At 40.7% G+C, this 288358-nt stretch overlaps 1 protein-coding gene across 1 annotated transcript; it reads right to left on the bottom strand.

Moving 5' to 3' along the window:
• Positions 1 to 30607: 30607 nt before the first annotated feature.
• On the bottom strand, positions 30608 to 172786 carry nectin1b (nectin cell adhesion molecule 1b). Its single transcript, XM_017701951.2, has 6 exons — positions 171874 to 172786; positions 84173 to 84547; positions 77616 to 77915; positions 73948 to 74065; positions 63677 to 63828; positions 30608 to 35694 (listed from the first exon to the last, which is right to left on the bottom strand). The coding sequence occupies exons 1-6, from the start codon at positions 171926 to 171928 to the stop codon at positions 35186 to 35188; spliced, it is 1509 nt and encodes a 502-aa protein (XP_017557440.1). The 5' UTR covers positions 171929 to 172786; the 3' UTR covers positions 30608 to 35185.
• Positions 172787 to 288358: the final 115572 nt, after the last annotated feature.

Consider the following 288358-nt stretch of genomic DNA (forward strand, 5'->3'; position numbering starts at 1 on the left):
AATCCATGAATTCTGCTTTCTATCATCCTGAAGTAGAATATCCACCTGTCAGTTCATGATCTAAAGCTCTAAAGGAGTGGTCAAAGTCCTTACTTGAATTCCACTGAGTAATGTGACAAGACCTTTAACCGGCAGTTCGTCCACAAACCCTCTCATGTGTAGCTGAATTCAAACAATTCTGACAAGAAAAGTGGGCTTAAATTCCTCCACAGCGACATAAAAGACTCTTTATATTTTATTACTTCATTTAAATACTTCATATTTTATTGTATTGCACTGTGTTTTGTAGTTTATTGTATTGTATTGTGTTGTATTGTATTGTATTGTATTGTATTGCATGGCACTGCATGGCACAGAGTTCTGTGTTCAACTCTGTTGCTTTTTTCTGGGTATCTACAGTGACTCTTGTTTCTAGCAGTATCTGAGCTCAGGTCTGTCTTTCTCTCTAACCTATTGGTAACTAGCAACAATACTTTCTCTAGATAGACAAAGCACTTCTTGTAAGTCGCTCTGGATAAGAGCATCTGCTAAATGCTGTAAATGTAAAATGTAAATGTATTGCAGCCAAGAGTGGCAAACAAAGTTATTTAGGTTTTACATTTTCACGATATGTGATACAGGTTTTGAATAAACCTTGTCTTCAATAAATGGAACAATCATTTGAAAGCTGCATTTTGTGTTTTTATCTTATTTTAAAGTTGGCTTATCTGAAACATACAGCAGTGTATGTCTAACAGAGAATATCAACTGTGAGATGCATTTAAAACATAATTTACTGTATATAGATTGTCTGTGTGTGTTCCTGACAGCTGACTGTCTGACTTCTTTTATGATAACCAGCAGCACAGGAAGTGCAGTAAGTGTTAATGTGGAGCTCATGGAGAACGATCTCCACACTGAAGAAGCTAAACAGACCTGACTCGTTTTCCCTTCAGTAACAGCTGTGTAAGCTTTACGCTTTAAACATAAACACTCCATGTGACGGAAGCTGTTCCTGGACCGTTTCTATTCTAATTTTTAGGCTTTCGAACGGAATCAGTTTATAATGCTAATCAAGCACATCTGTGTTGTTCAAAGACAAGGATGGAGTAAAGCTTTTTAAGCCTTATGAGGCTTTCGCTTGTATGTTGGACAGGATTAATTTGCCTTGGGAGGGGTGGCAATGTCAGTGTAGGACTCTGTAATGTTTATCGATTTACACAGGATAAGAAATCTCAGTCTAAATGACAGACATGGAAGTGGATACTCGTTTAACGTGCCACCTTCACTCCAGAAAAGATGTTAACTAGAAAAGATGTTAAAGCACCGTTATTTTGTGTACCCTAACCATTTACCTTGCTGTCTTAAGTGAGCGCAGTGTGACATTACACATTGGCTTGATTTTAGCCCTAGAGAACAGCAAGGCTTCCTATTCGCAAACTTCTTGTCCAGATTTTCCCATTCCACCTTAAATGGTGCAGCAGTTACATTCTGGCACCTCAGGCATTATAATAACTGCTACATCATTTCAGGTGGAACAGGAACATTTGAACAAGAAGCTGCAGCACCCCCCACAACCCAGAGGGAGAAGCGGCTTCGAAGACGTGTGTGTGTGTGTGTGTGTGTGTGTGTGTGTGTGTGTGTGTGTGTGTGTGTGTATTTACTTGCCCATTTATTTTCAGCTGACAACACACGCTGAAACCCATATGAACTAAATCTGTTGACTGTTAAATAGATTTTTATTTAATCTACCTCTCTCTGTCTCTTTCATGGCACTTCATGGTCCTTACAGATCACTGAAAAAGCATAGATTAAAAATACTTCATAAAAGTCTGTCTCTACCAAACTCCAGTTAACGGGAACTTCTTTGGAACGTGTTGCAGGCATCAAATTCAAAATGAGTGAATATTTGCAAAAAACAATAAAGTTTATCCGTTTGAACATTAAATATCTTGTCTTTGTAGCGTATTCAATTGAATATAGGTTGAAAAGGATTTGCAAATCATCGTATTCTGTTTTTATTTATGTTTTACACAACGTCCCAACTTCATTGGTATTGGGGTTGTATGTTAGAAGCAGTTAACATAAAACAACTCTGAACTACCATTAATGCCTCATCTAATCGTTAATACAGCCACTATAGAGCTTACAGGCTAGTCTGAGCAGCTACTGGAATTGCTGATTAAGCTAGCTAGCCACGTTACGAGTGGTCCAAATAAAAATGGATGGTTGCATTTTACAATCACAATCTGTTATTTACCCTAATGTTGTATCCATTACATCTCAAGAAGACAACGTTCCTCTAGTTAGTGTTAGCATAGTGTCTTATACAGAGATAAACGGAGTGAGTGGTTAAGTCTACAGCCAGACCACAGCTGTTCTGAAGTCAGCTGAGAACCAGTTACTGCTGACTAAGCGGTTCCATCGCTGTTTCCACAATAAATTACGTAACTAGGTACCTGCTGCATCATTTAAGGTGAAGTGGAAAATTTGCATTAAAACATGCAAATAAGACACTTTCAGCCATGTGAAAAGAGTAACTATTCAACAATCAGCTGCACTTGACTGAAACTCTACATTTGGTGTTAATAATGGTTTATTTTCAGAGAACTGTGTCTATGGTGATGGTTTGCTCAGCACATCACTCTGAGCTTCGCATCCCCTTCAGCAGCCTCATTATGTAAAATGTGTGAAATTATGTGATTTCTGAAGGAAGAAATATATTGAAACATTAATCAGCTGTAATCATTCGTCAAGGTATCTGGTATTACTTGGTATAATCTACGAATTTTCATCACTAGAACCATCACAATAATCTGTAGCCACACAAAAAAATGAGTAAACGACTTTGAGGATGGTTTAATATATCCCTTTATCGCTGGCTCTGCTGCTGTCTTGGTTAAAATTAAATAGAAATAGTCAACAGTCCAGCAGCAGGAATCGTGCATCACTAATAGAGAACCAGCATGCTTTCTATGTTGGTTCAAATCCGTTTATGCTAGTCTAGTGCTGGTCTGGTACTGGTCTAATGCTGGTCTGGTACTGGTCTAATGCTGGTCTGGTGCTGGTCTGATGCTGGTTTATCAGGTATAACATACAAAACACAACACAGGCCTAAGCTACTTACTGATGACCATCCATGCTGGTTTATGCTGGGTTTTTTTCCAACAACGAGATAAAATAATGAGCAGTTTTTTTCCCCCAGAAAGTAATAAGAAATCCCATTACTGTTTGACAGAAGTAATTAGCAATTTGTAATGGTTGTCTTTTTTGAGTAACTACGTCTGTAACTCCGCCGATTTCATTCTTTACATTATTACATACAATTTAGCTTTAGCTTGTGGAGGCTGGACTTGGTGCTAAAGTCTCTGGGCACTCAAATATTGTTAAAATGTGTTCCTATAAACAAAGAAGCCTTAAGTACAAGTCGGGCAGGATTATTTGTACACATGGAGGATAGATAAAGTCATTATTACCAGCATTTCTCATTTATATTAGTCCTGCCTGAATCCGCTGCCAGTCATGTTTATGGACTGCATGCTCCTGTGTCAGTAAAGATTCTGGCGCCCACTATAAAACAACGTGGGAAAAGGGCCCAGTTATATTAATCCTGCATGAACTGCCATGTCGGTAAATATTACATCATATCCTGTGGCAAAGAAGTGTTCCTGGCTTGAATTTTTGCCTGCATTCTCTGTGACCCAAACCAGGTCAAAATCTATTGTCCTACATCAAGTGTTCAACTCCAAACATTAAAGTATTTAAAATAATAGAAACATGTATTGTAAATTCCCAAATGAATCACAATGCTAATGACAAGTGTCACACTGAAGACAGCTTGGTAGAGTGTTACAGTAAATACATCAAATAAAACATTTTGGATGTTAATTTAGATGTTATTTTGTTATTAATGTAAACAGTTGCTTCACTGGGGTGACATTATTCATACACTTTATCTGTTTTTCAGCATGGAAGCTTAGATCTCATGATAATCAACTCTTAAGGTTGAGAGACCCTTATTAGTCCCACAGTGGGGAAATTTCACCTCTGCATTTAACCCATGCAGTGAAACACCACATACACACTATTGAGCACACACACTAGGGGGCAGTGAGCAGACTTGCCCTGAGCTGTGGGCAGCCCTATCCTCAGCGCCCGGGGAGCAGTTGGGGGTAAGGTGCCTTGCTCGAGGGCACCTCAGTCACTTCAGGGTCATTCTGGCCTAAACCTAGCATTTAATTTGTTATTTGATGTTATGCAGTGCTTTGTAGTCCAGCACTGGATCCTTCAGCCTTGTTAGCTTGACAGATTTCAAGAATTCTGACAGAATACAGTTTTTGTGTGTGTTTCAGTTCATGCGCAATGCCCAGCATGTACAACATCATTACTTCATACAACCATTGGGAAACCCTAATGGCTAAGCCATTACATCAAGCTGCAGGACTAGTAAGCATTAGTATAATTGGAATACTTGCAGAATACAACATAGGAAAGTGCGGAAAATTCTGTCATCAAATTATGACTGCAGTGATGATTTGAATAGTGAGATCCCAATAAGATATTCCGCTTATTAGCAGTAATGTTCTGGCTTTCTGGTTTCCTTTTGCATTAGCTAGCTACCAGTACAACGAAAAAGAAAGATTTCCAAATGGCATTTGAGTGGTAGCTTTTCAAATGTACCCCCACGTCAAAGCTACATCATCACATCAATGTTTTCCTACTCTTTAGGCCAGAAAATTTGTCCTCTAGAGAAAACTGTCTACAGTGGGCATGTTTACGACAAATGTAGTAATGGTTAATGCCCTAGTTCTATCCCTTATTTTAATAGCTATCACGTCTCATTTAGGCATAGATTGGTTAGTAATTCATCGCGGAAGCATTTTAGTTCCTTCAAATAAATCACACACATACCTATAAATGCAAACATTTGCACAACAGGCCTGCATAACCTGTAAGACTTTTACAGATATCATGTCTACAATTGCCTTCTTCAGCTGTGATTGAAAGTAATGCTCACAAAATAGCATGTTCAGCCAGCGATGACACTAATATCTGTTTCATATCTGTGTAATTGTTCCAACACCTCAATTTTCAGGCGATGGCATCACCTGGATTCATAGCACCAGCAAAATGGAAACCCATTTCAGAGTGAAGCGGGTTTTCATTCAAATAGAAGTCGGTTAGTTTCACTCAGGCGGCGGAATGCAAATGACATGCCATAGAAACGACAGCCTTGACGTATCTCCGATACCTGTGTTGCCAACTTTGCTTTGCTGAGTCAGACGATTTTGCTAATGGCTCTGCTAGGGAAATATTTGAGGAATAGAAATAACAAAGTGAGGCGAAACATGGGGGAATTGTAGCTGACTGTCTGTCAGTCAGGTGTTTTTGCAGGTTGTTGCTCAGCAGTGTTGGTCAGAATCAATTTCCTTTGTGTTGCTTCCACATAGATATTGTACGAGATCCATCCATACGCAGCTGGATCGACACTGGCTCTGCATGTCAGCATACAAATCTCTAACCGTCCTAGTGGTATGCACAGCTATTTCTTCCCTGGAGGTTAGAACAGGGATGCAGCAAAGATGTTAACACGTTGGGACGTGCAGAGTGTACTTTTGTAGAGCGAATTCAGACAGAGTCTCTCTTGTATCAGGAGTTGTATTTCCAGTGCTAGCATGTCAGCACATGTGTCAGCAGTAATCTACCGCAAACTGCATGCTGGCCCAACCACCCAGAGCAAGTGTTTGTTGTGTAAACTACAGTACAGGCTTTGCCCAAAAAATCTCTCAGCAACAGGGACTTGATCTTACAAAAGCATTTCATCATCCTCAATCCCCAAATCTTGACAAATGTTGTAGGTATTTCCATTTAATCTTTTACGATAATATGAAGGGCTGAGACAGGACTGTGATGAGAAGGAGATAAAGAGACAGTCAAAACAGACAAGCAGGAAACACCAAAGTAACCAGATCCAAGGATGGCAGTGTGACCTTCCACCTTTAGTCCTACTGTTTACTCTACCTTTGTGTTAAAAGGACGGCTGAACATTCTTTCCTCAAGAGCCGCATTGTTCTACGTTACTTATGGGTCAAGCCTACGCCGCCCAGGCTCCGGATCTTCCTCCACTTGTCTTGCAAAAAGACACAACCATGTAAATAGAAACCTTTTCTTTTACAAGTTCTGCTCAGGGCTTTGAAGGTAATAGAGCTGTAGGGTCAATATCAGCCTATCATTTTCCCTTTGTTGTCATGGATGACGGGCGAAAACAGGGGCCAAAAGTCCTCATAAATTCTCCAAAACAAAAGCTTCCCCTTTAAAACTTTTACTCTCCCTGAGCTGGAGAGCTGCCTTCATGCTTGTTATTCGGTGCACGCCAACCTCTTTGGCATACTCCATTTAGAGGTTGACTCTCTGGCTTGTGTTTGAGTGACACGTTCTGGAAAATTGCAATCCTGGGTGAGGCCGTGATTGAACCGTGTCAAACTCAATGCCATCTTCATCCACAAAGTAAAAATATGCACTAACTGGCCAAAGGACCATGACTCAGGAATACGCCCTCATTCATTACCGCTGGAAATGCCGTACACCGTTTTTAATAAAGATGTCGCATGGCATGTCACGAGATGTCATACAGACGGCAAAGGAACACACGGAGTAATTACGTTCTATTAAATGGCACCCGTGTTCGAACACAGCCGAAATTAAAAAAGGTTCGGATGGAATAATTAAAAGAGAGAAAAAGAACTCGCATTACATGTTTTCTCTTCTGACTATGAAATATGCGCAAACAGAATGAGATGTATAGGGCCAAATTCATAAAACGCCATGGTAACAGCGCTACGCTACACACCGCACGCACACTGCACACACACTGCACACACACTGCACACACACCGGTCAAAAGATCCACTCATATTAGCACACTAGTGTCTTTTTAACACTACAGTATTTTCACTGCCCTACACAAGACCCAATCAAAGTCAACATGTAAATGAGGTCATGTTAAAGACCTATGGCCAGTGAAGCTCTCACTGGCTGTTAAAATGGATTTGGTAAAAGTAAACAAAACAAACAAACAAAAAAATCTCAAAAACAGCTACAAATTTTATCAAAAGACAAATGCTGCAGATAACAGGAAACGGTTGGAGGAATATGCTTTTAACAAATTTCTTTATCAGAAAGTGTTACTAGTTCTCCTTGATGCTAGAAATAAATAAGAAAAAGTAAATGATCAAATCTGAAAATTGTACTTTTAATTGTAGAATTTATTTTTAATTTTAATTATATTACAGCATGTAGGATTTCATTTGTCATTGGTATGAATGCAAGCTTTTTTCAAATTTTTTGTAGTTGCAGTAACAATTTTTACTAGCAAGAATTAACATTGTATTAATATTTTGAAATTGTAATTATTGAAGCTTACCATTTTAGCTTTTATTTTATATAAATAAATAAATAAATACATTTTATATAAATATATAAACTCCCAGAAATTCAATTTACACATGTAAAAAATTATTTCATTTCACTAATTTTTGATCTCAGGAATTCTATTTTTACATGTCAATTTTAACATTCCAATGGAAACTATTACATTTCAACTAGTAAAAGTTCTTTTTTTATTGTAAGAAGGTTTTTGTACTAGTATAAATGTCATTTTCACACATGTAAATTAAATTCCTTTGTAAAATCCTTTGTAAAGTGAGAAATTGGATTAAAAGCTAAAACTGCTTGCAGTAAGATACAAACATGTAATTCAAATCTCAATTTTCTCTTTTACATATTGGGTAGCTAAACCTACTTTCCATACACTGGAGGGGATTCGATTTTGAATCGAACAGTGATGCATATGACGCAGGAAGAAGACACTGTTTTTAAGTTCAGTGCCAGTTAAATCTGTCAATCTGAAATTCTGTCAGTCTTATTCCTCCTCCAGCACTTACAAGGTTAATCATACCCCTACCAGAGTGCTTCAGGTGTTATTTTTTTATTTACTTTATTTATTTTGGAAGATTGTGTCATGGTATGAATTTTTTTATGCAATGTTTAGACATTTACTCTAAGGTTATTTTACAAATGACTAATTATTGGCAAAAATATAACATATCATGTTATATCATCTCTGTCCAAAGAAAAAAAACAAGTATCTGTAAATTGGTAACTTTGCACAGGGCAAAAACATCCTTTACTTACAATGTAAGTTAACATAAAGACATTTTATTACAGTCCATTTTGGAATATTTCTTTTGATCCAATCATCACAAAATTTTCACACAATATAAAGGACAACTACTGAGCAATCAAGCAGAATTAAAAATGCTTAAAAACAGGGTCTTCCAAAAAGAAACCACCTATAACTGAAACAGCCAGTGTGTTTTTTTTTCAGCAAAAAAAAAAAGTATAAACCAAAACAAAGAAAAAACAGAGCCTTACTGTGCCATGAAAAAGCAAACAAACAAGCAGAATATCATCGCACATAGATTTCCTTTGCTCCTCACAGGCAAACTGACATTGAGTGGGCTTATTTCCATGTTGTAAAAGTAAAAGGAGCACAGAGAGTTTCAGCGCCTTATGCAGGAGCTGGAGCTTTATGGGAGCTTTTGGATACTGCTCAGATGTTTCCCACTCAGTTTGAGCCCCATTGTAGATGCTAACAGCATCCGTGAGAAAGCAGAGGACAGAGAATACAGTTACTGGCAAAATGTAGCTATTTATTAATGTTTATTGTGTTGTATTTTATTATAAAGTCAAACAAATAGATTGACACACACACACACACATACACATATATATATATATATATATATATATATATATATATATATATATATGTGTGTGTGTGTGTGTGTGTGTGTGTGTGTGTGTGTGTGTGTGTATTTTGCTGCTGTCAGAACAAAAATACCTGTCTACAAATTAATTACAAATTACAGGAGAAGCAAAAAACCTTTCTTTCAATGTAAGTCAATAGAACCACGATTCTTTCCAAGTCAGTTTTTGTCGTTTCTTTTGATCCATTCATCATGAAATTTACACTCAAAATAAAGGATTTTCAAACTAAAATGAAGACAAAAATACAGATACAAGGTTTTGTTCCAACAGCAGTGATATGCAGAATATAGAGAGCAGAGCCAGATAAAAAGCTGGAGTCTAGCATGCTCTGCTGGCTTGGCCACCTGAGAAAGCAACTATGCAGGATTGGTTTGTTTACGTTTTGCAGCGATCAGCCTGTGAGGGCCGTCGGGTAGATGGAGGCTTGTAACTTAATCAATAGGGCTGGAGTTGTTGACTTTGCAGGTGACGAGGGGAGGTTAGGGACTGTCAGCATTAATGCAACTCCCTCCTAACAGACGCAACAGCAAGGCTGCTGGAAAGTAAGTACCTGGGCGGACAACCAACACCTGCAGTTCACAATCAAGGGACTTTATCGTATATGAAATGGTGTCATTCTCCCTGTTTGTTTGCATCATGGGTGCAATGCAGAGGAAGAAAATGCCGACTGAAAAGACACTGCAGGGATTCAGAGCCTTTCCACCCTTGAAAAGAATCACACAAGTGCTTCTGCAGTGCTTTTTAGAGCAGGAGACAGGTCCAAATCATGTTCCAGGGGTAATTTTCTGGTTAATATACATTACAGTTTCAAGGCCATGTCCAACATGCCATTACATAGTTTCCTTCCTTTCTTTTACAGAGTCTGGAAAGGCAATAGGACTGTACCTGTAGGACAAGGATGTCAACACAGAATGGAAGGTTCGGGAAGTCTGCAGTAAAGTGTTTGGGACATGCAACAGTTTGGCCGAACTCTAAGCACGTGAAGAGAAAAATGTATATGCAGGCATTATTCAAACGGACTCTGTTTTATGTGGGGGAGGTTTGGCAACGTACAGAGGATTTTGGGCAGCTTTGTTCAAATTAAACTGATTTTAAACTAAATAAGTAACAACATCAACATCTGCATATATTCATGCACAGCTGCTGTTTGTTTGGTGAATTGAAGCGAAGTTCTTGGCACATTTAATATTTTTTATATTTCTTCTCAATATGTAAAAACTACACTATCCTAATAATAGTACTCATAGTGTCTTTATTACTGTGAAGGGATATCACCTGTCTATAAAGCACTTTGAGCTGCCACCAGCATGAAAAGTGCTATATGTATATATATATAGAAGTGAATCATCTGTCATCGTCATCATATCTTCATCAGTATAAAACTGATTTTGCATTTGAGACCTAAACTTCGAGCCGTACCTTATTTTTGAGCCTCTGTGTGTGACATTAAGACATACAAATGTGTCATGCTGTCTGAAAAACTTGCGTAATCAGACTCAGTGTCTTTGACTTTAAAATGACTATTACAGACTTTACAGGGGGACTTGCAACAGAGCACATTCACCAAATTCTAGCATGTTTTTTTCTCTCCTGACTCAGTAATACTATTTCTTTAAATTTTACAAAAAATGATACAGAGTTCTTCTTTACATTTAGTAAGCAAATGGTAATAATGTTTTAAAAATGGCTGAAAAAGACCATATTTAAGTTTGTTTACTTTAAAGGATTATTTATTAACACTCAAACAAAACTCATGGGCAGTTGTGGGTTGGAGGTTAGGGAACCAGCCTTGTGACCAGAAGGTTGCTGGTTTGATCTTCTCAGCTGACAGTATGTGACTGAGGTGCCCTTAACAAAACACCTAACACCCAACTGCTCCCATGTCCCATGGATAGGGTTGCCCACCGTTCTGGGCAAGTGTGCCCACTGTCTTAAATCTTAAATAAACATAATACTGGTCGAAATAATACTGGCCAATTCAAGTGGGATATAACATCTGTGTAATTTCCCAAAATTACCACAGACAGCCCAGATGTTCACATCAGCACCACCCTAAATACCAATAACAGCACTTTACGCTTTCCTGTAAAGTCAAAACTGACAGGACTACTGTTCAATCATAAATCATAAAAATCATGATAATTTGCTCCAGTATTACTCATTTTCCAGCTTGTAAAAAGCTACAAACACTGCAAATTCATACAAGATAAAATTACCACTTTAATCCAGTACCTCCTCAGGTAGAACTGATCCAGTTTGAATTCTTTGAAAGAAGCCCAGAAGCTACAGCTTTCATTTTCCCATGATGACTGAAAGGCAGTTGACTCTTGAAAGCTCCACCAGTGCTAGCAATTACTTTGCATGGAGCTTGCTGTTTTGAATTTAATATAGAATTTCATTTTACTGAAGGATAGCAGTAATCCATCCTCCCAGAGGCACTGAAGAATTCTTATTACTCATGGCCAAGACTCAGTGGAGCGCCGCCAACAAGTGGCCGTACTGTATACAATCCCCTTCTGCAGCCACAAACTGAATCCGATATGGACTCAAAATCCATCACAGAGTGCCCGAGTGCACTCTGGCTGCTCCCGCACTTGTTGGTTTCTCACCAAATGCTAGTGGGAGTTCTTTTCAGAGCTCTAACTTTTATACCTATACAAGAGATTATGGCTTGAGGCCAAATGGGGAAGTAGTCACAAACTACAGTGCTTCGACTTTATTGTTATAGTTCCTCTAAGGGAAATGGTGCCAATTTGGCCAGTCCCATGGGAGCAGCCTAAGGAGGGATGAGCAACATGTGCTGTAACTATAGATAATGACAATGATTGGAAACCTGTAAACTCTTAGAAATAAAGCCTCTTGGCTTGGACAAACTTTAAAGGTGCTTTACACTTGCACATCTTTTATGAAAATGCCCATTATATGGCCCATTATCATGGAAGACTTAGTTCTTTTTAGGTAAAAGCTTTTTTGTAGTATTCAAACAGTTGCTAATAGGTCCACCAATTTTTCAAATACTCAGGACAAGACTTCTTTACAGTGCTGGTGATAGGAACCAGAATCTGCAACACAAACATTTTTTTATTTTTGTTTTATTTACTGTTTTATTTTTTAGCTGTTTTATTTACTATTTAAAATGACCAGTGTACCTTCATGTACTCAAAGTTTTGGCTTACACTGGCCTTTATGTATCGCTCTACCATGAATGTGTTTGAAAAATCAGTTTTAGGCCAAATTACTGTGAAACAATTTGGAAGTATCAGAAAACATTTTTACAGTTTTACAGTTTCTCCAGAGTAGAGCATTGCACATCTAATCACCCTCAATGACTTTGTTTACATCTTAACAGTTGAATTATGCCGAAATGTTGAAAAGTCGATGGAACTTAAAAGTTTGAAAATGTATGATTCACCTTTCCAGCTCATGCATAAAGGAAACTGAGCTGCACAAATAATCCATTCAGAATTCAATATTTCTGTGATGTTAACACATTTGCAGACATCCACCTACAGCAATGTGATCCTGCCTATTCATGTTCATGCTATAAGTACCCACCACTTCTGTAGCCCAAAATCTCCAGCTCAGCCGGCAACATATCACATTAGAGAAATCATGGTGAACTCTACCTAAGAATGGTAAAATTGAAATGCTCTTAATGTTGCTCACATTAACCACTGCCCATCTGCCTCAATCTGGTGCCCCTGCTCACCTGCCTTCTGGACCAGTTCGACCACCATGGAAATCCATCCTGTATGTCCAATCACTCTCCAGCTGTGCAGAAAGCCTTACCCTTATGCCCCGCTCACCCCCCTGATGATGCGGATGCCTGCACAGACTCGAGGTATTTAATCACAGATATTGTTCACCTGCCTTGCAGTGTACTGAGCTCTTCACATGGTCAATGCTAACATGTCATGACTGATGCATCCAGTCGTTATTGATGTTCATGGATTACTACTCAGTAACATTCACAGGTTTTCATAGATCTATTTCCCATTTGTTCCTCTGAAAGGCGTAACAGGAGTCAGTAACAGTAAGGTGCGGTTGTTATAGTGTAGCGGGTAAAAACCTCTGCCTTCTACACTGTAGACTGGGGTTCAATCCCCCACCAGGGCAAGCACCCTACACTACACCAATAAGAGTCCTTGGGCAAGACTCCTAACACCACCTTGGCCTGCCTGTGTAAAATAATCAAATTGTAAGTCACTCTGTATATGAGCGTCTGCAAAATGCCATAAGCCTCTAACAGAAGTCATCGGTAATCACTGGTTTATCTGCATACTTCTGACCAATGACAGGCTTGTTTTTTTATATTTAATGTATTTATTTTTGTAAAATCTTATTTTTTATTCATATCGCTCGTTATGTTATTGTTTTACTATCCAACAGTGGTGGACAGTAACTATATCTCTACTTAAGTATTTCCATTTTGGGTGACTTTTTACTTTCACTCCACTACATTTCAAAGGCAAATATCTTACTTTTTACTCCACTATATTATGAGAAATCTGTCGTTCCTTTTGGTTTATGTGTGTATAAAAACATAATGTCAAAATGAAAGAAGCACGAAGCAAGAGGACCAATCAGGGCACAGCGGTCAGATTGTTTTGAGCTTGTTTTGACCTGTTGGACATACCGACCCAGTGGAGGCATACAGTTCAACATCCCCGCAGCAGCGTCAAATGTTGGGAGTGTGTATGCCAACATAAATGATGAACTAACCTAACTTTGTGTAAATAGACCACACAATATAGAAATATGTACACATATGCAGTCGTGACTGACGTCTTATTTCTGAATGTATACAAACACTTTCACTAAATTCGTTTTTGCTGGTTTATGTTTCTGAACAGAGACCTACAGATGAAATATAGTAAAGGAAACTCATTTGTGATCCTGAGTTTAAAGCAAGTTTTAATTAAACTTAAACTTGTAGCTAAGTTGCAAATAAATCTTAAACTGAAACTTTGCTTGTTTGTAAAAAGTGATTTCAGAGCCACTCGGTTCGACCATATGGAAACTATTTGCCTTCAGTGTTTTGTGCTTATTAATAATTAATGACATTCTATTAAAAGACTGGTTTACCAAGAGTGACACTGGGGTATTTTCACCTAAAATTGGTTAATGAAGCAAGAGTCTTGTTACAAAAATGCCAATAGGACATTACAGCCATAATTAATTGTTTAGTACTTTTACTTTTGAAACTTAAGTACATTTGAAGGCAAATAAGTTTGTACTTGTACTCAAGTGGAGGTCTAAAGGGAGGAACTTCTACTTTTACTGGAGTAATATTTTACCTTGGGTATCTCTACTTTAGCTCAAGTACATGATATGTGTACTTCGTCCACCACTGCTATCCAACATCAACCAAAGGATGACGGGTTCCCCTTTGGACTCACAGTTCTTCTCAAGGTTTCTTCATCTTGCTCTTAGGTTGTTTTTCCTTGCTGCTCTGTCTGTCCTTGACTTAGCATTTTTCTGCAAAACACGACTGGATCTCAGTTGTAATTGTAGTTTAATTGCTGCAGGGTTAAAAGCAGTGAGTTAAAGGTAAAGGGAGCATACCCATTGGTCCATATTGCTTTTTGAATGAAGCACAATACAGGACAGCCACTCAGAACACAGCTCATTTACATACACAGTCACATACAGTCAAGTTTTGGTGCCCTTGGTCACATTTCATGGTTTTTGTTGATGAAAGAATGAAACACACAATGAAAATGCACAGTTACGGCTTATTTACTGAATATAACTTATATAAAATCCCTAATGTGGCCTGAGCAAACATTATGATTTACATATAATTATATTGAAATACATCAAAATTTGGTGTTTTTATCTATTCAAACCCAAGGCATTAATTGAGACTGATAAGCTAAAACTATGCAAAATCATGATTTATGGGTACATTCTATCGGGAGGTGACTGACCCAAACTTCAGCCCCTATAAGTAACACTTAAATGTTTTATTATTCCATTCAATGTTGTTTTTAAGTTAAGTTATTTTTGATTTCCTGTCATTACTGAAACACAGTTTTAGTCTGTAGGCGGAGTCTTATTTCAGCGACACCCCTGCAGGAAGTGAGGCTGCATCCCTGTCCCTCATGGCCACATGGCGAGCAGTTAGTTTTAGTCACAAAGTCTGAACATCAGTGTGTTAAGAAATATTAGGAATTGTCATTACTGAAACACATTCACTGCAATTAAGTAACCATCAGTGAACTGATCTTAGCCTGGAGGAATGCTTGATGTACACTTGAGTTTAAAATTGTGCGTTTAAATGTGCCGCTATTAGCATTACTGTAGCAGTGTGAGGAGTCTTGCATGTATGTGTGGGCATTTGATCTTTTGGTCTTAAGGTTACAATATAATTAACCAGGCAGTATCAGGCAGACCTGCTCTTTGACATGATTACATGATTAATCAATCTGCGAACTGAAGCCACACGAGTGCATTTCGCCCTTTTCTTATTCAGATTATTTGCTTTATACACTTTAACGATACAATCTGAAGGAATAGCATCTGCGCACACACACATTCACACACAAACAGCATTGTGTTGCTCTGGCAGACGAGAGGAGTCAGCGGTTCCTCTGAGGAATAGGGTCTTTAGTTCCCCTCCCCTGGTTGGCTGAGTCTAATTGGAGAATCTGAATGCCCAGCTGTGCATGAGCGGCTGTGCCATGCCTCGATCCTTAATGGGAGGCCACACACCCTCTGATTGTGTTGTGCACAGTAGCTCATTTTCATTTCCAAGATGTCAACCAATTAATTCGAGGGACTTGATCCATTTGTTTGCTCATTTACGGAATCAAAGGCAGCCAGTAAATAAAGATACAACCGAGGGGTGGCTGTCTGAAGATAGCGCTAATAATGTCAATGGATATGACAAATACAGCCCTTGTTAGCTTCCTGCTTTGAAGAAGATGGTATGAAAGAGTGAGACGGATAAGCGAAATGAAAGCGGTTTATAAAATGGGATCCGGCCCTTTTATGTATACACACCATATTACAGCTGTCAAAATTACTCCATAAATGTTTCACTTTCTTACAAAATCACACATCAAAATGGATTTTCTCAGTAAACTGGTTAGCAGTTTTTTTATATATATTTAAGACTTTTATCTTCTTTAATAAAGTACTTTAAAGGGAATAATTAAAGGGAAAGTTCGACCAAATGAAAAAGGTAACCACTGTCAAAACTATTGTAAACATGCCTACTAGCAGTTTTGCCATGTTAGTTTCTATATCAACTAGTCTAAAGATTAGAAACACCTTCCCCCAAATCCCCCTTCTGATGACATATATTGAAGGTGCATTGAACCTTTAGTGCTTTGGGGTAGATATCTGGAAGGTTAGGCTGTTCAATGCACCAGTGCACTGAATTGTAGTACTGTGACTCTCAAGATGCAGATTTTCTCATTTAAAGACTACAAAAACACATAATGACCTGTTGAGAAGGAACTTCAGCTGCTTTGGGGTGAACATTCAGAGGAGCCAATAGCTCAGTAGCTAGGCTGACAGTCAAGATCGGTCGGACAGGTATTCCTAATGGTTGTATGATGTATTTGCATCATGCATGCTGTGTATTGTGGTAAAAAAAACAAGAAAACAATATAAAATCATGAATTCTGTTAAAGCATGGGGGTTACAGTGCTGTGCTTTAGAATACTGCACAACATCACACATAACATTAAATGCTTATGAGCACAAATTCCCCTATGAAAGATTTAGTATGTTCTATGAATTATTATCCAAAGACATGCAGTCAGGCCAATTGGAAGTGCTAAATTGCCCCTAGGTGTGAGTGTGTGAGTGACTGTCTGTGTTTGTCTGTCTGCCCTGCGATGGACTGGTGACCTGTCCAGGGTGCATCCTGCCTTCCACCCGAAGACTGCTGGGATGGGCTCCAGCTTCCCCCCGCGACCCTGAACGGAGAAGCGGCTTAGAAAATGGATGGATATGAATTATTAGGCATCTACAGTTCATATCTACTATGAATAACTTATTAATTGTTATGAATGTTTTAGTACCATGAATATTCAGTATCCATTTTGACTTATTTGATAACTAATATTAATTCATTAGTAGATCATTACTAAATAAGTTATTAAGTAAGAACTATGAATATTCAGTGCCTACTATTATTTATTCAGTAACTACTATGAAAGTAGTAAGTTAGAAAAGAAAGAAGTGGGGGTGTAGACCAAATTATCATATATATATATATATATATATATATATATATATATATATATATATATATATATAATCAGTTAAACTGAAATAAGCTTGAATGACATGTTGTTTCATTAAGAATCTCCAGAGAATAAAGAGAATCATATAAAAAAGACTCACCACCGCTGTTCATATGGTACATGCAGTTTGTTTATATAACTTTACAGTAGAAGGAAAAATCTCTTTTACTTTTAATGTCAGTCAATGGCACTTTCAAATTATGGCATTTTGCTATCCTAAAATATTTCTGAGCAAATCTGGCAGCCACGCACATGTCCAGCCTGAATACGATGACCAAAGCAAGCCATTCAAACCCACAGCAGTTAATCATGTAAACCATTAGCATTAGGAGAACCATTAACAGGAGGAGACGGTAGTTATATATGTGACAAATGGCTGCTGTCATATTCTGTTATACTGCCTTACGTATTTCAAAAGGCTGCGTTATCTCGACATATAGGCTTTATTTAGACTTGGCGTAAACGCCTGACCAAAGAAATCGAACAGTCTAACGAATGGAAAACGACAAGTAACAGTGAGATGTATAACATTAACAAGACATGACCTGAGCGCCACACAAACCTGCCAAGAACAAGAGAAACAGCAAGCTGGAGATGATTGTATGCAGTGGGCAGTTAAACTGAACTAAGCTTGAATGACATGTTGTTTCATTAAGAATCTCCAGAGAATAAAGAGAATCACATAAAAAAGACTCGCCACCATGCGCTGTTCTCATGGTACATGCAGTTCGTTTCATTCTGCCCGTCCTGGTTCATGCTGTTTTCTTGCTTTCGGCTGCTTTTTTTTCTGTCTTTCAGTTCATAAATGATCAAGGCACTCTCGTGGCTTCTTCATATCTTTGCCTTTCGCTTGTTATCGGCATTTCTTTCTCAGCTTGTTTGCACTAAATATCAGAGAAGAGGGGGTTTTTTGGTGGGATATTTTGCGAACAGCTCACATCCCAATGCTGAGAGGAAAGTATAAAAATTGTGCGTCTGACTGGGGCGGACGTGGGCCTTTTTAACATTTAATTGTATCAGAACAAAGCACCATATGTAACGTACAGCATATGCCTGTGGGTGGAAACACAGAGATGTAGCACAACAACATCAAGTTTTCTGTCAAACTTACAAAGTTACATACACTACATAAGAAATCCCTGTACTTCAAATCAGTGGTTGCCACCCACCCTATATAGGCGTCCAGCTGACCTCTTCATGCTGTTCCCGCAAATGCAGTCTTTAATAACTGTTTTCTTTACAGAACTTTAACAGAAATCCTATTGAACTGAATGAGAAATTGCAACACAAGTTTCTCAAAATAGGAAATAAAACGAATTCCAAAAAATTGTGGACAGAAAGGGAAAAAATGCAAATAAAACAGAAAGCAGGGATTTAATAAAGCAGCCTTTGCCGTGATAAAATCACTGTAACACATAGCCTTGAGTAGCTTATTGCTTTTATAAAACAGCGGCCAAAATAAAATCTGATATCGTGCACAGAAAATGATTTATTATTAATAATAATCGATGTAAAAATATTCTACCATGATATGTAGTTCCTTTCGAGTACGGTATCGTTGCCAATTATACATGGACTGAATGAGGAGAATCACTATATTGCAGTCATTTCATGATCTTTTTGAATTCATTTAAATTTTGACCATGAACATATGATAACACAGCACTGTTTAACATAAAACCTTTTGGGTCATCAAATTACCACAGAGTCTTACACAGCACCAATCCTGCTGCACTCTCTTCTCACGCAGGAGCTGAATCTCAAGAGGCTCCCTGCTCCCTACAGAGTGCACTACATATGATGACATACTACATACAATTTAAATACTGGCTCCTGCAGCCCAAAAGAACAAAATACAGCTAAAATAGTCATTTGAATTCAGCCACATCCACACTCTACTTGTCCAAAACTGTGATCATAAAAATATAAAAACCCACCAAAATGATGTTTATTCCAATCCATTGACTTCAGTTGTGTTTTCTAAAAGTTACAGACGTTAATGAAGGCTTATCTCGGCCACAGTTGGCATGAACATTGTCTGTTGCTCACTGAAAAGCTCATTTTCAAGTACAATGTCAAGATTCACCCATATAGTGCAAGTGCATGTTATCTGAGACCTCAGTATTCTGAGGCTTATTCTTCAAATCGTTCTCTACATTCAGAACCAACATTTCAGTTTCTAGAATTCCTGCACTTATGAAATTTTAAGGGTTCATTTCCAGAAATATTTTGAAGGATGTTACAGAAGGATTTTCTTATTTATTGCTCTTAACTGGATGTAGGCTTGGTTTTGCACCACATGTTTTGGATGAAAAAATGAAACAATGAGATTTCAAGAATCTGTAAAATTTCCAATCTCCAAAGTGAGAATTTTACTTTTTCAAAATGTACAGATGCATATATAAGTATTCATTTGCATATCTAACTGTACTTTTTTCATTTGTAATATCTATTGCTTAAATAAAATACTCTATTCACATATAATGCCTCACGTAAAGCTGTATGTTATACAGTGCAGGCAGCTAGTGTTGAAGTATCAGGTACAACTGTATGAGTCACAGTGGCATTCTGCCGTTTTTATCCATATTAGTGTCACTACTAGGTCGCCACGTTCTAGAGAGCCGAGTCTCCTCTTCATTTGACATCATTGGTACAGTGTTTTTTCACTGTTTTCTCTGAAAGTCTGGATTTTTTCAAAGCTCTGGTTTGATGCAGCATCTTCTGACATTAAAACTAGTGTGACCATTCCTCTTTAAAATGTGAATGGAGTCATTGAGATGAAAAGCAGTTGCCTACCACCCAGAAAAAAAAAAATCAGCCAAGAGGAATTGACCACTGAGTATGGCTAAGGCAAACTGTGAATAGCAACATACAGGCCTTTAACTGTACAGCAAAAACCTACAAAGTACTGTTGGAGTCCAGTGAACATATAATGCTGACTCTTTTTAACATGGACTTTTATTTTTTTACTATTAAATACACAACAGCTCTGAATTACCACCTACAGTGTTTATTTAAGTCTAGCTGGGAAAGAATGAGAACTGAAGGTGTTAATTCAACATTGGGGTTTTGCTGTATACATTAATGTGGTGCAGTCATCTTCCTTTTCTGCAATTTTTCTTTCACACCTTCAAATGTGTTGAAGGAGCTGAAGAAGTGTGCGTAATGTAAAACTATGTGTAACAACACTACACATGTGACTTGCGCAATTCTCTACTTTTTTCCAGGAGAGGATAAAGTCACTAAGCACTACTGCATCGCCAATAATTGCACTGAAATGTCCATTTGAGTTTATGTTGATGTGTCAGTCGCTATTTTTAGAACGATTAGGTGCACAAATTCCTGCTAATGTGAAATACTGGTGATTATTCCAGTTGTCTCTCATGTAGGTGGAAAATGAACTAGAACTAGTTCTGTCAGTGCCATTTCTGGTCAAGGCTGGAGTGGGCAATTGGAAAAGTCAGGTTTCGGAAGAGAATTCTCGATGGACCAGTAGCGTTTTTGGTCAGTTACTGTGGGATAATGTATAAATGCACACATACAAGCATAAGAACGCTTACAGAAACTACAAATCTTAACATGGCCAAGTGTGTATCTGTGGTGATTTAGGGGTTAAACCAGTGGTTAATACATCCCTGTTTACATCTCAGTTAATACATCCCTGGTTTTCTTATTGTAAGTGAGTCTTGAACAGTGGATAGAAATTAGAGCAATTAGCCTCTTCCTCTCATTTCCTGTTCCACCTAACATGATATAGCAGTTACATTCAGTTGTCTGTACAAACAACTAGCCTGTAATTGCTGCACTATTTAAGATGGAATGTGAATTGTGCTAAGTAGTTAACATCAACTTCAAGGGATTTGATTAGCGTATCAAATTCAGGGTGATGACATGGTACTTAATCACAAAACAGACAGAGTTCTTTTTTTTTCAGTTTTCAGCTGTAAATCTTGTGAAGATGATCAGCAGCAGCAAGAACAAGACAATAATGAAAGATCTGCTTGAGGAGGATGAGGACATATCCGAGCAGGTGGAATTTGTTTGTACTATTTAGCTAGAATTTGTTTGTACTATTTTGGTTGTAATGATAATGTCACATTGAACACCTTAAAATCCAAGGCTTATTACTTACTAAGGCTTATAATTTAGTAACTACAGGGACTTCAGTGCAAACCAGCTCATCCACTCTTAGGTCATAGAAAAACTTAGGGACCACTATAAAACGTAGGGCCTGGTGGCCTTTTAAGGGGTTAAATCAAAAGCTTTTACCAGTTTTCATTTTTATTATGAGCTAGCCACCTTGATTATCTCGGGCTAACAGATGAGCAACAAATACAATAGTAGGAGAAATGCAGTCAGGATTTAAGGTGGATTTAACTCCCAGTTTGAAAACAAGGCCCTGGTTCTAGTTTTTGAACGTACAGTGGAACAATGGCCTAATGTTTTGTAAAAACTTTACATGGCTCATTATTTTAGGAGTGTATCTATATGGAGCAATGAACAATGCGAATTACATTGGTATTCAGGTGTTTTAATACTATTTATTTTCATAAAGTGACATGATTACATGCTCAAGTTTCACATCTCATGGGAGCCCAAAGCAACTGTGAGTGGTGTGAAAGCACTAACTTCAGTACATGCCTCTCTTATTAGAGTCTGGAGGGAAATATCAATAGAAATGAAAAATGTATATTTTCTTTGGACCACAGTTGGGGCTTCAATGAGAGGAATAATGATGGACTCAATAAAGAAGTGACTGGAAATATCTTTTATTTTATTGTGTACTTGATAAGCTATATGGCTTCTTTATTACGTCTGCAACTGCCTCAATCATTTTAGTATAATTTTCAGACGGCTTGTTTTCTGTTTGGAACGGTGTTTATGAGTCAACAATCTGGAGCTTCATCACTCCTCTCGTGGCAGACGTGACCTCCTGATATCAGCTCCTATTTAAGACTCTGAGGAACTGAGCACATCCACAGGCAGATGACATTGTGCTGCCTGTTTGAACACTGTGAACTGGGAGAAATGAAATTCATAAGCAAGGTAACAAATCACATTCATTTAGATTCTCATAGGAGATCCAACTCGGCTATATTGCCTACAAATTAATAGAGGGGAGAAATGCAGTTTTACTCTTTGCTGAAGGCTACATCAGATGACACGATCGGGTCATAAAACACACCATTCATAAACAAACTATACACTGACCCAAATGAATGCAGTATATAACTATAAAAACCTTATTTTACTGATCTTCTTTGTAGCTACAACTTATGGGTCTACAGTTAATGACTGTAACCCATCTGTTGTTGCATTTTGTGCATCCACTAGCCTGTCATCAATGGTCAGTTTCTCACTACAGAGCTGCTCTTAGCTGGATATTTTTGGGTGGTGGACCGCTCTCTACCTAGGAGTGACACCACCCAAATAATATCCGGTCAACTTCAGGACCTGGGGTGAAAAACTGATGGGAATGAGGTAGAGGATGCCTCATAAATGGTGCTGGACAACAGATAAACTACAATCTGTACTTGTAGGCCTCCGACTATATAGAAGACCTAAGAGGTAGGTGGCCAGTGAGTGGAAGCACAAGATGGATCAGTTCAATTAAAAAATGTTGGAAGTCTGTCGTGATAAGTGGACATCAGAGCTCTGAACCGTTTCAAAGAGAAGAAAGAAGAAACAGAAACAGGCTATTGTTAGGAACAAAAATGCAGCTAGAAATGGAAACAGCCTGAACTGCTTTGAACCAGAAATGTTTATTTAATATCTCTGTTACTGGTTAATAATGTTTTTTATAATGTTACCACACTGCCTTAAAATTTTGATTGAATTGAACTTGGTAACTTATTCGTGGTATTTTTGTGCTTAAGCTATAGATTCACTCAGTAATCATGACCACTGTCATTTTTTTTTCTTGTATAGTTTGTTTTCAATTTTCTCAACATAGTTCAGACAAAAGTTCTTAGGATTTAAACGCATTATGTCTTGTCTCCTGATGGGGCAGTTAGACAGTCATGCTACCCTGAAGTTGTGAAAACACAAAAAACATTAGGTTTAGCAAATCACATTGCTCTTCTTTATTTAGTTGTAGTCCTGCAGCTATTCTGTATCTATAGACATGCTCTCTGTTTGAGGAAGAGGATCTGTTTAGCAATTAAGGCTGCCTTAAGTATGGTTGCTAATTGAAGTTATACTAATTCACCTTCTTTTTTCTGTCTTGAACACAGAAATTTAAGCAACTTTGTGGCTCCTGAGTGGCACAACTGTCTATCTACCCAGTCATTAAGAAACCATGAGTTTTGAGTCCATGCAACACAAGCTTCATTGGTCAGAAGCCCTCATAACCTCCAAACCCCCCTACCCTCAACACTCCGCTGGGAAATATTCAGAGTCATCGTCTGTGGGAGTGAATTAGCAATGACTAAACTGGTGGAGTAAAAAAAAATCCACCAAATATTTAAACAATATCAACTTTTAATGAGCTCAACTCAAACTGTGGTGACCAAGACTGGACTTCCTCATAATTAGGGTTCTTTCACAGGGCAGATAGCTCTGTTTGTCCTCTGTGCTGTTCCATACACTCTGACATGATTTTGTTTACATGATGCAAGAAGCCATTTATCCAGAATGTCAATACATTTTACACTGGGAATTTTCACTTTATTAATAATGAATAAATGTGGGAGCCATTTATTCGCATACAGTAAAATTCCATAGTTTGTGTGTGAACATGCTGTAATTAATACAAACATAACTGCAGGGACTTATAGCCTACAGACAGACTATATCTGTCTATATATATATATATTTTTTTTTTTTCTCTCTTTTTTTCTGTTTAGGAGTGTTGCATGTGTGTCAGAAATACTTAAATATCGGTTATTTTATGTTTGTTAATAATAACTTTAGAAGGGAATGGGGAGTAATATTTGTGATTATACATCAATTAGTTCCGGCCACGCAAGCTGATTGATTGAGAAGCGTTCTAACTGTGCTGATATTTCGCCATAACATCACGAGTTTTTCACAAACACTGCATCACTCCGCTGAGACGCCGTTGCTAAGCAACAACTCTGGCAAGTTTGTACTTCTTACTTTGTCACAAACAGAAAATGGATACTTTCAATACCTTTAGAGGGCAGCAGTGAGTAACATTTGTATATTTGATGTTCGTTAATACCTTTAGAGGGCAGCAGTGAGTAACGTTTGTATATGTGACGTTCGTTAATACCTTTAGAGGGCAGCAGTGAGTAACGTTTGTTTATGTGATGTTCGTTAATACCTTTAAAGGGCAGCAGTGAGTAACGTTTGTTTATGTGATGTTCGTTAATACCTTTAAAGGGCAGCAGTGAGTAACGTTTGTTTATGTGATGTTCGTTAATACCTTTAGAGGGCAGCAGTGAGTAACGTTTGTTTATGTGATGTTCGTTAATACCTTTAGAGGGCAGCAGTGAGTAACGTTTGTTTATTTGATGTTCGTTAATACCTTTAGAGGGCAGCAGTGAGCAACGTTTGTTTATTTGATGTTCGTTAATACCTTTAGAGGGCAGCAGTGAGTAACGTTTGTTTACTTGATGTTCGTTAATACCTTTAGAGGGCAGCAGTGAGTAACGTTTGTTTATTTGATGTTCGTTAATACCTTTAGAGGGCAGCAGTGAGCAACGTTTGTTTATTTGATGTTCGTTAATACCTTTAAGAGGGCAGCAGTGAGTTACGCTTGTTTATTTGATGTTCGTTAATACCTTTAGAGGGCAGCAGTGAGTAACGTTTGTTTATTTGATGTTCATCAATACCTTTAGAGGGCAGCAGTGAGTAACGTTTGTTTATTTGATGTTCATTAATACCTTTAGAGGGCAGCAGTGAGTAACGTTTGTTTATGTGACGTTCGTTAATACCTTTAGAGGGCAGCAGTGAGTAATGTTTGTTTATGTGATGTTCGTTAATACCTTTAGAGGGCAGAAGTGAGTAACGTTTGTTTATTTGATGTTCGTTAATACCTTTAGAGGGCAGCAGTGAGCAACGTTTGTTTATTTGATGTTCATTAATACCTTTAGAGGGCAGCAGTGAGCAACGTTTGTTTATTTGATGTTCATTAATACCTTTAGAGGGCAGCAATGAGTAACATCTGTTTATTTAAGGTTTGGGAATACCTTAAGAGGGCAGCAGTGAGTAACATTTGTTTATTTGATGTTCATTAATACCTTTAGAGGGCAGCAGTGAGTAACGTTTGTTTATTTGATGTTCATTAATACCTTTAGAGGGCAGCAGTGAGTAACATCTGTTTATTTAATGTTTGGGAATACCTTAAGAGGGCAGCAGTGAGTAACATTTGTTTATTTGATGTTCGTTAATACCTTTAGAGGGCAGCAGTGAGTAACATCTGTTTATTTAATGTTTTGGAATACCTTAAGAGGGCAGCAGTGAGTAACATTTGTTTATTTGATGTTCGTTAATACCTTAAGAGGGCAGCAGTGAGTAACATTTGTTTATTTGATGTTCGTTAATACCTTAAGAGGGCAGCAGTGAGTAACATTTGTTTATTTGATGTTCGTTAATACCTTTAGAGGGCAGCAGTGAGTAACGTTTGTTTATCTGATGTTCACTAATACCTTTAGAGGGCGGCAGTGAGCAATATTTGTTTATTTCATGTTCGTTAATACCTTTAGAGGGCAGCAGTGAGTAATGTTTGTTTATTTGATGTTCGTTAATACCTTTAGAGGGCAGCAGTGAGTAACGTTTGTTTATTTGATGTTCATTAATACCTTTAGAGGGCAGCAGTGAGTAACGTTTGTTTATTTGATGTTCGTTAATACCTTTAGAGGGCAGCAGTGAGCAACGTTTGTTTATTTGATGTTCGTTAATACCTTTAGAGGGCAGCAGTGAGTAACGTTTGTTTATGTGATGTTCGTTAATACCTTTAGAGGGCAGCAGTGAGTAACGTTTGTTTATTTGATGTTCGTTAATACCTTTAGAGGGCAGCAGTGAGCAACATTTGTTTATTTGATGTTCGTTAATACCTTTAGAGGGCAGCAGTGAGCAACGTTTGTTTATTTGATGTTCGTTAATACCTTTAGAGGGCAACAGCGAGTAACGTTTGTTTATTTGATGTTCGTTAATACCTTTAGAGGGCAGCAGTGAGTAACGTTTGTTTATTTGATGTTCTTTAATACCTTTAGAGGGCAGCAGTGAGCAACGTTTGTTTATTTGATGTTTGTTAATACCTTTAGAGGGCAGCAGTGAGTAATGCTTATTTTTTTTTAGTTCAAGCTGTTCATTTAGTCTGTTAGGAGCTATTAAATATGAGCAAGTAGAAAAAGGGAGACAGATCCCACTTAGGCCACTTTAGGCTTTTAAGTTTTAATAATTGCCTACAATTTGATTACATATTTGTCTGCATCATGAAACACAGCACAGAGCAGTTATTCAAGGTTCCTCAGTGAAACTCAGTGTAACAACAACAGTCGTCTTCAGCCTCAGCCACTGCAATGCAATATCCACAGCATGTTATGGTTCCATACCATAACATCACGCTGAGGAAGGTGCCAGCTGGCTTTCTCACAGCAGGCGCTGCTGTAATGTTCATGAACACATTCCCACACAGTGAAGTTCTCCTGCACTGGACTGCCCTGGTGAGTGCAATAACAGTGTGGCCTGATCCCGTATCGTTTAGGCTTATCACGCCTGAATGTGCCTTCAAAGGCCGGCGCTGGTACAAAGAGGCCTTTGAGTCGATGGATGGAGACAGCTGTTGTGGAGGAACCCTGACTAGAGTGTAATGAGGCCTGGGGTGGAGGCCTGCTAACCGTGAGGCAATCTCCATGATTCTGTTTCAGCCAGTGTTGAGCTGCTTCAGGGATTGGGGGAGTTGTGATGTAGAATTGATCTCCAAAGGTTTTGGATGATGGAAAATAATTTGCCTTGTTGAGAAAATGGCCTTGTAGCACTTAATTACATCATGTGGACAGAGAACTCTGCGTTATTCTACACCAGGTCATCTGCTGGGAGGCAAGAACTAAATGTTATTCTGTCCCCAGAAGTACCTGAACACTAAACTTTAATGATGTTCTTTAGGTTACTTCACCAAAATGATTTTAGTTTTAGAGAAGAACACTTTCAGCACAACATCTGGCTGAAAGTAAACTCTTTTCCTCATGTACAATTCCAGAACAATTCCAACACACCAGTACAGAGGCAGAAAGGGGAAAGCCTGTGGTTCCGCCCTAAATTTCCTATATTTTAAGACTGTTGTAACATTTTTATAAGATTGTTCTAAGAACCTGCTAGATATGTTGTACTTGTCATTTCACCTGGTGAAACCATTTTATTTTGCTTTTTTCACAACCTAAAATCATATAATTTTTAAAGAGATAATGCCTGGAATAAGAATAAATCTACCAATAGAACAGAGAATTACTCAAGATGAAATTAAAAATCTAGAAATCATTTGAAAAATCTTAAAATAGTCTAAAAATCTGCAAATGAGAAATCTTAGATATAAAGACTGGATATAAGATGGTTTGACTTTATTATTTGCAGTGCAGTAGTGTTGGTCAGCTTGTGTCCTCTGTTGGGACCATGAGGACATTTTAGATGCAAATCTGCAGAAGTCTGTGAAGAAATAGTTCAAACATTAACAACCTACCTATTGAAAAATAAATTTGCTTTAAAGAAAATGGCAGTCTATTCAAAACAAACAACATTTAGTGTGATATTTTGTTTCTAACACAGCAAACTTAGTAGGTTTTTAAGTTTGGCACAAATGTTCAATTTAGGGATGGAAATTTTGGCTAATTCTTTTGACCGACCATCATTAGTCACTGATAATCATTAACCAGCAAGTCTAAAACTGAAGATGCAACCCAACAAAATAATAGTTATAAAGTGGATTGTTACTTTCCTGAAATTTGAATGGCTCAGCCACATTAAAATCAATTGTAAAATGCTGGAGATTCACACAGTTATGAATGCATGACTGAAGTGTGTATTACTGCACTGAGATTTTAACACACCTTTGTATGTAATAAAGCCTGGGATTTTAAAGGGTTAAAAGTATTGCTTCTATTGAATATGGAATGTAGTACTGATAGGGCCATACATCAGCATGTGTATGACGTAAATGGCCCAAAAACAGGGGTCAGCTGGTCAAATGGTAAGAAGAACCAATCTGTCCTTTCAAAAAAAATGAAACCACCTTGGGAGCCACAACATTTTAGTCTCAGTGTGTGCTGATGTCCTGTAGACTAAAAATATAACATAAATGAAAACACAGACTTACTTTGCTCTGCTTTAGTTATAGCTTTAGTTCAGCTATAGCCGCTTTTCTCACATCTCTGGCAGGAAACTTTTTTTGCAAAAAGTAGAACAGTTTCTTGTAAAATATCTCTCAAGGTTTGACTTTTACTAGGCCAAAGTCGCTTCTCCAGCTTATGGTTTCATTTTCCCGTTCCACCTTAAATAGTACAGCAGTTCTGGCGCCCACCATTTACGGTGGAATTAAATGTTTGAAAAATCAAACAAGAAGCTGGCGAATGAGAAACTGACTTTATGGTGTGTCAGTTTCTCGTTGCAGATCAAACGCATCAGGAAATCAGCTGGAGTGATTATAAATGCAAAGAAGTCCAATCACAACCAAGTTATTGTTGTTCATCTTAAATCTCTCTCTTTGCCATTCCGTTAGCTACTAGCTAGGTGAGACTGTTATCTGTGTTGCTATGGTGACCAGTAGGCTGCACTGATCTTGAGGGTTAAAGGGTGAATTAGCATTTCTATATTAACATATTTGCCTGTCAATCAATTAATCACTTACATCTATAATCCAAATTTTGGGGGCCTCTGTATCCTCCTTTTTGAATTAAGTACATTCAATGCAATTTTTTTCAGTGTTAGGACTTCACAGTCTGACTACACTGTGATACTCTAATGAGGCATTACTCTAAGAGGCATTACATCCCTGTACAGCTTCAAGAGTAATCTTAAAACCTTCCTGTTTAGATCTGCTTTTAGTTAAGAAACTTTTGTCTGTTCTATCTCTTTCATTTTATCTTTTTCAGTTTATTTCATTATTTTATTTTGTTTCCTTCTATCTTTATTTCTTTTAATGTGTTTTGCTTATCTTTGTTTTCTTTTTATTTATTCTGTAAAGCACTTTGAGTTGCATGTATGTATGAAAGGTGCTATACAAATAAAGATTATTATTATTATTATTATTATTATTATTATTATAATGAATTAACCTTCTGAACATTTAATTTACATAAATGGTTGATTTAAAATGAAATATTATTGAAATAGTGTTGCATTTATACCCAGTTGGATTTTTAGCTGTTAACCTTAATATTTAGGAGGAAATTTAGAACCTGAGAGGAAAACTAAACAACTATTTGGTGCAGAGTTTTGAAATGTTCCTCAATAACAGTCGTATGCAATAGTTTTGTTGACATTTTTCTGACTTTCTAATTATGACTGTTTACATACACATCCTCTACTGAGGTCACACGTCTGCACATTTTAGTGCATAATTGCTGCTTATTTGCTGAATTGAACTTACCAGGGGAAAAGACGTGCTCTGTGCAAAAGTTAACATATTAAATGCAAATAAATAAAATTGTGCACAAAAAATTGCTGAAAAATTCTAGATGTGCGCATGATCCCTGTAGAGGACATAATAAATAGTAATTATTTTCAATTAGAAAATGAAAACATGCCATTTGGCTGGGGGTGTTTACACATTTTCATAACAATGCCTTTTAATAGAAATAGATAAATAAAATATTTTTTTCATGGAAATCCACAGCATTACCTGCCAGGCCCTCATGGAATAACCCTCCTGTACCTTCTACACATAAAAGTCTGTTTTTTTGTAAACAGATATAATAACTGAGTTGCAAAGCTTTATTTACCTATTAGTATGATTGACGCTGTGTTTCTACCCATTGACTGAAGTTCTGTTTGAGGCAAACACATGTTGAGGCGAACGCAGAGAAAACAGTCATTACTGCCTTGACATTGAAGACTTTAAGGTGGGGGTAGGTGGGGGTGGGTCGGGGGGGGGTCGGTAGGAAAGCCCCTTAAAACAGTACATGGGCATTATTTAAATCACATTATGTTGCCAAAACACAGTCTTTTCCCTCTCGTCAGTCTTTCTCATGCAGATTAAGTAATTGGCTTTCTGTTTCCAGAGACCACCACTGTGAACAAACACGAGCCAGACGTGCAGACGGACGTGTTCAAGCATTTCTTATGAGGTGAAGAACAGCAGTGCCGAAGGCAGAAAGGTGCTTCAGTAAAACAGTAACAAACATTTGATGATTGTGTTTTTCATTCCATTTATTATGACCACTTGACTTTAGACATAAAAACCCAGTCTCGCCCACTTTCAGTGTTGGCGTGTGCTTAGCTGAAGTAAAATAAGACCGCAAAGAGATCGGAAAAAGGAACGTGTAAATAAAACACACTTCTTCAGAAAAAGGAAACTTTGTAAAGAGGCTGAGGTTATGGAGCAACTTCCCAAGGCACTCAGTCAGAAAACTGGGACAAAATATCATTGACCATTGAAATCATTTAATGTTTTCTTTTTCTTTTAAAGCAAATACAGGTTACTTCACTGGGTCAACACATGTGAACAATATTTTTTTTTCTTTTTTCATAATCAACCTCAGCAAACATACATTCACACGGCTGCATGTAGACTAGATCATTCTTTTGTGTTTTTGTTGCAGTTATGTACAAAGTCGTGATATGCGTCGGTGCCTTTGCCCTATGCGGGACCCATCGGCATATCAGAACATATGTAAGGTGAGGATAAAGTAGAATTATGGCAATAAGCTATACAACATCCAGCCAGTTCGAAGTCTCTGATAGGTCGGTTTTTCGGATCGGTTCGCAGTCGAACGTACACGGGAAGGCGTCCCTACTTCAGCTCACCAAACGGAAACCCGGCTATAGACGTAATGTTACATACAGTATTTACAATGGAATGTCAAGCTTTGAAGTGGGCAGTTAGAAGATGTTGGAATGACAGGGTGAGTTTTGTTACAGGATGGGAAATAATAATGGTTTTCCCCTTTTAAAACTGCGCATATGTTAAAAAAAACTGTGTACACTGGTCACCGTAAAACCGCCTCGTCGCCATCGTGCTCATGAGAGTGATTACAGCAAAGAACACTAGACGTAGGACGTGAATACAGCTTGATTAAACTCATATTGTGTCCCCCGTCTGACATTTAAAGCCCATTATAAACCACTCTGCGCTGGAGGAACTTGTGCTTAACTGGGAAAAAGAAAGGAATGTAATTAATACGAACCCCTGTAGGTAGCCGGGTCAGCACCATGCGAATGACGGAAAGGGAGAAACAACTTAATTGTTAATTAACTGCTTCGGAACAAAAGCATGTGATTTAACGGAAAGAAAAGTGGGTCTCCCTAATCTCCTGCCAGGATTATCCCTCAGCCTTTCCAGTTCTAGTGTGAAAACAAAGTGCTGAAGGTCAGCTGGAGGGGTCGGGTATGAGACTCTGCTTCCTCTTCTGTCTCCATTTGAGAGGCATTTGAAATCATCAGGGCTGAGAAACGCACTACAAGTGAACTGCGAGACAAAAACAACACAACTCCCCTCCACACTGGCCTGAACGTGTAAACATAGAGATGAGGTACTGCGCTAAAGTCAGAGCCCATCCTTCTTTCATTTAATTCCCAGTCAAAGTGTCCATTTACCTCAACAACTAAACATAATCGCATTTTCAGCATTTAGCTTCCTTTCTTTCTCCGAGAGACCTGCTTTCAGTTTCTCACAGAAATCTGCAGGGAGATTTTTCCACACCTCTGAAGTTCAGTCTTAGAAGTTGGTTGGATTTTCTGCTTCTTCTGATCAAAGTTTACGATGTCAAATACATTCAAAACACATTCAAAGATGTTTAAGTCTGGGCTGTGGGGTGGGCAGTCCATTGTTCTGAGAACACCAGCAGCTTCTTTGTTAGGCAAAATATCCTGTTTCTGGTTCATTTTCTCAGTGAGGCTTGTAGCTACACATCCTTTCAGACCCATAGCGCTGAGTCGTCTTCTCAGTGGAAGGATGGACAGAAACACCTGTAGATGGTCTCATCTGAAGCTTGATGTTTTGTCACTCAAAGATGAAAGTAGTGTTTTTCTCTGGTGGTCTACCAAGTCCTGTGTGGTTGTTTGGAGTCCCATTTTTATTAAAACTCTTTTTTTCTCCTTTGACTTTCCTCTTCCTTGTACAAGTGGATTATTTTCCGTCTAATCTTCTCATAAGCATCTCCTGAAGAATGTCTTTTATGGCCAACTGGACTGAAAATGAAATAAACAAAGTGGGGTCTCTGACTTTTGCACAGTACTGTGTGTGTGTGTGTGTGTGTGTGTGTGTCTCCCAACTTCATCTAAAGGGACCAAATACTCTCTTAAAAATAAAGGTCCATTGGAGCGGAACCACCTGTGGTTCCCTATAGACTATTTCAAAATTCTGTGTCAATTTTTTTTAAGTCTGAAGAACTGACACATAATCGAAAGGCACCATACCAATTAAGGTGCACAACCAAGCCAAGAACTTTAGTCCAAGAACCTTTTTTTGAAGAGTTTAAGATTGTTCACCCAGGAACTTTAGCCTTTGTAAAAACAAACCTATTATACACAGCATGGAGAGGACAAACATTTCTGAGCAAAGATTCTGTACAATTTTTTAGACCTTTCTTTAAAAAAGAAAAAAAAAAGAAAAATACATCTCACGTACATCATAGGCACTGCCATGTTTGTAGAACTATTGAGCTAAAGTTGTTCATTAAAAAGAAACAACAAATGAACAATTCAACAGTTAGTCATCACATTTTTTTTTGTTTGTTTTGTTTTTCTCTTGTTTTGCCCAAACAGCAAAGGTGTTAATCTAATGCTAGCACAGATTTGCATTAAGTGGCAATCATTTGGCCCCATTATCTTACAAGAGCCCATGGATTGTCTATGAGATTTCATCTTGCAGAGGCAGGGGAGTTAAGCATTTCACTGACAGGCAGTGATAAATTCAGATGCATTTTTGAGGGGGTTTGGAGAGCAATGAATACGTTGTTAGAAACGTTATTGTCTGTGGAAATAAAATTGTGTTAGCGGAGTGGGCCTAGTGCCGACAATTCACTGACGGTACGTCCCAGTGCCCCATCATGCTGGCAAGCCTTTTACTGTTAAGAGCCAACATAACAGAATCACAGAAAAGACCACAGCTCTGGCTAAATGCAAAAAAGAGAAACAAAGACCAAAAGTAAAAAATAAAAAATAAAAATATACATAAACGCGCTCACTCAGCCACACATGCCAAAAACAACAATACATATATGAAAATAAGGCTTACATATTTGTAACTTATCAGGCTGCCAGGTGTGTCAATTAATGTCCATTGATGAGCTTGATGACTTTTTTTTCCCTTTCCACAAACAACAATTTCTCTGCCTGCAGGCAAAAATAATGCTGTGAACCCCAGTTACTGGCAGCAGAGACAGTGGTTCAGATAATCCGGCAGCACATGGCCTCGTGGTTTCATACCCATCTGTGGTGGTGGCAGTGTTTTTGAGCAGAAGTCGCCTCGTTGAATAAACACAAAAAAGGAACAAGCAGAACACGGTGGATGGAGAGTTTTCAACCCTTCGATATCAGTTTTGAGCATGTTTCGATGTGTTATTGATCTGTTTTCTTCGTTCCCAAGGCTTTCCTTTCAATATTCCTCTCCAATATGTCCATCCGAAGCATCTGAATACGTTGCCGTGTGTTTGAGGACTTATATGCATGTGACAAAATATTACTGAGCCATACTCTTAATATTTACAACGTCAAGCGTATTCCCTTCTCTAGAGCATCGATTACCTCACAAACAATTGGACAAATAGGGCTGGTCCCCGTTAAGAGGCATTTTCACACAGGTTTGGATCTGTTAACAGAAACTGGCTTTGTTAAAGCAAATACTGGACATGCTGACAGCAAGGAAGAGTGATGTTCGAAGGATAAACTGGCCCGTCCCCATCTGTATTAGTGCTAGGAGTTTAGTAGCCAGGAGGCTGGCTCTGTACATCTGTCTGTGCCTTTTCTGCCTGAGTACAGTGTGCATATGGCTAAAACCGGAGCCACGTCCCTCAGCTTTCAGTGTCAAGCCGAGCAAACCTCACCATGGGCTATTAGAATCAATACTATCATAGACATGCTTCAGAGATTAGTCTAGGACTTGTGTGCTTCCCCCCCTAACTGCTCTGTTTCAGCCCAGAAAGGTTCATTCCACAGCAGGCTAAGATGCTCCATCTTTTAAACTCCGCCCACTCACTGACCCTGGCCTCCGGCTCCATGCCCTATTGGCTGAGGGGAGAAAGACGTGGGCTGCGCTACAGAGACCAAACCTCTAAGACGAAACAGCTGTCTAATTTCACTCTGAAACAACTGACCACATATCTTGTAACTATCCATTTACATAAGAGGATTTCTAATATTTTTACCTCCACAGTTTGAGATAACCGACACCCCATTAAAAAAAAAAAAGATATTACTAAAAAGGAAAAAGAGCAACCGTAAATGTAAAAACAACGGTAATGAGATTAAAGCAATAAAAAAAAAATATATCATACATCCAGTGTAGGACTTTCACAAGATGAGAAACACCCGATCCTAAAACAGTTACAAAGTCTCTTTTTATACATTTAATACATTTAGAATAACTTCAAACAAAAGAAGACCAAAGGAAAGGAAATAATAATACACCATAAAATTTTCAAGCAACCAGCCTGAACGGCTTTTAAGAGTCAATGGCGACTGGCATCAGTCAAATGACCACGCCTCTTTTTCGCAGATGTAGCAGGTTAACCTAGTAGCGTGTGGGTATATCAGGATGATGACGTGTTTTTACAAAGCATTTTTCTCGAACGTTCGGTCAGATGGGCTTGGATGGGGGCGGGGGGTTGCCGGGTGGAAGGAGTGAGGGAGATGGAGTGGACGGACGGACGGATGGAGGGAGGTGTGTTGTGAAGGGGTGTGGTCAGATGCAGGAAGGAGCGTAAGATCTGTTGATTCTTTTCTCTCGTTTTTTTTTTTCTTTTCTTTTTGTCGTCGTCGCTGTCGTCGTGCATGCCACGCTACACGTACCACTCTTTCTTTGAAATGACGGAGCCGTCGGTCTGGGACACCATGTCGTCGGTGATTTCGGCCTCTGGCTCGTACTGGAAGGAGAGAGTCCGTTCATTGTAGTCGCGGCTCTCGCCCTCGTCCACTGTGAAGTAGGGCCGCTTCAGGTCCTCTGAGTTGCCGTCGAAGTCTCGCTCCCCGGCCTCGAAGCCACCGGGCCCGCCGCCGATCTGTGCCGGCTTCTTCTCGTCGTCCGAGTCGTCTGGGTACTGCAGGCTCTTGGGTGCAGGCGGGTGGGCAGGCAGACCACCGGCCTTGCTGTAGCCGTTGCCGAAAACATGCTTCTTGGTGCTGTAGTCGCCCTTGAAGGTGCGCTGGCGACGCCGCAGGAAGAAGAAGAGCAGAGCGGCGCCGCCTGCCAGCAGGACCACGCCCCCTACGGCACCCCCGATAGCGGCACCCGAGCTGCTCTGCTCCTGCGGGATCTCACGGCCATCAGGAAACGGGTGGATAGGGAATTCTGGGTAGGAAAAGACATATGGAAGGGGAGAGTGTGTCAGTGCTCTGGTGGGAAAGGAGGTGCATAAGTGCAGGTGCTCTTTTTTGATGAAGGAAAAGGGACATAGGGAAGGGAAAGCAACAGGAGGAAAACAGGAAAAGGATCCCCCGCCCACATCACCAAACCCCAGCCATATTATATAAAACACACCCATGCAACCAAGACCCAGGGAATGCCATTCACAGAGCAGAAACAGGATTCGCCCTGCCCCTTACCCAAAACCCCACCCACATTCTCCCAAACTCTACCCATGCAACCCAGACAAAGTCCTTCAAATAGCAAAAACAAAAGGTGCCCCTGTCCCCACCTCCCAAAGCCCACCCACACCTCCCAAAGCCCACCCACACCTCCCAAAGCCCACCCATGCAAACCAGACCCATGAGTCGCCATTCACACAGCAAAGCAACAGTCACATCAAAATATAAGCAGAGCAAACGACTTTTAATCACTGGCCACCCACAACAAATTTGCCCTACAATCAAACCTACCACCATCTGTTTTAAAGACATTTGCCAAAACAAAGCAGCACAAAACTATTAGCAAACATTTAATAATGTCCAAGTTAATAGTAACATGTCATTTTTAAGTTTGAAATGCCTTCATGTCATGTGTTAATAATGTCTTCTCCTAATTTGTTTGTCAGTTTGTTTACCGACCAATTAGTTAAACATTAATGAACTGTTATCTCTCAGTTGCAGGAACTTGAATTGTTAAAGTTTATTTGAGGAGTTTGAACTGGTTCTCTGTTCTGAATTCACAATGACCAAACATGTGGCAGTAAATGGTCAAATTTACAGCATCTTACAATACAGTTTACAACAAATGGGATCTAACCTCAATTTTCGGCCTGCGATTATTATTATTTCTATTATTACATTATAGAATCATTAACTGTTAGAAATAAAAGTTCTGTTCAGGTACATTTTTCGTCCATCAAGGTACAAACAATGTAAATGTTCCCTCAAAGGTACATCAGCGGTTTTAAGGTCTGATTGTGAACCTTAAATAAGTTTTTCCAGGTGAAAAGTTCTTATTTGTACCTTTTCATAAGCGAATGTTTTAAATCAGGACATTAAAATAAAAAGCCTGGAGACGAGACGGGGTGTGTGGAGTCAGTACAGCTTAGAAAATATCATTTCAGTAGATTATGGTAAAGTTATGGTCCCAGACTAAAGGTACTGGGGTGGACCACCCCAATGACAAGAGGGTCACTGACCTTTATTTCTGAGAGCGTATTATTATATATTGCGTATTAAGAATGAATAAGTTCTGCTTTAGCTAGAGTCTTTAAGTCTTCAGAGATCTTTTAAATGGAGCTGTTTCTTTGAAAGCTACTTCCAGCTCATCTTGAAGCAGTTACTATCCGTACGGTCTTAGTAATTATGTATGAGTATGTTCCACTTTGGTCATGATCTTGCCAATTCATGAATAAATCTTTCCAAAGTATTTTATCATTTGCACACTATTTTAAGTCATCTGTAAACATCTGTAAGCTCCTCTTCCACCATCATCCGGACGGCTTTATCCCTTTTATACTAAACGACTAATGTGACCTTGTGTTTCAGTGACATTGTTAAAAGCTGACGAATGAATTTTTCCAGGTCCTTTTCAGCTAAAAACTTCGACTTGCTCTTAAAGACTCTTCAAACACAGTGACCTACTAATCACAGTGAAATCCTCTGACAACCAGAGGACAAACATATTCAGAACACATGTCGTATATGAGCGTGCTTACAACTGAAACTGTCTACTTGCATTTACAGCTATGTTTAATTATTGTGAATTCAGATCATTACATCGGTTAACATGTCACATAAACTGTGCTTGCAACTGAGTCAAACTGAGACACGTAATTACTATTTAACTCAAATCAACAAACAAGCAGCTCATATAAGTACATTTATACCACATTTCTAAGCTTGCTGGTAAATGATACAGTCCTCTTAACTATGGCATCACAAACTGCTTGCTAATAGTTTAATAATCATCTTCAGACCTTCAACTAGTATTACCATACATTTTTTATACAGTACCAATACCACACTGCTCAGCACCACTACTCTGACTGTAAGTCAGTGCCATTACCAGAATTTATCATTCAGCTCCTGATCATTCATCTATGCGTTTAGTATGAAAGCTGAATTTAACCTTACAAAACGTGAGTCACATCTGAGGGACTGATCGCAAAGCACAGTGGTGCAGATTAATCACAGACGCTCCCAGATTCACACCTGCCTTTGAAAGTAGCAGCCGGCATTTCTGACAACCCGCAAAAACACGAGTCTTTTGTCATGAACCAATGATCAGCATTGTGCTGCTAATGTAGAAAAATGGATCATCAAACGAGGCCACAGTTGAATAAAAAAAAGGCAGCAAATGAAGCACCGTGCTAAAAATACCATCACTTTCATTCTATTCCAAATACATGAAAACCCTTTTTTTTGCATGCATTTATAAGTTAACCTATCAAAAGGCTTTGTTGACTCAGGCACGATGAAGGTATACGGAGAAAACACACAAAAGCAGGACATGCAATGCAAACAAGTCATTTTCGAGCATTAGCTCTCCTCTCAGAACAGGGCCTTAACGCAAAAGCATTTCACAGAGTCATGACCACTGTCATTATGCCTCTTTTTCCTCTGTTTTTCTGACAAAGTCAGCCTTGAAAATGCACAAAAACAAGCACAGACACAAACACACCCCCATAAACAAGCCTAGCATAGCAGCGCATTTGCCTTCACGGAATCTTCCCAGTGGAAACAATGAGAGAAGTCTACAAAACAGTGGGGACGCCGTCATTAAAGATTCAGCAGAGAGCCACCAGTTTCTGCCTCCAGGGCACAAAAGCACTACATGTTGTCCACCGCCGCCAAAATTCCAGTGCACTGCTCTATTAGCCGGTACACGGCGGAATGGCGTTCACCGGGGCCACTTTGTCACATTTCCTGATTGGAGCTGAAGTCATTTGCATATGTTAATGGAATATGGTGGCGAATAGGTCACCCCACATATCTGTGCGGAGCTGCAAGGGTGGCTCATGTGACGGAGGATTATTGAATACGGTGGGTAATGAGGCTGTCAGGGTGAACTGCTCTTGACATATTCTAGCCATAACAGGCGGCTTAATGAGGTCCCTGTTCTGGATCTCTCCATGAGAACTCGCCGGAACCCCACGTGCGCTGAGCTGCTCAGATATCTCTCATTGGAAATCTCAGACAGCTTGTGAAGCACCGCAAGATAAAAGATTCATCACGTTGCGTTTCCTGGAAGTTTCAGAGAACTTACTAACAATGTCATGGCTGAAAAACAAACACCCTTACACAGGTTTGACTTATATAGTGTCAGGCAATGGGGTCCTACTAGGGTCCCGGATTAAACGCTAAAATACTGTGCAAATGTCAGACACCGTTGTTTCTTTACTTCATTTCCAGTCAAAACAGCCACTAAGTACAAAGGGAAATAAGTGAAAGTGACTTTCCAAGACTGGAGCTTAAAAACCGAACTAAAAATATAGAGAAAATTGAACTCTTAACAGCCATGAAACCGTGGGGTCACCATCAGATGAACAGCACCGAAAGCCTTCATTTTTAAGAGAAAACCAAGCTTCAGATCTTAAAAAACCCACCTGTGTTTCTTCATCTGTGAGAAGAAAACTGAACTGTATGGGTCTGGAAGGATGTGAAGCTGTCAGGAAATTGTCACTGGGAAAAGGAAATGCAACCAACTTCTAAGACTGAACTTTGGAGGTGTGAAAAAAATATCCTGCTGATTTCTTTGAAAAACTGAAAGCAAATGTCACAAAACTAATACATAATATACAATATAATTGTATTATATGTATTATCATACAATGTTTTCCTTATAAACATTGCATAGCATTGTACTTTTTGGCTATACTGACTGGAAATTAGGCAAATGAAGGCTGATTAACAGCTTTTGCCCAATGCTGTAGGACATCTCTGTTACAAACGGACCAACAGAATAGGTACAAAACCCAATTCCCATTATGTTAACACATGTGAAAGTAAGGGTGCTGATTCCTGCTCCTATGAAGGTAATTCTGGAAATGGAAAGTTTCGTCAAGAATACATATCTATCTCTATAATAAGATTTTTACAAGGCTAATCCCTATTCTTATACTTAATCCTATTCTTAACTCTTCAACTACATTTTTATCTGCTTTTTCTATAAAGGCAGGACTGAAAATGTATGAAACTCACACAGGCACATACATGCTCATGCCCACAAACCGAAGATCTTTCCACTGGCAAATGAATAGTTTTTTTTTCTTTTTAATTAGCTGTTATGACAGGAAAGCAAGATAGAGCCAAAAAAGATAACCACTGAACGCTGGGCTAATAATGGGCTTTGAAATGATTGCATTTTACTCTTAACTCTATTAAGCCATTATACCCAATTACAGCAGCTTTCTCATTAGCTAAATGATAAACCCTGGGAAGAAAAGGGGGCCACTGCTACTGAAGACTGCTCTCGTATCTGAGGGGCCAGGAACCGTCTGCTTTTGGAAGTCCTGCTTGATTCCTTAAGCTTAATTACCGAAGGAGTCCGTCTCTCAAAGCTCAGGCCTGCTGAACCACAGGAACCTGATTTTGTTGTGTGCTCCTTGCCCACCTCCTGCCTCTGTTTCTGATGCATGTGCAGAGGCCTTTTCCAGCAGTGCTGCTGGCTAGTCTCTCAGATATCAGCTCCCAGGTTTTAATCTGGCCCCTAATGGGATTAGAAGAGACTGAGGGGCTTCATTACCTACATGACTGAGAGAGCAGGCAGGGGTCACCTTTGGCGAGAGAGAGAAAGAGAGAAAGAGAGCAAGACGACTGAGGAGTTTAAAGGAAAGTAGTCTTCCGCTTTAAATTCAGTCTTCCTCCCTTCAGTGCACCCCTCCATCAACATCTGCGCACTTTCCCAGCATTCATCATTCTAACTGCTTCTTTCCCTCACTCTCTCGCTGTCTGTCTCTCTTCCTCATGCCCTCTCTCTGTCTCTCTCTCTTCTTTTCGATCTCTATCGTGCTGAGGCATCCTCGTGAGTCCACTCTGTATTCATATTGCAGAGAAAACGAGACCCTGACAACATGGACCCCTCAAATGTGCAGAATGGGCGATATAAAAAAGGCCGCAGCTTCTTTCAAAAGGAACTTGTGGTTCAGTGAGAGAGATGCGGTGTCTCCATGAACAGGCACATTAAGGCAGCACTGGACTTTGGAAAAACTCTTGTTCCAAGCCATTAACCTCACAGGCCAGAGACGAGCACAATGTTGCGTCATATTCATAATAGCATGTGATCTAACATCGTTTTCTTGGACTGTTACCCATTTTCCCCCAACTAGTCAAAGCCAATTTCATCCTCTGATTAAATATCCCCCCGTAGCATGATGTTGCCATGCTGGGAGGGTGAAGGTTAGCAGGTGACTCCACACCTTTTCAAACTGTTGCCACTGGAACATCACTGGTCAGCTCAACGAGCTTGCAGGAGAACCCTAACATCCAATTCTGTTACGTCAGCTAATGGACAACTACATTGGTTAGCATCGTGTTGGGTAAATGGGGGGAGAGGGCCATTCCACCCACATAAAGAGAATGAGGCTAATGACTGATCTCATGATCTCCTGATGGTGATAAAACCAAGGATCAGTCTGGCTTCAGGTGTATTAAACCCTTTAATTTGGTGCTCTATTGATGCTGTTGTCATAGAGGCTGCTTAAATGGACAATATCCACAACATGAAGCAATGAGGCACTTTATCAGAAGAGAATGAAGCAGCGTAGAACCAAGTTTTTGAGCCCTTTTCCTCAAAACATGAAAAAAAAAAGCCGTAAGTGCACAACTATTATGGTTTGAGTCTATTTTCAACCGTTTACTGCAGCAAAAAGCAGGCAAAACCATATATACTCAAAAATACTCCTGAAACATCTTTCACTCTTCAGTCACAACTGGATAAAACAAAACTGTCGTGGAAATGTTCTGTGTTACTGCAGGCACTGCTGTGCCTTTTATGGTTCCAAGGCAAAGCTTCTGCAGTCGTGCTCTGAGAGCTGCTAAGAAAAAAAAAGTCTTTCTGATAAAAAAAAAAAAAAGACAGCAGAAAAGCAGTCAGGCTGAAAAATAATCGATTTTAAATTAAATAAAAATATCCAATTAAAAAAAGCAGGCCATAAAACAAAACTTTAGTCCAAATGTCACTTTATGCACATGCCAAATATTAAATGAGTTTACTTCAGTGTAAATTAGCATGTAAATAATAACTTTAAAACTAACTTTATTAATAACTTAATAACTTTAAAGAAAAACTTCCTTTAACTGTAATGTAAATTAATGCAAAGAGATTTTATTACAACCAATTTTGGAATTTCAGTCCATTCATCATGAATTGTTCACACAATGTAAAGGTTGGCTGCTCAAATAATGTAGAAAGATAAAAATAAATAAGAAATAGAAAAATAGAAAAGAAAAATAAAAAATGGACATGGTTTCTTTGGCAGCAATAATATCTTATTTAAATGGTTATCTGGCCTGGGAGCGCCTCGGAATCCCTCCCAGGGAGCTAGTGGAAGTGGCTGGGGAAAGGGAGGTCTGGGCTTCATTGCTCAGGATGCTGCCCCTGCGACCCGAACCCCGGAGAAGCGGAAGATGATGGATGGATGGATGGATGGATGAACATACAAACACTGGTACTCAAACTGGATCAGAGAGGGAATTTTTTTTACTGCAACGCCCCTAATAGAAGACATTTGTTTGATTGTGCTGTATTTTGTTGAGTTAAATCTTTAATTAGTACTTGTTTGACACAAATCATGCTGAAATGGTGTGCATATTAGTTATAATAAACCCCGTCTCTTTATCTCTGCACAAATATATTTACATGACACCGTTGCATTTTTTATAAACTAGCCTCAACCTCATTTTTCACACCCCCATAGTGTCCATTTCACCAGCAGAATGGAAATAGACTCAGATATTTTTAATTAACATAATCCATTTTTTTTTTCCACATGACTCTGTTCTCCGATGAGGTCCCCTTGCTGTAAAAACCATTCAACTCTTTCCGCAAAGATGGACATCCTGAGATAAAACAGCACAGTTGCAGTTTTCTTCATATAAAACGATTTTAAATAAAAATAAGCATTAAAACACTTATATTCCACCAATGCTACTGAAGAAAACAATGCATAGCTCAATTGACGGACCTGCAAAACAGGTGGAAACTGCACTTAATGCAACTGTAAAAAGAGGTTAATAACGGCTTGAGAAACCTGTGTCTCACACCGTTTTACAACCCCCAGGATATAGGAGCTCCCTGATATTCACAGTGTCAGAGATAATCAACGACAAGTGTCTCTGTTGAGCAAGACAGTTATTTTGATGTCCCTGGCTCAGGAACGAGGGCTACGTGACTTGTATGAACATGTTGTGTGATGGAACATTTGCTCACAGTTGAAATTAAAGTGAAGGATGAGGGACGGGTACAGAAACAAAACCTCACAGCGGGATTTCCAGCCTCCTCATCTCATCAGTAGATGGGAAGCCTGTTTTTTTTTTTCCCAGGAAGACACTTCTTTTCTTAGCAACTCTCGTATGTTGGTTTCCGCATATGAATCCCACCCTGCCTGATGTGCCTTGACTTGAACACATTCTATGGCAGCAATGTCATATTCTATACACTGGGTGAGAACCGTGTTCAGCCTCGGGTATATGTGGTGGGAACAGGAGCCGGGAAGCTTCCTTGGAAAATCAGTGCTCCTGCTTTCTTATGAAACGCGTGGGCTTGTTGTCAATTGCGGTGGTTATGTCACAAGTTAATCATTTTAGCTCGACACCACTAATAAAACGTTGGATCGGGTTTCTAATGAAGGCGGAGGTGGAGGGGGTGGTGGGGGGGGGGGGGGGGTCTTAGCGTTTACAGTAGCTGACAGAAGCATAGTGAGGGTAGGTGGGGGGGTGGAGGGGTGTAGGGGGGCTAGGAGGAAGTGTTCAACGCCTTGTCGCTAACGGCAACACCTGCCAGCAGGCAGATAAAGCACGACTCAAAGCTCCTTGCCAGCTGCCCCTGGTGCGGTTCCGCAAAACAAAAGATACCGCCTATTAACAAGCCTCTGGGAATATGCAGATAGTGAGGTTACCTTGAGTTGCGACAGCGGCGCAGGACCCATTGAGATTAATAGGTGGCAACATGCGTTATAATTCAATCCTGTGGCATGATAGATTTATAATATGTGGCAGGACGGATTGCAAGCCTGTATGAGTGCCTGCCAGGATGCTTTCTTTTTGCTAATCATTTTAGATTTTTTCTTTTTTTCCATATTTTTTTCCACATTTAAAGTCTACTTTATGTTGCATGCATGATTTATTGTTTAGAATAAGAGCAGTGCCTGCTCTTTCAAGAGCAGATCTAATATAGCGCATGTCTTTCGGCAGTGTATGATGTCAGGTTTAATATCTCCCTCACAAGTACTAACACTGAGATAAGGACGTGTGACTAATATCTTGCCTTACAGGAATAGCCTAAAACTGCACGTAGGACACAGCTCAATCTATCACAGCCTGGCTTTTCTGTTTTTTTCACGTTTCTCTAGCATTTTTATGACTTTGGCAAGACACGGATAAGGGGTAGAGCTACTGAAAAGCCGCTTGGGCAAGAATGACGAGAGCTACAGCGATAAATGTCAGCCAGTGCCTCTCATCGTAATGATTCCAAGCGATTTCCTATGACCACATAATGCTTCCTGACCGAAATAAAGCCTACATCCTGTACCTTGAACCCGGCGACTGATGGCAATTAACATAAACTGCCATTTATGTCAACCAACAAAATAAAGCCTCGCTGCATCAGTCAGCTGTCGAGGCAGTGTCATCGCCGTCATAAATCCAAATATCATATTTCTATTCTGGGCGTCGCTGGGTTTTATGACCTCACTGTGTATTTCTTTGTGCAATGTGAGATGGGAGATGTCATCTCTGGATTTATCTGTCATTAATATTACTGGAGTGCCATGAGACAAGGGAGAAAACCAGGCTGTGTGTGTGTTTGTCTGCCTGTCCACAGGCCTGTACAGAGTGGCGAGTCGTGATGCCTGATTCACAAAACACATTCAGCTCAGATTCAGAGCTCCTGACCAAGTTTCAGCTCCACAAAACCCAATGAAAGAAACTGCACTGAACTCATTTTATGACGGAGGTTAACTTTCTCTGTTGACCCAGGCTAAAATACTCAAGCTGTGAACAGCCATTCATGTGAAATCGAAGGAGTCCAGCTGCTGATTTTTCAAAGAAGGACAAATAATGTTGTAAAGTTATGATGTTTATGATGTTAAAAAGCAATGCTGCTGTGTTTGTGCTTACTGGAGTAATACATCGCTATAAATCTCGTATCTCTAAAAAGCAAACTCTACAGGAGAAGGACACAGCCTCCTCAACTTTTTACAGAAGTTGATCTAACAATAGTTTTTCCCCCAAAGTAATTTTGACCCATTGTTTTTGACCCATTTTACCCAGTGAAAAGTTTTCAAGAGTTTTCAAATTATACAAAAAAGAAAAAACTGACAACAATGGTTTTGTTTTGATACTGAAAGTTGAATTCTGCATATCTATGTACTTGTATATGATTTGTTTCCTCATATTATTCTTCTTCATGTGAGTGACGCTGCAAATGTGACCTAACCGAAGGGGCCAACTTGATCAGACCTGATTGGTCCAAGAGTGCCTCATGATCCTACATCCCAAACTTATCATGTCCTGGAGCAGGTAGGTATGCAGTTTAAGTTGCCATGGCGATAAACGCCAGTAAAAAATGACCCACCATTGTGAGAAATCCAGGCTTAGATTAAAATAATCTTAAAGTTAGATTAAGTGACCCTTTTTCGTCCCATAACGGGGAAATTTCACCTCTGCATTTAACCCATCCATGAAGTGAAACACCACATACACTCTAGTGAGCACACACACACACTAGGGGCAGTGAGTACACTTGCCCGGAGCGGTGGGCAGCACAATCCGCAGCGCCTTGGGAGCAGTTGAGGGTTAGGTGTCTTGCTCAAGGACACCTCAGTCGGCTCTGGGGATCTAACCGGCGACCTTCCGGTCACGAGGCTGCTTCCTTAACCTCCAGCCCATGACTGCCCCTAGCTGGCTAAACAAGAAATCTTGCCTTGTGAAACAGGCCCCTGGTGTAAGTGACTGTGTGTTTGTATGTATGTGCAACGTTTGTGTACATGCCTACAGGGCTGCGTCCATGTGCATGTGTGTATAGGTGGTTGTATGTATGTAGTTACTGTATATGTACAAATGTAGCTGTGAGTTCATGTGTACATGACTTTTAAGGCTGCAGATATATATCTATCAATATGGAGCTGTATGCAAAAGTTATTTGTTCATTTTTTACTTCTAGCACATGTTTTTCCCCAATATGTTAAACTGAGCAAATAAAATTAGCAAAAAATGCCATATTTAATCAGTTAGTTCTCTGTAGGTGTTTACTTAAAAGATGTCATTTGACCACAGTATGTCATTTGCATACTTTTATAGAGTATAATACAGTATTTGCATCCTTGTGCCTTATTTTCATCATAAACAAATGAAAATTTGGCGATAATGCTCTAGGTCATCTGCTATTAGCAGTCACTCTCACCATGGATAAGTTCAAATGGCTGCTTGCTGCCTTCAGTCACAGTGGAGAACATCAAAGAATGCCACATGGCCAGATGTATACATGGCATAAGCCTGCTTAACTGTTTCTGTAGAAAGTATCAACATGGCTGAATGGTGCTAATTCCTAGCATAGTCTGCTGCTTAGCTAATTAGCATGCTAGGTAAGTAGTAAGGTTGACCTTGGTAATGAAACAAGGCTCAATGTTAAAGGAAAAGGGTGAGAAAATTGCTGTCCTTGACCATTTATTTTAGATACCCACACCTAGTGCTGTAAAACAGCAGGAATCTGGCTAATTAATCGACACCCGCCATGCTGTTAGCTGTTATTGTAACTAGGCAGTTAAATGCAAGGTTAGGAATCGTGTGTTGTGTTCAAAAAGCTACAATGAGGTATGCTAGTTACCTAATTGGAGGTTGTCCACCTGTTTCTGAGACTTAATGCTTTCTAGCATTAAATTCTGGCTATGCCACTGGAATGCATATTTGGCAATGAGCTATACTGTGACTTGTATGCACGTGACACTCTGTATGCATGTACATAATAATCTGTCAGTGACTGGTTTCAGGGTGAGGCTGGGCTGTAGTAAAGGCCTCTGGGGGAAGGACTTGCCCGCACAAGCAGCGCAGACGCAAGCCAAACCTTACACATTCCTATCATCTAACAGCATCGCATGGAAAAAGCTCTGAAAAAGCGGAGCTCAGAGGGGCCTGTTGAGGAGAAGCAAAATACCTCGACAGAAACAAATGAAATAGAGACACAAAACCCTCTCTGAAAAGGCACCGAAACAAAGAGAGATATAACACCTCCTCTGTTTGTGAGATGGAGGAAAAAAAAAGACGAGAAGAGAAATGACAGGAAGTAGAAAATGACATCACAAGAGCGCTAGAACGGGAACAAAGAGAGAGAGGCTTTGTTTAGTGATTCGGGAGAGAGAGAGATACACACATTTCCTCCCGGCCTGGATTTGCCGGGGGTTCAGAAACTCACAGAAATGCGATGCTGCCACAAAGAATAAAACCTAATCGGCAACTACAATTTAGCAAGCGGCAAAGTGTCCCTCTCCACCAAGAAGCTCTGTCTGCACCTCTGCTTTCTTCTTCTATCTGGGCTTTACCGGCTCTTTAAGCGCTATCGCTCCATTCCCTCGCCTCTTCCTACGGTGTTTAGCTTTGGGTAAATAGGAATAAAATGTCAACGCCACCACTACAACCTTTAGACCTGAAATGCGAATGGAAATTAGTGTGAAAAACGGTGTGCAGCCTGCTCTGGAGGAGATAAGTGAGAACAGTGAGGAAATCATGACATCAAGCATGGATGACATATTCCAGGCTGCGACCTGAACTCGTGCCGGCACCCTGGGCCTCCGTCCATCTCTCTCTGGGGGTGTGGATGGGATGAATTTTGCACCAGTTGGCCTAATCGCATTTTTCTCACCATAGCAAAAGATTTTGCTCACTGATGGAAGATTGGAGGGTCTGTGGGTTGTAATGACACTTGCATGCCACTCGTGTTGAATACAAGGCAAGGAGTGCCTTCGCGCCTCTAAGCTGATACGCTTGAGAGCTTGAGTCAAATAATGAAAGAACGAATACTTGGGTTGGCACATGAGAAGGTCTCTGCGAGAAATGCAAAGAAAGCTTCTGACTGGATGACAACAGGAGATGAGACAAGAGCAGAAAAGATGAGAGGAGAGGAAATTAGAGGAGAGGAGATGAGTAGAAAGGAGACAAGAGGAGATGGGATGAGAAGAGATGGGAAGAGGCAGAAGGAGATGAGACGAGAAAAGAACAGGAGAAACAAAGAGAGGAGAGGAAAGGAGAGGACACCAAATATGACAATTTGAAAAAAAAGAGGTCAGGGAAAGAAATGAGGAGAGAAAAGTGGAGAGAAGAGTAGACGTGAAGAGATGAGGGAACAAAATGAGACAAGAGGATCGAGGAGGAGAGCAAAGAGAAGAGAAAACACAGAGAAGAAGAGGGGAAAGGAGATGAATCAAGGCTAGACAACAGCGAAGGGAGATGACAAGAGAATAACTGAGACAAGAGGAGAGGATAGAAAAGAAGAGAGGAAAGGAGACAAGATGAAGGAAGAGAAGTGGAGAGAAATGGTGAGAAGAGTAATCCCTCAAGACCAGATGACAGGAAACAAAAGGAGAGAGAGAGAGAAGTGGCAAAATAAGACAAGAGGAGAGAATGCAAGAGGACAGGGGACAAAATCAGACAAGAAGAATCAATAAGAAAGGACAGCGGACAAAATGAGACAGGTGGAGAAGAGAGAAAACAAAAGTCAAGACAAGAAAAGAGGAGAGAAGAGATGAGAGGAATAAAAGGAAGGAGATGAAAACGGAGGAGACAAAAAGAGAAGAGAGCAGAAGAGAAGAGCAGACAGCAGAGGAGACAAAGAGAAGAAAAGAGAAGAGAGCAGAGGAGAAGAGAAGACAGCAAAAGAGAAGAAAGGAGAAGAGAAGTGGAGATGACTAGGAGAACAGAGAGAGCATTACGGAGGTAACTTGTTTACCCGCAGTGCTCAGCTTGTGTTGGGCTGCTTTCGTCTCCTCTGATGATTATTTTTCGCCCTGCTGTGTGTAATGAGTGAATCATCACTGCAGCACTGACCCAGGGTTACTCTCTGACCCACTTACATGCCCTCCCCGGGGCGGCTGCTTGCAGCAGGGACGCATGGTGCCATGGGGCAGGTGGGGGGTTGGTCATGCTGAGATCACTGCCAGAGTAGACGCTTCACTGTGTGAACTGTGTTCACTTTGCGAACAGCTATAATTAAACTATCAACAATTATTCGTACTATTAACTAATTGCAACATCACTTTCCCACAGCCATCGTTCCTCTTTTTTTGATTCAGTAAAGCAACAGAGGCCATTTCGCCCCCTGCACTTCCTGTAGTGTACTGCAGTCTGTCAGAATGATGGCACAGGAAGAGCATTATCAAGCTTTTGTTTTAAAGAAAATAATTTTTTCCACAACCTACATCAAATTGACAAATCTTTGCAGCCCTAGCTGGGTGCCCATCCTATGTCCATTACAACTCCCTTGTGTTATAAATTCCATTCACCCCAGCAGAGACCTACTGCCTAGCTGACAGCACGGTGAGTGCATGGACTGCTGGGATAGATCAGTGTTGCCTAGCCCCCCCTACCCGCGGCTGCTCTCTCCCTGCAGCGACCTCGTCCCTCTCTCCGCAGGATAAACTCGAACAAGCTGTCAGTGCACCACGCCGCTCAGATCAGCTCCTCCCTGCTGCAGTCTCTCTCTGTTTCTCTCCAGAGGAGCTTCGCTCAGTCCACACAGGGGGAGGGAGGAAGCGGGAGAGACACACAGGATACGGACACCCATACTAATGTCTCATTTGGATAATGAGGCAGAAGCTTAGCAGGAAACCGATGAGCACTAGCCGCTTCCTGTAGAGAGGATCACAAGCCTGGCTTCACACTCCATCGGCCCTGCGCGGACCGCATCCTTACCCAGGTGCCTCACCCGCTGAGCCTCCTGGGACATCATATTCACCAGCGGGACAGCCGGCTTGGACCCCTGCTGTACACTTTTCAAGACTCTGGAGGTCTGGAGGCATCATGACACTGACAGTCTAATGATGTACACAACGCTCGCGTGGCCAACAGAGGCAGGAATAACACAGCAGACACATGATAGCAGGGAGGGGGTTTGAGGGGGCGCGAGGTAGATGGCTTCAGCTCAATGTGCCACAGCAGTCAGACTGAGACGGGCATCGGCATGACAGATGTGCTGTAGACACATGTGTACGGCTCATATGTTGTGAGTTACCTGTGCAGAAGCTGAAATGACCAGTGGGCCAGTTAGTTTCACTCATGAAGCAGCAGAAAGACACGACACCAGATACACGGCAATATATGTACTGCATTGAGAAAATATGATGTCTATTTCTTTAATATAGCAAAGATTCTTACTTTCTTTCAGGAATTAGATAAAATACAAGAAAAGAAAAGAAATCAATCAATGTACAGAAACTTTCCCAGATAAAATAAACAATGTACAACTGACTCAAAGTGTAAAATCACAGGTAAGAACAGTTTTTCTCTTTTCTTTGTTTTTTCTTTTTTATACCCACGTGTCATTGAACCATACTAATCACATTAGTTTAACCACTAACCACTTTCATTCTTGGTTCAGTTGACGTTTGGTTTGGCGGGTTGAGGTAAGTATCTTTTATTATTTTGTTATTTATTTTTAGAGTTGAGGATTTTGTTTCCTATTTAAAAATAGAAACTAATACTTGTTATTGGTTTAACTTTAGCTTTTCTTTGAGATGCCCTTTAGATTGTTTAACCCTAAACCATTTTAACTTGAAATTGTAGATTTAACCATCAACAAACACAACCAAACAACTGTCAATGACATTGACAGTAAAAAAAAAAAAAAAAAAAGCTATATAACAACTATCAAATGACAAAGAATAAGCAAACAATTACTTTAAAGTGAAACAAAATTCTCCCCGTTTGCTATAACGTAAATTAACCCCCCCCCCCCAAAAAAAATGTATTCAGTCGAGCATGAAAGTTCAGTCTTGTTCAAATATCAAAAATCAGGTTGTGTGGTCCTTAACAGGGCTCAGCTTGCCGTATCATCCCCTTCGGTGCACCAGTAGCACCTAATCAGACGACGTGAAGAACGTTCTCAGAAATCAATCTTGTCCTGGCAAAAAAACTCACCTGCATGAGAACAAAGTCTGTAAACTCACACTACAGCTCCACTTTCCCTTAAGAACACACACATGAGGCTACAGCTTAGCCACTAGCTTAAACTCAATAGCGTTAGCTTAGCCACTAGCATACACTGAATAGCTTGAGCTTAGCCACTAGTTTACACTCAATAGCCTTAGCTTAGCCACTAGCTTACACTCAATAGCCTTAGCTTAGCCACTAGCATACACTCAATAGCTTGAGCTTAGCCACTAGTTTACACTCAATAGCGTTAGCTTAGCCACTAGCATACACTGAATAGCTTGAGCTTAGCCACTAGTTTACACTCAATAGCCTTAGCTTAGCCACTAGCTTACACTCAATAGCCTTAGCTTAGCCACTAGCATACACTCAATAGCTTGAGCTTAGCCACTAGTTTACACTCAATAGCGTTAGCTTAGCCACTAGCATACACTGAATAGCTTGAGCTTAGCCACTAGTTTACAATCAATAGCCTTAGCTTAGCCACTAGTTTACACTCAATAGCTTGAGCTTAGCCACTAGCTTACACTCAATAGCGTTAGCTTAGCCACTAGTTTAGCACTACTCTTTTGTTATCAGTTATTTTGGCCATTTTAGTAAAAAAAAAAAAAAAAAAACATATTTCACTCTCACAGAATCAAATCCAGTATGTTTATATTTTATTGCAGGTGTAAATTGCAACAAAGTTCTAAGCAACTCTATAGGAATGACCGCTGGAAGAGCCCAACTATTTACAGTAAGTGCCAACTTTTCCTCTCCAGGTTTCGGAAAGTCATAATAATCTGCTTTCAGCTATAAACAGCTCTTTAATGGCAAGCTGAGAACCTTCTGCGCGTCTCTCTCTCTCTTCTGGTACAGAGAGAAAGCCTGGGGGCCACGTCTACTTGACCACTGATTGGTCAAAATTTTGCGCAATGGGCTTTCCCAAGAAATTTATTAGTTAGATTATTCCACTAGTACCTGTTTGTTATGTCGTAATAAATTTATTTCTTAAAAAAAAATATATCCATCCATCCATCCATCCATCCATCCATCCATTTTCTAAGCTGCTTCTCTGTCAGGGTCGCGTGAAAAAATATATCTATAATAAATAAATAAACAATTGAAATCAATTTCTCAGCTTTATTAGTGCCACTAACTATATCATTTATTCGAAACCTGGGTTGCACAGGCAAGACAAACTTCTTGTCCGGCCGAGGGGAGCTCATGGCCAGTCGACATTAAAACACCTCATCTGGACTGCATGTCCTGAGAGTGAGGGAGAGAATCAGGGCTGGACAGTCTATTCTATTTTATGGCCACTTTATTGGAAACAGCTTTCTTGTAGCACCTTGCTGGACACACAATTTGTTAGCCATTCTCTAGTTTCTGACCATTGAGTTGCTCTTGGCTGGACATGCTTTACAGAAGGCAAAAATCTCATTAGGTCTAAAGAATTTTAGGTTAGAGCTAGATACATAATATGGAGTTTACTAGTTTAAAGTGCTATGTTGACTAAGGACTAGCTGTTGTTGTAGTAGCCAGGCAGGTTACTAGTAATGGTAATAGATTTGCCACCATTTCTAGACCTTTTACATGCATAAAAAATAAATATAATTTTAAACAGTCAGTTAGGTTAGATACCTAGTCATTTAGGTATTTGACAAAGTTTGTTGTTCTCAATTTCTCTACAGGTCTAGTGGAGTTTTTGCATGTCCAACCTTACAGCAGTAGCTATCAAAGAACGAATGGGTGGGAGAAGGATGGATAAATATATTTTAATGCATATTTTAATGCCTGATTACTGTTTATTAGTCGAATTTAACATATTGGGGAAAAATTGAGATAAAAAAAGCTGCAGCCTGTGCAAAAGTTATGGCACATTTTATGTTTTCTTTTTGCCCAATTTGTTCAATTCGACAAATAGACTGAGATAGAAATTTGCAGAAAATAAATATGCATTAAAATATATTTTGAAATATATTTTCTCTGGAGCTTATGCCTCGTGGACTGCGATGCTAAGTTCTGTCAACATAAGTGGATGACTCCAGGACGCCAGATTAAAACTGTTTAAAGATCCTGAAAGTAGAGGTGAAGAAGTAAGGAAAATTCCGAGAATGTTTTCGAAGTGGGAGGTGAGAACCAGAACGAAAAATCTGAACCCAAGTTGAGCCAGAAACAAATTTGAGAAATGACGGCCAAACCTATCCAAACTAGACGTGATAAGTATTTCAAGCTCTAAACACTGAAAACAAACAACAGTAACTATAAACTACATGCATTTGCTCTTATGTGAAGAGTCACTGCCGGTGACTCTGGTTAGCCAGTGTTTTTTAAAATGGTCATCTTTTGAGTCGAGTGATGACGCGTGAAGATTCTTGCAGAATTGTTTTGGACCAATGAATGTTCTGTGCTATTCCTAGCTCGGAAGCAGGCCAGCATAATGATGAAATTTGTAACCCTACCGCACTGACCAGTGGGGAAAAAACAATAGTGGATCGGTACAGTGGATGGAAGTCAACGTTACAGGTGAGTGGAAGCGCAAGGTAGGCGTTTCTAATAAATGCGATGCTCAGTATGTTGCAGAGGTCAAACCCCTTTGCTGCCACGGCTTTTTGCGAGAGCACCATGAAACAATGACAGAAACTTAATGGAGCTGATAAAAATATAAAAAATACTGATGTTTTTTTATGCGAATTAAAATGACTTCATATTACTGAAACTCCTTCCCCGACTCCCCCTATTCCCCGACACCCCTCCTGCCTACCTTTACCTGAGTCATTCTCGCTCTCTCTTGATTCGCCGCTCTCTCTCTCTCATCAGGTCTGCCAGGAGAGGATATGTGACAGGAGAGTGAGCGCAGACACGGTTTGGGCTCAGATGCATGTATTAATGCCAGTAAATAGCACCTGTCTCTCTCTTACACACTAACTCTCTCTCTCTCTCTCTCTCTCTCTCCCTCTGTCTTTCCCCTTGCGGGCTATTTTTGGCTTCCATTTTATTCTATTGGCTCAAATGAATCCCAATATCAGATTCACTCAGGCATTTCTTCCAGTCACACAAATTCTTTTATTTATTTATATTTTCATCTGTGATGCTATGTTTTATTCATCTCATTTTCACCTTGTGGTTGACATTTTTTCCCCTCTCCCTCTCTCTGTCTCTCTCTCTCTGTCTCTCTCTCTCTATCTCTTCCTCTCTCTTTCTCAACTTCATTTTCTCACAGCAGAGCGAGCAATTGCTTGTTCAGGAGAGCGTGAACAGATGTCTGCCACGCTAGCCGGTCCTTACCAAGGCAGGCACCCTGGCCGCTCTCTCGCTCTCTCTTTCTTGCTAAATTGAGGGGAGTGAAGTTACTCCTGCCACGTTAAGCCACTGCGCGTGAGACCCTGCCGTAATGGGTGACATCACACACACACCCCTCCTTTTCCATCTAAGCAGGCCTGTCAAATAGACAGCTGTGCAAGCCAGGGCCGCTAGCTCCACTTACAGTGGCAGTGGCCTTGTCTGCACAGAGGCCTGTGACACTGCTCTGCTGTAGCTTCTCTTCCCTGACTCCACTGTTACTGCATGACTAAAGATTAACTAACACTGAAGCACAGGTGCATTAAGAAAACTATTCAGTGGTATCATTTGCATTTACTAAACTCTATTTTGTGCTTTCAGCCCAGATCTAGGCGCACGTGAGAATGTGAAGATAACAGGAGGTCTAGGTGTTTCCTGTGCACATGAGAAAGTAATGAAAAAAGGATATTCCCAGAAGAAAACTGCAAGAGACGATAGAGATGGGTTCGATTTGACTCAGTGAGGACAATGGGTGATGGAAATGCTCAAACAGATGTATCTCTAAGTAATGATGTAATCTGACGGCACCGGATAATGACCCATTATTATCAGCCTGTTATGAAAGCCAGTGAACCATGGTTGATGTTGGCCAGGTTTGAGAATGAAGGTATTGTGGTTTCACTCTGAATAATCTATCTGTCTCTGTTACTCTTATTTTAGGAGGTTGCCATGACACATTGCCATGTGCAGGAAGGTGAGGCATACCTGAGAATAGCGCTATGGTACTTTCACACAGACACGGTTACAAGGCAAGGTGTCTCAACAATAGTTCCATACAACCCATCTGGCCACCAAATCACCTAATTCAATAGTGGGGGTCTGAAAATGCATTGATGTACTGGGATCCAGCAGATGATAATGATGAATGATAAAGGTTAATGATTAAAAAAAAAAAAGAAGCAAACCATGACTATTAAGCTAGGTCTTCAGTTTAGGCCATAAATATCAAAACAGAAATAGTATGACACATGAGGCCTTAGTTCAGTTCTCAGTTGAGCACATTAGTCCAGCTCCCAAAATAGGAGAGGTTGCTTGGCTGGATCTACCAAGGTACCATCAAAAAATAATCTTGATTGTACAGTTTGAAGCAGTCTGATTCCTATCATCACCTCTGTAAATGTATTAAATGTCTAATTGTACAGTTTTGGAAAATCAGTGGAATTCCTTATTAAATTAGAAGGGTAAGCTTCATTTGATAAACAGAGATATGACTGAGGAAAAAAGGGATGGAGAGGTGGTGGGGTGCGAAACTGTATCACAGGAAAGAAGGTAGAAGGTAGAGCTGGAAATAGGCCTGTGCCGGTAACAGAACCCTCTTATTTGGATAACTGCATGGAAAATAAATGCGCTTGTTCTAAGAAGCGCATTCAACCAGTGCAGCTCAACAGCCACCAATTTCATCTGAATTAGCTACAACGTATGTGGTATTACAGCAGGATGTCGTATCACGTAGGATGTTTAAAAGTTCAGTTATGTGCATTTGTGGGAATCTTAGTGTCTTGCAATGACAAAGGTCACAAAATGAATTGAATTTTAAAGGCTTTTACTGTCCCTAAGGGCTGTTACTGCAGTAAATCAGTTATCCGTCACTGGGCACATGGATGGAAATTTGAGAGGTGCTCCAAACTTATTTTATGTGTTTACAGCAACAATCTGAATTAGTATTCTCTCTGAATACACATCACACAAGAGTCAGTGGGTATTTCACCAAGGAGTTTAAGTTGTTAGCCTGACAACTTAATCCCAAATGCACGATGAAGAGATGAGAAACATTCCTCTTAGGCGATCTTCACACTGGGCTTAAATTATCCATCTGCTCTGAAATACCCCACAGTGCACTGTGGGTAAAAGAACATGAGTATAATACTGCATTAACTGTGCGATAAATGGTATGATAAACAATACATTACAGCTGGCAGTGTTGAACTATGCTGGTGGAAAGAGCACCACAGTGGCTCTTTCTCAGGGTAATGACATAATTGTGGGAGGATCTGACCAAATCTGACCAAATCCTTTTCGTTTTGCTACTCATAACCAGCGAATCCTACAGATCTGATGCCTTTCCCACACTAGAACCAAGTGTGCGGTTTGTAGAAATGAAAAGAACCCAGCCCATAAATCTCACTCTTCATCTCTTTAATTACAGCTTTTCTCGGTCCTGCTGATGAAGGAATCCACTTCAAGGCTTGACCACACTTCGACTTTTCCTAAACAACTGCGGAACCTATACGTCATCCTCATTCGGAAAATACGCTATGCTGTGCGATTCCCAACGCGTGGACCAAATGAATGAAAAAGTCAGAAGTGACTGCATGTATGTGGCTGTAATTGTGTCTATTCTTTAAGCCAACCTCCCTGATCCCATAGTAATTAGCTGATTAAACTGTTCGGCTGGACTCAGTCAAACATTTCCCCGGGGACCGTTTCACAGAAGAGGCAATTTATAAAGGGAGTGCAGAGAACACCAGCAGGAACACGCCTAGCAGATGCTGCCGTCGGATTTCTCTTCTTTTCTCTCCCTTCTTTTCTTCCATATTTCCTCTTTCTTCTCCTTATTTCTTCTCCTCTTCATCCTTCACTGCTTGCCTCATCTCTCTTTTCTACTCCACTCCTCTCCCTTCTCTGCTCTCATCCCTTTTCTTCTCGCTTCCTCTCGTTTCATTTTGACTCTTCAACACACTTCTCTTGTCTTCTCTCCTTTATTTTCCCCTTCCATTTTTTTTCTGGATTTGTTCTCCTGTCCTTCCTTTCTTCTCTCCTCTGCATTCTACACTTTTCTTGTCCTATTCCATCTTCTCCACTTTTCTCCCCCTTTCTTCTCATCTCTCCTCTTCCCCTCCTCTCTCCTTGTTCCTTCTCCACTCTTCACTTTTCACTTCCACTTCACTTTTCTATTCTTCTCTCCTGTCTGATTACTCCTCTCCTATCTTCGCTTCTTACCCTTCTCACCTCTTCTTCTTTCCTATCCTGTCAGCTTCTTTCCTTTTATCTGTTCTCGTCTCCTTTCTTTGCAACTTTTCCTTTATCCTATCTTCCCATATTTTCTTTTTTCTCCCCTCCTATCTTCCTTGCCCTCCTCACCTCATCTCCTCTCCTCTCTTCTCCACTCTGCTCCTCTTCACCTGTCTCCTCTCCATTCCTCTCCCTTCTTTTCTTCTTCCCTCCTGTCTTTTTTCTCCTTTCTAACCTTCACTCTAATCTTTTCCCCTCTTCTCTCCTCCTCTCCATGTTCTACTCTCTTCTTCTTCCTTCTCCACGTTTCTCATCTATGCTCCTTTCTGCTCCTCTTTATCTGCCCTTTCTTCTTCTCTCCTGTCCTCACCTCTTGCTTCATCTGCTCCTCCTTCTTCTAAACTCCTCTCCTCCTCTCCTTTTTTATCCCATCCTATCCGCTTTTCTTCTCCTCTCCTCTAATCTGTCTTTTACCTATTGGACTAATTAATCCAAAGATCATAACAACCCACAGTTGAAAAGTCGGGGCAGGTATGTGTGCGATGTGGGTTAATGAGAAAAACAAGAGAATAGCTGCCACATCATAAAACACACAATAGAAAAAAAGGTTTGACCTCAAGATGAACTCGTTATCAGGTTTGGTTTCACATCAAAACACACACAGGCATTTTTCCACACTCTCTTCACACTGTTAGCATCAGAGTGTCACTGTACTTATCAAAGAATGTGAAAAGCTGAGATATAAAGCATCAGTCAGGGTATCAAAGCTATAATGGAGAATAACGAGACAAGTGTGCAAATCCTTTCTGCGAAGAACGGCACTGCAGATTTTTAATTAAGAGGTTCTCAGGTGGGTCGAAGCGTTCATACGGGTGCGCCTCGCTGCGTGTAGTTTAGGAGGCTTGACCACCGTAATGGACATTTGACAGATCAGTGCATCTTCCTCTATATTGATCCCAATCCGTAGATTTGCATTCTGTCTTGTGAGCATTAACCACATTTGACAGAGTGCCTGGAAAAGAGGCAGATGTTAAGTAGCTTGTGTGTCTGGGCCATGACAGGTTGTTCTATACGTTCAGGGTCGGAGCACTGGAGAAAGCTAGCGGCCGTGGAGATCACTTAAGATTCCACCTACGTGCAGGAAATAAACTGACTACAGCTTTGGTCCATTGTTTGGTTGATTTTTTTCTTTGGTGAGGGCACCTCATTTGACATTCCGGGCCTCCTTTATTGAAAGTCTAATGTGGCTGGCAGCAGGGCCAAAAAATCTGACAGGTCTCAGCCAGGGCTGTCCAAGACTGTTCGGGGGAACAAAGATGCTGTTTGAAGTTAATGAAGCGTAAGCACACGCCTCTACCTGCGCCAGTTCGGGCCAATGTCAATGCGGTTTCACCATGAAGTGAAAGAGAGAGCTCTGAGAGGGAGGGAGGGAGGGAGTATGGAAAGAAGCAGAGCAGGAAAATGGAGCAAAAAGACAAAGAGGTTGATGAAGAATAGAAGAGGGGACCACTGGCTGCAGCTGTTTGGGGAGTAAAGTTTCGTCATTTCTCTAAGAACCTGCAGCTCCACAATGTTATCACCACTCCCACACAGAAGGGCAGCCGCTTCCCCTGCTGGAAACAGGACAGTCTGGGCCTTTCCTGTGCCTCCTGCACACAATACCTCCATTTTCCCCAGGTGTGAGGAGGGGCAGGTAGGCAGGCCAAGAGCAGAGAAGCTTTTATGTTGACAATTCAGAAGTAGCTTGGGGTGGGGTTGCGTATCCCTGCATCAGCCAGCTCTGACAAGACATGAGTGGCACTTTCCCAAACTTCATTCAATTGCCACTGTTACTATGGGAACGAGTCACGGCCTAGCTGCGGGAATCTTCAGGGAGTGGAGGTGCACAAGGTGTGTACGTGTGAACGTTTGATGAATTAGTGCATGGGAAGCCGCAGTCACACTAGAAAATCTGTGTTGCCAAATAGGCTGGTCTGGATTACCTCAGATTTGTTGGTCACTTTTATTCGTATTGGCAATAATATTGCAGATTAGAAAGCAATTTTGCTTGCTGACAAAAACCTAGTGTGCCTGGGCTGGACTCAAGTACACTCCTTCTAAAATCCTTGATAGCGTGGCTCTTGCTGGATCTATCAGTGTCGCTCTTGCCATGGAGAATTAGACATAATAGCCCATATGCGCGCAGCCACGGCAATGCCCACTCCAGCCTCGGACAGCGGCAGATGGAAGAGCTTCATTAACATCTCATTTGGCCAGTCCTGTCCTACTGTAGAACTATGGACACTAGACTCCTGTCACAGTTTCAAACCATGAGGTTCCACCTTTGAGGCACACAGATTCAGCCATATGACTAACAGCAATGAAAATTCAGAATAATTACACACTAACAGAATGTCTCAAACTCAATTAATGGAACATGTTACTGTGACTGCAGAGAAAGTGATTCCAGGCAGAAAGAAGCTGAAAAAAATGTCTGTGAGTTGAGAGGGATGAGGTTACGTTATTGGATCCTGGTTTTATTGGGCAATAAAAGGATAAACAAACTGCAAGGGGTTCCTTATTATAGCTTACAGTAGTTGCTAAAAAATGTACTATATGAAAAGCCTGCAGTTTAAAGGGTCAAGATATAAAATTATTTTTAATTTCGGTTTGGAATATAAAAATGAAAGAACACATGCACAAAGTGAGCCTAAGTCAAGCAAATCTAGTAGCCTGCCAACATCACGACAATGCTGTCCACAGCCTTTTCTTTCACTCTGGAGGTGTATAATATCGCAGAAACTGACCGATAGCAAGAGACAAAAATGCTCAGTGACCTCTCGTTGGAATGATCCATCACGAAGTGGACGCTGCCATAGCCAGAGTGATCTATCATCACCCTGGACACAAACTCAGTGGGACTGATCCACGAACACCGTAAAGCGGAAGCTGGGAAGAAGTAATGGGTTCACGCTGCATCAATGACCTTCAGCTAGCAAGACAAGTAACTTCATCGTCTTGACGTATACAGTGGTGCGATGCCTCATACTGACGATGTTCAGGGTTCCAGCAGCATTAGGGCCTGTTTATAACATCAATACATGCTCTCAGCAGACACGCTCTCTAACACCATCAATCATTTGCTACGGAAGTCATTAGCATGACATTGTGACAGCACGTAAGCACAGAACGAGAAAGCATTTTCACTGACAACCCCCAACAATCAACAACTGCTCGATACTCTTTCAGCACATACAGGCAATTTCCTCTCTTGCAATCTCATCAATGGCAGCCTTTCAAACCTCCATTAACACCCTGCTAACATTGGCAGCACATGTCTTCAGAACCTGACAACGTACCACATGACATCACTGTGTTCGCATGGCATGTTTCAGCATTGAGGCAGAAGACAAGATCAAGCCATTTTTAGTGAGAGGCGATCATGAGAAAGCATGCAAAGCGATGCATTTCAGAGAGCATCCCTAGACCAACCATGAAGCAGAGGAACGAGAGAACGAGCGAAGCATCATCAGAGCAAAACTCCAGCAGTCTCCACATACACTGAGCATCTCTGCATAGCTATATTAGGGCTGCACAACTAGTGTTGTTACATTGTTACACACTGTGGTGTGTTAAACTTTTGATATTTGAATATCTGTTAATGAATGAAAAGTTCATGAATGGATACTTTCTTAACAAAACTTTCTTAAAAAAGCCAAACAAACCAACAAATCATAGTGCTATAAGAACGTTAGGAGGCTAAAAAGTTCAGTAGCACAACATTTTAGCTGCATGCAGAGAAATACCATTAAAAATATGTTTTACTATTCAAAAACAGTACGTTTTCAGGTTGGATGAGCAACATAGGCTGCCCCTTCAGATGAGATAATCAGTGAACACTAGCTAGCAGTACAACTTTGAAAGACAAGGTCTTTTATAAATGAGGACGCTGTGCCAACATGTTAGAGAAATATTTTCACTGTTTCTCAACCTATCTAACCTGCACCAGAGCCGGCCGCCCCATCTCAGCCTTCTCAGTTACATCCTTAACAGTGCTTCCTCAGCAAAGTAGGCATGTTAACTACTTCGTAGTATCAAAGCATAATACGATATACATATTTATTCACAGATACTAGCAAAACTGGCACATTTTATAGTCCTGTAAAAACATGAAATTACAGCCTCACTGAATAGTTAGTCTATTTGTTTTCTCTGCCTTTTCTACAGTGGAATGTAACAAATACCCAAATAGTGACCTATTTGGGTAGTACCTGCGTACCCCATGCACATCCCTGCAAGACCTTCACATATTATCTCCGTGTTCACCAAAACATATCTATCCAAAGTGGACCTGTTATTGGTCAAGATGTCCAAATTGTAGCCTTGAGTAATATCAACACTGTAAAGGCCAATATCTCAATAGCAAATATTATATTGTGCAGCCCTATTGTTGTTGACCAGTGTGGAGAACACTTCAAACACCTGATTTGCTTTTGATTACCAATGTGTCCCTTAATGCAGTGGATAGACCCCAGTGATCCAGCAGCAGTCAAGGCCACAATTTGCAGAGAAGCTGGTCTAGTTTTGCTCTGTGTTTGTCTGAAGCTGTTTGTTTTCCCCAGAATAGCAGGATTAAGGGAGGATATATTCACCTGCATTGGGCCAAGGAAGCTGAGAGGAATGTAAGTGAAGAAACCCTGTCATCAATACTAAAACCCCCACAGACAGAGATGTTTTTTATAGGGCTAGATGACGAGGCTTTACTCTGTCAATCACTGTCTCTACGTGTGTGTGCGTACAGGCGTATGTGCGTATGGCACCTACATGCGTGAAGATGTTTGCAAGGTTGTGAAATGTTCAAGTGTCTGTTTGCGTATATAACTTTGGAATCACTGTTACCAATAATTTTATCCCAGCTATGTAGAAAGAAATGAGCCAAAAGTGGTGCTTTTCAAAATACCACAACAGAACTTCCTTGCGGTTCCTACCTTTTTGTAAATGTGTGAGTGTAAAGAAGCTTTTTCAAGGACCGCTGCATAATATAAAGGTTCTGGGAAGAGCCTTAATGTAGAGTTGATATGGATCCTTTACATTTTGTGCTCTTAAATGAAAACAATTCTTTTTCAAACATGATTCTTTAGGGAACCACAACGAGCTCTTCTACGGCATCATTCAAAGAAGCCTTTGTGGTATCTTTAGTTTTAAGAATGTAATGTGAAGCGTGAAACTGTTGTTTTAAATCATTTAAAGGAAGACAGAATTATGAACAGAGCTGAACACTCTATACAAAAAAGGCCTCCGCAGAGTTCTAACAAAAATATGACTTAACAATTAATCTCTATGACCTAGTAATAGAACAGAGGGACCCCTTTATGTGCTACTTTATATAATACTATCTGTATAATAGCTTCTTCTAAGACTGGTTCTCCATCATAGAGAAGAACCATTAACAATGCAAGGAACCATTTATCTATTCAGATGGTTCTTTAACTGTTCACGGTTCAATAGACAGTCGCATGAAAACATTTAGGCCAATAATGGATATTTATTGTTTACATGCTGAATTTAACATAAAACGTAAGTCGCAGCACATTTTAGATTTTATGTTTTAATTTTTTCAATATGTTAAACTCAAAAAATAAATAGAAAGTGTGCACTAAAATGTGAAATGACGCATTTAAGGTTGTTACCTGTACAGGTCATGTCAACTTATTTTCACTTAGAAAAACGACAAGACATTGTCATTTTAAGAGTGTAGATGATTCTGTAACAAACAAGAAAGCTTTATAACATCAACGACATTTCAATCTAAAACTGGGAAAAATTGCCAAGTGATTCCAAACTTTTGAGTAGTAGAGCCTCCCAACATATTGCTCAGTGTGGCGAAGCAGAAGCAGAGCCAGCAGGTGGGCTGGCCTCCTGGACATCCACATAATTCACCTGTACTCCTTTGACATGCTATCGTCAGCATGGAGGAGGCTCTATGTGAATCTGTGTGCATCAGCGTAAGTGTTTTGAGAGTGTGTGGCTGCCCACAGGTGCATTCATGCTTGATAGAGGCCATGTTCTAATATGTTAGGCTAAGCATAAGTGCATTCTGTATTTATCTACCTCTCCTTTAGCTGGGCAGTAACAAGCTGTATGAGGTCAATCAGAAAATAAAGATGTGTTATTTTAAATAACTCTAATAGCTCCCTATTATACCCAACTTTCTTTCCCACCACTTACGTTCCCTCAGCACTGATTGCCTGAGTGCAGGCGGAATTCCTCCCAGATTTACACATGCACATAACAGCAGCCTCTCCACCTACCTGTCACATTAACTTCCACAAGACCGGAGCGCGTGCCGATGCTGTTCGTGGCGTCGCACACGTACGTCCCGCCCAGCTCGTACGTCACCGGCCCCTTGAAGAAGAGCGTGTTGTTTTTGATCTCCACGTTTTTGGGCAGCGATCCGTTAAGCCTGTGAGAGACAGCAGATAAAATTTCAGGGGTTTATCTTCAGTCATCACAGGTTCATACTTAACATAGAGCGCTCTTAAGATAAAACACACTCTAAACAAGAAAGGCTCTACATGGTGCCCAAAAAAGTTCTATTTCGTAACAGTATCAAGAGCAAAGCCCTTGTAGGTGCTTTGAATAACGGTTCTGTAAAGGGCTCATTTTACAGAAACCAGAAATTTTGTTTCAAAATGCATCATTCACTACCCAGTTCATACTGGAATATATATGAAAAACAGCCTGTTTTGAACACAGTTTCTATGATGTCAACAGGACCAACTCATATATCCACCTATCCTGCCTGTCTAGTTTAGCTCCGCCCATTCATGTTCTAAGGTGAGCTCCCGCTTTTTGAATGATGCACAATACAGGGCAGCCAATCAGAACAGAGCTTAACACATGAGTCTTAACATAATCTTAGCATATGACAAAAAATGCTAGTAAAAACTGTATTTTTTCACAAATTTGTATTTGGAAACAAGTCATTTGTTTACTATGTATAACCACCGTCTTTACTAAAGAACCCCTGAAGGACCCCTTTTTCACAAAATGAGTAATTGCATTAAATAGCAAAACAACAGAAGCAGTACAAATAAACTACTGTGAAAAGAAAAAAAAGTTATTTTGTTTGTTTGTACATTTCGTGGTTTCAAGACTTTCTCAATACTTGTTCTTATTGCTTTCACAGTCAAAAAGGAACCACAGCAATGTAGCATCTTATAGTAGTAATTTTATGTTTATGCCCACAAACTTAGAATCTTTCATTCCTCACTCTCAGAGTACATGGCTTACATAGTTGCAGTGCTGTTCCTGAACAATTCACAGTATTTACTGAATAATCAACATCAAGCTTAATGACTGAATAATTCAGCTGAATTATAGAATTAAATGGACGGTAAAATCCAAAAACAGCAACATATCGATCACCGGCTATGCCTCTCACTGAAAATCAGAATCGTTATTGTCCCATACTGGTTGACTAAAGGTGCGTCCAGCTGAGCAGGAACCCCACCTGCGGCCAAATATAGCCCCCAGCAGCAAAGCAGGGTGATGAAGAGTGCACAGCAGGTACACCTCCCACACCTTCATGTGGGCTGCAGCAATATCTTTAGGCACGTGGCAAACAGAGGTATGAGCAGGGACACAATGCAGGTCCTTACAGGCCCACAGAGCCTCAGGACACCAGGAGGAGGAAAACAGCTGATAGAGGGAGAAACATAGGGAGGGGCAGGGAGAGGTTGAGAAAGCAAAAAAAAAAAAAAAAGGCCGCACCTGTGGTGAGAGCAATGTAGGCTTAGAATATTTATATAGTACAGGCCTGAATGCTCTGTTATGCCGTCCAGGACATTTTGCAGGCATGGTTTGGGTCCACCTGCCAATCGAGGGAAGGGTCACTTCAAATCAATATTGCTAAACACTTCTATCCTAATTAGAATCATCTTTTTCAGATCGCAACCAAGTTCTAGACTTCCCACATCTATGACCATGTCAGACAACGACCTCCACCACCAGCAACAGTGATCCATCCCCCCAGTACCATTCTGGTGTCTATGCAAAGGCGCAATGAAGCTGTTCTTGTGGCTCATGGTGATCCAACACCTTACTAAGACACTTCATGTTCCTATAGGCCCTATATATATATATATATATATATATATATATATATATATATATATATATATATATATATATATATATACACACAGTTATACAGTACTACTAAATTTGCCAAAAGCAGGTCGACAATATTAGCAATATTAGCTGGGTAGTTCACTCCGACCTAGCCAACTGTATGAACGACTGACTGAACGAACTAACGAAACGAAATTAAACTCCGACAAGGTAATGTTGAAGTTATGTTAAACTGAAACAGGGAAATAATATGAGTCTCTTTTATTTACACACTGAATAATGGAAATGCGCAAGTCCTTTCACCAAGCAAACACAAGAAATCGGCTGCAGTTTGTCTTTCGACGTAAATAGGTCAAAAAAGCTGTCAATCAAAACGGGATTCAGCCTTTCGACTGATCCTCCAATCCTCTTGCAGAAGCTCCGCGTCCAGACCCGCCCACCCACAGCTCCATTCACCCCCAAAGACCCTCAGCGTCCGGGGCGGGACAAAATCGTGGCATTTATCCAATGAGCGGCGAGTTTCGAAGCAATGAGAAAACCCGCTCTATGCGGTCCCGCTGAGGTGAATAGACGCTCAGCTTCTCCGCGCGAATGCACTGAAGTAGCTGATCCTGAACGCGTTCTGACGCATTTGTAGTCAATGAAGTGTTAACACAACTGAACATATTTGACCATTTAATGTTTGACATTTTAGGGGAAGCTGAGCTTCCCTTGCAGTCCTAGAGAAATCGCCACTGCTCTGTCCGTCGCTACTACGCGCCCTACACGATTCTACAGATTCTCCGTCGTGCTGTAGGATCGGTAACAGACACACTCGGGTTGTAACTTCAAGTTGTGTCACGTTAGGTGCTTTGGGAGCTGTTGGAGCTTCCAACGCATTCCTTATCATTACCAAGACAATAGGCGTTAATCGCGTCCCAGCAGGGGAGTGGGCTACATGGGGGCTGCTTTCCCTTACCAACATTTTCGTAGCTTTAGTCATTCTAGTGTTACTTGTAGCGATCATGTAAACGAAGATTTTCATCAGTGTTGAACAGAGTGAGAAGAAACACCTCAGTCTGAGTCTGTAATCCGATCGCTTTCAATCGGATTGGCAAAAATCTCCATGTAAACGCAGACACTCAGTCCTCTTAATGAGAGACGTCGCGCGGTCAAGTCCCAACAAGAAGTACGGGTGACCCGCAGGGCCAAACAGAATTTCTGTTAACAGCACTATTTTTTTTAATCGCGTTAACTTGAGATCGCGCTAATGCGTTATTATCGCGTTAACTTCGACAGCCCTAAAATAGCAACTTTATAGGAGAAGGAATAAACATACATTGCTTTTAATGTAAGTCAATGGAACCAGATTGTTTTTAAGAAATTTTGGGCCATTTTTGGTGTAATGACAGAGATACAAGGTTTTGTTCAAACCTCTCTCTCTCTCTCTCTCTCTCTCTCTCTCTCTCTCTCTCTCTATCTATCTATGTTTATGTGTGTGTGTGTGTGTAAAGATTGGGCTAACATAGCTAAACATTTATAATAAAGTTTATTGTGTATATATATATAGCCAAATAATTTATTGGTATGAAGACGAATGTCAGTTTGCTCCTTGACGGAAGGGATAGTGGAAGGGTACAGCATTTATACACAACTGTAACTAACTAAATAACTAACTAAATAAATAAATATAAAGGGTTGTGCTGTGTTGCACTGGTTTCACCTGTCTGCAGGGGGCCTCAGAACAGCCTTGGCAGTAGTTGATCAGGTGAGAAACATGGGACCTCACACTCGGCTCTCACTGAGAGCCTGACCACACAGCCACGTTGAAGTACGTGTGTGTTGTGTTTTCCACCGCTTGGTTTGGTCACGGTCCAGCAGTCCACCATGTCCAGACCTGCCCTGTATTTTCTCCATCCAAGCCTGGAGAGAGGGGCATTCCAGTGCCAGATTCTACCTCCTCCCACAGCTGTCCTTATCTTGCCCAACGATAATGACGTTTCCTGATGGCCTGGAATTCTTCACTCCATCTTGATGCATCTAACCCAGCCCTGACCTTCCTCACCCCTCGTTTCTTTGTGCAGATCTGCAAACCTTCCCTGACTGTCAGAGGAAGCATTCAGTTTAAGCTTGGAAGGTGAGGTGAGAACTTCAGGCCTGCATTCCGATTCCAGAAAAGAAAGGTACTCTCTGGCTCCTGCACTTCCTCCTTTGGGAATCCCTGCATTCTGATTCTCAAAAGCATTGAGCAAAGTTTCCACCGGCAGTTCCTCACACCTTTGATTTGAGGCTACAAAACTGTGCAGTTCAGGCAGCGTCAAGTCTCTTCTTCACAACTCAGAGTGAAGCGCTACCGCTTCACCCACACAAAGTCTACGAATTCAGCTAAGCTTAGCTAGCTGATGAATTTTACCACTGTGCATGCAAAATGCAATTTAGTAAACTGTAATCTTTTAAAACTAAGGTTAATGCAGCCCACATTAATTAATCTTACCTTGATACCAGTCCAATACCCTGCTGAGTGTAGCTTGTCTGTTATCAAGGTTAGTTCATTTAGATACCCAAAACACAGGATGACAAACTGCCCTGCCTCTGTGTTTCAGATGTTAATACTTTTTAACTTGCCATTCCCCCCTTCATCCAGCATGATGACAATGTATTATATATGCCTGATGTGAATATAAAGTTCAGGTGGGTGTAGGGGAGTCAATGAGAAACGAAATATAGAATTGCAGGCGTGATGTGCTCCCTGGACCAACCTATCCACCACTGCAGTCTCTTGTAATCATTAGTCATTTCCTACTGAATAAACAAAAACCTGGCCTTTGGAAGCACCCCCCCCTCACCCCCCTCCTGTTCTCAACACAGAATCAGGCTGAGTGCTGTGTCGGCCCACCAGCACACTTCACCGTTAAAAGCTACGAAATGCATCATTTATCAGAGCTGGCGAGAGGGGGAAGTGGTATTAATGAGTGCCGAGCCAAAATTAGGCCGGGCTGCATATGCCCCGGCGCAGAGGTCTCCACGGGTTCAGACGCAGGGATTTGACACAACAACCTTCAGCGACTCAGTCCCGAACAGAGCCTCTGCATCATTTATAAGGAGTGAAAGATCTATTATGAATCTGTCTCATCCTCTGTAATCACTCACCTCGCATAGGTGCACAGGCAGAGAGAGGAAGGTTTGACTGTTATGGGAAAGGATGAATGTGCTAATGTCTGTTTTGACTTTTGGCTCCTACAAGCTTCTCAAATGAACACGAATCCCAACTTCCCTGCATATTCAGCAAGTCGTTCAATGAGAAATGAGTCGTCTCTGGTTCAAATCTCCTGTTCTCTGTCCGTTTTCCAACATAGCTTCAACCATCAATGATATAAGCTGCTCAATCATCTCTCTATCATCCAGCTGTAGTGCAGCTTTTGCTAGTTGTGGAAATGTGTTGCTAATGCTTAGTAACAATTCTCCAGTTGCAACTTAATTTGGTGGTAAAACCATTCAATTCTGTGGAGAAGGAGCATGTGTAGCAGACTCTGGGCTCACTGATGTAGTATGCTGTTGTGTATTTGGTAATGTGGCCAGCAAATCAACTACAAGCAAAGACATGGTTAAGAGATAAGACCCGTAGCGGCCTACGATGGGTTCGTTAGACTTACAGTGAAGCATCGGGCCTCCGCAGATGCAGAGCGATAAGCTCAAGATCAAACATGAGGGGGAAAAAAAGCAATAAGCAGTGCAGGCTTAGACAGAGAAGGAGATAGAGAGAGAGAGAGAGAGAGAGAGAGAGAGCGCAGTATAATTTACATATATTCAGTAATTACACGTATTTATTCCCCAATGCTCATCAATGCATGTATAACATGAAGATGCCTCACGTGACGCTGCGTGAGACTTAAGAACGCTGTGTTTATTCTCTATGCTCATGGTTTCATATGAGCCTGTGGAAGTATACATACACAATGACTCTCACGTGTTTGCGTGTTAGTGCGCTCACGTGTGCCCACATATGTTACACTGAACATGCATGTTTGCTCACGTGTGCCCGTGTGTGCTCTCATATTCACGCGCATTTGTGCCCATGTGTGGATGTTGAGCATACATGGCAGTATTCTGTAGCAGCCGCTGATGACCTCCAGAAAGCAGCTCGGGGGAACCTTCACAACACATTTGGCGATAGCTGCACACTGCAGCAGCGGCCGTCCCCTCTGATCTGTCAGCATCGCCGCACCGTCTCTCCCTATAACTGTCTCGCTCTCACTTGCTTCCCCTCTCTCTCTCCCATGTCTATCCTTCCCTATCTCTCTGTATCTATGCTCACATTAGGGATGGGTGTGGTTAACTGGGTATCTGAATGTTGTTCTGGGATTTAAATAAACTGAAATAAATAGTGTATTATCTTCTTATAAATGTGTGTCCAGGTGTCCAATGTAGAACCATAAATGTCCCCTGACTCCAGTGTAGTGCGATAAAGGGGCTGAAGGTATTGCTTAAAAGCCATTTGAACACTATATTTGAACAAGAGGGCTCAAACTAGAAAAATACATTAACAGTGGGAAATAAATTGGTAACACTAATAATTTATCGAGTTAAAGTATCATTAATGGGTAAGCTTTGACAGTTATAGTGAGAAGTCATATTTCTGTTGGGTATCTGGTAACATTTTAAATCCCATATGCGAAAAACAGAAAGATAAATAGGATTACACTTTACTGTAGGGCGCTGTTCATTAGACTATATAATACCTACATAAGGTGGTTATAAAGGCTACTTTCACTGACTCTGATCAAAATTGGCCAATTTATAGCAAACGACACGTTTTGGAATAAACATTTATAAAAACGTATGTAGGGCTATGTAAGTGATCATGACAAGCTTATGTAGGTGTCATGTAGCCATATGAACAGCACCCTACAGTGAAGTGTTTCCGATAAATCACTAAATCAGCTGACACACTCATCTTTTATACTAACTTCACACTATTAATGAAAATCAAATCCTGTTTTTATATTTTATTCATAACATCAGCAGTACGGACAAAATGACAAAACAAATGTGACAAAACAGAAAACAACAACAAAACAATCTTAAAATATCAATTTTGACACTAGTGACTTGGAACTGCCCAAGTCTTATGGCTTAGTTTTGGTTAGTCCACATCTGAATAAAATACAAGGATAAATAAGTAAATTTAGTGAATAATCAGCTCTAGTGTGCATGCACGGGCTGCACACAATAAATATTAAACCTTCAGGGTTTTTTTTTTGATTCATAAAAATACTCTCACTGGGATATTCACGATTTATGCAGACGTCTGAATAACAATATTAGTTCAAACGCCCATCACTCAATTACCTTCCAAGTCTTTTTGTGGAGTAGATTTTTTTCCCTCATTCTTTCTGCAATGCATTATAATCGGTTATATTAATATTCAGCATGCACTCTTTTGTTTTGACAAAATACAGTTCTCTATTATTTTTATTTAAACATCCCCAAAAAAGCTGTATATGTTAATCTTATCAAAACATTAGTTGTAGCACGTCAAAGTCCTACTCAGTTATTAGTTGAAATGTGGAGCCAAACATATGCTTGGAATATATTCTTGGAATATTTTTGACATCGAAACATACTTTATTATATAAAAGTAAATAAAAGTTTTTTTTTTTTTTGGTTTATACCTACAACTCAGCAGGACCTGTCCTCTTATAAAGATAAATAAGTGTAGTTGTGGTCAGTTGGTGACTGGAAAGACAAAAAGAGACAGATCTCTTGGTCTCTGAGATATTTTTATATATAACAAGTATTACTATAATAACTAGTAAAGAGTAATCATTTTGTTTTCTTCCTGTTTCAATAACGTGAGTAAAGCATCTTTCAAATTAATATTTAAGTATAATCACAAAGTATAATTACTCCAATATTTTCCATCCTAGCACACATTTCCTAAAGAATCATATACAGGCCTATAAAAAAGTTTGAATGTTATTTTCTCTTAGTAAATCAACAAAGCATTCACTCTGACCAAGAGCACCCAAACTGTCCAAATGAATACGTTCCTGATTCAGGACCACATATGAAACTGGCCCAAATACCTGATTAGAAAAGATTCAATCTCTCTGTTCACACAGCTCGGATTTGTGTCGTGTCCCCATTGCTATGTGTATGTAGCATCGCTCTCTCTCTCTCTCTCTCTCTCTCTCTCTCTCTCTCTCTCTTGCTCTTTCTGCCCCCCCGTCTACCACAGTCCTTCCCTCCCTCAACCATTTCTCTCTCCCTCTCTCACTACCTCTCTCTCTACCTCATCCATGCCCCATCCCTCCACACTCATTCACTCTCTCATTCTCTCCCTCCGCTCTATCTTTCTCCATCCACTTCCTGACTTCATTCTCCATCTTTCATCAACCTCTTCCCCCCTTGACCTCTATTCCTCCTTTCCCTGTCATTCTCCCTCTGCATATCTTCATCTGACACGCTCTGCCCCCTTTCTTTCTAGCCTCTCCTGCATTATGGCTGCTAGCATGCTAGCATGAAAACACACACACACACACAATGGCCTCTCTGCATTCCAGGGCTTTTCTCTCCTCTTCAGAGAGAGGACTATTGTTTTTGTGCCCTTTGCTACCTAATACAGCCAAGTGTGTGTGTACTCCTCTCTCTCTTATTAAAATCTAACACAGTCCACGAAGTCACAGCACCCAGGGCTCTGGCAGCCATTAATCCACCCCCACTCAAGCCCAGTGACACATTTTCCCTTCCCTGTTCTCTCCCAGCAATTACAGGACAAATTGCCACATTTATCTCTCAATTTCACTGCATAATTCGCCCATTTTTAACAGCACCTTGCCACAAGTCCCTCCATTGTGGCACAGCTTTTGCCCTGCCTGCTTTATTTGGTATTTATGTACGAGAAGAATTAGCTGTAGGATAAATGACGGCCTGCCGCTGTCCATGCTAATGCTAAACTCCATGCTAAATTAGCACAGCACATGGCGGGTGAGGCACTGTGGGCTGTCAGATGTTTTTTCTTCAGATCTGAAAAAATCCACAGGCGTTTCTGCTGATTTCTGACAACTGAAAAGATGCATAGCTGCCAAGGAGCCCTTACTGAGAAAACAATAGATTGTAAATTGAACAAAAAAACCTGGGTGTGTTCTCAGAACAATGAAGTGACCACCCCAGAGTCCAGACCTCAACTGTGGTGTTTGAGATTACTCGAAACATGAAAGGGAACATGGAGGTGTGGTAGACTATCTCTGCAGATATAAAGGGTGGATACACCAAATACTGCAAAATATCATCATCATCATCATCATCATCATCACAAGAGAGTATGGGGTCAAAAATACCTCTGAGATTGCGGACGTGGGGGGAAGCTGTTACCAGAATCCCATTCAGTATTGACGCCCAGGACAGCTGAGTAACATATCAGTGCCTTTGAGCCAACTAAAAGCAATTTTGCTAGCATTGAGTTTTAAAAAGTTCATACTCATCCATAACTTTGTCATAAATATACAGTCAGATAAAGCAGGTGGTGGTGTCGTCTGAACAGGGCTGAACCGGCGATGTCGTCTGCGTAACAATGATGTATGTAAATGGTAAACATCAATGGACCTAACACTAAGCCCTGTGGAACACCGCTAGTAACAGACACCAGAGGATGTATTATTCTGAATAGCTACATATTGCCATCTACCACTGTCAGAAAATGATACTATATTTAGCTGATGAGGCTTCTGTGTGTTGTTCCGTTAAATATTTCTGCTCTTTTTCTTAATGCTGAAAAATTAACTTGCAATTAATGTCTCAAACTTCTGGATGGTAGAGTGAAAGAACCATGCAGATTATCGGAGGCATTTCCCACAGTGAATTTCAAAGTATAAATACTTGCATTGTGCTCAACGCAGTCTGTACAAACAGCAACAAGGGGAACATCTACAGCATTCATTTGTTAGTCAAAGTAATGATACTATCTTAAAGGAACTAGGGCTACAAGCTAGCTACAAACTCCAGATCTGTAATGCTGATTCAACCACACCTCTCTCTCTCTCTTTCTCTATCTAAGCCTGCACTGCTTATTGCTTTTTTTCCCTCATGTTTGATCTTGAGCTTATCGCTCTGCATCTGTGGAGGCCCGATGCTTCACTGTAAGTCTAACAAACCCATTGTAGGCCGCTACGGGTCTTATCTTGGTTCCTTGTAAACAACCTGTGATTTGGACCAGAGATTCCGCAAGAGAGGAAATGATAGCGCACATCGGCCGTCTTATTAGGCTGCACCACATTTTTTCTCAGCTTTTCATTTCAGATGTGTGATATGTTTTTGGATCATTATGAGCGTATGTGCAAATTGCTAAATTGCTAGCATATGCCAACTTCATGTTTTTTTTAAACCATTAATAAACACGCAACACATGTTCCTGCAGTAGAAAAAGCCCCATCCACATCAGAAATGAAAGGAAAATAAAAGCTACACTCACAGTTTCCACTGGTAGACGGTGACGGCTGGGTTTGCGTCTGCGACACAGGTGAGCTGCACGTCCTGCCGGTTAAGGTACCAGTTACCATCAAAGCCTTCAATCTTCACCTCAGGCTCGTCTGTAGAACACACAGCACCTCATTACATTTCATACGGTTAAGACACATTAACCCAGCCAAAGAAAACATAATTAAAATGTAAGAAAATAATAGCGAGTTTACTGTAAAATGCATTGACGGCATTTTTGGCTGAATATGAATCAGTAACATGAATTTTATGAAATAACCTTTTATTATTCCTACATTATCACTGAGACGCCAAACTCATTGTTTTGATGTGAAATGTAGAGAAACAATTCAGATTCCTCACAGTGGTGGTGATAGGAACCAGGTGTCATGACGTCTACAACACAAATGTTGACATTTTTTAATGTCCAAAATGTCCAGTGAACCTACATTTTTATCTGAAAAGTTCATCCCCATTAAAAATGTAATAATAAAAGTTGATAATAAGAGGGAAATCACTCGTATGTAAAAGTTTAGGCCCTCCTAGTCACGCTTAGTGCTACCACTCCCCCATGTGTTTTTGTTTACCTTTTGACATTCCACGTGCATTTGTTTTGGTTCAGTCCTGCCCCCTTGTTTTCTTGAACCCACCCCAATTTGTTTCACCTGTTTCCCACCTGCGATTATTTAAACCCTGTGTTTGCCCCTAGTTTTCGTTGGTCTTTGTTTGTAAGCCTGTTTGATCATGCTGATTGTTTGATGCTTGATGTGTTTGTTTTGCTTGTTTGGTTCAGCATTTGGATTTCCGTGTTCTTTGTCATGTCTGTCCCTCCTGCTCTCCGCATTGGCCATTTGAACCTGGACTGTATTGACCACGACCCTGGATTTGCCCTTAATTCAGCACATGCGTCCGCCTCCTTGCTTCCCATTACACTAAGTAAAAAGTGAAAATAAGTACAGACCCCCTACAGAATGTCTATACGTTGTAATACTTGATTACTGTTTATATAATTATAAAAATAAAAAAGGTAAAAATGAAACATAAAATCTGGCATAAACATAAAAAAAAACTTTTATTTTTCCCACATCATTCGAGCCCAACAGCTGCCCTTTAAAATGCTCCAAAACTGCTCGGGTTAAAATCTCTTTACATTAACCTACAATAAAAGTTAAGAAGGTTCTTGCTTTCTCCTGTAACAATACCACTTTGGACATAATTCTTTTTTGGACATGGTTTTTAAGAACGGCTTTGCATTGGCTTAGAAAGCGCATTTTAAGAGCTTGTGTATTCTTTCTGAAAGGCCCAAGTGTCCAGGCCTTATCACACATTACAATCAACAGAGAGCGAAGGTGGTACACGCCTCATCAGACGTTGATGAAGCCTGTCCCTGCAGCATTACTGCTTTTTCCTTTTTTTGAATTACCAGATATGCAGTCTTATCAAGAGCATAAATGCACTCTGGGGGTGAAGGCAATTGCTAGCTGACCACACAGGCACACAGGAAACTGACGAACTGATGCATCACCAAGTGCTGGGTAAAAGGAAGGACCCCCACCACTCTTTCCCCCTAATGAACACAGCAAGGCGTCTGCATACGCATCTATATATATACTTGCATATGCATGTGACCTTCCGAGGGTAACAACGGCACAGCAGACTATCAATTCTCAGCGAGATGCTTCCGCCCACGGTTATGCAGAGTGCTCTCCACATAATAACGCATGCGTCACAATACAGGCACTGTATTGGTGAATGGCAGGATTTCCTATATGACACCACAGCACAGGAGGCTGACAGGACCCTACATAAACACCAGCAACAATGCTAACAGCTGAGACTGGACAATTCCTCTTCCTGCAGCTGCGGGTTTAGAGCAGATAGGACTGTAGAGTTGCTGAGATTGTACCTTTGGGGGCCCAGGCCATGTATATTCCCATTTTTATCAGGTAGGTCATTAAGGATGTCCAGTGCTCTGGCATTTATGGAGAACGTTCAGTTTGGCTTCACTTTTCTTTCTTCCAAACTCTTTGTTTGTGTGAGTTCGAAGAGGTTATGCTCAGGATTTCCAAATGTTGTAAATCTATGTAAAATATGTAAAATATCTAAATCCACTTTGTCTGTCCAGTTATTTACCAACTAGTCTTTGCTTAATTTCTGAATGCCAGCCTTTCCTCCTGCTTATAAACATCTATGAGCTGAAGTTTAATGCTGAGCATGGGAAGGTCCATGTGCCAGACAATCAAACATGCTAAAACAGATGTACATGTTAAGCTCCCATGGGCACTACTACAGCCCAATGCCACGACAGACCCTGGCTTTTGAGCTTTCTGTTGTAACCATCTGGATGGTTCTTTTCTTCTTTGGCATGGAGAACACAACATCCATCATTTCCATAAACCATGTTGTTGGCACCATTTCTGGACATTATTAACATATGACTTCCCCTGCACACAGAACAGCCTTGATTTGCATTGTGGATCGAAGGGACTGAAGGTCACAGGTGTTTATTTGTGGTTTTCAGCTTTGTCCTTTACACACAGAGACATTTCTCCAGATTATCTAATCCTGTTGGAGTTTTTGCTGATGCATTTTGGCAAAGTGGCAGTTTCATAAAGGACTAGACCTTTCCTGGATGCTTCTTTTATATCCAAGCATGACTGCACCACCAGTTTTTTGCACATTTCACATTGTTCCTAGTCCTAAATTGCAGTTAAAATGAATATCTTGTCTTTGTATGGCTTTCGGTTAAATACAGGTGGAAGTGATTCCACCAGTAACTGCTCTGTTTTTATTCACATTTCACATACTGTTCCAACTTTTCTGGAAGTGCGGTTGTTCTTGTCATCACTTTCCTTAGATTTTTTTTAATGTTCTGTTGTTTATTTCCAAGTTTAAATGAAAATCCCAGATTTTCAATGTGGGCTCAGAATTTGTGACCCCACTGTGTGTATTGGCTTTGGTTGTGGAAAAACGTGAGGGTGATAATGTGAGGGAGAAATCTCTGAAAAAAATGTAAAGGACCCCTGGTTAGAGTTGTCGTCAGCACTGTATCAGGCAAAAACGTTGTATCAGCTGAAAAATGCTGGACTAGTCATCAGAGGGGAAAAAGGAATGAATTGGATCCAATCCTGTAACAGCTCTAGGTTGAAACAGAACACACTCACACTGTGTGATGCTGTTAGTTGTGCATTTCTTCCTTTGAGGTAGCAAAGTGTTTGAGAGTAATTTCAGCATGATAGCTTAATTCATTTGAAGTGCTTAAATTAAAAATAGCTCATTTTAACCCCTTAAAATCTCGGGCTTATTGTACACTCAGGCTCATTACTCGGTAACTACAGGGAATTCAATGAAAACTGGTTGAGCTATTCTTAGGTTGTAGAGGTGGGTAGTAAAACTTTGGGCCCTGGCCATGTAGGAGGTTAAAGCTTAGTAGATTTCAAAAAATAAATCACTGGCTGATACTAAATGTTTAAATAATAAAGTAGTTAAATAAAAAAAAAAAAAAAACTTAAAGTGGCTATATTTGTGTTGTAGACATTCCAATTTAAACCACTGAATGACTTTGTTAACATTTCAACGACTGATGGGATTCAGATAAAAAATAAAGCGCAAGTTTAAAATAAAAGTGTAACTAGTTTAGTCCAGTTTGGCGGCTCTGCTTACACTGGACATTGAGAATGGCGCTGTCTGTGAAGCGTTCAGCACGGTACGTGACGACACAGGTAAGCTTCTGCCGGTGGGTCTCGCGGCTGGGGACCACCACGTAGTTGCTGCGGATGGTGACCGTCCCGTTAGGGTTGCGGGTCTCCTGGAAGGTGGCCTCGCCCTTCAGCTTAGTCTCCCACTTGATGACACTGGGAGGCTTGCCATTGGCCGACTGGCAGGTAGCCACCGTCATCTTACGCTTCTGCCCGCGGGCGATGATGGTAGGAGTGGTAAGGGTCATCATGGTCACAGGGCGAGCTTAGGAGAAAAAAAAATAGACATACATTATTGACACAGAAAAATACAGTTAATTGTACACTCTGTAAAACCATTAAACTGCGTAAAAGAGAGCTGTGTAACACAGTAGCATCAAGAATGCTAATTTATGCAGTGAAGAGGGGAAAAATGCTTGGCTAAACTTCAATAACATAATGAAAAAGCCAGAAATTGTGTTTTTATTACTCGTATAAAGCCAATATCTGCTCAACTCCACCTTGCCTATGACTTTGCCTCTAGCTATGATCCCTGACATTTAAAATGAACACATCCAATTGGGCTGCCTGAGAAAAGCAGGAGGGGGTGGAAACAGTTTTGTGGCGATATATAGTCAGGCTAATCCTCCCCCCCATCTTGTTCAAAGTAAACACATTAGTCAAAAAGCTCAAACAGATGCAAAAGCCACTCGTCTTTCCAAACGCCCAAAGTCATCCAATCTAAATTCTTTGTGGACTGCCAATTAGCAATACACTAGCTCCGGCATCAAAGCAAAAATGCGCATCGGCGTGAAACGCTGTCAGTAGGAACTGATAGCGGGACAGGGAGGGTTTGTGCCATCGGATGATAGGACATGAAGAGGCCTCTCTGAACGTTGGGAGCTGGTTATCTCCATTCAGGTTCGCTGGCACTTCCAGAGCCCCTGTTTTCTCAAAGGAGAGAGCACAAAAACGCCGCACAAAATGGCCCGGGAACTGACGAGCTGCGCTGGCAAGCCGAGACTACTTCAGCCGAGTGCTTCCTTTTGCCTGGCTTAATGAAAAACACACCAACACTTCATTTCTAATTACGTCTGCAATCACAGTGAGTGCGCAACCTTTTTACAAGCTACTATTCTCTTCAGGGATGCAGGAAGTGAGGGAGCTCAGGGGGCTGCAGGACTGTAACTGCAAAAGTTAAAAATAATAATAAAAAAAAGTCTGAAATAAAAAAAAAAAAAAAGATATGTCTAAAATTTGTATCTCATTTGATGTTTAATATTAACATCATACTTTAAACTCTGAAGGAATTGTAGGAACATTCTTACTGCATTGAAAATGTTTATTTGAAGGCAAAATTGTTAAATTCTTGAAAAGCCCAGCAGAAGACGATCCATTGTTCTGTGGTATCTAAGTACATTAGTACTAAGTGTACTCCCCCATTGGTCAGGCCTGAAGTCTTAATGTGTCAGAAAATACTAACATACTGAGGAATTGACAGCGGAATCAAACAATCACAATTTTATTCATGGTGGAGCAATTCTGTGAGAAAAAAGCATCACTTTAGGCCTGAAAGTCCTACATATGTCACTGACTGTGAGTACAAATGGTAGCCTGAACCAAAGAGCTCCAAGAAGAAGGAAAACAGCAGTAACTCTACGCTATGGCCATGAAAGTGTCGCTGTAAAACGGTTACAAGGTAAAATATATGTCAATATATCTGTTACAAGCTTCGTATAAAACATTAAATGTCTTTTACAAGCTTCAGTGTTCAGATTTAATCTCAAACAGCCCAACAGTGTGTATGCAAACTGCTGTTAGCTTAGCACTAACATACTACTAGCTAGCTAGCTAGTTAGCTGGTTAGATAGATAGATAGATAGATAGATAGATAGATAGATAGATAGATAGATAGATAGATAGATAGACATGGGAAGTCTTTCACAAGCATTGAATATCATCGTTTTATCTAGTGTTAAAGTGAATCATGGTTAGCTTAGTGCTAACCATTGTGCTAGCAGACGTTAGCATTATCGTGGAGGTATTTTTGTCCTCATTTTTGACATTTAAGGCCTGGACTGAAGGCCTAGTCACAGTTTGCCACTGTCTTTAGCAAGACAGAGCATGCACTTTCATTTTGTTGAGTTTATTCAAAATCTGCAGTTAGTCATTGCAATGTTTTAGTTAAAGATGCATTTTAGAGTGTTTTAAACAGCTTCTCTCACCAACTGTTGCTAAAACAAATGCAGGAGTTCTAGACTAGGTCTGTGTCCTAAAACAGCCTAATATTCTTTTAAAACTCTAACATTTTCCACCCAAAAAATTCTATCCCACATTTATTGTTTCAGCTATTGTAATAATCTCCCGCTAGATGTGAGCATGAGGCTTGACGGCGGGTGTGGCACTAGCGGCTTTGTGCCTTGTATCTACCAGCTAATTGGTCAATATGTAGCTCATTTGCATAAAGAGAGCAGAAACAGCTGCATGATGTCACCGTGTTGTCATGTAAACTCTGCTAAGAATTTCGGCACCTTCAACTTAAAACACCTTCCCTCACCCGCCTCCCCCTCTATCTCTCTCTCTCTCTCTGCCTGCTGGATGATGTATGACATACACCTCTGTTGCCCTCATACACAGAAACAGGCCTCAGTCTATTCACAGATGACCAGATCTAATGCTGAAAACAAGACACAGCGGTTTTATTGATTTCCACTGCAGCCATTTGTCTATTAATGGAATGGAGGCATGAAGGCTGCGTCTTAATGCATGTGTACGCATGTGAATGCATTACACACGCATTCCTGCCGACGAGGGCACAGCTAGGTGAAGAGCCTTCCTCTGTTCTAGCGCGAGGCGATCAATACACCTCAGGCACGGTAAACTTCTGAACCAAACACATTACAAATAAGCCCTGAGACCCGTCAAGGACGCACAGGACTTTTCCTCTGCAGCGCCTCTGAATCATGAATAAAATAGAGCCCAAAATAACGTCCTTTTATAGTGTAAGAGGAGCTAAACAGCCACGCAACTGCGACTGATGACACCCTGCTTCATCACCAGGGCAGTGCAGTGCAGCAATCAGTGCATCTGTGTGCATACAGTACAGTGCAAAAGTCTGAGCACATTACTTAAAACAATAGGTTTGTGTGTAGAAACACCATATATTATTAAATAAAAGGAAATTAATATAATGACATTAACACATTTCTTGGTCTCAAAGTTAGAAGACAGCAGAGGCAGCCAATCAGAACAGAAATCATGTACATATATCAGCCCTAAAGTGACGCTATCTGCTAAAACTAGTGAATTGTTATTTGATTTATATTGCAACCTTCACTATATGGAGAAACTGACATGATGCTTTAATATTGTTATGTTTGTGCTAATACTGGTGAATATTATCTGCTCATACTAGTGCATGGTATCTGCCGATACTAGTGAATTTTTATTTGATTACATTACAGATGAAATCAAACGTGAAACCAACAGGTTTCCAACGAAAACCACTACATCCGCTCTAGAGTTTAGATACGCGAAATTCAAGGCAGTCTGTGCAGAGATAAAGACATATCCACTTACAGAACATGTGCTAGTCAGAGCACGTTCAGCTGTAAATACCGATCCAATCCAAATATTACACTGAAGTGCTTCTGTGCTAACGCAACACAGTTTGATATTATACTTGACTCTATACACCATCCTTATGATGACATTGTATATACAGTACTGTGTGAAAGTCTTAGGCACCCAAGACACATTTTTAAAATATTTGAATAAACAAAAAAAATATAGAATGTTAATTAATAATGATTATATAGATAAAATCACATATAAATAAGAAATAGTGATTTTATGTATGTTAGTGTGTTTGTTTACCCATTTTCAAGCCTCTCCTCGAAGAAGCCCAGTATTATATGTAGTTAAAAAGCAGCTTTTTGACCAATCAGTGCCTCATTAAATTGTGCTCATGGTGTAATTGATGATATAAACAAGTCTCTGTGGCGGCTGTGAAGGTGTCAAGGAGAAATATGGACCCAAGACATTCTTGTTACTTTTTATTTTATTTAGTGATGTTTATTTCAGTTATGAATATGACTTTAGATGCCTAAAACTTTTCCATATATATATGTGTATATATTGCCTTCCATATGATTTTCATGGTCTAATTTTCAATTAAGAAGGAAAATATATCTACAAGGGTTCTTTTGACGAGAAACAGCACTCAGCTTTATGCTCATCAGTGTCTTTTTTGCTTCTTTTTCTTTTATAAACCACTGTTTACAGCACAGACTGCAGATCTTTGTTCATATATTATTGCAAACTGAGGATGAAAGCCAGCTCATTTGTATTAAGAAATCTGAAAAGTAGACGAACCCCAAACTTTTGAGGAGAGGTGCATCTAATTCCGGAAAATATCGCTGCTGTTGGAACAAAACATCGCATCTCCATTTTTGTCATCTTTCAGTTTTTGACATAGTTTGAAAACACCTGTTACCTTTTACATTGTGTGGAAATTTCAGGATAAATGAACCTAAAGAAACGACCCAAAATGACTTCGGAAAAAAAATCTGGTTCCACTGACTTACATTAAAGGTAAAAGTATGTTTTCTCTTCTCCTGTACAGCTGTTATTTTGGAGGTTTTGTTCTGACAGCAGCGACACTACGGAATATAGTTGTATGCAAATTCTGGCACATTGGTCATGTTCTGTTGAAATGAATTATGGTATGCATCCTCTACACAGACGCAGATTTTAAGGCACAGTTACTGTTTATTTGTTGTATTTGACATTTTAGGAAGAAAAATAAAACAAATTATGTGGCCTGCGCAAAATCATGGCATATTTAATATGTTAATATGTTAAACTCAGCAAACAAAAAGAAATTGTGCACTAAAATGTGCAGAAAACTGGATATTTCCTGTTGTTGTGTTTCCTGTTAATTTACTTTCCCTTAGAAAATCAACAAAGCATTCCATTTGACCGGAAGTGTTCAAACCTTTGGATACGACTGTATATGACATCATCAGTTAACAGTAGGGGTTGTTATTAACAGTTTATGGCTATTACAGATAAAATCAAATGGACCCAACAGCTTTTCCTATGAAAAATAGAACATCCGCTTGCCTCAAGTTTGGATAGTGAAATTAAAGGCACTTGGTCCAGAGATAGAGACAGATCTGCTTACAGAATATGCGCTAGTCAGAGCACATTCAGCTCTAACCACTGATCCAATCCAAATACTGATACTCACTCCTGGTGTAATCGGATTGTAGACTTCCTTATGAAAACACTGTGCAGCATCTCATTCGTTTTGAATGGCTTGTCTTTTTATATTTTATACACAGTAACTTATACAATGTATATTTATATTGTAAACTACACACCAAAAGTTGTTTTTAGATGTTTTTCAATGTTTAAAGTTTTAGGAACAACATGAAGTCATTAACTGTCCTGCGATGTACTGGTGACCTGTCCAGGGTGTATCCTGCCTTCTGCCCGAAGACTGCTGGGATAGGCTCCAGCATCCCCCCCCAGCACACTTTCTGTGCTGACCTTTACAGAACCGTCACATACATTTCACATGTGAATTGTGCAAAAAGCACATGTGAAATTCACGTGTTTTTTATGTCTTTTGTGGAATAGTGTGTTGTTTTTTTGTACCGTTTAGCCTGCTTCACAATGCTGGACATTATTTAAGTGAGGTTAAGATTTAAAAGGGGTGTAAGCAAGCCTGGGTCTAGTTTAATTGATCTCAATTATCAACTACATTTGGTTAAAGGCTTGATTGAATAACCAAGGAGTGATTCATTTCTTCTTCTTCTTTCGGCTGCTCCCTAGGGGTTGCCACAGCGGATCATCTGCCTCCATCTTGCCCTATCCACTGCCTCCTCTACTTTCACACCAACCTTCACTACATCCATAAACCTTCTCTGAGGTCTACCTCTTCTCCTTCTACCCGGCAGCTCCATCTCCAACATTCTTTGCCCAATATATCCACTATTCCTCCTCAACACATGCCCAAACCATCTCAACCTGGCCTCTCTGGCTTTATCTCCAAACTGCTCCACCTTCACTGTCCCTCTGATCTGCTCATTTCTAATCTTGTCCAGCCTTGTCACTCCCAACGAAAATCTCAGCATCTTCATCTCCACCACTTCATCTCCTCCTTTGATTATTTATCATTTAAAAACTCCAATTACAGCACTCTAATATACTGTAGTGAGCCATTATCAATCATTTTTGTCAGTTTATCTAGATTTGATAACGACTTTTGAAATGTGGTATTTTTGGATGTTAGTTTTGTTGTATTTATGTATTTGGTTAGTTATTGTGTATTTTGTTCATCATTCTAAATGCAGCTAAAACCGTTTTTTACAGCTCTACTAATTGGCTGAAACCTTTGTGTAAGTCAAGCTTACTTGATTCATTGTATTGATTCATCTGCAACCAGACATTTAATTGAGAACACGGATTTAAAACTTAGATCCGAACCAGAAAGTCAATCCTACACAAGAACAAGAACTGCTAGTGAAGTTCTCTTACCATAGACGGTGAGGTTAACCGTGTTCTCCCTGTTCCCTGCAGGGAAGGTGGTGTACTCGCAGATGTAGGCAGCCTCGTCAGAGAGGCGAAGGTTGTTGAAAATGATGGTGGTGTCCTCCAGCGAAGGCGTCGTCCTCTGGCGCACGGCCGGGTGCTTGAAGCTCACGCGGTCCTTAAACGGAGGCAGGACGGACACGCCCAGTGCCGGGTTGGCAATGGCCACGTTCTGCTTGGTGCCGTTGAAGAACTTCTGCCAGGTGACCTGCGAGATCTTCACCGGAGGCTTGCTGTTGATGAAGAGGCAGCGGAGCTCCACCGTGGAGCCCACGAAGCCGGACTTCACTGTGTCCATCTGTACAGACTGCCCATTTCCCACTGAAATGAGAAATTGAGAGTCAGTGAGAGGGGGTAATTGTGTAATTATGCAAAAGAAGTGAGCATAGAAACCTTAGAGTACTGAACACTTATATAGTGACCCATGCATTTGACACATCTTCTGCAGTCCCATAAGAGCCTAATGCAGATATTCTTTACACAGTGCACTTTAATGCAATAGTGGCCAAAAACCTTCACTCTTTGCCCAAATGTAGATCAGTCAAAACATGTTTGGGCCAAACTGACAAAAGCACAGACCAACTGGATTTGTGTAACTTTGATTTTTTTACTGAATTACTGCTTTTAACACTTCCTCCTTCACTGCAGGAGCTAACAGAGCTCGTTAACAGGCAAGGCGGTGGCGGCTACGGGCTCAATCTGTTTTTTAAGCAAAAGAGGCATTCATAATAAGACTGTTGCAACTAGATGCATGCCTGATGAGGAAGCCTCGGAGGCAGCCCACCCACTCACCACCCCCAAAACCCCCTCCCAGAGAGCCCCCACCAAATACAGACCTCGCCAACCTTAATTACTTTTCACTTGCAAACAGTTCTGTGGCAGCCTGAAGCACCTATTAAAAGAAACGGAGCTGCTTTCTGTGTAAGCGTGCCCACCATGAGAGCACTCACACGGCACTACACTAGAAAAGCAGGCGCTTAGTGGATGGCTGGGGCCCAGCCATGGTTAGCAGAGCTTGGGGGAGTTTGGAAGCATTAGGACTTGGAAATAAAGTTTTTATTGCTGTTTTTTTATACGTCTGATTTATATTTCATAATTATTTAAATCATTTTTACATTAACATTTGATTCAGCAGCTGTGAGTCTCTGACATTTTTCCATTCTACACCAACGACACACAAAGTTTTATCAGCATCTTAACATTGCAATAAAATTTCATTTCAGTGAGATAATTTAACAAAATATGAGAGTCAATTCAAGGCCTAATCGCTGCAGGGGTAAGAGATCAACAAGAGAATGTCTCCCCAACCTTGAGATAAACCAACAGGCGCCGTTTCTTTACAGATAACCCTGAATGTAAGGCCGCTCCACATTCAGACACCCATTGTCCCTCCTCCTGCCGAGCGCTTTTGGCCTTTTGTCTGATGAATGGCCTTCACCCTTTGCCACCCCACAATGTGTCAACACAAGCCACACTCCCTCACTCCGCTTTCTTCCTCCCTCCCGCTTTCTTACCTCCCCTTCTGTTCACTCCGATCCCTCCTCCTCCCTTCCTCCCTCTCTTCAATCTCCAGTCCCTTTCATTCCATTATTTTCAGCCACCCTTCCCTCCCTACCTCCCTGCAGAGATGGCGGTATCTCTTTAAATCTTATGGAGCTGCACGATATGGACGTAGTATGATACTGTGATTGGGGAATGCAGTGCATTGCATTAACTGTGTAAATTGTGGGTTTCTTAAATCTCATCATTTCATCCAGAAATCTCTTGGAATTATATCAGTAACTACTACTGAAGTCATGTAGTGACTAAAGGGTTAAATCATATCTGAGGCCTGTCTGAAGAAGCAGGATTTCTCGTTTAGCCAGCTAACTGCAAACATGTTGACCTAAGCCGGCCTGGACTTTCTGTCTCGCACCGTTGGATCACTTTTACACATCGCTACGGTAACTGATGCTGCCTGTCTAACCTGCCCTGGGGAAAGTTTCTGATTTGTCAAAATACTTAAAAAGTCTTTCAGAGTGGTTTAATCTGAAATGGAGCGTTACAGAGAAACTTTCTGACACTGATTTCTTAATAGTGGTGGTGACAGGAACCAGATATCACAATGATTACACACACACACACACACACACACGCACACGCACACACACACACACACACACACACACACACACACACCCAGCAAGTGTCTGTAGAATGTTGTATTTCATATCAAACCACTCTGAATGACTTCTTACATCTTAATCATTTCATTAATGCTCTTGGACCAATCAGGGCTGACCTTCTGTTGGATGCAAATCCTCCGGTCCTTTTCAGTTCACGTTTTTATTTTATTTTGATCTTTTGATCTAGTCTTTTCAACTGTACACACAATAAAACACAACCCCACAGTAACTGTTCAGGATATTTGAGCTTGACAGACAACAACCTCTATAACAGCCTACTTTCTTAATCATCTACGTTTTATTTAGTACGATTTCATGTCCGTCACTCGCTTGAATGTATAAATCTAACTTAGCAGGGAAACTATAGGCCACTAAGTTAACCACAGCTGTGTTTAATGGGTTTTGTTTAGTGAGGCACTCAGACTTAGTTGAATGTGCTTTGTGAGACCGGCACCTTGTATTCATTCACGTTTGCAGAATCAGTTCACATCATAAAAACACTCAGAAACTCAATGGTCAGCACAGCATTTCATAGAGAAATCATTTGAGTAATGCAGCTTTCTGTCCTAGTAATACTGAAAAGGCTGAAAAGGTCATGATAATGATTAATAAACACTATATTCTCCAGCCCTAATACACACCCTCACACACAAAAACACACCCACACACACACCAACACACACACACAGTAGAGGCCTCTGAAGTAAGGAAGTGAGTGAGTGAGTGAGTGAGGGAATGGGAGAGTGTTTGTGTGGCAGCGGACAGATGTGTCTCCAGTGGACTTCTGGCTCCTGTTGTCTTTAACAGATCTGGGTTATCTTAAGAGGCCCAGGACAGATTTATCTCCCCTTGACTGCACCGTGCCTTCAGGTGCTGTCTGACTGGACTGCCTCCCTGCACAGTCACATCCTAAGCCACACACACACACACACACACACCCACACCCACACACACACACACACACACACACACACACACACACAAACCTTTTCTCTCTCATGACTAAAGAGGTAATTATCTTATTCACAGAGGGCCTGTGTCAGAGGAAGTAACTTCTGCACTAATTCATATCACTCATAAAAGGCAGACATGCTGAAAAATACAATTTACATAAACACAAGGGCACATATCCCTGACTTCTTAATCTCTGAAATGGTTACAATAAAGCAACAGTCAAAGTATTTACACATTCAAACGAGTATGATGGAGAAGCCTGTCCAAAACTGCTGCCTGCCTGAAATTTCTGCCACAAATTGCCTGATTTAGCTCTCAAAAAGGTCTGGTAACTAAGTGATGTGTTATGGGATGAAAACTGTGCGTGGCAGGATTGTAAACGGAATCATTTTTGAATAATCTCAAGATAAAAACGTATGAACATTAAGGCCCATGTTTGCAATTTTTACAAAATTCACAAATTGTAATTCTCACCAAATTTGCAAGAAAAGAAAAATCACATAGAAAGAGTGTCAATGTGAGGTAGTCATGTTCCTTGACATGTTGTCATACATAGTGTGTTTTTAGTTCAGTGGCTTTTACACAAAGTCATTGTTCCCTCCACATATTCCATGTCAACAATCTATAGTTTTAGCAAGTTGTCTACTGTGTACATGGCACATCATGGCCTTATGATGAAGGACAGTTATGTCCTTATATTATATTGAAGTAACATCTCAAGACAGCCAGGAAGTTAAATCTTGGGCGCAAATGTGTCTTCAAAATGGACAATGACCCCAAGCATACCTCCAAAGTTGTGGCAAAATGACTTAAGGACAACAAAGTGAAGGTGACAGAATGGCCATCACAAAGCCCTGACCTCAATCCCACAGAAAGCCTATGGGCAGAACTGAAAAAGCGTGTGCGAGCAAGGAGGCCTACAAGCCTGACTCAGTTCCATCAGCTCTGTCAGGAGGAACAGGTCAAAGTTCCAGCTACCTATTGTGAGAAACACGTGGAAGGCTATCCCAAACATTGACCTGTTGATCAATTAAAGGCAATTCTACCAAACAAGCTAACTACACATACATAAACTTCTATGCCACTGGGGATGTGATGAAAGAAATATATATATAAGAGAGAGGGAATAAGTACATGGATTAAATGTCAGAAACTGTGAAAAACTCAGTTTTTTAGTATATATATATATATATATATATATATATATTCTAAACACACACACACACATATAAGTGATGATACAAAACATTCAGCACACTGCGTCTATTCAGGCACAGACAGCCATTTTAGTATTCATGCCTAGGAAAAGTGGATTGGATCAACCTCCCCACTGTGTTTGCTTACTTTTAGCCATTTTAAGAAAAAAGCAAGGAAACTGTTTAAGAAACAGGCCTTCGGGGGAGCTTCAATCATATCGGTCTCAAGCAGGGTTTAAATGATGAGCTTTGAGTCATAGTCATGTCAGAAGGGATCAGAAAGAGCTGGATCCATGGAAGGGCTGAGAGAGTAAATTAAACTGAATTTATGGAGCTTGAAAAAAAAAAAAAAAATTAAAAATGAACCTGACATCCTGGTTGGCAGGGCTGAAACTCATCGTTCTTTCAGCAGGCAGAAACTGGCAGGAGTAGAAGCTTCATACATATGTGGGTAAAGATTTTTTGGAAAAGAAAAAAGCCTTCAGAAAAACTGACTGAAGGACATTTGTACGCACCCCGCAAGGCGAAGAGCTACTGCACTGATCCCGGCAAACGCTCAGTCCAGGCCTTGAGCGGAGAAGAATAAACAAGATATTCTCCTTTCATTCTCGCTCTCTTTCTCTTGCACCGAGTTTCTGTCCCGGCGTTTGGCAGGAAGCGGGGATTGATATTCCTGTCCCTTATTCCAGCTCCGCGAGCCGCCTGCTAACACCTGGAGAGGTAGACGCGGGAGGTGTCGACCTTTTTGGACTAGATGAAGCCAGCACATCATCTCTCATTTCCGTGGGCCAGCATGGGCGAGATATTTTTGCCCCAAATGCAGACCGCCATCAGCAGCTGTGAGCGCCAGGCGACGGGTTGATTGGCTAATTGAGTTTGACAGTGTGGTAGCTGGAGCGTCTACCTTGGGGAACACCTGTGTCCTTGTCTAACTCGGGCCGGCCTCGTATTTCAGCCCGATACGGCTCACGTTAACCACCATGACAGAACTGGATGTGTGAGAGACATCTGGTGAAGTAAGCTTGTGACAAAGCTCTCAATATTCTAGGAAACCATTCATATCAGATGAGGGAGAGGATGGTGCAAATTGCATGCTGCCATTCTAAAGTTTGGAATACCTTGCCTTATCAATGTTTTATTCAATAATAATTTATGCTATAGCGCAGACAGAAAATGTATGGTATTTTTAAATCCATTAGGTGACATTTTGGGAACAACAAGCAGCTTTTTAAAGATAAGTATTGAATAACATTACATAAGATCATTTGTCATGTTATCTGATATTCTGTAATGCAGCATTGCATCCCTAGATGTCCTTTGGGATCTATCTATCTATCTATCTATCTATCTATCTATCTATCTATCTATCTACCTATCTATCTATCTATCTATCTATCTATCTATCTATCTATCTATCTATCTATCTATCCATCCATCCATCCATCCATCCATCCATCCTCCGCTTTATCAGGCATGAATACATATGTGGTATTTGACTTCCTAGCAGTTAGCTATACGGGCCTTGCCTCAAGTATCCACCCCAAGTTTTCAAGATACATCATCTTTATTAGTCTTAAAATTGGAAAATCTTACTGAGAGACTTCTATGAAGCCACTGTAAGAGGTGCCTATGCATGTTTACAGCAGATGACGTAATGATTCATGCTTTTAATGTTGGCTACATTGGCTCTAAGTCAACTGCCTCACCACTTTTTAAAAATGAGGCATAGGACACCCAATTCTTAGTGCTATACAGCTTCCTCAAGTATAAATTATAAAAACACCCAACTGTGTATTCATATTTATGGAACGACTGAATTGGATCAACCTCCCCACTGATTAACCTCCCCAATTTTAGGCATTAAAAAAAAAAAAAAAAAAAAAAAAAAAAAACAGCCTCCACCCCATCAGCACTACATCTCACTTTCAAGAAGCATCATCAAAAACGAGGTCTGCTAGTCTTAAAATAAGAGAATCTTGTTCTAGGGACCACTGTGGCACCACTGTATGAGGTGAGCAGATATGTTTACAACAGATGCAATAATGGTTCATTTTTTATTATGGCTGGAGTGTCTCTAAAGTTTTTATTGAGAACTTTATTCTCAATGCTACACAAGTTCCTCAGTTGTAAATTATAATGAAAGAGCTTCTTCAATTTTTAAGTATTTTTTTTACAGTGTTTATTGTTACTGTTACTTTTTACTTTTTACATTGTAAAGTATCTTCTATAAAATTGGTTTTATATCATTAAGACAATGATTTCAAACTTACAAACAATGATTGCAACTTTTGCAAGCATATCCATGATGTTTCATGATGTCATAAATATCATTGTTGTCAGAAGAAAACCTTGTACCTCCAAAATGGTAACTTTACAGGAGAAGGAAAAAATCTACTTTACTTTTAAAGCCAGTTAATGGAACCAGACTTTTTGGGCCATTTATTTTGGTCCATTCATCATGAAATTTACACACATCGTAAAGGGTGACAGGCATTTTCAAATTATGTCAAAAACTGAAAAACAAGGTTTTCTTCTGACAGCGAAATACTACAGAGACAGAGGAGCCATTCCTACTCCAGCCTCCCAATTTCAGTACCTATGCACACTGCAACAAATCAGCAGTGGCCCCTACATGCAGCAAACCAGTGGAGGTAATTACACATCTGTAGCCCAATCTAAGGACTAAAGAATCCAGGCCCTCCAAGGACCCCCTGCACTCCTGGGCTGGTGATGCCTCCTGCAACACAGGAGGTGAGAGACTGTAATTGGAGTGCTCACACTGGAGCTGCACTGTGGACGAGGTGGAGGGGCTGACGAAGGAGGTGGGTGTGGATACACTGTCTTACAAAAGAGAATGACTGAGAAACAGAGGAGACGAGAGGAGAGAAGATAAAAAGATGGAGAAAAGGCAGGAAGAAACTTCATAAGTTCAAGAATAAACAGTGAACGGAGCCAAGATCTCACACAGAAACCCATTGTTAAGCTTGATGATGATGGTCATTTAGACAAATGATTATTGTCTGCAGAATTATTGTGATGAATGATATCATTGTGGTCTCAGTTCAAATGCAAATAACCACATGTAAGTGTTACAGAGCCGGATGGTCATACATTTACCATATTATCACTAACAGGTCTCATAATATCACATAATTATATATATATATATATATATATATATATATATATATATATATATATATATATATATATATGTGTGTGTGTGTGTGTGTGTGTATGTATGTGTATGTATATATATATATATATATATATATATATATTACTATTACTATAGATACTATATCACTACATATTTATATATCTTGTACAGTGAACAACCTTCTGCACATTTAAATTGTTGTTTATTTAATGAATTTAACAAATTGGGGAAAAATAAAACATAAATCTTGGCCTGTTCACAAGTTATGGCACAGTTATGGGATGTTCAAACTTTTGCATACGACACAGGCAGCAGTAACACTGGTTACATCCGGTTCTCTGTGTTCATTTGGTTGGAAAACAATTTTTTTCTCTCCACTGGAAAGTAGATCTCGACTAGATCTAGAGCTCCTGTGTTTCATTTCCATAGATTCTACATTATGGTCTTTTCAAGTGGTGTTTGAAGTATGTACAGTATTGTACACAAGTCACCTGAGCAAATTCTTTAAACCATTCATCTGGGAAGTAACTGTGTTTTTGCCAGTAAACACAAGATGTAATATTACAATACTTTTTTGAAAAGTAGCAGCAATTTCATGTTTCCAAACAAGCAGTTGAGATAATGCAAGTTAGTCAGAAGGTCTGCATTTTAGTTAAGCAGCTTGTGATGCTCTTTTTCTAAAGCCTGTAATTAAGTCCTTTTTCTATTGTGGACTTTTGTAAACTAGCCACAGGTTATAATGATCATTTAAACAGAGTAGATAAATAAAGCTGAAGCAATGAATTAAACAATCTGAATGAATTAACAATAATCAACAATTTGTAAAGTACCAGCATTTACATAAACGTTCACAAGATTCATTAATGTCAATTATTGGCACAAGACCACCTACTACCTTCAAGATAATGAAGCATTATGAGTACTACTGGTTTACAAGTAAATGGAATCAGAAGAAAACAGGATCATAATCGTACATAAAATAAGTAAATGTTAAAAGTCTGCTGATGATCTGCTGGACTGCTACAGCACAGGCTGTTAGACGACAGAACACAGTGGGTGAGAAGTTCAATGTGAGCTTTAGGAGCTTAACAGTTTAAAGAAACAGGTTAGGAGTTCATGTAATGGTTGGCCATCATGTAATCAGTATAAAAGACCAAGAGGAATGTGATAGTAGTGACTATGCATTACTATCTCTAAGCATAAGGAAGCACAGCTGACTTCTGCTTTTTGCCTCTGGGCCTGCTTCTCCCAACGCTCTCTTCCTGACCTCTAGATGCCCCTAGATGTGCATGCCTAAGTAGGCTGTTCTTCTGTGGTGGCCATTTGCTGGCCTCCATGTAGGTGTATCTGGTGTCCCCTGGCCCTCCATGGGGTGTCATAAAGGAGTACCGCTGAGGGCTTTCAGAAGATGGAGTAACCTTGAGTGACATACGGGTAAGTGCAAGCTAAAGCTTAGCTTTACAAGCATCTTGTCGGCAGCATTAACTGCAAGCTCTCCTCTCCATGTAATTACCACATAGGCGGCTAATGACAGATTCATTTCATCTGTGTGGCCAGTATTTGTTTCCCCGATGCTGCCCCTGAGTGAAAGCAACACACCTTGAAAATGTCGAGCACCAGGCCTTTGATTGCCCGACAATCCACAACATCTGCCATGGAGAGGGCCATGAGGCACAGTGTGTGGCCCACTAGTCTCTTAACATAATGATAATATATAACAAATAGCTAAAAAAAAAGCTTCAAAAAATGACAGTCTTTGTACAGCTAGCGCCCGAGGACCTCGGGAAATCATTTCTGTCTTACCAAGGCCATTTCCATTCATGCAAAACAGTCAGTGCACTGCAAAAAGCCCTGCTTGAGTGGCTCATAGCAGCCTTTGTGAACCAATCGAGTAGCTCGTCATACTAAATCAAGATGCCGGAAGAAAACATTTTGAATTGAAACAATGGTTCGTTTGAGCAGACACACCAGTCGCTCTGACGAACACTATTAATTTTCTAACAAACCCAACAGCCAGCAGTAAATCTAATTAACGTGCGCCAGAAAGTACCCATTGTGGCTTATTAGCAACATTTCTAAAGCATATATGAAAAGCCTATTATTGTACAGTCATGGAATGCATTGCGATAATAGCTTGATGGGTAAGTGGAGGGATGGAGTGAGCGAGCAAGATAGAGATCGGGTTAGAGAGAGAGAGAGAGAGAGAGAGAGAGAGTCCTTTATACGATAAAGCCTGCTTTACTACAGCTTCAGTTCCCTATGAGGCCCATTCCAGCACATACGTGAAGCACGTGGAGTCGACTGTAGCCGGCACACCCGGCATGCCACTTTTCTTTCTCTCCAACACGCTCTGAACAGAGCAGGCATTCTCCGGGAGCCGCAGTCGAAGCGACATCTCAGGGGGGCAATGGGGTACGACAGAGGGCCCGTTTCAGGGCTGCAGCAAAACCAGTGGCGCTCTGCCCATCTCATTAGAGAACCACAGAATGGCCTGTTTGGGTACTCCAGAAAATACAAAGGGCCTGTGCACGGGTAATCTAATAGCACGAGCAGTCCTTCGGACAAAAAAGAAGAGCTATTTTCTTCAGCAGTACAGCTAAATATGTTTATGTTCCTAAGAGAGCTGACATGCTGCCAAGCAGTCCATCCACCGCATGTTGTGGACAGAGTCCGTTCAAGTGGAGTATCATGTCGCAGTGCTGTATCAAATTAGCAGCAGAAATGAAGGCACCGAGGTGCAGACGCGAATGCAATCGATAGAGAGACGGTAATGAGTCCTATAGTATCCCGCCCACGCAGACATTCTCTCCGGCTTCTGCATGAGTGTGTGTGTGTGTGGGAGCACGTCTGTTTATGACCAAACTTTGGTGCTTTGATATCCAGCAACTAAGCCTACTCTGCCTCACGCAAGCCTGTGGCCTTACTGGCTGCTTCGGGTTAAAGATCAACAGCAATTCTGGATTTTGTTGGATTTTTTTTTTTTGGGGGGGGGTTCCACCCACTAGTTAAGACACCCCCAATCACATGACACTGCCAGCGATAGGAGGGCGTTAACTTGTGAAGGTACCACATCTTTTCTAACTGCTGCTCACTAAATGTCATTGGACAGTTGAACGTGCTCGGAGGAGACGCTAACCACCAGATTTGTTACGTCAGCTAAGAGATGCCTCCACTGACTAGCATCACGCTGCGTGATGGGGTAGAGGCGGGGCCATCCTACCCACCCAGAGAGATCGAGGCCAATTGTGCTGTAGCACCACCAGGGATCAAACTCACAAATTAAATCTGTGATGCAATAATTGTGAATTTTCTTCAACTTGTGCATTCATATGATGTCATCTTTCACTCAGAAATCCATTGGAATCACACTTTATTTTCTAAAGTGTGGAACTTCACAGACTAACCACCAAGCACAATGACAACTAGGTTCCAATTAAGCAGGCTAATTGGTGCTAATAGCTCGGGTTTTTTGTTATTTGCACAAGACATGTCTCTATAAATGTGTTATATCTGTGGAGAATAATTGCAATAAGCACAAATAATTGAGATTGCGATGTAATAATTGCGACAGAACTAGCACTGATTGATTTGACAGTGCTTGGCCCCCTATGAGTAATACTACATGAAGCAGTAAATATGGCAAGTAAGTATGTTTGTCAAAGTATTCTTCACAGTTAACAAGTGAACTTTCATAAATTTTGATAGCACTGGTAGGGGAGCAGTCTGGATGGTCCCTTTGATGCCGTACACTTTGGAAAGTGATGTCTCAGACTGTCATGATTTCAGTGGGAAGAACATCTGAATTCACAAATCTGGAATAAAATAGTGCAGATATAAGCTGCACCAGGGATTTACAGCCTATACAGTATTAAATGGCTAACTGTTAGCACGGTTCACCACCGCAGGCGAAACGGTCTCCCTCCACAAATATTTACATTCAGTGGAAAGCCACTCAGCAGATGGCCAGCACCGCTGCTTCCCTCCACTGCCCTCTTGCTCCACATTTCCCAGCAGCTTCCCACCCCTCCACCTTGGATTTCTCAGTACTCGATTCCAGAAAGGCCATCGTCTGCCATCTGCTCAGGCTACAGGGTGTGAACTCCCGGCCGGGCTTTTCACCCACCGCTCACGCAGAGCAGCGGTTCTGATGAATAAACAGTATAGCACTCGCTTCAGGGAGCAGCGCTATCAGCCTCACTCGCAGGAGGAACACATGCTCCTGACCTGAAAGGAGGACGCAGGAACACACGGCTGTGCGATGACACAACTGGATGCGTATGGATGTGACCCTACACGCTCCGGAGCCTGAACACACGAGCCCACGCAGCTACCCCTGCACACCAACGCAGCTACCCCTGCACACCAACGCAGCTACCCCTGCACACCAACACAGCTACCCCTGCACACCACTAGCAGGTGCTTTGGAAATATCAGGGGGAACAAATCAGCAAACATCTCTCTCTCTCTCTCTCTCTCTCTCTCTCTCTCTCTCTCTCTCTCTCTCTCTCTCTCCCCCACCCTTCTTCTCTTTTTTCTTAACCTCTTCTTTTTCTCCCTCCCTCTGTTCTCTTTCTCTCTCCATCTTTTTTCTTTCAACCTGTTTTTTCTACCTCCTTATATCTCCCTCTTTCCTCTCTCACCCTTGTCTTTGTACCTTTCTTTGCCTCTTTCACACTTCTAATTCTCTCTCTCTCTCCTCTCTTTCTCACCCTTGTCAATCTCTTTTTCTCTCGCACTCTCGTTTGTCTCTGGTTTCCCTCTCTTTGTCTCTCGAGCCCTCTTCTCTCTATTTCTCTCTCTTCTTTCTTTTTCTCTCTCTCTCTCTCTCTCTCTCTCTCTCTCTCTCTCTCTCTCTCCCTTTATCTCTTGCCCACCTCTCTTTTTCCTTTCTTTTGCTCTCTATTTCTCTCTTGCTTTTTTATTCCTCTCGTTCTCCATCGCTTCCCTCCTTCCTCTTTCTCTTGTTCTCTGTCCTCTCTCTCTCTCACTTTCTCCCTCCTCTCTCTTCATCTTTTATGTTTCTCTTCTCTTTCTATAACTTTCCTTGATCTCGCTCTCTCTCTCTCTCTCTCTCTCTTTCTTTCTCTCTCACTCGCTCTCATCCCAGCTGTTTATTTTTTTTTTTGTTTTAAACAAGCCAGCAGTGATTCATTTTTCACAGCTTGTTCTGTCAGCAGTCGTACGTGTTTTGATTGGCGTACAGTAATAAGGCCGGAGATACAGCAGGCACAAACACTGCATCCCCACTTTGGTAATCATGTCATTTATCATGTCTCTTTAGCAGGAAGAAAAACAGGTGGAGAAAAGGTCGACAAATCTGTGGAAGGCTCGCTGCTGTGTGCTTTAACAGGGAGATTAGAGAGCTGTGGCTTCCCTCCATATGTGACCTTGCTTAAAGAAAAAAAAAAAAACCTGCCAGTTTCTGTCACACCAACGGCCCAAAAAGACGAAAAACCCCGGGAGGTCAACAGAGCATAACCACAATAAACAAAAGGCAGGTCAGGCACATGAAACGACCCTGAACACACTACAGCAGGCGCATAAACAAGGGCATCGTCATGGTTTCGGTTACACTGAGAAGAAGAACAAACACAGCTCTGTCACTACCTGCCCCATCAGCCAATGACATCATCACTGATACCAGATAACCTGCCAGCAACGACCAAAAATAAGAGGGGGGGGGGACTCTTGGTCAATGATTACACTCAGCTTTGTGTACAGAAAGTGGTTATTTGCAGAACCAATGACAGACAGAAACTAGGCACAGGTGACAGAACAGACAGTGAGCGACGGCCTGTCTGTCTGGCTTCACATAAACATGTGCGAACATGGATGCAGGAGGCTTTAGCCAGAACTGAACTGGACTAAATAATTGATGCTCACATTGGCTGGACAGCTGTGTGGCTCAGAAAGTGAGCATTGTGTGTGTGTGTGTGTGTGTGTGTGTGTGTGTGTGTGTGTGTGTGTGTGTGTGTGTTTGTATTTGTGCAAAAGTGGGCTAGGGGTGCGTGTGTTTGTGGAAGGAAGGGTTTATCTACAAGAACAGTAGCCTACAAAGTAAACATCTCAACGCAGCTTTAAGTGACTTCAATGATTTAACAGGCTTGGGTTGGGGATGGGTTATAACCCAGCATGTTTTTGGTGCAGTGATAAACTTCACAGTGCACTTTTCTAATTATATTAGATGTGTATCATTAGGACTAAAACACTTATAAAAAAAAAGACCTGGGGACAAGAACAACAAGCATACAGCAAGTGCATAAACCATATAGTAAAAAGCTGATTGGATGTCAGCCCAACCTTTTCACTAATCTTTTCCTCCAGTTTCTTCTAAAATTATTCACTTTTGCAAACACTGAATGGAAAAAACTCACTGCACTCACTTCTTCATACCTCTTTTAAATGTAGTGTGGTGGCGTTTTGTTTGCAGGGTTGCTGCAGAGTTATAAAAATCAAATTAAGTGATTATTAATAACCTTTCAAGACCTCAATAAAGGAAAGAACTCTGCATTTTCCACCTCTAAAGCTCAACTTGGGCTGGCATTATTGTGTTTATTTTACTCAGATAGGCTGGATGAAAATGAAACATGAATAAACACAATCCTCACTGCATTCTCAGCGTGCTTGGTTCTCGGTTCTCGTTATCGGTTCTCTAGGCCTTCACCAGTCGTCAATTTCTGACCCACTGACCACTGGACTTTTTGGGTTGACAGACTATTGTGGTCACTGAAAAAAGGCGAGCAATAAGCACCGCAACCCCAAACATTTGTGCGAAATAAAATGAGTTTTTAAGAAGCCGAAGGAAACGCAGAGTGGCATTAACTCTCCAATCACACAGCCTTCCGCTGAAACACACCCGCAAGCACGTGTCAATGAAAGCTGTTCATTTTTCAATAACACAGCCGTGTCCTCTAGCGCCAAATCTATAACAGCTGTTAGAAGTCTTAATGCACAAAATAACTAATCAATAAATAAACACGGGGCCGGGCCCTTACTGAGGGGCTTTAAGTAATGGATTACCGGCCCGGGACGACCACTGTCCCCAGGAAGAGCAGGAGGAGGGAGTGGAGCAGGCAGGATTCATAGGGAAGGGTTTGGGGGGGATGAGGGAGAGAGGCGGAGAGAGGAAAGATAGAACAAAAGAGAGAGTAAAGAATAAGAAAAAGAGTAAAGAAAGAGAGAAAGACAAAAAAGGAAAGAGAGAGAGAGAGAAAGACAGAGAGAGAGAGAGACAGAGGCGAGAAAAGGTAAAAGGCAGAGAGAGGAGAGAGATGGGAAAGAGAAAGGGAGAGACAAGAAAAAAGAAAAAGAAAGAATTAGGTAGAGAAGTGGAGAAAGGAGAGACAGAACAAAAGAGAGAAGACAGTAAAAGAAAGTAACAAAGAAAGAGAGAGACAAAGAGAGACTGAGAATGAGAGAATGAGAAAGCGGCAGAGAAAGAGAACTAAAAGAGAGCATGAAAGATATACACATGGAAAAAAAAACAGAGGAGAAAGAGAGAGAGGGAGAGGAAAGAAAGACAGAAATGGAACAACACACAGACAGGGTGGGTAGAAGGGGGGGGGGGGGGGGGCAAAGAGAAGAGAGCGAAATGGGAAAGTGAAAGGGAGACAAGGAAGAAGAGAAAATGAACCCCAGAGAATGAAGGAGAGAGGTGGACAGAGGAAAGAAAGCCAGAAACGAAACACACATCGACAGACAGAGAGAGAGAGAGAGAGAGAGAGAGTGAGATAGAGAGACAGAGGGATCTACACGGTCAAGGGGAGAGAAGGGGGGAGGGGTTCCTCCTTTGAGCAGATTACAGCATTGCAGCAAAACACATTAGAGAAATACACCCTCATAAATACTCCTCCATCACACTGAGTGAAAAACACGAGAACATTATAAACCGCAGAGCTGAGCCTGTTTACAAAAGCTCCGAAAATAGCACTTATGTACAACTACTGCGAAATGTAAGGAACTCATTAGGCTTGGCTCACTGTGCTCTGAGCTCCAGTGTCAGAGAACATCGCAGACTCGGCCCCTCAAACACCGTAATACAGTGCGAATGTTTTGGAACAATATGCGCTACGGCAAGAGCCCATAATTCAATACATGTGGTGGTTTGTGTGTTTGCGTGTGTGTGTGTGTGTGTGTGTGTGTATGGGGAAAGGAGAGGTTCGGATGGTGTTCTGCAGAGGCGGAGGCCTCGGTACACTGCAAAGCCAGCACTGAACAGCATGGAAAGCCTAGCCAAAAAAAAGTGGTGGTGGTGGGGGGGAGGGGGGGGGAGGGGGGGGGGGGGGGGGGTTGTAGGGTTAGACCAGGGATGGCCATGTAAATCCGGCCTTGGCGCCCATCTGCTCCCGCAGCCAAAATTCCAGATAAAGCCTGGAGAAATCGTAATCCAAAACGACGTTCACATGGGAAAATGTGGACCAGCTACTGATAAGGAAATTGGTTAAATAGGTGAATCCAAGTGGTTCAATGTTAGAACAGATTTTGGAGATGTGTTCAGTCCAAATATAAAACTCCTGTGTCAGATTTATATTTCTGTAGAAATAAATATAAAAAATCTCCTTAACCCTTAGACATGAGGTTGGTACTTTTATTTTGCTACTACATTTATTATGTATATAATATCATTATACAGTAAGCTATGCAATTAACTACATTTATGCTCAACAGCCTTGAGTCTTTAAAAAAAAAATCAGTTGTATTCAGTCATTCAGAGTGCTAACTTACCAATTCAGACCTCTTCACAGTGGTGGTGATAGGAACCAAACATCTCATAAGTTTAACACTGACACTTTTTTATGATAACTTAAACATAAAGTTTTAATATATTCCATTTATGACAGACAGACACATGCCGGTGGAGAACGATTTTACCGTTAACAGCATTACATATGACATTTTAGATAGCAAAAAAAAGGATATGGCTCACATTATGACCCCTGGTTCCTATTACCACCAAGGTAACAAAATCAGTCATTAAATTTCTTATAATGCACCATTTCATATCATTTCACAGTGCTTTTGTTTATATCTCAGTGAATCATGTAGAAACTGAAAACTTTGAAAGATTGGTGGAATTCCCCTTCAAAGTTAACCACTGTAGTCACTGAGAGTGAACCAGCAGGTCCTATGAGGACAGCAAAAGCAAAGGAGATGGTCGCCGGTTCGATCCCCAGAGCCGACAGCACATGACTGAGGTGTCCTTGAGCAAGACACCTAACCCCCAACTGCTCCCCGGGCGCTGCGGATTGGGCTGCCCACCGCTCCAGGCAAGTGTGCTCACTGCCCCCTAGTGTGTGTGTGCTCACTAGTGTGTTTGTGGTGTTTCAATTCACGGATGGGTTAAATGCGGAGGTGAAATTTCCCCGTTGTGGGACTAATAAGGGTCACTTAATCTTAAATCTTAATCGTAATCTTAAATGTTGCCATTTGGTATAAACTTTGGACAAAATCAATAGTCCTCAAATGACAAAAAAACAAAACAAAACATTCTTTTCTGACATTTCGATGGACTTTTCTCTTCAACCTCATTGCTGCTCTACAGACCACCTGATGCTTTCATTTCCATTCATCTCTGAAGTCCAGGAACAGCAGGATGCACTAAAGAGGCAGTTAACTTAAAAACAAAAATAAAAAACTGGGAAATGAATCAATATTTGATACAAGGTGTTTCCGAGATCTTCAGAATCCCCCGCAGTGTCTTCTTCTGAAGGAGGAGGACTGCACAGTCCTCTCAGAGGAGAGCTTGGTCAAGCAAGACATGCATTTTTAAAGACCAGTGCGGCAGGACGAGGAAAGAAATATGAATATTGGTAGCTCACATCAAAGAGCATGGCTAATTGTACCGAAAGAAGCACAGCGTCAGGGAGCTGTGCGTTGGTGCGGCGGGATAGGACGCATCCGCTGCGTGTCTGGGGTGGGTGTTGTTGCGCCTCACGGCTGATGGTGACGAAGCATGCGGCAGATTTATTAACGTTGTCCGAGTGGGAATTCACACAGCATCTGCAGCGGGACGAGAATCCTGTCTGTGCGCAATTAACACATACGCTCAGCATGTGACCTGTAAAAGCACACACCAGGGACTCTCACAGGAAGACAGGCTAGAACCACCAATTCTGCTACTACACTGTTTATTTTCAGCATGACTAAATAGATACAACAGTAGGTTTTAATAAAAACCTGCTAAAAACCTCTGAAACTCCCTGAAACACGGAGACTGCTCTGCATTTAGGGCTGCAACTAATCAGTGTTTTTACAGTTGATTATCTGCAGTCAAACCAATATGACCTCTGCTTTAATGCATTTTCAGTAAACTCCCTGAAATCTGTGAGACTGCTTTATCGCCAGGGCTGCAAATACTGATTATTTCTTTTATCTATTAATCTATTGGTTGTTATTTGAGTAATCGATTAATCGGAGAACTGTGCCTTCTGCTCCAATCGGTTTGTATACAATTTCCCTAAAATCTGCAAAACTGTTTCATCATTAGGGCTGCAAATAATGATAATTTCTATGTCCGATTATCAACTATTATTCGATTAATCGGCTAATCGGACGTCTGTGCCTCTGCTCTGATGGGTTTTCTGTTATGTCTCCTTGTAATCTGGGAGACTGTTCTGCTATTAGGGCTACAATTATTGTTCACTTCCATAATGGATTAATCTATTGATTGTTATTTGATTAATCGACTAATCAAATTATAATGCCTTCTGCCCTGTTTTTTCATGCACTTTCTCTGGAAACTGGGCGACAGTTCTGCTATTAGGGCTGCAATTAATTTGTATTGATAATTTTATCAATTATGATTCAATTAATCAAATACTATTTACGATTTTTGCTCTGATGACGCCCAGAAATCTGGGAGGCTGCAGCTAATAATCGCTTCTACAATCGATTAATCTAATCAACCAATCGGTCCACCGTGCTTTCTGCTCAGATGTGTTTTCTGTACTTTTCCTGACATCTAGGAGACTGTTCTGCCATTAAGACTGCAACTAATAATCATTTGTCTAACTGATTCATTTATCAATCTTTATTCAATTAACTCCCTGACACCTGCTACAGGGCTGCAGCCAACAATTATCCCTATAATCGCCTAATTGATTGACTATTTTTTAATTAACTATTTGACTGATTTTGCTTTTCCTCTCACTTTCCTATCATCACACACCATCACATGAACATCCAGAATCCTGTTTTAATGTAAACAAAATGTTGTCAACAAATCATTGCAGCCTTTGTTAACAGTTATTACAATGGAAATCTGTGCTTTTTAAAAAGGCTTGTTAGAGGTTTTCCATCCTGGTCATGGTCACCCTATTTCCCTGTTGAGCTGAATTTGGTCTGCTGGAGGGGGACAGTGGCTCTCCAAGACCATGACTGTGAAACACTGGGCTGTGTATTCACCCTGCATGACACACAGTGCAGCATTAGTGCAGTCGCAAGACATCAGCGGCATGAAACGGAGTGCGACAGTACGAGCACACATATGGAGCATTATTCAGCCACCGCACTTTCATTTCAATATGAAGTGGAAGGGAAATGGTACGCTTTGAAGAAGAAAAACGACGCCCGCCACCCGCAACTACTTACACATACGCGTAACTCTGCCATTTCTCAGACAGCTCGCTCTCTAGGATGTTCCGCTATCTTGAATTTTAGTTAAGATGGCAGAGGCTGCATAAAATCAAGGGGTGAATCCACTTAAGGTGCTTTCAGACACAAAGATGGAGGGTGTTAGCAAAGTTATTCACACCTTTTAGCACTTTGGAGGGCACTTCAATTACAGTCTGAGAAAACATGGCAGGCTTGCGATGCTCTTTGGGATGCACAGGCACATGTGGTCTCGTGTTGATTGCAACACATAAATACTAAGCACTTTAAGACAGAGAAAGAGAGAGAGAGAGAGAGAGAGAGAGAGAGAGAGAAGCAATGAGACAATTTTAAAATTTAATATCCAATTAGATCACAGTATTTGACTGTATTTAATTGTTCAATAATAAAGTTTAATAACCCTAAATAACGTTTATTTTCTTCTCTTTTTAAAATGTAAATAGTATGTAAATGTTAGCTTCCAAAACATAGTATTCACACCCAGTCTATACTGTCCTTATACGAAAACTGAGCCGCAAAAACTGCCCATATGAATTCATTATTTTTGCAATGTCACAAAACAAAGCACACTTACATTTCAGCCCTGCCCATACATGCAGAAGTTAAAAGGAATACTGCTTTCTGAAGGAGGCACAATACAGGACAACCAATCAAAAGAGAGATCATTAACATATACCAATCTGCAGCAGTTTAGCCCCACCCATTCACGCTACTTCTAAGAAGTGTTTTAAGCAGGGATGCTTTCTGAATAAGACACAATACAGGGAAACCAGTCAGAACAGAGATCATTTACATATACCAACTTATTTAACTCTCCAGCAGTTTAGCTCCGCCCATTCACGCTGATGTTATAAGGAGTGTTACAACCAGGATTGCTTTCTGAATGAGGCACGATACCAGAGGTTATTATGTGTATAGGTCTTAAAGGCACAGTAGCACAGTAACACAAACAGTCTGTACGATTCTATGGAATAAGAATGTTTTTGATATACAAATCCAGACAAGCCTTATAAGTGAACTTTTGGGAAAACATATACGGGGGAAAATGTCAGGAAACTAAATTATTGCAAATTATTGTACACAATTCCGGTTTATTTAACATATTGGAAAAAAAAAACATGAACTGTGCATTGAAATGTACAGAAATGTGTTCTCTAATGAGGACGTCTAACTTAGAAAAGCCTTATCTTTCTGTACAATTGTAGCACCCAGTACAGAAAGAGAGAAATGACTATGTTTCTAGGCAGAGCTGAGAGTGAGACTGCCGGGCTGTACCATTTCCTTCACCATGACCGCAATGGATCTTTCCAGTGGGATTTGGGGAGCGTTCCATGTTCCACACACAACCATCGGAATGCTCACCGCAGGCTCGGATGCACGTTCACTCACTAATGCATATGCTACCCAGCTGGGTACAAAGGCTTCAGTCCCCCTCCTCTTTACTTAACCACACACAACACACACTCACAGAGACTCTCGCACACACACAGATACACACACTCCACCACAGTGAGCCCCTCACTCCAACTCCACTCTTTCCCATACACACGCACACGCACACAGGCGCCCACTTACCCTGTTGGAAGCCCCCTGACTCCAGCCCCCTCCCTCCACACCCACATTATCCCACATCCATCCACTCACTCGTACATAAACACACAGAGAACGTCAGAGGCAGGCACTGTGTTCCTTTCTCGCCTTGTCCATTCACTCCACAGTCAATGCAAACTACCTTTCAAAATGCATCAAAAGTCGGCACGTCCAGATCCAATTTCTTTCTCTTTCTCAAATAATTCCATAAAAGCTCCAATGTGACTTCAGGTTTAATCAAAGAGACGTCCGGGTTGGCTGGCGGCTCATCTTACCCAACCCTGCAGACTGTTATTGCAGGTCACACTTCAAAGGCTGGAGGAAACTCAATACAAACGGCACTCCATCAGTCTTAATGCATGTCCTACTGTCAATAACTCTCCATGTCAACCAGCGGCAGAGTCTGCAGTGCAGCCTGATATACAGCTGACATTTTTCATCATTTTGACCAAAAAAATAAATAAATCAAGCGTATTATTAAAAATAAGTTGGGGAAAAACTATCATAGCTAATGAGTCGGGCATCTGAGCAGAGACAGCAAAATGAAATATTATGTACAAATGCAAAGTGTTTAAGAACTTCATTAAGGTTAGAGGTAGTAGCGAAATACTGATCTGGGAACTGTGGGATGATACCAGTATTTAGTATTCTCATGTACATAAAATTAAACTTAAAAATACTCATAGACACATAAACGTTACACAGCATGAACTGTAGAAAGCTCCAGTAAATCTAGCAAAAATGTTTTTGGAGGGTTACAAATGCAGTAAAATTTATGAAATGCAGATATTTTGTATGTAGTAGATGCTAAATGGTAGACATAGCAGTTTAAATGTTCTGTTCTTACAGAATGCAATAAATACAGCATCAAAAATCGGTGAAATATCTGTGTAATCCAAACATCTGTCTGGTGCTGTTTTGTAACAAATGATCTGTTGATTCCAATAGAATGGTGATATTATCATTCATCAAGACAGAGCTGTCTGCTTAACATTAGCAGTAATCTCAGACAATAGGGTTAGAATAAATTATGACTTCTTAGGAAATGATTTAGTGAATCATAAAATACCATACAATTTCACTATCATCTGCTTAACTGTCTGAAAATGGTCTGTAAAATATTTTAGGACAATTATGATCGGTTATTATGTTCCAAAAGCAATGCCGTTCAATCACCACCTACAGATTAAAGCATCATGATGCATTTTTATATTCCTAGGCTACTTAACAGCCACTCCGACTGAATCCATAAGCTTTAAAAAGAGAAGAGTTGGACTGTTTGCACGGGGCCTTTCAGTTCACTGAAAAATATGATCCATGAGTTGGATGCAGAACCACTTAGCCAAAAGCTGGAAGAAGGGTTCTGAAAAACAAGAGGGGTGGTTTCAGTTACTGTTACTCATAACAACTCCTGAGTCATTCAGCCAGCTGCTGACATAAAAAAGGTCAAGAAATTTTGGATTCATGTCCAGGGACCAGCTAAAGGAACGTCTGAGTTCAGGTTCTGACCAAGCCGTCTCTGGAAAAAGGAAGGTAAGCATCATCAGGAGTTCCTGAGCACTACATCTTACAGCTGGTCCAAGGGTAATTGCTCTGCATGTCTGGAAGTGACCCAGTGGGTGGGCTGAGGACTGGGGAACGCTGGTGGAAAGACAGGGGAAATGGACTTGTGGGATTACATGCCGGCGTTGAAAGTCTGAAATACAGCAGTCCTGTAAAGGTTCTTCCTGTCCGTAGACCACTTAGGAAGCAGAAGTGGCTTGTTATGACGAATGAACGACCTCGACTAAAGACAACACGTTTTATGATCCATTTGAAACTGAGGTACAGAAGGAGAGAAAAGAAGAAATGAAGGGGAGGGTGGCAAAAAAAGAAAAAGAAGAAGTGAAAAAACCTGAGAAGAGCCAGCTCAGATAAGGGCCGGGAGCCGAGTTGAAAGAGTGAACCATGTCTGAGGATAATTGCGGAGTTCAAGGCAATTTCTCTGCAGTCACGTTGTACTTTGACTGCGGGTCTAACGGGCTTCGCCATTAACGGCCATCAAGGCTGCACTGTAATTAGCCCCTGGTTTCAAACATATTCTGTAGTTAAACTTCACAGTGCGTCAATCTGGCCGGCTCGCAAGGATGAATGCTAACTATCTGCCGGATCTACCCTGGCTGCTCGGTGGTGCTGAAATGATCCTGCAAGAATAGAATGCTTTTTGACTGATACCCTTTGATGAGAAAGGGAGAACGTAAATATATAAATAAGTGCGGCTGACAAATCATGATAGTGTATTACTATTGATCAGAGCGCAGAGAGCGATGGGGGAAAAGAGGAGTCACAGGGAGATTCAACAGCTCTATTAGCTCGGATTGAAATTACTGTCGCTCAGTGAGCTTTCACCGGCTGAGGAGGACCGCTTACACACACCCTCTCTGCCCCCAAAAGACCATTTGGAATGCTGGGAACCTCCATTAGCACAGGGTTCGTCTTAAGGAATATGAAGGCAATGAATTGGAAAAAGAATGAAGAGAAGATAAATATATTCTAGATGACAATGAAAAACTTTGCTGTTTTCCCTCTAAACAAAAGCTGCATCCCAGAAAAGATTACTCATTGAGCCCTGGGATTTTCCTGCAAATTGATTACATGGCTGAAAAGTGAAGCGACAGATGTATCAAATGATTGGAATAGGTTTTTGATCCTACCTTTAATACTATATCACTGTTTCTCGTTGTTACCTTGATGACTTCTACTTTTACAAAGAGAGGTACACTTTCAAAAGTAAAGGTACATGTTTCTTGGCTTGGATTTGCAGGAAAAATCTTTGGATAGAACCTGTACATTAGATGGACCTTCTTCAAACTTTAATTTTATTTTATTTTTTTAATCTTTTTAAAGGCTTTTATGGAATCAATAGTGGTATTCCTATGGCATGGCTCCAAAACACTCTGTTAGGTGCCTTTTTTAAGACAAAAATTGTCTAACCTACACTGTTCACCCAGTGTACCCTGTTTTTCTCCCAGGATGATGGGCACCTAGTCATAATACTTTATACATTATACTGCCTTTCTCTCTCCTCCTCAGTCCCTCTCCCTGGAGTCTGTAGGCTGGCTCCGGACTGTTCATGGTTTGACAGGATTGACAAGCTCCCTGGAAGAGCTGATTAAAAGCTTTAAGGTCAGGGAAGTGGGACAGCTATCGAACAAACACCTGTCTGCCCTCTCAGCCAGCCAGCCAGCCAGCCAGCCACCCACTGGGTGTGGCCTCCATCTGGGCTGGATCAATAGCCACATTAAACCACTATACATGCTTCTTTTCTGTCAACAGCAAAAAAGCAGCCATTCTCAAAGGGTAACCTGGCTTGTTTGCTCTCAAAGCCCCCTCATCTTTTTGCCTGTTTGTGTACTGGCAAGCAGAATAATATAGTACAGTAGCCTCAGCATGGAAGCTATTTTTGGTCACTTTAATATCCAGAATGATCGGCAGGGATAATGGTGAGGGATGGATAATGAGGAAAGGGAGTCGTGGTCAGGCAGCCTCCAAGATCCAGACCATGATTTCCTGAGAAATGGCCCCTGACTCCAAGAAGTAAGCCATTTCCCAAAATTCAGCCAAACCCAAAATCGCCCTCAAGTGCTTTCTCAAATTTGAGATGGTGGTAAACGGATGTTAAAGGCCATACAATACTAAAGAATGCAAGTATTTCAGGAGAAATTACTTTAATGATCAGTATTCAAGCCTATTAGAGCAGGCTGGAGAGGCAGGTAGCAACTGTACTGTTCTTGTGGGTTGAAAATGTTACTTATTAAAAATATTTTAAAGGAAGCTGCTCAGCCCCCCAAGGACAATCTACGGCAACACTGAACAGAACACGTTACAACCTGTCTGTCATGTGTTGGTGTGCACTGACGGAGTAACAAATCCATGTGCCAGAGAGCTATTTCCAAATTACAGAGGTGCAGACAGCTCTTTTTGCTCAGACTTTCTTTTAAAAATTGATTTAAAGCATCAATGAACAGAAATCCGAGAATAGGTTCTGAAATATTGTCTGCCAAATGGATTATGGTTCATCAGAGGCAACTCTGCAACAACTTGCAGGCAATGCAGCATTGACTTGGCTCACACTTTAACAGCTCTAATGCTGTTTTGCAGTCTGGGGTTGGATTTCTCTGAGGGGATCAGGGACTGTCACTGGGACCGTTCTCTCATGCTCTGTGAAATCTATAAGGGCTAGGCTAAGCCCAAAACGGACATCTCAATCCTGTCTCTGGGCCTTTGATTGCTGTGGGGCTATACTCCCAAGCCTCAGAGATTAACAGAGCAAGCGCAAACTCTCTCTCTTCCGTCCATTAGGAAAGGCGAAGCCATTCCACCTGAGGATGCTCCAACATTATCCTCTCCTATCTTAATTCTACCCTTAAAGTATTGCGACATTATACAGTGCAGAACAACCTTGGGAACGGATCCCAAATTGCTCCACTGTGTCGTGTGGTGTTAAGATACTCTCACAGACTCCTGAGCATGTCCTGATCTGCCCGCCGGTCCTAACTCACTGAATACAGCCTGTTTTGCAAGTTCGTAGATCCACTCAAAGATCCTCCCACAAACGCAGTGGCCCAACCTGTCTGACCTGGTATGATTCACTTTGGATACACAGGGGCTTATTGTGCTACTTCTGCTTCTACGTATGTTGACCTTGGCATGTGTTACCATTACCGTTCTCCTGTTTTCCATATGCTGGTACGATCAGGTTCATTTGAAAAGTCTGAAATGGTGACGACATATATGATCTATGATGTTCTTAAAATGAGATTTTGCTTTTTGCCACATGGAGACATTGAAACTGACTGCATGGTGTAAAAGGAACAGAAAATAATATTCATCATAAGTCAAATGATGAAAGTTCACACTGAAATATTGAATACAGAGAAGATTAAAGGGAAGAATATGAACCAAGTTGAAAGCAATGGAGCGAAATAACCAACTTCAGTTAAAATCCCATTAACTGGTGTATGATATTGTTTGCAAAGTGCCCCTGATTTGATAGTGTCTTTCCAATGTGGCTAGTTCTTTTAAGTTGGGACAAATCCATCCCACAATTCTTGGCAACATTTAACAAAAAAGGCCCTTTTCAGAAGATGAAAGCATATTAAACTGGCCTCTTTTTTTCTGACACTAAATCAAAAATTATGACTCTAACTATGAAGTTGGCAGCAGGGTGCCTTGCAAGAACCTTCATTACACTGTGTACCATCTTATTAAAGGAAAAATAAATAAATAAATAAATAAATAAATAAATAAATAAATAAATAAATAACCTGACAAGCCCATGGCAAACGGCACTGAATCAAGCTACAGTGATGTGACAGATAGCAGAGCATCTGGCACCCTTCCGTAAAGTGTTGTCACATAGGTGACGGGTAAAAGGGACATTTGCACAACCTCAGTGACGTGTCAATCCCCAGCTAAGGGTGCTAATGATGTTACGTCCAAACACATCATTAAGTTAGTAAGAGAGACACTGAGGTCAAAGTGTGGCACTCATGATGGGGAACTTCACTGTCTTTTCTCCAGGACTCAGTGGAGCGATGGCTTGTACAAGCAGTCACAACAATCTTTAGGCAATCGTTAGCTAGCCATTATTGTTGCTTCCACAATCGAGTAAAAGTTGAAGTGGACTCCTTGGACACCACGTTGCTATGGAGTTGCGCGTGTTCGTTTAGAAGGCCAAGCTCACGTTTGCTCATTTGGAGGCATTTGCATAGCAGATGGATCTCTGAATTTAATGAGCCGTCGTTCTAGTGGCACTATGAGAACACTCAGGATGGTAATCCTGTGGTTGAGTGAGGAGTCACTCTGAATTCACCAGAGCTAAACATGACCAGAATTAGCATTAGCTCCAAAGATCTGAGCTCCAAACCACAAGAAAGGGGAAGGTACTGCTGCCCAAGCACAGTCTTAAGAGCTACTCAGAAGGGGTTAGTTTGACATGGAGAGGTGGGGTAATGCTATTTTATCAGAGGTCATCTGTAATGTTAAAGTACAATTGGTACTGGATTTCTACAGAGGTTCTACAGAATTGCACATTTGAGGTAGGACAATACATGTCGGCTTTATTTGGGCCTCCATTATTAAGAAATTTTTTCCACAGAATATTATGGAACAATATGAGGGGGGGTTATATCTACAGTTAGTCTTACAAAAAGGGTAAAACCGGTTTGCTTGATCTTAGCTCCCAACATAAGGAGTGGACTGTCTGGAGGCCCCGAGGATCAATTTAAGAATAACTGATTTACACTGTAATAGGAGTAATTCCGTTGTTTGCATGGTTAAGCGAACAGGTGGAAGGAAAGGCTGGCAAAGCTTCCACATTCTAAAGCCAAGCTTGTCCACTTGTGGTCACTAGAGAATCCACACATGCAGTGTAGCTCAGTATCAGAACTGACAATGTGTGTCCACAAAAGTTCTTACTCTTCAATTCATTAAATCTGGTATGTCACTCTTACTTCATTTGTAAGAGAATACAGAAAAGCAGTATATTACTTAATTTGGCCAATGTTTTGCTCTGTCTGTGGAGGATTCATCTAGAGGCCTTGAAAAAGATGTTAAAACACAGTTCCGCAACCGTATCACAGGTTTGCTGTTTCGGCCTGTTTGCTTGAGAGCAGTGTGCTGGGTTCATATTGCATGATGCTTTTCTTGCACAAGTCAACAGAAAATACTGCAGTTTTCCTGCGTTCCTGTGCAAAATGCTCCAGAACAAAAGGAGGTAAATGCAGAGCGCAGTTTACACTGACAATTAAGACTCGCTTCTCAAATAAATTTGTATTCATGATTCATGCATTTAGTTCCCGTGAAAACATTTCAACAGTGATCAAAGGTAATGCTTCATGCAGCTGTGGGTAAATTCACATTGTGCTGCAATTAATAACCTGCTTACGCTCCCAAAACAGACAGCTATTTCAGACATTTCTGAAGAAGTATTTACTTATTTTCATATTAAGGAGATGCAGGAAAGAAACATCATTAGAATAAACATGGTAGATTTGTTTTTGTGATCCTGTGTCTTAAATACAAAAGAAAAGAATAGAAAAGAAAAATTCAGGCACCAAAACAAAAGCAGACTGCTAAATATTTATGAGCGTTTCCAAGTCATGCACCGGATTCACTCAGCTGCAAGCAAGTGAACCTTGTAGTAACCTACTTAAAAGAATGCCAGATGACAAGGCCATCGAGTGTTTTTCCATCTCTGAACCTAGTGGGGCAGAAAAGGCACGACGCATCCCATTTCATCCAGCGCTACTTAGCAGCCTCTGCATGGGAGAGACGAACACTGAGAGATGACGATAGGGCTTGGCTGAGGCTAAATCCATATGATGTTTGCCTGATTAGCCTTGAGAAGAGCTGGGCCTCCTTCTTCCTCTTTCTCGGTCATTTGTAGAGCAATAAAGCCGGTTTCCGCATTTTCTTTACCCCTAAATGTAACTAATCATCCTTGACATGTTTGGGCACCTAAGATTACTTCTAAAGCTTTGCATGGCTAATGTAGCTAACAAGTAACGGAAGCTTATACTGTTAATTAACATTGAGCAAACGGCATCTCCAAATTATTGCACATTTTCCCCAAACCACATCAAGGCAATAGATAAGCCTGATGCAATTATTACATAATCGCCTAATTGCAATTATCTGAGGTGATAGCAATGATTTCCACAGTCAGATTTCACAGTCATATTCTGCTGCAACAAACAAAGTGAGAACTTGGGTTGCGTTGGGTGGAGGCAAATAAAGAAAAGATAAAAAAATGTAAATTCATTCATTGAAACGTCACGGGAAAATAAACAAAAAAAGCTTCTAAATTCTAATCTGGTGCTTTGGCATGTTTAGATGGCCATGCTGGAAAATAGTCATAGAAACCATTAACAGTTTCTTTTGGATCCTGATGTTGTCCAACAGCCAGTAATGGTGTTTTGCATTTTCCTGATGGGTTGGTATCACAGTGTAAAGGATTCTAAAGGTTTAACAGGTGTTCCAGCACTTATCCCAGACGCATTTGATGGTTTCCTACTGGGATCCGAATGTGCCCTACAGTAAACTAGTGGTCTCTAATGGTAACCATTTTGCCAATTCCCATTAGAAAGCAAAGCCATGAGGTTTGAATCCTAATGGTTCTAAAGGTGTTTTTGAGCAGTGTTTGTTTATATGTTAGCTATGTAGCCAATGCTTACATTTTTAGCATGTTTTCTAGTAGAATGAGTGTTTTTTTTGGCTTATATTTTCATTTTTGTGACAAAAAATTGCTTTGCTGTCCAACTCTACAGATAATTGTGCGTAATTGCAGATATTTGTGTGTGCGTACAGTATTGATTTGAAAGTACAACCAGTGCCTGCAGAAAAAATCCCAGACTCCATTAATAGTTCTCTTTTGGTTGCTGGTGGTGTCTTACTAGTCATCCCAGTTTTCCTGGTGGGCTAATATCACAGCATAATGGTTCATAATTCTAATGGTTTAAAAGATGTTCTGGGACTGACTTTAGATGCATTTGATGGTTTTCTACCTTGTTATAAAGCAACAGCATAGACTGGCATGAATTCCATGCTGGTTTAAACTGGTCTGGTGCAATTTTAGCTGGTTACCCAGCGTGGTCAACAAGCATACCAGCACCCAAAACACAAAATATTCTGGTTCTTTCTGATTAGCAGGAATGCTAGTCCATGCTGGTTTTTGGAGCAGGGTAACTGAATGTCCTGCAGGTAACTGGTTGCCTCTACATGTAACCATTAAGCCAATTCCTATTAGAAAGCAAAACCATCAGGTTTTAATCCTAATGGCCCGCTAGTCAAAGCTAGCAAGAAATGTGGCTAATCAGAACATTCGACTGGTTAGCGACACAGTAAACATAGCTTGCAAGAAATGTGGCTAATCTGCCAACTTGGTATATGCATTGTAGGTATGCATTTTATTAAATGCAAAAATGAGCGGAAAAGACGATTAAACTGTTAATCGCAATCGTTTCTTTGATTAGCTTCAAGATGGATGCTACTGCTACTGACACTTCTGTCCTAATAGCATGTCATTCAATGTAAGAAACCACAAAAACAAATCTATTTGAGATAGATTTTGAGATGACATGGCTTGAGGCAAGTCTGTGATGATTTAGGTACACAGTTTGCTTAATGCTTATTGGTAAGCTTCCAGTACTTGTTAGCTGCATTAGCATCGTAGCTCCTCTGCAAAACTAAAGAAGCAAACTTCGGACAGTGAATATGTCTTGGCAGGCTGATTCCATTTGTCCAAGGTCTGCGTGGCTGCCAGACTGTGACGAGGGCTGAGACTCGGAGGTCGTTTGTGCTGCATGCTAGCCCAGCTGACAAAGCCAAAGTGACATGGTTTATTCTGCAGGAGCCCCCCGAGGGCAGATGGCAGCTGTTCCTTAAACCAACGAGGGTGTCTATAGGTGACACTTTGGCAAGCACATCTGAGACACCGCCTGCCGCTCCAATCAGAAAGAGTTATGGGCTTTCAGAGGAAGCGTCTGTTTCAGTGTAAGCAACAGCACACAGGAGCGTCATCAACGTGCAGGTACATGACTTACCTTTGCGGCTTCTGAGGTGAAAAAAACAGCCACCAAAGTCATACACTTCACGGTAATTACCCTAGAAGTGACTGAGCCGCTGCACAAGCTACAGCCTGAAGAGAGTCACAAACTGAACAACTGGCCAGGAATTGCTAGCTCTTATGAGCCGGCCACAGTCCTTTCAGGCCACAATGGCCCTTAGAAAACCCCATTTCAGTTTGAAGAGGCATCATGGCGAGCATTCTTGTCTGTTAACCCCTTACACTTTAAAGCCTGTATTTGTTCCCATTCCTCCAATTCTATGCTTTCACACCCACATAACTAACTTTTTAAGTTTTAGCAATTGTTTCTCCACAATTAAACCATAACAATGTAAACAAAGTCATTCCGACCAGTTTGGTGTGAAACAAACGTGAGCTTGCCTAGTCAGAATTCTTCACAGTGGTGGTGAGGAGAAAACAAGCATCTGAAGAGTTTAACGCCTCTAAAGGTTATTACATGAAATGGCTGTGATTGCTGCCTTCTGCCTGAGACACTGTTTTATGATAGTTTTGAAACGATATTTTGGCTTACAAATAGCTACTTAAAAGGTAATTCATGGCAGAGAGACAAATGTCGAAATAGTAATTAGAACGTGTTTTTTTGTCTTTTTTCAGATTTGCCACATTTTTATCATTATCAATGTTTTTAAACATCTGTTGCCCTTTACATTGTGTGTAAATTTCAAGATGAAAGGACTTAATGAAATTACCTAAAATTACATTGTTCCATTGACTTACATGGAAAGTAAAGCATGTTTTTTTTTTTCCTTTTTCCTGTAAAGTTACCAGCTTATACTGCATTAAAACAGGTGTGTTTGAATTATAAATAAAATGGCTATATTTGTGTTGTTGACCTTGTGATCCCTGGTCCCTATCACCATCCCATAAGATTTTCTGCAACCATTTCACAGTAGACCACTCTGACTGGCATATCAAGGATTGAATTATATGAGAAATAAGCAGAAACCCCCTTTAATAGCTTAATAACCCTGATGACTCAATGTGATGTGTGTGGTACTGCATGACATACTGCTGCCTGGAGAAAATTACAATAGCACTGACAAAATTTACACTTCAGGATACTATTGTTTGTGTCTATGCAATGGAAGTGTTCATTTCTATTTATGTCAGGGGCGAGTACATATTATTTGATGAGTAATTCATTGGATTAAGTCTATAATATGCTCTGAGTCTTAACTAGCACTGCAGAAAGTGTGTAGGATCGCTGCTTCATTTTCGCAGTGTTTCTTTCTTTTTCAATCTGCTCTCAGTTAATGACTCCCAGACCTCGTGCACAAGACCCAGGCCATGGCTCTGTGGGCCGATGGGGTAATAGAGGCCCAGCACAGGCAACGCAAGCCCCGCTCCATTACAGGGTTACTCCAGGGCTGTAGCTACAGCGGATCAATGCGCCCATTGTACTGCTATTATGTTTTTTACAGGTCGCCCCACAGTTGTGAAAGACCGCCCAAACAGACTACGCGATTGGCTGCCAAAACCTCCAAGGAATTATCACACTCCATTCTGGCCTGGCCTCGGCAATGCCGTCTACACACACCAATCATGCACTCCAACATGAACTCAGTCCTACAGGGAATATGGGAAAGAAAGCAGAAGAAAAATAAACCTTAATCTGCTTGAAGCACTCTATTTCTCTGCAGATCGAATCAAAAAGGTCTCCTTCACTTCCCCCAAAAATAAGATGCTAGGAAATTAGAGAAATAATTGAGCAATCTCAGCTGTGGTCAGCCTCGGCTTCTCGCCAGTGACAGCCATAAATGCCGCTGGCCCGAGAAAAATGTCAGGTCTCCATGATTATTTCTCGTAATGTGCATCATTTGATCCAGCCCAGAGAAAATAAACAGTTTCTCAAATTACAACTCCTGTCTAGAGACACAGCAAGTATTTAGCAAATTGCACCTTTGATTTTTTACTACAAAAACGTGTACTGCATGTCAAAATGACCTGCAGGAATGGTCATCTGTGTCATCTTGAAATCAGCGGCCTTTCATTTAGTACAAACAGTTGACACACATGCACAGCAGATGAGTGTTTCTAGACGTTTTGATGCAAAGTACAGAAAATGTCCATTATTTTCCTATAAAGCGATTTAATAAAAACATGACATTTATCACGCTGTTCTATCTTCTTTATGTGAAAACATTTTCAGAGCATCAGTGCATTTTAGGCATTTATGCCTTGCAACTTCTGAAGATGGTCAGGTGGTGTGACCATCAAAGCATGTATATGCTGATTATGAAAATGTGTAATTATTCATATAAAATTCCAAATAATAGAGTCTGGCATCATTTTAAGCTTGAAACCTTTAAAATCAAGTCACAAAACATGGCAACTTTAAAAATATTCAACTAACTGTAAACGTCTAATTTCCTCAAATGCCACATATTCAACCCCAAACAAAGGACCTTTATTCTGACAGGCTTTGAAGAGAGAGTTGTATGAAGTGACCTTCCTTGTACAATATCAAGGTTAGATCCCCGTTCACAAATGTTTACAAAACTGTTATTTCTGAGTCGTTAGGCTGGTTCAGTTTACCAAGTCAGGTAGTGTGACTCCAGGAATCCATGCAAATATGCAAACTCAACAAGGGGTTATTAAGATATTCAAGTTCAGAGGCTAGTTTATACATATTTTCAGTAGTGGTAAAAATAAATAAATAAATAAACAAACAAACAAAAAAAAATAAATGCAGTTTTTATTAATGCGTGGTTGCACCATCTGACATTTACTAGGAGCAAACAAAAGTTTATTCAGGGGTGTCCAAGTACAAAGACCGGTTTATACAAGTTTTCAGTAGTGGTTTAAATAAATAAATAAATGTGTGGTTGCACCATCTGACATTTACCGGGATGAAACAAAGGTTTATTCAGGGGTGTCCAAGTACAAAGACTAGTTTATACAAGTTTTCATTAGTGGTGTAAATGAACAAATAAATACCTGACATCCTGACCACCTGACATCTAAAATTGGGCTGTTTATAAAAACTGTGAAAGAAACAAATACCCATGCAATGAATAGATTCATGCAGAAACAAAATGCACATCACATCCTTTTTTATAAGATTTGTATAGCACTTTTTTTATTGCTGACCAAAACATAAAGGAAAAGCAAATTATTTTGGTCAAAGTAATGGTGGCCAATCTTTAACCATTACTGATTCACCAAGATGCACCACAGCAGGTAGCAACAAAACCACAATGCTGCTATTTCCATGCTGTGCAGCTCTAATATGTAATGCTGAGGTTTTTTGTCAACATCAGATGTGCTTTCCATTAGAAGGCAATGCACAGTGAGTCAGCTTTGGTCAGATATCATCTGCACTGACAAGTGCATGTGGTATAGGAGTCAGAATGCTAAGACACTTACGGCATTCCTTTCACTCCCTAACAGCTACGCACAGTCTGACTGACCTTCGAGCCGAGGCCAGGCCAAGAGTGAGGATGAGAGAAGATGCAGGGTGCTCTGTAATGTTCCTATTGCAGATGTACTGCGATGCAAGATTCTCCAAGGGTGTTAGAAAGATGGAAGACGGCACAGCATGGGAGTGTGATGTGGAAGGACAGCATCAGGCCATGTATAGATATTTACCACATATCCATGATGATTATTTTGGATATGCAAAATTAGGCAACATCGTGAACAATGCAGTGATCTTAATTGGCTTTTTATGCAGGGAACTGCTTTTCCTGAAGTCTGTGGCAGTTTGTGAGCCTCTGTGCTTATGACCTCCTTGAAGCTTCATTCGGAAAGTGGTGACCTTAAAGGATCTTTCGGCCAAAATGAAAAATGTAACCATTACTACAGCGATTGTAAACATGCCTGATTGCCTCCTACACTGGTGCCACAGTTGTTTCTAGAGAGATTTTCGGGTTTAAAGACTTAAATAAAAAACCATGATGGCTCCTGAATGTGGAGAAACTATAACTGCTTTGGGGTGGATTTTGAACTGTTGGTACTGTTTAATTTTCTACTGCTAGCCAGGTAGCTGAAGTTGCTGCAATTGTACAGACTATCACATCTGTACTTACTAACCTCTGTATTAGTGGCTAAGCTAGCATGAGGTAGTCAGGAATCTTTATGGGCATGGAAGAACAGACGCTTTTCAGACTTCCGTATTCAATGTAACAGAAGTCCTCATAGTAGGGAAAATGTTACAGTAGTGGCAGCATTTATGAGTGAGAATGTACACAAACCTCTCCTTTATAATGTTTCTGAGGCCTTATTTTAAAGTCCTTATTAAGCAATTGATCTAATTTTGCCACCTCATACATGAACTTTTATTAAGAAGATTTTTATGCAGTTTTCACAAAGACTCTGATTCGCCGGTGTTCTCAGGTAAGAACAGAATCTACACGCACTCAAGAGCACAAAGGTGTGAACAGATCTTAAGAACACGTCATGAACCTGACGTAGACTTTTTCTTAGGATATTTCTCTAGAAGAATATTAAGAAAACAATTAGGGATATTGGTGAATGAGGCCCATTGTGGTGGAGCTTCATGGAGCTTCATTTTGAGAGAGAAGCAAGTTTTACAAGTTCTACAAGCTTTTGAGTATCACCTGCATGACAAATCAAGGTCAACTACATTAGATTAGATAGGGTCTAAAGACCCAAATATAGTCGATATTGTGCAGGCTAAGAGTGAATGTAGTCAGTTATACATCATTTTCTTTGGCCATATTATTTGATTCAATTTCATATGTTTTTACATTTTCCATTGTCTAACATTAATACTGTGTTGTACATTGTCCAATGTTGTATGGCCAGGTCAGCTAGCATAGCAGTGTTTAAGCATCCCTAATGCTGACGTTTACTGTGCAAGCGTCAAAACATCAATCACCAAAGTAATCACCTGTAGCAAGAACCATGTGGCTGGTCCACACAGTTCACTGATGTCAGCATCCAAGGTAACACCAACGGCTTTGACTTTATTTATAGGTTAATGTCACATATTGTCTCTCCTGATTACTGACAGCCTGTTTCCTTCATTAAATCCATACCACTCACCCATCCAGTGCAGCAGGTGTCAGTAGCTCACTTTTAATCTAGGCCTTGTTATCTAGACCTTGCTCCGCCAAACAAACAACGTCTTTCATGCTCAAAGAAGGTAAAAGCCTGTCCTCTACATTCTTATTTGTAAAGGCTGCTGCTACTGTAATGTTTTCCCTATTATGACAACTTGTAGTGCATCAAATACAGATGCGTGTAAACCATCCTTTAACCAAAGGTTGTGACCTATTTGTGTAATGCATGCTGGTTATTGCAGTGAGAGAACACCAATGGACAAAAAACACAAAAAGACTGCAAAAAATAATCGTAAATTCTCTCTAATTATTTATTGCAAAAGGCTGAAAAATATCAAGGATTTTCTACGACCACAATGCCCTGCCCTACTTGTGGTTCAAGCCACAGAAATAGCTAAACAACATAGCGGAAACCTGTCAAAAGCGTCGAGAAGGGGCCGTGCAGAATTCACAGCCAAAGAACCACATGTAAAGCTTTGAAGGCTTCACTTTGCATCCATAACTGCTTGGAAACAATTTTGGTTTGCCATGTGGTACAATAGCTGCATTCATCTAATATTTCACAATGTGTGGGAACGCAGCACAAATACAGCGTAAAGAAAAATGACCCCAAAAGTTCTTGAAAGAGTTCCCTTCAACAAATGCTCTCAACTGTATATACTGTACACCCAAACATATACAGCCTCGCCAGCAGTCGCCTCAACGACGATCGCATGAAGAAAAAATCCACACTGCTGAATCAGCAACAGAATTCAGAGGTGCAAAAATAAACTCGCTAAACATGATATTACTGTCTTAATGCCACCTCGGCTGCAAGGCCCACGGATCCGAAAAACCCCTAGACTATTGTCCGTATGAGCTCGGCAGACTGGGGTATCACATTTTGCTAATGTGGCACATTGAAAGCTGATACATGACAGCATTTCCAAAAAAAATCCCCGCATAATAGGCCAGCAGCAGCAGCAGCCGGGCTCCCATCTCACCTTTAAACATGTGAAAGTAAAGAGAGCTCTATAAGCGCACGTGCATGCGTGTGCATGTGGAGGTTCTCTGATGACAGATCCTTCTGTGTGCATCGCGTGACATCCAGGCCTCGCTCGCTTTACTCTAGCATGATGCTGAGAGAGCAAGAAAGAGACAGAGAGAACGAGAGTAACCAAGAGCAAAAGAGAGAGAGAGCAAGAGAGAGAGAGAGAGAGAGAAAGGAGTAGCAGGTGCAAAGCCATGTTGAAAAGAAGCAGGGCAACATGGAGCTTGTTATGCCAAAACGCCGTAATGTGGGGACAGTGAAGCGTACAGTGCATCAAATTTTCATGGGAGCGTCGGCACGCAGCTTCAGAGCTACATTAACGGAGGGAAAAATATCCTTGAGGGATGGCGGAGGGAAACGTGCGCTTTATTTATAGAACATGATGGCCATGGCCTACGATGATTTAATTAGCTTAATTAAAAACGGAGAATGTGCAGTCACACAAACGCACAAAGCCGATCTAATACACACACACACACACAGGGCAGGGCAGACGCAGCGTCTCCCCCCGTTCGGTGCTCAGTTATGCGCTAATGCCATCCATTCACAACCAGAGAGAGCTCAAGGTCTGAGTTCAGATCAGACTGTTCATGTGTGCAGCTCCTGTCCAGCACAGTCTGATGACTCTCAGCAGTTCGTTATCAGGTTTAGTGGACCATTTTACCAGATGCCTTGAACTCAGGATTGATCTTATTGTATATTTTTCCATAATTCTAGTTGTATATATGCCTGTAGATGCTTTTTTTGTATATATTTTTCTGTTTATATTGTATCACCCTTATTATTATGATTGTCCTGTTGTGTGACTGATACTGGCTGCTGAATTTCCTTTAAGATCAATAAAAAAAGTCCTTTGCTTTGACTAATCCTACGTCTTAATTACATTTATTTTAGTAAAACAAATTATTCCATTTTATCACTACCAATACCAGAATAATGCTTTTGAAACTTCACCAATGTTCTGGTTGTGACAGTTTTGGCTAATTTTGAGCAGAACTCGAAAACACTACCCAGTTATACACACACAATCATGATTCTTCCATTAATAAACAAAAAGCTTGCTTAACTGCAGATAATGTGTTTCTGTAGTGACAATGGTTACACACCAGTTTTCAGACTTTGGCACACATTTAGTTCAAAATAATGGGATGTAACTGCTCACCATGTGGTCTTGAGGGACAGGGATGCAGTGGGATAGCATTTTTGAATAGTTAAATAGTAAAAAAAGTACCTTTATTTAAACATTTAACTTTTAAAAAGGATATAAAAAAGATCAAATTGACATAAAGGGGTTGGTGGTTTGAGACATCAACTACACAATACAAAGTCCTCTCCCAGTTCCACCTTCATTCATCAAGAGGTGCCCAGCCTTCAGGCTCAAAGCAGAAGCCCTCTCCCCTCCCACCCAGAGTCCTCGCCCCTCCTATGGTCAGACAGTCTCTTCTATACTGCCATATTTTGAAGGAATGGTCCAAACTACCAAACCAACCAATCATAATTGGATCAAATCATCGTGAAATCACCTGGAACTGCGCTGGACTAGGAATCTCCAGGACCAGAACTGGACGCCCCTGCTCTACAGTGTGTGTTCTACAATGTGAACGAAACAGTGACCCTGACATGGGAGTAGTAGCAAAACAAGCAAGCAACTTCTTTTTCCCAAAACACAGCTAGGCTCCACCTCCCTGGCCTGACCCCCACTGCATCCAGTTCGATATGCAGCGCGACTGGACAGCATAAAAGCATTTGAAATGTCAACCTGCTTCCCTGCAGAGGCGGATCTGACCCATAATGCTAAGGCGCATGCAGGGGTTAGCCACATGGGGTGAAGGCCTGGAACACTAACAAGAGCGCTTTGAGCCTAACACTGCAGGCCAAGCCTGGGAGAACGAAAGCCGACAAATGCAGCGCCAACCAACAACAGCGCTAACCTCGCACCCCCTGTTTCAAGCTATTCATAAAAATAGGTGTTTGTGAACTGCACAGTGAGAAAATTGCAACTTAGGGCATCGTGCGCTTAGTAACTATTTACTCTCCTTTGCTTGCCCCACCACATTCTGTTGACTGTTCTCAAAAACAGCAGATGCAGGCGGTCAAGTAATTATAGTGTGTTAAAATGTCGACTAATCCCATGTTTGACTCTTTTGTGCTTTTACGGGGAAAACCCTTTGCTTCTCCACCTCCATGAGCTTGGGACAGAGCCCAGCTCCGAGGTACACCTGGACCTGGAGCTCGAGCCACTGGTCCCCAGGACCTAAGCTTGAGCCAGCAGGATGGAAAAATGGAGAGGAAGAAGATGAAGGAGGAACGGCCTGAGAGAGTCACATCTCCTCCATAAAAACATCTCCATAAAAACATCCCAGAAGGTCTTTAGCGGAAACGCTCGAATGTGGTCCCCTAGCGAAGGGAGCTAGTGTTGTTAAGGCACCATCAAAACATTCACTAGAACCTCCTAGAACACTAACTCCTTCACCCTTAGAAGTTTCAGTTAATGTCAGCAATAATGAAAGTGTAATGGAATCCAATGTTAGTTACTTCTCATTGAAATAAGTGATGATTCTAAACTCAACACCACATTTGTAAGGAGATTTTATGATTTGGAAAGTTGGAAATGGAAACTTGAACCCATTAAATGTGACACAATACGATACATTTAACACAGTTGTGATTATGTAACTATGTAATTAAACATATAGTTGTGTAATTACATTCATATTATTGTGTAATTACATAATATAAGCAAAAATATACATATTATTAACTTTCAACCTATAAGGGTTAAATTCTAAGGTCAACACTTCAGTTTCATAACTACATACTTTATATATTAGCCTTCATAGTTTATTAATAGTAGTTAGTGAATATGCCTCAAGACTAAAAGTTGAATTGAAATGGGTTAATAACTGTCATGGATTTACATAAGAGTGAGTAAAATTAAAAGCACAGTATAAACAAACCAAATGTGCTCATTAATTTACATGTGAGTGCTGTCACTGCTCTACACTTTCGCACTGCGAACATATATGACAAGAAAACAAAAGCAAGGAGATTGTTGACATAAATATCTGCCTCAATGACATCCTTGCTATGGATGCATGTTTATGTGCAAAGGTTGGACGAAAGCCGAGGGAAAGCTCCTTCACTCTCCATTGAGGTGAAGAAGAAAAGGAAGGAGATCTGAGTAAATGAAACAATGCACAGAGAAGCTGGTTGATGTGAGGAACAGTGGTGGCAGCCCGTCTGAGTGGAGGAGGGATGCGATAAGGGAGGTATGGTTTATATATCAGTGGCAGTACATTCTCTACTCATTAGTGATGTCCCTGTCCGACCTACATGATCGGTATCAAGGCGTACGTTAATAGATCGGTATCAGCTATTAAACCCTATACAGTCCTCAAGGCTATGTCACCCCACTGAGTCACAGAGTCCCTGTTCATTCCTGGTATTAACATCCATCTCGAGTGATGACAAGCGGACCAAAATGTGTAGATGTTTACAGCGGGCATTTCCATCGGTGACCACTTAAAAAGGAAACCACGCACATTCACAATGTCAGGCTCTTGTGTTTGTTACAAGACAGAAATGCACAACCAAGCTCTGTAAACACACAGACTCAGTGAAATTCTGGCCACGGAAACAGTTTTTCAAAGTGGCACTTTCACTTCTCAGCTGAAAAGTTTTACCAGAAAAGTTTCTCTGACTACAAACAAGTGTTAAAACTTAACAAATCAAGTACATAATAATAAAAGCATAACAAAATAGTGATTAAAAATACTGATCTTAGCTTTCCTGCACAGCATACAGCACAGATACATTCAAACAGCTTGAGCAGCAGCAGATCAAAAGCTGGAAAAGCGTCCAACTTGATATACAGAACATAACAACAGAAGTAGAAAGGAAAGTTCCTGCTAGCACCGCAACACCATCTGCAGCCTCCGCTTTTGAAGTACAAAAGGAGTCAAAGTGCCAAAATATAACTAAGAATAATGTAAGTCATCATCTTTCCATCCATGCATCCATCCATTTTCTAAGTCGCTTCTCCGTCAGGGTCGCGGGGGGGGGGGTGCTGGAGCCTATCCCAGCAGTCTTTGGGCGGAAGGCAGGATACACCCTGGACAGGTCGCCAGTCCATCGCAGGGTAAGTCATCATCTTTCATGACCAATTATTCCTGTTGCTGAAAATGCTGGATCTCAAGGCACAATCTGCCTAAATACTGCACTAAATGTATTATGTTTATATTTATGTTTTCATTTAGTCATCTCAGTTTTGCCTACTGAAAACAGAATTCGTCAATAATAAAAGTGCAGTTTGTGTTATCTTGCAGCTTTTTGTTTAACATGTTTATTTTTTTAGTTAAATCAGCTGCATGTAAAGGGGCTTTAAGACACTGAGCAGTGAGTTGGCTAATACTATTTGAAATGTGAAGTACAAAAGTAGCATTAGTTATTCAAGCATTTCAAAAAAAGTAGTAAAAAAAAAAACGTTTCATGCCATGCAAAGTCATTTTACTGTGATTTGCAGCATTGCATATCTTACCTAGAATATCTTTTGTGTATTTCCTTCATATTACTAACTTAGTGTGTGGCTGTATAAGCTATACAGCAATACAGATAAGTTTGAGACTTGGTACTGGCCGACATTTAGTATTAAAGGACTTTGACATATTGCTAGTGGAGTTCACCAGAGGCCAGAAGATGAAGCTAAAGCTGAAGAGGTTTTTTCTTTGGTATGGGGATGGGGGGTTGGGGATTTGGGGGTGTGATGTGCTTGGATCGAGACCAGTTTGTTGCTCTAGATGAGGATCAAGCAAAAGTTTCACTGCTGCAGTGTAAGAAAACGCCTCAGCTCAGGAAATCTCACTTTACTGTTCTCCGGAGTTTAGATTAGCTCCAGAAAGCACCGACAGCCCAATCAACAGGTTTCTAAACAAACAGTCTCCTCCACATTTGCTGACAGCTGTTAAGCGCACGTCTCCAAACGCAGACACAGACCCAGACACACACAGGCCTTGCAAAACCAGCCCACGCCAGCATTAAGTCACCTTAACACCAGCTAAACCGCTTCCCCCAGTTTAACGTTCCCACTTGGAGATCCAACGGATGTCGCCTGCGGCCTCTTGCCAAAGTTTTCCTCGTTGTTCTCTCTTTCCTTTTCTCTTTCTGTCTACACAGCTGGGTAGAACAGGAGTGGCCACTTCTCCGCAGAGTTTCTCCAATACTAGCTCCCCCTGTAATTTCTACGTGTCGAGGAGACCGCAACATCACCAATATGAGAGGCCTGTAACCTCAGAGGGACCAACTGCAGCTTAGAGTGCCTCATTCTGGCTTGCTCTCCCCGTCACGTGCCATCGCTGTTAATGCAGTTCAGTTCCATTCAACTGGCTTAACTTTCACTCATAGCACTGCTGTCATAAGAAAACGAAGAAAACTTTCGTTAGCAAAATGGTAAGAGAGAACAAAAACCTCTCTTAATATTTCTTTATGTGAAACTTGAAAAAAGTTGAAAAATCTGAAAATTTTAGTTTTCAAAATGTCCTCATGAAAAGGCAGCTGGCACGTTCAAACGTCAAATGGAGACGCAAGGTTTTCTTTTGACAGGTAGGATGTTGTTAAAGCTGAGGAATGTGCATTCATTTTGATATTTAAGTGTCCGTAAGAGTCATTGAATGAATATTCAGTTAACCACAAGGAAGGAAAAGGCAAAAAACACTTCAGCCAAGGCTCCAGGCTTAGCATGTTAAGTGAGTACACTGGTGTTAGATGGCTAACACTTTCAAAAGCATGAGAACTCTGTAGCATGCAGAGGAATAGATGTAAAACATGTTTTATTATTACATTAATAGCCAAGAGAAACCTGTACGATCTGTGTCCGATAGTGGCTGGCACTATAGATGTGCTAACGAGCTAACACTAGTGCTAACCGTTACAATGTTGGGTGCTAATGAGGGCTTATTGACTTCTACCCAGAGTATTTTCTCCTCATTGGACAATGTGCCAACATGTTAGTTCGTCAGAGAAATATACTGTCATAGTTTCAGCTTATGTAGTTAGCCTAATTAACGAAGAAGCCACCAGTAATGACCTTGGCAACGTCCACCACACTCACAATCAGACAATCATATATATACACAAACACCTATACAGTCTACACCACTCACTCATAAGGGGTGATTTAGCCCAGACTGCTTTCGAGATGATGCACAATACAGGGCAGCCAATTGGAGCAGTGGTCAGTTTTGATGACACAGTAAACAAAACCAGCCTGTTCAATCCATAGAGATAAAGAGAGGTTGGAAAATGGTTAAGTAAAAATGAATTATGAATCATAAAACCACACAAATGTCATAAGTGAACCTCAAGGGAAAAATGAAAAGAACTCTGGAGAATATGGGCTCTTCAAGTTGACATAAAGTTTCTATTCTGCATAATTTTGGGCTTTTTTTATTGGTCCGTTGATCAAAAAATCTTAATTCAATGTATGAGCCCAATGTTTTTAAATGATCTAGAAAAGAGAGCAAATTACTGACAAATACATTTCCTCAATTTTTGGAAATATTTGCTAAAGGTTCAAAACATGCAGGTCTCCAGTCCATATATGAAAACTAAATCTCAACTGAAGCCTGTTTTGATTTCTTCTGTCTCTAATGCCACAAAGACAAATGCATGTTTACATATATCTACATGTTCAGGGTGCAGCAGTTTAGCTCCGCCCATTCACACTGAAGTTCCAAAGGGTTTCAGCCCAGACAGCTTTTTGAATGATGGGGTAGCCAGAGTTTGTTAACATGTCACAGCTGTCAAGAACAAAACGTCATATCTCTAAACTGATAACTTTACAGGAAAAGGAAGAAAAACACACTCTACTTTTAATGTAAGTCAATGGAACCAGACTTTTTTCCGAGTAATGTTGGGCTGTTCCTTTTGGTCCATTCATCACAAAATTTACACACTTGTAAAAAAGGGTAGCAGGCATTTTCGAATGATGTCAAACTGAAAAACAGACAACAGCGACGTTTGGCAGTCATAAAGGCATATGAACAAAAACAGCCCTGTTCAATTCTAAAGAAAGGAGAAAAGTAGGAAAATTGTCCTGTAGAATGAATTAAGATGCTTTTTGGTACATAAACACACAAAAGTCATAAAGTGACTCCAAGGAAAAATAAATGAAACGAAACAAGTCCCTATAATAACCAATTCAAGCGGGAATAAAGGACTAGTGTGGGTGTCTATTTGTAATTCTTAATGCTGTCGTTGCTGTCAGCCTCTGTACGGCATGTCTATACAGTAGACAAGTGAAAAATGAGCACAAAGAGTTAGGTAACGTTAACGTCTGCGTCAAGGACGTCCATGCGGCGAGGACTCGGGCTGCTGAGGACGCAGTCAGTGTGCGTGAGTGGGTTAATGTGTGCGCTCAGAGGACGTGCAGACACATTTTGGAGCCGGTTCACAGATAACTGAACGCTACAACAAAGGGAACAAAAACAAAAACAAAGCATTTGTCCTCCTGCGCATTCAACTCTTTTATATACCTCCTTTTTTTAGGCCCCCTATTTTATCACATGCAGATGGCCGCGTTGTCGCCGCTGGCTTGAGGCCCGTTAAAGCTGAAGCTACCTGCTTCCCTCTACCCTGCAAGCTCATTAGAAAACAGAAGGAATAGTAGGGGAGCTTCTGTGCTCACACATGAATCATAACCCTCAGCCACACCAGGACGATTACAGGACGCCATGTGCACAATAGGTCTATTCAGCCTGCGCAACTCCTCGAAGGATGAGTGTGCCGGATTCCAGTTTAAACCATGGCCAAAGGAGGATATCGGTGGAGCTGAGCAGGCAAGACGTGACTTGTCCTTCCTGTCGTGGCATGATTTCCAGATGACAGATGAGAGGACAGGGCTGGAGAAACCGGAGAGAGTGATTGCTGGGAGGTCACATGATAAGGGCTTATTGACATAATATAAAACAGGACTAAACAAAGAGCTGTGGAAGAGAGATGGAGGTCGACAGCTTCTGTCTCAAAGCGAAATAACTCAAGAGCTACGAAGGCTACTTTAAAAACTGAGTTTTTAATTTGTAATATACTTTGAATTATGTGCACTGTGTCGCTATCTACACTGTTTAATGGTTTCTGGGTGTTTTCAATAGGGCCCAATGTACTTGTTGTCCAATAGTATAAGCCATTATTGAGGTTACAGATGCATATTCTAAGTAATTTTGACACTTGAACACGTATAAAAGTTAATAAATATATGTTGGGTTAACTAGAGAGAAGGAGAAAACAAAACAAACAAAAAGTACTTAGCCAAAAATAACGCAGGGCTATAAGTTTAGTTTTTATGTGACAACATTGATTTTGGCCATCTAAAGTATTCAGTAGCATAAAGGTTTATATCCAAAAAATTGGACATAAGTGGAGTATAAGAGGGGTAACAGAAGCTGACTCCATAAGTGAGCTACTGAGCTAACACTAGAGCTAACTGGTTCAGGTTTGAATGCTGATAAGCGCTCCATGTCTAAATGAAGCCTTTCTCCCCAGTCAACAATGTACCAACATGTTAGCTTGTGAGAGAAACATATATTCACCGTTTCCAGATGTAGCTACCATCAGCTAGAGCAGGTGTGCTCAATCCTGGTCCTGGAGATCTACCACCCTGTAAGGTTCAGATCCATACACCTGGCTCGAAACTCTGCAGAGTGGTAGATCTGCAGGCCCAAGACTGCGTGTCACTGAGATTCAGTAACTTTTAATGAACTAAATTTAGCAGTTAAGTGATTAAGCAATAAAGCATGCCAGAGTCAACGCAATGCTGCCTTTTCAGTCACTCACCATAAGGCATTTGTTACATAGTAGCAAGTGTAATGCAAACTATTCACAGATCACTGTTTTACATTGTGTGCCAATTTCACACTAAATGGACCAACCAAAGTTACTTGGAATAAAATCTTTTCGTATTAACTTTGCTTAAAATTTCTTAACGTTTTCCCTTTCTTTTGCAAAGTTACCGTTTTGGAAATATATGCTTTCATTAAATGCTGGAATCTTGAATGTTTCATTAGGTACTCAAGTAGCAGCGCAGATCTCAAATTGAGGTCTCGCACTTTTATTAATATCACCAAAATTACGCTAATAGAGCACTCATCACTAACGAGAGGAAAACACTGGCTTTAAAGTGTTAAGCTGGCTGCGAAACTGACACTTATTCCCCACAAACAGCCACCAAATATATCCCAAATAGAAGAAAAATGGGAGCTCATCAAATGAAAAGCATCACCCTTACACTTCTATTAGGCATAACCTTCTTACTTTGTACTCACCTAAAGTTTATTTATACTTAAGATACCTGACAACTGAGAACTAACAACTACATATGATAATTCAAAGTTTGTGGACAGTTATATGGGTCAGTAGAGAACTGCTTAAAACTACTGGAGTCTATTGAATTTTGTACCACATTGTTCCGTTATCTGTAAAATTGGTAGCACTGTGAAACTGCCACAAGGTAAAATATATCCCAATACATCTGTCACCAGCTTCAAATACAAGACAGCTTGTCTTTTAGGGGCTTCAAAAGTCTGTGTTTATTCTAGAAAGGCCAGAAAATGTTCATGCCAACTGATGTTAGCTAAGTGCTAACAAACTACCAGCATCCCATTCAGATGCTCGCAGAAATGTGTGTTTTTTTTTCTTGTGTTTTCAGCGAGTTTTGACATTTATATGCCAAACTGAAGGCCTGGCTCTAATAGCCACTGTTCACCACTGAATACCTGAATTGCTTTTAACCTTCTGTTCGAAATACAAAGCATTGGGAAAAAATAAAAAAAAATTCCCACAACCCATTCATATCTCTACTGCAGTGACATTAACTTCTCACTTCATCTCTCTTTTGTGCGCCTGTGTGTGTTTAATGCATCCGCTGGGTGGTCGGAGAGGATTTTGATGTATTTTTCCTCCCTCCATTTGACCCCAACTCTTGTGACAATCTGCAAATAAGCTGTAATGACATTAGAGGCATTACAAATGAAACAACAGTGCGACTTAATGGGGTCTAGAGTCAGCCATTATCACTCATTTGAATCGGTGTGTGCGGGAAAAAATAACGAAAGAAAGAAAATATCACCTATTTCTTCTCTCTCTCACGCAAAAAAAAAAAACCTGTGGGCCCTGAGCCCAGATCCATCATACTGAGTTAGGCCGATCCACCGTGAGACCACGTTAAAATGCAAATGGGCCATTTTCTTATTAACCGGCGATCACGAACCAGGGCGAAAACGACCAAATTTCACAGCTTCTCATGTTCCGATGCTCAGTAGGAGAGTGGCAGACTTCATAAATAAATAAATAAATGGAAATAGCTTTACATACGGCCAGTCTTCAGGCAAATAAAAGGAGCTGCATTTTCTTTTCTTTTTTTCAAAAGCCATTAGCTTCAATAGCTTACATTGTTAATTTCACCAGAGTTCACTCACCCCCATTACTTGAAACTACAGCCTCTTTTCATCCATCATACACTGTAATAATGCTAACAACATGGCATCCTCTGTGTGATAACTTGTGTGAGCTCTTTTCTGCCAAACTCGTACTTGGCAGCCTAATTCAGCGTGACGAAGTGGAGTCCAGTGTACCTTCTTACTGTATTTGCAACTGAGCAGTATATCCAATAGAAACACCAGTTACTCGCACCATACAGTGAGCTCAAAACATTTTATATTTCTCATTGGTTCCTCTCTCTGTCTGTAGTGTCTGAACAAAACCAGCTTAAAATAGTCCACATTATTAGATAATACAGACAAAGATGTCCAAACAGATGTTCGTTGATGTTGCCATCCTGAGTTTAATGGTCAGGACTTGGACAGAATGAATTCACATTTTCTTTAGGTTCCTGTTTTAATGTTGTTGACAGGGTTTAAAGGGGAATTTCACAGACTGTTTCATAACATCAGCTTCATTACAGTTTAGATGTAAACAAAGTCATTCAGAGTGGTTTAATGTGAAGTGCTGTTCTAGAGAAACTTGCAGGGTCAGAATTGTTCACAATGGCCGTGATAGGAACCAAATGTCTGAAGCATTCAATGCCTCTAAATGCCGTCACACAGAAAGTTATTACACAAAATAGTTATAAATGCATTACCTAATGTGTGACTCACTGTTTTACAGCAGTTCTGGGATAAAGTTTTAGCCTGAAGTGTGCTTTATTAAATCCATTAATGGCAGAGACGTGCATGAAGGGCATTCCAAGGCAAAATCGTACCGAAAGAAAAATTATTTTTGCGGATTTAATGAAAAAAAAAATATATATATATATATATATATATAATTTTTTTTACCATTATCAGTTATTACATGTAAAGGTTGAGAAGACATGTTTAAGTTTAATGGTCATTTTGGACAGTAAATGAAATGCCTATAATTTGAGTGGTGGACATTACGACATCTGGTTCCTACAGTTCTGAATGACTGATTTTGCAGATTTTGTCATGTCTAACTTTGCATTGGCTGGATATACACTTCACCCTTCTGCAACCCTAACCAGACACTGTTTTCATGCTTTTCTTTGATCCAGTCTTCATTTTTGGAGGCATGCTGGGCAACATGGGGCAATCTCATATTTGATTTATCCCTTTTTACTTCCCCTAGCCTAGCAAAGAAGAAGCAGTTGTTTAGCAAGTGATTAGACCACTGTGTCTAATCTAAATTGTATCGTGCAGTTTTCTAATGCGTGGCAGCCTCAGGAGCATGCGTGCAGCTTAGACGGAACATTGCTTGTGTCCCCTAATCATGAAATATTTACTCGATACATCCAGCGAATGAAATTCAAAGACATGCACATGAAAGCTACTAAAAGGCTTTCCCATGGATTTTCCATACATCCATAATTCTAAATAGGATGGGACAACTAGTGTAGGTCAGAGCCGGTACCTCTCGTCCCCTCAGCCCAATGAGAACCTTTTCAGCAGTGGAAAATCACTCTCTGAATGAAAGAAAAAAACAAAACAGGCATCAACAGGATCTCTGTGCCGTCAACACAAATTAGAGTTTAATGACCACAGAGCTGCCCATTCACTATTGTTTCCCCTGTAGATCTGGAGCACCTCTGTAATGTTTATCGTTTTGGCCTAAACAGCCCTGTTTCCCATGACCGCCCTAGCTCTCCCTGCCGATGCCCTGCAATCTTGTCCCCATTGTCTGCAGCACTCGATTCCCGTGGCACAGAATCCTTTGGCTCTGTGTTTAGGCTTCGTCTCGGCCTCTTTCGCACGCTGGGGCTTTTCTTGACGCTTCAGTGGACTGACACCCATTCCTCCCTTAATTACACTCAGCCAGGACTGCCCAGCATCCCCTGCACTCAATCAACAGGCATGGGGAGAGGGCAGTGTCCTGCCGATTTTACAACACTGGTTCCCGGTAGGCAGCGTATTTATTATTATTATTATATATTGTTATTATTAACTTACATTACAACCAGAAGGACAGAAACAGGGTAGTGGGGTTATTAACCCTACAGTTATTCAACCTAGTGCAGTCATTTCTGCGTACTATTTAAATTGCACTACAGGAAATCTGGGTCAGTGTAGGTCTCTGATATATATTCCATGTATATAACTGTTGATGCCAATACTGCTATTTAAGCATTAATGACTGGGACTCTATATCAGCATTACAGAGAAAAACAATGTTTACTTCTGCAGTAAACTAATCAAATCCAGACAAAATCAGCACCAATGCATTTCTTAACAACTGTCTGGTGATATCCATGATTCCAATACCACCGTACATCCCTAACCTAAATGTAATTGCATAGCTGTATAGCATAATGAACTAAATTTATATTCAATTTACATTCTGTCTCACCAGAAATCAGCTTAATACAAAACAATGACTTCAGACATCTTTTCAATAATACTCTTCTACTTCTACACCTACACAAAGGTGGTACTGATTAAACACTGCACATATGTACAGCAAAAGACTGTAATGTTTTTGTGTTTGTTTGTTTGTTTGTTTTTAACCAAACAGCAGATTATCAAATATTTTTGGGAATTTCTTTTACCCATCATTGCCCTTGTTTCAATACACTTCGAGAAATAGTTGAACTAAATGTATGGAAACATTTTAAAATGTGTAGACTGAGGGGAGCCTGGGGTGGTTAAACAATGCATCCACGCCTGAAACTCTGCCACCATCTGCTTGTGCTGGATGATACTGTGATATTGATTATTGCGGTCAATCGTGCAGCCTTTGAGAGAGGAAGTAAGTGTAGGAGTCAAAGCAGGACAGGCAGCAGGTGGGGGAGGAGGGATGGAGGGTGGGGGCAGATGAGATGGAGTTAGGCCGCAGAGACAATTATTTTTACCTATCCAGTCAAGCAGCAGCCACGTAATCCTGCACACCCCCACTGATCTCAGAGGGCTGCAGCCCCACAGTGACAGACAGAGAGAGAGAGAGGGGCACAGACACAAAACGAGAGAGATGGTCCTTGCAGATCTCTCTCACCTGCCCTCCGCTCTTCCACCACTACCACAACACCCCCCCCCCCCCCCCAACCCCCCTTCATTATGCTTCCCATCCATTATACAGCATTACACAATCCGGCTGGCGGCCAGCTTAACCCTGCCACGGCTAACACTTTTAAATATCCTACACACAACGCGGCGGGATAATGAAGTGCTTGTTTGGACAGTGGAGTGCAACGTTGCCATGGGATTAGGTGTAAAAGCAAGCAAAGGTTTCTGCCTCTTGCGCCCTCCGCTGCTTTTTCTTCCTTTTTGACAAAAAAATGAACCCAATTATAGTGTTTTTTCTTCAGCAAACAAAGAGGAACAAGAGCTGAATGACGGCGACAGGCCGGCACTGCATGTGCTGACCACGTGCCCTAGCCGTTGTAAGGGAACTGGGGTAAAGAAAGAGATCAGGGAGAGAGAGAGTGAGTCTGTGTGCAGGTCTAGGATTTCAGCTCTGCAGCAACACTGCAGCACGAGGCTCAGGGGAAGCTCCCTCACACAGCCAGCTGCACAAAAAAGCGATGTCCCTCCATCACTGCGGATATTACACAGCTCTGTGAAACGCCGGATGATGAGAAACTGATGATTTTTTGATATTTCATTGTTAACACATGAACAAAGTCATTCAGAGTAGGTTGGTTTGAAATGGTGCATTGTAGGGAAACTTACTGAGTCAGTGGTGGTGATAGGAACCAGATGTCAGCAGCGTTTAATGTCTCTTAAAGCTACAACACAGAGCGTTTCTACATGAAATTGTTATGAATACTTTGGCTGATGCTAGACATCATTTGCTGAATAAAAATAGGCGAAAATCTATTGAGACAAGGAAAGCAATTCATGGCATAGAGGTACATGCAGGGTGAAATAAGGCCAAACAGGGTAGCCACATTGGTTGTAGCCCTACTTTGGGGCACATTCTAGGGAGCAGGTAGAGTAGTAGACACATGTAGAAGACACATGTAGATGCACTGGTTGTTTTGAACAGTAAATCAAATATATTTGAGTTGTAGCATTGCGATCCCTAGTTCCTATCACCACTGTTGCAAAGAAATCTGTCTGTGAGCTTCACCAAACCACTACGATTGATGTCTGACAATCAGCTCCCCCTTAAAAGCAGATATTTGGTTAACTGAGAATTTCAGACTCATACTTTCATTTCTTTTAACTTGAAACAATGCAGTCTAACAAATACACCACCTGTCCTTAGGCATCTTGTGTCATGCCAACCTGGCTTGACTTAAACATAAATATAAAATATATAATATAAAAAGAGGGCACTGTGGTAAATTTGCTTGCCTTATTCTGACCCTAAATAGATGTCACTTATTGATTAAATTTTTGTCTTCTAATTGACAACAGTAGTTATTTTTACCTCAACAGGAGACTTTAATTGTGGCCAAAATCAGGGCGTCCAGACACTGTTACCTGGAAAGTTTAACTTTTTTGTTTACTTGTTCTAATCGTTCCTGAATGCATGGCATCTCCATTACGCACAGCCAAATATGCAGTGCTGGTGTGGTTTAGGACCTTTGATCAATTCAGTCCAACAGCCTGAAAAAGGCCGTTTTAGTCGCTCAGGTGAGGATAAAAGGAGCGTTCGGCTCGACGAGGTAAGAGGTATTTTGGCTTTCATAAAGCTGTGGGGGCGTCTCATTGATGTGCCCAGGTGTGTCATCTGTGCAATTTACATAGAAGAGTCCCATTCCATGCTCTGAGTGGATACGTTCCACATCTTTCCCCGCTGCGTGGGCAGACACTGGGGGAGAACATGGATTGAGGAATGCAAATGGGTGGAATGGGTTTCTTGATAGGCAGAGAGGCGGAGAGGGAGAAAGTGAGAGCGAGAGAAAGAGAGAGAGAGAGAGAGACAGAGACAGAGAGAGATGGCAAGAGTAAGTACAGAATGAGAAAGAGCGAGTGAGAGAAACTGAGGCAGAGTGCAAGCAAAAAGACAGATAAATTAAAGACAGAGAGAGTGAGAGAGAAGAGAAAGACAGAAACAAAGCAAGCAAAAAAGAGACAGAAAGAGATAGAAAGACCAAGAGCAAGATAGATTGAGAGGCAGAGAGAGATGGAGAAACAGAAAGGGATAAGCAGAAGGAGAAAGAGCGAGAGGGAAGGAGCAACAGAGAGTGAGAAATACAGGGAGTCAGAGGGAATGAGAATGTGAGAGAAAGAGGGGAACAAAGACTAACAGTGACACCAAAGGAGAGAGAGAGAGAGAGAGAGAGAGAGAGAGAGAGAGAGAGAGAGAGAGAGAGAGAGAGAGAGAGAGAGAGAGAGAGAGAGAGAGAGAGAGAGAGGGAGACCATGGGCAAGATAGGGCAAATAGAGAGAGGCAGGATAGAAGCAACAAGGACAGAAAGATAAAGATAAAAAACAAGCGTGAGAGAAAGAAAGAGAGAGGCAGAAGGAGAGAGAGGGGGAAAGAGCAAGACAGAAGCGGAGAGAAAAGGAGACAGAGTGAGAGAGACAGAGAGTCAGAGGGAATAAGAGTGTGAGAGAAAGAGGAAGAAAGACCAACGGCGAGACAGAAAGAATGAGAGAGAGAGACTATGGGTAGGAAAGAAAGTGAGAGAGCGAACAAGAGAAAAATAGAGAGGCAGAGTACAAGCAACAAGAGAGAGAGAGAGAGAGAGAGAGAGAGAGAGAGAGAGAAAGAGAGAGAGAGACCAACAGTGGAAGAGAGAGAGCGAGAGATGAAGAGAGATATCCCATGACATGACAGCTCCCTATAGTAACAAACCGGTTGTGTTTATCTTTTACGGCCTATTGTCCGCGTCTCCTCAGGCCCACAGTGGAGGCCTGTTGAATGACAGCCAGTCTCACTCCAGCACTTACTCTGCTTGGCTCTCTTGAGAACACATGGATCGGCGAACTAGAGTCCAGTCTCCCTGGAGTGAGGCTCACCCACGCACTACTATAGTGCAACTTTCCCATGGCGCTTTCCCATTGTCCTCCTGTTCGGCTCAATTCAAAAGCCCAGCGGCAGCCCTTTGCGACAATAAAGCAGCTCGAATGGATATATGGAGCAGTAAAACGCCATTTGGTCGAATGCAGAATGGAACCGGGAACACAGGAATTAAAAGGTTAAAAGGTACTTCTGATGGAAATGAGGAGACGATGCCCTGTGGAGAAAACCCGCCACAATTTGCCAAGCATATCAGCATGTGCCCCAAGCCTAACCAGCATGGCCTTAAAGGATAAACACAATGCAGCTGTTACTGCAGTCACTCCTGTACTCCAGTCTTTTCCAGATGACCAGCCAAAAGTTTCACTTCAAAGCTAAGTCATTACGCAGGACCAGAGGACAGAACGGCCAAGTCCTGCACTGAAAATATCTCACATTTAAACTTTAAGGATTTCAGCCGAGGCCTTAATTTTCATTCTCCTGATGGATCTCGAACTAGAAAATGAGCAGACATCAAAGATAAGCTGCGTTAGCTTCTATTCAAATTCCATTACTGCAAAGTTTCTCTTCTCTCCCTTCTAGGCTCGGCAAGAAAAGTTGGCTCACTAAGCTAAGGCTTTGTTTGCTGCTTTAAATATCAATGTTCTCTAATTTGATTTTACTGCAGCTTGGCTTAAAGTAAAGGGAATGTTTTAAGTAGTGTCTGCAAGACACTAGAGCCCTACTACTGCTCTATTACATAAACATAAAGACTAATGGTTGTGGAAAATGCACCCCAACCTTAGAGACAGAGGCAAGCAGTGAACTAAACAAAACGCATATATTAACATCAGCAACTATTTGTAGGGAATCTGAGAGGACCGATTTTCCAGCTAGAATAATAAACCAGATGAACAATATAAATAGCAGAATAACAATATTCTTCTGGCTCTTTAAACCGAAGTCGCACCCTATAATAAAACCTCTTTTTTCTCCTCTCTCTTTTTCCTTTTCTCTCTTTTTCTTTGTCCAAACTGGTATAAAGACATAAAAAACAGACCCAGTCTCGCTTCATGGCGTACACTCGAATATTACTATGAAACCCAGAGCTAGAAAGAACAAAGAAAGACAAATTTGCCAAATGACCTTTATCAGACATGAACTAATGAGCACGGTCTGCGACACAGCATCCTACATGCTCTTTTTAAAGAGCAAATATTTATAATACTGACGCCGCTTCTGTACTTAAGGATCGAGGACAGCAAATGTGACTGCAGGAACGCTGTTCTTCATCTCCCTTCCTGGAATTTCTCAAATTACAGCATTCGAACTAGCATTTCCCTCCCAAATCCACTCACACTCATGTCATATCACATATGACTCGTAACCCAACCCCCCCAGACCGTTATGCGTCAGCACTGACTGGGCTACAAAAATGTCTGCCTGTACTTCCTGCCTGTGCAGCATAGAGGGAGCTGGGTGGTTTCTGCCAGGCGCCTGTCAGGGCCTGCGAGGCTGCCCACCCTGCGTGTCACACTCACTTAGCGTCCGCACCTCCCTGTCGGAGGGAATACTTCTCTCCCGGCGCTGGTGCACCATGCCACCAAGGACAGCCAGCCGAACGCAGGCCTGGCGGATGATAGATGATGTTATACTAGTGAGATTGCATTAGTGAGCAAAGCAGGGCACTTCAAGACAAGCCGTGATGGATAGAACTCTGAAAGAGTGGCACCCTCCTGGCGCACGTGATAAAGACGTGTGCCGAAGAGAGAGGGGCAGAGATAATGTTCAGACGGGGCCACAAGAGATGAGCTTGCCGAAGCGCCGACACTCGGGGTAATTACTGCTTAACGTGTAATTAGTTATGTAGCATGTATGCAAATATGTGGAATAATTATGTGGTGATGCGAATTATGGTAATATCCATACGTATGCAACTTTAATATAATCATCTGGCTCAACATGAATCCGAATCATTTACATGCATTACGACTCCATAATCCCCCAAAATAACAGTTGCCTGCTGCCATGGCGCTGCCTCACTGGGTGAGTCACTCCCCAGGACGATGGGCGAAAGACATCTCAGCCCCGTGGGTGATGGAGAAAATGCCATCACGCTGCACCCCACACAGCGCCTTCTTTCAAGCAGTGGCGCCCACAGCTAATGCAGCACATCGGTAGCACTGTTCCCACCATCCTCAGCCCTCAGACATGTTGCAGGGACCCCCAAGCTGCCATCAGAATGGAGATTACAGAAATAGATGGAAATGAAGCGGCGTATGACTGCCGTGCTCAGTCGAGCTGTCGGATTAGAGGTATAATGAGAATCATTTGTAGGGCGCTGCCTTCATGGATGCGCAACGTGGAACACACTCGTGTTTTCATTACCGCTTAATACGAAACTGCCAGAATTCACTCAGCACGCCACCCAAGCACTTCATTCAACATGCCAAATGCCCGTCTTTAGAATCTAATTCAGTGCCATTGAAAACAGAACATAAAACGCTTCTGGTGCATTCCACCAGGAATGAGGTTCCACCTCAAGAATGCTTAAGACTTGCTACTGGTATATGGAAAATCAGTGGGTAAAAAAAAAAGGCTTATGAAATTGTAACCCAAGAACGACTTTGACCTTGGCAAAAATACACCGTGTCACATCTTATCGCGTCAGAGCAGACGAAACCAGAACGTTTTGCTCCTTGATGCAGAAAGCCGAGACCCGGAGAGGAACATGCTATCTCCAGAGATACGGCCACATTTTAATCTGTGCCCTCACCAACGCGGCACACAGAGTAATATTCCAGAACACAGTCAAGAGGCGAAACACTGTTAGTCCAGGGTCCGGTACCTGTTAGCTTGAGGCTGATGCTCAAAATGATAATTGATTTGTGTATTAAAATCACTTTCACACCTAGAGAACTGATATTTAGTATGATAATTTAGTGATGTAGAAGTCTAGAAGACAATCATTTCAGATCTAGGATTTGAGCTTGTTTAAAGGCCACTGCAGTGGACATACCACAGGGCCGGTCATCATCATAAAAGGAAGTGCAGCTAAACCACTTAAAATGCATTGCAGTGAGAAAGCAGAGAATTCAATTTGCTATTTACTATCTACGATCTATCTTGGGTCAGTGATGATACAGACCTTTTTGGCCAACTAAATCTTCTGCCTTTTAAAAAGAAAATTACAATTCTTCATGCATATCTAGTACATATACCCCCCCACACATCCCCCCCCCCCACCACCACATGTTCCCACTTTAACTCTTCAAAGTTTTATTATTTATTTTAAAATGTTAAAATAGCATGTGGTGCGACCACCCAATCATTGGTGCAACTTAAAAAAAACTTGTTTGAAATTTCTCTAAATCTTTTTGACCTATTCGGTATCATTTCAAAAGCATTTTGCATTACTAAGCAAAACTGCAAAGCATTTGCATTTACTGTTTTATCATAATGTACAAACAAAAATGTCTACAGTTGTTCATTTTATATCGTCTGCTGGGAACAGCAATCACAACAACAGGCAACCTTAGGAATATTTAGGTTTGTAAGTCTGTAAATTTGGAAAAAAATAAAAATAAAAAAACATTATGTAAGTGCTATAGGGGTGGTATAACCTCAAAAAAAGGACAGTTACATTATGAATAATAGTGTACATCTATTTTTGTATGTACACCAATGTTTGTAAAGTACAAATTCACTTCATTGCTTATTTTTATATAGTTGGTTGTGTACTAGACATTCAAATAGTTCCAACAATTTCCCAACACATTTGTTTTTATAACTTAAAATATATCTTTTCAAATTCTTATACATCAATGGATTTAACGAAATAAAGCTTTCAACACGATTTAAAGAATTTTCCCATTTCTTATCATCTGACTTTTCACAACTTACCTAGCTACAAGAAACAAGATGAAAAACACCAACCTGTAAACGTTAGATGAATAATAAAGACTATAAACCACCATATTTTGTATGTAAATATCAACCCATGTCAACTACTATTGAATTTCCATGTCCCGGTTCTCGATTTAATTTAGTTTAATAATAGCAAAACACGGAGTGGCGATTAGAGAGATTGAGCAGTGCTGAGCGTTGCCAAGTGGCGCCATGAGTTGATGGCAAATGTCGGTGGCGGCATCTGCACCTTGATCACAAACAATGATTTTGAATTTCTGGATGCTGTGCAACTTGACATGGCACGCCTAGCATGGCCTTTCTCTCAACCATGTCAGGCACCTTTCATCTTCATCTGCCTGTCTTGTCCTCAAGAGTTAGTCATTGTGCAACACCCACTGAATCAACAAGTGTTGCACAATGAAGCTGCTGCTAAAAAGCATCAAATAGCACCTCCAATCTAATGCCAAGTGGATGTAGCCACACCTAACGGTACCAAAAAAGACACTTTCAAAAAGGAGGGTTGGGTTGGTTCCTTTTGCACTGTGATTGGCCTTTATTGCATGTCGTCTTCCAGGGAAGTGGTAGAGATCAAATGACAGAGAACAAACTGTAACAGCAGAAAAGAGAGAGAGCACAAAGGAGGAAATGGGGCTTTGTGTGGTCCACAAATTGAGAAAGGGGAACCACCTCTGCTTGCAAAAAGGGCAAGAGGTTTGAGGGGGTTAGATGGAGTCATTTACACTAGCCTGTCTAAACACTGGGGAAGTAGCTCACAGATGGGCACAAAGCTCATTAACCTTTTTGTTTACTTAAGGGAGATGTGTTTTTGCCATCAGTAGCTTCTCTCCCTCTTTCCCTTTCTCCCTTTCTCTCCCTCCTGTTTCTCGTGCTGCCCCCTCCATTCTCTCTTTCTCCCTCTCCCTGTGAACATTACAGCACTGCAATCGTGCCAGCGAGTGAAAAAGAAAAGAAAAAAAAGGGATATGGGCACTGGAGTATAGTAATGAATTCTGACAGCTTCTTCCCAGGGATGAAAATATTAAATCTTTCCTTTTTTGGTGCAGTGGAGGGGGGGTCTCTCTCTCTCACTCTCACTCTCTACCCCCCCATCTTCATCTCCCTCTCCACTGATAGCTCATAAAGAAGAAGGAAGGTCTGTGTCTAGGATACTCCTTGCCAGAGAAATCAATCAGTTTGGCTGCAGCTGCAGAGCCAAATCCCGGTGTGTTTGCACGGGGAGGAGAGGAGAATGCATCTTCGGCAGGGAGGCGGTGAAAGAACGTGTAAGCAGGAGACAGAAAGAAAGAGGAGATGCTCAGTGAGCGTGCCTTCTGCACTTACTCGTGCACATAACGGGGTCAACACGTGACCCCCTCCAGCAGCGAGAGTGCATGCAGAACGTCCCTCGTGTGGTGCTCGGGGCCCAAGCACTCAGTAGCATCCGAGCAGACCCTTCCCACTGACTCGCTGCACTGAGAGTGCACAAGCTGAGCGAGGCATGTAGCCAATGCGGCTACATATCTATCCACACGTGGCTCTGGAGAATCGCAAAGAATGACCTCTGCTAGGGGAAATCAGGCACGGAAACAGTGGAGTTTAAAAACAAGCTAGTCAAGTTTGAGGGCTCCCACACAAGGGATGAACTCATGCCCTTTGCATTTTTAACCATATGCAAGAAGCGCAGTGTGCGAGATCCCAATCTCCATTAAAAATCCTTCTCCTGATGAACTGCCTAATTGCCAGGAGAACAGCTTGGCTTGTGCTTGATCTTCAGCCTGAACTTTCTTTCAAGAGCTTTTTCCCTCCCTCCTGAGGCTCAGGCAACCCTTCACCTGCTTCCGCTTTAATCATTGCCTCTGTATCGAAGGGCCTTGAATCAGATGCATGCAATCAACACCCGGCAGCCTCTGTCCGGCTGATCTACGGTCGGCCGTCTCTCACTGCACCATCTCCCTGTAAATATCGCTCATAAATCTGCTATCCACATCAGATGCAGGAGAGAAAATGGCCACAGCAGACACACACTAAATTCATCTGCTGAGTAAACAAGCAAGGAAAATCACCAGTTCAGAAGCCGTCCTAGAGTTGGGACAAGGGAGGACCAAAGAGTGGGTCCGACACTAACAAAGTCCTGCCTGCTTACATAGAATTTAGGCAAGAAGGCATCAAGCAAATACAGTGATGATACACACACACACACAAATTTTCTAAGCTGCTTATCCTTCTGGGTTGAGCGGGAAGCTGGAGCCTATCCCAGCGGTCTTTGGGTGGAAGGCAGGACACACCCTGAACAGGTTGCCACTCCATCTCAGGGCAGTGATGATAAAACCAATGAAATATTGATCTACAACCTACAGCAAAGGCTACATATCAGATGACTTTAGCCAAAGCTATTTACCAATCATAAAAAATAAAGATTTCTGTAGCCTACTTATTGTTGTGGAGTTGCTAGAAGATCAAGAGAATCCTTGAGGAACACAAAAATACCCTTAGTATCTGCAAACCCTGGCAGGAATGTTCCCATGAAGGCTGCATCGTGACAAGGCCATTGTTGCTTTTTGTTTAACATAATCAAAAGAACAACTCAAATGCAGACAGATTGTCTCGTCAAAATGAGACACGGTGAGTAGAATAAAGCCTCCAGGATTTCTCACAACACCTTCCCCAATCAAGACCAAGCAAATTAAGTGGATTGAGATGAAGCAGGAGAAAAAAAAGGCCATTTTCTCTGCCTACTTTAATCCTCACGTTCCTTATTTGCTAGGAAGAGAGAGTTTCAGATCCACTGTGTGCAGATCTCCACTGATGTCATTATCTCAATTTGAGAGCACAAAAAAATAAAATGAGCACGTCCACAATTGCATTTAACGCACAGCAGTGCCACAAACCAGGCTTGAAATGCCTTTAATTCGAGCACAAAGCAGCATTTAACACTGCTTTATCTCTGTTGCCGAACCATTTGTGTGGGACTTTTTTTCCCCATTCAAATGGATTCCTCACCTGTCAGATTAGCAAAGATGCGGATGGCGAACCTCACACCATACCTCACAAATAAACCGAGCGGTGGCAGAGGGGATAGGGCTATTTTTTCTCCTTCCCCAGAGAGTGGATGAGCATTGTCCTACCTCTTAGACAGACAGAGAGGCAGAGAAACTGAGAGCTAGACAGGAACAGAAAGCAAGCTAGCCAGAGTTGTGACTGAATGTAAAATTAGCCATTGGCCCAGTAACTGACAGTAAACTCTTCTTCTACCCCACCGAGGGGTCATAACTTAAACACAGAAAGTTCTTATTTTTAAAGCCGCAGGGATGATTCAACTTCCTCTGCTAATTCTTACAAATGTCTTTTTTTCAGCCATGGGAGTCGGTCCCTGACAGGTTACAAAACAAGCTCAAACACCGAAAATCCAGATGTGAGTCAATGTGAGTTGTACATTTATGGCAGCCGATGAATCAGATGGAATAATGCTCCTTGAGTGGAACACAGCAATGGAAGTGAATCCAATACAGCTTTTCTTTTATGCATTGTGGATTTCCTGAGAGCCATAATGGACTTCCTATGCATGTCCGCCTTGAGAGCTGCCTTTCCTCCTCATTCTCTACACCTATTGTGTCCCAACTACCAGGTCCAGTTTTAGCTCATAACTTTTGGCTGAATTACTCAGGTCAGGAAAGAGCACCTATCCAAAAGAACAAAGCTGTCCATCTATAACTGATCGCACCTGCACTGCAAACACATTCTCCATTATTCATCAACAAATACCACCAAAACAGTAGCTCATCAATACAGCGCTCTGTCATAAATTCCGGCCCAACTTGAGCGCTGAGATGCGATGAATCTGTGTGGTAAGTACAGGCAGTCAGGGACAGTGCAGGGGGTGTGCGAGTGATGGATATTCCGGCCTAGATGCGTGAAAAGCAGTTATGGATGTCAGGCCTCCCCTGACGCCTATTCACTGATGATCAATTTCACATCCGCCAGCCCCCGGTCTGCCCTCACCTATCAGCATCAATCCTGCCCAAGCAAATACAGCGAGTGGCCTAATGCATCTCCATCTAACTCCCACAGGAACTTAAAAAACCCAAAGCGAGGGAGAGAGAGAGAAAGAGAGAGAATGAGAGAGAGATCCTCTAGGTCTGTAGAAGTATATAAACAAACAAGAGACAGCAGATTTTGTAGTGGGAAAGAACATTTCTCTCAATATAAGGATTATCCTCGGGCAAGAACACTACTTCTACTCATTTTAAGACAATGACTGATGCCCTAAATCAACTTCAGCTGTAAAGAACATTTGTATGTGACTCAGCTCATCTTGTAGAAGCTTCCAACATGAGTAAGACACCACACACACATAGCCATCGTACATGTGCACACACGTTTAGCCGTGTGCAGACACACTCGCAAGCACTTATCAAATCAAAATCACAGAAACACAGAGTCAGTGAGTACACTCTTTGGGGGGGACTGGATAATTGCAACAACATTTCAACATGGCCTCCATTCAAACTGCAATCAGGAGCTAGCAGTTCGCTCCATCACTAGTTTATCTCCAAAGCCATTATGCATGGCAAGATAGTGCCAAACAGCATCCAGGAAAGTATTTTTACAACCATATATATGTCGCTCTGACAATGACAAAAGGACAGGTGGCCAGTCGTGGATACATCTACTATTAATAATGGCCCGCGGTAACACCTGTCTGGACGCAGTCCACTCACTTTCAGTAATCCAGTTCAGACTCCTGCCTGATTAATCCCAGAGAAGGAACCTTAATCTCCAACCCTTCCCGTAATACACTGGATGCCCCCCCTTCCCAGCTCACCACAGCCCCTGAGTAGAAACATCTGTAATGGGTCATTTAAAACAAGCAAGAATCAACAGCCAGCCCTGTTAGCTCTGTCAGCAGCACGCGTGCCAAAGGCTGGGCTCCGGTCCTGCCGAAAGATCAGGAGACGACCCAATTTACCAAAGCACCAGAGGACGTCCTCGTTTGCGCTGCCGCCTCACCTGCAGAGGGGGATCAAACGCCAGCATGCTCCCTGCAGAAAAAGAATTGACAGCGCTGCCTTGTTTCCTCTGACAGGCGTCTGCGCGTACCTGCTCTGTTAGCGCACAGAGAAGAGAGAGCAATGGGCTGTCTGGTGCCAAGCCATCTTTGCCTGATAGAACCGGTATGAAAGGCAGGGAGTTTTGACAGGCGCCGAAGGAGGCCAGGAGCCAACCTAGAAATCGCATACATATATGGCCCGGGCCATTCCCCATTAGATGGCAAACGCTTCTGTGTGGGGAGCAGCAGGGATTTGACGGGTTTTGTCAGCACTAGATTGAAAGCCACATATTGACACACAGTAGAAAGGAACAGCAGGGAAAGATCAGCAGGGCCTCCTGTTACCAGTGCTTTGTGTGATGCAAAGCAGGAGGATCAAAAAAACGTGGGTTTATTGAAAGGTGACAAAACATTCAAGGCATAGAAAGCGTGAAATATCTGCAAATTATGGCCCTCACATAGATCCCATATGCTCGTGTGCATGCACACTAATGCCGGATGCGTCTCACAATGCCTAGCTGGCACAAATCCGTCTGCCAAAGCGAAGCATTGCTATTAATTTTTCACTTCTGACACTCAGCCAGCAAGATGGCAATTATTAATTGTCCAAAAAACACCTACATATGCATAAACAGAATTAGCAGATCTAGTGAAGGTACAGATTGAAAATCTGTTATAAGGGAGAAGCTCTAAATGCATGAAAAGAGCATGAGTCAGAGCAGAGGGCCCAGAATAGCTGAACACCGATTCCAGCCTGTATGGCAGGTGCACTCCAAGCACTAGGCAGTCGTCACTGCTGTGCTTCACGAATCCATCTGCAACATGCTGTTAATTGGGAGTGTTGTGTAACACCTTCCTTCACCAGAGTCTGGTGATGGGAGGAGAAATAGGGAGGTCCAACCATAATGCAAAGGCAACTGTTTGGGCAGATCTAAGGCCCTGCTTCACCTTAAGCCCTAAAGTCCAACTTTGCAACCTCGCATTGGTGACTGCAGAAGGTATAGACCAGAAGTGCACAGGCATACAAGGTTGCATGGCTTTTAAAGGGAAGAATTGGGACACCCTGCATGACATCACTCTTCACGCAGTTACAGCTTCAAATAGTAGGAAGTTCCAGCTGCTTTTACCACGCTGATGTTTAAGCAGCTAAGTGCTTCATTCCCTGCTCGCAGGCTGATGAAATTGAATGAACTTTGTACTCCCCTGCACAGAAATAATGATCGCAGATTAACAACAACTGAGCTGAATGCACACAGTACAAAAGCCTGATGTGATCAGCTTAATGTCAGCTTGATATCTTTGCTTTCTTTTTACAGCTATCTATAGCTACTGTGGGCAAAAGTGGCCTTTGAAATATAGCTGATTTGATACAAAATGCTATCTAAATAAACACTACCTTATTAAAACCACACTGTCATTGGAAAACCAAGGGCATCCAGGGGCTATGTAATGCCTTAATAAGTCACCCCTGCTTTGCATCGCCATCTGAATAGCTCCAAATTAAATTTCTCAAAATAACGGATTATCCACAATGTGATGGCCAGCCAGGAGCTCAGAGTGGGCGTTAGCCTCCCTCTGTGATGCTGAATGAGCACAGCAGGGGAATGTGGGCAACACCGAGCGCTGAATAGCGGTCTTATCATTCCCTCCAATCAGTGATGGTACAAGGGACTGTGCCCGGACCCCCACTGTCTCATGGTGAAAGGTGCAAACCTAACGCCCGGTGATCAATATTCAATTACACACTGCCACCAAGCAAAGAAAGGATTCATACAGCAGAGACAGTGCGGTGAGCTGCCCAGGCAATTAGTCAAATTCTAAGGTTGGATTTTGCCTTCCAGCTCCTTTTTTTATAGGAAAAGTTTTTTTTTCCTTCTCCCTCCAGAGACGGACTTTCATTTCAATACATATTTAGCCTTTTGTACACGGAGCTTTTCCCCCCGAGGCAGCACTGGAGAAATAAACTCCACACAGCGCATACGGATCATGATCATTGTAATCAAAGTGAATCAGCGTGTATAGATGAGTTCTACCCTCTTATCACTCATGCTTTGGTTCTCACATAATTTAGTCCATTACACAAAAAGAGTATAGATGGGGGGAAAAGTACAGAAAAAAAATGTAACTCGTTCCGGTGCATGAGCGCCTGCTAATTAATGTAATTTCCATCAAGGACTGTAGTTTCTTTTCAAATTAACAAGTCAAGATGATGATTTGATCAAATTATACCATGACCATTAGCAAATTCAGCATTTTGGGTCAGGAGCATTTAGCTAGTCTTATTAGCAAAGCAAGATTATTTAACATTCTCTATGGTCTAGATAAGTATTGACATACAGTACTGTGCGAAAGTTTTAGGCATCTAAGCAAATTTTTAGCAGTGAGTTTATCACAGTATACATTAGAATAAAGTCATATTCATAATTCAAATAAACATAAAAACAATAAAAAGTAACAAGAATTTCTTGTGTCCATATTTCTCCTTGACACCTTCACAGCCGCCACAGAGACTTGTTAATATCATCAATTACATCATAAGCACAATTTAATGAAGCACTGATTGGTCAAACCAGGAGTTGCTATTTAACTACATATAACACTGGGCTTCCTCGAGGAGAGGCTTGGAAATGGTTAAACAAACACATTAATATCCATAAAATGTATGTATATATATATATATATATATATATATATATATATATATATATATATATATATATATATATATATATATATATATATATAAACTCTATAAATTTTGATTATTCAAATATTAACACTTTTCAAATAAGCACATGCTACACAAATAAACACATTTGTGTGTTTAAATGTGGCTTAGGTGCCTAAGACGTCCGTACAGTACTGTACATATTTTCCTAATAGATGCTTTATTAGCAGAGCATTCGCTACATTCTAGATAAGTATTTGAATTCATATTTAGCCAAAATATGCACTATAAGAAAGGAAAATTATTGAATATTCACGATGTTCAAGATTAGTATTTAGATGTGTATTTAGCTGACAGATGTTTTATTAGCCAAGCAAGAATCTTTAGCATCCACTAAACTCAAGATATGCATTTGTCTAACAAATTTCACGCCAAGGAAAGTTTATTTAGCTTACGCAATGCTCAAGAAAAGATTAGATATGCTTAGATATGCATTAGCTGTTTTATTAGCAAAGAAAGCTTATTTAACATCTACTATGCTTAAGGTAGGTATTTTGATATGCATTTAGCGAAACGATAGCATTTAGCAGCAACGTTAGCAGCAAAGCTACATTACATAGTTCAATATACAACATTAGATATTGATTAGCTAACAGACGTTTTATTAGCAAAACAGAAATACTTAGCCTCCACTATGATCCAGATAGATAGATACACATTTAGCTAACAGGTATATTATTAGCAAAGCAAGATTATTAAGCATCCAATAAACCCAAGATATGCATCTGCCTAACAAATGTTAAGGCAAAGAAAGCCTTATTTAACATCTACTATGCTTAAACGATGCTGTAGCAGCAAAGCTACATTACATAGTTCAATATACAAATTGATTTGAATTGATATTGATTAGCTAACAGATGTTTTATTAGCAAAAGAGAAATACTTAGCCTCCCTTATTATCTAGATAGATAGTTACACACTTAGCTAACAGGTATAGTATTAGCAAATAAACTAGCCAACTAAACTATCCAATAAACCCAAGATATGCATCTGCCTAATAAATGTTAAGGCAAAGAAAGCCTTATTTAGCTCCGCTCAGCTCATGGTGAACATATAGATGAATATTAGCTATTTTATTAGCAAATAAAGCTTATTTAGCATCTACTATGCTTAAGATTTGTATTTTGATAGGCATGTAGCATAAAGATGTTGTATTAGCAAAGTGACATTATATAGCCCAATATATGAATTTAGATATGTTTTAGCTAATAGATGTTTATTAGCAAATACAGCTTGTTTAGCATCCATTTGTTTAGCATGCTTGATTAGCATCCATAAATGCATCCAGATTTGCATTTAGCTAAAAGATGCTGTAGTAGCAAAGTAACACTACATAGCTTTATATATATATATATATATATATATATATATATATATATATATATATATATATATATATATATATATACATATGGATTAGCTAATAGATGTTTTATTAGCAAAGCAAGATTATCAAGCATCCACTGAACTGAAGACATGCAGCTGTCTAACAAATGTTCGGGCAAAGAAAGTTTACTTAGCTTCCGCTATGCTCATAGTGAATACTTAGATGAATATTAGCTATTTTATTAGCAAATATAGCTTACTTAGCATCCACTGTGCAAATATGCATTTAGCAAAAAGATGCTGTATTAGTAAAATGAGATTACTTGGCATACACTGTGCTCAGGAGACGAATTTAGCACAGACATAGTTTATTCGCCAAGTAAGCTGATTGAGGGCCCGCTACGTTCAAGTTATGGAGCATCTGACCATGTCTGCGCACAAACTGCTACCAGCAGGAGGTGTGCATGCATGCCTGGGATAAGCCGGTCATCCCCAGGAAGGCGTGGCCTTGGCGACGTCCGACGAGAGGCACGTCCCGTGGCACAGTTCTACTGGCCCTATGACTGCCGACTACTCCCCACGCGCCTGACCCCTCCACCCCTGCTGGTCAGCGCACCACAAATCCGAAAAGCCTCCCAGCATCTCCATGGCGACAGGCCCCAGCTGAACAGATGGCCTTGGTGTGCTGAGCAGCAATTAAAGAGGGAGAGAGTCGAGAGAGAGAGAGAGAGAGAGAGAGAGAGAGAGAGAGAGAGAGAGAGAGAGAGGGGAGGGGAGAAAGTGGGTCAGGATCAGGGGGAGTGGAGCAGAGAACGTGAGCCGCAGGGCCACAACACACTCAATCAGACACACACATATTCATGCTCACTCACACATCCGTTTCCACACACATAAACACGCCTCACTGCCCTTCCAGCTCTCTTTTTCGCCAATAAATAGCAGCTCTGCCCCCGAACACACCTCCCCCGGAGCTCAGGACTTAAGAGCTCATTGACCCCTTAGAAAAATAAATAAATAAATGCAAACAAGAACTACTACAAAGCTCACACATCACACATCTATCAATAAAAATCAAAGTCAGAGGAAACAACCCCCAGTGCCTTGCCACCTCCAGCCAATAGGCCCCGGTTGGTGGGATTGCTTCCACAGGAGGGGCTTTCTGGTGCAGATTGCATTTCCTCTTTTTTCCCAAAGCCCACCCCTTTAATTTCCAACACCCCCACCTTAATCATGGGCCAAATCCAATCGCTGGGCTCCCTGCTATTATACCCGCCCCGGCCTCCAGCAGATTACCTTGCCACATTCCTGCACAGCCTTTGCCACTTGTTCCACTGAAAGACCAGACATAAATCAAAAACAATGTAAGTGGGCATAAGATCAGTCAAAGGGCTTCATCAATCGTATACATAAACTAAAAACGAATGCACAGATACAAATGAACACCACATTAAAAAGTACTAATAAGTACACTGGGGTGGTCACAATTAATGGATTCACCTCAATTACTCAATTTAAAACATTTCTAAGGCTTCCTTGCTTGTTTTTGCCCAGGAAACTATCCTGGAAAATTTGATAGCTGCAAGATTTGTGATCTGATTACTCAATAAATCATCAAAAACAATTGGTATATTAATCGACTGGTAATATAATCAACAGAAACAGCCCTAATGTAAAGTACACAAGTTACTACTTCCCAGTTTTATTGACCAGACTTTCATTCCAAAACCATTAATTAATTCAGAACTGCATTTGGATTTATACTCTGGAACATCTGGCAGCAGCTGTTTGTTTCTGGACATGGGTTTAATGGAGACCATTCAGTGGGTTTTAGGGCCTGGGAGCCTACACAGCACATGGTCGAATGAAACAAGGAGAAAAAGGAGGGGGGGTGAGAGAGGAAGAGAGAGACAGAGAGAGAGAGAGAGAGAGAGAGAGAGAGAGAGAGAGAGAATACACCTAACGAGCCGGAAAAAATTGAATGAACTTTTTTATTTGCACAGCTCTTTTCATCCAGCCCGCGGTCCCTAGATGCTCGGAAATGGAGCTCCAGCCAACAACACAATCTCCGAGTGAACTGGAGTCAACCTTACAGCATGGCCCCATTCACAGCTACATCACTTTCAAAGCACTCAGGTCTCCGTCCCCCATCAAGTCAGCGTGTAAATCAGGTCCACTTCCACTTCTTAGGACAGTCGCCCAAGCACACACATGCCGAGCATATAATTTTTCCATGAACTAGCAAAAAAGAAAGCTTCATGCTTCGAGTCGCAGAACTGCATGCCTCTCGAATTGGCAGCGACGGTGGGGACGGGTCCAGTGGCTCTGTATTTCCCTTTAAAAAGCCCATCCCTGGGGAGAGTTACGGACATATGAATTGCGTTTCTGCTTCTTTGTTTTATTATTGCTTTGGTTAGACCCTTCCAGCGGTGAGCCTCTCAGCTCCTTTTTCCTGACGGAGAAACCAGACCGATTTACTGCAGCAAAAACGATTTGTGAGCCAGGGAAACCATGGCTGAGAGAGAGAACAAACTAGCGTCTCGGTTTGGAAAGCCTGCTAGCTGCACCAAAACGCAAGCCAAAACTCCTCCAGAGCACAGACTTATGGTTGGAAAAACTTTGCCTGTTATTTAACCAAACTTCTGTTAGCCTAGCAGGAGTGTAGGAGTATGAGGTCAAGGTTACGTTGGTGTAGCACTCTCTCTAGTTAAGCACACCGATGTGTGGGATTATTTGTCTGTATGAGTAAGTGCCCCTCCCTTCCTCCTTCTCTCTGCCCAGATATAACTCTTGGCAGCCTATGGCACACCGGAGACTTGGCTCTTCCCACTAATGATCCCCCATCAATTTTCCTCAACAGTGTTTAAGCTCCTTCTAGCTCCCTCACCGGTTAATGCCAAAGCTAAGCCAACCCTACCAACGCCATGCCAAATACTAACCTCCTATGTAACTCGGCTAGCACAGGGCCAGGAGTTCCGCTGTTGGGGGCCTAGTAGGGCTGTCTCATCTAAGTCGGCTAGCTGACTAATCAGTCGTAGAGTTCTTTATGGGTAAGGTTCTGTCAGTCAACGAACTGTTTTTAATTGTTTATTCTGTAGTGCTGGGTGATCTATCATCAATGACTGTTTACCAGCATTGATGTCACACAACAAAAGGCCTTTAGCTTCAGTGGTACTGACAGAAAACAGAGATTACATCCATGGCAACGTTTTAATCCCTAACACAAAGACGTTCCTCTTGCCAGTGCCGGTAGGTAGTAGTGGAAATATGTAAGGTTCCTTTTGGAGTCATTCTAAAAGAAGAAAAGTACGTTCAGTGTCCAGTTTGTATGAAATTCTTTTAGCATAGAGTTTCAGCCCTGAGGAAGCACTGAGTGTATTAACTTTGCTGATGTGAACTTAACATCACCTGATAATTTCAAACATAAAGATGCCCAACAGTTTTTTGTACGATTCCTTTTGATTCTCCAAAGATCCCAGAAGCGGGGGGTTCTTTATGTACGTTCTTTATGTTCTTTATGAGAGCCTTTATGTACATGTGAGTGTGAAGTACTTGCAAGAACCTTCTAATAAAGATGTTCTATGCCAAATAAAAAGTAAACCTAAATTTGGCATACTACACATATACATCCTAGCCAAGAACCATTTTAAGCGTGAACCTTTCAGTGGGTGGTTCTTTTGAGAAGCATTATTGTGAATGCAAAGTGTGAGCGTGAAGAGCCTTCCTAAAGCTTAAAGAACATGCTATCGACGAGGTTCTACGCCAAATAGAAGGTTGATCTTAGAACTGCGCATCCAAGCCAAGAACTGATTAGGAACCTCTATGTTTAAGACAGAATCTTTCAAAAGGTGGTTTCTTGGAGATGTTCAGATGAAGAACCTTTTTTTATTATTATTTTAAGTGTCACATGATGTAAAGGTTTTAGGATGAATCCTAAAATTAAGACTTTTTTTATATTAAGTGATCACATTGTACTAATATTCAAACCTTTAAAAGGTTCTTAGGTTCACACTCACAAATCCCTTTTCCAAATATGGTTCTTTAGGGAACCAAAAGTGGCTCTTTTTAAGGAATCTTTCAAAAATCCATTTTGGCATCATTTGTTAGAAAGTTTAAAAATCTAATAAAAATCTAAACTGATAGTTCTGCAGTTGTAGTTTGGCCCGTAGCTGGTGAGCCTCCATATTAACCCAAGCACTGTTGTATTTTACTAAATGTACTGTTCACATGAATCAGTCATATGTGTGTTGAAGAGCATTGTTTGTATAACAGGAGTAATAGCATTGCAATCAACTGAAAATTTAATTTAACTTCCACAGTCCAACATACCTTTAACTGTTCTTTATGTATTAGCTTTTTCAGGCCATCACAAATCAGGCCTTTCAGACAACTAAGCAAACCCCTAGCCAGGGACAGGCCCAGCCACCTTAAGTAGAGGAGAATAAAGTAATCTACGCTGTGTGGCGTGGGGGGGGGGCATAGGATCTGCAATAAGTATAGGGGAGAAAGACAGAGAGTGGGAGGGAACGGCCAATGTTAAGCAGCGGGGGAAGGGGAGAGGTACTTATGGCTTTGGCTTTCCCTTGGGGAAAGGAATCGTGCTCGAGAGCTGAACTCTGTGATAGTCAATCCTTTGGCTGTGCGGACATAATGGAACTAAAGAGCTGTAAGCCTGACATCAGCCCTGCGTCCCATGCGCATACACACACAGACACGTCTTTTCATGAGCGCATGGATTAAGAGCCTCTAAACAAGCAGAAGTAAAGTAAACAGTTGGCGAACTGAGGCCGCACTTTCTCGGTTACCTTCACGATACTGATCCTCAAAGCCCTGGAGCCATTTCCCCTTTTCCCTTCACAACCGCAGCAAAGATCACATTACCTGTCAGATCGTATTGCAAAGCTTCTGAATGGCAGCGTAAACGGTTGCCATAGATAAAGCAGCAGCCATGTGTGGCACAAGGCTCTATTGTCATAGAAAAGAGCCACACCCCTAAGAAGAGAGTGACTTCACCTCTCAACCACAGGTAGTCATGTGAATTCTGTGTAAGAGTGTACACAGAAGGGTGGCGGGTGGGGGTGGGGTTGACCAATTTTTTCGCCAATTTATTTATCCCAGTCTCCTGACGATAAGGCCAGTGTTGAGAAGGTGAATAGTATTTTTTATACAAATAGGAGAAGACCATCCTAACAGTAAAACACTGTTACAAATAGAAAACCTATATACTGTATACTGTGTGTGTATATATATATATATATATATATATATATATATATATATATATATATATATATATACATATATCATACATTATATTATACATGGGTATTACACAATGGGGTGGCTTGTAGCTTAGTAGTAGGAGAGATGAACCAGCAACTGAACCAGCAATCTGCATGCCTGCCTGCCTGTCTGTCTGTCTATGTACCTACCTGTCTGTCTGTCTGTCCATCTATCTATCTACTGTGCAAGGTTCCCCTTTATGTAAGATCCCTAGAAATATAACACATCATACCATCATATAATCTTTAATCAAAACCTAAAGGACTTGTGCCTGACTCTAAAATATCTTCTGAGTTTTGATTACATCACTGTGAACCAGCAGGCAGGCAGAATAATAATATCCAATCACATTTCACCTCCTCTCTTTCTTCCACTCCTACCAATCAACTGCAGAAAAGCCCTGCAAGCTCAGAGACAAATGTGCTCTGACTTCACTTCTACTTTAATAGAAAGAAAATGGTAGAGAACAGTCCAATTAAATCGAGCTATGGCAGGTTTATAAGATCTTAGCCAAGAGCTGCTTGATTGACTGTGCAAGCCTTAAGTGCATAACTGATTAATAACACAAACACTAAGACTATCATATAGTCAACTAACAATGCCTGCGCTTCTTACGCCGTCCTGAAGAATGGAAGCGCAGGGCATGTGCTGCGATATTGATCTGACATGCCTTCACTGTTCTTTCTCTCCTCTCAGCCATCTATGCAGAGATGCTTCTCCTTACCTTTCCACCCACTCCCTCCGTCCCCCTCGCCCCCTCTCTTTCCCATGAAGATCAAGCAATGAGGGAAATCTATACTTCTGATTTGCTACTGACTGTTTCCTCCTCTCACTGTAGCCATCAGGCACCTCTCATCACATACAAAACGCAAGAAAATGAGCAGTTTTGCACGGAAACGGACACACATACACAGAGACGGCACTAGGTGGGTGGTTCAGAAGGTGTGCGGATGCCCGTTAAGGCCAGCTCCATCTTTCTCTGTACAAGGCAGCAACACTGGGCCGCTCAGCCAAGCCTGAAAGTGAAGAATCGATAGCTGACTATATTAGTTACTTTGGCATTAGCCTCCACTGGGCCACAGAGGAATCAATGCCAAACTGTAGGCTGACTCTCCCTGTAGTTGCTCTAGCCTGGATCTGTTTGCTTACCTGATCTCTCGTCCAGGGGGCAATCTAATATCACAGTCCGCTCAAAGCCTGCAATGCTAACTTGGCCTCCATTTGTACGCGCATCACACTCCAAGTTCCAAATAGGACCACTCTTTCCTTCACTACCTGAGTTTACATTTCAATCAGCAGCTATTTTATACTTTCACAGTGCAGCTGTGTAGGTGGGAACAGTGCTGAGCTGCTCAGCAGTCAAACATTTCAGTTGACTGAATGTATGTTGCTCAGACATTCGGTCTGTTTAGAGTGGCACTATGGCTGAAATAAACACGTACCACTGTTACTCCTGTTGTAAACATGCCCCCTGACCTTTTGACCCAATAATCTTGACAGTGAGACAGTGACAGAATCACAGATACGGTTGCTTGCAGACGTTTGGTTCTGTTGATTTTCTACTAATGTAAGTTAACACATCCTCTATAAGGATCCCATTTCTGCCCATTTAAAACACCATTACCATTTATGTGCAGCATTTAGCATACTGGGAAAAAATAAAACAATGTGGCCTGTGCACTGTTTTTTTTCCCCCCCATATTTTAAAAAATTTCTGCACTAAAATGTGCAGCAAAATGCTATATTTAATGTTCCCTGTACAGGATGTTTTAACTTGTTTACATTTGGACAAGATAATTTGACCAGAGGTACTTAAACCTATGCATGCTACTGAAACGTGGCAAATATCTTTTAGTGCTAGCTATCGGCCAGAATGCCCCTTAAGTGTATGGGTTTTATTTTTAAGATAAATATAAATAGAGTTAAATATATGAAGCAATGAGGTTCAAACTGGAAATGTTTCAGTAAACAGTAGATGCATTCGTTGATGCTAATTGCAATTATAGTCCAAATATACTGACAATATTTTACTGAACTGATTGTACCTGTCAATAAGTACCTAAAACATACTTTACCTTTAATGTAAGTCAATGGAAGCAGAATTATCCCAAGAAATTTTGGGCCATTTCTTCTGTTCTATTCATCATGAAATGTAGCAAAAAACTGTATATATATATATATATATATATATATATATATATGTGTGTGTGTGTGTGTGTGTGTGTGTTTAGGGTTTTTTATGTTGTTAATTCCTAAGCATGTTCATTACAACTGTACTTTTCAGCAGCCAACAAGTTGTCCAGCATATTGCGCATCGTCCTGTTGGAAAAGCATCCCAAGTGGCTCTTCAAGGAGTTGCTTGAGAGGATGCCAAATGTCTGTTAAGCTGCATCCAGGAAAAGTGATGGGATCTACTCTGAGGAATTCTTTCTTTGATCATTGTATGAGCCCATATGAGTTATTTCACAGTCCTGATGTCTTCACTTTTATTCATGGGGGAAAAAAAGGAAAACAAAAATGAAGTAAAACCTGAGAGGGCATGTCCAGACTTCTGACCGGTACTGTACCTCAGTCCCGCTTCACTCATCATGTCCAGGTACTGAAACCCCTTACAGCAGGTCCATAGCAGGGGCTCAGAGAAACACATGCTGTCATGGAGGATAACGAAACCTGTGTTTGTGTTTTCTAAGCAGCACTGCTCACTCCATCCCTCCATCCCTCCCCCTCCTCCGCCTCTAGCAGCAAGCTGCTGCTTTGAAGCGAGGTCCGTGCGACCGGAGAAAGAGCAGCGCGGAATATTAACTGAGTAGCCACCATCACTCATTAAAAAGGGAAACATTTCACGCAACAGAACCTCTTTTGTCAACCCCCTCTCTCTCGCTTGCTCGCACGCTCTCGCTCACTCTCTCTCTCTCTCTCTTTCTTTCAACTGCCCATTCATTTCAATAGACTTATGAGAGGCAGATAAGAGACAGAGAGATAGAGGAGGCAGCATGCGATGATCATAGTATTAGGATGATGCGCATGCCTCCAGATGTTCATAGCAACAACAGCACACATCATCGCAGTCTGTTCACCCACTTCTTCCTCTCTCCCTCTCTGTCTCTCTCTCTCGCAAACACACAGGCACTGCAGTCCTTCAGGAGAACAGAAGCGAATGGAATGGCAGCTACATTCACCCATTTTCTCCTCCTTATTCCCCTGACAAGCTTTCGCCCCAGACTAGTAATCACTAGGCCAAGTCTCTTTAATGGAAGCACATCAGTCCAGCAGTCTTAAAAGTAAATTGACTTGTTTCAGGCTGAAGGATTTGGGTGGGGGCTTGGAGGGTTGGGGGGCATATATATGTGTGTGTGAGCTGTGATTAAATCTGTTTTTTTTTCCAAAGGCATACACAGGCTTTAAAAGAGAAGGCTAGGACAGATCCAGTCCTTCAGCGTAGGGCTGAACAATACTAGCACTACGTAGGGCCCGACCAATATATTGGCTGGGTGGTTATATTGGCTGATACTAGCATTCCAAGATTTTATCATATCGTCATATCAGCCAGGTGAATCAATAATGTAACATAACTTGGACCTGTATTATCAAGACCTAAACAATCTATTTATTATGACTGGTGAATGCACTAATTTGCATATTGCAGACATATATGTTATCAGTATCAATATCATGATAACTTCTTACACATTATATTCTTTCCCAGCTCTCGGACTAACTTCTGATACCCTGAGATCATTTCATTTCCTGGCTGGAGCTCTGCTGGCCAGCACCTCCACTGATTCATCTGCAGGAGACAGATTACATCATTTTATGAGGATTAAACTCTAATATATAACTCAAAAAGAGCCAGAACAGGCAAAATGATGAGTTTTAGGAGGTCTCTGATTAGTGATGAGATTCATATTATCAATGAAAATCATCATATTTTTTTTATATCATCTAAATTTGGTACAATATACTGATTTTTGAATATACTGGTATACTGAATACACGTTGAACCCATTTCAGGACAATTATTACATTAAGACATGACATAAGTCACTTAATCATAATATTTCTGGAGAACTGGCTTAGTGAATTCTTTATAGACAGGGTACCCACAGGTCATTATAAATCCGTCTTTAGCAGTCTAACGATTATCCACATGGGGGTGCTATAAGCACTCAGAAAGGTGTGCATTACAGAAAAAGTGGAAACCCACATCAGCAGGATCTCCCGAATGCATATATGTTTGCATTTACAGATTTCATGCATATGAAGTAAAGTTAAATGCTGTTAAAGCAACACAAGTATGATTACCCTACTGTAAACATGCACTGTCCTCATGCTTTCTTTACGCGGTACCATAACAGCAGGCTATTTACATGCACTAGGATTTTTCAAAGGACGGTAGTCATATATGGATATATGAATTATTACAATTCAAAATGGTTTAAATTTCATGGAGTCTCTTTATCTGACAGGTTTAAACCATACATTTACGTACTAATATCACATTTATGAGATGCTTATATTCGACATATATTCAAAACACTGAGGCTACGTTCTACACAAAAGTTTGCAATCCAGCTGCTTAGGCCTGGCATGTACTGGCCTAGATTAGTCACTCATTAGCCACGGGCGGTCAGGCGCCCAATAATGTCAGATCGCGTGAAGGCAACGTGTTTGAGCAAACCTACGACAAGCTCCAGAGAAGTGAGGGGTTGGAGGGAGAAGAGAGGAATGGGAGAGGAGGAAGCAAACGCGAAAGAGAGACAGAGAGACAGTGAGTGAGAATAATGGGAAGAGAGTGGGAGAGACAGAGTGGGAAAGCTTGTGAGAGAGAGAGAGAGTGAGAGAGTGAGCAAAAGCAAAAGAGAGAGAAAGAGCAGGCGACTGTTGTGTATGAAAGGATTATTTACGAAAGCCTGAGAGGATTCCATTTAAATGATGAATCCTAATGAGAGGGGGTCCGGCTGACGACAGCAGCAAGAGAGCTGCGAGTAAAGAAAAAGGCGAGGGACAAAAAAAAGGGAACACAGTACTATAGCTGGCCTCTTGTCAGAGAGTGGAGAGAAGGGTGAGGGGGCTTAAGCGTCTAATCTCTAAATCGAGACGAGAATCGGTAAATCAGATTAATACCAAATCAGAACAGCACAAGCAAGATTGGATCCCCTTCATTGATTTCCTTTGGCTTTAGTCGGCTGATTCGGCCAGTGTGACTCGAAACAGAGCAGGATTTCAAGGGTCTGAAGCAGAAAATTGCAGCTGCGGTTTGCAGATAAAAAAACGTGCACTCCATTCCTGAGCCTAGTGCCGACTTCTCCTGAGAGGGAGACGAAGGGATGCGTCAGTGTGTATTGCTATGGGGGGCTTGGTATGTGGATGGGTGTCGCTATGTTGCCTGTTGTACACACTTGTACAACACTAATATCGCATATAAGCTGCAACACACTGATGAGCCCTTTAATGAACCACAACATCTTTCACGGTGTCCTGTAAGCATCCAGTCCGTTTCTGTACTGATGAATGCATTTGAAAGTCTTTCATATATATCTAACTTCATCAAACGTTTGAACACCCATGGCTACATTTAGCAAATAAACAGCAAAAAAAAAAAAAAATCAACTAAACAAGGGGTGCCTTGTTTTTCTCACCCTACCTCAAACCTAACCCTCATTATAGCCTTGGCAATAAAAAAGAAGCAGTTCTACTTGTCAGATTAAAAAAATTAACATTTTGTAAAACACACACACGCACATACACACATGCACACCGACCACAAGGGCCTCCACAACAGGGCCATAATGAAACTCATGCTGGGCTCAGAAACACCTTCATCACCCTCAGGGTGACTGCATGCTTCCGAGATCTCTAATTTCAGCATCATTACGCACTCCGTGGCCCTGAGCAAAAGACCCTTACAACCAACAGCCAGAGTGAGGGTGTGGGTTCATTTGGGGCTCACTCCTCACTGCAGTTTGTGCACTCAGTGTGCAGAGGAGAACACTCCATGCTGTCACACTTTCTCTATTATTTACGTGCGGAGCTCATCAGTATGTTTTATTCATGGTAGAGCAGCTACACTGGCCCTCCGCAGCAATGGGAGGGCTAAGTGTGCTCTTTGAGCGCAACCCAAAACCCCACTGTAGGCATCAGTCTCAGAAAAGGAGAGCAGCCCTTTTGAGTTTATGTTGATAAACCATTTAAAACTTTAACTAGGACCATGGTGGGGACATTTTCTTTTGCTCCAAAAGAACGTCTGAGCAATTATGAAACCACATCAAAAGCAAACAAAAATTAATTGTGCTCGCACTGACATGTCGGCCCTGTTAAAGAGCTTTTATTAGAGTTTGCTGGAAAACTGCAGCCACCAAGGTCAGGAAAACAACGGCAGCGTTTTAGCAGTTCGCTCAAGCTGCTAGTCCTAGTCCTCGAGGAGAACACAGCGCGCTAAATTGGGCATTGGTTCCCCTCTTACTGCCTGGAAGCACTTGTCCATCCACGTCCCCAGTGAGACCTCAACCGGGTCGCACCAAGGGGAGCCAGATCAAGCAGGCATTTGCATTCCAGCTCCAACTATAGTCTCAATATCTACAGGGTCACTTTTTTCACACTAAAACGACCCCCCACCACGTGTCACTGTCTGACGAACAGAGCTCTATCCTTCTGGGACGAGAGCCCTTGTAGCCCCCAGGCAGGCTGTCACCTCTTGAGGTTAAGAAAACACACAGTGAGGTCTGGCTGATGAGCCGAACAGCTTTTTCACTCTCCCTGGATGGACGACCTGCAGCAAACACACCTGTTCCAGTTCACCACCACTTCATGCACCACCCACTTCATCTGACCATTTGGTTCCAAGAATATGTTTCTGTCCAGCCATTAGGACTATGCACAAGATCCAGCAAGTAACACAGATGCAGTCATGTTGAATCTCAAATGGCTCCTTTTATGCTATATAGTGAGGCACAAATACAAATAAAGGGTTCCTTGGAGTTTGGGTGCCGTTTTTTGATGGACGGTCAATGGATTGTCAATATCAAATTAACAGTTTTTATTTTTGGGAGATCAGGCTCCACTCCTCCAATCACAATGTAATTTTCTTTTTTTTTTGGTATTATCTTCTCTCATGAACAACTTGTGTCATCTGAAAGTATGTGTAGCTGTCAAGAAGCGGTCGCTGAGAACAGGAAATACATAAAACAAATGAAAATTTCCATCAGATCTAAAATGGACATCTGAGATATGCAGTAAGGTTTTCTGGACTGAGGAGTCATCATCTGTACTTGCTTAGACCCAGAAAATATAACCAGCTTCTAAGACTGAACGTTGGATGTGTTTACAAGAAAAAAATATCCCTGCAGATTTCTCTGAAATATATGTTTTCTGTTGTTTTCCAGCACCGAGAAACAAAGAACCATATAGAAGTCTTTCCTTTTAAGAGCATAGAAAGGCTTCCACACCATAATCTGCACTGTAGGTCTAACAGGGAGCCTTTTAGGATTCAGCTGCAATCCACGCTGCATGGATACTGCCAGAGGAGCTCTTCATGCAGCCAAGGCAGAATGGTTGGTTAGAATGGTGAAACCCTAATCAAAGGAAAGCACTTAGTATCTGGAGCCAACCACCCAGTCGATGTAAATATTGCACTGTGGACTGAGTGGGTGACTAATTGCAATTCATTCTCAGCCTGTAGTTTACAGGCACCTCTGCGGCTCGTCATTCACACTCAAAGCTAGTAAACAGGCGGCTAAACCACACGGAGGGTGTCTGAACGCAAGATTCATTTGTTAAGTTTGCACGCTGCCAAGTTATTACTTGGATTACATTTCTGAGCTAGGCAAATTCCCATTCGGAATAATTGCATTTTCGTGGCTGATGCTCATCCATCATCAATGTTTAATCCAACTAAGATGCGGATTTGGGGCCTGGAAATCTCCTTAACCTGCCGGTGAGGCTAATATCTGCACCGTGAGGGCCCCACGAAGAGCCACCGGTGGTGCGCAGACAATTAAAGAGGTACGTGGAGCGTGATGAGTAGGGAGACAGAACTAAGACCCAGTTCTGTTCCGTAGAGTAGACCAACCGAAATGTCGCATTTATGGCCACTTCGTTCTCCCCGCTTTTATGGAATGATGGAAAACAGCAAACCACAAATGTGTGATTCAGGCATCTATCAGCAGGCTTATATAATCCCACACTGGAAAAACACATGGTGGACATATTTCACAGATGGAACAGTGTAAGAGAGGAAGGCTTTCACTGTGTTCACACTGCAGATGATTCCGATTTGTTTTTAGGTACATCTCATAAGCTGTGCTTGTAACCCATTCATCCACTGTCAGCTGGCTAATGTGCATAGACTCCACTCTTCCACTAAGCACTAAGCAAAGGCAGAAACTAACGGACCTGATGTTCTGTAGCTCGTATAGACACTAACACACAGTGTAGCAGAGAATAACAGCAGACAGTGTCTGAGATAATACCTATACATAAACCTGAGAGATGCTCCATGGATTAAAGCATGCAGCATACATTGAACATGACATGGAATATAAAAGAAAGAAAATCCTACAATTCCAGAAACATAAAAGCTGAAGCTAAAGCTTAACCAACACACAGCTATCCTACAGAAAATGACTGCAAGTACATTTAGAAACTACGACAGTTTCCAGTGAGGTGGATGTTCATAATAACGTCCAGCACTATCCATACCAATGCTGCGCAGACTGGACTGGTTCAGAAGGGAAGGTTTCTTTCACTGGGTGGGTCCCATTTGGGTAATTTGATTAAAGTTAGCTTTTCTGACGTGTCAGTTTGCTTTTCTGGATTGTTGCTGGTTAGCTAAGAACATGATCCAGATGGCTGCTAAGCCCTCAGACTTCATCTGGTTGTAATAGCCGAACTTTGTAAGCTTGGCTGGCCGAACTCACTTATTCCTAAACTTTCATTTAAGTTTGCTGGGAAATAAACATGGGAATAAACATGGTTACACATGAGTTACTGCTGACCCAAAGCACAACTTCAAGCAGGCTAGCTAGCTAATTTTTGCTCTGTTGAAGTCCAAAAACCTCCCACAGACAACAATATGGCCTACATGTCACAGTGAAGCACTCAGTAACAGCACTCAGTAACAAAAATAGCTAACAAGGCTAATTGACGTTTAGGCCAGCTGGGTGTGGCAAAGCATGGTGGATATGAAAGCTTTGTTTCAGTTCTGGTCTTTGTCTATCCATAATACTACTTCTGTTACTTTGTACTCTTTGCATGACACATCTACATGGCATGGATGCCTATCTGATCATCTAGCATCACTAGCGATCAAAATTCAAACCTCATTTTAATAGGATTTGGATCGCATTCCTAAAAACAGAGTTCCATGCAGTTCAGATTTTAAAAGCTGTCAGGATCCAAAACGACATGCAGTTAAACCTGATTTGTGTGTGAACAGACCTCTAGAAACTTTTAAGTGCTTTTTAAACCACAAGCGAAAAGCATTTGAATTCGATTTGTAAAGACTAAGCCATAACAGTTTTTTAGAGCAATCACATTGATTTTTCGACAAAATTCATAACTCTGCCTTGGTGAACATGGCCTGATCCACTGGCGGGAGCTTGTGATCTGAGCTATTCCTGACCTTGCATTCAGCTCGCCGAGGTGGGAGGCATATTGAGCGCTCTGCCGCTGGTTTGGCACAGCTGGCTTGATCTGAAGCACCACCGCGGACGGCTCGTGTTAATAGCTTTCCACACTGTTAATTTCACAAATGGCTGGGCCAGACCTCACAGATCATTTGTGCTTGATGAAGAAAGCCACACTCCTCTGCCATCAATCCGGCTCTCTGCTAGTGTCCAACTCACTCGAGCCTGTAAATCTCATCTAAAGGGTCTGATACATGGGTTAAATGTTGATTTCTCCTGGAAAAGCGAACAGCTAGATGGACAAAGTACCAGACTGTCTTTTCAAACAGTGCAATATTGCTTTGTGGCATTGTGATGTGTTCATCAGCTCATGGTCTAAAGTCTGGCTATGCACTGACAAGGCACAGTAAAAGCTACTCACTTGATCTATTCACCTCTTCCACATCATATCTATTATATATCACCCACAGGTACAAAGGTAAAACATAATAACTGTAGAATGAATATCTGTCCTGAAAGTAAAGCCTGGCAGACACACTTCTATGCAAATGTTTGGGCACCTCTGGTTAAATGACATACTTTTTTGATATTCTAAGTTAAAATAAGCACAATTACTGTTTATGTTCGTCAATTTAACATATCAGGGGGAAAAAAAGAAAAAGAAAAAACATAAAATGTGGCCTGTGCGAAAGTTATGGCATGGTTTGTATTTTTTTTTTGTTTTATTTTTACATTATGCACATAATTCTGCAGAAAAATGCACTTTTATAAGAGCATACATTATTATACAATCTATAAAATTTGCTATTTGAATGTTCAAACTTTAGAACACAACAGGATTAGCCAGCCAATGAAATCGTCTAAACATGTAACATACCTACAAGCCCAACCCTTTGCATGGGAATAACATAACATGCTATGGCAAAACATAAATAAATAAATAAAACAAGCCCCACACAGGGCTACAATATTCAACCTACTAAACACTGTGAGTTTCTGTTCTTTTTACTTTAACAAGTGTGACAATCATATGGGTGCTACATTTTAACCCTATGCTATGGGTATAGGCCACGCAACATTCATATGGGTCAGACGCGAACTGGAAGACGACATGCTAACATTAAATTATAGCCAGTAATGCATTTTAGAATAATAATCTGCAACCCAAAGCAATGAATTTTACCAAAATGCTTTTAAATCTCTGTGCAGCAGAATTAGATATGAGGCTGCACGATATAAAAGCCCATTGTGAGTAGATGAGAAAGTGTGAAATCAGCTAACGGTAGGTCCACTGAGCCTTCCTGCATGAGACGAAACACAACACAGGCTTCTTTCAAAAATATGTCTAAAATCCGACAACCCAAAACAACAGCGCTAAAGACGGAACCGATAAACAGCGTTATCTGTTCGACGGCACAAACACTCAGTTAAAAGTAAAGCATTCATAATGTGATGGGTGAGCTGATCCATATATCGATCCAAAGTGCAAAAGGACAGTAGAACATAAGTATCAGGCCCCAACGAACAGCATCAACCTGACTTTTTAATGCACTCCAAGCTTGCGCTCAGCAGGGAGTATTAAAAGCATTCATTATAAAAACACAGCTCTGTGAATGATCTACAAAATAATACGGCTCTTTCACAGTCCTGAGGGACCTCTGCCCTTCACAGCCAATGGTTCCCCTTCTTCTATTGCACCTCATGAGCTGAAACTCAAGTCTTTGCCGGTTATATTTGGGAAAACAGAAGAAAACGAACAATGCAGATGTCAATCAACACTGGGCTTGACAACCACTGTGCTGTACAACTGAAGGATGGATGAAATGGGCCTTTTTTACTTTTCGAAACCCCATTTCCATCTAATCTTTCACATCACAATTAGAGTACTTCAGGAAATTATGTACCTGTTGAGTGTCTGGCAGAATGGCAACCTAAAAGGTAACCATTTTAGAAAAAGTGACCTGGTGGAAAGTGTTGTGCTCAGTACGAAAGGACAGTTTGAATCATTGTAATTGGCAGGATGTACAAAGACATATTGGTGGGCAGAGGTTTGCTTAATAAAGCCTGCACTGGGCAGATGTTTACATCTCAAACCACTATTTGATGACTAAAATATTGTGCTCTGGAAGAATGTTTAGGCAATGCAGGGATAAAAATGCTTCATTTTATTCATGCATAACTTACACAAACATTGAATAACAAAATCCAGGTGAGTCTGGTGCCAATTTGTGGACTATTTTGCCTCACAACTGCTGGAAAAAATGTTTTGGGCCAGAACTGTACCTTAAAACCATTGTAAAATAATGTATAGGGCACCAGGCAGTGTATTCATAACCATGTCAAGGAATGACTTGCTGTGAAGGAGCTTTTAGAGCCATTAAATGCTTTGACTGTCTTGTTCCTACCACCACTACTGGGAACAATTCTGACTTCATGTTTCTCTAGAACGAAGCATTTCACATCAACCCACACCTTAACAACTACATTATGCAGAGGTTTAGAGAAATTGATGAAAGTTAACGTCTCAAAAGCTACTATGGAACCTGCATCCACCCAAATGTACCCTTACATACGCACACATATACACACTTGCAGATGTGTACACTGCCAGCTTGGCTTCAATTGTAAGGGTCACAACAGGCTGTATATCACTTAGTGCTTCAAAGGAGCTTGACTTTAATAGGGCTGACCCTTTGATCCAGAGGTGAATAGCTGAATTCCTGTGTTTGCAAGTAAAGAAGACTAAACACAAAGCCACACAATAGCAACGTTTACTTAGGAATCCTCACCCGCACCCAGGAAATGGTACATATTTACAGCCACTTTTGCCCATTTGCTATCTTTCCTGTACACTGTGCGCTGTCAAGATGCTCTGGGCTATCTGATAGCACTCGGCACAGCAACTTAAGGAGTGTTGCCAAAACTCCCAAATTAAAAACGCCACTCAAACGTTCCTTTCGCAGTCAACGGGATAATCAAAGCACTGTGGAAATTTAAAGGGACGTTCCTTTCTCTGTCTCTCCGATTGAACAGCTTCAAAGGACATCACAACATGATTGCCTTGGCTAGCAAACTAATCCTGGTCTCCAGCATGAGCCAAAGGATCATCTCCACACAAATCAGACAAGACTTTCTGATCAAAGAAAGAGCCCTCAACGTTGGCTCACGTGCTCCGCAAAAGTACAGCCCTGGTCAATTACCAGCTCCATCCATTCCGCCGTGTAATATCCAGGTTAAAAATGGTAACAAAGCCTCAAAGGGGAATGTTGTTATTAGGGATAATGAGTGGCATCATTACTTTCGTACAGAAAGCAATGGTCCAAAGAGCTCTTTTCTTGTAATCAAGATGGTGTAAATGCAAACAGAAGCAAGAGATTTGAACTTCTGTGTTGGAAAAAACAGTCCCAAAGGATAAAAGGCTCCGAATGTTGGTGGATCCCACACTGCCGCTGAGTGCTTGTGAGCTACTTGTTAAGTCATTAATGGAAAAAACACTGCAAAACCATGCCAGCCATGCCACAGCAAAACCGCTATGTTAATACTCACAGTATTTATTTCATCAAGGCCCCCCAAGTTCTGCTGCATCCAGTACTAGATATGAAAGGATTCAAGGCTTCTGTGAATCCCAGAATCCTTTCATGTCTAGTCTTATAAACAGCCAAAGTGGTTTGCATCATAATGTGTGGCCTAAACCCATTTCTTTTATGGAAGCACCTTTTGGGCAAGCAGCCATAATGCCTTCACAGGATTAACCTGACCAGTTCCAACACACACAGAGATAAACCTTGCGAGGGTGTTTCACCTTGAAATGTCCCACTTCGGTGCACTGATACATGCTGTAAAATTTAATAGGGGAAAATCGGACGATGGTGCCCAAAAACCTCAGAAGAAGCAACAAAAAAAAAGCTTTATTTCTGTAAGAGAAACACGGAAACCTAGAAAAAGGGGTGATTGATGTCCTCTGTTGAGAGGTCAAACACAGGAGGTAACAGAAATTTTTCCTCATGCCATCTGCTTGGCCTCTCATAGGGATAACTGTAAATCATGCAATCACCACCAAATGGCACAATTCAGTTTATTGCTGCAAGCTTCATCTATTATGATATGTCTGTTGAATCATACTGAGCCAGGAATTTCTTCAGTGCGGGTCAGTTTATTTCTCCCTCCGTGCTTTAGACCAACAGGATGAATACCGAGCACAGTATCAAAGAGCGCATAAATATACGTCTATCGTTTTTTTTCCTTTTCACATTAAGACTGAAAGTGAACAGGAAGCGCCTAATGGAATGGGTTGTTTTATGTACCAGAAAAGGCTTTAAATGACCATTTTGCAACCTTTCTTTGTCCCTTAGACTCAAACAGACTGTCTTCCTTACTGTGCCTTTAAGACTGAGCCCTGTTCTGATTGGCTGCCTTGTATTATGGCTCAATTAAAGGGCGGTCCAGGCTGAAACACTCCTTACAACTTCAGTATGAATGGACCGAATAGGCGGATATATGTAAATGCAGTGATTAATAAGGCTGTTTCTGCAGCTTAGCTTGGATGTATGGCTTGAGAAGTGAATGGTACACTTTGAAACTTTTTCCATGTTTACATACAGCATCAAACTCTTTTCTTTAAACAAATGGGAGGTTATCCATGATACAGGCCCCTCAACACGGAAGAACGTCTGTCAAATAAACACTAACGACTTCATAACTTCATGACTATGTCGATTACACTGGCCTGGCCTTAATCGCTTTCAGATATTATTGACAGATATGCACGTCCAGGGGGATCCCTGCACCTAATTACAGCCAAGCACATGTAAATTGTCCCGTTAAACGGGTTCGACTTTGGCAAGACTGGGTCTTGAACATGCTCATGCAGAATGCTGACATCCATCTGTCTCCATGCACCAGTAACAGGAACCGAATCCAACGATGTTTCCCAATGAACTGTTCCTGGCAGTGAGTGACTGCTAGTAAAACAAGAAGCAGCATGTTCTCATAATTCATCAGGTTCCTTTAATCTTCGGCTTTGAAATGCTGCTTACTCTGCTTAACAGCCACACTGGGCAGCGCGAAGTCTTTTGAAAGTATCAAACAAGGGCTGTGTTATCAGTCCCGACATGCATATGTGCACTCAGGCTCTTCTTTTATTCCCTTTTTTGAGCAATTCTTGTGCTTGGTGAAGAGAAGAAAGGAGCAGATGTGGCCAAAGACTGCCTCTCCAGCTGCTAATTGCAAGAGACGTTTTTTTTTAACAAACATATGCCAGACAAAGAGGGATGAATTCAAAATGTGCTGCGTATATTGCTTGGATCGCAGACTGTCCTTGGTGGACTGGGTTCCACAACGGGGAGTGACAATGGGTTTGTGTACTCAGAGATCAGCCTGCAAGGATCTCAGGGATATGGCCTTTTGTGCTCGCTCACAGCCTCACCCAGCTCTGCCTTTGTGGGGATTTGCATTTCTATGGCTTGCAATCACAAGTCATAGCTTGCAAACAAATTGCCTATAATTTGACTGTCTTGCACTAATCTTGAGAAAAAAAACACTCAGTACAGAGTAGGAAAGGCTCATAATCACAGAATAAAACAAGAAAGGTGTCAAAAAGGGCTCAGTTTCCAGCCTTCCGATGGATGACTCTTTAAGAAGACACTGTCAAAGAGATATGCAAGCGTTAATAACTTTTCAAAGTTGGAAGCTGGAAATGGGAACTGGACATCAAGCCAAGAACCACTCAAGAGCCTTTCGCTTTTACAGCTGAGGACCACGTTCTATCAAATCTGTGGCCGTGCTTTAAGGAAAACAAAATTAGCTTCCATCCCTCATTTCATGTTTGTTTGCACAAATCCATGAAATCAAGAGCCCAAGGTCAAAAAGGAAGGTGGGAAGAAAAAAAAATCAATGGAGGTGAAAAATGAGTGGAGTCTAGCCTGTAAAAGGAGATGCGCTCGTCATCACGTAGACATTCTCCCGTTTGACCCCGTGCAGCTGTCTAGGCCGGCCAGGCTCATTAGACTGAGCCGCTGGGGGCAGGTCCACTCAAGCCCGGGGAGCAGGGCTTCACATCACTCTGTTTGTTTACAACATTAGAGGTCGGCAGGGTGGTATTGATTGGGAAATGTACTTTCAAACAGCAGTTTATTAAAAGACACCCAGCAGTGGGCCTGACGGGGGCTGCTGTTAAAGGTCTCAGAGGGAAGGAGCTGCGAGGCGGCGGGGGTCTAAAGGCAGGTGCACCTAGTCTATTGCAGTTAGAATTCTATGCCTGAGTCGGCGTGGTTACTTTCCCTGGTGATTTATCGGTTTCAGAGGGAACAGCAGAGGCAGATCTGACTGCTGCTTTACTCATATATTACAACAGCCCCTCTTTAAACTGCCCCTCTTTAAACAGTCACCTGAACACCTTCAATGCATCACATATGCAACTGCATTGGCAGGATAAATGAAAACCCACCAAAAAACCTCTTTACAAAGTATATTTGGTCTATGTACTTGTCCAATATGCAAATGCAAATAATATCTAATATTTTAATCAGAAAAAAAAACTCATGTGACGCTGCTTTCACCTCTAAACTAACCAAAGATCCAAACACTGAAATCTCAATATCTTCCCCATCTCCTGTTCTTTCTACTCATAGTCATCTTGTTTCTACCTGAGCTTCCAAACCACAAGGGTGACCATCAGTGGAAACGGCCAACAGCACATTTTAATCTAGCGCCACATCGCTGTCGCCACCTGCCGGCAGCGCGTGGTACTGCAGCATCCACAGACACTTTCGGCTATTCCTTTCAATGAATTTCAATTTGTCCGAACATTTCCTAACAAGTTCAGCTCAGCAGCAAATGAAGGATCGGGCTTGGTTCGAGACAGAAAATGTGTCATTCTGAAGGAGAAAAGATGGGCAGAGACACGTTTCTTGAACAGTTCATGCACAATTGTTCATATTCATGCGGTTTTGTTGTTTCACTTAGGACGTAATCTGTATAATCTACTTACTTGACGCGTTCATGATAAGCAGCAGGAGTATCCAAAAACTCGCCAGCATCGCCATATTTTATGCCTTTTTTTTGCACCCAAATATCCGAGATCCCGAGATCCTTGGACAATCTCCTGGACAATCAATTCAGACCGATTCGGTGAGGCATACAAACTTCAGCACGATCAGCCCCCCCAAGTCCAAAAATCCCCTCAGAATCTCAGCGATCGGAGAGAAATGCAGTGCATACGCGCTCAGCGGGGGGAGTAGCGGTGGCGCTTCGAGCACTTTCGCTTCTTTCCCAGCGACTCCGAATAGCCGTAGTTGAGTTTTTGTGGATGGCCAGGTAGAGCGCGTCACTTCGCCTCGACTGGACACATAAACCCCCAACACAGTGGCGCACACGCGCGTCGAACGGCTACTTGTGTCCAGAAGTGTCGAGGCAGACAGTGTCTAGAGAGGAGGCGAGAGAGGAGAACCTCGGGTGGGTTCAGGTGGAGAGATCCAGGTCTTTAGCAGCAGCCGATGAAGATGAAGCCCAGGCGCTGCATCCAGTAGGCAGACAGGCGGGCAGGCGGGCGGGCAGCGTTGTTCTGCCCCTCCTCCGAGTGGAAGTGGCGGGAGGAGCTCTGTGCTTAAACTTCCCCCCCACCGGAGAGACCCACTCACTGCGAGCTCGCCTTGATAACTGCGCTCGCCTCTGCGCTCCACCAACTCCTTCGCCTCTGGGTCCACCACTGAACTTTGTCTCGCCCACGCAGCAGCCCCCCAACTTGGAGACGTTCGGCTAGAGGGTTGAGTTTTGCACGGTGGCTGGAGGGGTCAGGGGTTTTGCCATGAAAAAGGGAGCTAGATGGTGGGCTTTCACCCACTGTGGTGGGGATCCAGGGTTTATTCAGTCTGCCAAAGCAACGCTAAGCAAATGTGGACTGTTACAATGAGAGAGAGAGAGAGAGAGAGAGAGAGAGAGAGAGAGAGATCCGAATCGGATGACGTGAGATAAAGGAGGGGCTTTGGCTGTCATGCAAAGCTGGTAGGAGTAGACTGATCAGACATGGCGCTCGAGTTGGCTGAGCTGAGTTTAAAGACACAGCGAGTGGACTTGTTTCCAAGCAAGTTCAGAACTTTGTTTCCTCGAAGTTTTCTGGTCCGTTTCTGGCCAAGGCTGACTTTGTTCTTGGTAAAGTTGTTGCAGTCTGACACATGACAATATTTACACTTCAAATACTCGTTTTAGCACATAGCTGAAAACCTTGTATCTCCAAAATTGTAACTTTACAGGAGATGGAAAAAACCTAATTTACTTTTAATGAAGGTCAATGGAACCAGACATTTCCCCCAAGTCATTTTGGGCTGTTTCTTTTGGTCCATTCATTGTGAAATTCACACACAGTGTAAAGAACAACAGGCATTTTTAAATTATGCCAAAAACTGAAAAACGACAAAAATGAAGATGTGAGGTTTTCTTCCACCGACAGCGATATGTGAACTTCCCTGATATCCAGCCTATATTGGTCACATTTGGAGTTAAATGTGACACATACACCAACTTATTTGAAACTGGGCATTTTCAGATATGGGGTATGTATTTCAGTAATTAATCCAAAACGTGTGTGTAACATATTTATAACAGTGTAATAAAGCATTATTAATATATGGATGACGTATTGCTTGTATATGTTTGCTCTTCATGTCATGTAATATAAGGTTTTATTGCAGGCATGACTTTGATTTGTTGCTTTAAAAACATCTTTGGGTTTTTATCAGACATACATAGACAGACAGTGTATATCTGACAGTGTTCACCCATTTATCAGACATATATGGATGATTCACGTATTATGCATATATGTCCAATTTTTGATACTTATATATGCACATATGTTTTCAAATATATGTCTCACACTTTATAATATATATATGCATGTAGGGCCATGTGTTTTTTGCTGTTAGACCAATATACGCTAAAACATACTGTAGCCTATAGTTGATACTTATGTTATATACTGTTGTAGCCTTGATTTAGTGTATTATACCAGGCTATATTAAAATGGAACTGTTTTTTTTGTTTGTTTGTTTTTCCAAATGTATGCATAATTAATTGGTCAAGGTGTAAAAATAGTCATTTAGAGTTTAGTTTGAAGTTGTTGTTTTTTTGTTTTTTTTTTTTGTTAGTGGTGGTGATGAACTAGACCTCTGAAGACCTTATGGTCTCTAAAACAGACTCACCGAAAGTTTTCAGTGAAATGGGTACAAATACTGTATCGGCCTATAACATGTTTTTAATCCACTATGATGGAGAGATACATTCAGGATGTTAGAAGTTCCCAGCAGACACTTATTTTTATTGCCTAACAACTATTTTACCATTATCAACATTACATATACACCCAAAAACATGGAAGACACATGTAGTTTCAGTGGTTGTTTTGGAATTCTTGCCTCCTATCACCCCCACTGTGGTAGGAGAGTCAATAAGCTTGTCACCAGTGGACCTTTTCACATCAAAACACTTGTTTACATCTCAACAAATGAAAAAAAAAAAAAAAAAGTTGAATTTCCTTTAATTAATCTCCTCATAAACAGCTTTGCATTCAACAACTGATGTAACCTCAGCCTCAAAATGTTGTCTACTTCCATGTTTCTGAGTGTTCATAAGTAAGACATTTCCTGCTCAAGCCTAGTATGATGTAGCTTAACGGTTGACAGTGAAACACTGGCTCCACCTCCACCTTGTGTTTGCACCACACCTTAGTCATGTCAGCTGATCAGTGCCTTCTTGATCCGATTCAAATGTGTTAAAGCGGAAAGCACAGGGCTGTGGTGTGCGGGGGAACCAGAGTGCTGGGGTTGGGAAACACGTTCTGTGATGATGGCATTTCAAAATTTCAGCCTCAAACACACATCGATTTATTTATTTATTTCTTGGAGATGACTTTGGGACAGTGTTGAAGATCCTGCGTCATGATCTCACTAGTGATGAGGAGAAAGCATAACACCTCCCTCTGCTGGTCACCTCTACAGTGGGAGAGGTTTCAGAGGGCTTCCTTGGGGGAGGTGTCTATGTGAGCTGTTGGATTACCGCTTGTTTAGCCTATTGTAGATTTAACATTTGTTGCTTTAGTGTTTATGCTAATTATTTTGATAAACATTTGTCAAAAGTTGTTCCTCCTTTCATTACAACTGAAGTTTCACGTTGGTATGTAAACTGGTAAGTAAATAAGACCCCAGGGTGATCCATTTTGGCAGATGTTAGCCAAAACTAACTGTTTTGAAACCTAACAAATGAAATAAATACAGCCACTTCAGTGTTCCCTCCAAAGTACCTCCCCCCGAACATGCTGCATAGGCTAGAACTGCTTAAATGTTGGTGCTCAATAACTTGGAAATGGATTTACACAAATAAATTGACACAAACAGACATTGACAGAAGATCTAACTAAGGTTAGCCTTGTTGGATTGAGTTCCTTGGAGGGCACAGCCCATTTCCATAGCTTTAGATTAGCTACTATTTCTAGAATTCTCTTAGCTTGTGCAATACAGTTTCCTCCTCAAAATCCCAGGATTAATTCGTACTAAGGTTTATTATTCAGTACCTACAGGGACTTCAGTGCAAACTGGCTGAGCTATTCTTAGGCTATAGCAGAGTGTAATAAAACTTTGGGCCTACTAGTCGGCCCTGGCTACTTAATTAGGTCAATTAACAGTGGGTTAATTAACTGTGGTAACAGTGCTTAGCCTAGCATTGGAAAGCCACATGAATGTTTTATCTTTACTCTAGATTGGTCTTAATTCTGATTAGCAGTATAAACTGTTATAGGTACTGACAGAATATACAATTTTGCTGTTTTATTTTCTTTGTTGTAATTTCTCTGAAGCACTAACCAGCTGTCTCAATGGATCTAAATGGAATTACATTGATACAGTATCAGTATCAGCACCAGTACTGGCACTAAAATGCAGTATTAATGTCAGCAATGGGGACATCAATACGTATAACAGACAGTATGAAACAATTTCTGATGCGTGCAGGCATGTAGATGGAACTTAACAAAATGGTGGGTTGACATGCAGCAATAACAATGCAGGTTGTAATTAAAGGAGCGAATGTAAGGGAGACAAATGGAAGGATCTGCTGATTTCTTGGGGTAATGATAGCCTTTAGTCTTGGCTTAGCCTTTAGCACAGCAGCTGACTAGCTGGGCATGTGTGTCCGCAGGTGCTGCCTGCGCTGTGTCACTGTCTGTCAGGTGTGTCATGTAGCAGTGGGGTCTTGTGACTCTACTGTTAGTGAGAATGACTAATACTTGCTAAGTGCCGGCAGAGTCTGACACTCAGAGATGTGTGAGTGAACAGGATGCACATATGAGACAAACAGCTTGAGAAACTGAGACAAAAAACAATATTCAGCAACACTTTTACCAAGACACAGAACCTGCAGCATTTACAGGTTTATCTGTATATTGTACTGTTTTGTACTATTTTGTACAATTAAATAGTTTACACATACAATTGTATTTTTTGTTATAATAGTAAATACTACATATATGTATATATATATATATATATATATATATAGATAGATAGATAGATAGATAGATAGATAGACACAAACCTTGAGCATCTGAAATGTTAAAAAACATTATTGCTTATTGTTTTGATCTTTCATTCAAAATGTTGGCATTAACCTTTTTTTGAAGTAGAAATATTGAAAAAAACAATATTGTTGTTATTAAGCCTCCTTTTGCAAGGATAGTAGCTCTTCTATAATGCTTAATGAGACTGGAGAACAAATAGCAAAGGATGTGATACCGTTTCTTCACACAGAGGCAGTGAGGCAGAGCAGTTTGGATTTTACTTCTGCTACTTGGAGTCTGTAATGCTGTATATGTAAATAAACCGTCCAGGGCCTTAAGAAGAAAAACAGCCACACATCACAGATCGACCAACACACTTCAAAGGGGATGAGGTACGTTTATGCATGGCTGTTGCCAAAAACCTCAATTTTCAAAAAGCTCTAGTGGGACCATGAAACATGGTCCCACTGAAAGCTCCAGCAATGCGTGACAAACTCTACATGCTTCAGCTTGTTGGTTCTTGACAACAGAGGCTTTTAAATGTGTGCTTAAATAGGTGATGAATAGGTGGTGTTTGATTGTAGTTTTGGGAGACACTCTGACCCAAGACCTGACTAATGTCTGCAATTCTGCATCTGTGATCTTTGGAGATTCTTTGTCCACTTAAACCATCCTCCTCACTGTGCGTGGGGTCAGTACACACATACGTCCACTTGCCAGCAGATTCTTAACATCTCCAGTTGTTTTAATTACTAACCTGATAGTGTAAATGGGCATTTTTTTAGCAGCACAACAGTTTAGCTGTTTTCTTATTAGTGCGGTTGAACAACCTTTTGTAGTACATCATTGCTGTTTTCTCATAGTGATGGATGACTGAGGGATTTTTGATCTGTGTTCCATCTCATATACATTCCCCAGTGAATCAGGAAGACATGACTGACCACTTATGTGTTCCTAATCACTTGGGTGGACTTTAAAGTATGAAATATGAATGGGAATATATTTGAATTAGATTTGACACCTAAGAATTTCTAGGCGTGGCAATAACTGTGGCTCACACAGATTTAAAATATATATTTCATAAGATTTAGTTATTTCTTTCAATAATTATATCTTAAATAAGGGTTAGAAATAAGCTAATAATTATATTAGATCAAAAGGATAAGTTATAAAGAATATTTTTTACAGCTTATTTTGCTCATGATTACCATGGGTACCAATTACAGTTAGTATTAATATCTGTACTCATTACCAACCCATAATCAAGGATGAAGTATCATATCAGAAGGGAAAAAGTGGTGCATAGTGCATCCCTAGATTTGAACAGAACTTGCTAGCTCAGTGCTAGGCTAGGCTACCATCCGCAGGAAAGAAGATACACCTTCTCTTGATTGGTTGAATGTCAGGTGATCCAGTTCATTTAATTTGTCCTGTATTTACAGATGTCTGCTCAACTGAATTGAAGGCGTGTGAGACCCAGTTGCTGAGCAGTAGCACATCTCCTTTGGCTGTGTCGATCTCTGAAGTTGCGGTTGTTCATATAGCAGCGCCAAAGATCCAAAATGAAGGCAGTGTTACTTTTAGCAGTGTGTAGACATGACATTTTAAATTATTCTTTCTTATCTGTATGTAAGTTAATACATATATGGCTAAAAGTGTTGTGTACACCTCTCTTAATTATTGAATTGAGATGTTTCAGCCACACTCATTGCTAAAATGCAATATCCATAGACAAACACTGACACTAGAATGAGTTGTACAAAAGAGCTCAGTGCCTTTAAACAAGCCACGTGGCCACACATCAGTTTGTGAAAGGTTTGCCCTGCTATATCTGCCTGGGTCAACTGTAAGTGCTACTGTTGTGACATGATAGTGCCTGGGAGCAACATCAGTTCAGCCACTAAGTGGTAGACCATGCAAACTCTCAGAGCCGAGCAGCCATGTACTAAAGCAAGTAACATTTAAAAATCTCTGTTGCATCACTCACTACAGAGTTCCAACAACATCAGCATCAGCACAACATCTGTAAAATTTGTTTCTATGGCCAAGTAGCTGCACACAAGCCTAAGATTACTATACACAGCCCCAAACATCAGCTGGAGTCATGTAAAGCATGTCACCCTTGGGGACAGGAGCAGAGGAAATGTTCTCTGAAGTGATGAATCACACTTCACTATCTGGCGTGGAATGATAATGGTCTAGTGTGGTTTTTCAGGGTTTGGGCTCAGGCCATTAGTTCCAATGAAGGTTAATGTTAATGCAGTAGCACACAAAGACATTTTAGACAGATATAATTCCAACTATGTGTCAGCAGTTTAGGGAAGGCCCTTTTCTGTTCCAACATGACTGAGCCCCAGTGCACAAAGCAAGATTGTCACGCATTCGGAACCTCCTATGGAGGAAGCGGACTTCATCTCCCAGAATTCTCTGGGAGATCCGATGACCGAACACTCGCAAGAGAACTTCCAACAACTCTCCTATCAGAGATCACAGTCTTCTGATTACTGACATTGTTCACCTGTGTTGTGTATCACATGACTCTTAGTGTAGAGTACTTAAGCCCGGGCTTTTAGTCAGTTCGTTGCAAAGTATTGTTTCTTTGAGACCTGCTGAGCGTTTTCTGATTGTTTGTTTGTCTGTTTGTTTGTCTGTTTGTTTGTTCCCTCCCATGTGTATCGACCCTGTGATTCATTTGCTGACTTCTGCCTTGCCCTTCTTGTGCCTTTGCCAGTGTGTGTTGCATCTGTGTTTGTGTGACCTCGGCCTGGACTTTGACTTCATTTATGTTTTGCCCCTTTTTGACTTGGTTTATTGTCATTATATCACTTTTGTCTTTTATCACTCATCTGCGATTCTGTGAACATTACAAAGAACCACCAAGATGTGGTTTGATGAATTTGGTGTGGAGAAACTCCATTGTCCTGCACAGAGCCCTGACCTCAACCTCACTGAACACCTTTGACATGGATTGGAATAGTGATTGCAAGCCAGGCTTGCTCATCCAATATCAGTGCTCGACCTCACAAAGGCTCTTTTGGCTAAATGGGCACAAATTCACACAAACACACTCAAATGTAGTGGAAAGACTTTCCAGAAGAGTGGAAGCTGTTATAGATGCAAAGTGGGAGGAATTCCATATTAATGGCTATGGTTTTGGAATGGGCTCTTCAACAAGCTCATACAGGTGTGCTGCTTAGGCGTCCACATACTTTTGGCATTGTAATGTATATGAATGGTACACTGTTAGTTGGTAGGCGGGTTAGATGGTCTACTCCATTTTATACTTTTTAAGGTTGGTTATAGGTTAAATGGTTGGAGTCAGCTTTGCACTTTCCTCACTTCCACCACATCATTACTAGCCACAGCTGAAATGTTGAGCCAGTTCTAAATTCCTAATGGCACCAAAATGGAGAAATTGTTTTTATTGCCAATTCTCCAGTCTTGCTTTGGTTTATTTTGCGAGACACAAAGTGTCTAGTGTGACTGCAGCTTTAGGGGAGTGAGAGAAAACATTCTCAATATATGTTGTTTTCCCTTATGTTATTTTCTTAAGGTCTAAACCATGTTCATTGTAGAGTTTAATCAAATGGAAGAAAGGTGAAACTGGTTGCACTCTCACCCTGCCCCCTCACTCCTTTGTTTGTATTGAAATGAACCTTTGTCTCATGACCTGAAGGTGATAACAATCACCCCCCCATCTCTACCCCTATATCTTTATTCATATTCTCCTCCTATAATCCCTCCTTATCCCTTCTCAACCTCCTTTTACCTCCTCCTTCCTCCCACTTAGTTTTCAATGTATATAAGGTCCTTTCAAAATATTCTTGTCAGACTGCACTGTTGACCAGTCTAGACTGGTGACACACTGATGACCAAGTTGTGCCCATGTGTGATCGTCTGCATGCATGTGAACTCGACTCCTGATCCTGCTGATTGACTGTTGATTGCCCACACTATACCCATACTCTGTATTTGAAAATTAACTCCAGTCAATGCTGAACCTCCAGTCTCCTGGCTCTTCTTTTCGAATTTCAAACAGGAGGTTGTCAGTTTTTCTCAGTAAAATAGACATTGTACTGCTTGACTTGTTGAAAAAAGAATCAAATAATACTGTTGACAGTGGCCTAGATGGCACCCCTGAAGCAGAACTTGGAGAGTTAATACAATAAGATGCTTTTTATTCGAACGAAGCTTGCAGTAAAGCAGTATAATTGGTGCTACTGGGACACCACTCTGGATCTTCTGAAGCAAAAATCATGCAGCCTTCCCCTGATCTGCCCCATACTCAAGAGCAGAGAGATGATACAAACAGAATCTAAGGAAATCAGAAGCTGTGAAGTTTTGTGTCCATTCGGTGTGGCTCCATTCTGCCCCTGCGCTGACCTCCACACAGCCCCGTCATCTGCAAAATACCCAGGAGTCACCTGTGGGACAGCTCGGAGCACTTTACTGTGTGGAGAGCCACTCAAAGACACAAGGCAGAGACACAGAGTTATATAAGATAAGACCCTGAAGAAAGGAGAAGAAGGAGACCGTCCTGAAGCTTGCCTAAGGCAGGATACCTCATCTCTTCAAGCAGTCTTTTCATGCTTACACTCACTTGCACACACTCCTATGCACACAGTACAGAGATATACACAGATATGCAAATGGATTCATCAAAATGCCTGTTCTTGAAATGCGTTTGTGGTGACATGTGAAATGATATGAACTTGTGACTGTGTGCTTTCCTTCATACATATATGATTAGGGGGTAGGGGTGCAAAAATCACTCATAGATTGGAACGGGTTGATTTTTGGAGTAAACAAATTACCATCATAAAAGTCTGAAAAGTTGAAATGACTCGAGATGGAAGCAAAGTAAACATTGTTTTTGTCCCTATACAAAACCATGTATCTCCATTTTTGTTGATTTTTATTTTTCTACTTTTCAACACACCAAAAAAAATCATTAAAACCACTTGGAATAAAATCTCTTTACATAAACTTACATGAAAGTTCAGAGTGTTTTTATCCTCTCCTGTAAAGTGTCACGATTGGCCCCTTCCAGTCCCGCCCATGTGCTCATGTTGTGTATACTTCCCAGTCCTGTCCATGTGCTTCTTTGTTTTGGTTTTAAGTCCAGCCCCTTGTTTTGTGACTCCACCCCTGGTTGTTCCCACCTGTGTTTCTGCCTGTCCCTCGTTAACCTTGTATTTAAGCCCTGTGTTTTCCTGAGTTTTTTGTTGGTCTTTGTTTGAATGTTTAATTGTGGTGATTGTTTGTTGTTTGGGATATTGTTTATTGTTTGATGTTTGTTTGTCATGTCTGCCCCCCGATCAATCCACGTTGGCTCAGTGACCCTGGACTGTTTTGACCATGACCCTGGATTTGCCCTTAATAAAAGTCGCTTATCTCAGCACAAATGTCCGCCTCCTCACTCCCCACCATTAAAGAAAGACCAACTGCCAGAGGACACAGCGAGTAAGCGACACACTGGTCTGTGGCTGTTCCGTTGGGATGAGACTCCGGCTGTTTCTACGCAGCCCGAGTTACCCGCGTCCCAACGCCGCCAAGCCAGTGAGAGCAAATCCCCTGGCACTGAGGGAACACGAGCATCTTGTCGGTCCTGTAAGAAGGCGAAGGACCATCCTGTCTTCGATTTGGATGGCAAGAGCTCAGGGAAGTGCCTTGGGTCTGCCTGTCTTGAGCAACGCTGCAAGGAGGAGCAACCTGCAGTGCAAGACGTGGTCAGACGAAAGGAACCTGCAGATAACCCTTACTGTGGTACTCGGTGCGTTCTCAAGCACCACTGTGAGCTTCCCATAGCTCAAGTAAACCGTGTGTAAAGTTTCTGTGTTCCTCTAGGTTGGTGCAACAGTCCCCAGCCAGAGTTCCTGATCCCGTGGCCGCACCCCATGGCAAACCTGATCCCGTGGCCACACTTGCGCACCTCCAGACCCGCCGCCAGTCGCCATGCCTCCGTGGACATCGTAGTTCCTTTTTTTTGCTGTTCCCCGTGGGTCTCCGGCTTCTCCTGTGTCTGCTGTTCCAAGTGGGTCTCCTGTTTCTCCTGTGTCTGCTGTTCCCCGTGGGTGTCCTGTTTCTCCCTATGTCTGCTGTTCCCCGTGGGTCTCCTCTGAAAATGACTCAACACACAGCCATTAATGTCTAAATAGCTGGCAACACAAGTGAGTAAACACAATTTGGACATGTTCATTGTGAGGTGTAAAGTGTCAATATTTTGTGTGACCACAATTATTATCTAGCACTGCCTCAACCCTCTTGGGCATGGAATTCACCAGATCTGCATAGGTTGCTACTGTAATCCTCTTCCACTTCTCCATGATGACATCACAGAGCTGGTGGATGTTAGACACCTTGCACTCCTCCTCCTTCTGCTTGAGGATGCCCAACAGGTGCTCAATTGGGTTCAGGTCTGGAGACATACTTGGCCAGTCCATCACCTTTACCTTCAGCAAGACAGCTGTCATCTTGGAGGTGTGTTTGGGGTCGTTAAGGAGTTGGAAAACTGCCATGTGGTGCAGTTTCCGAAGGGAGGGGATCATGCTCTGCTTCAGAATGTCACAGTACATATCGGAATTCATGTTTCCTTCAATGAACTGCAGCACTCATGCAGCCCCAGACCATGATGCTACCTCCATCATGCTTGACTGTAGGCAAGAGACAGTTGTATTGGTACTCCTCACCAGGGCGAGACCAAGAAAAACAAGTTTATCTTGGTCTCGTCAGACCACAGGACATGATTCCAGTAATCCATGGTCTTGGACTACTTGTCTTCAGCAAACTGTTTGCAGGCTTTCTTGTGTGTCAGCTTCAGAAGAGGCTTTCTTCTGGGACAACGGCCATGCAGACAGAGTTGATGCATTGTGCTGCATATAATCTGAGTGCTGTCAGGCTGACCTCCCTCTTCTTCAACCTCTGCAGCAATGCTGGCAGAACTCATGCATCTATTTTTCAAAGCCAACCTCTGGATATGACACTGAACATGGGACTGAACTTTTTTGGTCAACCCTGGTGAAGCCAGTTCCGAGTGGAAAATGTCCTGGAAAACCGCTGTATGACCTTAGCTACTGTGCTATAGCTCAGTTTCAGGGTGTTAGCAATCTTCTTATAGCCTAGGCCATCTTAGTGGAGAGCAACAATTCTATTTCTCGCATCCTCAGAGTTCTTTGCCATGAGATGCCATGTTGAATATCCAGTGGCCAGTATGAGCAACTGGATTGTACCCAAAACACCAAATGTAACAGCCCTGCTCCCCATTCATACCTGGAACTCTAATGAGCCACATGACACCAGGGAGGGACAATAACACAATTGGGCACAATTTGGATATGTTCACTGTGAGGTGCACTCACTTGTGTTGCCAGCTATTTAGACATTAATGGTTTTGTGTCATTTTCAGAGGACAGTACATCTATACTGCTGTACAAGCTTAACACTGACTACTTTAAGTTATATCCATTTCCCTATAAAATATTTGCAGAAATGTGAGGGGTGCGCTCACTTTTGTGAGATACTATATATATATATATATATATATATATATATATATATATGCTGTATATATAAAACAGGGTGAGTCAAAAGTCACAGGACCCCAGAGGTAAAAGTCGATAAAATTTTTTAAAATTAATTAAAATAAAACGGTGTCCTATAACTTTTGACTCTTCCTGTATATACAGCTCCAGTGGCTGATTATAGCCTTGCTGGGCTACTAATCAGCTGGATTTCTGGATTAAGGCTGCATTTATTCAGGTCGGCTAGACATCTGCATCTTCTGTGGCATGATGCTCCTATTTCGCACCACATGGTCAAGGTTTGTTTTCCAGTGCTTCCAAGTTTTCAGAATGTATCATTTAAGTTGGAATGGAACACTTGAAAAATAAGCTACTGAATAAGAATCCAATTCCATCTTAATTGTGCTTATAATTTGAGAGAGTTGGTGCCCATTGTTATAAATTTTTGTAAAATCTCATGCATTGGAATGTTTTGAATTTGAGAGGTGTGCAGGTTATATCCACCGGTCCACTGGTCAAGCTGATCTTCTGATGGTGTTCATATCTTTTCAATATTTCTGTTGACATTCTTGCTATTTTGCTTGGTTGTAATCAGCAACGGTTGTAGCAAGAGTGGTGGTGAGACAGGCTCTATCAGAGCAGTCACAGTTACAGCTTGCCTACCAAAAAAAGCAGTGTGTAATTCTTAATTCTCATTCAATACTATTAGTTTCAGTGATCCAGCAGCCACACACGAAGACCGCAGGCTAAAATCATCCACATGTGACTATATAAATACACACTTCTTATGTGATGCTTCTAAATGGACTCTCTTTAATGACAGAAAAAACAAAGTAAACAAAATAGTATTTTCCCAGTGCATCCCTCTTATTTCTGACCAAAACCACTCATCACTAATGGCATTACACTTATGACCTCTGAAATCGTAAGTAGGAACCTCTGAGGAGAACTTGAAGGCAGTGTTGTAATCGGGAGTCAATTCTAAAAGAATCAGCTCTTCAAATGGACCATGTCTGGGAGTTGGGGTCAACTCTTGGACACTGAGGAAGAGTTGAAATGCTCGGAATCAACTGTTCAATTCTGTCGACTCCATGTTTTTTCACTGTAAGTGGCTTGAAAGACATTTTGATGACCGAGGCATTTGAAAAGTTTGAGTAGCATGAGTTTGTTTAAGTTTCAGGCTTTAAACAATGCCAACATGGTTCGCTGTAACCACAAACTCTGCTCACAAACACAAACCGCACCCCGCTCTTCATTTTCTTCATGATCAGGGCTGCGGTAATGATTATGAACAGAACAAGGAACAAAAAAGAAAGAACAAAACAAACAAGGTTTTCGCAGAATGCTGTGGAAAAGAGGAGGAAGCTGAAGTTTGATTCTTATTTGCCTACAGAAGTCCAAAGAGGCCATGAGGTAGTGAGATGTTTCTGGGTTGTTACCTCAAAATAATGAGTTAATTATATAAGTTGATTATGTAGTTATCTTAAGATAAGAAATGTGGTTATCCTGAAATAACGAGATAGTTATCTTGTATATCATATAAGATGGAGTGAAAAAGTCAATAAGCCAAGAAGTCTTTATGCCAAATAAGAATGTGAAGCCAACTTCAGCCTCACTGAAAAAGCAATTTCTCTTTCAAAGAATTATGGCGATTCTCTCAGTACATCACTCTTGCCTTCACTTTCCCTTCACCCTCATTATGTGAAACGGGCTGAGGGTAATATGAGTCTTGGATCAATCAGGGCCAACTGTCTAATAGAGATGGACTAATACAATTATTTTCATTGTTTTTTCTCAACAGTTGCACAAACAGCACAAGAAAATCTACATCACATTATAACGGCATTCACTTTTATACAAGTATACCTCCCACCTCTACATAAGATGCACAAACATAGCATCATTTTTTTTTATCCCATATAATCTCTATACATCAGTCCTCTTGCCTCTAGTGCCTCTAGCCAACACACCCACACAAATAAGCTCCCCCCACCTTTTGAGGATTAACACTAATGACCCTGTGATTGGGACTGCCTCAAGTTCTGATTGATTTAAAGATTTAATGGCTCGCTAGACTAAATGAATATACTCCCTCTGAGGGTGGACCAAGGACATGACCAAAAAATAAATATATAAACAAATATATATATAAAACAGAAAAGAAAAACAAGCACGAATCAGTTCAGACAGATGTTTCAAGGTCTCCCAGTGGCACGCCCCTTCTTTTGTTGTCCGCTAGATCCTCGTAGACATGTATTGATTGTAGAGCCATGAAAGGAGGAACCATGCTCACTTCTGAAGTGTGTGATAAGCATTTGGGAGTGCACTTGATGTGGATATCAGCATTGATGGGAGTTTACCATCTGATCAATATGTATTTAGAGCTGGCCTTGATTCAGCCTCACGATGCCACACTTAGAATATGGGCAGATGGCAGTTTGCTACAGGTCATGATAAAAAAAACCGAGCATATTGTGCTGCATGCGTACTTTTGGGCAGCGTCCACACTTACGCATGGTCCTATACTAAAGGCATATGTTCGTTCAGCTTCACAAGGGCCAAAGAAACATGTGGCACTGTTTATAACTGTATTACAGCAGACGCTATGGATTAATATAATAGTTTGTGTACTAATTTAATCTCTTAGCTCCTTCCTGGCAAATATTTTATTGCTTTCCACCTGGGAGTTATACTCTGCATACTCTTTGCATTATAATGAAGTGCTCAGGATCTCCTGTATGCGCTCGCTTCATTGTGCATGCACTTATGAGTGTGTGAATATTTGCAAAACGTGTGAAAATATCTAAACTGCAAGAGGCCTGGAGACAAATAGAGTCCCGCCGTGCCTCTCATGGGACAACATGTCAGACACAAAGCGCAAAGCCACGCAGCTCAGCAGCACATGCACCTAGGTCCTGATAACAGCTAGTATCCATGGATGCTATTTATTTCTCACGCGGGTCTTGCTTTATTGCTTTGCTGACAGAATAATCAAATCCTCCATTACAAGAGGCTTGCAGCCATCTCAGTAAGTACCCCAGTGAGCCTGCCGGTTTCACGTTCTCCCTCCGCCTGTTTATGCTTTAAGACGTAAATGCTCGTGCGTGGAAATTGCTTGTTCGGTCTCCGGCACGTGCGCGATTAGTGTGATTCTCTTCGTTTCTCTCTTTTTTTTGGTCAATTAGGACTTCAGTGTGATTTGTAAATAGTGCTGCTTCTTCCAGTCCCATTTGGTTTTTTGGTTTTTATCTTCTTGACTAGTAAAACTGCCATCTTTCCATCCGTCAGACCTCGCATATTAATTTAATGTGAAAGGATCAGCTTTTCTCCACAGAGGAAAACAAGGACTCTTCCATAGCCGCCCTGGTGCTTTGCTTAACCCATCTAGCCTTGACTGCACACTGCTAACCGATTCCCTAACCCTGCATGCTCCTTACACATCCTCACTGAACACCTAACCGCACTCTAAACAATAATTCAGGTGGCCTTTAGCCAGTGCTTAAATATATGCACTGTTGTATGGTCAAAAACATCAAGTTACATGGTATTACTAGATTTTTTACTTTCAGTTATTATCTTATTGAGTTCTGATGATGCACAAATTATACATGTTGTCTCAACACACTATCATGACTAACCTGAACTTAAAATATTTCATTAAATAATAAAGAGCATAATTCACCTTCTACCAACTTAAATACAAACATTACACGACTCAATTTTCTCAATCGACTGAATTCGCCCACACGGACAAAGTGGAATTCCCCTGCTGGTCCAAGTTCTCAGGGCATAGACCTTCTTGTTTATGGATGATTCACAAAAAACGGAGGACATTTTTTATAAGCAGGGTGAGGGTTCTAACACGTTTTTATCACCTACACAGTTTGGTCTTTTGCTTTTGTGATGTGATTAACTTTGCCCGCTTTGCTGCTGTGTTAAAGCAAGGTCAGTAGGCAGAGGAAGGAGAGGGCGAGAAACTGCTGTGCAAATTAGTTAACGGTAGCTTAGCTGGGTTAACGAGCCAGCCACTCACTTTTTAAGTCCACCATAGGCCGCGTTATAACCATATCACGTTTTTACATTTACATTTATGGCATTTTGCTGACGGTCTTATCCAGAGCGACTTACAACTTGATCATTTTACACAGGGGGGGCCAAGGTGGTGTTAGGAGTCTTGCCCAAGGACCCTTATTGGTATAGTGTAGGGTGTTTACCCAGGTGGGGATTGAACCCCAGGCTACAGTGTAGAAGGCAAAGGTGTTTTCCACTACACTAACCAACCACATTTTTGACCCATATAGCTAACTGGAGATTTTACTTTTGTGATATGAACAGTTCTGCCCACTTTGTGGCTGAAGGTCGGTAAACACAAACTACGAGAGAGTGACTGCTGGGCGAATTAGGTAGCTAGCCATCCAGCTATTCTTAAGTCTGCCATAGAGCACATAACACTAACTTACTCTGCACTGTTTGTGTAGCAAAAGGAGACAACAACTACGTTAAGGTTGGCTAGATAACTAGTACGTGTTTGTGTTCTAGGAAGCATATTAATGTTCTGCAGTACCTTTTCATTGTCTGCTGTTTCCTAAAAATAAACATTGCTCTTTTGTTTTAATGCACATTATTTTCCAAATGTACTGTTTGGGGCATCAGTTAATTGCTATGGCAAGGTTTGGTGTATCATAGCTTTGGACCACTTTGCGTCCTGTGTTTGCTTAAGTAACTCTTGAGTATAATCATGGGCGGACATATTTATGGTTTACTCCACACCAAACTTATGTATGACATATGTAATTCCTTTTCATTCTGGATCTTAAAGAGGAATTTTTTTGTTAATATTTTGTCAAGTTGGTAACTATGACAAAACTGTTGAGGTATTTTTTGTTAATATTTAACACAATGCATCGGGCTTGCAAATTCCGAGAACTACCGAAACAGAGTTGTTAAAACATTATAGCTTGTTATTTTTAATATTCATTCAACTTAAAAATATCTGTTCAGCTAATCCATAAATAATAAACTTAAAATATTGTGTTGGATCAATGTAATTCTACCAGCAGTTGGCATAACTCAAAAAGACTAATGCAAATCATTGCCTTCATTTTTTTTGTTGACCCAATGTTTAATTTTTTATTCACTCAACTTGATATTTATTCATGTTGAAAAAGTTCATATTACTTAAAAATGCTTTTTACTATGACTGAAAAGTTAATCGACCAAACTTAAAATATTGTGTTGGATCAATGTAATTCTACCAGCAGTTGGCATAACTCAAATAGACTAATGCAAAACATTGCCTTCATTTTTTTGTGGACCCAATGTTTTATTTTCTTAGAGTGCATGACACTGTAAAATAAATTCAGTACACTCTTAAAAAAAGACAAAGGGTTCTCTAATAAGCATGAACCACAAACACTTAACAAACCATTTGCATACCTAAATGGTCCTTAGCATGGTGAAATCATTCTTCAGACTGATACAGAATGTGTATATAGGGTTCTGTATAGAACCTTTATGAAATGGTACTACAGAGCACCAAAAAGTGTTCTGCTTTTGTTACAGTGTCAATCTTATAACAATAAAAGAGTCATTTCAAGAAACCATGTACAACACATTCATCAGTCTGAAGAACGATTTCACCATGATAAGAACCAATTAAGCATGCAAATGACTCTTTTAGTGTTCATGGTTCTTTGAAGAAACACCATCTTTTCTAGAGAACCCTTAAAGAACCATTGTTTTAAAGAGTGTTGATGAGATTAATGTTTGTAGTAGGCTTATGTGCTGATTCAGCTGAGCAAAAGTTAGGAAGCTAGTACTGAAATTTGTTCTTTTTGTCAGTAATAACTCAATGTAAAGCTTCTGGAGCTCTGCCTTACTTATTTCAGCCACCGAGCAAAGTTGCACAAGAGTTTAACAAGAATAAACGACTTTGGGCTGCAAAGAAACATGCAGAATCCAGCTATCGCAAGCAGACAAAGTGTGACTGCACAGCAACAATCTGTTTTAGCAGCCCTTAAAAACATACTTTAACCAATGTAGTGGAGCAACAATGTCTTATTAGTATGTGTACTGCACATCTTCCTGATGTGGCAAGAAATTGATGCAGCAAAATACATTATTACATACACTGATCAGGCATAACATTATGAGCACGTCCTTGTTTCTATGTTCATTGTCCATTTTATCTGCTCCACTAACTATATAGGTGCACTTTGTAGTTCTACAGTTACAGACTGTTCTTCAGTGGTCAGGACCCCCATGGACCCTCACAGAGCAGGTACTATTTGGGTGGTGGATCATTCTCAGCACTGCAGTAACACTGATGTGGTTGTGGTTTGCTGGTCTGAGTGGATCAGATACCGCAGTGCAGTAAGTTAGGTTTGGTGTCAAACCTAACCATAAAATACTGTATGGGTGTCAAACTCAACCACTAAAAGCTGGGCCAGCTGTGGTTTTGCTGTGACCTGAACAGCCGCTGTTTATTCAAAATAAAACTGATTCAAAATTCAAAAACGCCAAAACTGCAACAAAAAGAGGCATTGATACTTATTCAAAAACAATTCTCAATATAAATAAACTGTTTCAGGCAGTTTAAGAAGATGATCTACCAAAGTTGAAAACTTATATTTATACTTATATTTTTGTTTAGTTGGTCACAAACTAGTTTTAATCAAGAAAACATATAAATAGGAACACAACTTATAGATCAGTGATGTTTTATCATTGCTCTGATTAAGTAAATCAGTAATAAGCATTTACAGATCCGAACTGCACTCTGAATGAGATCACATGCTCATTCGATATGGACGTGGCAGATTTAAACAAGCTTAAGGGGACAAGCACATTCTCAGGATGGACTGTGGCGAGATGCTGAGTTTGATAGGGTTAAAAAGTAGGTCAAAAACAACTACTAGTCCAGAATGTTCTGTGCTTCCACTATCTGTGGAAGTGAAAAAAGGAACAGCATTGGCCATTACTCAGCGTTAACGCATTGGAATGGAGATCAAAATTCAGGCCCAGGATGTTCCTATCCTGAATTTTTTCTGGCGTTAATACAAGACAAAAAAGTGTATTTCTGTTTATTTTAAGTTTTAGTTTAATCAACATTTGCTTCATTTATTTTATTGTATGTAAAGAACATGATCTAATAAAGCTGAGAATTCATAAAATTTGTGTCACAAATGATCTTTTTGAACAAGAAAATACATGAATATGTCACACATCAGTCACGTTATATCGTTACTATAACTGAACAAAACAATAAGCCCTTAATGATCCAAACAGTGCACTGAATGAGGTGCATCCACCCGAAAAGACTTCAAATATTATTTTAAAAGGGCCTATATCAGACATTTTTCTTGTAATTTATGTTTTGATGCCTGAGGGCCATCAGTCATAACCAGTGATAATTAGTACTGATTATGAACTCTTGTCATCTCTTGAAATTAAACAGGCCGTTTTTGTTACTGCGCCTTTAAGACTGATATATGTAAATGACCTCTATTCATGTTGGCTGGGCTTTACTGTGCCTTGTTCAGAAAGCAATCTAAACTGAAACACTCCTAATAACTTCAGCTTAAATAAGTAGAGCTAATCTGCTGCAGGCTGAACTGAATAGGCTGTATGGTCTGTGTGTGGGATGTATGATTTTGTGACATCACAAAACCAATGAATTCAGAACAGACTGTTTTTGAAATTTAGTTCCCTCACATGAACTGTATGGACTGGGGTGTAAAAAGAGTGTTTTGTTGTGGAGTATTTGAAGCCTGTAAAATGCTGTTCAGGCCAGTCATACTGAATATGTGTGAGGACATGCTCTGAAAGCCACATCCCCAAATCTGGCCTATTCACGATTTAGCATCAACATTAAGACAAACTCTGCACCATCTGCCAGCATGAGGCCTCACCATCTGCAGTGCATTTGCCTCTTGTCCCTCACACCACCTCACGGGGAGTGTGCGAGCGCTGCAGCCCGGTGCCGCTCTCCCTGGCTTGGGCTCGGCAGGGGGAACATCACTGTCAGGTCATCGCTCTGTCAGACACCTGCGATTAGAGAATAGATGAACGCACGTGTCACTGTCAGCTCGGGCCTGGCAGCCAATGCATCAGCAGCTCCGCACGTGCACCTGTCACCACTTCCACAACATTCACAGCACCTTCACTAGTCACTCTGGAACCTTACAGTGACGCTGCTCAGTCCTGGCCCTGGAGACCCCCTGCCCTGTGCAGTTCAGTATCCTCTCTCTCCAACTGTTCTACTCAGGCAGTGCTTCTTACTTACCTGATGAATAACATGTGGTGGGGCATAGAAAACATACAAATGGATCCTGTATAGGACAGGAGGAGGAGATGGGGTGGGGGGGCGCTCATGTTAGCCATTTTGTCATACCAAAGCAAACAGCCATTACATATATATGTACACTATATTGCCAAAAGTATTCACTCAACCATCCAAACCATTGAATTCAGGTGTTCCAATCACTGGACTCTAGAGCAGTAGAGATGTGTTCTCTGGAATGATGAATCACGCTTCTCCATCTGGCAATCCGATGAACGAGTCTGGGTTTGGCGGTTGCCAGGAGAACGGTACTTATCTGACTGCATTGTGCCAAGTATAAAGTTTGGTGGATTATGGTGTGGGCTTGTTTTTCAGGAGTTGGGCTCGGCCCCTTTGTTCCAGTGAAAGGAGCTCTTAATGCTTCAGCAGAACAAGAGATTTTGGACAATTTCATGCTGCCAACTTTGTGGGAACAGCTTGGGGACGGCCCCTTCCTGTTCCAACATGACTGTGCTCCAGTGCACAAAGCAAGAGTCCATAAAGACACGGATGAGCGAGTGTGGTGTGAAAGAACTTGACTGGCCTGCACAGAGTCCTGACCTCTACTCGATAGAACACCTTTGGGATAAATAAAAGCAGAGACTGCAAGCCAGACCTTCTTGTCCAATATCAGTGTCTGGCGTCACAAATGCGCTTCTGGAAAAATGGTCAAAAATTCCCATAAACATACTCCTAAACCTTGTGGAAAGCCTTCCCAGAAGAGTTGAAGCTGTTATAGCTGCAAAGGATGGCCCGACATCATATTAAACCCTATGGATTAAGAATTGGATCTCACTCAATTTCATATATGTGTGAAGCCAGATGAGTGAATATTTTTGGAAAAATAGTATATATATATATATATATATATATATATATAGTATTTTGCTGTTTTTGGAAGAAAACCTCATATCTCCAAAATGGTAACTTTACAGAAAAAGGCAAAAACATACTTTACTTTTAATGTAAGTCGATGGAACCAAAATTTTTTCGAAGTAATTTTGGGTCATTTCTTTTGGTCCATTTTTAATTAAATTTACACTGAATGTAAAGAGAAACTGAAAAACAAAATACGAGGTTTTTAGACATATTTTAGACATATTGGATATATACATTTAGATACATATTTATTCAGCCTACAAACAGTTTAGCCCCACCCCCTCCTGTTGAAGTCATAAGGAGTGTTTCAGCCTCAACTGCTTTTCAAATGAGGTGCAGTACAGAGCAGCCAGTCAGAACAGAGGTCATTTACATATACTATCTTAAAGGCACAGTCACAAAAACAGCTTTTTGAAATCTCAAGGATAAACAATGGGTGAAATATGACGATGAAAAATGTTTATGACTATTTGGTACATAAAACCACACAAACATCATTAGTGGATACAATGCCAATACAATGCCATGATATGGGCCAAACCAAATGCTGCCACAATAAAACATGTTTGATAAAGAGATTTGGGCATCTTGTGTTTTTTACCAAGGCAAGTTTATTTATAGAGCACCTTTCATACACTGCTGTCATTCAAAGTGCTTTACAAATGAGAAAATTGTTTTTACTTTTTCAAATGAACTAAGTAAACAAGAATAAAAATTTAAAAACATAATTAAAACAACAGATTTAAAAGAGAAAATTGTTAAAGTAAAAATGAGACATTGAATTAGGATAGTTCAAAAATCGAATTCTAAATGAAAAGTTAGATTTTCTATTATGAGATTCTTTAAAACTTTCTTTAAAAGCTTCTTCACTTTCAACCATGTTAACATCTTGTTTGCATTCACTGAAATGTTCTCTGGGGACCCTTAAATGGTTCTTCTATGGCTAAATCTGTTTGACACCTTTATGCTTATGAGTGTAGGCCATGGTCTAGGCTGCTTTTCTAGACCGCTACATTATTGAAGGCTGATCCAATCAGAAGAAACCCTCGAATACAGCTGAGAAACACAGCCTACATTCTGACGGTGTCTGTCAACGCTATGGAAGTCTCCTTCGTGGCAGAGCAATTCTACCAAAAACATAACCGCGAGTGACTCCTCAATGAATGGTGGTGAACGGAGAAAAAAATGGAAAATGAAACTTTTCTAGTCTTTTATGCATGAACTTCCTTAAAAAAGGGAAGGCTGAATTTCCTTTAAGACATCAATGAAAACGTATTTGTGTCTTTGCATTTTTCTTCAGCAAAATGGTTTCAACCATTAAGATGCTAGCATTTCTGCTAATGAGTGCTGATTGGTTGGTGAACTGATCCGCTCATTGGCTGAGAGAAGCAGTTTGTGCTCCCCGATACATCATAAACATAAATCGGGCACTGTTAGAAAGTCTTATAACTGGAGTCAGAAGTGCTCAAAAATATGACATTGGCACGATTTACCATTTAACAGACAATTTTGCACAGAGCTCTATAGGAACCCATTTATATTGTTTGGCACAAAATATTCTGTGTTTGATGTTTTCTGTCATCCTTTATCCTGTCCATGTTTCTGATTTGAAGAATGAACTATGTTGCCTAAAAAGCCAGTAAAATGTCCAGTAGTTGTGTAGCAGCTTAAGTAGGTGTAAACTGGATGCAGGGTGTGAAATGCACTTCCTTTCACTGAGTCGAACAGTTTTTAGCTTGCAGTTTGTAGCCTTTAATTACAAACGAGTTAATGTTTTGCCTGCCACATTACATCATTCACATCAGTGTTTTTCACACCAGCTCTGAGTAGAACACGCTGTCTAGGGCAGCTGCTTTACAGGACCAAGACTGAGAGAGGCTGATTCACACCACAGCAGAATTTCAGATGGACTCTCATCAGAATTAAACACACACTGCTGCACTTTTCAGGAACAGGCTCTATGCAATTTGGTCATGTTTTAAAAAAAGATAGCAAGTAACAACATATAGCTTGTGCAACAGCCAATTTAGAGAAGGCAGCAGGCTAAAGTGTTTACTTACAGCGACTTGCCTGCCAGATCTCTGTCACAGGGCCAGATAAACAGCATTTTTCCTTTTTCGTCTCTCCTTTTACGCTAAAAAAGTCGCTTAATGCCTTTCACAACCACAGCTTCTCAGGGCGACATCCTCTCATTACTACGGCAATTACATTTGGTCAAAGAGGGAACCTGCTGCGTTTCAGCGCCGCTCATTGTAACCACATTTTAGAGGCGCATAGCTCTTTTGCAAAAATGGAACGAACAAATTTCGCTATTATCAAAATATTTGCCAGGGTGCTGTGGAGGAATCCTCGCCTCAGTAAGGGAGGAGGAAATTAATTCAGTGCTCTGCCTTGGCTTAAAAGCATAACCGTGTTCTTCCTACATGCTCGCTGAAAGCTATTAAATAATCACTTTGCAAAATGGAAAGAAAGCCAGCAGTTCATATAACACAGCCAAAGTCAGATTTTTCTATTTATTCTCTCATTAAGGCCTCGAGCTGAGGTAGATGCCTCACATGTTTCTAGCAGCTGTAACTTTCATTGCATATGTATTGTGCTCTTTACCTACCTTCTTCTTCTAGACAGTTGTATGCAAAAGTCTGTGCACCTCTGGCCTAATTACCAACCCAATTCCAAAAAAAGTTGGGTTAGTAAATAAATAAAACCTCCTTACCAATTAGAATATTTCCAAATAGAAAAGGTTCTTCTATTGTTACAAGCTTGACATTGGTGCTGTATAGAACAATTTACAACCCATTCTCCATCAATCTGATGAATTATTTCATTTACATTTACAGCATTTGGCTGACACTCTTATCCAGAGCGACTTACAGTTCGATCATTTTTTTACACAGGTAGGCGAAGGTGGTGTTAGGAGTCTTGCCCAAGGACTCTTATTGGTTTAGTGCAGGGTGCTTACCCAGGTAGGGATTGAACCCCAGTCTACAGCATAGAAGGCAGAGGTGTTAACCACTACACTACATCAACCACACTACACTATACCAATTTCACCATGCAAAGAACCATTTAAGCGTGGAATGATTCTATATAGAACTCATGGTTCTATATAGAAGCATTCCCTTAACTAAACAACCCTTGAAGGACCATCTTTTTTTAAGAGTGGTCCATCATTTTATCGTCCTGTAGATGTTAGCTGACCTTATTGTACACGGATAGCTGTGAAGGAATGCTTCTATGAATTATGCATATCCTTTATTGAGCATGGACTCCCACATTGAGTGTGTTTACATGCACTTAATAATCCCGTAACTGGAGAAAATCAGATTGTGTCAGTAATCCGATCAGCACATTTACAAGCACCTGAGTAATCAGATTATGGAGAAACTCCAGGTCTACATGAGTCAGACAGTAATCAGATTTCTGCTTTGCAACCTTTTCAAAAAGGTTCTACATAGATGCATCTACAGCAGCTACTCCATCAATCTAAAGAACTCTTCAACGACGCAAAGAAGCCTTTAATCAGGAAAAAGGTTATTTAAGTGTTCATGGTCCTAAACTTTACTAATTTTCTTTACTAAAGAAGTCTTGAAGAACCATCTTTTTTATCAGCTGCCAGTGTACCAGCTGCTGATATGATACATTTTCTCATGTTTTTGCATCTTGATATAATAGATTTTTGATACACAATTAGAAAATGAATGGTAACATAACTTTTGCATTTATTTGGTAAATTTTTATTTTTTAATTTTAAGTTTTCCCAGAAAAAGGCAGCTTATAAACAAGTGATACACATTCTGCTGAGACTTCTGGGAGCGGCCAGAGAACCAGGAAACATGGCATGAAGACTGTAAAGGCTGCATCTCAAAATGAAACAAACTGAGCTTTACTAGTTCATTTGCAGTCAGATGGTGTGTTTCTACATAAAGTGTGGCTCAATCACTCCCAGCAGACTGTGGAACCCACAACTCTCTACAACCGAATAGTGCTGCAAACCAAACGTCTAAACATTGCTGCATCATTTTGCTCGCAGATGTGATCATTTTAGCTTCATCTAAAGGGGGGCTAACAAAACCAGTTTTTTTTTCCAGTGTTTATTTTTTACATTTGTGGTTATTACTTTTAGGAATATCATGGACTGTACAGTCTCACCTAGGTAAGCACTCTACATTATCCCAATAATGGGCTCTGGATAAAAGCGTCTACCAAATTTCATAAATGTAAGCAGAGCTTCAGACTTCTTCTCCTTTATCACACATTATATAGCATGAAAGCCGTATTGGATTCATAGCACATGTTGTCTCACAACCCCTGTAGAGAAGAAAATGAATATTAATATGTGTATTATGACACCTGTACTTAATACCCAAAGTGCTTTACATACTACATTCAACAGAAAGCACAGAAAACTGTTTTTCCATGATGTGGTCGTTTTAGATTGGTATCATCTACACATGCATTCTGTCACTACCACATCCTGTAGGTATTTTTGGACACAGCAAATGCTTTGGTTTCCCATCATGTTTATATATTGCTCAGACTGATACTTGGCTGTTCTATGCAAGCCATGGTCAGCTGCTACCACAGAAACCACAGAGATGCATATGCACATATTAAATGCAAGAAAAGATCATCAAACTAGCAGTAGTCAAAATCCTGTTATTTTCTGTGCTTAAAGCCTGCTTAGATATCTTTATGAGGTTAAACCATTAAAAGGGCAGAATGGGCAAACTGAAACTCAGACTTCGCTGCTCTAGACTTTAGCCTAAGGCAGACTTTCATTTCCTACTTTCAAAGGGATGCATCATTAAAAATTCTTTGTGGAGGGAAAAAATGGCCTTCTGTTGGCATCCATTAGCTTCTATTTACATTTCATAATTTATTTAGTACTGGCATGGTCTATTACCATAATTTTATTTTGGAGATGAGTATTTTTGGGGGATGGGAGGGTGCTTTTGTGCGCAATCTGCATTTGAGATTGAGGAAAAGCTGAGAGAGAGAGAGAGAGAGAGAGAGAGAGAGAGAGAGCTGTTAAATGAATAAGACAACACAACTCCTCACTGCTCTGTAAGCTTGAGTAGATCAGACAACATGCCACACTCTGTCTCTCCCAAGCTACACAATGAGCTTCACACCCAGTGACTAACACGTGCACATAGACACAGAGATAGTGAGAAGGTGGGAGATGCTCTCTGTTACCTCTCCTTAAAAAATAATTGTAGATTTTAAGAACTAGATTGGGAAGTTGCTCAACATAGAAGAAAAACAGTAAAAAGGAGTGGAGCTGTTACTCTGAATCTGCACACTCCTCACTTCCTTTAGCACAAAACCTAATAATTGTCATTATGACACAGCTAAACTTTTTAAAGCCTTTGTTCCATTTAAACGCTAATTACAACAGTAATTATGAGAGAGCCATGATTATTATGGCATTTTTCCAGCGGGCAGTGCGTCATTCCCACTGCACAGTGCACTAACCACCATATTTGACTGCTAGTAACAAGCATGCCGAGCTGGAGCGTATAGGTGGAGCTTGAAATTATGCAAACCACTGATTGGACAAGTGCAGTAGTGACACAATGGTCACTGGGCTCCGATGACCTCATTTAAAGGGCCTATATCCTACATCAGTGATCTCCAGTTGTGGTCCTGGAGAGCTATCTTTCTGCAGAGCCTAGCACCAATCACAATTTGCCAATCTCTTCCCGAGGCCCTGATTGGTGGGATCAGATGCTTTACAGCAGTGGTCTCTGACCCAGGTACTGGAGATCTAGGTAGCCATGGTCCTACATTTTTTATTGCATTTCATCTTTTCCCATGAGGCCCGCATATTAAAATTGTGGAGTTTGGAGGCTCCTTAGTGGAGTGATTGTCTAAGTGTTGGCCCCATCATTAGGAGATCACAAGTTTGATCCCTGGTGATGCTACTGCCATTCATGTTTGGAAGTCCAAGGGAGCACAATTGGCCTCACTCTCTGGGTGGGTAGAATGGTCTCCCTCTCGCCCCATCACTCATAACAGAACTGGTCGCTCTCCAAAAAAATCTAAAAATTGAAATAAAAATAGTGGAGTTTTATGCACGTTACGCTGTCACAATTAATTTTATTTGAACATTTTCCAACCTCTATCCCTTAGAATTAGACTGGTTGCTGTACCTTTAAGACTAATATATGTAAATAGGTTCTGTTCTGATTGGCTGTTCTTGTTCTCTCTTATCCTCGACTGAAAATGCTGTATTTGCTGAAAAACTCTGTAAAATTCCAGCATAAATGGCTGGGCCCAAACTACTGTGGGCTGAATAGGCAGATATAATGGAAATGAGTTGGTTTTCATGACATGAAACAGTGAAAGTTTTTGCCATTCAGTTTACATATAGGGACTGCATGGACTGCATTTAAACAATGTTTAAATACCATCTAACAAAATATGGAATATTTAGTTTTCTATGATATGAGCCCTTTTTAAAATAAAGAAATAAAAAGTAAACAAATTACCAGCTAGCCAGAATTGCTAGAACTGCAGAATTGCACAAATCTTGTGACCACAAATTGAACTCTGCCTAGCACTTTGGCCTGGAAGGTCTCCAGTTTGACATGCGTAGGCTAGAAGGTCACAAAAAAGTAGCACTTTGAGAGCCTTTATTCATAACTTGGAACAGTGGTAAACCTTCTCAAGAGTAGCCGGCCTATGAAAAATTCAACAAGAGTACTTTGATGACTCATTTCGCCAGCTCATTCCAAAAGAACCCTGATGAAAATCTATAGAACTGCAGGCCTCACTTGCCTCAGTTAAGTTCAATGTACAGGATTCCACAATATGAAAAGATGCAGAAATGGCATCCATGGGAGAGTTGATATTATTCTATGGAATGATGAATAAAAGGGGGAACTTTTCAGAAGAGAACACATGGTTCCCAATACATCTGGTGCAAAGCTAACACTGCATTTCACTGCATGGTAGTGTTGGTGGTAGTGTGATGGTCTGGAGCTGCTTTGCTCCTGCAGGACCTGGGCATCTTGTCATAACCGATGGATCCGTGAATTTTGCTCTCTATCAGGAAATCCTGAAGGAGAATGTCTGCGCATCAGTTTGTGGCCTAAAGCTTAAGTGTTGGTGAGTTATGCAACAGGACAATGATCTAAAGCACACAAGCAAGCCACCTTTGAATGGTTCTGTAGTGGCCCAGTCAAAGTCCTGACTTGAATCTCATTGAGATGCTGTTGGAAGACCTTAAACAAGCAGTTCATGCTTGAAAAACCCTCCAATGTAGCCGAATTAATATAATTCTGTAAAGAAGAGTGGGGCCAAAATTCACCCACAGCGGTACAAAAGACTCATTGCAAGTAATCACAAATATTTGATTGCAGCTGTTACTGCCAAGGGTCGAACAACCAGTTACTGGGTTTAGGGGCAATTACTGTCTTTCACATGGGTGAAATCCTTATCTTCAATAAATGGAATAATCATTTAAAAGCTGCATTTTGTGCTTTCTCATGTTCTCTTCGTAATATATTAAAATTAGTTCAATGGTCTGAAACATTTAAATGTAACAAATGAGCAAAAATAGAAGAAATCAGGTGGGGACCAATTCTTTTTCACATCACTGTAGATGAATATAACATTTTAGTAAGGTAACATTATTCAAAGGTTTGCATTTAAAAAAAGGCTTAAAAGTTGCAGTTAATAAAAAACTGGCGTAATTCTCAAATAATGATTTCTAACTTGTACAGTTCAATATAGCAAAAGTCAGCGGGCCGCATTCATATTATATATGGACGGAAGAGATAAATTGGCAGTAGGGCACACAAACCCTTCCCAGCATTTATGCATTAATGCATTAATGCAGTTAATGCATTTATTTTTGAAAATATTTGTTTCTGACTGCATTTTCTCATCATTTAGCACATAAACCACTCTATGAAGGCTTTTCACAAAGCTTTCACCTTTAAAAGTAAAAGAGTGGCACTGTTCCTGTATTGCAGGGGAGCTAAATATTCCATTTATATACAATTTCAGGAAATATTCAGTGGGTGTGGCTCTTTTTAAAGACTTACATTATTAGCTGAGTTGGTTTATGAACTGTTTGCTTTGTCACTATAATGCTAAGCTTATCTTGAAACTTAGCTTGCTTGGTAATATCTCCTGTAAACTCAGACGATTCCTGTTGTTTCCAAATAAATAAATAAGAACGTGTCCCACACTGCGCCAAATAGTTACATTTGTCTTAATGTCCTGTTGTCAGGCTGCACTGACCTACACCTATTTCCATTATCTCAGTATAAACAACAACAGTACTTTTTCTTATTTATTGTCAGTGATCTGTGTTGCTGCCAGAGCATCACCTGTCAGTTTTGCCGAGGAATGTCTGGACATTTTTCTGTAGAGCTTTAGCAGCACTTTCGGAATGTGTTAGGACATGTTGCTGCAGTTCCCTGTATAAAATGTGAAAGACCTAAACAGATTAAACTTACAGAAAGTGGTGGGAACATGTCCTCAGGGTCAAGTTGTGCTTATGTTTTAATTGATGTAAGTTACCTCCATATGTAGAGAAGGAGATACCGCATCTTGATGTGAATTTGATAAAGCTGACAATGTGTGTTCAGTCTTTTTTCTGTAGGTACACCCTTTAGATGCCATGTTTATCATTGTTTGACACGGAAAGAAATTGAAAGAAGTCACACATGTAGTTCAGCAGATATGAGATATGTTTATGAGATGTGTTTACTTAAACCCAGACTAAAGACATTAAAACTCATTCATGAGGCAACAAACTTGATGTTACCAAACCTTTCTTTAGGTAAGCAAATGCAGAACGAAGTTTGCAGGTGATCAAAAGGATAAAGACCTTGCCTTTTGGAGGCTTGTAGTCAAATGAAAAAAAAGTCAACCTATTTGGAAAAATGATCAGCACCGGGTATGAAGGAAAAAGGGTGAGGCTATTAGTCCAAAGAACACCATCTCAACTGTGAAGCATGGAGGTGGCAGTGTCATGTTGTGGGATTGTTTTGCTGGAAAATGAATAGGTGGCCTTATGAGGAAAGATGATTGTATAGAAATAGTTGAGGAAACCTCAAGACATCAGCCAAAAAGTTACCTTACAATCCTTGTGAGTTCATGTTTCTATACAGAACTGTATTCTTTACTAAAGAACCCTTAAAGAACCATCATTTTATAAGTGTGCACCACCTTGTATCTACACTCTTTCCCTATTTACCGTACAGGTGTAGTTCATTACTTTGTAGTTCTACAATTACAGACTGTAGTCCATCGGTTTCTGTGCATACTTTGTTAAGCCCCCTTTTACCCTGTTCTTCTTCCTTTTACTCCCAAAGAGCAGGTATCATTGGGGTGGTGGATCATTCTCAGCACTGCAGTGTCACTGATGTGGTGGTGGGTGTTTACTGTAATCAGTTTCTCTTGACAGAACTAACTGTCTGTATGTTTCTTTGCTGAACTGACACTGTCCATCCTGTGGTTCTGATGCTGTTCATGCTTCTTCTTCCTCGATCGGGCACTGCTCACCCACCCTCTGGACCTGTTTGCCCACCATGGAGCTTCCCACTGTACTGCTGGGCAAACCTCACCTGCATGAACTGACCCTCCTGATGACTTTCCTGCTGCACAGACTCAAACTATTTAATCAGAGCCATTGCTTCATCTGCTCTTCCCCTGTGTTTTAATATTTTGTTTTAATGGGAAAACCTTATTCTCTCTTCACATTGCTTGTGGTGTTGTTTTGCTGTCCGGTGTCGACCAGAGGAGGATAGGTTCCCCTTTCGAGTCTCTCTTAGAGAGATTTTTCACTGTTGCCATTGGACCCAGATTTTTCTGTAAATCTGCTTTGTGCCAACGCCTGTTGTAAACATTATATAAATAAACTTTGTGTATGCGGCACCTGTTTGAGTGGTGGTGGCTCAGCGACACTGAGGTGTTTAAAAACTCTCTCAGCTCTGCTGTGTCTAACCCACTCATATCCACTTATGTATAGAAATGTATCTCAGAAATATCTATTAAAATATCCAAAGACGTTGAGGCATTGCACTGTTCTTCCATAGATCACTTGAATAACCAACTTAGTTGTGCTCTGGGTTTATGTCATGCTGTGACTGGTGTGCAGCTGAAATCTTTAAAAGGCTGCCTGGATGATGGGTTGAGTTACTTACTGAGTCATTTCCTACAGCTCTGACTGTAGAGGATATTCTCATGGAGCGATGAGATAAAAGGCTAGCAATAAAATGTCTCCTAGCCAGTCACAGTAAGATTGTACAGTTTGGTCAAAATCTAATTAATTTTGCAGTCAGTTGGTCACGGAGCTGAATCACATTCTTAAAGGCAGAACTGTGCAGATGTGCAAAGGCTTGGCCAAGGATCTCATTTAAAACATGGATGGGAAATACTGAACGTCTCTTCTCGCTGTCTGTGTCGAGTTAATGAATCAATGCCGTCTGATCATTTTCACCCTTTGTTTTGTGCCAGTTTATTTGTTTAAATGATCAGAAAATGAGCAGGCGCTCATCGTCATCTGGGCAAGAGAGACTTGTATTTTGATCATTTTGATAATTTGATCATTTACATGCACATCTCATTATCTGAAGACTTTTCCATAGTAGAACACATCGGCAAGGGCAAAGAAAATAAATAAGGAGAACCTAGACTCAGAAAGACAGATAGAACTGAACGTTCATCTGTTTTTAGTTATTTGCATTTTATACACTTTTACGGTTGTTTCTGAAACATTTGTGCATTTCAGACTTAGTTTCATCTGTTTTCAGTTATTTGGTAACAGATCACTGAGCGACAGGTATTTACCAGGTATTTGGCGGCACGGTGGCGTGGTGGGTAGCGCTGTCCAGGGGCGTCGCCTGGGGTGGGCTTCCGGGGCTTCAGCCCCGAATGATTATCCAGTAGCCCCGAACCTTTTCGCTCAGCTGTACTTTTAATGAGGAGGCCAATGCTGCTGTGAGAATAGGAAATCTCTTAACGCCAATCATAGTGCCGCTTCAAGGATAAAGTTCCGCCTTTCAGGAGAAACAGCCAATCAGCTTGCTGGTTTTGCGGCCGCGGAGGAGAGCCCACCCCCACCCCCGTGGGGGAGCGCACATGTGCTCTAGCCATTTCTGGCAGCAGGTTGCAGGAAGCTGACGGTGAAAGAAAACGGATATACGGCGTTTTTTCAAGGAGAAAGGTAACGGTAGTTAACTATGTAAACTGTGATGACATTGTTTGTGGAGCTCTGATAGCTGGTTAAAAACACACGTCTCCCAATCAAAACACACAGATCAAACCCACTGTGTGCTTAATAAAATGCAGCTTGTCACTAGTCAGCTTCGGAATTAGTTAGCTAACCTAGTTAGTTAACCTATCTAGCTAGTTAACCTAGATAGCTTAGGTAGTGAAGGTTTGAGAAAAAATAACTTATATAGCTAGTTATGTTATAGCTAGTTATAGTTATAGTTAGTATGTTCAACATGCCCTGATGTACCTGATAAGCTAATAACTATTTCATTTTCAAATTGTGTTTAATAATTTGGGATTGTATATATATATATATATATATATAATTAATTGGGCAGAGCCCCGGATCTTTACATACCCAGGCAACGCCCCTGGCGCTGTCGCCTCACAGCAAGGAGGGCCTGGGTTCGATTCCCCGGCCGGGCGACCGGGGTCCTTTCTGTGTGGAGTTTGCATCTTCTCCCCGTGTCTGCGTGGGTTTCCTCCGGTTTCCTCCCACAGTCCAAAAAGACATGCAGTTAGGCCATTTGTGTAAAATGATCAAATTGTAAGTCGCTCTGGATAAGAACGTCAGCCAAATGCCGGTAATGTACCAGGTAGATGTGAGGAAAACCTCCAAAGTTAATGGTGATTATTTTGGTTAAAGTGATGCTCTGTACTCTGTAAAAAATCATCAATTCAACCTAAATAAAAGACTTCATGTGGTAACAAGTAAACGAACTAGTTTCATTCTAACCTAAATAACTACTTTGAATGAATGCTTCTTTCAATCAAACTAATTTTCGAGTTGAATAAAACTAGTTGCTACACTTAAGTTGAACTGACAAGCCATTTTTTTTACTTTTAAACTTAAATTAGTTGACTTACTTTTAAAAAGTCATGCAAACTTATTGCCACTAAAAAAATCAAAGCTGCTTAACAGGTTTAAGTGTAAAAAAAAAAAAAACGCTATATTTGAGTTCGTACTTTCTATTTGTGAGTGATCCACACTTCTTCAGTAAGCAGGGCTCATTCAAACAGCTCAGTGATTGCAAATAATTGAAGTTTAACTTGAAACAGCTTAGTAAAGTTAACTTTCCATTTAATTAGTCTTTACTGCAGATACCCTTCTGCATACAGTGCATTAATATGAGCTGAGAAACAGCTCAATTATTTTAAATGGATTGTTCACACAAGCGTTGAACATATGGCTACATACTGTCTCATCGTTTCCTTCAAAAAATAAGGGGCGAAACAGATAAGACAGGCTGTTGTGAGAACTTAAATAGCTTTAAGCATCTTTCTGCCCAGAAACTGCTGGTTTTCTGGCTGGAACATTTTATATATGGTTTTTCATTGGAAGGGCTCAACTGACCTTGACAAGTTTTACTATAAGGCATGACACAAGAAATAACAAATGTGACTTATATGTCAATTTGTTTAACAGATGAGTAACAGTTAGTGTAATTGTTATGTTTCACAGTGTGAAGTCTGAAGTTTGAAGTTTAATTAAATTACACTGAAATGCCTGAAGCACTTTCTAGCTGTTAACTGGGTAGGGGTGATGTAGAAACTTAAACAGACAGTCTAGTTATATTACACTGCAAAACATGTTCTAGCTATTAAGTTGATGTAGAACATAAAAGTAGTATTATAAGTAAAATATATGATTTAATGACTATTTGGTGGTAAAACCCTGGGTACAAATTTACAGTGCGGTGCAAGTCAGAGTCCCTTCATTTATTTAATTTCCCATCAAAATGGCCATAAAGTGCTTTATTTCTCAGGAAATATTTCTGAAATAATTTCAGATAATTAGTTTTCAGATCTGAAAACATCCACTGGTGTTTCTGTCCATCCTTCCACAGTGAGAAGACGACTTAGCACTATGGGTCTGTTTGTAAATTAAACAAAGAAGGTGCTGGGGTTCGCAGAATGATGGACTGGCCACCCCCGAGTTCAGAATTCAGCATCACTGAATGTGTTTGGGATCATTTGAATCAAAACATGCCATTTCTAAGACTGAATTTTGGAGGTGTGGAGAAATGTCCTTGCAGAATGGTGGACACTGTAAAACATAAGAGTCTTATATAGTCTGTTCTCATTCATTACTGGACACTGATGTGGTGATGGTGTGTTAGTGTGTGTTGAACTGGTCTGAGTGGATCAGACACAGCAGTGCTGCTGGAGTTTTTGAACACCACAGTGCTCAAAGAATAGTCTGAGAATAGTCCAGCAACCAAAAATATCCATCCAACAGCATCCTGTGGGCAGCGTCCTGTGACCACTGATGAAGGACTAGAGGATGACCAGCACAAACTGCAGCAACAGGTGAGCTGTTGTCTCTGACTTTGCATCTACAAGGTAGACCAATAAGGTAGGAGTGGACAGTGAGTGGATACAGTGTTTAAAAACTCTGATCCACTCAGACCAGCACAACACACTAACAGTGTTACTGCAGTGCTGAGAATGATCCACCACCCAAATAGTACCTGATCTGTGATTGTCCATGGGGGTCCTGACCAATGAAGAACAGAGTAAAAGGGGGCTAACAAAGTATCAGAGAAACAGATGGACTACAGTCTGTAACTGTAGAACCACAAAGGGCCCCTATACAGTAAGTGGAGCTGATAAAATGGACAGTGAATGTAGAAACAAGGAGGTGGTCATAATGTTATGCCTGATTTGTTTAAGGTAATATTAACTAGTCTCTTACTAGATATTAACTGTCTTGAAATTTGCTTAAGAGTGTCTGTCCTACTATTTTTGAGAAAACATGGACATGTGGTCCCCCTCTTCTAGTCTTCCATAATTGCTGGGCTGTGTTGAAAACTGTTATCAATTAATTATCAACCAATCCTTACTGTATTACGCTATCACTGCCTCTCTTTTGTGATTATCTGAAAGACATTAACCGAGATAAAGAATAATGTAGCAGGCGTATAATTAGTGAGAAGAGTGCCTCAACCGTGTGATCAGCAGGAGACCTTTGGCAGATCAAAATGGCACACCGGAAACCACTTACTGTAATGACAGGATTTTGGCTAATTCTCTCAAGATAATACTTTTTCTCTGATATGATTGATGTTCTGTCTAACTATAGGAGCGGGAAGACTGCCATTTCCTTAAGAAGGAACAGGTTCTTTAGAGCTTGATGAAAATCCTCTTACCTCAAGTGCGCCAATCAGCCATGAGTGGCTTCGAGTTCATATTTTGCTTCTTTAGTGCTGCACCTGAAACCTGAGGCTTGCATTGCTAGGAAAGACAACATCTACCCGATAATACACTGCAGGTGCTGTTTCTCCTCCATAAACAAATTTAATGTAATATGTAAATTCTGTTGAAGTCAAACTGTACTGCCGATTCCTGAGTCCATAAGATTTACATGGACTTCAAGCTGCCCATTTTGATGCACTGGGTTTGTGGTGACTTGACTACGCCAGTTAAACACCAGCCATTTACATTGAGGTGATATAAAATTATTTAACCTTTGACTGGGCCCAAAATTCTGGCTCAAACCTGAATACAGCCCTTAGTACATTCTTAAAGGTTCTTCTGAGGTTTATTAGTAAAGGGCAGTGGTTCTTTATAGAACCATTAGCACTCAAAGAACCCTCGAAATGCATACATTTTTCTTTGCATGGTCAAATTGCACTTCTCTGATGGGTGACCACCTCGAAAAAATGGTTCTGTGTAGCGTCAAACAGGATTCAGCTGTTGTCACAAGTTAAAGAATTCCTTTTTGGTACTATAGAGGACACTTTCTAAGAGTGTAGCTATCATTAGATCATATACAAATAACAAAATACAGAAAATAGGTCTATGACACTTCACAAGTTTCATTATACAATACAACTGTCATTTTTGGATCATGGAATGATACATATTCCTTACAGAATTATTTAATTGTTGCAATTATTTATGTTTTTCTTACTTTTTTGGATCGTTCACCATCACTTATAACTTATGACTTATCCTAGTCATTATTTTTCCATAGAAAACATAAACAAAATAACCACAAAAGCTCAAAATCTATATAAATATAAATAAAAAATGTAAACTATAAGGCTCCATCACAATATTAAATAACCTGAACATCACAACATCATTTACAGTCTGATCTTGTGTTTCTATATAAAGTGTGGCTCTTGTTTTTTTGTCTGAATTGACTGAGAGGTGATCTTCTAACATGGCTCTGTCCAACAAACTGCGCAATCCACAACCAAATAGAGAAGGACTCTACAACTGAATAGAGGTCCAAATCCTTAGCTATACTGAAGTGACCACAGGACTGAAGCTCTAATTTTCCCAATTCTTCTTAAACTTCTATACTGCACCTTAGAAGGAGTAGCAGTAACATATAACCGCTGCTCCATGACTAGGGCGGCACGGTGGCGTGGTGGGTAGCGCTGTCGCCTCACAGCAAGGAGGGCCTGGGTTCGATTCCCTGGCCGGGCGAACGGGGTCCTCTATGTGTGGAGTTTGCATGTTCTCCCCGTGTCTGCGTGGGTTTCCTCCGGGTTCTCCGGTTTCCTCCCACAGTCCAAAGACATGCAGTCAGGTTGATTGGACGTGGAGTGACTGTCTGTGTCTGTCTGTCTGTGTGCCCTGCGATGGACTGGCGACCCATCCAGGGTGTATCCTGCCTTCCGCCCAAAGACTGCTGGGATAGGCTCCAGCACCCCCCACAACCCTGACAGAGAAGCGGCTTAGAAAATGGATGGATGGATGAAGCTGACTAACATTATCTTCACTCTGGTAACTGACACATTTGGGAGATGTCTTCACAAATTAGCAAGCAAATTTGAGGTGTCAACATGGATATTTGATTTTCGCATTAAGCAATGTCTGCAAACTGTCACCGTTTTAACTACCACTCTTTGCCCATTAATATTGTACTTGATTAAGAAATTTTCTTACTTTGATCACTTTTCAGAATATCTGGACTGTGTTAAATAGAACTTTTGAATAGGACCACTGTCTTGGGAGTTCTGTACTGACATCCTTAACATAATATAACATGATATGATAAAACAAAATAATCAGGCTTCCAATTAGAAGCTTCAATTCTGATTTAGCTAATTTATCAAGTAGTGCTTTTTAACAACATCCCATACACTGTAAGCAGGGCTCTGTATATAATACATAAACCAAAATTGTTTTGTTACAGTCACTCTTTTTGGTGATATATAGAAACACATTTTTAAAAAACACTCTTCAAAGAACTGTATTCACATTATAGAGAAGAATGCTGAGAACCATTTAGCCATTCAGAAGGTTGTTTGAGTCTTTACAGTTCAATACATAACCAGTGGCCAGTGCTGATGTAGCAAAATGGTAGCCTTCACCTGTTTAACCCTAAAATTTCTTTGCGTAGAAAATATCACATAATATTATGACGTGATATTACAGCTTTGTCCTACTGTACCTTTACCAGGCTCATCATAACTCACAGTTAACGTTAGACACAACTACATTCCTGCCCATTGATTCTCACTGATCATACATCCAAATTCAGATGGGATGTCAATCAACATCAGAGAGGTCCATCTGAGACTGGTGCCAGGTGGCGGGATAGAAATGTTGACAGCACTGCGACGGGGACTGCAGCACCCCCCCAACACACACACCCCTCCATACAAAGCTGGAACTTCTAGTAGCAGAAGAACAAAAGTAAATGATAAGAGCAACACATAAATCACCCGTCTCTCCCCGGCTCGGCTCTTTCCTGAGGAACAGGAGAGCAGGACTGAAATAGATTACCACTATCAAAATCAGTGATGAAAACAATTAGCACCTCGGGCTTTCAGACAGTTGCAGAGTGTGCTGGGGAGGGTGGCACAGTTAGATAATGAATTTACTTCATCACCAGCTTGCTTACTCTCCATTTCACCTACACTGCCTGCCTGGCAAAAAAAACACTGTCGCATTTACGCTTCCTGGAAAATGAGATTATTTTGCATCACTTGTTGCTTAGTCAGCTAAATGTAGTTGTATGCATATATTTTTTTGAGTTCGCAGCGTGTCAAATTAAATACTTCTGAAGTCTTCACAATTTCAAAAAAACCTGTACCTTTCAGAGGACAAACACAGACACTGTGATGGTACCCTAAAGGCTACGTATTCAGTACAACTTATGGCACTTTTTCTACCGGTTCAGTTTTAAATCCATTTCTACTGCAGAGTGAACGTAGCATACTTGAGTACTTGTGCTGAAAATGTATAGCCTTCTTTTTGAGGTACCAAGTGTGCCAAGTCTAAATGAATGGGTGGAGCTAGTGATGGTGCAAACCATTGATTGGTACCATATTCTATTGCAGATACATATTTTCGCATACTTACTAAGTTCCATTCATGTCATTTTTCTGTTGTGGCCGCCATATTTGGGACCAAATTTCTGGCTTTGCTGATCCGCACACACACAACTAGAGGTAAAAGATGGCTAAAATTACTCTCCTGACTTTGGAAGAGAAAAACTTTACCTGGACAAAGTCAATAAAACTGACTGAGGTCCTTATACAGTTTCCCCTGAACTCCTGGTTCCACTTAACCTGGCAGTAAGCTACCAAATTTGTGTTTTCCTGATATATTTATCTCATTCTCAGCCCCTCTCCCTATTCTGGAGAGTCTCTTAGAACATTTAAAAACACAGAAGCCCACTTCATGTCAGGGTATGTAAAAGATGCCATGGTGCTGAATAAAGAGGAGATAAGCTCTGTCATCATAGGAGGGTAATGACATCAGCTAATTAACACAGATGTGAAAAATGCCAGCCTTTAGATAAGTTTAGCTCTGTTTTTGGAGATTAAATAACGTTTGAATGGAGAAACGTTAAATATCAGACTGAATGTCGAGGGTCAGAAAACTACGTCATGTTTCGACAGACGTGATTCTGTATGTTGGCTCGTGCAGTTAGTGCACTGTATATTCATAATGGTCACTTTATCAGAATTCCCTTCCTTTAAGCTCCACCTTGGGTTTGTTAATGCCCATTTATTGATGCCCGGTTTTTGTTGGTCATCCTCAACCCTTCACCAGTGACTTTCATTCAATATATTTCAATGTTCATTGTATAAGAATGGTTTCCAAGATGTGGATTAAGCCTAAGAGTCTTGGACAGCAGCAATGGTGAATTATTCATTTTAGTGTAGGTTAAGTCTTGATCTGGGTCTAGGAAACCTGGGCCATAGGGTAAAAGTACTGTTATCGAATAAGTTAAAGCTGCCCTATGTAAGATGCCTTCACAGATGCTTTTACATAGTACTATCAAATAGGCTCAAAAAGAAGGTATGTATGATATGTAAACATCTCAAATGCAAAATCAGCATTATACTTATCTGTATATATGTTGACAACAGTAGATCAAAAGAACACTTTATTTGGATGGTCCACTGTAGATGCTTTGGTAATGCTTTGTCTTTAAGTAGCATTCAACTAAAAACATGTTCAGTGTGGGAGATTTTACAAAATCTATCCTAACCCTAAACCTAAATTCAAGGTAAAATCCTCCTAATCCTAATCATAAACATAATGTTGTTGATAATCAACTGAGCATTATCAGAAAGTTTGTTAATGATGTAAGTGTCTGTAGAGTATCTATATGGGGCCACCCGAATAAAGTATGGCCTGTAATTCAAGTGCACTGAAAGATCCAATCATCAGATCCATCCTCACGGCGAAGGAGTCAAAAGCACACCTGATGTTACAAAATGTTCTTCTGCATTTTGAGTGCAGTTGCACATTTCCACCAGAGAGGTCTCCAAATGCCCATAACTGACATAGTGTAGCTGTAAGTAAAAGCTCTTTTACAAAAAATCAACTCAAAGGAACTGAAGTTTGTCAGGTGTTGGTGTCTTTTCTTTCATTTTTATACCTTGAACATAAAAGATGAATCTCAAATATTCATTGTGACCAATGAAATTAGACTAGTAACTAAATTTGAATGTCTAAACTTAGTACAATAACTTACTTATTTATACCTTAGCAGAAGTGAAAGATCCATAATTAAAAATCTGCAGTACAAATCTATCAGAATTTGGGTAACAGAATAAACACTAGCTACTTTTGATGTCTCAAGTATACAGTGCATATTGCCTGAATTGAGACAAAGGGTCAGATTTAGAGAGATCTGAAAACTGTGGGGGGGCGGGGGAAACGACACACACACACAAATCCAGAGGAATAAAAAGAATAAAAAGAGACAAACAAAATCTGCCATTTCACAAAACAGCAACAACAACACGAAATATCATGCTTGGGAGCCCAACACTCCAGTTAGACGTAAATTTTTCTGCTTTTAGTGATCTGACACTGACCCCTGTTTTCCCCAGAGACCATGCTATTGAGCAACTTTCAGCGCATGTCTCCCCTTCCCTTTCTGGAGAATGCGTTGAACTGCCATTGATCCCCGAGTCCATTTATTTGCTCCCCTCAGAACCAATTCCCTCGCTCTGTACTCTTTCATGCCCAAACCACACACTCTGTGACAGCTAATGGTTTCCCTCTGAGGTGAGCCACGGAGAGAAGACAGCGCGAGAAGAGTGCACATCAAAGGCTCATCTCCGCCTCGGCTGTGCTGTTGTAAATAAATACACCCTGGATGAATAGTTTCGACTTCCAAGAGGAGAACATGGAAGGCTTAAATTCAGCTCAAATTGAGCACGGAAAGGTGGTGTTTGAGAGCAGCATTTCAAAACAAGGTTTGAGCTCTGACGTTCCTCACTTCTTTCTGCTGCTGTCAGAGTAATGAAGTTCGCCTCTGTCCACTGCAGCTTGGATCTATAATGCATAACCAATTCATAAACATACAGACTCAGTATACACTAGACAAGAATACTGAATGGTATACAGTGATTCATAATTGGTTAGTTGGTCCATTATGGCTTTAATAAATTGACCAGTTGAGAAACGAAAACTTATATTTTTTCAGATATTCAGATTTTTCAGATTTTTGCAGATATTCGTCTGGTGATGTCTCATTCAACAAATTAAAACACACAAGGATCATTTTTTATAGTGCAAAAATCATATTACACTTGAAAAAAACATGTTAAGGTTACAGTTTCTTTATATTTATCAAATAAAACAATACATTGTTTTAACAGTTACTCCTTCTTGTTGCATCAATTCAGCAATATTGCTTTATAAATCAATCATATAGAATTCCAAGCGCCACAGAAGAGCTCATCCTCACAGTCATGTGTAAAGGCTGAGTGTCATATTTTGAGGTAAAAAACATGCTTTTCTGCCATTTTAGCTGCAATAATCTATACATAACTATGCAATATATGATTTAAATGACAAAGAAAACAAATGGCAAATAAATATTATAAAATATATAATGAAAGTTATGGTCCCCAGGAGTCGTGGCACTGGTGTTACTGCGTATCAAAATGAATCTCTTATTTTGAAATAAAAGTCACACCGATGACATCACCTGACTTCCTTTTATCTGTTTTCTGAGGATCTATGAAGAAAATCACATGGTGAGTCCACTGTGTCTTTCAGTTATTAGAGATTTTCTTGTTTAGCTCATAATTTCATACGAAGCTTTTAGCTGAAGTCACTGGTGTGACTGACTTTTTTCTTTGGTAACTGTGAAAAAATAGAATAGAACCGATTAAATTCCATATTTTAGTGGATATTCCATGATTGGCAACATGTGGATTGATGCTCTGTAGCAGCCATTTAGTAAAATGCATTTTTCATGAAAAACGTCACTGATGTTACCTTTATTATGTGGAACATCAATGAAGATTGGTAACACCACACACACACACACACACACACACACACACACACACACATAAATATAAATATATAAACACCTGCCATATTTATTTTTAAAACAAGGGCACAGCAACAGATTTCCAGCATCATAAAAGTGCATCTGAAAACGTGCAGTGATAATAAAATAACAACAGAAACGAATCTTACATGGCAGTCTGAGGCGGATTTCTACATTTTTCTGCCAACGATAGAGCAATAAATAAATAAATAAATAGCAGCTGATAACATCATGTAATAAAATGATGTTGGCTAACCTAAAACAGAATGAGATAAAAATCAGAAAGTGAGAGGATGTTTTTTTCACTTTTTATGATGCTTTTTTAAGCTCAGTTTTAATGTAGTACAGAAAACAACCTTTTAGATGACACTGCAGTACCAACATAGTTGTCATAGTCATTTTTTCTGCCTAAGAGGTCAGAATTTGAATGAAGAAGCTGAGGTTATTTTACACTGGTCATGTGTTAATTACAAAGGTGCACCTGTGTTCATTTGTTTGGAAGTTCTTAGTTGATAATCTGCTAAACCCTCTCAGTATATCTGCCCCACAGTGCTTACTACACAATTGAGATGCAGCACAAGATTTTCCCCCAGTTTATACTGCTGTGAACATGAAGCGTGTAATAAATAAGGGCACAAATTCAGCATCTGCCTTAAAGTTCTATACCACCGGTCTCCCTCGAGGTAGTCTCATTTGCATCTTTTTTTCTGTCCCGTCTGCGAGCTGCTGTTTATCAGCTATTTCTCTGAAGCTGGCTGTTTGTGTAGGTCGCTCCGCTCCACCGAGAAGCTCCCTTGTGTTTAAATTACATGCATCAGAGTGACACGGTAGCTGTGTATAATGACAGCAGGCCAGTGTTTGCTGATGCATGGTTTAAGTTGGCGGAGCACTTTAGGGTAATTTTCCCTCCTCCTCTATCTCTTCCCTCGGCTCCTCCCGTCCCTCAGAAAGCTGCTGCTTAGTGAAGTCTATGGAAGTCAAAGTGCTGAGGCAGGCTGAAGAGCGGGCCGGGGGTGCTGTCGGGCGCGCACTCTATCTGCGGATCTTTAATTTAAGACCCGAGCTTCAAAGGCCCCACTGAGAGCAATGAGAGAGCTTTCGAGTGACCGCCGGACTGCCTGCGTCTGGGGGGTTGCTGACACACAGTTCATCTAACCGGGAGGCTGAGTGTGTATGTGTGGGTCTGTTTTCAATGCATCTTCAAAGACTCCTTCTTTGTTAAGACAGCCAGAGAAGAACAGGGTTGATCTGGAATATATGAATGAACAAAATTGATCTGAAGTTCTGAAGTGCTTTATAATAAAACCTTGTTTCAAACCTTGTTTCACATTGTCTGATTTTTAAAGAATTTCTTTGCAAATAATGGTGGAAAATAAGTATTTGATCAATAAAAAAAGTTCATCTCAATACTTTGTTATATATGTAAGTCTTTACAAGGTTGGCACACACCGCTGCTGGTATGTTGGCCCATTCCTCCATGCAGATCAGTGATGTTTTGGGGCTATCGGTGGGCAACACAGACTTTCAACTCCCTCCAAAGGTTTTCTATGGGGTTGAGATCTGGAGACTGGCTAGGCCACTCCAGGACCTTGAAATGCTTCTTATGAAGCCACTCCTTTGTTGCCTAGGCAGTGTGCTTGGTATCATTGTCATGCTAAAAGACCCAGCCACGTTTCATCTTCAATGCCCTTGCTGATGGAAGGAGGTTTGCACTCAAAATCTCACAATACATGGCCCCCCAGAGAAACAGCCCCAAAGGATGATGTTGCCACCCCCATGCTTCACAATTGGTATGGTGTTCTTCGGATGCAACTCAGCATTCACTCTCCTCCAAACACGACGAGTTGTGTTTGTACCAAACAGTTCTACTTTGGTTTCATCTGACCATATGACATTCTCCCAATACTCTTCCGGAACATCCAAATGCTCTCTAGCAAACTTCAGACGTGCCCGGATATGTACTGGCTTAAGAAGGGGGACACGTCTGGCACTGCAAGATCTGAGTTCCTGGCGGCGTAGTGTGTTACTGACAGTAGCCTTTGTAACGTTGGTCCCAGCTTTCTGCAAGTTATTCACTAGGTCCCCCCGTGTGGTTCTGGGATTTCTGCTCACCGTTCTTGTGATCATTTTGACCCCACGGCTAAGATCTTGCGTGGAGCCCCTGATCGAGGGAGATTAGCAGTGGTCTTGTAGGTCTTCCATTTTCTGATTATTGCTCCCACAGCAGATTTCTTCACACCAAGCTGCTTGCCTATTGCAGATTCAGTCTTCCCTGCAGGTATACAATCTTGATTCTGGTGTCCTTCAACAGCTCTTTGGTCTTCACCATAGTGGAGTTTGGAGTGTGACTGTTTGAGGTTGTGGGCAGGTGTCTTTTATACAGATAACAAGCTCAAACAGGTGCCATTAATACAGGTAACAAGAGGAGGACAAAGAAGCCTCTTAAAGAAGAAGTTACAGGTCTGTGACAGCCAGAAATCTTGCTTGTTTGTAGGTGACCAAATACTTATTTTCCACCACTGTTTGCAAATAAATTCTTTAAAAATCAGACAATGTGAATTTCTGATTTTTTTTTCCTCATTTTGTCTCTCATAGTTGAGGTCTACCTATGATGTCAATTACAGGCCTCTCTCATCTTTCTAAGTGGGAGAACTTGCACAATTGGTGACTGACTAAATACTTTTTTTCCCCACTGTAAACACAGCAAAATTAAAAGAACTGAAAGAAATGCTTGCTTAATTAAAAATTTTATAGTAAATAAATGAAACAATTTAAGAAAACACCATCAAATAAACAATAAAAAATAAAAATACGAACAGTACAATAAGTAAAAGAAGATTTAAAATTAAAACATACATTGTTCAGGTCTTGAGTACCTCAGGCTCGATCAAATATCAGTGGTTTCATTGTTACAAATAGTGCAAAAAATTCTCATTTTGATGTAGACGCTTCACATGACCAGGTGTCCACAGAGTCCGACGTAATATGCAGTCAGTAGAGCTGCAGTAGTTCCTGTTTCGTGTTACTATATCTTGAATTGACTATATCTCACCATAGAAAACTGAATGCTATAGCTGGCTGAAATCAGCATTATTGTAGCAGTGCTAATCAGATACTTAAAAAGGTAAAAAAGAAAAAAAAAAGGATACTTTGATTTCGCTATGTAATGACTTATGGCCAGGGTGGCTAGTAGCCTAGTGGTAGGAGAGATGAGCCAGCAACCAGACTAACTGAGTATACCTAGTTGTGTCCTTGTGCAAGGAAGTCAGCCCCCACTACCCCAGGCAGTGTTGCCAACTTAGTGACTTTGTCGCTAAACTTAATGACTTTTTAGACCCATCTAGCAACTTCTTCTTCTGTTATAGGAGACTTTTCTTCTGCCCTGTCCCACGGCACTCACAGTGCTCAGTCTCACAGTCAGGGCAGACCCACACTGCTCCATGGCCACACTGCAAATGAACTGCACATGAACAAAGCCTCCGCTGACCCCGCCCCTATTTACAGAGCGGGATGTAAATATAAATAAATAATAATAAAATAAATAAAAATAAAAGTAAAAGAAAGAAAACAAAACAAAAAAACTAAGTAACTGTCTTTGTTAATGTCACTTTGCCAGTTCCAAGCCCGGATAAAGGGGGAGGGTAGAGTAGATTAGCAGTTCCATCCTACATAACTGTCTTTTGATGAAATTTGATATGCTAACATTTAACAACACAGGACAAAATTGATTTGTGTAATTTATGTAAAAATGATTTATGTAATGTGGGTCTAGACAAAGCATTAAAGTCGTGAAGTTATTTTGAGAAGTGACGGCCTGTTTCAAAGGCAAAAAAAAGAAAAGAATGAACCAGATTCAATCAGAAGAAGTTCATTTATTCAGAGTTCATTTGTCGTTCTAACATATTCAGGGTGTTTTTACCCACTTTTTTCTCTCCCACAATGTTATTCCTTTATTCTACAGCTTCAATTAGGCGATGACATCATTTGCACTTTTAGGACAGCCAATAGCTACTTTCCTTACTGAGGAGTTGGCAACACTGGCTTCCAGACTGGGAATAGCTAGTCAGCAAAAATGGCATATTTCCCTTGTAGGACCAATAAAGTACACATCATAACAAAGATGTACGCTTTATTACAAGAACTAAGTAAATGTTTTTTAGTTACTTGTGGCATGCGCCCATCACCCAGGCCCGACGATGATGGCTGTGAGAGCCAGCAGGAAGGCGGGGCCCAAACACCCAGCAGTGACGAACCTCGGCGAGGATGCCGGGAAGAGAGCCACGAATGTGGATGGGGCAGAGCACAAAGCCGGAGCTCCCCCTCGAAGGACGGTAGTGATGGCGGGAGGAGGAGGATGACGACGGTGCCGACCAGGTTACGTAGCTAGGCCACCTCACTACACAAGTTGCCAGCTAGAGGCAGTAACGAGGAGGCGGAGCGGTGAGCTCTCATTCCCTCTTGGCTTGGCTGCCCTTAATGAGAGCCAGCTGATTCTGATCTGGCTGCCAGCATAAGCGCCTTTTAAAAAGAGCTGAGAGAGAGCGAGACGAGCAGCAGCAAAAGACTGAAAGAGCTGAGACACTCGGTGAAGTGGACTGAAAAGTCTAGTTAGCTTAAGTCACTGAAAAGTGTGCAGCATAGCATTGGTTTTGTTTGGTTTGGATGAAATGAAAGATGTCTGCTGCAGCTCTGAATCCTGCCTCCAGCGTCCCCTTTTTTGGCCTGGGGTAGCACATGTGGTGCTACGTTACTCTACTTTCGTGTTTCTGTACTTTACTGAAGTTTTTCCATTTTGGCTGACTTTTCACTTTCACTCCACTACATTTCAAATTCAAATATCTTACTTTTCACTCCACTACATTTTGAGAAATCTGTTGGTCCTTTTGATTTATGTGTGAATAAAAACATGTCAAAATAAAAGAAGTGCAAAGCAAGAGCACCAAACAGGGCACATTGGTCACTTTGTTTTGAGCTTTTTTTGACCTATTGGACATACTGACCCAGTGCAAGCACACAGTTCAACATCAGTGCAGCAGCGTAAAATTTTAGGAGAGTCTGTTCAACATAAATGATGAACTAACCTAACTTTGTGTAAATAGACCACAATATAGACACTAGCCATGTTTACATGAAGCCGAATAATCCATTAGTTATCTGACTAATAGCTCAATCGGAATAGTACACGTCCATGTACACACCTCAGCTGGAATAGTATAGTCCGATTGAAGCCATTCGGAATACAATTTCTATCCAGTTGAACAAGGTGGGTAAACCTCTAAATAATCCGTTAAATAGAAGAATAATAGCCATGTACATGCCTGAATCCGATTACACGGAACGTCTGCGCCTGTGCGTCACATCAACATGGCGAGAGCAGAAACTGGTCTGCAGAGGAGATGAAGTTTATGCTTTGATCTTTAAAATGGACCTCATGTGATGTTTGCTGTCATGGTAACGTTTACTCTAAGCGCTGCTTCACACATACGTGTCATTTTGCATCGGATTACTTGCAGTGAGCATGTAAACGAAGATTTTCCATCAGATTGTTGAATAGAGTGTGCTTATAAACACCTCAGTCGGAATCTGTAATTGGAATGTGTTCATTCGAATTGACTTGCAATCTTTGCAACCACTGAGGTGTTTAAAAACTCCAGAAGCACTGCTGTGTCTGATCCACTCGCACCAGCGCAACACACACTAACATGCCATGTCAGTATGACTCCTGTGCTGAGAATGATCTACCACCCACATAATACCTGCTCTGTGGGCTCCTGAGCACTGAAGGACAGGGTAAGAATGAGAAACAGATGGACTACAGTCTGTAACTGTAGAGCTACAAAGTGCAACTTTTTGGTAGGTGGAGCTGATAAAATGGACAATTAGTGTCGAGATGGATGAGAACTTAATGAAGTGACCAGTTGGTGTCACAATTAGCCCCTCCCAGTCAGGTCCATGTGTTCATGTTGTTTTGGTTTAGCCTGCGTGTTCTTTGTTTTGGTTTTGTTGTCCAGCCCCCATGTTTAGTGACTCCACCCCTGATTGTTCCCACCTGTGTCTTGTGATCCCTCGTTGGCCCTGGTGTATTTAAGCCCTGTGTTTGCCCTTTGTCTTGACTGGTCTTTGTTTGAATTGTCTGAACTGTTGCATGTATTGTATTCTTGTGGTGTTTGATTCAGTGTTCATTTCATCATGTCTGTCCCTCCTGCTCTCCGTGTTGAATGTTTGACCCTGGACCATTGCGACTATGACCCTGGATTTGCCCTTAACAAACGTCGCTTACCTCAGCACATGCGTCTGCCTCCTCGCTCCCAACCGTTACAGTTGGTGTGTTTAGGACCCCGTTCCTTGACTCTGTATAAAAATAAACATGTAGAAAGGAAGCCAGCAGGACTGATGCCCCCTCTATGTCTCTAGATAGCAGAAGAAGCTGTAAGGTCATCTTGATTTCACTTTCAAAATGTTTGCAAAACATTCTGGGGATTCAAACAACATTTCAAGGTTTTATGTGCCAAAATGTTGTCAGTAAATATAATTAAAAATCTGTTTGCTTTTGTTATGCACTATAGTGCTTTTGTTGTGGCCATCACTAGCACCGGCTGGATCTCCTGTCTTTAAAAAACTGTAATAAAATCTGTACTTTTAGCATAAAAATTGCATTTTCCTTCATGCTGTGACATTTACTGAAATATTCGATTCATAGGCCATATGTACTGAGATAAGGAACATCTGGACATCAGATAGGATAGGAACAAGTTTGCTTGGATAAGAGCATCTGCCAAATGCCATTATTGTACATGTAATTTCTTTTTTCTTGTATATAATAAAGTCTGTTGCCCTGCTGCTGACATGTTCTGGGGGAATTATAATTGTTTAAAGCCAAGAGAATGACCATGTATTAAGCACAACAGTGGTTACATTTGCAGTGTAACTTACAGTGTAAACTTAGTGCAAATATTTTTGTTCTTATTATTTTTTTGCTTTTATTATTTAGTAAATATATATGTGTCTTAACATCTTAACGTGCACACCTTTATGCATACCACATTATAGCAATTGCATGCACTTACATGCTGGTCTTTAAGATCACAAAACCAGCAGTCAACCAATATCTATTTCAATGTAACACTATGGGATAAACTAGTTAACTGAAATACTAAATACCATATTTAGTATTAAGTAAGAATAACATGTTAAAACTCACATGAAAGGAACTGCAGATAAAAGCTTTTTAGCATGAACTAACCGCAAAGCATGTCGGAAGGCTCCGCCTCCCGTGTTTCAATATTCAGAGACACACCACTAAAGATACACATCCCCAAAACATAACAGATCCACCCCAAACTAAACAGTTAGCAAGGTGTTCTTTTCATCAATTGCTGCTCCTTTTTTCCTCCAAACATTCCTCAGGTGTTTGTGGACAAGAAGCTTCACTTTTACCTCATCAATCCACTGCACATGTAAAACATCTTTGTGTTATCTAGAGGTTCTTTTGCATAATTCAGATGTTGACTTTTGTGATAAGGTCGTTGTGATTACTCTTCAATGCAGATCATGTTTATACAGGCAATGCCATACAGTAGAACAGTGCACCACCACTCCTGTGTCAAATAAACCTTCCTACAGGTCCTTTACTGTCATGTGGGGGTTTTGCTTCGTCTTTCTGACAAACATATGAGCAGTATAAGAGTTTTCTTGGTCTTCCAGATCTGACCTTAACTTCTACAGTTGCCCTTCACCACCTATTCTTACTGACCCATATTTTGAACAGTGGAAATTGCACGCTGGAAGTACTTTGAAGAGAATATATTATGCTCTGGAACTGCCATCAGCTGACCATTCCTAATGACAATTCTTGACCTGCCTACTAGTCCTAACAAGTCAGTCAAGGCCTATTGAGTTAATTAAGGTCTGAGACTTGGCAGCTAAAAGGGGTCCAAACTTTTGCACATGCCCACTTTTATTTTTTTATTTTTTTAAGTCATATATAAAGAAACTGTACCATAACATTTGAAGAAGTGTTATTTATTTACTTACTTATTTATTTATTTGTACTTCAGAAATCAAAAAAGTATGTCATTTGGTCTGGGATGCCCAAAATATGCATTCCAGAATGAACCATTTTCTGTGTTTAAGTAAAACAGATTTTTTTTTGTTGTTGCTGCTGCAAGATTTATGCTGTAGATCTATGTAGAAAAGCTACAAGCCTGCTTTAATTAGTATCTGCCTGGTTCTATTTGCTGCCTAATAGGCATAGCATGCATTGAATCTAGCTGTGACAGAACTGGTCCAAAACCGAGGGAATGATACAAGTAGCAATATTTAGTGAAATTAAAAAATGGCCTCTCATGGTCATGAGTCGAGTCTCAAATACCTGGGTTGTGAGTGCTAATTGAGTCTCGAGACTTTTGGTAGAGATTTTAGTTTAGTCTTTTAGTTATTAACAGCAGGCAGTGCATTGTGCAAAAGTAAAGCTTTACTAAAAACCTGTGAGGTTTGGCACGGCTTCAAAAAATGATCCTTACTTTACAGAAAAACCTTCAGTCTGAGAGACAGAACTGAAACCACATGCCGTAAATTCAGTTTCAAAGAAAGTGGCCAAACGACTTGAGACAGTTGGTTAATATATAGTTATATAGTTTGTATAGCGAGAATGCTAGCTAGGTAGCATGAGTAACAGCAAACCAGCTAAAGTTTTAGTAAGTTTTAAACAAATGTGATCTGTTATTTATTAAATCTAGCTGTCCAGCTGTGGTTTGGGGTATTTATTTAATAAATATAGTGGCCTATTTTTACATCCCCACTCTTAACAGCCGTAGTTCTACATAGTTCAAATAGCAGTATCCCACTGTGGTGTCAGGCAGCTTGCTTATGCTAACTTGTATCTGCTAAGTCTATTTAGCTAACGTTTCTACTTGACTAACTAGCTAACACAAAACAAACTTCACACTTCCAACATTCTGTGAATTTCTCTCCAAATTGTTTACAGGGTGGTTGTGGAGATCTCTTTATGGTTGACTTTCTGCTCTTCCGTTGTGCATTGGAATGGCAGAACGACACAGCATGTCAAAAATGGAAACAGTCCATGCATCAAAAACGTTGTATTACATCACTCTGCGTCGTGCTCTGCCACTCGCAGCTGGTGTAGTCAGCCTCACTGATATTAAAGAGAGCTTTAGGTTTTTCGTTGCTGCTCACCTCATTTGCTATTAGAACATGGTGTAAGGACAAGTTAGTCAGTCAGAGTGACTCGAGTACCTCTGGTTCCCGAACTGTGGTACAAATGACACTGGGGGTACATCAAAAATCATTGACATTACACTTCATTGAATATTATTCTATTAACAGGCCACACAATTCTCTGGTATGAGCAACACAAAGAAGCTTCCAGTACATGGCAAGCTGATGCTGTAGTAGTAAATTACTCTTTGATCATAAAAGGTTGCATTAGAGGGGACGTGTTTCACTCCGACCCCTTCTGCGCGAATGGGAAGGAAGTGAGTATCCTTTACAAACTGTCGTTAATGCCTGAAAGATGCTTATTTGACATGTACTTGAGAATTTCCCTTTCACAAATGCAGTTTAGATCGTGGCTTCAGTGATGCAATCTGTGGTTTGGGTTAGTGAACATTTTGCTGCTCACTGTTCGTTTTATAGCCGCAGATTCTCTCACACGCACATACGCCCCCGTATTGACGATCTTCATGATTACAGATGAAGAAAGTTCAGTCCTCTGTCACGCTGAGCTCTGACAGGAATTCCAGACTCACAGTAACACAGACGCATCAATAACTTTATTTATTTATTCATTTTAGGGTAAACAAGAAGAAGGTTCTTCAAGGATTCTTTAATAAAGAAAATAAAGAGCCACTCAAAGAACACGTGCCATTATTAAAGGGATCTTAGGAATGTGCTTTAGATGGTTCTATGCAGAACCTTTTTGAAAAGCTTCCTATATGGCACCCAGGAGCATCATTCTAGTATGATGTCAAGTCTGTAACGGTTCAGAAACCCTTTTGGCGACTATATAGAACCCTTTTTAAAAAGGTACCCTCTACAGCACCATTCTCCGTCAATCTGAAAGACCCCTTTATGATGCAAAGGGTTTGAGTGTCTTTGAGAGCACATTGTTTTTGTTCTTTAGAAACATTTTCTTTATTGAGGACTATACACTGCCAGAAAGAAAGGTTCTGTATAAGTACATTTTTGCTCACCAAGGTAAAAACAATGTGAATATACCCTCAAAGGTATTGTGTTGGTCTTAAGGCTCAGTTATGAACCTAAAATGAGCTTTAAAGGTACATGGCATTCACTTTCTCAAGGAATGAGACAAATGCGTACCTTTTTAAAAAGTGTTTCAACATAGAAATATAAAGGTACAATTATGTTCCTTAACTAAACATCTTTAAGACGTATTCCTGAGGGAACCACTTCACTAACAGTGACTATCTTTCACATCTGAGCATGTACATTGGGCCAGTTGTTGCACTGTAAAAATATACATACGGGTTCTGTAAATTTATAAAATATATATAATTATTGCTATTATTATTATTGTTGTTGTTGTTTAGTGGACTATTCTCAATCCAGCAGTACTGCTATGTCTGATCCACCCAGACCAACGCAACACACAAGTATTGTGGGAGTATGTTTGAGAGACAATGCAAAAGCTCAACACATCATCACAAAACCTTTACATATGAAGGCTACACAGTCAGACTCAAGTCATTCGTAGGATGTGCAGTATTGTTGTCAAGAACCTACATTTAAGCTCAAACTCAACTAATACGAAGTTTTGGCAAAAGACGCTTGAAAATTCCCAATTTTACACTTAAGAGTCACTTATTATTCGGTGATGTTACAGTGAATAATTGACTGATGTGGTCTTCATTTGCTTACCTAACATGCAATTGTTCTTGAACATGGTCTTTGTTTTCTGTAAATATGGCTGTCCTGGTGATGTTGTCCTGAATGTATGGCTTCTTTGGGCAGATTTACTCTAGATCTTTCAGCCCATATTTTCCTTCCTTGTTTTTTGCCAAGGGGATGCACCGTCATAATGTTATTAACTGAACTGAACTGTTTCTTAATCCTTTTTTTCATTTATGTTCTTGTATTCAATGTTTTTGTCTGCGTTGGCAGTCCTAATAAAATACAGAAACATTTCCTTTTACAGACCCTATAAGTGTGAAGTGCAAACTCTGAAGTTCTGGGTAATTGTTTGAGTAACATGATGGTAAATTTCAGTGCAGTCTAACTAATTTACAATGAAGATTCATGGTATTAACTGAGCAAGGCAATACATATGTCTGTATCTGCTTATTAGCTATAATCTAAACTGTAATGGTAAAATGCTATTATTAAAATAATATTAACTCTATTAATGTAATAAAATGTGGATTTCAGCAGTTATGCTATTACCTCCTCCTGCTCACTGCTACATTGTTGTGACCCAGTACTGACTCGTGGCCTGGTGGTTGAGAACCTGTGCTCTGGAGGACCAACAGTATTTTTTTCTGACATCCCTACAAAGAACTCTTTTTGGCACTTGTATTTTTGACAGTGTATGTGCAGTTCACGGAGAGTTTTTGAAGAAAGAAAGACAAAAATCAATCCCCCACCCTCGAGAAAGCTGTTGAGAAAGCTGTGCGATTGTCTGACAGTTTGCTTTGTGAAGCAACATTGATCATTCTCAGAGTCAATGCTGAATGTTCTGTGACACAGATTTTATAGAAAACCAATAAAAGTCAGGATTTTGACATAATTACCCAACAATTTGTTGTTTGTAAAGCTGTATATTTTCGGTTGCCAGTACTTTTAAGAATGTAGAAGTGCTGAATAAAGGGGAAAAATAGTGGGGGGGGACAGCATCGATACCTCCAAACTATCAGCTTCATTTCGATACACACAGAGCGTGATGTGAAGAATAGAGCTGAATGCAGCATTTGCCTTTTTATCTGAGCCTGCCAGAAGGTGCCTTTTTAACAAACTCTTGAGTGAGAAAGAACTCTTCTTCTCCTTGAAGTCTCCCAATCAGGGGGAAAATCAATCTCTTTAATGCTTATGTGGAGGAAATATTTGGATTTCAATTAGATCTTCACCCCGCCGGCCTGCAGGGGTCTACCTCCAGGCACCGGGTCCTTGTGCGTTGGGGCACCAATGTGACAGGACAAGACCCTGAACGAAATCTCATTCTGGCACACCCACTGGCTGTTCCTGCCGATAAGGACAAATCAGACCAGAGTGGATCAAAGACGCCGCTGAAATCGTGACGTTTATCAATGGGGAGAAATAAAAATCATGGCAGCAGAGTTCCCCCTAGTTCAGTAAATTAACATCCCCTTGCATGCTGAGTGACAACAAAGTCCCTTCATGTTGCTTCCAAGGCTGTGGACCAAGCCCAAGCTCTAGATACCTGAGCGTGGCTGGGAAAGATGAACACAGCTCTCTGTGACTTTGAATAATGGCTTTAGAGCCCTGCGGGAGGTTATCAGGCCTCGCCTCTTCCTAAACAGCCTGCCTTGTGAAGTTATTAAGGAAAGTCGTGATTCTTCTTCTTCTTCTTCTTCTTTTTTTTTGGTCAAAAAATAAATAAATAAAAAGCCACATTTGAGCAGTAATACACAGAAAGAAGTGAAAATAAATAAATAATGGAGAGTATCTGCCTTTGCTGATAAGGAAGCGCTGAGATGACATTGATTTAGGTCTGCTTCCCCCTCAGCATGCAGGATTTGCTGATGTAGCCAGTACAGACGCACAGGCAATACAGCCGTCATATCTGCTGCCACGCGAGCATTTTTACATACACTCTCAGATCCGTATCACCGAGCGAGCCCCTGGCAACTCGAAAACCATGTTGTTATCTCCTCCTGACGATGCCGTTGCTTACTATCAAGAAAGCGGTTATCAATTTAAATGTAAGTGTAGGTGAGTTGCTCAAGGATGTTGAGGTTTAGTGGGATAAAGAGATAAACATCACATAAAGAGGCAAACAAGCTCAAAACCCTGATCCAGTTGATATTCAAATAACCCACTTAATGAGATGACTGTATTCTATACTCAACATCCACTTTATTAGAATTGTTCGATTTGCACTCAATGGCTACTTTCATAAACACCTACCTTGCATTTGCACTCAATGGCCACTTTATTGGAAAAAATACCTTCTATTTGCACTCAATGGCCATTTTACCAGAAACACATACCTCATACTTCAGCTCACCGGCCACTTTATTGGGAACATCTGCCTTGTACTTATACTTAATGGCTACTTTATTGGAAACACCTACCTTGTATTTGCACTTATTGGCCATTTTATCAGAAGCATGTACCTCATCCTTGTACATCCAATTACTGGCTACTTAATTACAAATACCTACTTTGTACTTCTATTCACTGGTGACTATATTGGAAACAACCAATTTTGTGGTTCCATTTACTAGCCATGTTATTGGAACAATAACATGCAAAAGGTCAAAAACACAAGAAATAAGGTAAAGAAAAAACAACCGTCAGTAAAACAGCAGTCAGTGAAACTGAAGCAATACTTCACAAAGACATGAGGACAAGCAAACATATACAGGGCAAATCACAGGTGAGGAGAATCAGTGATCGGGTGAAGCAGATCTAGGATAGGCTAATGCCTGAGAGTTCTGAGCCATGTGATCTTAATCTGAATTCTGGGAGTTGGAGTTCAGAGAGTCGGAGGGAGGAATGACAGAAACAGCTACCTGCTTACATGAGTTTTGTACATTTATGTAGTACAACATATAACAATAAAGCCAAACATGACAATCTGTGCGTATTCTTACATAGTTAAGAGATGGTTTATCAGACATGGCGTGAGCTAAACATCACATTACAGCAGTTACGTGCACTTATGCCAGTTGTTAAGACTACAAAGATAGCAGTTAGTGATGTGTCATTCATGAACACATCAGCTTTTTGTTGATATCTGGCTAAATAACTTTCTTTTTTAAGGTGAACAGGCCGACTCGTGACATCACATTTTGTTTTCTATTATTTTAGATCTTATGATGCTATAGCTAAAAATCACAGGCCCTTCCAAGAGTTTCTGGATCTCCTTGAAACACACGCTCCTCTCATTATCTCCAAACCTGCTGCTTGTTGTGTTAGTTTGTCTGTGGTTTTGTTCTTGGCAGTTTTCATGTGATTCTTTGCCATGTTTCCAAGTGCCCCTCATTAGTTTCTCAGTTTTCTTGACTTTTACCTTTTATTTGTTGATGAGTGGTTGATGGATTTGCCTACATCTCACCTGTCTACCTGTCTTATGGTCTCTGCCTCTTGAATTTAAATTATGCAGTGAAACTACTTAATATCTGACTGATTTAATTTATTTTACAAAAAACAAATTGCATCTAAATAAATCATAGATATTGTCACCAGGTTTCATACTGAATGAAGAGCTGTTTGGGAGCTGAAAGAGCTGACTGAGCTGAGCCAATTGATCTGACTCACTGAATAGAGCCAGAATGTCCATCAATAATGGAAGCATCTAAATATCTATTCATTAAAACATCAAGGGATTGACTACTAAGGCCCAAAACACTAGAATACCCAAGCATAGTAGGCACCAACCTTACAGTTTTCAGAACCGTGCCACACCACTGATGTGTACACACTCATACATGTCATCATCAGAAGTGCTCAACGTGTTTTCCAAAACAGTGCCAAAACCTGAACCACCCCCCCACCCAGAAGTCATGTACATCTCAAATACAAGTTACAACACAAAACACCACATTACAGTGTCAAGCGTTGGATATGAGTACTTACTAACCAGTGATTAAGATTCTGATCTGTTGGCTTATTTTGTGATGATCTAGCCATTTAGTATTTCTTTATACAGAACAAAGCGTGTCGTATGTAAATACAACCTCTTTCACTCCCAGTTTCAATTGCTCTGCTATCATCAGTTAGCATCAGTTAGCATCGGGGTCAGACATGTCCCCTCCAGACTCTGAGCTATTATATGGTTTCTGGAAAAGTGCACAGCTGTCTAACGCAGCCATCTTCCATCCTCAAGTAAACTCTGAGGCAGGAGCTGCTCAGCACTGCTCATTGTATGGAATGCTAGGCTGTTCTTGGTGCTTTAGCTCTAACTTTAGTCAGTGTTCCATTCTCTCTAACAAACCTTTCAACAGCAGTTACCCGTGACCACATTAAAAATATCAGACATGATTAGTGTGTTCCATTCTGGAGGCAGCTGTCTAACTAGTCACTGCCTTCAAAGGTTCCTCTCTTGTTGGGCAGCATTTTAGCTGAAAAGGAGCCTTAGCAGGCATCGCTTTCGGGTCAGTGCTTTAGAGCCGCCATACTGTACGTCATAACTTTCACTGAGCTGTACACATTTTGTCTGTTTACTAGCAGTCGCTGGTTAGTTTACACTCAAGGTGAATCATCTCAGTGTAAAAGGACGACTCTCCCACCTGCAGCAGCTGTTTTCCTGCCTGGACACTGTTGTGGAAATGTGTATATGAAGAACAGGCTGATATAAGGAGTTGTATCTGTTGTGATAAACTCAACTCTGCGCCCCAGATAAATACAGACAATCATCTTTGTCAATCATTTGGATTCATTCTCTGTACTCATCCACCTTAATGAACCTGCTTTATTTAGTTTCACCTGCTGTGAACGCAGCCAGTCAGGTCATGTTAGACAAGCGAACTGCCAAATTTTACCATAGGAACAGTTTCTAGAGATCTACAAACACAAATGTTCAATACTTTATATAAATACAACAATCATTCAGAACACTAAAGCCAGAAGTGAAGAAATCTTACATTTCTAAAGTCCTAAAGGGATGCTGCCTTCAGATTTGGTCTAAATAAGGCACATTAGAAGGCAGCTGCCTTATGCTGCCTTCTGAATGGGACAGCCTTTGTCTCTGGTGCTGCCTTAGAATGCTGCCTACTTAGACACCTGCCTCCCAATTGGAACACACCAGATGTTAACCCACATCACCATAACACTAGCAACACTGCAGCAGCTCTCATTCTAGAGATGCAGGTATTTAGGTAATGCCCAAAGATTAGAAGCTCCAATTTTCAGTTTTGTTCTTGCTGGTCAATGCTGGTACTTGTTTTTCACAGATATTGCTTTATTTTCTTTATGTACTCTTTACAGTGGTCATGGTGGCCATGTCCAGCAAATATGTTCATCCATATGTTTCTAAGCCGCCCATCAGATGCTGAAATTTTGAAGGTTACCCAATTTGATTAGAAAAACATGGACTTGGCAACCCTGACAGCAGCTATCTGCACTATTCAGAACACTCTACAGCGAATCTCGCATATGGATAGTATTAAATGAATTTGTGCAGTGAAACTACTTAATATCTGACTTATTCAATTTGTTTTACAACAAACAAACTGCATTTGATTAAACGATAATGTCACCAACTTGGCTGATGAAGAGCCGTTTGGGAGCTAAAGAGCTGATTGAGCTGAGCCAACTGATCTGACTCACTGAAAAGAGCCAGAATGTCCATCACTAATGGTAGCATCTAAGCATCTGTTAATCATTACATCATGGGATTGACTACTAAGGCCTAAACATTGTAGTTAGAATGCACAAACATATATTGATAATAGAGATCCTAAGTGATATTGCATGGATCCATGTCACGGAAAAGGTGGATTTAATTTTTTTTTTTCGGGCTATTTTTGTGTGCTCCCCTAGCATCCCTCTTCAAATCAAGCCCGAACTATAACAGACAAAATCTTTGCACATATTTAAGGTGTACTCTTTACTATGGGCACATTTATCATTTTTTAATACATCAAAGCAATCAGAAAATAGTCAGGAGAGCAGACTCAAGCCTGTTGGCATAGAATGTAAATTGAATGGAAATTATTACAGAAAAAAAGTCAGCAGAGAAGACCTGTTGACATAGAATATAAATTGAATGTAAATGCAATTCATTACAAAAAAAACTTGTTAATTATATCTTTATGTAATTAAATAGGAACAAAAGGACAGTAATAACGCTGGACACTCACTGAAAGGGTGAGTAATAATGTATAAATCTGATGTTATTGCCTGCAGCATATCAGTTTATGGAGCATCACTGTCAGTTTCGTGATTTATGGTGAGCTTGCGTGGACATCTTAATATACACAATGCACATGTAAGAAATGTAACCCCCCCTTTTTTGTTTTTAGACATGCATGAATATTTCATGAGTGATTTTCAGCCAGCAATTACAAACACTATTTGAAGTCCTTATCACCTTTTATTGACTTCCATCAGTCTGATGACCTTGACAGTTGGCATGACAGCAGAAGTACTTGATGTCTCTCTGGGGGATGGGGGAGGGGGTGGGTGCAATGAAGTGAGATACTCTGCGGAGGACATGACATTTTGAATCTGTTATCTGCAAAAGAGGGAGGGGGGCGAGAGAAGGAGGAGAAGAAGAAGAAAATAGAAATCTCAGCTCCATCAAACAGGCTTTCAAAAGCCATTTCAGCCAAGAACATTGTCATTTTTTGGTAGCGCGCAGCTCAATAAACAGTGGCAGGTGGTTGGTGCGCGGGGCGAAGAGTTAATCATAGCCAGACACTAGCCAGATGAGCGCTGTCAATATGGACAACGGTGATAGAAAGAGATTGAACATGTGATTGCGGCTGGCATCCAAGACACTTTGTTCATAAAATATAAAAAGTTTAATAGCAAAGCCAAACTACACCTGCGCAGCAAACAGTAAATGCGTCATATGTATGTATATCACTGGATCTAATGTGTATATCCTTTTTTACTACAGACAAAGACTGCATGCTTATAGTGTAAAGCCATATGAGGCTTCTTCTTTACCATACGTTTACTACAAATTGGTTGAAGAGATCTGGATTCACCCCATCTTATTTTTCTCCCCTCATACAGTCAACACACTTACTCACAGGGACTGTACAGGGAGGAATCAAACTGATGTGAATGAAAACCATTAGGAGCTTTCTACGAGTCCAATTTAAGTATGATGAGGAATTGGATGATGAATATTCAACAGAAAAAAACTGAATCATCATCCCAGTGGTAGGCAGCAAAACAAGTGCTGCTTCTAGGAAAACATGCTGCCCTCAAAAGTTTGGGTTCACCTTTTCTCGCCAAAGCAGACCGGTCACAGTGTTAAATGGACTTCCATCCCAATACATAAACCTTTAGAAACACTATATAAGCAATAGTAAGTGGACACCCCTTCAAGTTATTGAGTTCATATGTTTTAGCCACACCCACTGCTAACTGATTAAATTAAAATCAAGCACATAGTCGTGCAATCTCCATAGACAAACACTGGCAGTGGAATACATTCTACTAAAGAGCTCAGTGACTTTAAACGTGCCACTGTTTGTGAAAATCCTGTCCTGCTAGATCTGTCCTAGACAACTGTAAGTGCTGTAGTTGTGAAATGGAAATGTTTATAAACAGCTCAACCAGGAAGCAGTAGACCATGTAAACTCAGTGAGTTTTTCACATCAGAACTAAGGGTGGGAATCTCTAGGCACCTCATGATTCGATTCAACTATGATTTAGAAGCTGCAATGTGATTTATTTTTTCTCACTGTGTGAGGACATAATACTTTCAAAGTAAATGATTTGTAATGATCAATAATGAATTTACTTCCATAGCTTCCATAACAATATTTTTTATTAATAAATCAAATGGAAGTGATGTGGCAAGTGAACTGAAAGGGTCTCATTCACTGCTCTTATTTAGAGCAAATGAGATGCTGCTGCCACTCATCTGCGATAAAATGTGCTGTTATGGTGTCATAAGATCCAGTGGTAACAAGTGTCCATGCAGCATGTTACATCCACCCTTCTAACAAGAAGCTGACAAATGAGAAGCGACTTCAGCCTTGTAAAACAGTCAAACGTTGAGAGATGTTTTATAAGAAACTATTCTACTTTTGAGGAAAAGTTTTTGGGAAACGATGGGAGGACAGCGTCTATAGCTAAAGCTTAAAGCAGAGCAAAGTAAGTCTGTGTTTTCGTCCATATTTTTAACCTATACTAGCACAGATACAGCTCGGTCATCAAACCAACTTAATCAGTGATCAAGTTATTTTTGACCAGATTCTGAGGGAATGAGGAACATAAATGACAATATGCAATATATTATACACTCACAGGCCAATTTATTAGGTACCTTGCTAGTGAAAGGTTGGACCCCCTTTTGCCTTCAGAACTGCCTTAATGGCATACTCTTCATGGCACACTTTCAACAAGGTGTTGGAAACATTCAGAGATTTTGATTGTGTAACGCGGAGCGAGGAGGCGGAAGCATGTGCTGAGATAAGCGAGATTTATTAGGGGCAAATCCATGGTCGTGGTTGAAACAGTCCAGGGTCAATGAGCCAATATGGACAGATCGTGGGTCAGACATGACAAACAAACTATAAACAGACTCAAGCAAACATAGACCAATACAACAAACAAAGACCGGCAAACACTAAGGGCAAACACAGGGCTTAAATAACAAAGGGTAACGAGGGACAGGTGAACACAATCAGGGACAGAGTAACCAAACAGGGTGCAGGGCTTAAACCAAAACAAACGCACATGGACAAACCAAAACAAAAAGGCACATGGAGTGGGAGGAGCCAATCGTGACAGATTGGTTATCTGAGTTACTGTTGCCTTTCTATCATCTCAAACCAGTCTGCCCATTCTCCTCTGACCTCTCACATCAACAAGGCATTTTCATCCACACAACTGCCACTCACTGGATATTTTCTCTTTTTTGGACCATTCTCTGTACACCCTAGAGTTGGTTGTGTGTGAAAATCCCAGTAGATCAGCAGTTTCTGAAATACTCAGACCAGCCCGTCTGGCACCAACAACCATGCCATGTTCAAAGTCTCTTAAATCACCTTTCTTCTCCATTCTGATGCTTGGTTTGCACTTCAGCAAGTTGTCTTGACCACCTAAATGCACTGAGTTGCTGCCATGTGACTGGCTGATTAGCTATTTGTGTTAACAAGCAAGTTAAGTGACACTTTTTTAATCCCACAAATGGGGAAATTCCACCTCCGCATTTAACCCATCCATGAAGTGAAACACCACATACACACACACACTAGGGGGCAATGAGCACACTTGCCCGGAGCGGTGGGCATCCCTATGCATGGCGCCCGGGGAGCAATTGGGGGTTAGGTGTCTTGCTTAAGGATACCTCAGTCATGGACTGTGGGCACTGGGGATCGAACCGGCAACCTTCCGGTCACAGGGCCAGTTCCCTAACCTCCAGCCCATGACTGCCCCCTAGAACTGAATAAATAACTGTACCTAATAAAGTGGCCGGTGAGTGTGTTTGACAATATATTGTGGACCAATGCTAAATGACCTGCTCTGTAGGGAAGGTGGTGAGCGTTTGCTCAAGCTGTGGTCCACCATAGCCGTGCGCACTATCACGGGGGTAACAGCCTTCCTGTTTGCTGTACCCAGCATGATAACACAGGAGGACTGTGTAAAGCAGGCTTAGCCTCACCACTGAACTTCTTTAATCAGCCTGACACGCCGGATGAGCAAAGACTGGGGAGAAACAGAAGAATAGAAACACGGCTCTGATAATGGGACTTACATCAGAGAGAGAGAGAGGAGAAGAGACCTGTGATTCCTTGCAATCCGCTTGGAAAGAAAAGAGAAAAGCTCATTTTCCTTATCTCCAGCCAGAAAGGCAGAGAATCGATACTGTGCATATGCTGCCCCCGCCCCCCCCCGAAACCATTCTAAATGAATTGAATTCTTCAATTTTGCCTTTATGTATTCCGTTTGCTCACTTGCCACTATGCAGAATTCCATATGCGTACATGCAGCCTCTGTTTCAGTTTCCCTTTGTGAAATGATCTGGGCATTTAGCTTTCTGTCTTTACCCATTTGTGAAGAAGCTGCCAGTTAATTGCACAGATGGCTGATAGAGGGGCCTTTTCTGGTCCAGCAGTCTGCTGCCTGGAATCTGGGCTTTCAACTTTTCTGGTAAAACATGCTTTGACTCATTCCCTGAGTTAAAACAAGCGCTGAAGTCATCAGTCCAGTATAGCCCAGATTGCAATACTCCCAACTCACAGAAAATTACAGTTTCAGGGTCACATACCAAATGCCCTTTCATGGTTGTGGATTAGAAGCATGATATTAGCATACTTTAATTGATCCGGTGTTATATGGCCTTGTATTAACTGCAGTCTTAGCAAGTTTTCACAGTTGGCCTTAAAGGGGATTGCTGCTGATTTGGAGCCTATCCCAGCAGTCACTGGGCAGAAGGCAGGAAACATGCCTGGACAGGTCAATAGTCCATCCCAGGGCAGACACACACACATGCACACCTAGGGGCAACATAGCTCCTTCAACAGGCCTGACTGTACATATTTGTACAGTGGGAGGAAACCCACGCCAGCACAGTGTGAACATGCAAACTCCACACCAAAAGGACTCTAGTCACCAGGCTGGGTAATCAAATCCAGGCACCCTGTGCTGTTTATCAGAGCATCACTGCAAAACTTAAGCCATCAAGCAATCTGTGTGATCTCCACATTATGGAGTGAAACTCTTTCCTGATATAAATAAAGGTAACATCAATCTTCTTCATCTTTCGAATGCTCCCTTTAGGGGTCGCCACAGCGGATCATCTGCCTCCATCTTGCCCTATCCACTGCCTCCTCTACTTTTACACCAACCATCTCCATGTCCATTTTCACTACATCCATAAACCTTCTCTGAGGTCTACCTCTTTTCCTTCTACCCGGCAGCTCCATCTCCAACATTCTTTGACCAATATATCCACTATTCCTCCTCAACACATGTCCAAACCATCTCAACCTGGCCTCTCTGGCTTTATCTCCAAACTGCTCCACCTTCACTGTCCCTCTGATTTGCTCATTTCTAATCTTGTCCATCCTTGTCACACCCAATGAAAATCTCAGCATCTTCATCTCCGCCACTTACAGCTCAGCCTCCTGTCTTTTAGACAGAGCCACAGTCTCCAAACCAAATCATAGCAGGAAGCACTACTGTCTTGTAAACCTTCCCTTTCACCCTTGCTGCTATCCTTCTATCACACATCAGCTCAAAGCTGATCCCTGATGTAACCCTACCTTCACCTTGAAACCATTTGTCACTCCAACTGCACACCTCACCACTGTCTCACTATCCTCATACATGTCCTGCACCACCCAGCATACTTTTCAGCTACACCTGACTTCCTCATACAGTACCACAGTTCCTCTCTTGGCATCCTATCATATGCCTTCTCTAGATCCACAAAGACACAATGTAGCTCCTTCTGACCTTCTCTGTACTTCTATACCAACACTCTCAATGCAAAGATAGCATTGCATTACTCTTTCTGGGCATGAAACCAAACTGCTGCTCACTGATCTGAACCTCTCGCCTTAGCCTTGCTTCAACAACTCTTTCCCATACCTTCATGGTGTGGCTCATCAAATTTATACCTCTGTAGTTACTGCAGCTCTGCACATCACCCATGTTCTTAAAATGGGGACCAGTCCACTGCTTCTCCACTCATCAGGCATCCTCTCACTCTCCAGGATTTTGTTAAACAACCTGTTTAAAAAGTCCACTGCCTTCTCTCCTAAACATCTCCATACCTCCACAGGTATGTCATCTGGACCAACTGCCTTTCCATTCTTCATCCTTTTTAAAGCTGCCATCACTTCCACCTTACCAATTCTCTGCACTTCCTGATCCACTATCTCTCCCCCCGTTGTCCTCCTCTCTCTCTCGTTTTCCTCATTCATTAGTTCTTCAAATTACTCCTTCCATCTACTCAACACACTCTGTTCACTCACTAGTACAATTCCCTCTCTATCCTTTATCAGCCTAACCTGCTGTACATCCTTTCCAGCTCAATCTCTCTCTTTAGCCAAACGATACAAGTCCTTTACTCCTTCTTTACTGTCCAGCCCCTCATACAGCTCATCATAGGCGTGAGCTTTTGCCTTTGCCACCATTCTTTTCGCTATGCAACTAGCCTCACAGTACTCCTGCCTACTTCCTTCATCTCTCTGGTTATCCCACTTTTTCTTGGCTGCCTTCTTCTTCTGAATACTCTCCTGGACTTCCTCATTCCACCACCGACTTTTCTTGTCTTCTTGCTTTTTGTCGGATGTGGGAGTTGAAGATCTTTCTGATAAGAAACCCTCACAACACGTTTGGGTCTGCAGGTCTGTCCGGTATTTTCACCCGCCATCTGATCCAATTCACCACTAGGTGGTGATCGGTTGACAGCTCCGTTCTTCTCTTCACCCGGGTGTCCACACATGGTCACAAATCCGATGACACAACTATGAAGTCAATCAATGAACTACAGCCTAAGGTGTCCTGTTTTCATGTGCACTTATGCACACCTTTGTGTTCAAACATGGTGTTTGTTATGGACAGACTGTGGTGAGCACAGAACTCCAATAACAAAAGACCACTTGGGTTCAGATCAGAGAAGCCGTTCCTCCCAATCACACCCTTCCAGGTCTCACTGTCATTGCCCATGGGAGCATAGAAGTCACCCAGCAAGACAATGGAGTCCCCACAGGGGGCAGGGTCTCCAAGAAGGCTGGATACTCCAAACTGCTGTTTGGTGCATAAGCACAGACAACAGTCAGAACCAACTCCCTGACCCTAAAGGCGCAGGGAAACAACCCTCTTGTCCACCGGAGAAAACCCCAACGTACAGGAGCTGAGCCGGGGAGCTATGAGTAAGCCCACTCCTGCCCGACACCTCTCACCCTGGAAAACTCCAGAAGTACTGTGATGCTAGTTGCATAGTGAAAAGAATGGTGGCAAAGGCAATGGCTCAGGCCTATGATGTCCAACACCTCTCGACAGGGCCAGATTAACACTTCCTGAGGCCCGGGGCTAATTACCAGGATGAGGCCCTTCATATGATGTTCTGACGCATGACCTCACACAAACCCACTGACACATCAGCGTACACAGTACCAATCTATGACAGACTACCGTTTAAAGTGAACTGGTATTATGATTTCAATTCAATTCACTTCAATTCAATTCATTTCAATTCAAGGGTAGCTTTAATATCATTACTGAATCGTTACTGAATAGTTTGCAAAAAAAACAAAACACATTTCCAGTAGATGGGGAGTAAGACAACCATTCTCTTGCCACCTTCTCTCCATTTCTGAGCGAGCGACTGAACAATGTTTTGCTCAGACATCGCTTCTGATTTTTATAGCTCCTTTCAGAAGCCGAAAAATCGGCATCTTTATGTTGACATTGTGTGGGTGCTTCAATTCCCTTTCCGACCCAATAGCTTCGCATCTCCTCATTAACTTCTCCCCAGCATGCAATATCTGTTGATATATCTATTTTCGCCCCTGCCTCAGAATCAACAGGCTCATCTGCTACATTACCCACTGGTTCTTCTCCATCACTTGTTTCCTCAGAGATTGTAGCACTATTGCTAGCAGACTGGCTAGTTGGGCTGGTTAGTTGGCTAGCGGTGGTTGGCTGCTGTCCATCACTGACAGTTGCCTCTTTGCTGGTGGTAGCTGCTACAGCAGGCTGACTACTCCACATGTTGGTTAATTTGGGTGTTTTCTGTAATAATTCTGTCGCTCTTTCCTTTTTTATTGATTGTAATTTTCGTTTTTTTGCTCCGCTCTCGTGTTTCCTTTGGCCCGACATTTTCGCTTGTTTCGTTTTTTTTTTTTCTATTAATTTTTGTCATTTGACATTCAGCGACCGGAGGCCCCCCTAGTGGCGAGGCCCGGGACTGCAGCCCTTTCAGCCCATTCTTTTAATCCGGCCCTGCCTCTCGAGAGAGTCTGTTCCAGAGCCCCCACCATGTGTTGAGGTGAGCCCAACTATATCTATTTGGTATCTCTCAGCCTCATACAGTAGCTTGGGCTCTTTCCCTACCAGAGAGGTCACGTTCCAAGAGCGAGTTTCAGTAGCCGAGGCTTGGAACACCAAGGCCCCCACCTTCGGCCACTACCCAATCCACATCAAGCTTGGAGCTTGGTTTGTATAGCCAGCAGTAAGTCAGATTGGTTTCCAGTTAGAGTTGGACTCCACCTGTCACCAATTGTGTTCACAAATTTTATGGACAGAATTTCTCAGAACAGCCAAGTGGCGGAGGGTGTCCAGTATGGTGGCTTCAGAATTTCATGTCTGCTTTTTGCTGATGATGTGGTCCTGTTCAGGCCGGGACCTCCAACTCTCTCTGGACCATTTTGCAGCCGAGTGTGAAGCAGCTGGGATGAAAATCAACACCTCTAAATCTGGGACCATGGTCCTCAGTCAGAAAAGGGAGGAATGCTCTGTCCAGGTCGGGAGTTAATTCTTGCAGTGGAGGAGTTTAAATATCTCAGGATTTTGCTCATGAGTGAAGGAAGGATGGAGCGAGAGGTTGACAGGCGGATTGGTGTGGCATCTGCAGTAATGCGGACCCTATACCAGTCCGTCATAGTGAAGAGAGAGCTGAGCCAGAAGGCGAAACTATCAATTTACCGGTCTACATTCCAACTCTCACCTATGGTCATGGGTAGTGACCAAAAGAACAAGATCGCGGATACAAGTGGCAGTAATGAGTTTTCTCCACAGGGTCGCCGGGCTCTCCCTTAGAGATAGGGTGAGAAGCTTGACGTTTCGGGAGAGGCTCGGAGTAGAGCTGCTGCTCCTCCACGTTGAGAGAAGCCAGTTGAGGTGGTTTGGGCATCTGGACTCCTCTGGACTCCTCTCTAGGGAAGTTTTCTAGACATGTCCGATGGGGAGGAGACCCCAGGGAAGACCCATGACACGTTGGAGGGATTATATCTCTTGACTGTCTTGGGAACGCCTCCAAAAGAACTAGAGGAGGTGGTGGGGAAGAGGGAGGCCTGGGCCTCTTTGATTACGCTGCTGCCCCTGCGACCCGGACTCGGATAAGCGGATGACGATGGATGGATGGATCAATACACTTGCTATAGTGAACTTGATATTACATTCATTATTGCACTGCCTTTTTTATCTCAGGATAGAGCTATTTCATATTTTGTATATTTCTAGTATTTCACAAAAGTGAATACACCTCTCACATTTCTGCAAATATTTTATTATATCTTTTCATGGGACAACACTATAGAAATAAAACTTGGATATAACTAAAAGTAGGCAGTGTACAGCTTGTACAGCAGTATGGATTTACTGTCCTCTGAAAATAATTTAACGCATTAATGTCTAAATAGCTGGTAATACAAGTGAGTACACCTCACAGTGAACATATCCAAATTGCGCCCAGTTGTGTTATTGTCCCTCCCTGGTGTCATGTGACTTGTTAGAGTTACAAGGTTCCAGGTGTGATTGGGGAGCACTGGATATTCAGCATGGCACCTCATGGCAAAGAACTCTCTGAGGATGTGAGAAATAGAATTGTTGCTCTCCACATAGATTGCCTAGGCTATAAGAATCTTGCTAATACCCTGAAACTGAGCTATAGCAAGGTGGCCAAGGCCATACAGTGGTTTTCCAGGACAGGTTCCACTCGGAACAGGCCTCGCCAGGGTTGACCAAAGAAGTAACTGACTGATTACTTTGTTATATCCAAGTTTCATTTCTATGGTGTTGTCCCATAAAAAGATATAATAAAATATTTGCAGAAATGTGAGGGGTGTTCTCACTTTTGTGAGATACTATATGTGTGCAGATTTTTTTAAAGAGTTTTTTTGTATATATTCTTCTTTTTATATTGTATCACTCTATCTATCTATGTCTGTCTGTCCGTCCATCCATCCATCCATCCATCCATCCATCCATCCATCCATCCATCCATCCATCCATCCATCCATCCATCCACCCACACATCTAGCTATCATCATCTGTTATGCTGTCTGTAAAAGCTACCTAAAAATGAAAGAGACAGACAGTTAAAACAGAAGTTAGGACACAATTGAAGATGCCCTAAAGTTAGCACAGTATTTAGGAACTTTTCCTAATTTGTAACATATAGTCCATGTTTAAAAGTTTGTAGACTTCTGCTTCTCCAATGTTTCTTGTGAAATAAAGGGTATTAATAGAGTTTCTACATCCTTTGCTTTAGTAACAGCCACTACTCTTCTGGGAAGGGTTTCATGTGGATTTGGTTACATTCAGCCACAATAGTATGAGTAAGGTCAAGTACTGAATTTACTTAACAGAAGGGATGGATACTTTTGGACATAAAAAGTAGTTTAGCAGAGCAGCATTTTAAATGGGACTGTGAATAATTTATGTGTTTTGACAAAAAATGAGTCCACATTCTGTATTGCTCGTCCAACCTTGCAACAGCAGCTATGAATGAAAGCATTTGCGCTTGGAGCATGTGTATTCATTCTGTTTGTTACCAACACTCAAACCATGACAACCATTGGTTATTTTAACCACACAATACAGATACAGCAGATTAAGATTAGGTTGAAAAATGTTGGTCTATTCTTTTAATCTCAGTTCACCAAGAGAACATGTCTTCACCTAGAACATGTATCATGCATGTATTTACCTTCTGCAAGTATTAAAGTAATTCTCTAACTTATTGTTAGTTTTAGTTATGAACAAAAGCCCAACAGAAAAGCCCACACAGGCAAAGAAACTCTCTCGCTGGTTAGAAATTGGTTGACAGTGGAGTCAACCAATCACATCATGATTTCCAATGGGTGGGATCAATTGTGTAAGGCAAAAAACACGACTCTAGGCCTCTGGAAATCCAAATATCACTGACTGATAGCCTGACCAATGCATTCCAGATAGATGTCAGAAATGGGAAACAGTGGCAGCATTATCCCAGTTCTCTTTGCAGAAAAAAGTCACAGTGAAACTGCCAGAAGGTAAAATTCATATCAACATGTCTTTTACAAGCTTCAAATAAAACATTACGTGCATTTAGATCAAGAACAGCCTAAAAATGTTCATGTAAATAACCATTAACTTTCTCTAGTAGTTTTAAGATGCAACTAGAATCCCATAGGGGAGCTAGCAAAAATGTATGGCCCAAATAGAAGGCCTCGCTCTTATAGTCACAGTTGGTCACTGCATTTCATTCTTTATGAGCAGATTTTTGTAGTGCTGCTTTGTAACAAAGTGTCTGGTAAAAAGCTCCAACAAATAAAAACTGACTTGACTGCAGCACAGAGAAGGGCATTTATAATTAGATGTAGATGAAGTACAGTTCATGCTTTGAGTACCAGTTCCACATGAATTATTCATTAAAACGTTATAATGCAAGAGTGTTTAATCCTCCCATCTCTGATTGCATTTTAGCGAATATAATTTTCAGAAATCATGATATAGGAGTTTCAGTAAACACTTACAGCCCAGGCTTAATATTTGCTACTTAGCTAGCAGCCCTATCATGTTGAGTTAATGGCAAAAAGACTCTGAGTTCTAATGTCTGCCAGACAGATTTGGAATCTGCGAGTTTGTTTTGTAGTCGGTGGACAAGCTCCATAACGATCAACCTCCAGATGGTCTTTTTGCAACTTAAGTTTGCGAATGACAACGGTCTGCATAATGACTTGGCTGCACTCACTGCCTCTCAGACCAGCAGTGTTGGGCTAGGAACTAGACTGAGGTGGCAGTCAATTAATATCATGAGACAACCAGATGCTTCTGTTTATTTGGTGTCATAAAGGCGTATTAGATAATAACTCTGCAGTTCAAAACTGTCTTTTTTTTGTTGCAACATATTGTGAGGCCATTTCTATGCTGGGAAATTTCAGAACACTGAGCACTACGATTCTCTTGAGTTAGAGATTGTATCAGTCTATGCTGTAATGGTTTTTCCGTGTGCTCCCTGAAACCAATCATAAGGTTCATCATATGCAGTAATAAGTCTTTAAAGGCAAATTATAAAATGTCATTTTAAGACGTAAGATTGGTTCCGAGATCAGAATCAGACACATTCGTCTGCATTAATGTAGCTTAAAGCTTTATCTGTATAAACCTTAAGACAATGGGCAAAAAGTAGGCCACAATTGTACAGTCCTGGTTGCTGATTATACTTGAGACGTGTGACCTTGTTCATGACATTTCTCATTATTTGTACCATAATAATCATGTTGCGTTCTTGCTTCCATTATACATCCACATCTCTCTTTCTTTGTAATTGTAGACTTTCTCGTTTCTGAATTTGTTCATTCACATTTGGCTGCCAATTTAATTTCAAAGTAATCCACTTCATTTTTGTCCATTGTCCGCCACTTACTTATTTCATATCCATGTTTAAAAAGAACAGAACATTTCTGCAAGTAAATGAAGAAGAAAATGCAGCGACAGTCATTTGGACAATGCCTTTTTCTTCACCTTCTTGCTTGTAGCATTTCAAATTCACCAGCAGTTATTCCGACACCCACTCCGAGTCACGCCGCATCTCGCTCCTGTAATAAACGTGTCAGCTGGGGTAAACTCAACCTCCGTCACTTCAGCGCACCCACTAATTTCCACGACCTAGCCAATTAAATGCTCATTTTTTTTACAGCTTTGCCTGCAAACACTGATTGTTGCTTCTTCAGCTATGAAAATTGGATTTGATGGCCATGTTGCACATGTACACCTCCAAGTAAGCTTAAGCAAATAGCCAAGGCCATTTTTTGCACCATTATTTTGTTACATCTAATTATGCTGCTCGATCAGGTATGGGTTCTGAATTTGCAAAATCAATTTGTCAACATATTAGAAATCTTCGCCACTTATGTTGCCCGTCCCTTTAATGGATGAGCTATACTTTGCTGTCTGTCAAATGGCTTCTCACCAGTTAAGCAGATGTGCCGGTAAATGAGCCTCCTCACCACTGTCATCTGACACACGTACAGCTCGTTTCCCTGGCTGAGGAGCTGCTAGCGCATGATCTGACAGCGTCACTGAGAACCAGACAGCCGTTTCCCAAAGGGGTTTCCTCTCCCTTGCATTCGGGCTAGAGAGTTAATTGATTAGCAGCAGGTTTTCCTTCCAACAGGTGTCCCCCCTACACAGCATTCTCTGTTCCTTCCAGTTCACAAACAGATGTTTTTGGGCTTATAGACACTGTTTAGCCATTGCTAATTGTGGTGAGACTTTTTGTTCTTGAAGTGAAGCCTCAACCAAAACTCAAACTTGCACAGTTGTAGTCTAACTACAAACACATCTGATCAGCCAAGGCACTTTTGGGGAGTAAAGTTAGCTTTTTGAGTTTTGCTCTGGAGCTACAGGTTAAAGTAGCTAACCTGAAATGGTTAGCATTGTGCAAACTGCAAGCCTACAGCAACACACTCGCCTGAAATTGCACTGAATTGCCTGGTAATCTCAAAAAGTCTTTCTTACATAGTTTTTGGCTAAAAAGAAGAGAATACTGAGGAAACAGGAAGCCTAGAAAGTGCAACAGTAAGGTGTCTAGTTTGCCTGTATGGTAAGTGCTGACCTGTAACTTACATGAAACGAGTTAGTAAAAGGCAAAGTGAACTTTTTTGTCATTCAGACTAAAAAACAAGTGAACTGCTGACCGAGACTGTGTTTCTTCAGCTCCAATGTGCAAAATATAAAAATAATATAAAGTCAAATGCACATACAAATACTATACAACATAGACAGACACAAAACATATGCACAGAGAAAATATATTTATACATATTTTTAAATATTGCTGTTGCATCACTCTTGGACTTGTAACACTCTTGGACTGGAATATGTAATTAAGAATGATAAATATGTTGCTTTTCTATGGTGAATATGCGTAGGTCAAGTTGAATCATTAAATGTACTGGGTAGTATGCAACAAACACTAACACAATATTTCCTATGAAATACTTAATTAATAAGTATAGCTGATGAATGCCACCATTTGATTTTATAATGGCTCCATAGAAGCATAGAAGGCCTGTGTTTAGTAGTGCTTGGACCCCCAAAGATTTATGTTTGTGGCTTTTGCTTAAAAATGGTTCATTGCTACTAATAATATAAATATTGCTCTTTGAATGTGATTGTGTTATTCTCTCATTCTCTTGTGCTAAATCATGAATGGAAGCACTTAAATCAGTTGGACTGAACCATTTGAGTCCATTTGTGGTGGGGAAACTACTAAATAAAGTATTTATGTGCAAATGGTGCAGACTACATCTGATAACTACTTTCTCCTTTTTTATCGTCTTCTGATTATTTTTCAGTCTGATCTGAAAACATTCAGTTCTTATCTGGTCAAACATGCATGACTGTTGTCAATAAATTACACACGTATGCTTGCTCTGAAACGCTTGACTAGCGGACGCTGACTGCTGTTGACAAACGTTGACACATGGCATGATACTGAGATGATTATCACATTTGATTTGTTAGGACCGTTTACAACATAAACATTTCCTTTGGATCCGAACTAAATCAGAGCACATCAGGATTTTATTTGACTATTTTAGCAATTAAATAATGCAATAAACAACAGCCTATATTTAGAATGCGATGTAAATTAATATTTTGTCACACTGTGAGTTAATCTCGACCAAGAAAACTCTAGTGGTTCAGCGGCACAGGGTACAGCTCTCGATAGAGGTTGCCATTAAGAAATGAGTGAAAATGGACTGTAAAATGAGACACAGATTCACAGCAGTAATGAAAGCATCCGTAGCCTGCAGTTCATTATAGCTTTAATATAACAATATCCAGAGAAGCCTCATCACTGTCGCCTTCATCACCTCGTCTTCAGCCAACTGTGGAAGTAAACAGAGTTTGAATACCCTACTTTGAATGAATTAGACTCAAAGTTAGGCTCTGTGTGTAGCGTGGCTGAATAAAACCAGCACAGGCTATTAAGCCTAATGAACGCTAAAGATTACATTTCTGGATTTCATCTTGGTGATAGAAACTTATAGACAATGATCATTAACTGTTAACTAAAGTACAGCAACAGCCACTGTTTGACTTTGCAAGTCGGCCTTTATTACCTAGGGCGATGAATGGAGCGAGGCAATTTTCTTGTGGAAGATGAAAGTAATGGAAAGCAATACAGCTCGAGACACTGTATTAATGTGCGTAAATGAATGAGACTGATAGATCATTCTGGTCTGTTTTCCGTGTAAAGAATGTGTAGGAGAGAGAGGGCGTCGCTCTTTTGTGTGTGGACAACAGTTTCTCTTCCCAGAATCCTCCATACTTCCTGCGTGACTCACCACTGACATCACAAATTGCGGGTTGCCTGCAGGCCTGTCACGAGGTTAAGGCCACAGCCATGGTTTCTCTAATGACTGCCTTCGCGGAGGACGGCTTGGGGTGTTGCACTGAAACTGCCTGTGCACAGACATAAATGTGGTCTTAACCTTTTGCTTCTCCATTAAAATGAACCCTCATTAAAGAGGCTGGAACACACACACGGGCCCCATTAACCAAACCAAATGAACTGTATATTCTGGGCCATGTACTTCTGAACAAGATCAATGATCTTATGAATGCTAAGCAAGTGTTTTTGAATTAAGTTCGGTGTACAACGACATGTAGTACACCAAAGGAAAATCTTCACCCAAAAATGTTGATAATTTTATTAAAAGTAAGCAATGAAGTTGACAGTAGTGATGGAAGGGTAGCATGCTTTGCGCTGGACAAAGTGATTATGTCTGCATAATCACTTTGTCCACCATAAAGCAAAGTTTGCACTTTCCTTTTGTAAAACCATACTTCCTATTTTGCAGATATCACAGCTTATGACCACTTTTTGTGGACAGCTAGGAGTCGCTCTATAATTGTTTTAGAAGTTGTCACTCACGCTTCCTTGCAGTACTTAAATCTGTGACATTTATGTGCTCTCTTGCATACACGGTGTGCTTAGGCCCAAACCCTTTTCACCCCTCACCCCTACCTCTTAGCCCTCTTTTTTGCATGTTCACACCGAGGGGTAGGGTGTCCCAATTTGTGTTGGGATAGAGGGGTAGGGCAAAGTGTTAGGGCTATATGACCCTCCAAACAGAGGTTTTTCAGAGACACTCCAAACAGAATGTTACGAGAGAAAAAAAAAGAAAAAACGGCAAGATGCTTGAACAAGAGACCAAAGAAACCCACAAGTGTGAGAGTTTTCTCAGTTAAAAACTTAAGATAACCACTGTATTATCTTAGTTTAATGGTGTTTAAATGTATTATAGTCGTTTTCTTCATAGCAAGCATAAAAAATTGCTTATAGAATTCTAGCTATCTAGCTAATGTTCCCATTCCACCTTAAATAGTCCAGCACTTCTGACCCCTGAAGCGCCAGAATGTAACTGCTGTACCATTTAAGGTGGAACGGGAAAATTTGAGCAAGAAGGTGGTGAATATCTGACTTCAGCTTCATATCACCAAAGAATTAGTGGTGGGCAATAATAAATATTCATCTTATACCTCCTCTCTGAAAGCATGTGATTCCCTAAATGCAACTAATGTAGCCTGTTTATGAAGCAATTAAAAGAAAAGGAAAGAAAACTTCTCGTATCGCCATTCAGTACATCGGCGATTCAACCCTGGATCTGATCCACCTCAACATACAGAATTTCACCCTTTGCACTCCATCATCTCATTAATTCATTTAAGACCCTTTCTCACAGGTTGTCCTCTCTGCGCTGGGGGCTGCCTCTCTGCCTTCCCTTAACAAGTTGCTGATATTTGAGGGTTTTGCTCTGCTTTGCTGGCCAGAGTTTTCTTGGTCTTGACTTCCCCTAACCAAATGTTTGCATCCAAATGTATATCATTAAAAATGTTTTATATAAATATGTGCAGCAAAATCTATAGTATTGTGGTGACTGAGCTCTGCAAGTCAGCTCATTTGCATATCCCATGATCCCTTCCAGACTCCATTATTAAGGTATTTATTTGTCCATCTTGCTGTATTTAGCCACATTAGGCTAAAAGTAAGTGAAATCATTGCTAGTTTAGCATGGGCAGGCAGGTCTGTGGCTAACCACCCAGCATATTGTAAGTGTGAGATGCCAATTAAAAACACCATTTTCATTGGTTCATTAGCCTCAAGAGAAGCTAAAGTGGTGATTTAGCCAAACTTGCTGCTTCTTGTTTTAAACTGAAGCTACAAGGCCAATGTAGCTACCAAGTAATAGAAGCATGTCCATGTCAGCATTGTACATTATACATCACACGCACACTTGCCTCAAACCGTGTTAAGTTGTTAAGTAATCTGAAAACCTCTAAAAGACGTGTATGTGGTTTCTAAACATGTATGACGCTGTAAAAATGGACAGAAGAATATCACACTGCTAAAACCAGTAGCCATCATTAAGACTGTTTGTCCGTACTTTTGTAAGCAAGACTACTTGACATTACTTGTGCAACTGATTCTGCAATGCAGTTTACACACTGCTAACGGGTGGCTATAAGAGGACATCACTTACTTGCGGCATTAGCCTTGTATCACCTGTGCAAAACGACTTTAGACAACATTGAAAACAAAACTTCTGACAATTTTGGAAACTTCTGTTTCATTTGATTCAACTTCTCTACTTCTATCCTGTTAGACTGCAGTTTCCCAGAAACTTTGTAGGGAATGCTGAAAATGCTCTTGGACTGATTTAAAACTTTATTTGGAGATGTGAGGACAGCACTAAATGCAGGCTTGCACTATAAAGCTTGACCCTTCATCATGAGTTTTGTGTAGTTGTAACAAAGACACTATGGTTAGTTATGAAGTCAAGCGCCAGACAGTCGAGATGATTCAACAATGAATGTTGATTAGCTATAGATAAAGAGCAGGGAGGTGTTAACAAGCGGTTGATTAGACTATTAGAATTACAATATAGCAGAATCTCTGGGCCTAACATCCTGAGTCTGAATACTGTATAAGTGTAATAAGAGGCACGGTGTACTGGATCGTCCGTAAGCCCTGAAATGCAAAATCCAACAGTACCGTGACGTGATCATACTAATTACTTCATACACAATAAAAAATATATTTTTACTTTTTGATAGTTAAACACCTCCATACTCCTCACACAGAGACAAAGAGGTGTTATTTCTTTCTTTCCCTTATTAGTCCCACAACGGGGAAATTGCATTTAACCCATCTGAGAAGTGAAACATCACATACACACTACACTGTTAGAAATAAATGTACCATGCAGGTGCATGATTCATTCATCAAGATACAAACAATGTAAATGTACCCTCAAAGGTACAACAGTGGTGTACATTACATGAGTTTTTCCTAGTGGAAAAGTAGATATTTGTATCTTTTTATAAACTAATGTTTTAAATCAGAACATTAAAATAAAATCCTGAAGACGACACAAGGTGTGTGGAGTCAGTTCAACTTAGAAAATATAATTTCATTGTGTTCTGGTACAATTATGTTCCCTGACTAAAGGTACTGGGATGTACCCCTGAGGGTACCACCACAGTGACAAGAGGGGTACTGCCCCAGTGACAGTGTAGTACCTTTTTTCTGAGAGTGTAGTGAACACACACACCATATTAATGCCTTTGGATTTAGGATGGAATTCATAAAAGCTCCTGTAGGTGCAATGTGTAGGTGTCCCGGTACTTTTGTCCATATAGTATACGTGGAGTCCCCATTTCTGCTGTACATGAATGCCATTAATGTAACGTCACAACGCTGCCCATGATATCCTCCGAAACATTTATGATATCATGAATGATACGTATTATTCGTCATATTGACCCTGCAGCAGGCAACATAAGTATATCCCAAAAGTATATGTGTGTTTGTATTGCTATACTTGTGAGGACCCCATGTCCTTGATATAATAGGACTACATGGAATTTCATGTGGTGTTTTCACAACAATTACTTTTTTTCTTTTTGAAAACTAAAAGAGCAGAAAAATTGCCTTTTGGACACAGGGGTTAGGTGTAATATTATTTAGCTACAGTAACAAAAACAGACAAATGTGTGTGCGTGTGTGTGTGTGTTTGCTGTTAAACTCTTAAATGCACACTGACAAACATTTTTGCCCAGTTCAGTCACAATTTAAACGAAAAAAGACAGGAGTACATATCCCACTTAAACACTCATAAGCATACACACAGCTGAACAATGTAATTTGTGCATGCTCTACTTTAATGTTTATGAATTAAGCTTCCAGCATAAATAATTGACAAGGAAAAGAATATTCTGACGTTGGTCATGTGTTTTCCTGCATGAATATTTCACAGGTCTTTTGAATGAATTCTGCTGCGTTATGTAATATTATGGGCAAACGTGGTTTAACTGCATCCACTAAAACATGTATGTATGTTTAGTCCTGAGGCGACAGTAACACAACATGAAAATTCTCATTGGGGATTTAAGCCAATTTAATACTACATTATGTCTTTCTGAAGAGGAGGAAAATGCACATGCTCTGGGCCTCAGTGGAGGACTTATCCCCCGCTGTAAGGAGCTTGTCTCAGCATTCGACTATCCTCGTGAAGAGCACATAATGGCATATGTGAGTAGACTGAAGGCGCATGCACTTTCGCTCAAGGCTGCAGGATGGCTTGGCATTCACCTGGAGCAAAGCTTTTACCTCCTCTTCTGAGTCTAGTTTGTGTCAATCTCTCTCTCTGTCTCTTGCCGCCTCTTCCACTCTATGTCTCTCTCTCTCACACATACACCCCTCTTGCACCTCACACTGCTTCTGCCTTTGTGTGAGGATTTTCTTAGCAGCAGATGGAGGCTGCCTTCCTAGCTGCATCATGCCCAAATCATAGCAATCTGTCAGAGTAAGGGAGTGGAATGGATGTGAAGTCATCCAAAGGCCAGAGGCATTTCCAAGCAGTTTCAGGAGAAGAACTAATTTCCCCTCAAACTTTCCACAACATTTGCAGTTTTCAAGCAGATCACCTCTTTCGAATTCTCCATTAGAGCTGTTTTGATTTATAAGAAAATGCCAGTTGGAGTTGTTGCCACCAGACAGTTCAGTATTTTGGCTCCTCATTCTCCGTCCAACGTCTACCAACCTCTAGACTGGTGTTTCCCATTCTTGGTCCTGGAGGCCCACTGACCTCCACATGTCAGTGCTTTCCCAGCTTTTTCACAGCTCCTGCAAGAGTAAAAGCCTGTTAATGAGCTGTTTAGTTGGATTAGCTGTGTTGGGAACAGGAGAAACATTTCAAATGTGCAGAGCATTAAGCCTCCAGGAAAAGGGTTGGGAATGAATGCTCTAGAGTACGTCTGCTCTGCATATTTTAGTGCTTCCCTTGCTTGAACACACCTGATCCAACTAATCAACAACAAGCCCTTCCTGAATGGTCAACACACCATCTGCTTAATGGGAAAGATGAATTTCATGCATTAAAGTGATAACAATAAAACTATTTGAGCTGCGAATGCTACACTTGCACCTGCTGCACTGCACCAACTTTCTCTTCCTCTGATGTTTAAAACAAATTTATTTTTAGTAATTCTGCAATGGCTTGATGCACCAATTACTTGCTAAAGGGCTTTTGGGCACTATTTATTATTATTCCAGCACCCAGGGATGCGCTGGCCATTGGGAAGACTGGGACAATTCTCACTGAGCTGCTGAGAGACATGTGGTGCATTATTGTTTCAAATAGTCCCCTATAAAGTCAGTGGAGACCACCTGGGACAAATATCATGTTCTGAGTAAATACTGGAGGGCACATAAAAACTTTAGTGGCCCACTGTATACTCAGTGCATGGGTATCAGCCAGTCATGCAACTGCTATCAACCCTGTTGGAGTGACAGCAGTTGGTGCATGAAAAGGTGCATGAAAAATAAAAAAAGGAAGATATTTGAAGATGCAGAGAAAAGCATGAAGCTACATTGTTTGTTTGGCTATCATAATGAGGAACTGTAGGGCCAAAATGCTGGGTTCACAACATTCAGCCTAGTTTGCTGGCTAGCTGGCTACATTAAGCAGTCCCTTCAGTCTGGCTAATTAGCGGTTGAACATGAATAGTGCTTATTATTGTTAAAAATATATAAAAAAATAAAACTCTAAACATAATCAAATGGTGTTGCTGTGATTTGTAGTCAGCTGGCCTCAAAAAAAGTCCATGGCTCAGTTTGGTTCCCAGTCCAGCTTTGCCAGCACCCACACAAACTCAAACATCTGTCAAAATCATGACATCACATGATTCTGTAAGGTTAATACAACTGACTGCTTGCAAAATAACGACTGATCCACCTTTCAGCCTATTTTTTAGCTGGGTTACTCTATTTGCTAATACAAATTTTATTATGATGAATAATGATAAATAACATTACAGGTCAATAGATAATTCTTTAAACTTGGCTTGATAAAACATAAAACAGTCAGATTAACTATGACTTTACAGTCATCACTAATTTGTGTAAAAATGACTGCACTTGTGTGCATATCATTTCTATTATTTCATAAAGGCAAGATGAGTCCTCTTCAGCATATAAAATTGCTCCGAATAGCTCCAGCATTTGCCTTAGCAATGTTTAGGCAAGGCAGCTTCAGTGGCTTAGTTTCCCTAGTTTGATTTAATATAAACATGATTTCCAGATTCTCTCTTTCTCAAACATGTACATCTCCAGTGAACACACTGCAAAGCTGGTTTATTTTTGAATAATAATGTTTTCAGAAATACAAGTAGTGCAAGTGTTACGGCTACTGCTAGACAGCCTAAACTGAGTTTCACTGATGTAATGGCAGATACTAAGGGAGGTGTGACTTTTTGCAATCACTTTGTCTCTAAAATGTACCAAATATTTGTTACAGTTTTCAAAAATGTACTTTTGGGGCAGCTTCACTGGGGTGTGAGCTGTTTTACCGAGAAGGATTTTCTGAAGTGTGAGTTTTTCTGAATGTTTATTTTATACCCATTCATGATGGCATCACCTGTTACCTATTCACCTATTCAGTACATGTGGAAGTTTTTGATCATTCCACACACGACCCTGTCTAATATTGCCCCTGTTCCAACTTTTTAGGAATGTGTTGCAGGCATTCAATTTTGTAATTTAGAACTGGCAAACTTTTGCATATTTACAAAAATCTAAAATATTGACGAAATAAAAATATTACCAATCTTCTCTTTGTGCACTGCAAAATAATGACAATAAAGCCAATAAATCTAACATTTCTCCTTATGAGATTGTTGTGGGAGTATTATAAAACTCTTCCACCTGTTTCTGTACATTTGTACATTTTAAGTGTTTTTTTATATAGAGTTTTTTAATAATGAAAATTTTGCTTATTTCAAGAAATTATGCTTAAAACAAGTAACACGATCTGCCAAAGGAACAACATACTTTTTAAAGTTGAAACTGCTTCAAACAAACACAAAATGTCTAGAAATAAGTTAAATAATCTCACAATATAATTCTCATAGTGAGAAGTAGATATATTTACTACATTGAAAATGTTTACACTTGCTAAGATCTTTTTTTTTTTTTTTTGAAATTGGTTTTGTACAGGTTATACTTTTTATTTTGTGTGTTGTGAAATCTGCTCACCATCTTGGTTTTTGAGGTGATGTTCCCATTTTGCGGTTATGGAAGCGGCCACCCTAAATCAGTTGCATCTTCAGGATATGTGTCCCGCCCATTTTCGCCTGACGGGTTTACAGAGTCGGAGCTCATCTGTGCATCAGTAAACAGCATGCATGCAGCTTGTTTTCCCCAGGGCACCTTGTCAGCTCTCTCATCTGAGCAGAGGGACTGGGGCACTGAGCTCTATATGTGCAGATATATTAGTGTCCGGCAGCAGATCAGTGAGAGGGGAGGCCTGTCGCAGTGATTTATTCCACATGTACAGAGAAAGAGAGAGAGAGACCTGCATGGATGGGGGAGAAAAAAAGAGAACGAAAAGCCTTGTCAGTGCCATCAGCAGCACCTCCGGGTCGCGTCAAAGCAGTGAGGTGGAAAGCGCCGAGACAGTTGTTTACAAATGCGGCCGTCTGTTTGCCCATCGACGCGGATGGGAATTAAAAGGCAAATTGGGGCGGCCGAGGCTGCTGTAAATATGGGGACCGGGGGTCTGGAATGTAAATACTGGGCAGTGAGATGAGGGTGATGCCCGCTGTGCCCAGGTACGGCAGACGTAAGGTCGCCTGTCAGTCAATGTTGTCAGGTTTAATCAGGCTGATTCCTGGCCAGGGTTGCCATGGGTTGCCAGGTTTGCAGTTTTATCTCTAAGTTAAAGAAACAAATCAAAGTTGAAGATTGAAAAACCCCAAACAATGACTGACGTCTTTCTGGGCTGACATACGACCTTGTTTTAAACCAGAACAAACAAAATACAGTCCACACAAACATGAGTTGAATCCACGGGTGGAAAGTAAACTTAAGTGGTGATCATTTGCTTGAGTACAAATAAAAGTATTACTAAATGAAATGACTAAAATAAGTTTTTTTTATTTTTTGTAACTTTGATAATAACTTTATATTTGCAATCATAATGTTATTATATTTGAGTTGGCTTGGCTACATCACTGGAAATAACCTGTACAAACAAAACTAAAGCAAAACATGAAATTACATGAGAAAAAATGAGCGAACCAAGGCTGCTAGTGAACATTCTCAGTCACTCGGTGCACATGATCAGCTCCTCGCATGGTGGAAGTTGCATATTTGGCCGTTAATAATGTTGTTTCATTTCATTCGAAAATGAACGAAGATGATGTATTGCCTACATGTTAGAAACAAATGTTTGTTGTGTGTGCTGGTGACATTATTCTATCTCTCTCTCCACTAAACCTGACATCCTTGAACACATGAGGGCTGAACTGTGGTGTTAATATTTTAAATTTAAGTTTTCTTCAATCAGTAAATCAGTTTACAGGCTGATTTTTTCCTTCTACTCTGCAACTATAATTGAAAATTTAAGAATCAAAGTAAAAGTGTTGGCCACACTTTTTTTGGATGGTCCTCTATAGATGCAATACAGATACTTAAATCATTAACATTTGTTCTGGTAATGTTCAGTTGCTTATCAACAACATTGTGGATAGGAATAGAATTAGGGGTATGTGTAGGTTTTGTCTTGAGGTTAGGTTTAGGTTTAGTGTTTAAGATTAAGTGACCTTTATTAGTCCCACAAAGAGGAAATGTAACTTCTGCAATTTACCCCATTTGTTCAGTGAAACACTACATACACAATAGTGAACACACACACTAAGGGGTAGTGAGCACACTTGCCCAGCGAAATGAGGGTTATGTGCCTTGATCCGGGGCACCTCAGTCACAGACTGTTGGCTCAGAGGATTGAACAGATGACCTTTCAGTCACAAGGCTGGCTCCCAAACCTGCAGCCCACGACTATCCCATAGAGATAGATTTAATAACATCTTTCACATTGAACTTGGTTTTAGTTGAATGTTACTTAAAGACCGACTGAGCATTTACAAAGCATTTATCTACACTGGACCATCCAAATAAAGCATTACCAAAGTGTTTGTTAGAAATGAACACAAGTAAAAGTAGAAGTACTGTTATTTAATTCTACTCAGAAAATAACTATTATGGGAAAAACGTACCATAATGACAGTAGATAAAAGCAAATGAAAGGCAGGTGAAAGTGTAGGTGTATCTATGATGTGGTTTCTTTCTCAGAAAAAGGGAGGACTGTGCAGTAATTACAGTGATTCAGGTTGAAATCATTTTACTGTAGGTAACTTATCATGAGAGTTCAGTGACAGCACATTTGAAACTAAATATATAGGCTACATAGGATACTGATATTTAAAACCTTAAATATAACTGTTGTTGATGTTGTTCTTAAGTGCCATCAAGACTCCTAGCAACCATATAGGCAATGTGTCTCCAGAGAATCTTTTTTTCTGTTTGTTTGTTTGGATATTTTGGCTTTTGAATGGTCTGTTAATGCTTACTCTGATTACAAGCGTAATTGTCTTTTCAAATGAATTGGTTCTTCTAAAATATGTCCAAAATAAGAGCTTTGGTTCTGTTGTCTGGGCTTTGAGTGAAATGTGAGCCCTGATTTGGTCAAAAATCCATATTTTGTTTTTTTTGCAAGCACGAAAGTTCAAAGGCATCAATATTTTTCATATCCTGCCTATTTATTCCCTAGCTCTCATATCCATAAAAAAAGCGCAGAAACATTTGTGACCAGTCAAAAGAGCATTTGTGAGGTCAGGCACTGATGTTGGAAGAGAAGGTCTGGTTCACGATCATCATTCCACAGGGGCTCAGTCATGCTAGAACAGGAAAGGACCTACTCCAAACTCTTGCCACAACTCTTAGAAGCATGTAAGTGTCTACAATGTGTCTCCATGCTGCAGCATTAACATCTCCCTTCACTGGACCAAATGGACCCAAACCCAAAAAAACTGTCCCAGCCCATTATCCCCCCTCCACCAAACTTTACTGTTGGTAATGTGCATTCCAGTAGGTCATGTTCTTCTGGCATTTGCCAAATTTACATTCAACTGCCAAACAGCGAAGCATGATTCATAACTGCAGAACATTTCCTCTGATCCTGAGCCCAGCTGATGCTTGACATTGCACATAGTTATCTTAGGCTTGTGTGGAACTGCTCAGCCATGAAAACCCATTTCATCTCCTGGTGAGCAGTTCTTGTGCTGATGTGCTTCTAAAAGCAGTTTGGAACTCTGGAGTGAAAGATGCAACATAGGATGGACAAATTTTACACTCTACCCACTTCAGCACTTTGCGGCCAAGTGCTGTGAGTATGCATTGTGTAGCAAATAATTGCTGTTGTTGCTCTTAGACACTTCCATTTCACAACAATAGCACTTACAGTTGACTGCTCTGCCCAGATCTACCTGGGCAAAAAGTTCACAAACTGACTCGTTGGCAAAAGTGGCATCTTATGACAGTGCCATGTTTAAAGTCACTGAGCTCTTTAGAATGACCCATTCTACTGCCAGTGTTTCTCTATGGAGATTGCATGGCTATGTGTTTGATTGTATACACCTGTTAACGATGGCTAAAACACCTAAACTCAATAATTAGGAAGGTGTCCGCATCCTTTTATCCCTGTAATGTACCTTGTACTCCGAATATATTTCAGGAGTTACATTCAGGTAATTTCCTGCATTTTCTTGCTATTTTGGGTCTGGAAGTTCTGCTGAGACTGGGCAACCCTGAAAGAAGCAGTAGCAAAGGAGCAGTTTGAGGTTAGTCAAAAGTAGACATGCAAGAATTTTCTGTCAGCTTATTTGTCTATAGACAAATATTAGGAGGAGACACTGTCATAACCTGAGGGTTCAGAAGGTTATGTTTTGTCAGATGTTAGTCTATGGTTATTTCCACAGTATTGTCTTGAAGCAGCTGTAGGATGAGGAGGATCTGCATGGTTTTGTAATGCATGCACATCCTTCAGTGAAGTACTAAAGGATTTGCTGATGACTCAGAGAATTTGTGAGTTATCTTTAACCTCAGATGGAAGACACCCTCTATCTTTTCATCGGCCTTTTGACCTGTTGTTTGGAAGGATGGGTTTTGTGAGCATGCCTTGCTGTTTTACTGCTATTGTGAGCAAAATCAATTTCCCAGAACACACTTCAAGCAAGCGAGCATTCACAATAGCAGGAAATCTCACAGTCTTGAGATGCTCGCACGGACACACACAAACAGAAACGCACATACAAATCTGAAAAGCTTCTCCGCATCCATCACAGGTTGGAGGGGTTAATTTAAATTGGCCCTGAAAAGGAGAGACAGCACGGTTTCACTGTATGGGTGAGAGAGAGTGACAGACAATAGTTATTATGCTAATTTATGACTGCACTGGGAACATTACCCTCCAATACTGATAAAAAATATGGTCACGAAATAGGCCCAGTTATGGGCAAATGCAATATGAAGGTTTAAGAGAGCCCTTTCCGGAACAGTCAGAAAGACTCAATCGAAAAAAAAAAAAAGGTTCCAGAAAACAGTGTCAATCCGATCCCATTCCCCGCTCGGGAGAAGTTGGAGCTATCTGAGAGCGGCAGGCAGATTGGAAGGAGAACGAGGGTGGCGGCATGTAATTGTTTTCCAGGAGGAGGGGGAAAAAGAAGTCCTAGCTTCTAAAGAGATTTCGGCTACTGAATGAAAGAGGCGATATGAAATCAAAAAGAAAGTAAGAACACAATAAGGGGCCGAGAAGCTGTTCAAACGTGTTTTGTATCACTTAACACTGCAGGTACATGGAAATCAGCTCAAAGTGCTTCGCGGTGGAATTGAAGTAGAAGAGAAAATGAGTGTTAACATCATTTATAAGCCCACTGAGGAGAGTAAGACGATTAAAACAACAAAGAGCAGCTAAAATGATTAAAAAGACAAAATAGGCTGGTATCTAATTGCTGTGCCAATAGACCGCCTGTCAAAAAGTTTTGGGGACACCTTATCTTCATTTGAAATTGGATTTTCTTCTACTATTTGGAAACACTTGGAGAATATTTAGCTTCCACATATATTCATCAAAGTCTTCATATGAAGGGCAGGTTTTGTCTAAATAACTGACATATTTGATGGATGTGGCAGTTTCATTTCCAAGCTATTGTTAAAAGCACATACCGAAACTCAATTGGCCCAAAGTTGGTTTAAACTCCTGACAACGCAAATGACAACACAAATGAATAAAATGCATGTGGTAGTATTATTTTCAGTGTAGTATGGTTGAAGATTTTTAACATTTTCCTCAAAAGAAATCTGGTTATTTATTAATTTGCCAAGTTATTGCAAACCAACACAGAAAACCTGCCCATTTATACCACCAACATTTTGAAAAGATCCCTAAACACGACCAACATGTGATAACTGATGCTACCTTAAAATAACTGATGTTACCTTAAAATATTCCACAGCAATATGTTTGCAATAGACATGTGTTATTTTGTTGTCAGTAGTAGAACAAACTAAAACAGTTTGAGTTAATACAACCCTCATTTCACTGTTTTCCTCAACATAAAATGGTTAAAATCTTGAAATGCCCAGTAGAAGATCATCCAGTGAGCATTGTCTCTAAGAACCTAGGTAATGCAGCCATAAATGCTCTCCCATTGGAGCTGGACAGAAGGCCTAACTTTCAGATTTAACCACCAACATAATTTGGAAGTGACAGACGAATTACCATTTTTTTGTTTATCAAGGTACAAACAATGTAAATGTTCCCTCAAAGGTATTACAGTAGTTTTAAGGTCTCATTATGAGCCCTGAATAAGTTTTTCCAGGTGAAAAGTTTGTATTTGTACCTTTTCATAACCAAAGGTTTTAAAACAGAAGAATAAAATATTGTATATTGTTCTGGTTATAAGCCCTGGAGACAAGACGGGGTGTGTGGAGTCAGTACAGCATAGAACATATCATTCCAGTGGATTATGGTACAGTAATGTTCCCTGACTAAAGGTATTGAGATGGAACCTTGAGGGTCCCACCCTACTGACAAGAGGGCCACTGACCCAGTGACAGTTTCACATCTTTATTACTGAGAATTACCGCATGTGTTGAGTGCATTATTTTGTGCTTGAGAGAGACGGTGGAGGTTAGTGTATCTGCCATATAGTGAAACCGTATGGCTAGAAGTGACCTGTCTGCTTTCCCCTGCTGTTTTTCATATGCCTTTTCAGCTGAGCCAAGACACTGCTCTATGTTAATGTAAACCTCAGTGAGAATATGAAGAGTCTTTTATGAGCTACAAATATCTGTGTTTAATCTAGAACAGGCAAAAAAAGGTAATATGTACTACAGTTAATTTACTAAAACTAGCATTTACTAGACCACTAAAAAAACATAGGGACGCTAATAGAATTTAGCATTATCATAAAGGTGGGTGGTTATGGCCTGAACTGAAGGTCTACCTTAAATTGTGACGCATGGTCTCATTGAACTGATGCTGATTGAATTGATGTTGGCAAGATACAAAAATGTAAGGCTGCTACTGTAACTACACACCAGGGACAAAGGAAGTGGGGGTGCTGAGGGTGAGCTCCCAGATTTCAGGATTGCAATTACTACTGCTACTACTACTACTACTATTACTCCTCCTCCTCCTCCTCCTACTACTACTACTAATAGTATTACTCCTCCTCCTCCTCCTCCTCCTCCTCTTACTACTACTACTACTACTAATAGTATTACTCCTCCTCCTCCTCCTCCTCCTACTACTACTACTACAACTACTAATAGTATTACTCCTCCTCCTCCTCCTCCTCCTCCTACTACTACTAATAGTATTACTCCTCCTCCTCCTCCTCCTCCTCCTACTACTACTACTACAACTACTAATAGTATTACTCCTCCTCCTCCTCCTACTACTACTACAACTACTAATAGTATTACTCTTCCTCCTCCTTCTCCTCCTCCTATTACTACTACTACTACTATTACTCCTCCTACTCCTACTACTCCTACTACTAATAGTATTACTCCTCCTCCTCCTTCTCCTATTGCTACTACTACTACTATTACTCCTACTACTCCTACTACTACTACTAATAGTATTACTCCTCCTCCTCCTCCTACTGCTACTACTACTATTACTATTACTACTACTATTACTACTCCAACTACTAATAGTATTACTCCTCCTCCTCCTACTACTACTAATAGTATTACTCCTCCTCCTCCTCAACCTCCACCTACTATTACTACTACTACTACTACTACTATTACTACTACTACTACTACTAATAATAATAATAATAGTATTACTCCTCCTACTACTACTATTACTCCTCCTACTACTACTCCTACTACTAATTACTAATAGTATTACTCCTCCTCCTCCTCCTACTACTACTACTACTACTAATAGTATTACTCCTCCTCCTACTATTACTCCTCCTCCTACTACTACTACTACTACTACTACTACTACTACTACTATTACTCCTACTACTACTACTACTACTAATAGTATTACTACTCCTCCTCCTCCTCCTACTACTACTGTTACTACTACTACTACTAATACTATTACTACTACTACTACTACTACTAATAATAATAATAGTACTAATAGTAGAAATAGTAATTAATAATTAATAGTTATAATTAAGTTCTAAAATGTGTAATTGAAAGCGTGTGTGTGCTTGTTTTAGAGTGGAGTTTGTATTTGCAGATTTTATTTATAGATTTTCAAAGCCTCTAATATCCGTGCACTATTTAACACATTTTCAATTCCAGTTAAGGCATTTTTGATTACAGTGCGCCAAATCGCTTCCCTCAACAACTGAACACTTTGGGGACGTCATTAAAACACAGCTAGGTTGAGGTGCAACGAGAGAAGTCTATGCAGAACTTTTGGCAGTTCTGAGCTTCAAAGCAGCCTAAATCTTAACTTTGAAATCATCAAATTTAATATGAATGTATCTATCAACCATTATATCACCCACTCTGTGTACATTTCAGGGTAAAATCTCACTGTGTGACTGTGAAAATGACAATCAGTTTCCCTGCCACATATCAACCATCTGATTAGTTACTCAGTTCATTTGCATAACGTTCATCCAGAGTGAGAGGGCTGAGAGAGGGTGTGGTTTGATGTCAGTTGCATGTATATATTGTCATCTCTTGCCCCATTATGCCGTGTTACGATGTTCAGTTCGATGTCAATTATTAGAAAAATTAAAAAGTGAAAAAATGCCAAACATGCTGTTTTCAGCTCCCTCAATTTAAATAGCTACTCAAACACTATTATATAATACAGGCTTCTTAAATTGCAGCCTATCATTGCCAAAGCCACTTGATACCAAATCTTTGTGAGGATGTCTTATGATGTCTGTTCAGTGCACGAGAGCTTTAGCTAACTTGTAGCATGAGCATGTTTGAAAAACACTATTTGGTGTCCTTTTGATAAAAACGGATTAGACTCTGGGCTTGACCAAATATTAATGGTGAACTACAAAAAGGCCGCATGTCCTCAGAGGTCTATGGTCTGGGAAAAAATAAGAAATTGGAACATGAGGGCTCTTATGATGAACTGCAGGCCGTGTGGTGATGAGCGGTAGATGGAGTGCAGTAGGAAGGAAAAGCCCCCCCACCCCCCCACCCCCCAAGCATCAGGAGTGTCAGAGTGACTTACTTTCTACCAGAAATAGACTGTACTGATAGGAGGCGAAGATGCCATCCTGCCTCAGGTCATTGTGAGAGAGAGAGAGAGGGAGAGAGAGACTTAAAGACAGAAGGAGAGAGAGAGAGAGAGAGAGAGAGAGAGAGAGAGCAAGTGCGTTATGGTTGTCCATTCAAGAGAAATGGTGAGAGAGATAAAGATGTCAGGCATTTCTGATAACCCTGAGAGACAAGACAACACATATGCAGTAATACATTTCTAACAAGCCTTAGTGAGTCACTTGAGTCACTTAAGTCACTTTAAAGTGAATATATTCTTCACAGGTTGTCTTTTGTTTAATATATATTTGTACATAGCAGATTTTTTTCTCCTTTTTCCCTCCTGCCTCTATATTTTGTGTATATTTACTATATTTAAGTTTCAGTATTTTCTAATATTTATTATTTTTACTTGTTTATGTTCTGTAGATTATCTGAGCCTCACCACAAGCATTTCAATGCATGAATGTCCTGACATGTGCAAATGACAAACTTGAACCTGAAACCTTCTTTAGTCTTCCAATGCATGAACACTGTGAAATATTCCTTCTTATATTTTGTTTATATATATATATATATATATATATATATATATATTATATAACAAGAGGAGAAATTCTGTTGAAAGTGCAGAACTTTAAATTGATTGTACTTTTCTAAGTAGAAGAGGAGATCGTGGGCCCCAAAAGTCTACTGATAGTGGCCCTTTACTCATCAAAGTTGTATAAAAGATGCACATTTGTGTTTTACTAGCTGCTCTGCATCTATTCATGAAACATCCATACAACATGGAAAGAAGTAGAGATTTGAGTGCAAATGATAAATCAGCTTCAGCGCATGAAATCAAGCGCCAGCCAACCTGTACCTCATTTACATATCATTTATATCATGAATGCAGATGTTTCAGTAGGGAGTCAATAAAACAGCAGCATTTAGTGGCTCGTGAGCCTTTGGTTGTGTTTGTAGGCTGTGAACAATTAAGGGTTTGGTTTTTAAGAATGAAGCAATTTACATCAAACTGGTCTGAACTTTATTTTCATATGAATGATTGAATAATGCAGGAAAAAAGTTCCCCTTTAATATGGGTGATGTCACAGATTTGCTTAAATTAGAATAGCCATCTGAAAATATTGAATATTTCTTATACTTTTTTTCTTGTCATAACTTTTATTTATTTATTGATTTTACATTTTTCAAAATTCTAACATTTTTTGTTCTTTAATTACAGGTTTACATGAAAAATCAAGCCCAGATTTTAAATGCACTCTCAAGTTTTTAAACCCTCACTGTAGTCATATAAAAAAGTTTTTTTTTTATTCTCTTAATGAAAATAAGCGACAAGAAAATAAATCTCACATCCTCTACAAAAAATACACTTAAATATGACACTTTTCTGCAAATGTTAGTGCACAATTTCTATTTATTTACTTTAAGATATTACTAACTAAATATTTATATTAACTAAAAAAAACTATATAAAATGTTCCATAGCTTTTATATAGAGCACATTTTGTGGTGTATTTTTTAATTTATTAAATAAATTAAAAAAATAAAAATAAAACAGGAAGTCACCATTAAAACGTGCAGAAGTGTTTTCAATTAGTGAATTAACAATTACCATTTGCCACGGACCACCAAACTTCCACATACAAGTGTATATTATTATGATTTTAAATTCATAAAAACGTACTGTGCAAAGTCCTGTTTTATAGAATTTGTCAGATTTGTGTAAAGACAGAAAAAGCCAGCTGTTGACATAGATGGTAAATTCAATTAAATACAAGTCATTAACTGATTATGATTAAATTAAAATGATATACAAACATGAAAAATAAACTTCCAACAATTTTTCATAATTTCTGCATTATTCATTAAGATAAGATGTAAACAAAGTCATTCTGAATGGTTTGATGTGAAATGTACATTTGTTCACAGTGGTGTTGATAGGAACCAGACGTCTGAAGAGTTTAATGACTCTAAATGTTACCTCACTGAAATAGAACACACAGTGGATATGAATATGTTGCCTGATGCCAAAGACACTGTTTTTCAATGGTTTGATAGGGAATCACTATAAGCAAAATCTCTCTGTAAAATTACAGTAAATAACTGGTGACTAGTTGCACTGTTTTACAGTAGCTTACTGTAGCATAAAATAACAGTAATTAAACTACAACTTCATTCTGCTGTACACTTACAGTAAAAATGTATAATTAAAATACAGAAATCTTCTGTATCTTTACATAAGAACTGTAAATGTAAAGCAGCTCATTGAGGCAGTAAATTACTGTAAATTTACATATGGTAATGTTGACTTTAAATATTACCAGCACTGTGTCACGATTGGCCCCTCCCAGTCCTCTGTGTGCTTTTGTTTTGCTTCCTTGTTTTTTCCCATCCTGCCCCCTTGTTTCCAGACCCTGCCCTTAATTGTACCACCTGTGTTTATCACCTGTGTCTTATTAACCCTTGTTGTCTCTGTATTTAAGCCCTGTGTTTTTCCCTAGTTGTAGGCTGGTCTTTGTATGTATTGCATTGTATCGTATGATCTCTGTTCTATTGGCCTCCATTGTTTGTTCAGCCTGTTTTCCTTTTTTGTAACGTCTGTCCCTTGTTCTGTCCATGTTGGCTCTCTGACCCTGGACGTCTAGACCCTGAGAATGGATTTGCCCCTAATAAATCTCACTTCTCTCAGCATATGCATCCACCTCGTCATCCCTCCACAGCATTACACACTGAAAATGTTGTATTAATTGAAGAAAAAAAAAAAACAATGGCAGTGAACCTATTTATTCACCATGTTTTACACATGTTTTTGTATATATCGCAAATATACATCTTTAAAATGCAAAAGCACATTTTAAATTAACTTTAACTTGGGTTATTAATGTATTTTTTGCTCATTATTTATTTTTTTACTTATTTTTTGCTTTATGATTATTATTATTTAGCTAAAAATGTATATCATCATCAAACATATTAAAATGTGTGCATTAAAATGTTTATGCCATTGTAACACGTGCTAGTATGCTGGACAGTACAGCTCAGCATCATCATCAACCAGTGGTTTGCTTATATTACAGAAAATACCTTAATGTAAGCCAGCTTCACTATGAAATGTTTTTATTTTGAAATCTTAAAAATTACAGTGTGGCTGTTGCGTCATAGACGTTGTGACCTGTATTTCCCTTCCATCTCAGCACTTGGATCTAAGCAGAAATTTGGAAAAACCTATTCCCTGTTAAAGGAGTCCTTTGGACAACATGGCCAGCGACCACTGTTACGCAATGTAGGGCAAGATCGTTGGTGCCAGAAGCCGAAGCCTGAGAGCAGTGGCACAGACCCAGGATCATAAATGAATCATCGCTGGGTACAAACAAGGAGAAGAGAAGGCTCTAAAAACCAGAGATCAGCGCATGATTAGAAAGAGGAAATGGAAACGAACACCTAAAAGGCCACGAAGCTGTAAACTTGGATGCGTCTCTATCCACTCAGTGGGATGTGGGCGACAGCAAATATTCATTTGAGCCACATGAAGGTTCACAGCGTTGAGTGTAACAGCGCTCCGTCAGTGAATCGAAAGTAATCAATGCCTATAGAAAATTCATGACCCATCCCATTCGCATTTTGGCACAATGGTACTTAATTGCATCACGTCAAAGCAGCTGAGCGCGACGCATTCACTGGGGTTGATTCGACCCGCGCGCTAGCCTTTAACGTAGCTTCCTGCGCAGCTGCTTCTAAGCAAAAATAAATAAATAATAAATCCTGTGAAGTCGGGAAGGCAAGGAGGTTTTTCTTTTCTCTTCTGCGCCACTCTGGAGTCACAAAAAAGAGAAACAGCCCACAACAGCTGTGGCAATTCACCCCCCCCCAACATCCACCCCAAAAAAACACTTCCTCTACACACCAGAGAACAAAAACAGAGAGAGAGAGAGAAATAAAGCGGCAGAGAGAAAGCAGAGAGAGAGAGAGAGAGACAGAGAAATAAAGCGACAGAATGAGAGGGAAATGAGTTAGCGGGGCTTGTTTGGGTGCGTATGTGGGCCAGTGTGAGGTTCTTTGAGGTGGATGGATGGAGGGAGTGGAGAGGGGGGGCTGGTTGGGGGTGTGTGTGAGACAGAGAGAGGGCATTGGTAGGAAAGGCCTCTCCCCATTCCCCCCATCTCTCCTCCCTCCATCTCTCCCAACAGCAGAACACAAATGCGCTGGACCACTCTGTCCACGAAGTGCCACATCTCATCAGCATCTCCACGGCCTTCAGGGCGCACTCGGCCGGAAAAAGTGAAAATCCAGCAGAACCTCTACTGCCTCCCTCTCCCTCTCCCTCTCCCTCTCCCTCTCTCTCTCTCTCTCTCTCTCTCTCTCTCTCTCTCTCTCTCTCTATGTTTACATCCCCTCTAGAATATCCCACTCTATTCCATCTCTTTGTTTAAGTCCCCTGTAGAATCCAGAACCTTCTATCTATCTATCTATCTATCTATCTATCTATCTATCTATCTATCTATCTATCTATCTATCTATCTATCTATCTATCTATCTATCCATCTATCTATCTGACTATTAATATTTCCTGTATTTCTCGCATCACTCAACATTATCTGTAATTTCTCCCTCCCTTATCTTCTCTGTCTCTCTTCTTTCTCTGTCTGTCTCTCACCTCTTTCTCTCACCTCTCTCTTTCTCTCTCTCTCTCTCTCTCTCTCTCTCCCTCTGTGTGTGTTTAGATCCTCTCCTGTAAAATATTCCTCTGTATCTGTCCTTCTTTTTATTTACACCCTCTCACACTCTATCATCTCTCTATATTTTGTTAAGATTCCTCTTTCATTCTTCTCTCTTTTCCTCTGTATTTGTTTTCTTTCTATGTTCTCTTTTTTAAATGTTTTTTCTTTTTATTAACATTCCCTGTCTGTCTCTTTTTGTTTATATTCAGTGTATCTACAGTGGTGTCTATAACTCAGTAGTGCAGTACTGATAATGCATCTGTTTTGCCTTCCTTTATCAGTATTTTTAGTACAAATATCATTATCAGTATAACACTGAGTGAAAAGTAGAATCTCTAAAATTCTGACATACATTTCAGAATTTCTGTTTCTGTCCCCTAATATCTTTAACGACAGTGTTCACTCAAGCTGGTATGGACTCTGATGAGTAGATCCAATGTGCCTGAGAGTTGAGCTGATAAGTACACTGGCCTACACCTTTTGTACAATGGCCTTAATAAGGTCAATGTCCCAAATTTGCTTAATTTAGCTTTGAGAGGTCACCTAGAAATCTTACATTATTCTTTTAAATTTTTTTTTCTTTGTTTTGAACTGAATTACCTTAAAACATTGTTTATTTATTTATTTTTTAATAGAAATATCTCAGATTGTGGTCCCTGAAGTTTGAATTCCACTGTATATATGCATGTATGCATCTCTCCTTCCCTCCATCCATCCATCCATCCATCCATCCATCCATCCATCCATCCATCCATCCATCTCTTCCTCTCCCCTTTTATATTCCCCTTCTCTCTATGTAACCTCTCTTTTTTCTTTTTTCTGTTTACTTCCTTCCTTCCAGCACACTCACTTTCATTATCTTCCCTTCCTCTTTGTTTGCATCCCTCGTTCCAGTAGAATCTCTCACTCAAGCTCCATTAGCAGATTCTCTCTTTCTCTCTCATCCTCCCCTTTTGTTTACATCCCTGTCCGGTAGTGTCACTCTCTTTTTGTAACCTCTCCTTTTTTCTGTTTACATCCATCCTCAGCAGATTCTCTCTCCGTCTCTTCCCGTCTTGTTTACATTGCTTCTTTCAGTTGACTCTATCTCTCTGTCTTCACCTCATTTTCTGTTTATATTCATCCTTCCAGTAGACTCTCTCGCTCGGCATCTCCCTCCCTTTTTCTCTTTCCATCTCTTCTATTTTTTTACACCCCTGTCTTCTTGCAGTAGCACCTCTTCTCTCTCTCTCTCTTTCTCTCTCTCTCTCTCTCTCTCTCTGTCCCTCTACATGCCTTGTCCCAGCAAAGTCTTCCTTTCTCTGGTTCTTCATCCTTTTTCTTATTCGTCTTTCCAGCAGACTCCCCACTTCGTCTTTTACATTTGCATCCATCCTTCCATCAGACATGCATCCCTCCATCTCTCTCTCTCTCTCTCTCTCTCTCTCTCTCTCTCTCTCTTTCTCTCTCTCTCTCTCTTGCTCACAGCAGGTTTAGGATATAAACCTCCGTTCTCCTGATATCTGCCATTTAAGGTCAGCAGATGTGGATTAGAGAGAGATGCACTCAAATCCAGGCCATATCTGAGAGTCCGGTGCTTGGCTGAGAAGGAGATGGTGTAGTAAAGCTCAACAAACACTTCATTTCTTAAAGCATTTTCGCTCTTATTACTCAGGGGTGTTCAATCTTTTTCCTCAAAGTGCCAGAGCGGCTGCAGGTTTTTAATTCCAACAAAGCAGCAGCTCAAATGATCAACTGTTTGAAGACTGAGACTAATTGATTAAACAAGCAGAATCATGTGAGCTCCTACTTGATTGGAACGGAAACCTGCAGCCTCTCCAGCCCTTTGTGGTTAAGATTGGACTCCCATGTTCTAATTGGTAGTTTTCTTTTTTCTTTATTAGGATACCCATTAACTGCTGCTTGTACCACAGCTATTCTTCCTGAGATCCACAACAGCAAATCATAGAGTAGCAACAATCAGACAATAGGAAAATAAAATGGGAAAAAGGAAATCATTTCAAAATAATTCAGATGGAAACAGGGTCATTCAGAGCGATTTGACATGAAATGGTTCATTGTAGGGTTTCTTCTTTACAGTGGTGGTGCTAGGAACCAGGTGTCACCATGACTACAGCACAAATATAGACATTTTATTTACTATTGACAGCAGCACTGCTGTGTCTGATCCACTCAGACCAGCACAACACAAACTAACACACCACCACCACCACGTCAGTGTTACTGCAGTGCTGAGAATGATCCACTACGCAAGTAGTACCTGCTCTGTGAGGGTCCAAGGGGGGCCTGACCACTGAAGAACAGGGTAAAAGGGGGCTAACAAAGTATGTAGAGAAACAGATGGACTACAGTCTGTAACTGTCGAACTACAAAGTGCAGCTATATAGTAAGTGGAGCTGATAAAATGGACAGTGAGCGTAGAAACAAGCAGGTGCTCATAATGTTATACACTGTACTCCATTTTTGTGTTGCTGTTTTGCTTGTGCCTCTGTGTTCTGTCTTCCTTGCCTAGAACATTCTTGTCAGCACCATTCCATGATGATCAAGTGTGTGACTTTGTCTCATCTCAATTCATTTCAGCCCATACTCAGGTCCACATCTTTAAACTGCACAAACTATTTCCGAGTTCTGTGTCATCTGGTTAAAAGAACAAACAGGCCTTTTCGGATCCACTACTATCTTTCTGCTCGCTGGCTTCAGCTCGCTTGGTTTGACCTGCTCGTTTCTCAACTGATCTCTGACTGTTTGGCCTTCAGGCTTTGCTTGGTTTTAACATTGATTTAGCCTAGGCCTTTTACACCTTTTGCCTGTGTATTTTTTATAAACAGAAGGTGTGGGGTTTGGCTGCCAATTTGTTTTCAGTTTTTGGTTTTGTCAGTGTTTTTTTTGTTAGGGCATTAGGTAAGCTGTCTGCCTTTTTGTTTAGTGTTTGTGTTTGTTAAGGCTAGTTAGTCTCTTGGAGTTAGTGTGGGTTTCGTTTGTTTTGCCCTCACCCAAACCCAAAGCCTAACTGGTGTTTGCATTGTATGGATTTGCTGTTTTGTATCATTCCCTGCTTGGCATCATTATTAGACATTACACACACATTCAATAGGCATACATTTCTCACTGTACCATTCTTTTACAGCCTGACCATGAACCGGGTCATAACAACAGTCTTGTATATAAATATCTGTGATATATCTAACAAAATATAAAACCAATAGCTTTTAAAGGCTTATTCAGTCAAGCAACTATAACAAACAGACAAAAGAAGCAGAAATAGTTTTAAATTGAACAGTTATTGTCACGATTGGCCCCTCCCAGTCCTGTCCATGTGTTCGTGTTTTGGTTTAGCCCATGTGTGTTTGTTTTGGTCCAGCCCCCTTGTTTCCTGACTCCACCCCTGATTGTTTCCACCTGTCCCTCGTCAGCCCTGTTGTATTTAAGCCCTGTGTTTGCCCCTTTTGTTTGCTGGTCTTTGTTTTCTGCTGTGTTGTGTGAACTGTTTGATGTATTGGTCTTTGTACTCTTTGTTTGATTCTGGTTTGTCATGTCTGCCCCCACCGATCAATCCATGTTGGCTCTATGACCCTGGACCGTTTCGACTATGACCCTGGATTTGCCCATAATAAATCTCGCTTATCTCTGCATATGCGTCCGCCTCCTCGCTCCCTGTTACAGTTATACCTTTCTGTATATTTGCTACATGATTTTGTGTTTTTGCTCACATTTTAAAACTATTTTTAGTAATATTTTAGGCTCATCTGCTACTGGAATCTGTAAATTTCAGATCATATCGAATATAATTCTTAGAAGCAAGTGTGAAGCTATACAGTTAATGGTGCTCATGTAAGCTTCCATTGTTTGTCCGGTACATGAGCCTCATTGCTTCAGTGCAAAATTAAAGAATCAAGCTTCTTGCCTGCCTGACTTACTTGGCTTAACAGGAAAGCTGATTAGATAATGGTCTCTAAAGTATCACTGAGTGACCAAACTTGGGTGCAGTGCGTCATTAAGGCCGAGTAGCTATAGGCCTACCTATGGCGCATTTTCCCCTGCACTGTAATTGTGCCACTTTGAGCTCCAGTCACCTCACTGCTTGTATACACTCTATCATTAGAGCTGGGCATGATGGCGTGTGGTATAAAAATGCAAATGGCTTGCTCCTGGGGAAGAATGGCTCCAGTCGATACGCCCGTGTGAAAGCTGATGCTTGCAGGTCTACCTGCCACACCGCAGCTTCACTGGCAGGAGCTTAGCTTTGTAGTGACAAGTGATTTGTTTCTTTTAGACATCGGGGGAGTTTGAAAATAGAACCATGCCAATGAGATGGTGAGCAATTTTCCACCATTAGAAAAAAGGATGTCAGTGTGGCAGTGAGCAGCCTGTATGTCAGCTTTACAACAACAGCACTTATAGCGCTTCAGCAGTATGGTAAAAACTTTCACGCCGTATATTCGGAATTTGTTTCAGTAGAGTGTCTTACTCCACCACTGATATCTGACTATATATCCTAATTTAAATGAAAACTGAAGGCCTCGGTCAGTATATTAGATCAAGAACAAAAAACATCCTTTCTTTTTTAAAAAAAAGTTTGCTGTAAAATGTAATCATTGCTTAAGTTTCAAAACATACTGTCCATATATGGAAACTAAGCTGCAAATACAGCACATTTAAATTTTTTTTTTAATTTGTGTGATGTCAATTAAACCAACACAATTGCATATATCCACCTATTCAGCCCACAGAGACAAGGTAAGGTTGGGAAATGGTCATGTAAAATTAAATTGGGACTAATTTTGGTACATAAAGCCACAAAAATTATAAGTGGAGGACTACAGAGAAAAAAAAATGGCCAAGACACCATAGAAGAAATATTTGAAATGTGAATTTTGTTTATGAAATGAAATTATTAATAGAACCATGTGCATTTACAATGATAATAACTAGAAATTGAGCTTGTTAGTAAACTTTAATTTGGCTTGACAAAGCTGTTGCTATGAAATCCCAGACTGTTGATAAGGTACTGTTCGGCCAATGCTTTGGCATCCCAGCTGGTTTCTAAGGGGTTGATATGAAATCCAAGGTGGCGGCTAAGATGTTACCAGGATATTGCTATACTATCATAAGTCAACGTGAAGCCGACTGAAGAGATATGGAATGAAACATGAGAAGGAGTGTTATTCTGTGAGATATTGGGACTGGTCATGAGACCAAAATGCCGAGAAGATCATCACACCCAATGCCAGTATTTCATTGCATAGCACAACCTTGAGTGTAATATTGTGATCATACTAGTTTAATTAATTTTTATTATTAGATTTTGAGACTGTGAAACAAAATCATATTAACATGAAAGTCTGTTTTCTATCTGTGAAGAAAAATAGCTCAGATCTAGAACTGCGTATAAGTGCTGCTATATGAATCACTGCATCGCAAGGATTGATGTCTACTCTGGAAACATGTCAAGACTATAAATCAGCTAATAGCTTGAGAGAACAAGCTACACATTTCCAGTGTATAACACATTTAAAAGCAGTATCTGCTCACAAATGTTAGCACTAACTGAGACTTCCAGCAAGCTTTTCCTTATAGAAAACACAGGAAGAGTCATACAGCTCATTGTTCTCTATCCTATCGATTAGTTTCTGTTCATCTGCTTGGCTAGATTAACTGCCTTTTGTCTGACTAAAGGCAGCTAACTTAGATGCAGCATTTAAGGTGGAGCCTCGGCGTGATGCAATGTGACATGTCAAAAACAGAAATGGGGTGAAAAACTGAGCTCTGCCACTCGTGTGCAGTGTCTGGTTATTTACAATGGTATTTTGGTTTTGTCATTGTCACATGATCAGATTGCTTCTTGTCATGATAGATCTTTTTGGGTGGCTTTTGGAGACTTTTTTAATGGCTAGTTGTCATTGATTCACTATTGGGAGACTCAAAGTGGGGCCTCTCAGCCAGTCCCACTGCATGGTTGAAACCAACTGTTATATAATAATAATAATAATAATAATAATAATAATAATGAATTTAGAAGAGCACATGATTGATGCACATGAATTAATAGCAATTAAAAAACCTGTCAAGTACACCTATAGGCAACGAGGGTAAGAATGTTTGCTTTTCCGATCCGATCCTAAAATCTGATTGGCTGAGCCATGTTCGAAGTCATTGTAAAATCCACAATATACACTTCAGAAGTGAGCTCTGTATCACTGCACCACAGCACATAAAAACTGTCTGCTGTTAAACCTGTCTGCATCCAGTGTTGAAATTCCTGTGTAGTGCACTATGTAGGGAGCAGGGAGCCTTTTGAGATCCAGCCCCAGCACAAGAAAAAGGGCCGCCACTAGATTGGTGCTAAATGACTATGTTGATTACTATTGATAATACATTATTTTCTGAAAATATGTGTATTTTATATTATATTTTATGTTGGTCTCTGTTTTATAAAAGCAATAAGCCACTTGAGGCTGTGCGTTACTGTAATTGTATCACAGGGAAGGGCCGACTTGTAGTCTTGCCAGCTGAGCGATTCATGCCTCCCATGGCTTGTTTTATTATTCGCTTTGTAGCAATGCTAATGATCACAGTAGCTTGCATCTAACCCTAAGTAGTATTTGTTCACCTCTAACAATGATACTAACTAGCTTGTGAAAATACACTGAGCAACTTTGAGTTTTGTAATGAAAATCTAATTAAATAATAGTTTGTGCTCCTGGGGCCTTTTACTCCTTTGCTGAGAGGGCTTCTTTTCACAAGAGGCTAAAAAAGGGGCTGTTTCCTCTCAGAACAATTTAATTCATGCCACCAACTCTCCATAATCATATATTAAAAAGGAAAAAAAAAAAAAAACTAATAACCTGAGAGGATATCTTCCCCATTTTAACATATGCAATCCCAGTGCAAGATCTAGCAATGTCTTACACTCTTACTGTGTAATAATTCTTTAGGGCCTGTGTGGCCACCATTATGCCATCACTTTACTGCATATCAAAAGTCAGAGAACATTAATGACACCTATTATTACCATGAGCTCGATTGCCACTGGATACTAACGATACTAATGATTACGCCAGCGCCTGATGGGAAATGATTGACGGCTTCAGAATTGACCACTTTGGAGCTGTGAGATGTCAGTGATCATAATCACACCCCATTCTTGACTGTGACAATGGTACCAATGACACCACTGATATAAAACATCTCATATTCCACTTGAGCAATTAGCAATCATATCCCATTATTCATGGATTTTAAGTCAAGGCCTGTCAAACCAAGGAGGCAAAGAGCAAAAGAGTGAGAGAAAGAGAGAAAGAGACAGAGAGACAGAGAGAGAGAGAGAGAGAGAGAGAGAGAGAGAGAGAGAGAGAATGGGAGAGCAAGGTCCACTCAGTGAAGCCATCCACATTTACCACAACGGCCTTCATGCCCATAAAAATGGCAGATCTCAAAGGGGTTGAGCCTCATATCTCAGTACTGTGAGAGAGAGAGATTATTCATCTCAGTTCAGTTCTATTTTAGCAGTAAAGCTCTATATTCACAATAGACATTATCACGGAGCTACAGAGCCGTGCACCGAGGGCAACATTCTTTCCATACATTAACCAGAGATTCGCGGATAATAGCTTTACATAACTCCTATTTCGTCCTCTAAAGCAGAATTCATGTATAGACTTGCATTATCAGCCATTCAAAAAGTGCTCCATTAAGGTTTTGCAATGCGAGCCAAGTGGTGAAGTGATTAATACTGTCAATATTGTGGGAAACAAAATGCTTTTTTTTCTCTATATCTGTATTTATATGGAAATATTTACAGAAGACAAGAAAGCTCCATTCCTCAGAATGACTCTGCTTTCTTGCAAACACTCATGTCTTGGCATGTGTCTGCATCTTTAATGTCTGCAATATACACTGCTCAACAAAATAAAGGGAACACTTAAACAACACAATATAACTCCAAGTAAATCAAACTTCTGTGAAATCAAACTGTCCACTTAGGAAGCAAAACTGATTGACAATCAATGTCACAGCTGTTGTGCAAATGGAACAGACAACAGGTGGAAATTATTGGCAATTAGCAAGACACACTCAATAAAGGAGTGGTTCTGCAGGTGGGGACCACAGACCACTTCTCAGTACCTTTCTGCTTTCTGGCTGATGTTTTGGTCACTTTTGAATGTTGGTGGTGCTTTCACACTCAGCATGAGACGCACTCTACAACCCACACAAGTGGCTCAGGTAGTGCAGCTCATCCAGGATGGCACATCAATGCGAGCTGTGGCAAGAAGGTTTGCTGTGTCTGTCAGCGTAGTGTCCAGAGGCTGGAGACGCTACCAGGAGACAGGCCAGTACACCAGGAGACATGGAGGAGGCCGTAGGAGGGCAAACATAACTTCAAAATGCTAGCCAGCACATGACTTGCAGATAAAGCTTCCAACAGTTGTACACAAGTAAAATCATAATATTTTACATGAAATCATGAAAATAATTATTTAATTGCAGAAAATATGTTTTGGTAGTGACCGTTCTCAAGGTTATACATTGGTTTTCATACAGTGAGACATATTTACTTAATAAATTCTAACTGCTTATCATGTGGACATGAGGGACAGGGATGTCTCACTGTCTACTCTAAAATGTATGAATGTGGCTAAAATAAGGCTCCAATGCACTAAAACCATAATTTTTCAGCAGTGATACACTTTATTGTCAAAAGTATTCACGCACCCATCCAAAACATTGAATTCAGGTGTTCCAATCACTTTCATGGCCACAGGTGCATTAAACTAACTAACTAAGACTGCTTCTACAAACATTTGTGAAAGAATGTGTCGCACTCAGGAGCTCAGTGAATTCCAGTGTGGTACCGTGATAGGATGCCACCTGAAGGTCAAGTGGTGAAATTTCCTTGCTACTAATTATTCCACTGTCAGTGGCATTATACCAAAGTGGAAGCGATTGGCAATTAACTTTTTGACTCTGCTTTATGATCTGCCCTTAGTACCTTTGCTGTTTTGTGATCTTTTCTGTTTTGTTTTGTTTTTTTTTTCACTTTTTGGACTGTCTCTGGTTTTTGTGATCTTTTTACTGTGTTCTGAGTAAACGGAAATTATGGATTCCAATCCGGCTCTAGTCTACCTTACACCAGTCCAATGTTCTGAGGACACCAGCAGCTTCTTAGTTTCCTTTGCAAATGCTCTTCTTTGTTTTGTTTGTTTCATTTTCTCAGTTACAGCTTCTTGACATTTGGTCAGAAACATCTGTGGAAGTGAGAGTGAAGCCTAATTTTCTCCTACCTCTCAAAGATGAAAGCTTTAAGTGTGGTTATTAGGAGTCTCCAGCTTCAACTCCAGTTCCATTGCCAATTCCAACTCCGACAGCCTGTTTTTTTTTCTGTTGACTTGCTCCCTCCTCAGATGAATTTGATATTTAATCCCCTCAGAAGTTGTATATAGATATAAGAGCAGGGGGCAGGGGCACACCACAAAACTTGGACTTGGTACTTCTTTCGCACCAATTTAGACTTCATGGATCTATAGATGTCTTTCCTGCAGCCACTGTCTGCTGCACTTGATAAGTCCCTGTAGTCTTGAGTAAACGATGCGTAGATCCAGGACAGGTTTATTGTAGACTTTAGAAGAGACTGCGTAATTGGTTGTGTGCAATTTACGCCATGGGAGAAGGCTGCAAATCCTGCCAAGTCACATCTGGTTATTTTCTTTGCTAGAAAGTAAAGGATTTACTGCGTCATGTTTGCAACGTGATCACTTTCCCACTAGAAAGAAATAAATTGGCTCTGCCTATCTAGGCAGTATTGACACCTTCACTGTCCGTTTCAAACTCAAAGAGGCCTCTGACAACTGGCGATGGGCAGTCTGACGACATGTTATTGGTATCATGATGAATACGCTTTTCAGAGCATGTCACTGTAGAACTGCATGTATCATAAGAGGACTAATTATAAAATGCCTGTAAACAACAGCCAGTGAACAGCTGATGTGTATTCATATGCCCCACCTTTATCTCCATCCCTGTCTAGTGCTTACCTTCTTCCATCTTCTCCTCTTCCTCCATGATGGGTTTAAGCTGCTCTTAAAGGCAGACCACTACACATAGACTGAGCTGAAATGTAGCCTCATGGCAGCCACGTAAAACAGGAGACAAGTGCTGTAAATATCACTGCTGGAGGAGAATTTATGCCACAACAGCAGGGGATGATCGAACGATGTGTAATTTACCTGTCCTTATCATCTGGTGGAGCGAATGCCAAACCAGGAGAGGATGGCGGTGTTTGTTGATACGATCTGTCGTCTGATCACAAAATCAGACTCCGCTCTCAGCTAGATGGCGACAGCCCTGCGGGCCGATTTCCTCACCATTAAGGACAGGCTGATTGAAATATTATGCTGCATTTGCATGTGGTGTTTACTTTTTTATTGATGCAAGTTCAATTGTGTTCCTCTCACATATTTCCACCTCGACTGGTCTTTATCAATCACGCAGCATCAGGCGCTTGGTGGGGTTGACAAGAGAGGAATGAGAGCGATTCTTCATTTGGGTGGCTGACCTGAGGCCAGGGGAGGGAGGGGTGCATTCCATTTGTTTTGTGCTTTGGAGATTTATGAGGGGATGGAAATAAGGCTACTTGTGTTCATCCCAATGAGCACTGTACACAAAGCAACAAATCATAATTCAGCCGGCCCCGTCACAGCCCCTGCAGATTAACATCATACATAACCTACTATTAGGTGCGTAATGCATGAGCATTGACTGCTGAAAATACAAAGTGTATTTCACTGAATCTGAGCATTTAACCCTTTAGAATCCCAGCCTTGTTGCATACTTAGGCTTCTTATTCAGTAAGCACAGGGACTCCAATGCAAATAAGTTCAGCTATTGAGGTTTAGAAGTGTGTAATAAAACTGTGGGTCTGCAGGCCCTGGCCATGTCTATGCATAGTGTTTCATTAGATTAGTAATGCATGGACATTGATTGCTAAAATTTAATTGTAGATTTTATAATACCTAAAGTGAAAAAACAGGATGCATTAAATTTGCAACCACACAGGACCTTCATTATCATATTTTAAACTTCATATTGTGCCACATGTTTTCAGTGGGAGACAGTTCTGGACTGCAGGCAGGCCAGTCAAGAAGGGTTTGGCTGCAGACATGCATTGTCAGCCTGACATTCAGTGTTTTTTGGCAGTTTTATAACTGCTGGGCAACATGAGCTACTCATGAAACTCATGAAAGCAATGCTGAAGATGATCAGAACTGGTTATCAAAAACTGTAATATTGATCTAGGACGATATGACCATGTGCAGTCAATGTAGTACCGGTTACTTTTCTCGTCAACGTCGTCACAACCTCCAAGCTGTCAGACAACATTGTCATAACTTTCTGAGGAATTACATTTCAATGTTGTGATGAAGTAGAGAGCACCAAGCAGATGACGCTGTGGGCACTGAAACAGGATGTTGTCACAACATAACTGTGTTTGCAGGCCTATTATGAACAAAACCTGATGGATTTGCTTCCTAATGGGAGTTGGCTTGTTGGTTGGCATTAGGAGACATTAGGAAACGATCAACTGCATGTGCAGTTAGTCCCAAAACACCCGATTAAATGATCAGAATCTTCTACACTGTGATATCAACCCATCAGGAAAACACAGATTACCATTCGTGACTACTGAAAACCACCAGGAACCAACAGGGAGGTACATTTCGCAACAGGGAGGTACATTAAATGCAATCCTGTAGCTGTGTTATGGATGAAAAACGGATAAAGTGATGATGTCGCTCTCAGACAGATGCTCCAGTGATGTCACGTGCACATGCACTCTCTTCCACAATGGCAGAAGCAGCCCAACAGCATATTAGCATCTGGCTGCTTCTACCATTATGGCAGAGAGTGCATGTGCACGTGACGTCACTGGGGCATCTGTCTGAGAGCGCATGTCTGCAACCAGACTCTATTGGGCCAGCCTAACACTTGCACCAGCTCTCTGATTACACAGCCATACTGTTGTAATGCAAATAAGTATGGACGTCCCTGAAAAAGACATTGTCTAGTAGGCAGCATATGTTGCTCCAAAATCTGTATATATTCTTCAGTGTTAATGGTGCCTTCAGATGTGCCACTTTCCATGGGCAGTAATACACACACACACACACACACACACACACACACACACACACACACACACACACACACACACACCCCACACCAGATGAGCTTGAGCCCAGGGAAGTTGTAACCACTTCTGGATGCTGTGGACAAGCAGATTATTTGCATTTCACATACTGTTCCAGCTTTTTTGGAATTGAGGTTTGCAGTTCATTCAATTGTGTACATCATTTCATCATAATCAAATAAAGTATTGTGCAGAAGTCTTAGGCCATCTGAGGTTTGAGAAATGTGTACATCATTTCATCATAATGATCAAATAGAGTATTGTGCAAAAGTCTTTGGCCATCTGAGATTCTTCATTTGTTTGTTAACCCCTTACATGGCCAGGGCTCAACGGCGGGTTCAAAATTTATTACACACTACTTGCATTGAAGCCTTAGTATATAATAAGCCTGGGGTTTTAAGGGGTGAACCAGTTTGGCTTATTAGTCATTCTTTTAATTAAAGAATAAATTAACTGAATGACTGCTGATGTAATTGAACAAAACCACTTAATATCTGGAGGGAGAAAGAAGTCAAAACCAAACCTTCTTCTTTTTTAAAAAGGTTAGTTAATTTCAAGGGTGCCTAAAACTTTTGCTCAGTAAGACAACATAATTTTTACTTAATTGTGCTAGTGTGCTAATGATGTACACTTTTAAATCCAGTGAATTTAATGCATCATTTTTATCAATAAAGACTTTATATATTTAGATTTTGCATTGACCACATTTTACATGTATCTGATATCCAGGTTTAGCCTATAACTAAATAGGTAATATCTGGACAATGCTAATAATTATAAAGTGGCATTTGCAGTGTCCAGAGCATCTACAAGCATCAGTGGACAAAAGGCCCATCCAAACTTTGATTACACATTCTCTAATCTGAGAATAACTGAGCCTGTTTTCATTGGAGACCATGTAGTTAATGAATAATAAGCCAGAACAGTAATTCCAGGCAGAGCAACATATGCTTGAAAACCCTGGATCACTTAATTCCAGTTCTACTAAACCATCACCAAAAGGACATTTTATCTCAGCATATCAGGTGTGGTATAAAAAACAGCATAAGATACAAGATAAAATGACTGTAGGTTGACAGGAAAAGTGACACATGACAGAGCCATTGATATTTGATAGTGTCTTTGTAAGTAAGCCACTTGACAATGATTTATATGTTTATATGTTTGCAAAGGAGGGTGAATTCTGTCAGTGTCAAATTACTAAACACCCCAAAATACTGATTTATTAGACATATAGAGCAGTCCATATGTTTTTGGCCTTGGTGCTATGGCTCTCTATTCTATTCTAGCTCCTTGGATTTAAAATGAAACGATGCCTACACTGTATTTTCAAAAGTATTTGCTCGTCTGCCTTCACACGCATATGAACTTGAGTGACATCTCATTCTTAATCCATAGGGTTTAATATGATGTCGGCCCACCCTTTGCAGTTATAACAGCTTCAACTAGGCCAGTCAAGTTCTTCCACACCAAACTCACTCATCCATGTCTTTATGGACTTTGCTTTGTGCACTGGTGCATAGTCATGTTGGAACAGGAAGGGGCCATCCCCAAACTGTTCCCACAAAGTTGGGAGCATGAAATTGTCCAAAATCTCTTGGTCTGCTGAAGCATTAGGATTTCTTTTCATTGGAACTAAGGGGCTGAGCCCAACTCCTGAAAAACAACCCCACACTATAATCCCCCCTCCACCAAACTTTACACTTGGCACAATGTAGTTATTCAAGTACCGTTCTCTTGGCAAGCACCAAACCCAGACTCGTCCATCGGATTTCCAGATGGAGAAGTGTGATTCATCACTCCACACTGCACAATCCAGTGGCAGCGCTTTACATCACTGCATTTGACGCTTTGCATTACACTTGGTGATGTAAGGCTTGTATGCTGCTGCTCGGCCATGGAAACCCATTCCATGAAGTTCTCTACGCTGTTCTTGAGCTAATCTGAAGGCCACATGAAATTTGGAGGTCTGTACTGATTGACTGCAGAAAATTGACAACCTCTGCGTACTATGCGCCTCAGCATCCGCTGACCCCACTCGATCATTTTACGTAGCCTACCACTTCATGGCTGAGTTGCTGTTGTTCCCAATCGCTTCCACTTTGTTATAATACAACTGACAGTTGTCTGCCGAATATTTAATAGTAAGGACATTTCACGACTGGATTTGTTGCGCAGGTAGCATCCTGGTACAACACTGGAATTCACTGAGCTCCTGAGAGCGACCCATTCTTTCACAAATGTTTGTAGAAGCAGTCTGCAGGCCTAGGTGCTTGGTTTTATATACACCTGTGGCCATGGAAGTGTTTGGAACACCTGAATTCAATAATTTGGATGAATGAGTGAATACCTTTGGCAATATAGTGTATGTCTAGTATAAACAGCCAACTTAAATTCAAGCAGCACTGCTGTGTCTGATCCACTCACACACACTAACCCACCACCAACAACCTTCAGTGTTACTGAAGTGCTGAGAATGATCCACCACCCAAATAGTACCTGCTATGTGAAGGTCCATGGGGGTCCTGAACACTGAAGAACAGGGTAAAAATGGGCTAACTATCAGAGAAACAGATGGACTATAGTCTGTAATTGGAGAACTGCAAAGTGCACATAAATAAGAAGTGGAGCTGATAAAATGGACAATGAGCGTAGAAACAAGGAGGTGCTCATAATGTTATGCCTGATTGGCGTACATACATCTTCTCTGTGGTGTTCTCTGATTTACAAAGTCATTTGCTTTTTCTAAATTCACAAATGCATTCCTCATCATGTTAATTACAAACAGTGACTCACAAGTAAAACGTCTTATTATTGTAGGCTTAAGATTAAACGGGGACTTGGAAACTGGCCCCAAATGTTTGGTTCTGTCTCTGATTGATTTATTTTGTTATTTGTGCAACAGACTCTGGATGCCGAAGCCACATCTGCAGTCAGTCCAGCTTTTGACTGTTTGTTCATGAGCCACACAGCTTATCACGAAACAACTGAGCAGTCAAGTTTTTTAGTTATTTTATTATACTATACATCTATGTAGAGTGATTCTCATGTCGTAGGCATGAGGAAACCCGTTTTGTGGCTTAGAAGTTGTGCTCCCCATTGCGACCAGCTGGGCACTTGAATCCTCGCTCTCTGCTCCATCCCTGGCTTTGGCAAATTAGCCCTTCAGCGACACTTTTAAAGGTAAAATGGAACACATTAATATTTAACAGATAGCCATATGGCAGTTCGAAAATAATACCTGCCACACAATTCATCATCTGATTAACCACGCTTCGGACAATAAATCTCAGCCAGCTGTGTTATGCAGTCTTACTTGGTGCGGAATTAATTTTAAGTGACCAGCGCCTTCAGTTGTCTCCCCTCTCCCCCACCATCTCGGCCTCACACCCATTACAGAGACCCATGGGAAAATAAAAGGGCGAGGCAGTGTTAAATATTCATTTGATAACAGGTGCGTAAATGTTTGTACTAATACATTGGTGTACAAAGGCGAGACAGTGGTGCACATTGGACTCTTTTATGTCTTGTTAGGTTGGTAATAATTCCTAGGAGTGGGTGGCCAAAAAATTATATCACAACACACACACACACACACACACACACTATATATATATATATATATATATATATATATATATATATATATATATACATATATACACCATGAAATAAACTTGCCACTCCATTTTTGATGTTTTTCAGTTTTTGACATAATTTAAAGATACCTCTTGACCTTTACATTGGCTGTACATTTCATGATGAATGGACTAAAGGAAATTACCCAAAAAGGACTTGGTCGGGTCCCATTGACTTACATTGAAAGTAAAGCCGGTTCTTTCCTTCTCCTGTAAAGTTACTATTTTGGTGATATGAGGTTTTCTTTCGTCCACATACTGTCCACTCAATTAGACACTACTACCTTGTTGCTCTGCTTTGTAGACATAGAGACAAGATTGATCAAGCATAAGCATCACAAACTGGGCATGATAATGTAATAAACATGATCATCTTTATTATTAATGTAGATTTTACCCCAGCTAGATAATTAGAAGCCAACTCTGTAGGAACCGGAAGGTCGCTGCTTTGATCCCCTGAGCTGACAGTAGGTGACTAAAGTAAATAAGACACCTAACCCCCAACTGCCCCCCGGGTGCTGTGGATAGAGCTGCCCACCACTCCGGGCAAGTGTGCTCACTGCCACTAGTGTGTGTGTTCACTAGTGTGTATGTGGTGTTTCACTGTATGGATGGGTTAAAATGCAGAGGTTAAAATAAGGAGCACTTTAATTAAGCAGGCTAATACTGTTTTTAACATTTTATAGGCTAAAATGTCATATGCCTGTTATATGCATTAATACATCTTCCAGAATTTAAAACTGTGATGCTACATGGCCCATATGAGCCATCGTATATAATATTGATTAAATTGAAAATTGGTAAGGATCAATGAAGATGTTTGCTGGGTTTAGGTATTTAACGTGGACACTGAGACCCGAAGATGGAAGAACTCGGCGTCTTTGGGTTCACTCTTTAAGTTTTCTTCTGCTGACAATAAGGACCTGATACAGCCTCATAAACACATACATGCATTGTGCTGAAGTCGTAAGTAGGAGCTTCTGAGAAAGGCTTGAAAACGGCAGTAGACCCACATTCCTGTCTACTCTTTGTGTAGTATTGTTCATTTTAAACCTTGTTTCCAGTATTGTTCATTTTTAAACCTTGTTTCCTGGTCATTGTTCTCCATTTTTGTTAGTTTTGTTAGCTCTCTTTGTTTTAAGCTTGTACTTTCTTTTGTTGTATGTTTGATCATTCTGCTTAATTTTCTATTTTTGCTGTTTCTCTGTTCTCATGGCCACAGCATGCATTTTCTCCTGCTGTTACCATGGCTTCTAATAAAAGCAACTTCTCCTTGTCTCTCTTCACAAATATAAAGGGTACTTAAAACGATCATTGAAAAATTGCCATATAAGAACCTCCTTTAGTTTTCTAGAGAACGTTTTAATAGATGGATCTTTGAACATTTTTTTGTAAATGAGATGACAATAGTGGAAAAAAACTTTGACAAGCACGTCCATGTCAGAAATGAGGGTGAGGCTGAGAAATGACACTGGATTGTTTGTTTTTTGGGGATTTTTAGCCAATTTTCTCCCCAATTTAGTTGTTTCCAATTCCACCCGCTGGTTAGGACTCCCCCCATCACACAATGCTTTCAACGCTAGGAGGGTGAAGGCTAACACATGTTTCCTCCAAGACCCACGAAACCAGCCACCACTTCTTTACCAACTGCCACTAATGCAACGTCACTGAACAGCCGAACGCGCTAGGAGGAAAGCGCCAACCGCCTGATCTGTTACATCAGCTAACAGACATCTGTGCTGACTAGCATTGTGTTGAGTGATGGGGGAGAAGGAGGGGCCACTCTATCCACCCAGAGAGAGCGAGGCCAATTGTGCTCTCTTGGACTCCTGGCTATGGATGTCTGTATCATCACCAGGGATTGAGCTCATAATCTCCTGATGACAGGGCCAAAGCTTAGATCGTTGCACCACTCGGGAGCTATGCAGTGGTTTTTAATTGCACAGAAAGGGTAACACAGACAGTTCAGGTCAAAAGCCAGTGTACAGTTCACAGCAGGACATAGAAGCTTGTGAGTTCAAAAAGTACTGTGTTCAAAACCAGAAGACAATTAGAGAAGTAACTACAACAGACCACAGTTCAGTAACTAGTGAAATACCAGAGACTTTGTAGTGACTGAAAATCACAAGTGAGTTTTTAAAGGGCTGATGAGGGCCAGGCGAGGGTCCAGTAATCAAAAGCCTGGGGAAGCTGAATGCTGGAGAGAGGAGGTGGAGGTGCAGTCTGTAATTGCAGAACTACAAAGTGCACCTATATAGTAAGTGGAGCTGATAAAATGGACAATGAGCGTAGAAACAAGGAGATGCTCATATTGGTATGCCTGATCGGCGTACATACATATCAGATAGTAGCTGCTGTGGTCTTCTCTACAAATCTACAATCTACAAAGTCATTTGCTTTTTTTCACAAATGCATTCCTCATCATGTTAATTGCAACCGGTAACTCACAAGTAATACGCCTTATTATTGCAGGCTTAAGATTAATCTGGGACTTGGAAACTGGCCCCAAATGTTTGGCTCTGTCTCTGATTGATTAATTTTGTTATTTGAGCAAGCTCGTGAATTCAAAAAGTACAAACAGAGTTCAAAACCAGAAGACAATTAGAGAACTACAACAGACCACAGTTCAGAAACTAGTAAAACACCAGAGACTTTGTAGGACTAAAAATCACAAGTGAGTTTTTAAAGGGCTGATGAGGGCCAGTTGAGGCCCAGGTGAGGATCCAGTAATCAAAAGCCCAGAAATGATGAATGCTGGAGAGAGGAGGTGGGTGAAGTCCTGTAAAGGGATGTGCCAGTCCACATAATTTAAAGATTCTATACCACTTAAAAGTTTTCCAGAATTGTAGTGTAAATCCAACCCAAGAACCATTTAAGAACTTTTAAAAACTTGCAAAAAAGCAACGTATCAAGACTATGCATTACTTTACTTGCAAATATACCCTAAATGTCCAAAAGTTTGTAGATGCTGAATCACTAAAGATTTCTCCTAAAGGCAAAAGCGTTAATATGCCATTTGTTTCACCTTTCCTAAAATAACAGCCTCTACTCTTGTAGGAGGGCTTTACAGTAGATGTTGGACGTTAGTGTGAGGAATCTGTGAGGAATTTAATTGCATTCAGTCACAAGAGCTTTAGTGAGGTCAGCTACTGATGTTGGATGATTAGTTCTGGATTCCCACTCCAAGCCATTCAGGACATTGGATGGAGCTCCATCACTCCGAAGAAAGGAGTTCCACTGCTCCACAGCCCAAAGCTACCCCTCTAGCCGATGCTTTGTACTGGGCATGGTGACCTTAGGCTCCTGTGCTGCTGCTCCAGAGCTTCCCATTTTATTGGTGATGCTTTTACAAGGAGATTATACAAGCTGTGTGTGCACAATTAAATGCCTGTGTCAGTAACTGGTGCACCTTAAATTAGCTGAACTCACTAATTAGAGATGGTGTCTAGATAGTTTTAGACATATGGGGCAGATTTAATAACAGTTTGTGCCATCACAAACTCTATTTTGGCAAGTGACTAAAAAGGAACTTTCAGAGCCCTCAGTGCACAAAGTAAGATCAAAGAGGTGGTTGATGTTCTTATATTTATAGGAGATTGCCTTTCAAAGCACAAAATATTGGGATGAGCTTATTGTAACGCAGCTACCTTCACTCAATAAGACAGTAATAATATTTAGTGACTGTGTGATATTTCACTGTGAAAAGCTTATTTTAGGTGCTAACCTGGATTCTATTGATAGTGTCAGAGAAAAATTAGAGTTTTTAAATAGATTTAGATGCTGTTTTCACCTTGTCCTTTCATGTGTCTTCAGCGTGTGAAAAAAAAATTCTTTCCACCAGTATCTTGTGAAATTTGTCAAGTTTTCAGATTTAAATGAAATTATTTCATTAAATTAAAGATGGGTTTTTTTTAGAGATATACTGGGCATAGTTAAAGTTACTAGGCTATAAAGGACCAACTGAGTAAACCAATTTGCTACAGTGCCACCCTGAGGCAGACTAGTGCTGGATCTCTAGTTAGTTGAGAATACCTAAGACTAAAGGTGGTCAACTAAACAGTGACCTTTCCCTGAATTTGTTTTTAAATAACAGCTTCATAATACATTTGTTTTCAGGGCCTCCTTGGAATGTAGATTTAGAGACATTTAAGGGGTCCGAGAGATTTATTAGCCCCCTAGTACCCCCTGTGTTTCACACCCTGCATGACTTCTACCTGGTTTGCAGTTGGATAAGATTTGAACCACATGCATTTACACTTGGTAGTCAAAATACAAACTTTATTATATAAAGTCACAATAATTACTAATTTTCTTTCAATTTTTAACTATTTTGCCAAAATAATGTCTTCAATGTGTTGAAACAATGAACAACTTTAACAAACAACCTTAATGAATACACATACAATTTCAGATGGGTATGTTGTTTCTACAATATTGTGCTTTTATTTGACTACTGTGTTTTATTACATAATTATCCAAGCATTTCACTGCTAGTCATACCGTGTTTGACTATGTATGGGACAAATAAAACTTTGAAACTTTGACTTTTATACATATATATCATAATAATATAAAGTATTTTTCATCTTAAATTAAGTCATCATGTCAACCTAATTAGTCACAATTTGAACCTGAACCAGGGATAAAAGGAGAAGAATTAACATACTTGCTGGCAGAAACTGGCTTCCGCAGTCTGGCTTCTGAAGAGCATATGAGCCAAATGGCTTATATTGCACTGTTCATATGTTAATTATGATGTTGTGCCTCTGTTCACTTGCGTAGAACTTCTTAGTACATAACAAGCTAATTTGGCCACCTCCACCAGCGCACAGTGTTGGAGGACTGTCTGTAATTGCTGGTAATTAGCACATTTTTAGTGAATCTGCCCCATAGTGCCCTTAAATAGAAATAAAAATATTATTTGAAAATACTTAGCAAAGTACAAATCAAATCAAATTCATACATGTCACTGAGTGAATCTCACTAGCTATTACTTCATCTATTTGCTATAGACTTTATAGACGAGTGAAGGCACATCCTCCTGATAGAACAACCAAGGCCTCCAGGCGTATGTCCAAATACAGACTCATCTATGCTGTGAGGCTGCAAAGATAGGCAGAGTCAGGTGGGTGCGGGCGAGACATTAAGACTATTTTCCTCCATAGCAAAGGGGACTAAAATTTCCAATTTGATGCTGTCACTGTTATCTGAAGCCCTTGTCATATTCCTCCCTCAAACCCTCCCTGATCGTTAAGCCTTTGTGACAATGCTTTGCGGAAGCTTACTTGTTTACTGCTTTCTTCATTTATCAGAGAAAGCCGACACACAGAGCCAGTGAAGGATAAACATGCAGGCCTACTCTCCCTCACACAGTGCTGAGCCTCTTATCACCGCACAGTTAGTTCGGGGTAGTTTCTGGAGTTGCCGATGCTCATCTTTCCTCAGGCTAACTTCTAAAAATGCAGCAGCAGTGGGCTTTTCTTCAGCACACACAATACTACAAATAGTGATTTATTTGAGTCTATGTAATCTATGGTGGCATGGTCCAATGCTGGTGGGTGGTCCAGTTAGTGGTAGCATTATTAGATGATCAGTATTTCAGGTCATTATGCATTGGCTCCCTTCTGTAAAGGTAGAGCAAAGTTCTACCAGAAAGACTCCAGAGGCAAGCACGAAGGAAAAAAACTTTAATCTTGATAGCAATTTGATAGATAACGA

Source organism: Pygocentrus nattereri, chromosome 7, assembly GCF_015220715.1.
Source record: "Pygocentrus nattereri isolate fPygNat1 chromosome 7, fPygNat1.pri, whole genome shotgun sequence".
Classification (NCBI taxonomy): domain Eukaryota; kingdom Metazoa; phylum Chordata; class Actinopteri; order Characiformes; family Serrasalmidae; genus Pygocentrus; species Pygocentrus nattereri.

Excerpts from the sequence above, each read along its gene's own strand:
- nectin1b (XM_017701951.2), bottom strand. The coding sequence starts at position 171,928 with ATGGCGATGCTGGCGAGTTTTTGGATACTCCTGCTGCTTATCATGAAC. Across the intron at positions 74,066-77,615 it reads CGCCATTCTCAATGTCCAGT|ACGAGCCTGAGGTGAAGATT; the intron begins GTAAGCAGAGCC and ends TGTGTTCTACAG. Across the intron at positions 35,695-63,676 it reads TGTGGAAGTTAATGTGACAG|AATTCCCTATCCACCCGTTT; the intron begins GTAGGTGGAGAG and ends TTTCCTACCCAG.